General features: G+C 38.3%; 1 protein-coding gene across 5 annotated transcripts; it reads right to left on the bottom strand.

Moving 5' to 3' along the window:
* Positions 1-112,497: 112,497 nt before the first annotated feature.
* CDH7 (cadherin 7) lies at positions 112,498-235,959 on the bottom strand. 5 transcript variants are annotated; one of them, XM_045456946.1, is made up of 12 exons: positions 235,346-235,959; positions 222,334-222,740; positions 179,430-179,724; positions 175,562-175,681; positions 168,097-168,264; positions 165,286-165,473; positions 149,649-149,902; positions 136,909-137,045; positions 135,979-136,100; positions 135,207-135,324; positions 131,840-132,091; positions 112,498-115,617 (listed from the first exon to the last, which is right to left on the bottom strand). In XM_045456946.1, exons 2-12 carry the CDS (start codon positions 222,541-222,543, stop codon positions 115,124-115,126), a joined length of 2,358 nt encoding a protein of 785 aa, XP_045312902.1. In that variant the 5' UTR covers positions 222,544-222,740; positions 235,346-235,959; the 3' UTR covers positions 112,498-115,123. The 5 variants fall into 5 exon arrangements, with proteins under 5 accessions (XP_045312902.1, XP_045312901.1, XP_045312900.1 ...); XM_045456945.1 differs by lacking the exon at positions 235,346-235,959 and adding an exon at positions 234,189-234,359; XM_045456944.1 differs by lacking the exon at positions 235,346-235,959 and adding an exon at positions 233,673-234,001.
* Positions 235,960-288,358: the final 52,399 nt, after the last annotated feature.

Below are 288,358 nucleotides of genomic sequence, written 5' to 3'. Positions count from 1 at the left end.
TTCTTGACGAATCTATTCCTTTAATCATTATATGATAACATTTTTTATACTTGGCAATATTCTTTTCTCTGAAATATCCTTTTCCCTAGTTTCAGTATAGCTAGTTAGCATTCTCCTGGTAAATGTTAACATAATATACCTTTCTCCATTTTTTTTTTTACCTTTATACTATAAATTTCTTCATATTTGAAATGGGTTTCTTGAAGTCAACATATAGTTGGGTCTGGCTTGTTTTAACCTAATTTAATAATCTCTATCCTTTAACAATGTATATAGACTTTTACAATTAAGGTAATGATTGATATGTAATAAAAATCTATCATCTTGACATAATATTTTATTCCATTTTTTTTATCGTTTTTTATGCCTAATTTGGGATTCTTTTTTTATGTTTGACATTGTCTTTGCAACATACATCTTAAGCGGTGACTACCTTCAAATGATATTTCACTTCTCACATAGTGCAAGGACTTTAAAATTAGATACTCCAAATCTTCCTCCCATCTTTTGGGCTATTGTGTCATATTTTTTAACTTTACATTTGCTATGAACACACAATATATTTCTGCTCTTTATACCTAAGTTACTTATCTTTTAGATTAGACCTAAGGGAAAACATTAATTTTGTATTTATCTTCATTCATCAATTTTTCAGAAATCTTCATTTATTTATATGTATTAATGTTTTTCACTTATCACATCCCCAGTACTTGAAGAACTTCCTTTAATATTTCTTGTGCACAGATCTACTTGCAATGAAGTCTGCCTTTATTAAAGGAAGTATTTATTTCTTCTTTTTAACTTCCATTTATGCTTTGAATAAAATTGTGGGTTGACAGGTTTTCTTCTTTTTACATCTCTAAAGAGGACTATTTTCTGTTTTTATTATTTTGTTTTTGCATAGTTTGTGATGATGTCAGCTGCATTTCTTATATTTCTTCCTCTGTCTTTTTGTGCCTTCAAGTTTTTTCTTTGTCTTTGATGTTTAGCTGTTTGAATATGTTCTGCTTATGTGGGGGTGGGTAGGGTAGGGATTTATCTGTTTTTGTGTTCATCCTCTTCATTCTCTCTGAGTTTGGGGGCTCTATCATTTGGTATCTGTCATTAATTTAGGAATTAATTTGGTATCTGCCAGTTTTGGGGGGGTATTTCCCCATTCCTTCTCTCCATTCTCTTTTCAGGATCCTGTTATATACCACTTATACTATACCCGCTATACCACTGTTATACTATTTGTTACACCACTTAATAATGTTCCAAATCTCTTGAATCGTTTTCTCAATTCTTTTACCTCCTTTGTGTAATATTTTTTTTACCCTCCTATTACATTCACTTATTCTTTCCTTAGTCCACTGATTACCTTGCTAAACACATTTTTAAATAATTGTTTAATTTCATTTCAAGCATCTTCATTTAATTTTTTTCTTATAGTTTACATTCTAGAATTATCCATCTAACTTTGCATATTGTCTACTTTTCATTTGTTTTTTCTTTAGGTTTGTTAATAAGAGAGAGAGAGAGAGAGAGAGAGAGCGCGCGCGCACACACACACACACACACACACACACACACACATAAGTGGGGTAGGAGCAGAGAGAAGAGAGAGAATCCTAAGCACTTCCAGCACTGAACCCACAGGACATTTGAACTAACCGCAAGATCATGACCTGAGGCTTGAGTCAGACACTTAACCTACTGAGCCACACAGATGCCCTAACATATTGTCTACTTTTTAAAACAGAACCTTTACCATATTAATTATAGTTATGTTAAATTTTCTGTCTGATTCTTCTAACAAGTGTCTCATATCTGAATCTGGTTCTTGGAATTATTGTGTCTTTACCATATGTGGCTGTTTCTTACTTTATTTTATGGCTGGTATTTTTTGTTGAATGCTGAATATCTTCATAGGACATGCTGGACATGTCCTTCTTAGGATGGCCTGGAAATTGGCATGTTTTCCCTCTATTAGAACTTTCCGCCTGCACCTGGGTGGCTCACTAGATTAATTGGCTGACTCTACCTCAGGTCATGATCTCACAGTTTGTGGGTTCGAGCCCCACGTCGGGCTCTGTGCTGACAGCTCAGAGCCTGGAGCCTACTTCAGATTCTGTGTCTCCCTCTCTGCTCCTCCCCTGCTCTCATGCTTGCTTGCTCTCTTTGAAAAATAAATTAACATTATGGGGAGCCTGGGTGGCGCAGTCGGTTAAGCGTCCGACTTCAGCCAGGTCACGATCTCGCGGTCCGGGAGTTCGAGCCCCGCGTCGGGCTCTGGGCTGATGGCTCAGAGCCTGGAGCCTGTTTCCGATTCTGTGTCTCCCTCTCTCTCTGCCCCTCCCCCGTTCATGCTCTGTCTCTCTCTGTCCCAAAAATAAATAAACGTTGAAAAAAAAAATTAAAAAAAAAAAAGAAAAATAAATTAACATTAAAAAAAAAAACTATCATCTGAGTCATTGAGTTAAAATAGTTAAGTATTGTTCTTTGTTGAAGAACAGGTATTGGGGCACTTGGGTGGCTCATTTGGTTAGGTGTCTGACTTTGCCTCAAGTCATGATCTTGCAGTTAGTGATACGAACCCCACGTCGGGCTCTGTGCTGACCGCTCAGAGCCTAGAGCCTGCTTGGCATTCTGTGTCTCCCTCTCTTTCTGCCGCTCCTCTGCTAACACTCTGTCTCTCTCTCTCAAAAATAAATAAAACATTAAAAAATTAAGAATGGGTATTGTTATAATTCTTCTTGGTGCACTATGTGTTTCCTGTTGCCTTTACCTTTAATATTATGTTTATCTTCAGACCTCTTTTGCCTGAGTTCTTCTCAATGTCTGTCCTCTTCAGTTCTTCTCCTGGTGGTGCACCTCAGAGAGGGTCTGTCTCCATGTTCTTCATCTTCCCTTAGGAGTAAACTGTAATTTGCCATATAACATGTATTATCCTGATGGGGAGGGACAGGAGGGGGCAAGTTCTAGGTTATTCTGATTAAGCCTCCTTCATAAGTGGTCACTGAGCTTCTGGATGGTTGGAGTGTTGCCTTCTCAGTGTCTTAGCCCAACTCCTAGTGTATGTTTTTGTGACACTTGTATTCCTGTTCTCCTTTATGAAAGATGGTTTCTCTTTTATTTTTTTTTTCCAGGTGAAATGGGTTTTGGCCAGTTCCTCAAGTGCAACTCTAGTTTGTTGCCATGTCTCCAGGAGCATGTACTTTTTTCTACATGCGGGCTCCAGGGAGAAGGATCTAGAGAACAGGTTCCATTTCTCACTGTGACTGCTTTTCCGCCACCCCAGCCCTGTTCCATGAAAAATGTTTCCTCAGGATTCTTATCAATGACTTTTGTGAGCACCTGCTGACATTTGTAGAAAGAAGCCTATGAATCAGCATAAACCTCCCTAGTATTTTCTGTCACTAAGGGTTCTTTATTCTCTGGCTAGCAAACACTTTATCCTTTACAACTCCATTGAAAATGTTAGATAAACTTTCTGGCAGCATTTGGCATAGCCAGGCAAGCAAATCTCCTGTCCTCATCTGTCCTTAGTTGGTGCCATCTGACCCCAGGTGTGTGATGAGCTCGGGAAAAACTGTCAATATGAAGATTGTGGCTGTAGTTTTTCTCGTTGAAAGGATGAGAGTGATACTCTTTCCAGCTTTCTAGAACCCCTGTCAAAGCCAGAAGTCAACCTAGAAGCATATTAAATTTTGGTCACGTTGAAATGGGAAAGTTGCCATGTAGACTAATCAGCTGTCCCTCTATTTTTTTATGATACCCCCTAAACATTCACTTAAGAATTATTAACAAAGAAAACCATACTTTTAAAATACTTTTTTTCGCTTACCCGTCGTGTGAAGACAATGCTTACAAAGTATTCAGTGTTCCCTAAATGGGTACACAGTAGCATGTCAACTCAAAGCCACATGCATTGTATGTTTGTATAGCTAAGCCATGCAAATATGATGAATATTTCACAGCCCCAGTTTCAAAGAATGCCTGTCTATAGGGAGACGATCACAGGAGCAGGGGAGTGTAATACAGATATTACATACTATCATAATCCAATGTAAAAAGCTACGCAGGGAATTGTGAGCAAGGGGAACTAATACCAGTATTAGATATTTAATTCCATAGCACTGCTGGAGGCTAGTCTAATATTGGTCTAAATTGCAAGTTCAATTGTGATGAGGCTTATCCCAGAGTAGGTTACAGGACAGAATTTAATTTTATCCTGACGTGGATTGGGATAATACTGTTGCCCTCCTTCTCCTGCTCCATCACGGACTCCCTTCCTAAGATGAGTTCACAAAGGAACTGCCAGAAAGGTTGGGGGGGAGGGTGGGAAACAAAGAGGAAATGGCATCCTAGAAGCCAAGCAAGGAACATGTTTTGAGAAACGGTCAGTCCCATGTCATAAGTAACTATTTGGTTCTAGAGCAAATTTTACACTATGGTTATATTCTCATGACTTCGAATAGAAAGCTTACCTGTTTTCCACTCTTCTGTGAAGTCAGAATCAGCACCTGTCTTTCTGTACTTTTCCAGAGCTGGCAATCCCCTGACATGAAATGCAGATTACTAACAACTTGATTATTCCAGCATGAACAGACGAGGACACTTACGGATTTCTATAGGCTGACTGTTTTTATTCGCTCATCAACACGTTGTTTTCTTTCATTCACAAAAGTTTGTAACAAAGGGACATGTTAAAAAATTTGAGTCTATAAAACCTTTATAGATCAAGATACTTCCTTTCAGAAATGCAACATTAACATAAAAATTCACTTTTCATGCATCTTTCTGTCAGGATAAAAACGCAAAGGCCAATTCTAGCTCTCAAAGGATAGTGAGGCACAGCCGTCTTTGAAGACCTCCCATATAAAAATCAATGTATGGATCGCTTATCATTTCCTCTTCCCTGAGAAATACAATGCGGAGACTGTTATTTTTTTAAATCTATTTCTGAACATATTGTGAAAGAAGGAAAAGGATGGAAATCTCAGAAAGAGGACAAAATTATTTAAAACTTTTGGTGTGGTATGTGTTTTTGAAGTAAAAAAAATACACAGATGTGTCTGTACTGGAAATGCTAAGCAAAGAGTAGCTAAAAATTTTGTTGAAACATCAGAAGTAGGAATATTAACACTAACACGTTTATTGCTGAATTTATGAGATAGAAGTAAGATAAATTTTAAAATAATATGCCATCTTATCATATAAGCAACAAACATGCAGTCCTTAATTCATAGAATTATTTTTAGAAAATGCCAAAGAGCATGGAAAAGTTACCCATAATTCCTATGCAGAGAAAAATGTAATTAATGTGATATATTACTGTTGTTTTTTCCAGGTATGTGTCTGTATCTAAGTATGGTGTGCATACTCATCTACAACATACTTTTATTTTTAATAGTTGTACCATTACATAAAATTATTTTTTCATTTGGTATTGTACCATGTTGCATGTGTGTATGCATATAATTTAACATCCACATTTAACTGGTATTTTATTGAATCTACCATTTTGTATCAGCTTTCGCTTAGCTATATGCCAACATTTTCCAAATTATGGAATCATAAAAGCTATCTTTAAACATATTTTTTAAGTTTTATTTATTTATTTTCAGAGAGACAGCACAAGTTGGGGAGGGGCAGAGAGAGGGGAAGAGAGAACCCCAAGCAGGCTCCACATGGCCAGCAGGGAGCCCAGTGTGGGGCTTGAAGTCACAAACTGTGAGATCATGACCTGAGCCCAAACCAAGAGTTGGACACTTAACCAACTCAGCCACCCAGGGGCTCCCATAAATGCTATTTTTAAATGAATGCTTACCATTACATTGTATTATACTGTGTGAATATACTAATCTCATATAATCATTTCCATATTGATAGCCATGTACTTTATTTTCCAAGTTATATAATTCTTAAGGTGTTGCAATGAAAATGTATGTACTTCTCCATAGGTGTATATAGTTTTTGTCTACAGGATGAATTGCTAGAAATTCAAAAGTAATATACAAAATAATGGATATGTATAAGGCTCTTGATACAGATTATAGATGTTCTTTCCAGAAACATAATAGTAATTTACACTTTCACATAAAGTATTTGAAAGTGACCATCAGATTTTCATTTTAGTGAAGATTTGTTGGCTTACTTTAAAATCAAATAATCCTCAGGAGAAAGAATTGTATGCATCTTTTTTTTTTTTAATAATCTTACCCAGATTATCTGTCTTGAACTCTGTCACAACAAAGATCACACAGATGTATGGCCAGCAGGTAAATTATAATGGTACTAACATGGACATTAATATAATCAATGCAAAGTCTAGTACATCCAAGTCAACTACAGATCCAGATTAAGAAAGTGAAAATTAATGCATTTTATTTTCATGATTCGCTTATTTTATATCAAGGAAACTCAGAAAAATCCATTCAGAAATAAGATGGAGGCAGTCACAGGAGGATGGAAATTAAAATTCTAGAGTGACACCCAGAGATCATTTTCATTGCTCAAATGCAAGGCAAAAATTAGGTTGATGGATTTAGGTGTTCCTTAGGCCTGTATTTGCTGAACACTTGTTGGATACCAGATCATGTTATAGGCCCGGGTAATTTTTTTTTTAATTTTTATTTATTTTTGAGAGAGAGACAGAGCATGAGCAGGGGAGGGGCAGAAAGAGAGGGAGACACAGAATCCAAACCAGGCTCCAGGTTCTGAGCCATCAGCACAGAGCCTGACATGGGGCTTGAACCCACAAGCTGTGAGATCATGACCCGAGCTAAAGATAGACGCTCAACTGACTGAGCCACCCATGTGCTCCAAGACAGGTCTTAAGCCACAATCTAACGGAGAAGAAAGCTAATAGGCCAAAAATGTGCATACGTTGCATAATAATAATGGCGATGTACACTATCAAGAACAAATCCAACAAGCACAGTTTGTTATATGAATGTACAATAGGATAATCTTGACATGAGAAGTTAGGGAGGTGAAATTTCCACAGAGGACGAAAGGGGCATTCGGGTAAGCACAGAGGAGGGACAAGAACTTCTCAAGCACTAGAAAGAGGCTGTGTAAGGATTTGAAGCAGAGAGAAAATGTGGAACACTGAAATCATGTCCTTGTAAATAGGCAGTGAGTTAGGCGTATCGGAGTTAAGGTTGTAAATTAAGAGTTAGAAGTCAATAGTAGAAGGCCATGTTGGAAAATTTAGAATCAATCTTAAAAAAGAAAAATGCCCATTTACAAAGGTATTCAAAAAAATTTTTTTTCAACGTTTATTTATTTTTGGGACAGAGAGAGACAGAGCATGAACGGGGGAGGGGCAGAGAGAGAGGGAGACACAGAATCGGAAACAGGCTCCAGGCTCTGAGCCATCAGCCCAGAGCCTGACGCGGGGCTCGAACTCATGGACCGCGAGATCGTGACCTGGCTGAAGTCGGACGCTTAACCGACTGCGCCACCCAGGCGCCCCAAAGGTATTCAGAAAAATATTAAAGACACAATTAAATAATATGATTGAAATTCCACAGAAAGACTGCAGAACTATGAAAGAAATCTCTTAAAAATATAAAGTGTGTGTGTGTATGTCTGTAATCACTATAAATAGAACTTTGAGAAGTGGAAAGGATATTTTTGAAACCCTTATAGTCTTCACATTGCAGCTAATAGGACACAAATTTCCTTCATGAAATTCAAAGTGGTATGAATAAGCAACAGGTTTACCCATCTAACTGATCTAAACTGCTATGAGATTTGATATTATATTTCTCACACATAAATGTTTTCTGATTACTCAGTATCCAATTTCTAAAATTTCTTAGTTTGGGGGCACCTGGGTGGCTCAGTCGACTAAGTATTAGACTCTTGATTTCAACTCAGCTCATGACTTCTTGATTTCTGTGCTGACCTTGCAGAGCCTGCTTGGGATTCTTTCTCTCCCTCTCTCTCTGCCAGTATCCTACTTGTGCTCTCTCTCTCTGTCTCTCTCTCAAAATAAATGAATACACTTAAAAATTTCTTAGTTTTACCTTCCTTAAGTAACATTGGTAGGGAAATTCCTCTAAATAAACAACGCTTGTATCATCTTAAAAGAATATTGTAGGTAAGAAAATCCATAGAGGAAGAGGGAGGCTCTTGCCGATGCCGACGTTAATGTCACCATCACCCAGTTACATTTTTTTGTGATTAAATTTTGCCCCCTTGAAGTTACTAATTCTTTGTGTTCTGCTGAAAAGCCTAATTATCACCCTAACTGCTAAACTTTAAAATAGTTAGTATCTACTTGACTATTTAAATATTTAATTTATTGTGATATATATACAAAAAGGTGTAACTAGTACGTAACAAATAGGACTTCCATCTCCAGTTTGGTTGTAGAAATTTATAACAAAACGTGAACAGTTAACAGAATCAGATAAATTTAAAATCTGATTTTTAAAAAGATATCAGAGAACTGTGGTTGAGAAAAGGACTTACAGGAAAGAAAATCTAGAGCGGTGCATGCCTTTCTAGTTGGTCAGGAGCTAGGAGGCCACTGTCCTCCCTGGGAGCACTTGAGCCAAGCAGTGGCTGGCCTTGGAGCCCGCCATAGTTGGAGGGACTCTCGAAGAGGACAGAGAACTAAAAAGACAGAAGAGTTATTTTTCTTTCTACTCACTGTGCTCCCCAAGTTTTCGACTTGTTGGCCTTCCTCATCTGGGGGAAAAAAATCTCAACTTTTAGCTGTTCCCATGTTATCTTTCCCCCTAATTTCTATGTTGGCTTCCGAATTCCCGATTAGAGAGTTAGATAATTTTTCTTGACCTTTATTTTATGAAAGCCCTTTCATATATATATATATATATATATATATATATATATATACACACACACACATATATTTTCTTTTTCTCACCTTCTGCCATACATTAATCACTGCTTTAAAGATGGGGACCACCTAATGAGTACTTGTTTTTGTTCTAGAGGTAGCCGCTTTGCACAAACTCTTGTCTCCCTGGCATTGTACAGCTGCCTTGGGTACACTGTCCTGTGATATCCCAGTATGGTGGTATCTCTGTTTTAAAGCCTGTGGCTGTCACTTTATCTATGGTGACCCCCTCTTGGTCTCCCCTGGACCTGCACAGTTTAGCGCTGAAGGATTTGGCGATTTATATTCAGAATTGAGCACTCTCATTTTCTGTAGCTCCCCATCCCCTCTGAGGCTCTCCCAGCCAAATTTCCAGCTATTGTGTCTGCCTCAATATTTGTCATCTGACACCCAAGGGAGTAAGTCTTCCATTTTCTGCTGTTTAAGCTGCATGTAGGCTGATGAATGCATTAAAAAGAAACAAACCAGAGAGCTTTACTCTGTTCTGTCCTTCAAGGATAGAATCTTGTGTTTCCATCTGCTTTACCCTGTGTCCCAGGGGTCTCCCCTGATCACACACAATGTAGCAGTCAGCTAGGGTTTGCAGGGAGTTTATATTGAAATTAGTATCCCATCCTTTCTTCAGCTAACTTGCTTGAGGCTGTATTCAGCACCTAGAACAGATACCTAGTGACCCATACTAGGCCCTTACTAAATATTTGTTGACTGACTGGCTGGTCTCTGTTGATACAGTGCAAAAGTCTAAGTCTAAAACCAGTGCTCTCATTTAGGTATTTGTGATATTTTATGGAATTTGAAAATGCTTTAGTGGATATGCTAGAAAAAGAGTTTTTTCAACAGACCGGAAGTAAGTAATCTACTTCACAATCCACTGGCATCATTCGATTAGGAGATCATTAATAAAATGAGGCAAATTACACGGTTAAGAGTTACCCTTTATAAACGCCATCGTAGATGAGTTTAACGAATATGTTACCCATGCAGAAAACAAAGACACTTTTCAAAAATGACTAAGAAGTGGGTTGGTCTGCCGTGTAGACACATAACAATATCAACTTCTCATCTATTGTTCTATATCCAACTCTTAGTTATTTAAGAATTAGATATGATAAATGATTATTATATGATATTGTATTGTTTTTTTTTTGTTAATATCACCCAATAATTCTTCTGGTTCAGAGACTCTTCTTGCAACAAAATTATATACAATATTGGGTTAGAGAATTGAATAACCATATAGGTCAGTGAGAGAACAAAGCAAAATAATATTGCACATTTAGTATGCATTTACAAAACAATAATTAGGGAGTGATTACTTTTGAATCACAGATTTATTACATTTCATAAGAGTTAATTTCATGCTTCTTCTAATATTTTATTTAAATGCTTGGTATAACGTTATAATTGATTCACAGTGTATGAAGGGCAGAACAAATTGGAATTAAAATATAGTCACTATTAATTATCCAAGTGAAGGTGAAACAACTTTAAAAACTTATTGGAAATTAAAGTTATGATTTTGCTTATAAACACTAAATTCTTATTCAGGAACATGAAAAGCTAAGAAAAATTTAATATGTATATAGAACATTTTATCTTATATACATATTATGTGTATGTATATGTTATATATAAATATTAATTTTTTTCTATGAGACAAGTTCAAATTCAACTATTCAAAATGTTAAGAGACCCCAGGTAAAATCAACTAATTTTCCTCGGTAATACTGTTTAGATTTTCCAAATCATTTGTTCCCGAATTCTTGATCATTTGTTCAATTCAAATGGCAACAACCAATGACTAAATATGATGCTAAACCTTCTGATTGTAAAATTTATCATCTCTTTGACCCATTCAAAGCAACTTAATTTTTCTGCCTCTCAGATTCTCATTAACAGGGACAAATGTCCATCTCCCTGTCCATCCCTGAGAATCACTTACACTCACCTTTAAAGTACCCAAAGCAGGTTCAGGCCATAGTGAGCACTGAGACATAAATATTTTATTTATGGCTCACAAGGTTATTCACAGGTTAAATCTCAGAAGTTAAGAAACCCAAAAGTTGAAACGCTAAAGGGTTAAACCTAAGTCAGTTGGCAAAGCCTTTTACTGAAAACACAGGTGGCAGAGGAGTAATTAACATCAACAACTTGTGTTGCTCCAGATTGCAAAACTGAAAGATGACTTCCATGCGCGTTGGTATGAAAATAGCTTGGTTTACAACACGGTGAACTACAAGAAAGCAAAATCTGGCTCAGGGGATAACTCCTAAATAACTCATTTAAAATTCAAATGATGAAACATCCAAACCAACATCAGTGCTTGGTGCAGCCATCAATAAATGTGGTAATCTAGACCAACGGAGCTCTCCACTTCTGGCTCAATCCTCCTGTCCATAAATCCCATGGCAAGCCTCACGAGAAAAGAAGTCACTGTGCAGTGCACTGCCTTTCTTTTCTGTTTCTCAGCCCTTTTTGCAACCATTCATCCTTCTCCTGCATCTTCTTCTAGAACTATTCAAACTCCTGTGCTTTGACCCCACATCAGCGTAGCTCCAGGGCATTCAAGAAACTCGTATATTCCATTTCCTCTCACTCTCTATTGGAATAAAATTGTTCCCCAGGAGACAGTTTGATCCCACATATTATCTTCAATTTAATGCTTGAAAAATAAAAGCCCTTTACCTTCTTTTTTTTTCAAGCAACCTATTGCATCTTTTTGAGGTCAAAACTACTAAATGTTGTTGTATTTCATCATTATTATGTGATATAATTTCATTTTCCAAATCTTAAGAACTAGATGAAATCCTATGACAGGAAACACTTCATTGGCAGGCTATGATAATTGTTTAAAAAATCACAAATGTTTAATGGGAAATATCTTGAAAATTTCTATATGAAATGCATAATGATGCAAAAGAATAAATTACTGATTGATTCATTTTCATTGGTACTGTCTGTGGAGTCAACACACATAATAAAAACACCAAGTTTATGTTAATAGGATTTGAGTTTGATAAATAAAAGTTACTAAGCATTTCCTAAAATAAATGCGCACTCTATGAAAATATTAGGAGCATGGAGACCGATTCACTTTTTCCCCAAAACATCTAATGGGTTCCCTAGAAGGGGACCCTGAGATAGGGATTCAGATAAATGTGATTAATTGAAGAGTGGCAAATTGGCCAGTCCAAATGCATTCATTCAGATCCTTTTCCAAATCTCCTCTCCAGAGTTGAAGTCAATTTCCCTCCCCTTGAATCTGGATAGCCTTGTGAGTGTTCCAACCAAGTCCAGGTGGTAGAGGCAATGAATGTCACTTCTGTAGCTCACCCTTAAGAAGGATAGAGCCTCTGCCTGGCCCTTCCTCTCGTGACTCATGCCTTCAGAGTGTTGAGATAACATGTGAGAAGTCTGCCTCCTTTGAAGCCACCATGCTGAAGGGCTCATGCAGAAGGACTACAGAGATGGCAAGGGTGTCTAAGGAACATCTCTGTTCCAGCTGGCAGCCATTGGAGCTTAACCAGCATCTGCAAGAACCAGCCTTCAGGAGATTTTAGCCGCTGGGATTACCAATGAATACACAGATGAGAGCTGTTCCCATCAAGCCTACTCAAAGTTGGGTTAGTGAACAAAATAAATCTTGTTTTAAAGCCACTCAGTTTGAGGGTGCTTGTAACACAACATTGCAACAGGAGGGTTGCTCTTCTAGTGAAGACGGTGAAAAGGAGTGAGGAAACCACAAATGGCTGAGCCAGAATGAGCTCAGAATGGGCTGAGACTAGGTTTTGTCTTGCCTTAGGCTGATACCTCACATCAAGTCTGATGACTCTGCAATATAAATTACAATGCAAAGGTGTCACAGCTTAGGGCAAAGAAGCTAGCATAACTTCAAAAAGAGTTAATGCCTGCAACACGTGAGGTGTGGGAGACCTCTCAGATGAGGTGGCTTCAGCTGGTCAAGGAAAATACTTCGTAGAAGAGGACTCTACAAAGCCATTAGCCGCCATGTTTACAAAAGCCAATGGGCTTGGGTCAATCACCAAAGCATCTATTATCCCAAGAAAGCACAAAATTGAGGCAACTATCAATGAGTCTGCCTGACAGCTTAAGAGCTACCTCATGGAAATAAAATGTCAAAAAGTGACAACATAGTGTAGTGCAAAGTGTAGAGGGTCACGAGGTCGATATTTGAGACTTGGCTTAACGTTAAGGTTGGGTCATTCACACATACTCTCCCTTCTTCATTTATTAAACACCTGCTGACCATGAAAATCCGGCCCAGAATTTCCATTTACGATTCAACTACGTATTTGATATAACTGCTTGAGAAGACGTCAAGTACCTTCAAATTGAAAAGGCTCAAAAAGTTACAGAATCCATGATCCTGACGGTAAACTCAGTCTTTCCTGTTCTGTATTTGCAGTTGTACATGTCAGAAATATGTGAGAGGTTCCTGCCACTCCTCCCTCCCCAATTCACCAAGTCTTATCTTCTGAAGTATCTCTCATGTAATTCTCATTTTTCCTTCTCTACCCCTACATCCTTAATCCCAATTTGTTGTCTCTCATCTGAAGTGCTTGAATACCTTCTCAAATTCCTTCCTAGATATCCACCTAGATACTTTCGGCCCTGATCTTATTCCCAGCATGCTCAAAGCCTTGAAAAGATGCTCCATTAGTCTTTTGTGCGTAACCGTAATCGTCAGCAGGCCCCACAGTGGGCACACCTCCCCAGTGTCTTGCATCTGGTGTCAGCTCCAACCCCCCTTTCTATGAAACCGCCATTCATCTTTCTTGCATTTTCTCCAGAACCAAAGTTTTTGCCTAGATTTCCCTTTACGCATTTATTCCCTTTTCATCCTTTGAGTATTGAGGGATATCGTTAATTTTCTCCTTTTCCTTTCAACATAGACAAGATTGGATCTCCATATTATATCTGGCATCACGTAACACCCCTTCCTAGTAAATACCAAAGTTGCAACTTTAGTTATGTGATTATTTGATCAATCTTTGTTATTCCCACCAGGTCAAAATAGTAGAACAGGAACCAAGTTCATATTTGTCTCCTAATGCATCCCCAGCACTTAATACTGTTCCTGGCAAGTGGTAAATAGCCAATAAATATTTGTCAAATGAATCAATCAATAAAAATGGAGTAGTAGTTTCGGACTTCAGAAAATTGTACCCGTGGCTAATACGACTCTTCTTTGAGAAAATTTAGGCCACTTACTTTCACCGAACGGTCATTTCGTGTTCAGAAATCCCTATTAGTTACACATACACTCACTGCTTTTTCATGTGCAAATGGAGAAAATAAAGTACAAATGCTTTGCTCTATGGATTTCTTTCTATTTCAAAAATGTATTCAAATGCTTTAATATCATTAGTTCCGAAAACATTACACGTTAATAATTGAAAGTACTTAGTGATGTAAGGAATGATTATCAGGTAATCTGGAAAGACATAATTACTTTGTGCTGACAGGGCACTTATAATTGCTTGTGGGAGATGAGTACTTGAGTACACATAAAAAAAATAGAATTACAGAACACTGGTTTAAAAAAAAAGAAAAAAGACATGAAGGCTATTTGTTCAATGCCAGAATTAATAACAGCATAATGAGGGAAAAGGAAGAGACAGACAAGAGAACAATAGGGAAAGAGTAGGAAGAAAAGACTAGGGATGGGGCTCCTGGGTGGCTTATTCTGTTAAACATCCAACTTTGGCTCAGGTCACAATCTCCCTGCTCCTGAGTTCGAGCCCTGCGTTGGCTTCTGTGCTGACAGCTTGGAGCCTGGAGCCTGCTTCTGGGTCTGTGTCTCCCTGTCTCTCTCTCTGCCCCTCCCCTGCTGTCACTCTGTCTCTTTCAAAAATAAACAAACATTATTATTATTATTTTTTAAACACTAGGGAAAGAAGAGTAACCAATAAGAAAAAAAACATATTTTTAAAAGGATTACTACACAATCCAGTAACCTTCCACACAAGGCTAAAAAAATTTGGCCTCTTGTCTTACTTCAAGTGAGCTATTATAAACAGCTCATTAACGTCAGTAATTCGAATAACACTGGCCCATCTATCAGATGATGTGTGATTAGACAGCAGGGTTTTACTCTAACGCCTTCATTGTTTTCTAATTTTGGAAGGCAGTGGGAGTGTCTCATGTTTTCATATTGAATGATGATGATACTTGTTTAGATAGGAAATGTGATGATGTACTCCACAAATGAAAATAAATGACAAGCCAGGATCTTTTGAAAAATAAATCTATTTGAAAATTGAAGAAGTCTGCCCTCTTCAACGCATTTCTATATCTCTCTAGTTTGTCGATGCTTGAATCACCGATCACTGATTAATCCAATATGATTTTTGCCTTTAAGTGGGTAGGGGCTTCCTTTTGCTTAACTGGACAGTAGAAAGTGGAGATGTTATAGACTCAAGGTATATCTTCTTTGACGTTCGTCTGAATTTGCTAATTGTTACACATTTATCCCATGTGTTATGAGAGTTTTCAGTAAATTGGGACATAGCTGCTAGGAAAGAATGAATTTTAGAAGCTCAATTCTGGCTATAGAGCTGCATTCAAAATAATGGGGTGGGACGAATCTTGTGACAAATTATGGGCAAATTCCAGTACTTTAAATGTGTTTAAATGTAAAGGTCAAAAATTAAATGAAACCACGTAGTAGCCGGGGTTCCTCAGAGAAGCAAATCCAATAGAATATATTTAGTATGCATATGGGGGAATATCTATCTAAATCTATCTATGGGGAGAATATTCTTTTAAGTGATTGACTCATGATTAGGAAGGCTGGGAAGTCCGCATACTGCAGGGGATCCTGGCAGGCTGGACACCCACCCTGGAGGGAATATTGAAGCACAAGGCAATCTGGAGGCTGTCTTCCTCACGCTACTTCCTGTTTTCAGCAAAGGCTTTTAACCCAATGGCCAAGTAATCTTTTGACTAAAATGTGTCCTTTAAATGTTAATTCCATCTAAAAAGTGGCTTTACAGGCATACGCAGACTGATGTGTGGTCTGGGTTATCATGGCCTACCCACCACAAACTCTACTCCCTAAATTTTCAGGAATAGAAAAACAATATGGAGGTTATATGCCTTTTAAGCACAGCCTAGGAGGAGAGGTGTGATAAATAATCCAATGAGCAAGTTACCATTTAAACTGAATCCTTTGATGTTTGATGTTCTTGTCCGAGATCCTTGACCACTGTGTGTATGGAACAGGAAATAACATAAAAATGAAAGACGACTGCTTATCAAATAACTTCTGTGTTACAGGTGTCCACCATTGACAATACCCTTTGTTTTGTTTTTCATGGGTTCTAGGATGGAGTAAGCTGTGAAAGATGAGGAAAATGATCTTAAAATTAAAAAAAAAAAAACATATACCACACATACTCATGTCAGCCATGTTTAGCAATGGTTATAGAGGCTTTATGGTTTAGGATTTAAAATTTAACATATGTATAGGAGTAGCTGAAGTCTCATTTCAAGCTCTATCCTTTCCAGAACTGTCCTGCTAGAGTGACTCATCATCATGTTTGGTTGGATACTTTCAGTCTATTTCCTGTGCTTTATTTCCTGCCTGTTCTTAAGTAATACCTTATTTTGATATATAAAAATTAGAATATTGCATTACAAATTGTATCTACAGTTGCATAATAACTGAGGAGTCTTGGCATTATAAAAGATACATTAAAAAGGTACCAGTCTCGCAATTAAAACAAATAGGTTAGCTTTCACAATTTCTCTTACATGATCTTTTGTTATATGTAGAGTTCATAGATTATATTGCTACCACCCGTAGAGAAATAATACACCAGGCTATTCATTAGTATTATAAGCAAAAAAATAAATATGAATATTTCATTGTTTTAGAAATGATAGAAAAACACACATTGATCCTTATGGTGAAATTGTTAAATTATGGATAAGTAGACTCTCGCTCCAACAAAAAAGTATTATAAGTTTCCTCATATTTTAAAAGTTTATTTTAAATGATAAGTACCAGATCTATAGACAGAAAGAAAGTAAGCAAAAATAAGAATGGCTAGTAGATAAATGGATAAAATATGTGAATGCAAATAGGACAAATAAAAATGTAAATAATTATAATGCTGTTCATTCACATGTTAAAAATATTTAAAGCACTAATATTTTTACTTGAGAATAACGATTTAAAATTTAGATCTAAGAATTATCTTCTCTGTTCTCATTGTAGTATTTCAAATCTGTCTTACCAGATATCAGTTGTTTTAATATGAAATTTTAATATAATCTTCAAACTCACACAAAATAAAATTATTTTTCAGCTATCATAATTCCTTCTACTTATAATCTCGACTCATAACGCACCTTCTGGAGATGGCGTGGGAGAGAGTCCTAGAGAGGAATATGCAGTGTTATGGCATAATTTATGATGTATGATGGTATGACTGGGTACAAGAAGAGATAGTATGCTTTACGCCAGAAAGTCCGGGTTTGATTCCAGCGTTCCCATTTCCTGGCTGTGTTTGTTTCATCAATTTAGTCTCTTTATGCTTCAGTTTCTCCAATTATAGTACGGGAATAATAATATTAATACTTGGGTAAAGTTGAGACTAAAATTAATAGGTGTGGAATGCTTAAAATCGTACCCAAATAATATGTAAATAAATATAATACCCAAATAAGTACCCAAATAATATATAAATAAGAAAGAGTACACAAAGTAAGTTTTATAAAGTGTCAGCTATTAACATTCTTAAAAGTAGCCCTGGTAACAATTCTGGTATTTTTTTTCTTGTAAATTATGTGCACATTCCCAAGGAGGCATTGAAGACCTTCCACAATGTTACCCCACCTTAAACTTTCAGACACGTTTATTATAAATATGACTTTAAATAAACTAGTGTTTGGTAGCATTAGTATATGCTTGAATTGTCACCAAAGCATCAAATTACAGTGTACAATTCAAAACCTCTACAGGGATTTACTGTCTGGGCTGAAAATCTTTCACAATTACCACCTTATTCATATTTTTGAAAACATGACTAATAATCTAATATTTAATGGAGTCACTAGGTTATTTTGGGAAAAAGGTTAATGCGATAATACACACACACACGTTCCCATTGAATCAAATTCACTCAGTGTTTGTGCTTAACTCACATACTTCATGCCTCAGGAAACAAACAGTAAAAACAGGTGCACTTGAACTTCTCCTATCCCTGCGCAATTCTTTTCCTTTTCAGTGGCAAGTATGGCAAGGTTTGTTTATATAGTTTAAAGCTCACTCTGCACAGTAGTATGGGACTGTGAAAATGGTCTTGTGATCTGAAACTGTGCAAAATGGTCTTAATGGTCAATGGGACATATATGATTAATCAGTGACCTTTACACACTTTGTCAAAACATTGCCTATTCTATTATAAATGCATAGTGGAATGAAAAAGTAATTTATTTATTTTTTTTTAATTTTTTTTAATGTTTATTTAATTTTGAGACAGAGAGAGACAGAGCATGAATGGGGGAGGGGCAGAGAGAGAGGGAGACACAGAATCGGAAGCAGGCTCCAGGCTCTGAGCCATCAGCCCAGAGCCCGACGCGGGGCTCGAACTCACGGACCGTGAGATCGTGACGTGAGCTGAAGTCGGAGGCTTAACCAACTGAGCCACCCAGGCGCCCCTGAAATAAGTAATTTATACACTGAGGTTTAAATATTGGAATGTTGAAAACTAGAGCATTTTATTCTTTTTAAAATCTTATCAACACTAGGTGCAGAGTTCTTGCTTCCTCCTCCTCATGTAACTGACATTAGGAGAGAACTTTCCTGGGGTCATTTAAATATGTTTACTATTCCAGGGGCGCCTGGGTGGCGCAGTCGGTTAAGCGTCTGACTTCAGCCAGGTCACGATCTCGCTGTCCGTGAGTTCGAGCCCCGCGTCAGGCTCTGGGCTGATGGCTCAGAGCCTGGAGCCTGTTTCCGATTCTGTGTCTCCCTCTCTCTCTCTGCCCCTCCCCCGTTCATGCTCTGTCTCTCTCTGTCCCAAAAATAAATAAACGTTGAAAAAAAAAATTAAAAAAAATAAATAAATATGTTTACTATTCCATTTGGTGACCCTACTCTAGCTTGTTAGTTTTACATCTTTTGTTCTTTTAGTGATTATACTACAGATTGAAATATGCCATGATGTATTAAAGTCTAATACAATTAGTTCTATTGACATTTTTCAGAATAATGTTTTATATATAATCTCCAGCATTCAATGCAGTATCACCGTTCTTACCAGGAAGCAAGGCTACATGGCAGGAAACAGGGCAAACAGCCGACCATGTGAGATACCCTTTAATCAGAATGATTAGGCACAGTTTCTAAAATGCATGTGGTTTATATAAACCAATGCAATGATAGAGAATTGCATCACAGAACTGTATACTATTCAAAATATCAAATGGAAATGCTAAACTTGAATAATGCATTAATTGAAACTTGGAGCTGAATAGATAGATACAATAGCGTTTTAAAATAGAAGAGCAAATGCATGAACTGGAAGATCAGCGCCAAGCTGGATTTCTTCTAGCAATGCAAATTTGGCTTACCATTCAAAACTCAAATACTTTGTCGCCACATTGATAAAATAAATGAAAACATTATGTGCGTTTCAATACTTAAAAAAATGCAATCCATCCTCATATCCTTTCTTGGATGAAATCTTAGCAAATTAATAATAAAAAGGAATTTATTCAATATTGTACAAAAAAGACATTTTGGAAAAATATGACAGGATAATTTACTTATGCTTTGCCTTCGATTTGGCAAAAATATTTCGGTTAGTACCCAAGCCTTCTCTCTTTTACCCTCCTTGCCTATAATCGAAGCTTAATTGGCAAGAGTTGTTCATGTTGCAGTCTTATACACTCCATCTGGTGGCTACCTGAAGGTAGAAACTTGTGCTCCTGTAAAAACACAAGCACACCACTATGCTTATAAGTGGATTATTCTGGGGTGCCTGGATGGCTCAATCAGTTAGGCATCTGACTTCAGCTCAGGTCATGATCTCATGGTTTATAAGTTCGAGCCTTGTGTCGGGCTCTATGCTGACAGCTCAGAACCTGGATCCTGTTTTGGATTCTCTTTCTCCTTCTGTCTCGGCCCCTCCCCGACTTGTGCTCTGTCTCTCCCTGTGGCTCAAAAATAAATAAATGTAAAAAAAAAAATTTAAGTAGATTATTCTGACGACCTTCATCTTTCCCAATTTCATTTGTTTTATTAATTTGTTTTCATTATTTTTATTAATGTATTGTGGAAAAGATAATTTATCATCTCTAAATTCTAACAAATTATATTTATGAACTTGGAGAAGATCATTTTCTTAAGATATAAATGTCAAAATTTTAAAAGTGGACAGCAATTCATTTGACAACATCCAAATTAAAAACTCGTGACATAGGGACACCTGGGTGGCTCAGTCGGTTAAGCGTCTGACTTTTGATTTTGGCTCAGGTCATAATTTGATGGTTCGTAGGATCAAGCCCCATATCTGACTCTGTGCTGACAGTGTGGAGCCTGCTTGGGATACTTTTCCTCTCTCTTTTTCTGTCTGTCTCTCTCATTCTTTCTCTCTGCCCCTCCCCTGCTTGCTCTCTCTCTCTCTCTCTCTCTCTCAAAATAAATAAATAAACATTAAAACAACTTTTGGCACAAAGAAGAAACAAAATTATAAATGCAGCCTATTTTTTTTTTTGGAGAAAGCATTAATATCTACAAATATTTACAGAGTACCTACAAATCAATGAGTAAAAATTTAAACAACCAAATGAGAAAATTGGCTAAAAACAATAACAAACCATCTACAAAAAGAAAGCAAAGGGAAAACAAATCTCCAGGATAAATTAAATAGGATAAATCAAATAGACACAATAAAATATTATTTCTCATTCTTGCAGAAATTCAAAAGTCTGACTATCAATGATAAGGATGTAGGGGAAGGGCATCCATCCCCTGCTGCTGAACAAATACAGTGGATCAGCCACTTGGGAAAACAGTTTGGGGTTATGTAACACACTTGGAGATGCTTAATCCTGTTAAGTGAAAATAGTTTCTCTTTGGGCAAATTGCATAACCCTTTCTTTCCCTTTTCTGTTTGTAAAACCGGAATAACACTGGCGTCCATGATAAAAGTATTAGTATAAAATGAGTGGTTGCATCCAAAACGCTTGAAGTATGATATTATTTTTATTAGAAATGAGGGGAAACTAATACATATGCATATGGAGATGTTTACAAATAAGCATTGCAGCATTGGGAAACAGTGAAGTATAATTATCCATTTATAGGACAGTATTAGAAATGAGCTTATAGTCTCATTCTTGAAATATTCCTAGTTATAAATCAACAAAAAGTACAGAATTAATTAATAAGAACTGTGTAAATGTACCTCAAAAGAGCATTGAGCCTTAAATGGTATGGGTTTCTTTATAGTATGAATTGCCTTCATTGGTAAAAAGGCAGGCCGATTTATGTTCGGTATGACACAGGCAGTGACACTAGAAAAGTGAGATTGATTTTACTGATGCCATTGCAATGGGAAAGCACCCCAGATTGTAAGATTAATGTCTGGCAGGGGGTTTTTGTCATGGACAGATATTTATAGTGAGGAATAGACAAGTTACAGACGGGATGGTTTACAGGTATGGTTATTCTGCAAGTAGGGGAAGTCTTAGCTGAATAGGAAGTATTTTCTCTTTCAGGGGGACAAACGATTCTAAATTTAGCTAATAATCACTGGAGAAAGAATGAGAAGTTGTCTGGGGTGGAATAGGTAGATGTAAAAGGGGATGGTCTGCATTTGCCCTTATCAATAAAATTTATGTAAATTTTTTAAAATATTCAAATAATAGCATCGAATGAGTGTATATGTGTTCTGTGTGTATATATGCATGCATACACACATTTATGTAAATATATGTCTGCATGTATGCATATGTATCTATAAATACATACACTGTACTTAGGTTTGCATGTGAGATCAGAAAGGATAGGCTAATATCATAAATTTTAATAGTTTATGATAAGAAATATCTCTAGAGCAAGGGGAAAGGGAGATTTTCCTGCATTAGATATCAGGCTTCAACTTTCATTCTAATATCTGTTTCCTTAAAAATTTCAAAAGAAAGTCTTTATGACAAAATTTTGCATGTGACTTTCTGACCATTGAGAGTATGAATGTCACTGCAGTATTTGAAGATACGAAGTAGAATACGTGGAAAGAAACAGAAAGTCAAGAAAAGAAAATACAAAATATGAGAAAAGAATAAGGTAAAGAACGTCAGAATTGCTGAAATGTTACATTAAAGAGGACCAGAATATCTCATTGCTTTGGTGTCATAAAAATCACTGTAATCTTTAGTGAAAGTCAAGGTGACAGAGTGAGTACATCAAGCAATGAGTAGGATGTAAGGAAATGGAGGCACAACAAGGAATATTTGAGGGGGAAAAAGGCATAAAGAGAAAGGCAATTAAAAAATGTGTATGTTGGCCTTTATATTATTTTCATGGTAAGAAATAATAGAGGATTATTTCTCATCCTGGCTACATGTTAGAAGCATCTGGTGATTAAAAAAAAAAAAAATGCTGATGTCCTGTGTTGGTCTGCTTGGGCTGCCATAGCAAAATATCAGATTGTGTGGCTTACGAAGCAGAAATTCATTTTCTCAATGTTCTTGAGATTAGGATGTCCAAGATCAGGTGCCAGTCAATTTGGTTCCTAGTTGAGGGCTCTCTTCTTGGCTTTCACTTGAGCTGCCTTCCTGTTGTGTCCTAACATGATGGCAGAGAGTGAGAATTCTGTTGTCTCTTTCTCCTCTTTTTTTTTTTTTAAAGTTTATTTATCTCTTTTAAGAGAGAGGGTGTGTGCTTGTGTGTAGGAGTGGGGAAAGGGCAGAGAGCGAGGGAGAGAGAATCCCAGGCAGCCTCTGCACTATCAACATGGAGCCTCATGTAGGACTCTATCTCTTGAATTGTGAAATCATGACCTTGGCTGAAATCAAGAGTCAGAGCCTTAACCAACTGAGACACCCAGGCACCTGTCCTCCTCCTCTGATAAGGCACCAACCCTATCAGATCAGAGTCATACCCTACTGACTTTTTTTTTTTTTTAAATTTTTGGTTTATTTGAGAGAGAGAGTGTGAGTGGGGGAGGGGCAGAGGGAGGGGAGAAAAAGAATCCAAAGCAGGCTCCAGGCTCTGAGCTGTCAGCACAGAGCCTGACACGGGGCTCAAACCCACCAGTGGCAAGATGGTGACCTGAGCCAAAGTCAGAGGCTTAATGGACTGAACCACCCAGGCGCCCTTTACTGATCTTGTTTAACTTTTATTACCCCTTCACAATCTCGATCTCCAAATAGTGTCTTATTGGGGGGTTAGAATTTCAACATATAAACTTGGTAGTTACACAAACATTTAGACCATAATATACCCTGATCACAAGAAATATTGGAACCATGAGTTTTTCACAAGGACAGCGTGTGTTTTCACTTCATGTCATCCTCGGTGCTGGCACAGTGGTTGGCCTGGCACTTAAGCTGGAATCAATGGAACTTGTTAAAGACTAAATGACATACCTTAGATGAATTATTTATAATGAAGTGGTTTCCTTGAAAACCATCTAAGTTGGGTCTCATTTTTTTGTTTAATCTGCTCTGACATATCGTTTTATTAATTAATTAATTTATTTATTGCGTTTACTTATTTGGAGAGAGAGAGAGAGAAACAGAGTGTGAGCAGGGGAGGGGCAGAGAGAGAGAGGGAGACACAGAATCCGGAGAAAGTCTCCAGGCTCTGAGCCATCGGCACAGAACGTGACTCGGGGCTCGAACTCACAAATGTGAGATCGAGACCTGAGTTGAAGTTGAACGCTCAACGGACAGAGCCACCCAGGTGCCCCGTTCTCTGACATATCATTTTAATTAGTATATTTAAACCATTCACATTTATACTGATTATTGATAGTTAGATTGACATCACCATGTTTGTAACTCTATTTGTTGTATTTTGTGTCATCTTTTTCCTTTATTTCTGCCTTCACTAGTTTTGAGTATTTTATGTGATTCCTCTTTTAGCATCGCAATTTTACTTCTTTTGAATTATTTTAGTGCTCCCTGCAGTTTGCAATGTATATTTTTAATGAATCAAAGTCTACCTTAAAATAACAATATCTGCCTCACGTATATTCTAGGTCATTTATAACATAATAGCTTGGTTTTTCTCTGTTTGTAATACTGCTGATGTTTATTCTAACTGTCCACATACTGTTATCATCCTATACAATGTTACTATTATTTTACACAGTTATTTGTTATTCAGTTAAGAAAAAATGTATTTTACTTTGTTTTCTATCTATAATACTTTTCCTTTTTTAATGGGGACCCAAGTTTCTGAACTCTTATTTTCCTTATGCTTAAAAATATTTTAACATTTCCTACAGGGCAGTTCTGCAGTGGTGAATGCCCTTAGGATTTTTGTTTTTGGAGAGTCCCTTTCCTCTTTCACTTTTAAAGGATAATTTCATTTAATATAGAATTCTAGGAATTTATAATTTTCTTAAAGTGCTTTAAATACTTCACTTTCTTCTTACTTGCATGGTTTCTGAAAAGAGTCTACTGTAATTTTTATAACTGTTTCTGTATAAGGAAGGGTTTTTTTCCCTCTGGTTTCTGCAAAAATCATTGACTTTGATTTTTGCAGTTTGAATATGACATACCTCTGTGACCTTTTTATTTTTATTTTTTTGGTATTTAATCTGCTCTGTGTTCTCTGTACTTCTGGGAACAGAAGTTCCGGGAACTTCTCTGAACTTCCTCCTCCTTCTAATGTTCCAATTATGTGTATGCTGCATATTTTCAAGTTGTGCCACAGTTCTTGGTTATTCTGGTTTTCTTTCTTTTTCTTTTTTTTTCCATTCTTTCCTCTCTTTACATTTTCAGTTCTCAAGATCTCTATTGACATTTCTTCATGTTCACCAATTCTTTTCCCGGCTGTATCTAGTTTACTGATGAGTCCGTCGAAGGCATTCTTTATGACTGTACAGTGTGTGTGATTTTTAGCATTTTCTGTTGATTCTTAGTTTTTACCTCTCTGCTTTGCATCACCCATCTATTCTTGCATGCTGTATACTTTTTCTATTAAAGCCTTAGTATATTAATCATAGTTATTTCCTACATAAGAATTCCAAAATTCGTGCCATATCTGAATCTAGTTCTCATGCTTGCTTTGTCTCTTAAGACTGGGTTCTTGCCTTTGATAGCCTGCCTTATAGTATTTTCGTTGTTGTTGAAAGATAGACATGGTGTGTGCATGAGACAATCATAGTAAATGTGGTAATAAGCCTTTGCTGTAAAATTTTATGTTGCGTTGGACCGTGTTTGCTGTCCTTGAAGATGTCAGGGGCTTCGGTTTCTTTTTGTGCTCTTGTTTTTGTTTCTCTTGTTGTCTTTGAGTCTCTCTAAAAACTCCTTAAATAGAGTCTGCCTTTTCCAGCTGTAACCCATTCTTCTTCTAGTGGGGTCCTGTTGGTGTGGAGGAAAGAGGCAGGGTTATTTATCTTACAAGATTATGATTAAATTGCAGTGTTTCAGTTGGTCTAAATTCCTTGGTTGTGACTTTCCCAGCAGTGTCTTAACTTTGTTCATCCTTATATGAGAAAGGAAGGCTGGAGGGGAGGAGAGTCAGAGAAATGCCTTCTCCCTCCTGAGATAACCCTCTGGCCAATTATTTCCCCTTGTAGAGTGGGCTGACTTGCAGAAAAGACTGTTGGTGTATCTCATGATGGTAACTCCTTGTCTCCATCTGCCACAGCCAGCAGGGGATCTTTCTTGGCTTTCATTGGGAGAACTTAGTGGGGTTCCTTAAAGGTAAAATCTACAAAAATGTAGAGCCTCACTGAAGACTGTGGCTCTGAGGTTTTATTCTCATGCTAGTTCACACTCAGCCTCTAGCAATTTGTCAAAATTAGCATTTAACTGTTCCTGTCAGTTTATGACCCAGTGGTTTCTGCTCTAGGTAAGCTGATCTCGGCTGTGGCACTCTGGATTTACCTGTCCTGATTTCAGGGTGGCTGTTTGTCCTGTGACCTCAGTGTTCGGATAGTTCCAAAAAAGGTCATTGATTTTCAGGGTGTTTGGCTTTTTAATTATAAGGACAGAAGAAAGGACCAGCTTATTCCATGTTAGGCCTTTACACGGGCTCTTAATAGCTTGATGATATAAACACATCTGAGCCCTGGTTTCCTTAGAAAAGTGCCCTCTATTTGTGAGATTTGAGGAAAAAGATCAAACTGATTTTTAACAATCTGGCATGGCAACTGAAACTTTAACTGTAACACAGAATGCTTTTGATGAAAAAGTTGCTGCAAGAAAGGCAGTGTTAAATGACAAAGTCCCACCGATTTAAAAACGGTTAAATTGCTTTGCTATAAAAGCCAGAAAGACATTGGTTCAACTGTGGGACCTGAGCAATTTTTCTGTGCCTCAGTATGTACAGGTTCAGTTTTTAATGCCCGCCTTATGGGATATATTCATTTACTTGTGGTGAGCATTTTTCTTTTTTTTGTATGTTATGTACCAAGTGCTATCTATGCACTTCGAGTATGCAACACAGGCAAAAGTCCCTAACATCCTGGTGCTTATGTTCTAATGAGAAGATAGAGAAAAACAAGAAAAAAAAGTCACATATATAGTATACTGGATAGTGGTGAGATCTAAGGGGAAAATGATCTAAAGAGAGGAAACCGGGAAATGCGATTTTATAGCATGACCAAGAAGGGCTCTTTTAAAAAGATGATATGGGGATAAAAGCCTAAAGAAGTTGAGGGGCTCATCCATGTGGATCACTGAGAAATAATGTTCCAGGAAAAAGAAGGCCAAGTGCAAAGCCTTCGAGGCAGGAGTGTCCCAGAATGTCAGAGACCCCGAGGAAAGTGGTGTTGCTGGGAATGTGTGCAACAGGATGAAAAGTCAGAGAGTGCAAACAGGGTGGGTGGAGGAGACTTGTTGTCTACTGCAGGTTGTGTTTGGTCTTGTAGATCATTTCAGTATGACAAGGATTTTAGTTTTGAATCTGAGCGAGATAGAAATTCATCGTAGAGTTGTGACCAAAGAACTGATATAATTGACTTCTACTTTAATAAGATCACTCAGCCAGCTGTGCCTGAACAGGAAGTAAAGAATTGGGAGGCGTAATTTGTATATTTCTTCCAGACACTTGCTAAGTGTTCATCACAAACTAAGGAGAGCTTCGTTTTATATCAAAAGCTATCTTGGCCATGACAAATGGTGAAAGCAGTGGACTCTGGAACTTGACATTGTATCGGAAGAAGATACAGGAAAGAGAAGGAGTACAGAGAAGAGGCAGACACGCGTGCCCCCCAGTCAGTGTCCTGAGGGTCCCAGGAGCAGCATGATGGCCTTGGGTTGGGTTAGAGGTCGGCAAAGGAGAAGAGGGCCAGTGGAAGGGGAACCAGAGTATCATGAAAGTAAAAGATCACGAACTTGGAGTTTCCCTGAAATTTGATTCTGATAATAGCTATCTTATATTTATTATAGCGTAATACCTTGGAATCATCCAGGTTCTTTGACACAACATTAATGTTTTTCTTACCTGCTACCTATGACGCAGTTGCCTTGCTATTTAGTCTGAAGGTTCTTTAGCTTGTTTACTTGACTCATATATAATTTTTATTATTCCCCGGCCCACATCTCCAACCTCTTCATATAAATACTTCTTTCAGACACATTAAAATGTGACCTCGTTTTCTGATAACTATGCTTCTCATGTGTGTCACAGCACAGACTGTTTAGTGATTCAAGAATGATATATTTTATGCTTGCTGAATATAACTTTAATTTTCTATGGCGATCAATAAAAACAATATAAATTCCTTTAGGAAATGTGTCCCTGGGAGAGGATAGAAACATCAGTGAAACATGAAACTGACGAGAAATGAGAATCCAATAAACATTTGCACATTAACTTGAGAGCACTTTGCAGCTTGTTGCTGCGTTTCTCTAAATTAGGATTTGATATAGTGAGGCTTTATGAGAGATTTTCTCCTGTAAGAGCATTATTAAAGTTATTCATGCTATATCCGAAGTCCTCGATTATTGAGAATCATCATCTCTCTGTCAAAGCCAGTATTAACTAATTGGTAACAGGGGAATAGGAGGTGTGAAAAAACACACGAGGTATTAGAGGCAATTTGTTTTGGGGAAGCAGTCGTTGACAGTTTGACATTAACGTTCAGTTAACACTTCTGGGGGACTTTGAAAATGATTCTCTCCGCCAGGCAGGACACAGGTTCTATGCTTTCACAAGACTTAGGAACAGACTTCCTTTTTGACTTCCTTTCCGTGCGTTTGAATTGAAAATGCACACCACTGCTTGCCGTCCTCACAGATGCTATATCAACATTTTTAACAGTGGCGGTGTCCTCTGGATACGAATTTAACATTTCACCCTTCAAAATGGCAATTATTTTCAATATTTCAAATTTCCCTTTGGTTAGAAAGGAAGATCCCAGAGTAGAGCTGCAAATCCCTCCTAAATAAATTCTTGAAAGGAGAAAGGAGGAAAGCTTAAGCAGATGACAGTGAGCGCTATGAATGAAAACTCTATTCCGTGCCGTAGAAAATAGTCTGCCTTTTCCACACATCACACATTTTAATATAATTTCAACTGTTCTTGTGCTGGCTCGTGGGAACCTTTGCTGACAATGACATTTTTGTGACCTAATTCAGATTTTTAGGTTTCAAATCAGCCGAACCCGGTCTTCACTGGAGTATATTATGGGTTGTAAAAAAGTGCCCAGCACTCTTACCTCCCAGCTCCCGTGACCACAACTGCGCCACCAACCCAAAGTGCAAAACCTGGAATGATTAAGAAAGCAAAATTATTGTTTTTCATAGAGAGAAAGTTGAAACTGTAGAGTGTTCATTGAAAAGTATTCATTGGTTTTACATTAAAAATGATTCTGGGGGCACCTGGGTGGCTCAGTTGGTTGACCCACCGACTTCAGCTCAGGTCACAATTTCGCAGTTTGCGAGTTCGAGCCCCGCGTTGGATCTGCTGCTGTCAGCACAGAGGCTGCTTCAGATCCTCTGACTTTCTCTATCTGTCCCTGCCCCAACTGCACGCTCTCTCTCTCAAAAATACGCAACGTTACAAAATTAAAAAAAAAAAGATTTTTATTATTTCCTCTTAGCAAGTGACTTTGGGTAGATAGAAAAACCTGAGATCCTGAAAGGGAAGAGAATTTCTGTGGAAATATAAAAGTAGAAATCTGGGAAAGGAAATGAGCTGACATGAGTGATGTAATCATTTTAGGTCCTCAAAAGAGAATTAGCCATCGTTCATCACCATATTCTGAGGCACGTGTCTTACCTCACCCGCCTTAACCAGGCCCCATCTTTCTTTGCACATACCAGTGTTGATTAATGTGGAACTTAGACAGGTGTGTGTGTAAAAATATATACATATATAACTTGTCCTTTAAAATTTAACAGAAGAGCATAGTTTAAAATGGCATATTCACCTTAGTAAATAGCAGTTATCATATAAATGCACAAAATTATCACTAAGATACAGATTTAATTATGGTGTGGACGGATATGTTAGAGTCAATGTATCCTCACTAAATAATTGCAAGAAATAACAGAAAGGAATAAAGTGTGTTTCTATCCCTGTGTACAAGCTACCTCTTCTGCTGGCTTTTGGGACATCAGTTTCTCCAAGAGACCAAGCCCCATCAGTTTCTTGCCTCAGAACTTAGAAATCAAGTAGCCACCAACTATAAACGGTCAGAGCAGGAATCTACGTAATCCGACCCACACTTGGGGCTGAGCTCCTAAGAGACTATCCCCTGGTAGTTAAAGGGCCAGAAGGAAAGCTGTTCTCTCAAGACCTGGAGTCTGCCTTAATGATTTATCAAGGGTCCAGAACACTGCTGATCTTGAAGTTCAGAGTCCCGTACTGTCAGCCCTCAAAGGCTTGTGGCGAAAGCAAAGAAAAGCACTCTTTTGAGGAATAGAACATTACTCAGGACTCATGTTATTTATCTCCATTTTTCTTAAATACAGCATCTAGCATAGAAGCAAAGATAATCAGGAACAGACGGACCCGTGACAAAATGACCAAGAGTCAGAAAACGAAATAAACAACTAAAATCAAACTTGAAGACCCCAGCGATTATCTAGAAACCCTAAAAGTAAGGTGGCACGTTTGAAGAAAAAAAACAATTTTTAGCAGGGAAAAATTGCAATAACAAGTTAAGAAACCAATGGATAAGTTTAGTAGCAAATTAAACAGGGTGGATGCAAATTGAAACATCTAAGGGCAAGTCAGAGAAAGTGTACAGAGAGGCAGAGAGCAGAGTTGGGGAGAAACGGGATGGTGTGGAATAACTAGCATGTGTTTAAATGGATTCTTAGGAAAAGGATTGTGGAAATGAGGCAGAAACAATATTTGAGACATAGAAGGTGCAAATTAAAAACACCGGTTCCCAGATGCAAAGATTGCAACATATTCAATAAAAAATAATAGAAATAAACTCACAACTTATAAAATTTCAGAGATCCAAATAGCAAATATCTTTAAAATAAGCCCCCCAACTCTGGTTATTTTCAAAGAACCAAGAGCATAAAGTTGTCATTTCGAGAGCAACAGTGGAAGTTGAGACAGGTTAGTCGAAGCTTGATTAATAAATTCACCCAAATTCTTTAACAAAAAATTTAATGTTTATTTATTTTTGAGAGAGAGAAAGAAAGAGAGAGGAGGCACAAAGAAAGGGAGACCCAGAATCCGAAGCAGGCTCCAGGGTCTAAGCTGTCGGCACAGAGCCCAACACGGGGCTCGAACGCACGAACCACGAGATCATGAGCCGAATGAAGTTGGACACTTAACCGACTGAGCCACCCAGGTGCCCCTAAATTCACCCAAATTCTTAACACGGTAAACTCATAAAATTTTATTCCTTGCTCACCTCTGTTCAATTAGGACTGGATAGGACAGTGAATCTTACACACATTCCACCTGGGATGCGTAGCCCAGTAACAGGGAACAGCAGATTCTGCAAGATGGTTTGGAGAACTATGTGGGGAAGTGTCTTCCTTTACTTCCACTTAGATCACATTGGCCAGAAGCTGGGTATATTATCCATACCTAATTACCAAGAAGTTGGAGACATATAGAGCACGTCATTTCATAATCCCTCGCTGTATCTCTAGTTACAGGGCACCCTTTTGTTAATGTCCCACCAAGAGAAAACAACCTCTTTGTGGAGAGAGGCGCAAAGTCACTCCCGGTCACCAAATTTGCTTAAAGTTCAAGGTCTAGAAATAGTGTGTAGTGCTAGCTTCAGAAAGGAAGAGAATTGAATAAAGCACCACTTACGTTTCCATAGCATTGTTGTAAGCCTGAGAATAACGGACTGACAGGATATCCTGTTGTGGTTGGGAGGGGGGCTGCCGATAATATTGTCCTCATCTTGCCTGTTTTTCTCTATTGTAGCTTTCAGCGTTGTGTATATCACTTCCCATCTTTCGTGATTTTATACCATGCCTGAGCAGGCATTTGGGATTAGGCCCATCTGAGGAAGCCATACGTCTTTCTTAGCTATCTCCTGCCAGTGGGAGGAAGGGTTCCTGCAGGATGTATAAGATTAAAGTTTCAGAGGCTTTTAGATTTTTTTAAGTTTATTTATTTATTTTGAGAGACAGAGAGAGTGAGCAGGGGAGGGGCAGAGAGAGAAGGAGAGACAGACTCCCAAGCAGGCTCCACACTGTCAGCACAAAGCCCTATGCGGAGCTCGAACTCACAAACCATGAGATCATGACCTGAGCCGAAACCAAGAGTGGGACGCTTACCCGATTGAGCCACCCAGATGCCTCTAAAGTTTCAGGGGCTTAAAACAAAACAAAACAAAACAAAACAACCTAGGCTTGTGGGTGTTTTGACCATTTAATCCTCTCAAAGTATACATTGACTTTGATTTGTACAAGATCATTTGTTTCCATCTGCCAAAGGGGTATCCAGATTTTCTGTTTCTTATTTGGAAAGTATGCTTCATTTCTTTGTTTTCTTTTTGGTTCTTTCTCTTTCTCCCTCTCTCTGTCCCTCTCTTCTTAAGTCAAGCCTACTCCAAACTGATAATTCCGATCTTTTCTCTGCATTATTTTATTAAACTGTGTAATTTCTGTGGTTACAATATTCGGATTATGTTAAAACATTTTCCCCAAGTCATTGTACTCAACTGAGTAATTTGGCTCAGGCTCTGTCTTCCAGAGGCTTTTTAAATATTATCTCTTTTGTCTTGGGGTTTGTAACTTTAAGACCTCAACTACCAGGGATCTTCATATATCCATTCTTTTTGTTGTTGTTGTTGTTGTCGTTTTACTTTGGCTTTCAATCTGATCAAAAGCTTTGTAAACTCAAGCCTTCTCTCAACATGTTCATAAGGGCAGCCAAAGAAGCCAACATGTGGTTCCAAGCTCTAACCTTGGAGTGTCACCCCCGGAGTCTAGGCTGAGCCAGCACCACCAATGTTACCCTAAGACCATCAATGTTACTGAGTAGGCCATCGAAACCACAACATGGTGGGGGGCAGTTTAACTGAGCGTCCTGTCCTCGTGTAACGTGGATCTCCAGCCGATCAACGTCCACCAGATTATCTAGTTCCTTATCCAGAGAACACACGATACATTTCTTCCTTTGGCTACTTTTACTTAGCTTCTTTTTGTCCAAGATCACACGGTAAACCTGAATCTTGAGCTTGGGCGTAATTTCCACAAGTCAGCATTGGTTTCCCCCACTGCTGTGAAAGTAGCACGTTCTATGAAACCTTTCATAAGCTGAAATGGCATAAAGCAAAGAAACGGTTACCATTAATTGATATGGAAACATTTTTGAGCCTTCCCAGACCCAAGAAATAAGCTCTCTTAAGATACCTTTCCTGATTCCTTAAGACACGTCTTGCTAATGGAGATACTAAATAAATTGACCTAAGGCATAGGTGCTCACAGAAACAGTTCAAATCAGGTAGCTTGAAGCTGAGACGTTGAGTGTCCTTCCTGGAGAGGGAGCTGGGGGAGTCCCTCTCACTGCTCAGGGGAGCACCACCTCTGTGCTTCCTGCAAAACAAATGCTGAAGGCATTTTTGCTGTTTTCGTTTTTTTTTTTATTGTTTTTAATGTTTATTTATTTTGGGGAGAGAGAGACAGAGTGCGAGTGGGGGAGGGGCAGAGAGAGAGGGAGACATAGAATCCCAGGCAGTTTCCAGGCTCCCACTGTCAGCACAGAGCCCGACGCGGTGCTCGAACCCACGAACTGTGAGATCATGACCTGCGTGAGCCGCAGTCAGACGCTTAACCCACTGAGCCACCCAGGCGCCCCTCGCTTGTTTTCAGCTAGCAAAAGCAGGTGCTGTCTGTTGTAGGTCTTATAAAACTGAAGTGGAGTAGCGTGAACTTTGAACAAGTGGGGGATCCGTGTAATAACTTCACCTGAGGGGAAAAAAAAATACATCCAAGTTCGCCTGGAAGTGAGATGCTCTGCACACGTGGAATCTCAGGATCACACAGCCCAAAATGAAGGTGGAAAGAGATAATAAGAATCATTCCAAGTCCAGTGGGTAGATGACCAGTTCCATACTCTCTTCGTTTTCCGAGTTGCTTATATATTCCGATTCTTTACCAAGAAACACGAAAGTCTTTTGAGTCATGTGACACTTGAGGCCAAGTTGAAGTGATCAACAGGAAGGGCTGAGTTATAGACTATAAGAGGAAACTGACTCACTTCTATAAGCAGAAAAGTTATTTCCACAGTTCTCAACGTGAAAATTGCCCCCAGGCACATAATGAGCAATCAATAAATTCTAGTTGATTTTTTTTTTTTTTTGAAAGAAAAGAAAGCCACACTGCTTATTTAAAGCCTATACATAACACTAAGCCATCTGCACTGTTTTATTGCTCCCCGTGGCGGGAGAACTATCAGGGACTGCTAAAGAGATGTGTGTTTAGATAGAAACCTGAAGGCCACTGCATCGAAACATTTGAGTGTGTTTGCAGGTAAACTGATTAATGCATGTTTAATTTAGGCTCAATAGTAAATTAGAATTACCATCAGGACACACTCTGCTGAACTGAAAAATCAGGAGAAAAAGCTGTAACATTCCAGGGACCAACTTGTATTTGAAACGTGTCTAAACGGAGAGCTGTGTGTTTACAATGTGGACTCTTTGCGCGGCAGTGGAGGGAGGAAGCGTCACTAAGACTTACTTATTAGAAATCCGTGTGAGTTACTGCTATCTTTTCTAAGATCTCTATCAGCACCCCAAATGATAAGGTCGCTAATAAATGTATCCTGTAAAAAAAGAGATACCTTTTTATATTTAAAATGTTGCCTATTTATTCCTAAATCCCCGAGAGCAAGAAGATAGAATTTAGTCTCCAGGAACGTCTCAAAATGCTTGATTGTTATGTTCACATTCCTGATGGCACTGGTCATTTATCTAAGGAGAAAAATATCATGTGCCAAAAAAACTTTTTGTGCTTGTTGAAGAATGAACCAAATCAATCAATACAGTGTGATAGCTCGACCTCAGATGGGCTCTTCCGTATACTGGGAACAATATGAAATTCTTACAGCTTTTGTGTGACGAGAATAGTCTGGATGCTTGACTAGACTATATTATAGCACAAATTCCAAGAACATGGCTGACACTTCCCCCCCTAATGTTAATACGCAAATGCCAAATTTAAGTAGATCCTTCATCATTGGATTAGCCTATCCTATAGAAGCTTGCTTATAGGCACAACGCTAGAGGCTTCCCCTTGGACATGGAAACAGCATAGGTGAGTCAGAGGAACAGCAGAAGAAGAACAGTTTAGTCCAAAACTCATCTTTTCAAAGAGAAAAGTTGAGCCTAGTTAGACAGGTTTCCAAAACCTCATAATCAGTGGCAGAGTCGAGAGAGGCCTGATGATAGCCCTCCAACATCTACTCAGTCAGGGGCTTGCAGAGCCCAGAAGGACAGTGAAACCTCTCCCCAGACCTTCCCAAACTATCTGCTTATAATACAGGGATAAGCATTATTGGACAATGTAATCATCCTACATGAATACAAGCTGATAGTAATCCTCACCATTAGGGGATCAATAAAAGTCTCAGAAGTATGAGTGTTAGAGGTATTGAATTCCTAACAGTATGACTCAGTGCCCCATTCTTTCTATTTAAAAAGTCCCATGTTTATATTATTGACCCTGCAAGCGTCAATTTTCTGAGATATTTGATGAGTAAATAGGAAATCCATTTACATGATTCAATGAATGAAACGTCTGTCAACTAAACAGATATCTTAGGAAGCACAGCACATTCAGTGGCTCATTTAGACCTCTTGTTCTGCTTGAGATTGACTCCATTAAGCTGAAGACTAAATATAATTGGCCACGGATCTAACATAAAATGTAAAGATAAGCATTCTATTAGGCATCTGCTCTGCATGCACAGTTTTATGATGTACATTATTTTAAAGTAGGTTTCATTGGTTAATTTGAGTCATTTCAATGAAAATGGAAATGGAATAATACAAATTTTTATTTTAACAAAGAGGCCATCTTCCAACAAAATTCAACATATGAACATTTAGGGCAAGAGACAACCAATAAATGACTTCTCTTTCTCTGCTAGAAGGTAATTAACTACATATAACTGAAAGGAACTAGGACTTATATGCATAGGCATATAACAGACTTGGAAAATGAGACAGAAACTATAAAACAAGGTATGGTGATTAGTCCAGTGGGGATGTTTTAGCATACAGTTATAACATATGGGTTTGTCTTTACAACATGATCTAGCATTGCACTTCAGAATAGATTGTTTTAGGGGCTCCTGGGTGGCTCAGTCGGTGAAGCGTCCGACTTCGGCTCAAGTCATGATCTCACAGTTTATGAGTTCAAGCCCTGAATCGGGCTCTGTGCTGACAGCTCAGAGCCTAGAGCCTGCTTCAGATTCTGTGTCTCCCTCTTGCTCTGTCCCTTCCCTGCTCACGCTCTCTCAAAGATAAATAAACATTAAAAAATTAAAAAAAAATAGATTGTTTTAGAAGTTTAATGAGAATGAAGTAAATTAGTTTAATCTGAGAAGATTTTCTGAGATAAATAATAAATAAATAAAAAGATAAATAATACCTTTTTTTTTTACCCTTACTGTGTGCCCAGTTTTAGGACTTTAAGAAGTTTCTCACATTTGATTGACATTGCAGACATGTTGACAATACAAGATGCCAAATCTACAGGTGAGGAAGGTGAGATACATAGTGTCTGTGGTCACAGTCAATAAGACAAAGACCTGGGGCTTGAGTCCAGGACCACTAAACCGCCAGGTTCAAGCACTGTTCCATGATGTGCAGAGAGGTAGTGGGTGAAGGAGAAAGAGACTGGTTAACTCCTCTGAGAGAAACTCTAGCCTGCAGATATGTAGGTATTAGCCCTGTGGACACAAAGACCAGCTCATTATTTAATAATTCACTGAGCAAATATATAACGAACTCCTAGGATGTGTCAGATGCTTTTCTAGATGCTGAAAATATTTGTGAGGAAGAGGCATAGTCCTTATCAGCAGAGAGCTTACATTCTACTCACGGAGGCAGGTACTAGATAAATAAATATATATTAAAGTGTACATTCTAATGCGATGAGTGAGTAGATGAGAATCATTCAAAGTCCAGTGGGTAGATAACCAATTCCATAACCTCTTCATTTCCCAAGTTGATTAAATATTCTGATTCTTTACCAAGAAAAGTGAAAGTCTTTTGAGTCATGTATATAGAAAGGCTGAACAGAAAAAGCATCCTGAGGAGATAACATTGGAGCAAGGCATGAATGAAGGAAATGAGATAGTGAACCATGAAAATATCAAGGGGAATAAAAATGTTCTAAGCAGAGGAACAAGTAATAAGACCCTGAGGTAAAAGGGTAAAGGTAATACAAAATGATAACATATAATAAGAACACAGACCGTGTATGACACTAAGTTTATGAAAAGAATTTGGATTTTGTTTGGCACAGTGTGAGGAACCATTGGAGGATAGAGAGTTGGGAGTCCCATGATCTTATGTATATTTTAAGAGTTTCAGTTGGAGAGCTATGAGAAAACTTAGTAGTAAATGGCTACAAACTAGAGTGGGTCATCTGTTAGGGGGATTGGGTAGAGACCTTTCTTAAGGGGATTAGGCCAGTAAAAAAAAAAAAAAAAAAGATGTATCAGTATTTCATTGTTTCTGTATGTAATATGAGGCTAGACAATAAAGATCAAAGTGGTGAGAAGTGGTCAGATTCAATATACTTTTATAAATTCAAATGTATTTTCTGATGAATTAAAAAAATTGGGGAAAACTCCATGTCTTGACCTAACCATCCATTTGTCTTCTGATAAAAATAAAGCAACAACAACAACAAAAAACAAACATAGAGGAGGAACAGATTTGGGGGGGGAGGAATGGTCATCAAATGTGGGCATGTTAAATTTGAGATGCAGTTAGTTTTCCAAATGGAGACTTTGAATAGAAAGTTGGATGTATGACTCTGGCGTTCAGAAAGAAGTAAGAGCTGGGGATTTATCTTTGTGGGATTCGGTGAACTGATGTTATTTAAGCAATGATACTAAACTTTTTCACTGATTTAAAGACCAAGACCTGAGGCCTTATAACTCTTTGTTTTGGGAAAGACATGGAATATTCAGTCATGGAGAGTTGGAAAGAGTGGCAAATGATGTAAAAGTGTGTGATGATTTGAATGTGTAAAGTAAGTGTTTGAAGAAGGGAGAGATCAACGGTGTCAAATGTTGCCGAGGGAATACATGACATGTAGGCTAAGAATTTACCATTGATTTTGGGAACATGGAATTGTGGCCACCAGAATTACCTTTCATAGTCCTAGTGGATATAAGGAGTAGAGGAATATGAACAATTCTTAACCTGAATTGTTCCAGAGGAAGGGCAGAAATGCAAAGAAGCTGCATCCAACCAGGATAGAAGTATTCCCTCTCCCAGAAGAGCAACACCCTACTCAGGCCACTGGCAGAGGCCACTCCTGACCCCAAGTCAGCTGGTCAGAGCAAGTTACAAGTGCGATGATGGCAAAAAGGGTTGTGGTGTTTGTGATCAAAGACTGGGATTCTGAATTGAAGAATCGGGTCCAACGTTTAGTTGGTTGACTTACGAATTGTGTTACTCTTCACAATTTTCTTAACTTCCCTAAGTTTTATTTTCTTCTAAAACAAAATTGGAAAAATAGTTCTTACCGCATAAACTTGCTTTTAAGAGCTCAATGAATAGTATTTTGGTTATTGTTATCCCTGCGGCAAGAATAGCAATAGATGAGACCCACTGAGGAAGCACCAACACACAGAGCATCCGCCCCCATGCACCAGTCTAATTTCTACTCTGAAACTAGAGTAACTTTTACAAATTCAGGTGTAATTTATTCCAAATCACTCTTTGAAATTCCATGCTGGAAACATAAATACCAACATCCATAATGTGGCCCGCTCAGCTCTTCCCATTCTCCTCTCATCTCACTTGGTAGTTTTGTGGACAATGTATTCCCACATGCTCTGGCACTCCAGACCATGTGTTCTCCCTTTAATACCTGATCTGTGTAGGCTCCACATGTCATTTGTGCACTCTGTCCAGAATCTAAAAAGCCTATTCTCTGTGCATTTGTGATATTCTAGCTCAAACATCACTGCCCATGGAAGAACTGTGCCCCTAATTGTGAAGGCTTATGAAGTGATGAGGAGTTGGCAGTAATGATATTCTGCTTCTAAAAGGATATAGATGACATCTGGGTGATATGGGACCATGTAATTAGGTTGTAAGGGATTCTTTTTTTCTTCCTCTCATCCTCTTTTTCCCTCCCTCCATTCCTGCCTTCCTTCCTTCCTTCCGTCCTTCCATATCATAGGGTAAGTTATGTCCTCTTGAATTTTCTCCCCCAGTTTTGGCAGAAAATAAATATTTTTTAACGTTTGAATTGGTAAATATTGCACATATAAAGCAAAACCTACATTTCAAGATTTCAATCACTAAAAGAAGATGAAAGAAATTATCAACATTATCATTTTTTATTGCTTCCTTGTGTGACAAGTGAATGATGAGTTCCATAGTAAGACGGGCTCTAATTTACAAACCTGATCAATGAAAATGACCTATTTTGTTTTCTTATTGAAAAATTGAAAAATTAGAGTATCACCCATAATCGTCCAAATGTGCAGTTAAAAATTCAGATATGGAAATAAAATATAACTCCATAAAGTAATGCTATCTAAATAAAGGTGTATCTCATATGTAGATAAAATACATTTTTCATTGAGGGGTGAATACCATTATGATTGGTGGTCATAGGATTAATACTAAAAACTGTTTGACATATATAATTAATAAAAACTTTGTGATAGGTGTGATTTCAGCAACTAATTGTCAGGCGAACTAGGGATTCCGAATAAAGATTTAACAAAAATAAACATCCATAGAGCACTCTGTCAAGAGATAAGATTAGAGAAGTAAGAAAATAGTTCCTAGTATGTTATAAAAATTACAATTTAAATGTGTTGTCATGTTATAAAGTTAAATTATCTAAGGGTATCTTATAAAAAGAAAACATTAAACGTTTTTACCTCACCATTTAGAAATATGTCACATATGATTGATTCTGTCCCTAATCTACTAAAATTCAAATACCAATGGATTTTTATTGAGCTTTTTACTGAAGAAAAAATCTATTCCAATAACAATCTCTGAAAACTTATATCTTTGATTTAAATATAAAATTTTTACAGTGCACTAAAAGCATTTAGTAAGTCATGTGTGTATATATAAAACTTATCTAAATATTATCTTTAAAAAAGCTTAGAAAAATCTTGTGCCATCAAGGTGATGATTGTTTTGCCACATAATTACCTTTCTGAAGATGAAATAAATGAAATTTGAACTGTATCATCACTTTAAGCAGTGTGTTGGGGAGAAGGGGATGTGTGTATGCACAAACTCTTAAAAAGAAATAATGCTGATTCACCTATATATTTTCTGTGGATTGAAAAGCTAGTAGTGTGAACCGGGTGCAGGAGGAAGTGAAACAGAAACTGAAAAATTGAAGTTATTTCCACCTGGCCCTTGACATAAAAGGGTACTATTTTCACTGATATTGCTGAAATGCAAAGACGAAAATTAAAAAAGGCAAATCACTTGTAAAATATTGAGTTACATTTTCCTCTCGTCCAAGCCACCACTGGATGTTGAGGAAAGAGGCTGGGATATTATTAAATAACTTCCTGCTTTAATTATTCAAATGCCACCTTAATGTCTTGAAACAGCTAATTCAGCTGGCTAAACTCATTGGGATCAGAGAATGTTTTAAAAACTATGAAACTCTATTTTAACCTTACAGCAACTGAAAATTATGAAAATAAGCTTTAATGGTCCATCTCATGAGAACTACCCTAGCTTTATTTTTTAATGTGAATAATCATTAACACCCATTGTAAATGGTATCATGGCAATATAAACTTTAAAAAATTTAAATTCTTTGTAACGAGAATTTGGCTGTTTTAAATATGCTTCTCAAATAATTGAGGCTTCTGGCCTTGCAGTTCAATAATGTCCAGATAATACCACTAATGTATTTAAATGTGTAAAAATGTATCTCATGACTTTCTGCAGACCGTCTTTTTATTTCATGAATGTAAATGGCCTCATTAGCCAAGATTGCCATGGGCATAAAGCACCAACCAGGTCTTAAAAGTGCATCTTTAAATGCTTTAATAATTCTTGGGCACCTTTTGAGAATTTAATGTTTTCTTTTTAACTGTCATTCATGAAATTAACAAAAGAAAAAAAGAAAATCACAGCATAGAAGGAACAAGGTAAAACTCAGAAATTCACGTTGGAATGTAAGCATGGTTCCTCTGTCTCCTAACCAGAGATACTGTTTAAAATTGTCTGAAAAGATTTGAGAGAGGTATGAAGAGCCTGGATTTTTGAAGTGATATCTCTAAGGGAACTCTTGAATCAAAAAGAAAACTCAAAAAAATCCTCAGGGAAAGAGGAAAGTCGAAATGACAGAATTTTTACTACCCACTCCCCATCTGCCATAATCTTTTGTCATAACTTGTAATAAATAGATGTGTTTCTAATTGAGATTCTAGTGAACTCAAAGACAGCATGAGTGCACATTTGGTATGTAGAGGGAAAAGGCATAAAATCTTTTGAAAAATCTACACATTGTATGCTCAGCCAATGGTTAATTTATAAATCAGTTTAGTAGCCCCTCAATTTATTATGAGTTTGCATTTAAAAGGTATACAGCAGTGGTATTCCAAAGTTGAGATGAGATTACCTGTTCCATCCAGTGTTAAGTATGTAGATCTCTTCACTCCTCTCCTCCAGTAATCCATTTTAGTGGGTGTGGGGACCAGGCAATTTTACTGTTAATAAGACAGGACCATGGGCCTCATCACTCAACTCTGTCATCTTCTACACATGGCTTATAGCTAACATGTCATTATGAAATTAAAGGTTGTAAAGAAGCTTCTCGTATTTTTATAACTATACACTCTTCAGGCAAATTATATTCTTATATGAATAAAGGGCTTCTCTCTAAGGCATGGGAAGTCATGACCTCTGTGGGGTCTAAGTCCTTGAAATAACTAGAAAGTTCTTGATGACAATGTTGAGTTACCCTGGGCAATCTAATTATGAAGGACGCGCTCTCATCCACTCTCTCTTCTGATACTCAGGGTGTTGAAGCCTGGAAGCCTAATATTTAACGAACCCATGAGCCAGTCAGAGAATGAGGCTCGAGAAACCAAGGCATTTTTGCCTGACCCCAAAGTCAATATCTCTTTCATCCCAGCACATGAAAGGCCATCCTGAGGCCCTCATTCATAGGTTGCATACTCAGCTGAGAGATTGTTTGCTTGACTCTATTTTCCAAAACTGAAAATAATTTATTAGTTCTTTTCTGCCACCTAAGTGGCTACCCCATTTTCTTTATTCAATATGGATGATACAACTACAACTTTTGTTTTTGTAAATAAAACGTATTCAAAATGAAATACTTATTTGTAAGGGTAGTCAACGTTAGATTTGTTAAAGTCACTTTGGGGCATCTCAAAGACACAGAATCACTGAATGGAGTAACATGTCATTTTCCTTAAAATTGTTGCAGGAGACAAGGGCAGGTTAATTGTTTGCCATAGTTTTGAGGACTTTCCCACCTCTGAATTTCCCACATCACAATCCATCCATCTCTGTAGTACCTTCTACACCTCTCCTACCTGATAGAAGGAATTCTTTCTCCATTTTGGAGGCTTGAGTTCCCAAAAGCACTGTGGTTTGGGAAGGGGTTGCCAATTCTGTCTCCTCAGTCCATCCAACCCAGTAAGACAGAATGACATAGGGCTTAAAAGAAAGGGTCTAGAGACAGTCATGTAGGGAATAGAATTCAGGGTCTAGCAGTCACTAACCAAGAACACAGGCAAGTTGATTAATCCCTACAAGCCTCAGTCTCCTCATCTGTGAAAACAGATACATATAGAACTTACCTTCTTATTACCAAAATATGCTCTGCAAAATGTTATTTGGAAAATATTTTGTAGGATTTGGCTTATAGTCTAGTAGATAATGGGATTACAAAAGTGGTGAAAATAGTGTGCCCATTCATAAAACCTTTGCTGCTTATTTGGAGATTCACACAAGTCTGTTAGAAGTTAACCATGTGGGGAGAGTTAAATCAGACGTTACAGGAAGGATAAGAGAGAGATTCCTTGGAAGCTTATGGGTGGGGAACACTGTCCGATCTTCATGCTTATTGTGTATTTTGGGAAGCTGTGGTGGAAACGGAGGAGGGAAGATAGGAGAGGAGATGAGGAGAACCTTCTGGGAAGATCTTTGACAATATAATCGTTGTGTATGAAAGTGATTCTTTCTAGCCACGTCTCCCACTCAGTGCCGCAGTATCAGTCTTAAAATGGAACCGGATTTGCTAAAAAGGAAATAACTGTGAATACCCTATCAAGAAGTGACTTAAATTGGTGGGTAAAATGTAAATACAAGATCGTTTACGTTAAGTTTACGTTCCATCTGTAGTGGAAAACTGCCAACTTACTTTCGTCACAAAAACAATGTTCATGAATCTAATGATGAGTTTTGTTGAGCTAGAACTCTAACGTTCAATTTAAACCACTGGGGACCAAATAGTTTAAAGAATGTCACACCACACCTCCTCTCATCTCCGTTCAACTAAGTCTGATTTATATGTTCACATGTTATAATACATTGAAGTTGTTGGTTTACTAATAGTTCTTGCTATTACTTTCCTCCATTCAAGTAATACAATTTATTTTTATCCTTTTGCATTTCCTAGTACAGTACTTGACTGTAATAACTCTTAACAGAAGTTTGTTGACTTAATTAGTGGCAGTGTTAAGCTAAATTCATTTTAATGAAAAGCATGTCCTGAAGATCCTGGAGATTTGAATAATGCCTTTTCCCAAAGACGTCCATGCCCTAATTTTCTGAACCTTTAAATATGTTACATTACATAGCCAGAGGGACTTTGCAGATGCGACTATAAGGGTATATAGATCCTGACACAGGGAGATTATTCTGGGCTATGCTGGTGAATCCCAGATATGAGGAAGGGTACTTAAATATGGAATAAGGGGCAGAAGGAGAGAGTCAGAGGGAGATGTCGCTGTGGAGAAATGATTAGAGATGAAATGTTGCTGGGTTTTAAGATGGAGGGAAGGGGCCTGTACAAACTGGAAAAGGCAAGGGAATGGATTCTCCCTTGGAGATTCCAGAAAGATACCCAGCCCTGCTGAAAACTTGATTCTAGCCTGGTGAAGCCAGTGCCAGGTTTCTAATCTGTAGCAATGTAAGATGACTTTCTGTTACCTTAAGCCAATAAATTGGAGACGATTTGTTATAGCATCAGTAGGAAACCAATATGTGTAGCTACTCTAATTGTACCGGACGTGCATTGATTTTAACTAAACAGGAGGTCTAATATTAACTGTAACCATCTATATCTACAAGAATAGCGTGCATTCTTATGAACTTTAATGTAACTTTTAAGTCTCTGTTCTATAATTTTATTTTATTACCTATATTATAATTTTCAAATGAATGGCTGTTTTTTTTAACCCAAACATTTAAAAAAATATTAACACTTGTCAAATAAAATTTTGACCTCTTTTTCTTAGAAATGACAGAAATACTGAAATAAATAAATTGCATTGATAACATCCATTGCGATATCAGATGGCTTACAATATGCCCAACACTTTCAATAAAGATGGTATACAATTACTTATTACAATGTTATAATTAGATGAACCAGGTGGCAAATTATGCTAATTTGAAAATCAATCTTATTCTCTTCAATTTTGTAAAATACTGAATAACACCGATACTATTACATGATCATTATTCAAGAGTATAATTCAACATGTGCACGGATATGTTTCATTGTGTGCTCACTTAGACATACTCTTGATAATTGCTTATTGATTGAATTGCTATTTCTTAGTTATGCACTCATATATTTCTCACATATAACACAACTTTTACAAATCATTCATCACCCACCTAAACACATTAGACAAACTGGAGAAATGGAACAGTACACAACACTAGCTCTCAAATCACAAAGCTTCATGATATAAATGATGTACTTGTGCCAAATTATATGTGAATTAATCTGAAGAGAAAATGAATAGTTGACATGATTTCTGTTTCCTGCATGCACCCCTCTCTCAAAAAATGAAATTACTTGAACCTACATGATACCTATGAAAAATAAAAATGTCATTAAGAATATTCGTAATGTATTTCTTCTAATAACCAGAAACGGTTACTAGAAGAATTTCTTATGATTCCATAAGAAGTCTCTACAATCCATGTCTCAGAATGCTGACGTGATTGATGCCTACCTTCCACTAGACTGTAGTCAATCTGAGAGTTAAGATTGGATTGGATATGCTTAATGTTGTATATGCAACCCTGGTCTAGTAACTGACACAAGGCTAATAGGAACCAAATGAGAACTTTTTAAATAAATGAAAAAAATAATTAGTGCATTGCAAAACAGGATGTTGAGAGGTTAGTGATTTTGAGAGAAACAGTTCCATTAAACTACCCTGAAATTCTGATTATTCACTACATGCAATTCTCTGTCATTTACCAAAATAATATGTTCATTTATTGCCTTCCCAAATAGTGTTTTTCTTTCTTGTGGAATGTACTTTTGGGTGAAGATTTAGTTATATTTCATTAAAAAAAACAAACAAACAAAACCTGAAGCAGAGTTGTTACATGACTTAGCCAAGCAAAACTCTAGGACTAGCACTCAGGTATTTCTGATTATAATAAAAATATATAGTTTCCTTTTAACTAGATTCATGTTTCAAAAACAGCCTGACTTAAATATTGACATGATATCTTTTGGCATTCTGGACTAGTACCCATTTTCTTTTATTTCTCTTGTGGGACATAATCAAGATTCTGTCATCTTAAGATCTCAAGAGCTGAAAGAGAATATAAAAATTGAATAGTTTAAGGTGACATATTCCAAGGCCATTAAAAAGTTTATATATTAACAAGCAATACAAACCCTAACACGGTGTCAGTTCAAGGTAGGGAAAGAAAGGAAATGTACTGAGTTTATCGACACGATGCCAACACCATAAATTCAATATGAGAGAAAGTTAACGATAGGCGATAGAAGGTCAAAAAGAAGAAAATATTAATGGCACAGATAAAAGTTAGACTTATGTAGAAATCTTAAGATTTGATACTTTAATAAACTTCATAAAGAAGATATACCTTAAATTATATATACAAAACCCTGAAAATATTACACAGTTCTATCTTAATCTGCTTTATTAAGATGTAAATTACATAAAACAAAAATTTCAAATTCTCAGTGTGTAATTTGACTAATTTGAACAAACACAGACAGTAACGTAACCACCACCATGAAATTATACATTTTTATCACTCAGAAAAAGTTTGTGTCATTCTGCAGTCAATGTCCCTACTGGTCCTTGATAACTTTGATCAACTATATTCCCCTAGGCTTTTGTGCATTTTGCAAGTTCATATAAGTGGAACTATTTAACCGGTTTGATTGGTTCTTATTTTTTTGTCTTCTACCAACTTCCTTTCCATATTTGAAACATATAGCTTTATGTAAAAATGCTTTAAAGTACATGGTATAATTAATTTAAAATCAGTTGCTTTGGTTTGGGCTCCAAAGGAAGGATTCCCAACTTTCTGCAGCCATGTCCCTCTCCCACCAAGAGGTAAGGTCATAGGATTTTTACTGTGACTCTCCAGTTCTAATACAGGACCTAAAAGGGAAAACTCTAGTTCATTTCCATTCTTGACCACAGCAACTCATGTGCTCTTTTTGGCTGATCTTCTTTAATCCCATTAAAATCTCTCTCCACCTATCCACAGAAGATGGACAAAATTATTTCCTCAAATCTGTTCTCCTGAGCATCTGACCCTCATCTGTCTTCCTCTTGGTCATATCCTCTATAATAGCCCACAGATAAGTCTGTCAAGAACTGTGGAATGTCTAGAATTTTATCCTCCCTGCTAGTTGACAAGTTAGCCTGTCACATTTGCCTTGATCCTGGTAGAAGGTGTGAGACAAAGGGCTTTATTAGTTATGTTGGAGCAGATAGAAGGAACTTCAGGTTGTGTCACTCTTCCCTCCTCTTCAAGTTCCATGAGGCAATATAGTTTGGCCCTGGTAGGTGCTGTAGACATGGTGAATTGTGTTACCGCTGAGGCACTGTGACCTTAGGAAACCTCAATTTTCTTTTTCTTTGTTTTTAATTTTTTTTTTTTTGGTTTAAATTCAAGTTAGTTAACATACAGTGTAATATTGGTTTCAGGAGTAGAACTCAGTGATTCATCACTTACATCTAACACCCTGTGCTCATCCCAACAAGTGTCCTCCTTAATATCCATCCCTCATTTAGCCCATTCCTCACCCACCTCCCCTCCAGCAGCCCTCAATTTGTTCTCTGAATTTAACAGTTTCTTATGGTTTGCCTCCTTCTCTGTTTTTATCTTATTTTCCCTTCCCTTCCCCTCTGTTCATCTGCTGTGTTTCTTCAATTCCACATATGAGTTAAATTGTATGATATTTGTCTTTCTCTGACCGACTTATTTTGTTTAGCATAATACACTCTGGTTCTACCCACATCATTGCAAATGGCAAGATTTCATTCTTTTTGATTGCCTAGTGATATTCCACTGTATATATAAACCACATCTTCCTTATTCATTCATCATGAGTCAGTGGACATTTGTGCTTTTTCTATAATTTGACTTTTGTCGATAGAATGGCTATAAACATTGGGGTGCATGTACCCCTTTGAGTCAGCATTTGTGTATCCTTTGGATAAATATCTAGTAGTGCAGTTGCTCGGTTGTAAGGTAGGAACCTCCATACTGCTCTCCAACCTTTTTTGAGGAACCTCCATGCTGTTCTCCAGAATGGCTGCACCAGTTTGCATTCCCACCAACAGTGTCAAAGTGTTCCCCTTTCTCTGCATCCTTGCCCACATCTGCTATTGGCTGAGTTGTTAATTTTAGCCATTCTGACTGTATCTCATTGTGGTTTTGATTTGTTATTTCCTTGATGATGAGTGATGTTGAGCATCTTTTAATGTATCTGTTTGCCATCCAGATGTCTTCTTTGGAAAAGTGTCTGTTCATGTCTTTTGCCCATTTCTTCACTGGATTATTTCTTTTTTGGGTGTTGGGTTTTATAAGTTCTTTATAGATTTTGGATACTAACCTTTTATCGATATGTCATTACAAATATCTTCCTCCATTCCGTCGGTTGCCTTCTAGTTTTGTTGATTGCTTCTTTCACTGTGCAGAAGCTTTTTATCTTGATGAGGTCCCAATACTTCATTTTTGCTTTTATTTCCCTGGCCTCTGGAAACATGTCTAATAAGTTGCTGTGGCCAAGGTCAAAGTGTTTGCTGCCTCTTTTCTCCTCTAGGATTTTGATGCTTTCCTGTCTCACATTTGGATCATTCATTCGTTTTGAGTTTACAATTGCACCAAAAACCGTAAGATACCTAGGAATAAACCTAACCAAAGAGGTAAAATATCTGCACCCAGAAAACTACAGAAAGCTTATGAAAGAAATCGAAGTCGCCAAAAAAATGGAAAAACATTCCATGCTCATGGGTTTGGAAGAACAAATATTGTTAAAATGTCGATACTACCCAAAGCAATCTACACATTCAATGTAATCCTTATCAAAGTAACACCAGCATCTTCACAGAGCTAGAACAAACAATGCTAAGTTTGTATGGAACCAGTAAATATCCTGAATAGCCAAAGTAACGTTGAAAAATGAAACCAAAGCTGGAGGCATCACACTTCCGGATTTCGAGCTGTATTACAAAGCTGTGATCAAGACAGTATGGTACTGGTACAAAAATAGACACATAGATCAATGGAACAGAATAGAGAACCCAGAAATGGCCCCATGGTGTATGGCCAACTGATCTTTGACAAAGCAGGAAAGAATATCCAATGGAAAAAAGTCTCTTCAGCGGATGGTGCTGGGAAAACTGGACAGCGACATGCAGAAGAATGAACCGGGACAACTTTCTTACACCATATATATAGAAAACCCCAATTTTACAGAAACTAAATCCTTGCCCAGATAGCATATTGCCTCTAGTTTCCTAAACAGTAGCCACATCTGTCCTCTGCCCCCACAAGGATACACTATGTTTTGTACACATATATCCTTAAAAACACAACCTGGTAAGGGAGCTGCTGTAGGAAGAGCAGAAACATGAGAGACTCACAGAGAATTGCTCCTCAAAATTCCCAAATGTAGCATCTTCCTTAGTCTTTCAAACATGGTCCCCATTGATTTCTCCATCCTGGTCAACACCATCACCCAACCTAAAATATATGAGCATCCTACCAAAGTTGGCTATTTTTAAAAAAACAACTCCAATATTGTTATTGCCTCATTCCTAGAAATTAAACTTGTCTTACAGTCTAAATACTTATCAAGATCACCTCCTCTTCTGAATCCTTATTGCATAGCCTAAATTCTTGTCCTTGTAATTATAGTCCTGGACGGTTGTGGTGATCTGGATTGGCGGTTCTCAAAGTGTGGCCACCAGACCAGCAGGCATGAGCATCACCAGAAAACTACAAAGACGCAAATTCCAGAGCCCTCTTTAGACCCATAGAATCTCTACAGGTGGTTTCCAGAACTTTGCTTTGCAAATCTTCCAGGGGCTATTGATGTATATCCAAGTCTAAGAGCTATTGCTCTCTATTATGTTATCTCTACTCTTAGCTTCCTAAATAAATTCTGTTACCAGAGTTGGCCAATAAAAATACAAATATGATATTACATTCCTTAAAAACTGTATAATATCTTCGGGACCTGAGTGGCTCAGTCGGTTGAGCGTCCAACTTTGGCTCAGGTTGTGATCTCACAGTTTGTGAGTTCAAGCCCCACACAGGTTTTGCTGCTGTCAGCATGGAGCCTGCTTCCGATACTCTGTCCCCCTGCACCCGTCCCCAACTTGCAGTCTCTCAAAAATGAATAAAACATTGCCGAAAAAAGCCAACAACTTTATAACATCTTCATAAGCAGAGAATAAAGTCCAAGACTCAGCTTAGGTAAGCTCCTTCCAGAAATCCTCTCTGGAAGACTTAGCCTGTGGAAAAGCCTCATCTACATCCTCTGAATGTCTTTATAATTTTTAATAAAACACTTTAGAGGTAGTCAGAGCTTAGGCTCAAGTTAGGCTCACATGGGACTGAATCTTTGCTTTACCTTGTATTAACTTTATATCTTTGATGAAGTGACATAGCCTCTTTAAAGAAGGTTTAACCTAGGGATGCCCGGGTGGCTCACTGGGTTGAGCAACTGACTTCAGCTCAGGTCGTGATCTCGCAGTTTATAACATCGAGCCCCGCATCAGGCTCTGGGCTGACAGCTCAGAGCCTGAAGCCTGCTTCGGATTCTGTGTCTCCCCCTCTGTCTGTCCCTCCCCTGCAATTTCTCTCTCTCTCTCAAAAATTAATAAAAATGTGAGAAAACAATTTTAAAGTAGGTTCCACCTCTGTAAAGTTGGGACAGCAATGACATCTGCCTCAGGGTGAGTGTAGGTATGTAATTCAACAACAAAGATAAACCCTTAGGCCCAGTGCATTCTGCTTTGTACACATAAATTTGTGTTTCGTTACTTACGTATTCAGTAATTACGGTTTGTAATGGTATTTTTGTTATTATGACTAATCACTATTATGGCTGTTATTCCCACGACATTTAACATAGTACGTTGCAGGTATGTTTCCCTATCTGTGTTCTTCCTAGGCTGACCGATAACAGCAACCCTGACAAATAGTGTGTTTTCAATTAGTGTTTGCGAACTAAATTCAGTTACTGTATATCATCAACCAAACAGAAAAAATACAGTATGCAGGGTATAAGCAAAATAAATATGAGACCTATATAAACGGAAGCACATTCAGGTGAATAGGAATTCATATGTTTAAGTCACCATAAGTAACAGCAAAATTACAAGTTTCCCTCACTATCCAACAGTGGAGCAATTTATGGAAACTTTTGTGAAGCAAAGAAGCAATTACTATTAATTTATATATTTTTGAGCATTTGCACCCCCCCTAATAATCTCCCTTTGGCTTTCCTGATGCCTTAGGACATGGGGGTGCAGAAAATAAATGGAGACAAAGCACAAATGCTTCTAGACACAGTTCCAAGTCCTGGAGGCTTGCTGCTGAGATGGTGGGTGTAGTTCCTGGGGAAGGCGCTGGGCGGCGCCATTCTCACTGCTCAGGATGCCTCTGGCCTTTAGAAGGGCTCCCTAGGGAATAAACGTTGAATGCTGTTCCCACCTTTCACCTTTCTTCTAAAAGAGAAACTCCTCCGTGGTTTTCTTGAGGATGGAGGAAACAGGAATTAATGTGGGTCTTTTGCAAAAGCAGCGTTGTGTAATGTGAACTCTCAAAAGTGAGGGATGGTTAAATTTCAGCTCGAATCCATTGGCCACTTATGTGCTACCCTTGAGAATACAAAGACTGATAAAACATAATTCTTCTCAAGAAGTTCAAGGCCTGTGAGGAAAGACATACATAAATAGATACATTACAGTGATGTATTACATAAGGATAAGTGCTATCGAAGTTGCACAAAAATAATTTGATAGGCTCATAGACATGCCAGGAAAAAGTTGAGGAAATGTTGTATTTGAACTCATAAAATAAAGGTACCACATATTGAGGATATCAAAAATACAAACTGGCAGCGAAACGTATGGTTTAGTCTCTTTAAAGCCTCTTCTTTACTGACTAATAAAATTGGTGACAACAGCTTTCTGTTGCATGGAGAAGAAATAACTCACTCAAGAAATATTTCCCTTCCAATTGGGACTAAGGATTGATAAGATCTTGACAAATGCTGTGTTGGGAGGTTTGCCAAGAGATATTTCTAACCGAGTAGCACCTCCAAGAAGCAGGGCGTGCATACACATCAGAATCAGGGCGAGACCACGTCTGCCCTTCCAAAAGTAGAACTCATTAGCAGAGATGATGTCATGCTTCCCAAACTGGACCTATTTTAATGTTCTGCTAATCATCTCAGAGGTAACTGAGGCCATCAGACATCATGTGTGAAAAAAAAATTATGACTAGGAACATTGCATATTGCATTATCCACAAAAATGAATACAATGAATGTCCCCCATGAAGATTTTTAATCTTGTCATTTCAAATATTCATGAAAATAAAAGATTGGATTTTCTGAAAGCTTGAAAATTTACTTAGTATCTCAGCTTACATAAGACACTCTTTAAGACCTGAGAATTTCACCATACATTGTCCTTGGAAATCACATGACAGAGTCATTGTAAACCACGTTAAAATGGTGAATTCTTCTCCTTAACACCTGAACTTTTAAGCCTTCCACCATGTAACAATTGCAGAGCATTTAGCTTTGCATAAATTTTCAAGTTGAAATAGTCACTTATGGACGAGACTTATTTCATAGAAGAGAGTGGTTTTCCAGCGTATTTTGTATTAAAGCCGTGCATCCTTCTAAAAGACGCTATAGGGAAAAACTCCAGAGTGCCCCTAATATAGAACCATATCTGCTATTTTATATCACCTTTAATGACTACAAATTTTCTTATAAAACTAAATCTGAATTGTATTTGCAAAGAGTTTATAAGGACATACTGAAGATATTGGGACAACCAACTAGAGGCGGCTGTCCGACTCAACGTAGAGTAACTGACACCTGTTCCCCACAGACACCCTCCGATGTGGATTAGGACACATGCCTGCTAAAGTGAAGCTTTCAGGTTTTCTTGGATCATCTTGCGCAACTAAATATGTTTCTGCATAACACTCCTGAATGCTTCGGGCCCTATATTATTCTGCTGCCTCTCTCCGATGATGTGTTACCGTGATAAATCCTTGCAGTGCACTGCTGTTCTGATGAGCTGTTCCTTCGGCATGCCATTGAGGCTGTCACATGGATGATGTATGAGAAAGGCATACTGATGATGTTTTCCGCGGAAGATGCTGCTGCCCGGGGAACAAAAGGGTTAGGAGAAGATTCAACATAATCACCCGATAAAAGTCAACCCGCACATGGCATGCTAGGAAGTACATTCATGGGTATGGTAAATCACTTCCCTTTAAAATGTAGTATTTCTGGTACTGCTATCATAAGCCTCCTTCCCTGAGCTATAGATTGAGCTCATGTAAACATTTCGTTAGTGGCAACAAAAGCTTAAAGGGGTGAAATTAAAATTTACCTGAAACCCACATGTATAGATTAACGCTATTCTTTTCAACTATGGGATAATTTGTCAAAGGAGTTCATTGGTTACTGGAAGTTTTGCATGTATCATAGAAAAAGGAAATAATTCCTCTTTGTAATAACCATGCAGGAAGATTTTCCTAGGAAAATGTCATTATCCTGATTAAACCCAGAAATGACATCAGGTTTACACTAAACCCTTACCATGTAACATTCAAATGTCAGAGTCACCACCAAAAATCATGCCTACTGAGATAGTATACCAGACGGTTCATTTATTTTAAAAATAACCACCTGATCCTTATTAATCTTCCTAAGGAAGAAGAACATAAGAATTAAGGAAAAAACTATAGTTGCTTCAGGTTCTTGAGAACTGAAAGATTGACTCTTTTCTATACCCAGTTCTCACACAGTGGATACTGAATAAATATTTGCTGATTTGAGATAAACTCCATAATTACCTGTCCCTTTAGGAGATCATCCCATGATGCAGTATGTTAACCAACCCAATCAAGTTAATGGGATGAGCAGAGAATATTGTAGAGGAGGAAAGGGATTTCTTGTTCTCGGTTTTAGGATCTTTCTTTAATTTTATTCTGAGGTCTTGTAAAGGAAGCTATGGGGAAAGACAGACTGTCATGCAAACGATTAATTACTATTTTGCTTTTCAATAAAAGTAAGTTGACAAGTTTAATATTTTTTCATAGTCTGCTTTTATTTGCTACAAAAATTCATCAAGTCTGGGAGATGTAGTTTAAAGAGAATTGTCAAAAGAATGTTTCTGAAACTGGTATTTGCTAGAACTTTTAAAAAACGTAAGGTAGTCTCAAAAGAAGCCAGTAAGTTATGTTTCGTGTTCCATGTATTTACTTATTTATCTAAACCTCCCATAAAGTTCTTAAATTAACTTTTCTCTGGAAAGTTGACCACTTAAAATATCTCATTCTGGTAGGGTTTTGGTAATCTCGTAATGCTTTGCTTAAAAATCGCTGTCTGGGGGCGCCTGGGTGGCGCAGTCGGTTAAGCGTCCGACTTCAGCCAGGTCACGATCTCGTGGTCCGTGAGTTCGAGCCCCGCATCGGGCTCTGGGCTGATGGCTCAGAGCCTGGAGCCTGTTTCTGATTCTGTGTCTCCCTCTCTCTCTGCCCCTCCCCCGTTCATGCTCTGTCTCTCTCTGTCCCAAAAATAAATAAACGTTGAAAAAGAAATTGTTTTTAAAAATCGCTGTCTGTTCTCTGCCATGTAAAACTACCTACATCACCCTGACCTTCCTGGAGGTACAGCTAAACAGCAGATCACCTGTTGGAACAATTTTCTTTTATAACCATCCACTTTCTGGTAGAGGCCAACCAATGCTCAAAGTTAACTCCCAGCTTGGGAACTAGAGACCCCTGGGGGTGATAGAGATGAGACGCCGTATGACGCAATATTGCCTTTCTGCTTGATTACTCAGTATTTTGTATCAGTAACGTTTTATGGGTCAGTTTATATAAGAGCAGCCCGAGACAAGACCAATTGCTTATACCTTTTCTGGAGTCTGGTCTTCATGCTTCAGATGTTTTGGTAAAAAAGTCCAAAAAATACAGACTCAGAGGCTAAAGGACAAAACCTCTAGGAATCGAATGCAGTCTACTCTGACCCATCTTTCAATAAATAGTTTAGAAGGCTTTCTAAGTGTCAGGCACTGGGCTATAAACAATAACATGATCCAGGGGGTTGGTAAAAAGAGCCATGCTGTGTTGATACAGTTTTATTAAATGAAAAAAGAACTAGAATTATTTTTTTCAGAATATCTCCTCGGTAAGAAAAGATACTAAACAATATCCAGAGAGATCAGTCGATGCCAGAATGCTTTGAGAAAAGCAATCTATCAAATATTATACTTGATAATATTTTGTGTGAAATACAATATAGAGTTTGTTCCATGCCATTCTTTATGTATGTGGACTGCTCAGATTGTATAAGAGTTGAAAATGATTCATTTTTTTTTTAACTCTGTTGACTTTCTTTACTTATAAGGAGCATATGTTAGAAAAAATGAAGGAAACAAATTTGAAACACGGAGGAAGAGGGACCACTTTTTATAATAACTGTTTGTAAACATAGTTCTCCGCTAAACTGTTTTTGCTTAGGATCAAACATATGTTCTTACTCCTAAATTCTCTTTACCAAGTCAACATCAAGAATCAAAGAAGTCTTGAGTAAATGGAGAAAGAAAATCTTTAGAAGTAAAATTATGAACCATCGACATCTACACATTCAGTATTCACTTTTAGTATAGTTTATAGATATCTACATATCTAACTTTGATGCATACATCAGTTTAGACATTATACATATTTACATTGTCACTCACATATCAGTGCTCAGTAAATGTGGATCTTTCTTTTTCGTAGAAAATGCAGAATATCTACCTCATGTGGATACAGTTTAGAGAATGTAAAGTGCTATAGTCAAAAAGCATCCTCATAAGGGGATCCTGGGTGGCTCAGTTGGTTAAGTGGCTGACTTCAGCTCAGGTCATGACCTCATGGTTCATGAGTTCGAGCCCCGCATCAGGCTCTGTGCTGACAGCTCAAAGCCTGGAGCCTGCTTCAGATTCTGTGTCTCCCTCTCTCTCTCTGCTCCTTCCCTGCTTGCGCTCTGTCTCTCTTTCTCAAAAATAAATATTTTTTTTCCAAAAAAAAGCATCTTCATATGGGGAATTGGAGCAGGCTAGTCAAATATTGATTAGCCCAGTGTAATGGAAAGAACATGTACTTTGGGTTCGGCTAGACCAAGTGTTAGCACCATTCCAACCACTTTTCAAAGTGTGAATTTTGTTAGTTTCTTAACATTTTTGGGTCTCACGACATGTCCAAGATAGAAGCAACACCTACATGAAAGGCTTGCTCTAGGCATACAGTGAGATAATTTTAGAAAGTAGAGTTCTAGCTAGAAGTAGGTACTCAAGGATGCTCGTTGCATCCGTAGCTCATTTAAGTTGGTTTTTTAGACAATTATCATATGCGTAGATAGGTGTCAGGGTATTCTGTTTTGAGACTTCATGTTAGGTTATTATTATCTTTAGTATTGTCAAAAATATATAGCTACTTTGCATAGCACAACTACGGAACTCTCTAGAACTCAGTGACAGTTTGGAGCACAATACCAAATGTAGGAGAGGTACATAGTCATAATTTGAGTCTATGGAATTGGAAAATGGCTAAAATAATGATCAACATTTGGTCTGTCCAAATCCGAAGGACATAGTCTTTCCATTATAGTAAGTGTATGTGTGTGTCTAATTTGCTTCTCTGTACTTTTCAAGACTGTTTCAACCTAGCAACCTCCATCAGGATCTAAGTGACTAGCTTTTCTATACCAAAAAGTATTCCAGATATTATCAGCTTATTTATTGAGGTTCAAAACCAATATGTGATTTAAGTAAAAGTCTCCTGGTGAAAACTAATGAAAGATTTTACACAACTTTTGCGATTATTAAATTCTGAAAACTCTGTTTTCATACGAAAATTGATTAAACATCATTTCTGCACAATATGGTGTGTTTTTTAGAGGGTATCATTTTTCCATATCATTACATTTAGCCTTATACATATGTGGTTCAGCAATTAAGCAAAGGCAAACATTAACAAAAATAATCCTAAACAGGTTGTAATCTAAAATAGAAATAATGAAAATCGAACAGTGCTAAAAGAATGTTATATTTAGCTAAAGTAGTGGATGATTAAAGTGTTTTCAAATTATGAGGAAAAAGAGAACATAAACAGAAAATACCTTGTTATATTAAATCAGCTTTTATTTATTTTTTTAAGTTTTTATTTATTTTATTATTATTTAGTGTTATTATTATTATTTTGAGACAGGGAGAGGGAGAGAGAGAGGGAGAGAGGATGAGAAGGAGAGAGAGAGAATCCCAAGCAGGCTCTGCACTGTCAGCACAGAGCCTGACGAGGGGCTTGAACTCAAGAACCACGAGGTCATGACCTGAGGCAAAATCAGGAGTTGGATGCTTAACCGACCAAGTCACCCAGGTGCCCCAATCCAGCTTTTAAATTCTAGCAATCCATCTAGAAGGGTGACGATAATAAATATCTTCAATTTTAATACCACAGTAAGAAATACCTTGATATTTGTGGACATCACTAATACTGTTTTATATAATCTATATCTATCTCTGTGATCTACAACAATATAGATATCCATATAACTCCAAAAAATATTTCTCATCCCTACTCTCCATCAATATTTTAGAAGGCATCCACTTCATAGGAGTCTTTTAGTGTGAAAAATCACAACTATACCATTGAACAGAGTTCAAGATTCACTACAATGACAATGGCCTGAATTCTTTTAAGGCCATCCTAACTTTATTATAAATGGCTTGATTGATGATTTTGGCTATATTACTTTGTTTTCCCTGACTTCAGTATTCTGTTTTCATCAAATGAATCTTATTATAAATATCATGAGCCAGTAAGGTGCTAAGGTGATATGGTATCATTTATATAACAAGAGAACTTCATTTTTACCTATAATACAGTTTTTCCATGTGGATTTGGAGTATGATATTAGCAATTTGTAAGCTCCCAGAAAGGGATTTTTGGCCGATGTAAGAGTATATTATTTGGGTACAAGTCTTGTGCTCTGATTTATTTTTTCATTAAATAGTGGCACCTTTGACACATGTTAGCTAATAAAGATCTCAACAGAATGTTTTGTTACAAATTTGTGTCTATGTTGTAGAAGGAATAGGAACTAAGGAAACGCAAACTAATTATCACCCCCCCCCCCCCATGATGTGCTGCTTCATCCTCGAGCAGGGTTTACAAACAGGACTACTGTTGCAATTGTTTTTTTCATGCAGCATTTCCCCTCTGCACTTACACACAAGAAAGTCCACACAAATTTTGCCAAATCGTTCCCCTTGAAATATCCTTCCATAGCAGTTCCTGCCATCTGTCTAAAGCATTATGTTCTCTCTTTTCAACTGGGTCATTTTTTCTACACTTAAAAAAAAAAAAAAAGGAGTGGATGGGAAACATGAAGGAGACAGACTGAGCACCATTAATCAGGGTTTTGATTTAAATCAAAGGGGGAAACTAAGTGCACATAACCTGAAAATGGAGAAGATACATGCTCATAGTTATCCGGAGTGAATCTTGGTTGTAGAAAGCAAAGATCCTGAACCAGGAGTCTGGAAATTTGATTGCAGTGCTGATCCTACCACTAAATAATATATGGTGTTTAGTAAATTATTTAATGGTCTTTGGCTTGAATTTCATTATATCCATAAAGGGGATACAGAGTTTATAACCTTTATTATCCCTTCCAACTCGAATGTTCTACATCAGTGGTATGACTTTATAAGAAAAAATAGAGGCAACTCATGTTTGTTTCAGTACAGTTTTAGATAGAAAGAGTTTTCTGGCAACATGTAGATTAAACGCCTCATAACAAAAATAGTGAGTCAGCAGCTACAATACAATCTTGACTGCAGGGCAACAACCACTCAGAGGGACTAGGAGATACATCCGTTTAATACTCTGCAATTTGTTCGTCTTCAGAGCTATGTTTTTGAGCAAATCTATCTAATGCTTTGACCTTACACTCTAATATGCTCCTGAGTCTCAGATGATCATTGAAACACGCAGCTATCATTTTTCCTTGTGTTTCTTTCTGTTTCATGTTTTACTTTACTTTTTGTTTTTGTTGTTTTGGCTTTGACAAATAGTAAATCTGCGCATTTCATCCCATGTTGAATGGTCCACTATGCTCACAATTGAATCTGATGGAAATGACCATTCCAGTATGAGCAGTATGAGGCCAGTCATAAAACACACACACACATTCATCAACATTTGGCAAAACACACAAAAAAGGAAGGAAGGAAGGAAGGAAGGAAGGAAGGAAGGAAGGAAGGAAGGAACTAGAAATAATCTATTTAGATCAGGGTTACTGAAGCAAAGACTTTATGGTGTTGAGATTCCAAAGGAGAAAGTGCCTCAGAGAGGTGAGCTGACTTCCTGAGGTAGATCTTTCCCTGGAGCAAATGATAAATCTTGGCATGGGGTAAGAGGCAAAAACTTTGAGCTTTGCCACAGCAGATGGCTGTGACTGAGGACAGGGACGTTTTGTGATCATTGAAAGTTTGGAGAGACAAAAATTGGTTTTTGGGGGTCTCTCAAAGATAAAATCTGTTTTCTCCACAAGATACTTACTGATTCCTGAAACCAAGCAGGGAAGAAGACTAAAACACTAAGCAAAAAGTCTATGAAAAGCAGAGTTTAAAGAAGCTTCCTGTGATAATAAGGGAATGGTTAGAACCAAGGTATTTTGCCAAGTAGGGTTCTGATAAACACACAAGATCTGTGTTGGGTGCGCTATGGGGATGCCCATAGCAGAGAGGAAAATCACACAAAGTTTTATCAAAGTTTACCACACCTGTGGATTTTAAACACTTAGGACAGTGATTTCTTTTTTCCCTCTGGGTGATCTAATGCTTCTTTTTGACCAGCCCATAGGGAACAGAAGACCTATTGAGGAACAATTCATGTGTCCAACCATGTCTCTACATATGTCTCTTCCTGCAAGGAATTCACTCTGGACTTAATATAACGTTTACAAAATGAGTACTCACAACACCAATATCCACTCCATATTCAGTCATGAAACCCGCATCAGTACATTCTGACCCAAAGTGTCCCCACCCACAAAGACAAAAGATAGTATAAGGCAGTATAGTTCATAAATGGAAAGCAGGGTATGTGGTAAAATTTTTAAAATGTCTACAGGCAAAGCGTTAGAATTAATAGGTAAACCTTACACGGAGTGAGATATAAAGTCAATAGAAAGCAAAACCCACTTATCAGAAACAAAGAAATAGTCAAATTTTTAACATTATGCTTTTTGGAAAAGCATAAAAATACTTTATACAGAAAAGTCCAAATCTAAGAACACTCCAGTTGTAATTGAAAGAAATTGAAGGGAATCTAAAGAAAAGGAAGGCTATTCCAATGTCCGTACATTGGAAGCTGCAATATTATAAAGATGTTAATTTTCTCTAAATTATCTAAAGGTTCAAACCAATCCCAACCCCAATCCCAATCTCAACAGTATCCCCCCCGCCCCACCCTTTTTTTTGGTGTAAATTAACAAGCTCAATCTAAACTGATGTGGACAAAGGTCCAAAACCATTGAAGAGAATCCTGAGAAGACCAAAACTAGAGCACTTACACCACCATATGCCAAGGCTGATTATAAAATTATAGTCATTAAATGGTCAGTTAATTTTATGACTTTCCTGAAAAATGAACATTAACCCATCTTCACATCACACACGCACACACACACACAAGCAATCTACACCAAGTGTAGAATTGTATGTGAAACATAAATGATGATAATAGAGATTTTAACAGGCAAACATGGGAAAATCTCTTCATGTCCTTCAGATAGCAAAATTTTCTCAAGCAGAACATCAAATATACTAACTGTAATGGGAAAAATATAAAATGTATTGCATTAAAATTAAGAACTTTGTTCTTCTAAAGTCACCATTAAATAAAGATCTAAACCACACAGTGGAAGAAAATATTTGAAAAATGCATATTCATCAGTGACTTAGATGAATAAATAATCCCTAAATATCAACCCAAAAAAGATAAAATATTTTTCTTAAATTTTAAAAAAAATGTTTGTTTATTTTTGAGGGAGAGAGAAGGAATAGAAGATCCAAAGTGGGCTCTGGGCTGACACCAGACAGCCTGATGTGGAGGGCTCAGACTCACTAACCGTGAGATCATGACCTGAAGCCAAAGTTGGACTCTTAACCAACTGAGCCACCAGGTACCCCCAAAATAGTTGAAAAAAAATTAAATACAAATTTCACAAAAGAAAGTACCTAGAAGCCAATTGACACATTAAAAGATGTTCAAATAAATGATTGCCAGTGAAATATACACTGGAATTCTAATGTGATGCTACTATATATTCATCTGAAAGGATAAAAGAAAAGAAGCAGAATATATCACCTGTCAGCAAGCATATATCACCTGTGGAAGCAACCAGGTCCCTCATACACTACTAGTGAAATGCAAATTGTCCTAACCACTTTGGAAAACTAGCACCTTCTAAGAATCTGAAATACATATTCCTTATGAACTAGCAATTCTCAAGACACGAGGACATCCAAAAGAAGTGCATCAGTATGTTCTCCAAAGGACATTTTATAATTATAGTCTTAGCACTACTCATGACAGCCGAATGAGAAAGAAATGTCTATAAATGGGTGGCCAACATGTGACATAGTCACGCAATTAATACCGTGTTGCAAAGCAGAAATGAACTACCCTTAGCAACATGGACGGATCTCATAAACGTAAGGCGAAGAAAGCCAAAACACAAATAGTACAAAGATTTCGTGATTCTATTTGTATCCCGTCCAAAACCAGACATGGTTGTCTATTGTGTTGGAAGTCAGAATAGTCCATTGCCCTGAGAATGGGGGCGGGGATCCTGGGAACCTGGTAACCTCCTGTTTTCTTTCTGGTTACCACGAATAGTGGAATGTGAGCGTGGTGAACAGTCATTGAGCTGTATATGCTTGTGCCAAAAATGCTTAGCTATTAAAAAAATCGAAAAGATCTAAAGGGTCATGTGTGTGCTGCAGCATGGGGGCTGAGGTAGCAGGCTGGGAAGCTGAATCTGAGCGCAGACGTTTCTGAGGGTGCTCCGGGGGTCTACACCCTGGGGTGTAGGAGGGGGACGAACTGGATTGAATGGAGTAACATGGTGAGCTGTGATGCGCAGTGAAGGACTCAGCAGCCCTGTGTGGGAGGGACTGAAAAGGCTGGAAGGTGACTCTCAGATGATGGGGAATAAATCTTCATTCCAGGGGTTTGGGGAGGGGGGCACTCTGGGTGACAAGTCATAATAGCTACTGCAGAGAGAATTCCTTCTGAGGACTTGAAGAAAATAAAATGTGAAAGGGAAGCCGATCATTAAACAACATTAAAATAAGAAGGTCTCCCATCTGACCATCCTAAATTCTCGGGGAAAGCCTTCCCTATAAGGAACCCTAATCTCTCATGGGGCAGTTTGAAATTTGTTTAAATGTGGCATCTAAAAGCTGAATAGCTGCTGGAAAAGGAAAACTACTTCTCCCCTTTCGAAGCTAGCACTATAATCTACAGCCCAGCACAAAAGATTTTTAAATTGCTGAGCTAAACGTTTCAATTTCACAAAGGCTTTTTCATTCTCTCTTAACTCGTAGAAACCTTTGAAAGAATTCAGCGGGGGGGTAGCAAGCTTCTTTCGTTTGTCATATTTATCATGGTAAGAAATGAGACACATTAGAGAACAGAAAAATCACCTTCTTAGGCAATTTAGCGAGGTTGAGACTTAATATTTCCCCTTATTCTAAAATGGATATTTGGACATTTTTGTTGCAATGGATCATTTGGCAGTGATCAGAGACATGGATGAAACTGATGAAATGGCTGTTATGGTTTGTTTCCTTAAGGTTGATTCAGATGGTGAAGAATGCCTCAAATATTTACTTTTGAGTAAATGTGTGTATGCATATTAATTACTCTGCCTGTTATCATCATAAATCATCCTTTCCACAAATGACACATTCTTCACACTAATAAGTGAAAATTACAACAAACAAACTAATCTCTATCAGGCAAGCACTTGATGACTTAGTAAGTTAAATGAAGCCAAGCCCTATGTATATTTCTACAACTGTCTGGATTATTTTGTTCCATATCCCAAAACCACCTACATCTTAGACCACAGGGAAATTCTATTATTCTTAAATATCCTTATTTAAGGAAAGTGGGAAATACACTTTCACTTGTAAAAGGCCAGGCTATGGTGTAAGCAAATTAATCGAACCTGAGTAAAACAGAACTTTGGTAAACTAAAGCTTTTCTACCTCCCTAGACTTAACCTGGCCAAAGTCATATCAGGTGATACCTTCCCTTCTTTTGAATTTGTACATATTCCTAGGAGTCAGGAATAGTTTTCCACATTTAAGAATCTTTCCATGTATGAAGGTGATGGTCATTAACTGAAAGCTTACACTTTGCCACTTACACTTAGGTACCTTCCTAAGTTTTTATATTCCTCGACCATTAAATCCTCCCAAACTCCTATAGGGTAGGTTTCTCTTTTATATCTGTTTTAAAGATAAACTCACCAAGAAGTAACAATACCTGGTTCAGGTGTCCTCACAAGCAGGGAGTCCTGGAGGGATTCGAACCCAGGCACCATCTGGGCAGCAGGGTCTCTGTACTTTGCTCGTGAACTACATTGCTTTTGCTTAAAAAGTCCTTGGAAAAGTCGTCTTCAAGTAATTCTTCATCAGCTGAATTTTTCCTTGATGGTATTTCCACATTAGTTCTGTAGAGTGAAAGACCTGTTCCCTGCTATTGGCGGTGACAGAGGAGACAATGCGGAGTCTCCTGCTGAGGGGGAGACTGGGGAGGGCACACCAGAGTCCTGGGATGCGTTCCACCAGGCTTCTCCAAGGCATGGAACCGGAGCTCTAACTGCGTCCCGTCTCAGGGTCATGATCACCATCAAGCGACATGTTGTTTTCAAACACATGATCTCTTGGTAGGTGGAGGCCTCACGACTTGTAATCACTTGCATGATTAGATGCTCTTTAGTTCCCGTCCTGAAGGTGGTAATACAGCTTGTACTTTTTACGTAACAACCGCTGCCTGCTGGTTTCCCCGGAGAAGGAAAGGAGAAGATCCCAGATGAGCTGGGGATTCAGCAGACGCCTTTCAAGTGAGAAATTCAGAGCCTCATTTTCTTTTGTTCTCCCAAAGCACTCTGCAGCATGGTCCCCAGCATCCTAGGAATCACAGTTTTAAACAAGAAACCTACAAGAATTACTCTAAACGAAGACATAATATTTATTATGATTTTTTGGGGGGAAGGCAAGCAAGTATTATAAATTACACTTTTCCTTACTGTACTGTCTCGGCTTCATCATCATCGTCACTGATTTTCCTGGCTCGGGCACGTGTAACGAAGAAAGAATAAGATCGCTCTCAAAATCAATATATGGTTCTCATACAAACATGCAGAGTAAATTGAGTTGGCCTAGACCGAGTGAAAATCGTGGCTTTCTAGAGGGCTGAATTTGCATGTTTAGGAAAATAATGAAAAATAAAAAGTCCATTTCATCTTCTTTCTTTTCCCAATTTAATTTGCAAGAAATAAATAATTCTTAATATAAATCATCATGTTTTCCTTACTGCCCAGAATCTAACGAATCCCACGATCAAATTGTAAACACAGTCTGAAAATAAAGGATAGTTTTCCAGCTTATTTATTCACATTGTCCATGTATTTCTTTGTTGTCATTGTTTAATTTTTAGCTTCTTGCGAAATGTGAGTTCAAATATGTTTTAGAAAGAGGTAAGGGATAAACAAAAAATACTTAGATTTTTTTAAATTTTTTTTTTAACATTTATTTATTTTTGAGACAGAGAGAGACAGAGCATGAACAGGGGAGGAGCAGAGAGAGAGGGAGACACAGAATCGGAAACAGGCTCCAGGCTCTGAGCCATCAGCACAGAGCCCGATGCGGGGCTCAAACTCACAGACTGTGAGATCATGACCTGAGCCGAAGTCAGACGCTTAATCGACCAAGCCACACAGGCGCCCCAAAAATACTTAGATTTAAGAAGCCGATAGGCAGAAAAGCTAAATAAAATACACTTTGGATATGAAAATTGTACTTGGGTATATAGAGAGATCATAATTACACAATATTTATGTTCATATTCTGGGAGCAAAACTTGTGCTACTTTAGTTGAGATGCAGGTGTAAATATAAATACAAAAACCATACAACCCTGATTATGTCCGTTTTCCTTCCAATTATACTGTTCTGCGTTAGCCACATATGCCACTTTTATGCTGAAAATACAGTCATTGTAGCTATCAAATAAATTTCAATAGATGCAGGTTATTGGAGAGAACAAATATGTTCTTTTTATGTTAGGTTCACCATCACTGCTAATCAAAAAATAATGACTTTTGCTTATCGTACCAAAGAATTGTTAATATAGTCAGTGGGAAAAAAAAAAAACTTGAAATGTCATAAAGCTGGTAAAATGGAAAAGCGGTGGAATCCGTAGTAGGGCAGCACTGAGTGCGGGGGCCTTGCAAGCAGAGAGCAGAGAGGGCTCCTCATGAGCTTGATCGTCCAAAGCTCTTTGGAGATTGAGACCAAGAATAAGCCTAGAAGATGGCTCGAATTAAAGCAGATGGGATCAGGAAATCTGTCAGCACGACTGCAGAAGTTGGAATGTCTAAGTTTTAAACAGTTCATGTGACAGCACAGTGAGGAAACCGGTGAGAACAGAGTCCCCCTTGGAGAAATGGCAATTATGTACACAAAAGTAAAACTTTTTCGTATTCCATGCTTGCATCTGGACCCAAACTTTTTCTCCATCTGTTTCTGGGGAGAGAGAGCCTCTTTAATCTCAAAGCCTATTTTTTTTTTCCTCATGTGTTCTGTGCCTGTGAACAAGGGATGAATGTACTGTGCCTCAGTTTCCTCAGGTATAAAATAGGAATGGCAGTGTCTAATTCGCAGGGATGCTGTGACATTCACATGTGTCACTTTATGCAGAAGTACTTAGCATGGTATCTGGCATATAGGAAGCCGTTAGTAAACATCAGCCAATATTATGTCAACGCTAAGTAAGAAGCACCTTGAGCTCACATATATTTGCAAGTACAGCGACCCCTAGGAGTTCACTTTCACAGGCGTGCCTTTTCCACCTGGTCTTCAAATTTTGACTACTTTGAGCATCTTGAACTATTTTTGACTAAGCTTCTTATATTAATTCCATTATGGTTAACATATAGTGTTAGATTAGTTGCAGGTGCGCAATGGAGCAATTCAACAATTCTATACGTTATTCAGTATTCATCATGACAGGTGTGCTCTTAATCCCCATTCACCTATTTTACTCACCCCCCACTCACTTCCCCTCTGGTAACCATTAGTTGGTTCTCTGTAGTTAAGAGTCTCTTCTTTGGTCTCTCTCTTATTTTGTTCATTTGTTTTGTTTGTTAAATTCCACACATGAGTGAAATCATGTGCTCTTTGCCTTTCTCTGACAGACTTATTTCACTTAGCATTATACTCTTTAGATCCATCATGTTGTTGCAAATGGCAAGATTTCAACCTATATTTCTGGCTCAATAATATCCCATTATGTGATAGAGATCTGTCTGTCTGGATTGGATAGGTCATTTGAAAATATCTCCTTCCATTCATTAGGTTGCCTTTTAGTTTTGTTGTTTTCTTCACTGTGCAGAAGCTTTTAATTTTGATGTAGTCCTAATCATTTATTTTCGTGTTTCTTTCCCTTGCCTCAGAAGACATATCTGGAAAAATGTTGCAACAGCAGATAACAGAGAAATTGCTGTCTGTGCTCTCTTCTAGGATTTTTATGGTTTCAGGTCTCACAGTTAGGTTAGATGGACTTCAGTCCGTCTTGAGTTTATTTTCTGTGTCGCATGAAAGAAAATGGTCCAGTTTCACTCTTTTGAATGTTGCTGTCCAGTTTTCCCAGCACAATTTGTTGAAGAGACGTTTTCCATTGTATACTCATTCCTCCTTTGTCAAAGATTAATGGACCATATAATTGTGGGATTCTTTCTGGGTCTTCTATTCTGTTCCATTTATCTATGTGTCTATTTCTGTGCCAATACCATGCTGTTTTGATTACTACAGCTTTGTAGTATATCTTGATGTCTGAAATTGGGATACATCCAGTTGTGTTTTTCTTTTTGAAGATTACTGTGGCTATTTGGGGTCTTTTGTGGTTTAAGATGGTTTGTTCTAGTTGTGTGAAAAATGCTGTTGATATTTTGAGGGGGATCGCATTAAATCTGTAGGCTGCTTTGGATAGTAGAGACATTTTAACAATGTTTGTTATTCAAAACCATGTGCATGGAATGTCTTTCCATTTCTTTTCATCCTCTTCAACTCCTTTCATCCATGTTTTATAGTTGTTGGAGTACAGGTTTTTCACCTCTTTGGTTAAGTTTATTACTAGATATTTTATAGTTTTTGGTGTAATTGTAAATTGGATTGTTTTCTTTTTTAAAAAATGTTTAATGTTCATTTATTCATTTTTTTTGAAAGAGAGAGACAGACAGACAGAGCATGGGTGAGGGAGGGGCAGAGAGAGAGGGAGATACAGGATCACAGAATCTGAATCAGTCTCCAGGATCTGAGCTCTCAGCACAGAGTCCAACCTGGGGTTCGAACTCATGAACCGTGAGATCCTGACCTGAGCCGAAGTCAGATACTTAATCCACTGAGCCACCGAGGTGCCCCTGCACTGTTTTCATTACTTCTCTTTCGCTGCTTCATTATTAGTGTATAGGAATGCAACAGATTTCTGAACATTGATTTTTGTACCCCATGACTTCAATAAATTCATTTATCAATTCTAGTAATTTTTCGGTTGAGTCTTTCGGGTTTTCTGTATATAGTATCAAGGCATGTGCGAATAGTCGAAGTTGTACTTCTTCCCAACCAATCAGGAGGTCTTTTACTTCTTTTGTCTGATTGCTGTGGCTAAGACTTCAAGTACTATGATGAATAAAAGTGGTGAGAGCGGACATCCTTGTCTTGATCCTGACCTTAGGAGGAAAGCTCTCAGTTCTCCCCATTGAGGATGATATTCCCGGAGGGTTTTTCATATATGCCCCTTATTATGCTGAGGTATGTTGCCTTTAGACCTGCTTTGTTCAGGGTTTTTCTTATCATGAATGAGTCTTTTACTTTGTCAAATGCTTTTTTTGTTTTCTGCATCCGTGAGCATCTTATACTTTCAACACTATGCGTAAAGGTTATTCACCCATTATTGCTTAGCTGCAAATTGTCCTTCTGTGAAAATATCTGTGATTTATCTTGATGACAAAGACCCATGTTCTTCAAATACTACTGCATGTATTATATTTGGTCTTGAGGTTAGTTGAAATAAAGATGTAAGGCGATGTTTATTTAGTATCACTCACTGGTTTACTTGGACAGAATCTATGGTCCTTCCTTTGCCTATAAGGGCATTCCTGGTCTCCTTGTTGCTTTACTTCTCCCGCTTCATTTTTATTAAAGTGTCATTAAGCCCCTGCAAGGTTCCCAGTTCATCCTGCTTTGAGAACCCATAACACGTAGAGCCACTTGGCGTAAGCAAAAGCTGTCATGGCCCATGCTTCAAAATATGACACAGTGTAGGTGAGTGTGAAGGAGAGACAGGAAGTGGAGAACAGCACATATATCAGTGCAAATATTTTTGTGCTGGAGAGGCACGTGATATCGTGAAGGCTGATAATAGAGAAGATTAACTTAATCGTTTAAATAAATCCGTCAGGTAAACAAGACAGATATTATCAACTCTTTTAAAGATAATGAATCATAGATTGAAAACATATGGTCTTACTAGAAATCAAAGCAATGCAAATTAAAATAATGAAATACTATTCTTCATATAATTAGGAGAATTGGCAGGTAATATTAAATGATGGAGAGGCAGCCATGTGACACTGTCTCCTGGACTTGGGAAGCAATTGATTGTATGTGTCATGAACTTTCAAAGTCCTTATAGATGTCTAGCAGCCTGTCAATGGTAGAAAATACATTTTGTGCAGGCATCATGTATATTTTTTAATGTTTATGTATTTTGAGGGAGAGAGGGAGCGAGGGAGAAGGAGAGAGAGAAAGAGAGACAGACAGACAAACACCATGAGCTGGGAAGGGGCAGAGAGAGAGGGAGAGAGAGAATACCAAGCAAGCTTCACACTCAGCATGGAGCCTGACATGGGGCTCGATCCCACGACTGTGAGCTCATGACCTGAGCTGAAAGCAAGAGTCGGCTGCTTAACCGAGGGAGCTACCCAGGCACCCCAAACATCCCGTCTTTCGGTGTTATTTACAATAGCACAACTTTAATAACTGAATTCAGCAACGAATAAATGATTAAGCAAATTGCGCTACACCCAAATGATAGTCGATTCACATTTCAATTTTAATGTTAACTAATGAAAATAGAAACCACTCATCATGTTAGGCAAAAAAAAAAAAATGTTGAAAATCTATATCCACAGTATAATATTCGTTGTGTGTAATTACTAGAGGCGAATATACCAAAATGATGGTGGTAGTTATCTCTAGGCAAAGAGATCATCCACGTCTTTTATTTTTCAGTTTTCATTTTCCATATTTCAAATTTTTGGTAACTAATGCATTATTTATAGACCATGACACAAACACCATATCATACACGTACTTGAAGTTCTTTATTAGGGAACACGTGATCAGCATACAGGCGGCGTGGATATAAATGGTGACCGCATCCACGAGGGAAGCCATGTTGAAAGGAGATCAATTCATCCTGACAGATAAGCCCCAAGTCTATCAGCAGTTCCCATCTTTGATAGTTGGGTGGTCCTGGGTCATTAGCAGTGAGGCTTAAAGACGCTAACAAGACATACTGGAAACAAAGTTTTTGAATTATTAGTGAAACTCCAAGGGCAGAATCAAATGATTCAATGGAACTCGTAATCTTAGAAAAGACTAATAACGAATACTAAATTTTAATGAAGTCCACAGTATCACTGAAATGCATCATCCCATTTGCCGTTAACCTTTCTGATATGCTACTCGGAGGCCTTTAAATTCTTAGGACAGGGTGCCATTTAATACCAAGGACAAGCAACTGTTTCATTTACGTGAGCACAGTAACGGGCATATGGTAGAGGAAGAAAGGTGAGGGATATATGTGAAGAAACCTAGAAAATTCAGAGGAAATTATCAGCGGGAAAAAAGCAAGTGAGGGAGTACTTTTCACAGAACTTAGCATGCTCGTGATACTCCTGTACGTGTTTCAGATATAACACATCTTTTTGAAAAACAGTGCAATTTTTCAACTGAATAATTCTCTTACAGATATCTGACAAGCAACATGGTAATCAAATTGCACAAAAATCTCTTCGAGTGTTTATTCAAATGAAAACAAAATCATTTAAAATCTCAGGAGAAGTCCTGCAAGGGGGGCAATTCAGGTGTGAGGTCTGAGCTAGGATGCAAACTGTCAGAACCTGGCAGGGTTGAAAAGGGTGATTTTGCAACGTCTCCTCTAACACATCTCATGGCAACAGAATACTGTGACTGTCAAAGTTACACGCCACAGCCCCGGGTCAGGATGAGCCAGGTGGCCTAGGAGCATGCTAGGTGAATCAAAAACACAGGGCACTAGTCCACACAGAAGTACGAGTTTCGAGTGGATTTTATTTTTAGCTTTGTAGTTATTGTAACGGTCCTGAGAATCCAGAGGCAACGCTCCAGTTGAGAGGAAAATCAGTGCACTAATAATCCTCTGCTCTCTGGGACTCTCAGTCCTTCCCCAGCCAGGGCATCCGATCCATCCTGGGGCCAGGTGCTTTGCTGAGTCCTGGGGACTCCGTCCAACGCCTGCTTCCTCAAACAAGGTGATTTGTGGTCTCTCACCGTTGTAACAACCTCCCACAAGAGCAGGGCTTGAAAACAACACAGATATGTTACCTCACAGCTTGTGTGGGTCAGAAGTCTGGTGACCTCGAGAGGATCCTCTATTTAGCATCTCACAAAGCCTGAAATCAAGGAGTTGGCAAGATCGGGATCCTCACTGGAGTCGGTGGGACAGAATCTGCTATCAAGTTCATTCAGGCTCCAGGGAGGCTCCTGTCCTTGCTGACCTTCATAATGCTTGCTAGTCTTTGCTCTTAGAAATTATCCCCATCCGCTGTGGAGGAGCTCCATCCAGGAGTGGGGGACAAGACCTTCTCATGCTTCAAATCTCTCTGATTTCTCCTTTTGCCCCATCTCTCTGACTTGAGCCGGAGGAAATTCTTTCTCTCTCTCTCTCTCTCTCTCTTTTTTAGAACTTCTATGATTATCCATGATAATCTCACTATTGGAAGTATGTAAGCTTCATTGCCTACGCAAAATTGTTTTTGTCATTTAAGGTGATGTATTCAGAGGTTCCAGAGATTAGGACACAGATACCTTCAGGAGGCCATTCTGTTTACAGCACTAAGATACTGGATGGGTGTCAGATAACTTATTATTGACGTTCTGGTGTGTGTGTGTGTGTGTGTGTGTGTGTGTGTATGTGCGCACGCGCACTCAATTTACAAATAATTAAATAATTAGAATGGATTGAGGAAATTCAACCAGTCTTATAATGTTTTGAAACTCTTCAGAATAGCTTTAATTGCTTGGTCATTTATGATTTACCACACAAATTATAAATCCCTCAAATCCATCAGAGCCATGGGATTTCAGAGAAAACTTACTACATTTGCTCTGTTTCATTTGTCAGGAGGCTGACAAAACTAACAAGCTGACGAGAATTATTCAACCCAGAGTAGCTACTTTTTGGTCATTAAATTCAAGAAGCCAGGCGTATATTAATAACCGATATTTTATTAATTTCTCTCCACCACAGAACACAAAATCTTTTCCAGATTAGTCAAATATATTAAAGGACGGGCTGACATGGATCCAGTTTGTAAAGATTGTCTACTTTTGATCATAGAGACCATTTCTGTAATGCCTGACCAAGGACCCTGACTCCATACATCATTCGTGTTGGGCCATGCATGCTAGACCATATGGTTTATGTGCTGTCATGGGAAGGTGTGCCTCTCTCTCTGGAACTGACCCCCTACTCAGAATCTTAAGACCTTCTTACCGAGTGTCTTAGCATCAGTTCAGCCTTGCTTTGACCTCTCCTGTGTTCTAACAGTAATTGAGTCCCTGCTTTTTTTTCTCTTTGAAGAAGCTATGCCTTCAAATTAAATTTTGAAAGACTAGCATTTCAGAATGTTTTCTCATGTTAGCATCCTGCCCATGTTAATTTCCTATTATTACTTTATCATATGACCACAAATGTAGTGACTTACAACAATACGAAATTATTTTCTTTTAATTCTGGATATTAGAAGGTCAAAATGTGTTCCGCTGGGCAAAGATCAAATTGTTAGCAGGGCTAGATACCTTTCTAGAAACTCTAGGTGAAAATCCTATCTTTTCCAGGCTTGAGTGGCAACCCATATTCCCTTCCTCATGGACTTCAAAACTAGCAAAGTCCGGTGATGTGAATCTTTCTTAGAGCACATCACTCTGACGCCTGCCACTGTCTCCATCTTTCACATTGAAGAACCCTTGTGATTATATTGGACCCATCAGTATAATCTAGAATAATCTCCCTATTTTAAGGTCAGCTAGTCAGACACTTCAATTTCATCTACTGCCTCAACTCCCCATGGTCATATAACCTAACACGTTTATAGGTGTTGGGGATTTGAACATGGGCATCTTTGGGAGACCATTATTCAGCCTTCCAAACAAGTGTTAGGACACTTTATGGTAACAAATTTATCTGAAGATATCACCATGAATAAGATAATTGCCTGTAATAAAAACTGTGTTTTCAAAGAAAAATATGTAAAATTTATGTTAAAAATCCATCACAATTCAATACTTTGTCTATAACCATCCCTTAACCTTTACTTCACTGGGCTTTTCTTTCTAGGGTAGACCAGCATCCTTTTATACCTCCAAGTTATCCAGCTCAGTTTCCTCCCACACACTTGAGGGAACGGACATTTATCCACTCATAAACTTTGTAAATATATATTTTTGTAAAAATATCAAAACTTGGCAGTTTTTTATATTACTCAAAATGATTAAAATTGAGCAACTCTCTTGGGATTTTCCTTATCTTCCAAATTCCAGATAGATGCCTTTCTCTGTCATTATCTTTTAAACACCTAACCATCAGGATGTTACAATGATCCTCTCTCACATATGCCTGAAGCTATTTTAACTCATTCTCTCAAAGGAGGCAAAAAAAGACCTTTAAGAACACAGACCACTCTTTTTCATTGTCTAGTAGGGTAAGAAATCAGTCATAATAACATTTTATACATTGTATTTGGGATAGGAGGATTGGTTTACAATGACCTTAGAAATAGGAATAGAGAAGATTCATATTTGAGCTGTAATTCACATATGTACTAAAATCTAATTATTAAAGTATAAGCCTGGTGTACCATTCATAAAAACATGAGTGAGTATACATTGCACAATCAGCAGAAACCGAAGACACTAGTTTTTCTAATTACATTTAACCAATGGTAATTATCATTTAAAAAGCAAAAGTAGGACATTTTAATAAACACCTCAAGACTGTAGTTACAGTGCACTGATAGGAGTTCCTAAAATTTCCAGGGTCTGCTCTCTACCTATCCATCCATCCATCCATCCATCCATCCATCCATCCATCCATCTGCAGTGAGAGTCACACACCTGCTAATACTTGTATGGGAACCAAAACTGATAGAAGAATGCTGATTTAGAATACTCAGTAAACATATATTTAAACACTCCACAATTATGAACACCTAATTTAATTGACCTTTAAGGGGCGCGTGGGTGGCGCAGTCGGTTAAGCGTCCGACTTCAGCCAGGTCACGATCTCGCGGTCCGGGAGTTCGAGCCCCGCGTCGGGCTCTGGGCTGATGGCTCAGAGCCTGGAGCCTGTTTCTGATTCTGTGTCTCCCTCTCTCTGCCCCTCCCCCGTTCATGCTCTGTCTCTCTCTGTCCCAAAAAATAAATAAAAACGTTGAAAAAAATTTTTTTAATTGACCTTTTTAAAAACTCATTTGCTTTAGATTTAGTAAAGAGCCAATAGTTACAGATGAAAGTGGATTTTTGTGAGGCACCTGGGTGGCCTAGTCGGTTGGGTGTCTGACTTCAGCTCAGGTCCTGACCTCATGGTTTGTGTGTTTGAGCCCTGCGTTGGGCTCTATGCCGACAGCCCGGAGCCTGGAGCCTGCTTCGAAGTCTGTGTTTCCCTCTTTCTCTGCCCCTCCCCCACTCACGTTCTGTTGCTCTCTCTCCTTCAAAACTAAACATTTGAAAAGTTTTAAACATTTTTTATTTAAAATTTTTATTTAAAATGTATTGTTATTTAAAATTATTAAAGATGTATTGTTATTTAAAATTTTTATTTAAAATGCATTATTACATTTTTTTTAAATTTAAAAACAATTTTTTAAAGTGAATTTTTGTGAATATATTCAAAACAAAAAGGATCAATTCATATTTTGGGCCACTTAATGGCATAGTAACAGAATATCCATTGCCAGTGGTATGCATGAAAACTCGCTCTCTGAAGTATAAAAGCACTGACTTGTACCATTTAGTTATTCCCATGGTAAAATGCACTTTTGCCAGGTCCGAATTTCTGCTAGCCACATGACATCACTGAACAGAGGACTAAAAAGACATGCACGGAATCTGCTCTCCTGAGCTGATCGGAGCCAGCCTGTAGCCAGGTATCACGCATTGAAAACATTGTTCTGTAGTCAGTGCGTATCCATCACAATCAAATCCCAGTGTCAAACAGACTGGATTAATGGTGCAGCTCTCACCTACGATATCAATTAAACACCCTCTGGAAAGCAGTTAACTCATCTATTCAATGAGGATAATAATACCTTCTTAATATATTTGTTGTGCAAATTCAATTACGTAACATATGTGAAGCATACTATCCACTGAATACATTAACAACGTCATCATCATTGTTGCAAATCTTTTCTAGAGAATCCTAGACTGTGCGACCTCATCGCTAGCATATCAAAGACAAGTCCTGTAGAATACGATGCTCCCAACCAAAGAGCGCGACGTACAAAAAATTCATGCGGCTTCAAGACTAACGCAACATGCACACCTAGAGATACAGTGCAGCCCCTTCACAAAAACCACTCTACATGTGCATTTCATAGCTAATTTTAACACACACACACAGAGAAAAGGATGACAAATGTAAGCACATGGCTATTTATAAACACCTTGTCTCTACACAGTTTGAATTGTTACTCTAAAATATAGGGAAGTTTTACTTAGCAAAGACATTTAGATTAAATGCTTCAGAAATGATTTCCTTCCAGCCACAAAAAGAAAAAAAGTCATGAAGTATTTTCAAAACCATCTTTTAATACAAAGAACCTCAAAGAAACATACTATTGTGCTTGAAAAAAATAAAACCTTATAGTCTGTATTTCACAAAGTTGACTAACTTCTTTGCCTAGGAGTAAATGGCATTTTCTTATAAAAGTAAGGGTGACATCTATAAAAATGTTTAAATTTCAAATTATCCCAACTTGAAATCTGGATGCCATCCATATAATTATAATATATACAGATATATAACATTTATTATTAATCTGTATGGAATATAAATGTATATTAATCTAGATATATGTAGTTATATGAATATATAGATATATGTACAGATATATGTAGTTATAATCTGGTTGCTATAATATAATATGCCATATTGAAATATAATAAGTGTAAGAGAAACAGATACTTATTTGTGTATTGGTGAGGCATGGAAGGCTATGTTCTGTTTTTCTGAAATCTCACCATGTGGGTCTAGATTCATTTCTTTTCCCAAAAATTTTAATACATGACTTGTAAGGTTTCTTTCATTCTAGAAGGTTTAGACCTGGTACTGATTAGTTGAATAAAGCCTAATATCAAGCCATTAATAATTTGTCCAATACTCTTAATTGCAGAAAATGTGTATTTGTATGTACATGTACCTATCACAATCCAAATCTATTCCATTTCAAATCTAACAAATAATGAGTTCAGATGCTCTGTTTTGATCGCAATGAATATGTTTAATTGTCCTTGATTCCTGAATTTTATGTTAATTTTTTTAAGTTTATTTATTTTGAGGGAGGAAGAGAGAGAGAGAGAGAGAGAGAGAGATTGAGAGAGAACGTGTGCATATGAGCTAGGGAGGGGGAGAGAGGGAGAGAAAAAATACCAAGCAGGCTCTGGGCTGTTAGTGCAAAGCTCAACATGGGGCTTGATCTCATGAATTGTGAGATCATGACCTGAGCTAAAATCAAGGGTTGGATGCTTACCGGACTGAACCACCTAGATGCCCAGATTCCTGAATTTTAAATAGTATGTAGTCAGAGCTAAAGATACCTAGCAATTCACTTAAAAATGTATTTGGTCCCGGGGCGCCTGGATGGCTCAGTCGGTTAAGCGGCCGACTTTAGCTCAAGTCACGATCTCGCGGTCCGTGAGTTCGAGCCCTGCGTCGGGCTCTGGGCTGATGGCTCAGAGCCTGGAGCCTGCTTGCGATTCTATGTCTCCCTCTCTCTCTGCCCCTCCCCCGTTCATGCTGTGTCTCTCTCTGTCTCAAAAAAATAAAAACGTTAAAAAAAATAAAAAAATAAAAATGTATTTGGTCCCAAATTTGAATAGTGATTCCTAAACTACAGGTGATAATAATGATAATAATAATAATAATAACAACAACAACAGCAACAATAGCAAAATAATCTTTATTATTAGTTGCTGTATGTAAACACTATGTCAAATACTTATTATCTTGAAATCCTATAATTTAGTGGTTATTGTTGTGAAAACAACCACAAAGCAGGGTGAAGTAATTTTTCAGTGGTGACACGGACAAGTGACAGGGCTGTTTCAATCCTCAGGTGTGTGTAACTTCAACATAAATAATAGAAAACACTGAGCTGGGTTGTCTCTCATTTCTGTCATACAATCTGGAAGATTCACGTCATGTGTTAATACTCACCTGTTCTAAACTATCCTTTAAGCACCGATCACATACTTTTTTAGTGACTTTGGCAGTCTCTGCTCTTTTGAGGCTTAGAACTAAGTAGAAAGTAGACACAAGTTAAGAAACAACCAAAATTCCGAGTGATGAGAGAGAAAGTCAGGTTGAAGTGGGATCATCTTTATCAGATTTGTAAGTTTGTTCAGCCGCCTCCCAAAGAAAGTGACTTTCCAGTTCAGTTTTGAAAGATAAGTAGAAATGAAGCAACGCGGTAATGGTAAGGGATCTTCGGTAAACAAAATAGGAGCTAAAGAGCAGAAATGTATGAGATGAGATCACCTGACTCGTTCCTAGACTGTTTCTGCCACGAATTATAAAAACAGAAAACACACTAGAGATTTCGGGTAAAGTATTTAATATAAAGATTCGCTAATTACAAAACATTCGGACTGCGTGAGCTTCCAAAAGGACAAGGGAGACTTCCAGGGATTTTAGAAAAGTAGACTGTCGTAATCTTTGCAAGAGCCCAACCCCAGGGATTTCAGGTGAGGCAGCACAGAAGTAGATACCTACGAGAGACAGCGTAGTCACTATTAAATCCGTCTGCTTTAGTCACTGTGAAATCTCGACCTGGTGTCTGCTGAATTTCACCCACATGCCAGCCGATGTCAGGAGAACATTGGTGGTTCTGGTTTCTGTTTCACTATCCCAATCTTTCGCCAGTGCCTTACATTGACAGTTTCTCTACTGGAACACTGCTGGCAGTGGTGTCTGAGAAATGTAGTTTCTAGCTCCTGAGTTACAGAAGAAGGGCTAATTACCAGTGTCAGGATAATTCTGAGTAACAGCAGACAGCCTCCAGCACGGGAGTCAAGGGTACCCGTGGGGCAGCGCTGGGAGAAGAGGTGGGGAAATCGCCAGAGCTGTCCACCTCATGGGCACGATATATTAAGGAGGTGAATTTTATTTCACTGCAGAAACTATAAAAACCCTCTGAAGGATTTTTAGCAGGAAATTGGCACTATATGATCAGATCTACATTAAAAACATAATTACAGGGCATCTAGGTGGCTCAGTTATTCAGCGCCCACTCGTGATTTCAGCTCAGGTCATGATTCCAGGGTCATGGGTTCTAGCCCTACATCCGGCTCCACCCTGAGGCCGGAGGCTGCTCGAGTTTCTCTCCCTCTCTCCCTCCCTCTCCCCTGCTCACCTGTTCTCTCTCTCTCTCTCTCTCTCTCTTTCTGAAATAAAAAAAATAAAATAAAAAAATAATTATGGAAGATTTCAGGATGAATTGGCTGGGCTGGGGTGTGGGGAAAGGGAAGCAGATAGGAATATTGGTAAAGATGCTATTCTAGCAATTGAATAGGTACAAAAACTAAATTATCATTAATGGTAATAGAGAAAAGGTAACATATCCCAGGTCTTATCAAGGAAAGAATGCGCCTGGCCTAGGGATTGGTGGATGAAGAGAGGAGCCTAGCGTTCAGGCTGTGTGTTGGATTGAGGTGTGTTTGCTTCGTCTCTCGCGGAGGTAATCAGGCTGAAGGTCCTGTGGCTACCAGGGGCATGTTCTTCTCTTGACTGACCACGTGAGCCGTGCAAGTCTTCCTCAACCTCTGTCTGGAGCCAGTCGCTCACATTACATTGGCTAAATGGCATCACGTGACTACGGCTTTAATTAATAGTTGAGTCACATAGGCTTCTCCTTTTTCATGAAAAGCACTGCAAAATCAGAGCAAAGTTATGGTCTCTAATTCTACCGAAACTGAGTGTTCAGAAAAATGATTTGACAAAGCACTACCAGTTTGCTCTATCAAATGGCTACACCAGGGGCGCCTGGGTGGCCCAGTTGGCTGGGCGGCCGACTTCGGCTTAGGTCGTGGTATCACGGTCCCTGAGTTCGAGCCCCGTGTCGCGCTCTGTGCTGACAGCTCAGAGCCTGAAGCCTGCTGCGGATTCTGCGTCTCCCTCTCTCTCTGCCCACCCCCAACTGGTGCTCTGTCTCTCTCAAAAAAATAAGTAAACATTAGAAAAAAAAATGTAAATGGCTACACCATTCCCATGGCTACCAGCAGTGCTGTGGGCCCCCGGCTTCCCTGCTTTTCCAGCAATACTTGGCCCGTCTGTCGTGTTTTTTACAATCGGAAGGGTATGGGTTGAAATCTGTATGTTTTAGCAAGCATGTGTTGATTGAAAATTAGTTGCGATGACTTTTATGTTTTGTTTGAATCATTTAGAGTTTGCCATTTATAAATTTAGGTTTTGACTCTTTTCTTGCTAATTTCCAGGACTTTTTTTTTTTTTTTTTTTTTGGATTCTAAATATTAGCTGTTCCTTTACCTTCCACGTGCACACGGCATCTTCTAAGCAGCTCTTGACATTTTAACCTTGTCTATACTATCCTTTTAAACAGCACTCTTTGATTTTGATATAATCAAATTCATTAATTTTTAGCTTTATGTAATAGGGTGGTTTTCTTTGTTTTTATCTTGTTTAGCAGTCCCATGTAATGTAGGGCACAAGGACATTCTTCAAGTAATATTACCTGTATGATAATACTTGTCACATTTAGATTTCTAATCCGTGTGGAGTCCAAAGTAAGAGTTAAGTTTTCATTTTCTCTTTGTGACAAACCAGTTTTCCCCCAGCACTTACTAGTTCATTCTTAGCATTTGATTTGGGGCTACTTTGTCATAAACTAAGTTATGGTAAAGTTGTATTTTCAAGTCATATCATGACTTTTCTGATTAAAACCTACAAAGCTTTTATGTACTTTTTAACATTTTTTTAACATTTTTACTCATTTTTGAGAGACAGAAAGAGATATAGTGCGAGTGGGGGAGGGGCAGACAGAGAGGGAGACACGGAATCTGAAGCAGGCTGCAGGCTCTGTGCTGTCAGCACAGAGCTCCATGCGGGGTTCGAACTCACGGACCGTGAGATCATGACCTGGGCTGAAGTTGGCTGCTTAACCAACTGAGCCACCCAGGGGCTCCTTTCATATACTTTAAATGACCAATTCTTTAACCTGTAACTTAGTCTTTACATATTTTGAAAACATCTACTTAGTTTGTCCTATGCATCAGAATTGAATACTCTCTCTGCCTTCATTCTTCTACTTGGCAGGTAGGACTTCATTGACCGGGTCATGACAAATGTCATGAAAGAGGAGAACCAGATTGCCATCAGAGTGTGATGGGGTGCTTCTGGGGGTCTGGGGGTCTGGGGTCAGGAAAGGCCACACTGTGGGAATGGCGTTTTACCTGAGAAGGCTAAGTAGAAGTAGGAAGTGGGCAAATGAGGGACAGAAGTTCAGGAAGCAGATTTCAAGCTGATGAAACACTGTTGTGAAGGCCTCAGAGGGCACGAAGGTTGTGGGCTCCTTCTCTAACACCGGTAAAACAACGAAAATGGCGGAAAGTCTCTTACTGTATGGAAGTGAAGGGTATCTTCTTTCCTTCTGGGCTCTGATCGTAGAAGTTCAGGGGGACTTTACATCTCTGGCTCCCATGGCTCATGAGGTGTCAACCTGTCTCATTTCAAACAAAAATGCATCACGACTGGAGTCAAATACTTGGATTATGCCGAGCAATAATCTTATATTTTCTCAATATCTGGGTGTCTATTTATAGGTCCCTTGCATAGGTAAATCCATATTTATTTTGCCGTTTAATTTTCCACAGAGCGTTTAAAACATTAGTTTTAAATACTAAATTATAGAACTATAGAATTATAAAAACAAACTTATAAAAAACAAATTCTAATGTTGAATTACCTTGAAAAGAAGCTTAAACATGAGTAATATTTAGCCCTTAATAAATTCCTGTGGTAATAATAAATAGATTAAATGAAACAATGATAATTCAGAGATTGCGGAACATATATAATGTTAACAAATAATTTATTCCAGGCCCAGAGATAAGCTAGAACTTGTTATAAATCATTGTATGCTTTAACGCATTATGTTTATACTTCAGATTCTAAAGAGAAATATCTAGATAACAGTCAACCACATGCATCCCCTTAGCACAGCCTTCACTTTTCTCCATTTCTATCTTCTGTTCTCAGTAATAAATTGATTGCTGCTCAGTTGAGCCACAGAATAGAGCACCGAGGGACCATGAGTACAAAGCGATGTTAGAAGGTCAGCATGAATCACAGCAACTAATTTGGACTTCCATACATGAAAAAAGATAAAAGAGACAACCTATTCATAATTTTCATATTATTCCAGAGTGGAGAACTAACAGATATAGACAAACTATTGATGTCATGCCAAGCATTTATTTTTCCAACCCATGAAAGTTGATATAAGCATAAGTTCTCATTTTATGTTGCTATGGCAGTCTTTGGAGAATGCACACAAAATGTGCTGCCAACCCATACACAGGAGAATTGAACTTGTGCCTTCAGAGGGAGAGAAGATAGGAAATGTGGCAATTGGCCAGAATCAAGGGCACGTAAGGTTAGAAATAGAAATACAGAATTGGGGTTTTAGAGACTTCAGCACTTGACAACATTTAGACGACCTAATTTTGAAACAAGAGACTAAAGGGAAGAAACCATCCACTGCCATTATTTATACATCACACTTCAAGGAATAGAGAAAAGTTAGTAGTAAAAAGAATATCTGAGCTAAAGTCAAACATGAAAACCAGAGGGCTTGCACTAGGGGTAGGATGAGGGCTGAAAGAATGCTATTTGTTTTTTTCTTTTCAAACAGAAGCGGTCACCCTGCAATATAAATGAGTAAGAGAAGCAATTAGCATAAAGAATTTTCAACTGTTGTTAAATGATCATAGTATTTGAAGGAGTCATAAAGTTTCGATCATTATATACGGCTCTTACATATTTTCAGTGCACTTCATGGTCATTAACTAGCAATTAGCAGCTAAAGTTTCTTACTCGAGGGAAATCGATGAAAATATGTTGTTTGGCCTCCTTACCATATGAAATCTCCTATGTAACTTAGCTTGTAGTTGATTTAATCCCTTGTTTTTCTCAGTATCTAGTGAAAGTCTAAACCTTTATGATTTGTACTGGTGTATTTACAGAAAGATTTAAAACATCCTTAAGAAGTGAGTGTTCAAACATCATTAAATATTTAATACTAAAGGGATGTTAAAAGTTCACATCTGTTCTGTGCACGTAGCACTAAAGAACACAGCGAAAACTCATTAAGACTGCAGAACCTAAGCACCACCACAAGTAAGAGAATCAGAAATTAAAATCATTGTAGCAGGGAAAACAATGACTAATGAAAATGCACCGATCGTTGCCTTGCAAGTAAACTGCTTTTACTGACAACCACAGAAACTCACCACAGGAGGTAGTGGGGGTAGAAAAGGAGAGACACCAACATGAACACGAAATCTCACGGCATCCATTTCAAGTATTACGTTGATTTACAGACAATGAAACTGATACCGAGAGATTCATTTAGTAGTCCAACAGAATAGTGAATGTCAGAACAATGATTCCAAGTTTCTCTGATTCGAAATGGACTCCTCGCCCCCTCGGTCTTCTGTTGGCACTATATCACCTCTGCCACTTTGTTACACGCATGAGGAGTGCTAACGCTGGGTCATGCTCTAAGGATTCTGTCCCCTGAAAACCATGGCATGTCTCCAAGCTTCTCTAATGTAAGCTTCCAAACAAATGTCCTCCAAGATGAGTGGAGTGATGGACTAAAAAAGAAAAACAAAATTATACTGCTGTTGAAAATTTTCCTTTGTGGCAAAGGATACGTGATTTTCCTATGCTGCCTGTGTTGTTTATACAGACAGGAACGCAGAGGCACATTCACATTGAAAACGGGAGAGTATATAGTGCTTCAGAAATGATTAGGCAACTCCCATGTGTAATTCACATCTATTAATTCTTGGAGTCTCTCAAACATGGCTTAATTCTTATTATCGTCCCTGTCGATTCATGCTCGTGCCATGTATCCGAGGGGATCCGCTGATGGATTGATCAGAGCTCCAATTTCTATAGCTATCGTTTCTCAGTATATTGAAAGCTACTAAGTCTTGGAATCAACTGTAGTAACATTACCATTTTATTACAGTATATTGAATTGGATTCTTTGAGATTCTTGTTTTCTAAATGAAGGAATAAATATAAACTATATCTGATAGGTAAAGAAAAGATCATTAACTTGTTAAAATAACTCTGACATAAGATATTATCTTAAAATAAAAAACTTATAGAATGATTTAGCTTTACCACTTTCACTGGGAAACTTTTTTTAAAATCTTATTTAGGGTACATTTAATAATAACAAATCCATGTATTTTAAATTGAACAGTTTCGTTATTACAGTTATTTCTATGTTAATATTTAAATATGCTCAATACAGGTTGATAAGAAGGTTAAATAATCGGTTTTAGGAAGAATTATAGTTATTGGTCCACTCTTTTGCTTAAAATGTTCAGAAACAACTATTCAAACTTATTTTGCAAGATGTGATATTTACTATATCCTCGGTGCCTATCCTACATCTTACATTTCATATCATAGAGTTTCATGTTTATAAAGACACATTTCCACCATATCTTTACGTTGGTTTGATACAAGGAGTTTTGTGTGCACCGTCAGTTACATAGGCTCATAAGGCTAATATCTGAATCAAATCAGTTAATAAATAGACACTTCCCGTGGTACTTCATTTTATGGCAGTCTCAAAATTGTTGAGTTACAAAGTAAGATTGTGTATAGCGGTAGTTCTCAAACTTTGGCTTGCTGAGAATCACCTGGAAGGCTTGTGAAAAGATAGTTGGGCCTTGCTCCAAGTTTCTGAAACATTAGGTCTGGAACAAGGTGCAGGGTGAGAGGGTTTGAAGCAAGTATTTGCATCCCTAATAAGTCCCAGAAGAAGACCTTGCTTCTGCTGAATGACCTTACTTTGAGAACCACGACAGTAGACAAGCCACTGAAGGTATTTAGCCTTGCGAGTTTCTGTAAAATATTTCACAACAAAATTTACGAAACCTATCATAGTAAAGTCATTGTGAACCCATATTAGAAAATATGATTTTAATTAAATTAAAATTTACAATGGAATTATTCCTCAAACCTTCACCATCAGGTGAAGACATGTTGTGATATGAACATATCAGCTAAGTATTTCTTTCAGCTGACCAGTCACATTTGAGGGGACCACATAGATGAGTCTTTTCTGGCCATGTGTTGGCTTTCAGATCTAATTTGTTCTAAGCTGGACCTAATTTGTTTTAAGCAGTGAGGCTAAAATGTTGGGATGCGTGAAACCCAAAAGTGCAAGTCGTATTCTATTCAACGTTTAGTCATTATGACGAAAGAAAGAAAGAAAGAAAGAAAGAAAGAAAGAAAGAAAGAAAGAAAGAAAGAAAGAAAGAAAGAATAAATAAGAAAGACAAAACAAAAATCACAATTATTCATTTACTTCTACTCTCTCTGAGATTTTTTTTTAATCTTATAACCTGACAGACTTTGGTCTTCTGTGACCTGTTGTATGAGTCTCTCACATCAGCTAACTTCTTGATTGGGAGATAAAAATGGCAGAACACAGAGAATAGATAAGACACAGGGGTTCAGCTGGCCATTCCCTCACATGTGTTTGACTATAATCAATATGGTAGAACTTGATGAAATAAGACTGTCTCAGCTTATCTTTGTTACAACGGAAGGAAGTGAAGGTAGATTTGAACAAAATATACTTGAATCGTTAAGGGAAAATATTAATGTGGTAAGTTTATTACTTTAAGGCGAACTTCTATAATTAATTTTTGTTTACAAATTTGGGGTTAGCAAATTAAAGGGAAAAAAACCTGCTAAAATCATTATTCAACAAAAGGATGAATGAAAAAAAACTAAAAATTTCCGTCGACCAAATAAATGGCAGATTATGAGTTAATTTTCGGGGAACTAGACCCAAAACAGAGAGATAGTGTTTAAGGCCCAGAACATACCTAATATGTAGCTGATCAGTATCATGGGAAATATAATTTAGTCTTAACGTGTAATCAGGAAGCTTCTAGTTTTCTTTTACAACTCTGTCCCTCTATTCCTGTTACTTGTGCAGATAGCTTCTATAATTTAAGGTTGTAGCTATGAATTCATGTCACCAGAATCACCCAGCTCCCTTTTTATATAGTCCTACAGTGTGAAAACATTTCAACACAATGAATATTACAGTGATGAGGGAAGCAACCCCAACATAGGTATTTGGCACTTCCTAGATGTGTGTTGTTCCCTTAAGTAGTGGTGGCCCATAAGCGGATTAGCAACAGATACTAATTATTAATTCCCAGTCATTTGCCTGGGCCAAGTGGGAATACATTTTATGGTACAAAACACCAAACTGTTTAACTGTAGTAGTTAGAGGAGTAACCAGTGACTTGAAACAAAGGCTAATGATAGTTCTGAAAATAGATCCAAAGCTAGCAGCTGGGGAAATGTGTGCAGATACAGTAAAAATATATACTATAACAACCCCAGCAGTATTAGAGAGTAAATTCCACATCTTTAGTAGCAGAGAAATTCAGATAAGTGTAGAAACCCCAGATGAATTTATATAGTTATCTCAAGTGTAGGAAGATGAATAAACATGATAAAAATAGAATTCCATGTACAGAAGAGTATGGCTCTTGGAGCCCCTTGATGGCAGAACTGACAAGCATGGAAGGGAGAAAGAAACTACTGAAATATTTACTTAGACATAAATGACTGCTATGTGGGTAAAATATACACGGATTCGTTGCAAGAAGGCTAAAACATTTAATTGTGCAGATAAGAACTTCTTCTTTGATCAAGATATAACTGGATTTACTCTCCTGCCTGAAAACAATTTTGGAACCAGACAAAACCTGTAAAGCAACAGCTTTCGTAACATTAGCCATCGGAGAATGTACAGTGATCTCTGAGAGACAGAAAACAAATTAGGTGAGTCATACAGTTTCCCCAGACATTTCACCCAAAAAGATACAGAGATAGCAAAAGAGCACGTGAAAAATGCTCAAGGTCATTGGTGATGAGCTAAGTGCAGGTGAAAACTACAGTGAATTCCTACTATGTGTCTCTTGAAATGTGTAAAACCAAAAAGACTGACCATACCAGGTATTGTTAAGGGTAGGGAACACCCGTGATGTTCTTACATGCCTGGTGGCAATGTAAAATGGTAAAACTATACGTGAAACAGTCGGCGAATTCTTATAAATGAACACATCCATCCACCACATGACAGAGACAGTCGACTGTTGGAGAAGATGAAAGCATATGTCCATGCAAAGACATGTACTCAAATATTCATAGCAGCTTTGTTTGCAGTAGCCAAAATCTGGAAGCAATTTATACGTCCACCCACAGGATTGCGGTATATCAGTGCAATGAGATAATGCTCAGGAATAAAAGGAAAGTATCATACATGCATGCAATGATGTGGTATTTAAATGTTTATACCTAATGAAAGAAGCTTGATAAGAAAATATAGGTTTCCATTCATATGCAATTCTAGAAATGCAAACTAATCTACAGAAATTAAAAGACGTGCGGTTGCCTGTAGATGGTGGACACAGAAAGTCAGAAGAACAAAATTACAAAAGGGAACAGAGAAATTTGGGGTGCTGATGGATATTTTCATTTTCTTGATTATGGTGATAAATTCACACACGCACAAGAAGTGTGTGTGTGACGATATATCGTATACTTTACTGGATATTGCAGCTCAATTATATCCTAAAGGTGTAAAAAAATGTAGACCTGTAAAATAATAAGTAATTTTCATACATAAGACGTTGCAGATATGACTTTTCTTTTTACGATATGGACCTATTTCTAACGGGAAAAGTAAACTTTTCTGGTAGGAGGGGCAGGTTGTAGGAATACACAGAGTGATAACCATAGTTCAGAATGCAAGAACCTTTGTTTCTGCAGAACTCCAAAGAGCTGTCTGCCCGGTGACCTACATCTTTGGATTCACAAGACTGAATCTTAACTTTATGACTGAGAATGTGGACATAATTTTTCAAAAACAAATGATACAATTTGATGACTTTGGCAGGAAAAAGAGTTATAAATAACTGGGAAGTTAATAAGAAAGTCAGATCAAAGTTGTCCTTCAGTTGTTCTGGAATGACAAACTGTGAGACCCCACCTGTGTGAAAAAAGGGAAGATATGACTGGGAAGTTACAGTGTCCCCTGCTTGCCAAGTTCATCTCTGCACTGGTGAGAGTACAAAGTTCATCTTGAAACTGGTGGTTTCAAGTGATTGTATTAAAGGCGTAATTGTTGACCATCTCTATGCCCCTTGTTGTACAGCGTTATTCACTGGTAGTTTTATTTCTCTGTTCAGAACACCATCCCATTCTTTGAAATGTTGATAAAAAATCTATTATTGCTCTTAGAAATATCTTGTGGTATATTGGACAGTGGGAGAAAATAATTCTTTCCTCAGATGATTTGATTACCACTGAAAATTACTTTAAAGTGTCTGCAAGGATAATAACTAATAAGACCAATTAATAGCATGCTTTTTATTAATTGAAAGAGAATGATGCTCTTCAGGAGTTCATAATATCTTGGTTAAAACATCTAGGGGTAAATATATCATCTTGAACCCAAAAAGCTGAAGTCAATTGGGATATACATAGAGGGTTTGTAAATCAATCGAATTTGGATCAAATGAAAAAAGACAAAGCCCACAGAGTTTAAAATTTAAAACTCCACACACAGCAAAATGTATAAAATTAATAGCAATCTTAAAGGAGCTGTAGAGATTAAAGTACCCATTATGCTTGGCCATCCTTGGCTTGTGTCTAATAAGATGTCATTATTTTAATAGTCTCATTATATTGACCTACTGTCTTTTAAATTCTGCCCTAGGTAAAATTGCAAACAAGGATGCAATTGTGCATTAAAGGGTCTAGCATACAACCTTTATAAATTATAGGGAGAATTAAGTGAGAAATATATCAAATATTAGAAAAAGGGCAGGAAACAAAACATAGATTGTTTTACAAAAGACATCAATATTACTAGGGAATTATGGTGTTTGCAACTTTATTTTTTTTAAGTTTATTTATTTATTTTGAGAGAGAGTGAGAGCAGTGGAGGGGCAGAGAGAGAGAGGGGAAGAAAAGGAATCCCAAGCAGGTTCTGCACTGTCAGTGCAGAGCCCAAATATGGGGCTTGAACCCACAAACCATGAGATCATGACCTGAGCTGAAATCAAGAGTCAGATGCTTAATGGACTGAGCCACCCAGACACCCCTTGACCTTAAAATATTTATATTGCAGAGTAAATAAAGCCAGTTTCTCAGTACCTCAAACAATAATAGCAAAAAGTTATAATCATTTTCATTAAGAAGAGGCAATACAACCCCTTGACATGAACACTGATCGTTTTAAATCCATGGGAATGACTGCAGATCAGGCTTTCTCTGTTTGTGCTTCCTAAGACGCCGGCCTCTCAACAAAACCGTGTCTGGTTTAGTTAATTAATGATTACTTAATATTGTTTTGCATGTAAAATTAAAAAAAAAAAGTAGAACAAACTTTGGAGATAACTGGGTGTTGCAAACCTTTTGTGCATATCTTATGAATAATGAATGAAGTAATCAAAAAAAGCAAAGAAAGAGGCCCACTCTCCTTTGCCCAGTTAATACCCTTGACATCTCTTTTCTAGTTAGTGTACTTCAGAGTAAAAATGTGGATTTCCCTAAGAGTAGATTGAATTCCGTGGCACTCTAAACAGAAGAACGCCCAGTAGCTAATGTTGGATTGGCCATTTGGTATGAAGAATGGTCAGTAATCCTTTTAACTTTTATTCCAGAGCAGTTGACTCATTGTTAGTTTCTAAGATTTCTTTCTCGATAAACACAGATCAACATTTGGCTATATCCTCTTTCAACATGGTGGTGCTCTGTTTTCTTAGCGTATTGATCCCAATGCTCCGTCTTACCAAAGTTTGCACTATTGTTATTTATTTTCACATTTGGGTATAGTGTACCTTGAATCAATATGACCAATCCTTTCTCCTCTACATATACTGCGTGAATCAAGTGTGAATTCATCCTCTGTATATGACTACTTTCACCCAAGTGTTAAAAGATGCGTCCTAGCTCACAACTGTGACTGATTTTGTTCTCCCGTTTGCATGATGTAACTTTGATGTGGGTCCTTTAGTGCCCTTTGACAATCCTGTCAATAACTCATTTCTACTGGTTTACAAATTGTATTTCTATGTTCCATTGTGGTTATGAGGCATGCCACTTTGACTGCACCTTGGTAATTTGGTCTACTTTTCTAACTTTTGATGTTAACGAATTCCATGAAGGAGGGGTATATTCTTCTTCTGAGAAAAAGTTACTGATTTATCCAAAAATCTGTAAATGATGTTGAAGTATTAATAGTTCATCTCATGCTATTTGAATAAAGTTTCATATCTGATACTTCTGTGGGAACTAGAGCTCTATGAATTCATAGGCCAAAACAATGTAATTTTTGTATCCTACTTATCCTTTTCTTTAGCCGCTTGTGTGAATGATCATCTCCACAGAGTCGGCTGTCCAAGAACATACAGATTTACATTCTGTACTCGTACCAGGACACCAGGTCCTGATTATATCTGTTAATAAATTTAAGTTGTAGTCTTTATGTTACTAAAATCACTGAATTTATACCTCAATAACCCACTTTTTCACCAATAATCCAACTAACAAATTTAGGATTTAATATAATACAATAGTAACAATGAAAAATGCATGTTGAACAAAATAAAAAATGACACAAAAAAGATACAAAATTGACAAAACCTCTTCTATTACTTGGATATTACCCAAAACCAGACCAAGAAGGTAGGTTATATAGCATAAGTAATTATTATTATAAATGTGATAGGGTTTCCACAAAACGTATAATAAACCTTTGATTTCAATATGTGAAATAAATGTAAATTTTTGTTTCAAACCTTTTGTCCCCTATAAAGTCACAAAACTGCCCAGGGACCACCAGGATTTGAGAAATGTTGCACTAGGCACCTGCTGACTCAATATGAGAAACTCATCTTCTAAAAGTAAACCTTACAATAATTTTTTAAAATTCATTTTAGAGAAAAGATGATAATAATGCACCTGCATTCTCAAGATATATTCAACCAATATTCCAAAAAGAGTTTTCTACATATGTGTGTGTGTGTGTCTATATACACATATAAAAAAATTCCAAAGCCTGAATCACAGGATTTAGAAATACTGACTCTTCTCTTTTAATGCTTCAGTTTTCATCTCCCTTCCATGACGATAAGTATATTCAAGGCAAGTGCAAGAATTGTGGATGCCTGTTCACCTGCTAGTTTGGAAAATCCTTTACATTTGCAAATCCATTAATTTTGGAAGTCAAGAGCATATACCCTAAAGCACTACTCACACAAACTTCTGGAGAGGAAGGAAAGAGTTTTTCTGAATAAATAAATAATTGCTATTGAGGGCTGCTAATATGCCCACCATGGGCTGTAAGCATTTTAAATGTATTAACACACTGATGCTAATAATGGTACAAGGTCATTAAATAGGAACATTTAGTCATTAAAAGCACCAGGCAATAAGAAACCTCCCAGGAATAACAGATTTTAACAGCTGAACTTCTAATCTCCATTAACTAGTTTTGTTTGTTGTTTAACTGTTGCCAATTTTTAATCCTGTTTTCTGAGATGTGAACCTTCAGACTCCCTTAGGGAAGCCGGTTTCTTATCTTTTAGACATGCATTCCCCTCCACTTGTAAAATTCTGTCTTTAAAGTCCTATTTAGTTACAGCCAGTGACCAAGATGGCCTTTTAAGAGTTCTCAGCTTCCCTAAACTTTCTACAGGCTTCTTCTGGACTCTAGGCATCACCTCTCTCAGAGTATTTACATTAGAAAACTTTTCATTGTTCTTCTTACTTGAGATGTAAGTTTTTAAAAACCTCTTGATCATTTTACAACCCAGGACATTTTTTTTTTTCCCCCTCAAGAACCTGGACCATCCTTTGAAAAATAAGCATCCCTAACTTCCAGTATTTGTCTGAGCCTAGTAATCTAAATTTGGAGGCACTTTGCTCCAAGTTATAAAAATCACCTGCTGTTATGAAAAGAGGGAAGAGTTTACTTTTTCTTAAGTAGTTGCTAAGGCCAATGAGCAAACACAAATGTCCTTTCTTATCCTGATCCTAGCCCTTAAAATCTTTTTTTGACCTTTGTTTCAGGGAGGTTGAGCTCAGAGGAAGTTCTGACCTGTCTCCCTATCTCAATAGGCTTGAATACAGTCTCCCTTTCCTGTTTAACTACCAGTGCAATTTTTGTTTGCAACAGTGTCTTCTAATAAGGAGGTTGCACACGCTTGGTACTTTTAATTTTGAAAGCATTGTCAATGCACACTCTAAAATGCGTCTTTTGCCCAGCTTTGTATTTGAATGGGAAAAGTTCTTTGAAAGGACTGACCTTTAAGTGTTACATTACTTGCCCAGAGACAAGATGAAACAATGGCGGCTATTTGTGGATCTCTTCACATGTGTTAACTAGAACTGTTGAGCCTAAGGTCAGTGGTAAATTTCAGTGCCTTCTATTGCTCTATCATTTGGGAGAGCTGCTTCGGCAGGAAAATCAGTACCTTTAAGGGGGCCAGAACTTAGCTTTGGAGAAGCAGTAGAGGGTATTCTGTGAAGTATTTGGGGGAAATGATTTCTAGAATTTTGCCTTTCATGTATGAGTAATAATTTTAAAGAAAGAGGAGATTAATACTTGAACAAGTAGACTTTGAGAAAAGCAGATTGCCGTGTATAATGTGAGGCAATATGACATCATGTGATAACAACTCATCAAGTCACTTGAAGGCCTTAATAGAAACCAGCCTGATCTCTCCCGAGGAAGAGGGACTCTTCCAAGAGAGGGCCTTCAGATTTGAACTACAACATCCTGTCTCGCTGGTCTACCCTAAGTAATTTAGACATGACAGTCTTCACAGTCATGTGAGCCAACTCCTCAGGGAGAGAGAGAGGGAGAGAGGGAAAGAATTCTCCATAGTATCCTATTTTCCTTGAGAATCGTGACTAATATAGGGCATTAGGATATTATATTATATTATATTATATTATATTATATTATATATTATATATTATATTATATATATTATATATATTATATATTATATATATTATATATATTATATTATATTATATTATATTATATTATATTATATTATTTATCTGAAATCCAAATTTTAACTAAGTGTCCTGTATTTTTTCTGGCTGACTTAGTTTATAAGAAAGTTCTAGGAAGGGTAAGAGACCACATGTGATAGACTGATTTTATTAACGTCTCCAATTCTTTGTTCTTCAGTGACCTTTATCATGTGATTTTTGAGGCTTCTTTCATAAGGACAGAGAATATTGCTCCCTTCATCTGACTCTCTTTGACCAATAGCATATGGTGGAAAATCATGGACTTGTATTGGAGAGCATAGCCTGTGTTTCTGACTCATCTCTTGCGCTTCATATATCACCGTGAAAACATGCTGGAGGGTGAGGGAGAGGAGGTGTCAAGTGAATCCACCAGGTTGTCCCCGGTGAGGGCAGAATAGATTATCGATCTGCTGCCTAACTTACACATGGGAGCAATCTCACATAAGATCAAGGGGAGACGCCTAACCAAATCCCACTGACCCCAGACTTATTCCCAATGAACACTTCTATTCAGATGCTAGAAAAATTATGTGATTGTTTCATGTATAACATCATTGTAACAATAGTAATTTAGGCACTAGTGTATACAATAATTTGACCCCTTAATAAGGCTGTGGGCATCCTTCTATACATAACAAATCATTATGGACATAGAGATTAATAAATGGAAGGGACTACCACTTAGGAAGATTTTGTGGTATTCCTGATAAAACAATGAGGACCCAGTGTAGACTTTGAAATTGTAAAACATCCCTGAGTAAAACGGAATTTGGCATCAGAGTACATATGAGGCAAAGTAAAATTAAAAGTTGAAAGTGAAGAAAGGATTTCTGCTTTGCTGACTGGATGGATATGATATTATTAATGGAATTGTGACAAATCAAAATAATAAGCTTGTAGCACGAACTCTTATGAAAGAATATATTTCCTTTGACATTTTGAGTTTGAAGTTTATTGCGGCATCTGGTTTTAAAAATTAATGGGTGAGTTCAAAGTGTGTGTCAAGATCTCAGGATAGAGAATGAGATGGAGACATAGATTTGAAACATCTTCATATAGATGTAAAAAATAAGATCCTTCAAAGAAAAGGGAAGAGATTTCTGGAAGACCACTGAGGAACATTTTATTTAAAGAGGCAAGGAGGGACACATGTGTGGCTCAGTCAGTTGAGTGTCAGACTCTTTGTTTTGGCTCAGGTTATGATCCCAGGGTCATGGGGTCAAGTCCCATGTTGGGTTCCTTGTTGAGTGTGGAGCCTGCTTAAGATTCTGTCTCCCTCTCTCTCTAAAAAAAAAAGGCAAGGAAATGAAGGTGAGACAGAAGGAGAGTCCTAGAAAGAACAGTGAATTAAAAAAAGTGGTTGAGACGGCAAATAGGAATATGAGAAATGTTCCAAAGCCTACATCACCTGGGAAATGCAAATTAGAAACTATACACACCTAGTTGAATGGCCAAACTGGAGAACACTGATAAGACCGAATGCTGACAAGAATGTTTTTGTTATGTCTTGATGAATTGATATTTCTTATCATTACAAGTGTCTATCTCTCCTAAGACTCATTACTTTGAAGTCTGCATTTGCTGCTATTGATGTAAACATACAAGTTTGTAAGCAGAAAGTGTACATGATGTACCTTTTTCTATATTATTAATTTCATTCTATATTTTTATACTGTGCATTGTTTATACACAGCACAGAGATGTTTCTTCATGTTTCAAAGCCCAGGGTGAAAATCTCTGCCTTTTATTGGATTGTTTTTTCTATTTACATTTAATGTAATTTTGATGTTATTTGGTTGAAGTCAACAATGTTAATGTTTGTTTCCACATGTTACTTCCTTCTTTGTTTTTCTAATATATCTTTCTCACCTTCCCTTGACTTATTCATTATTTTTAGCATTCCATTTCTTTCATATTTGGGTTTTTTAGTCATATCTATTATAATAGTTTTCAGTTATGCTAGCTTAATAATATTCAACTTTAATTTGCCTGATTACTTAATTTTAAAATTTAATTACTTCACACTTTATTCATTGTGCTCCTTTAGTTTTTCAACAAAGAATTCTCTTTAGTTTCATATACCTATTTGCACCTTCAAATAGTGACTTTTCACATATTTTCTATAGTGGTTAACTGTTATCTGCAGGATGATTTTTCTGATATAAGCTGTTCCACTACTACCAGAAATGGAAGTCCTCATTTAATTTTATACCTAGTAGAATTACTGGGCTTAGAATTTCCAGAATAAATAAAACAGCAAATATATCAATATCTATGTTGTTAGGACTACTCCACAGAGGTTTTCTTTGTTTTTGTTGTTGTTGTTTGTTTGTGTTTTTGTTTTTTAATTTCACATTATGATGTTTATTCTAGATCTGAGATTCACTGCTTTGATACTCAAGATTGAATGAATCTTTAATCAATCATTCAGAATGTTTACTCAAATTATAATAGTAGCCTTAACTTTTCTTCTGCTAGTTTGTTTGTTCAAAGTAATAAATTTCAGGGGTATGCTACTTGCAATTCTTCACGTTTACTGAGTAGAAGAGAAGAAAAGGCATCTTCTTTTCCTTCAAGGAAGTTTGCTACATAGTTGAGTGAGTCAAAAAGGTTAAACTAACCTTCAGATTTTTTAACGTAGCAAGAAAATGTACAAGGAGAGTACACATTTATTGGTCACAAGGTTGAGCAAAGGGGATAATTTCTATTTTAAACACACCATTCTGTCTTCTCTTGCTCTAAATTAAAGTAGCTTTTAAGCTAGGACTCTTGAAAACCACTCACTAGTTAGAATTTTGGTACAATAATTTGGATCCATGCAAAAGGTATACTGAAAACAAAAACATTTTGAATTGAAATAACGACTTCAACGCTTTTACATGAATTCATAGAAAATCCCCAAGAGCACAGAATCAGACTTTCACACTTTGATATATTCTGCTTTTCTTTGCTCGGTGGGTATGTGTGTATATGTGTGTTTGGAAAGAGTGTGGTGTAGTCTATAACCTTTCTGGATTTTTCAGATAATTGTAACAATTATCTTCATAAAAACAAACAAAAAACATAAGAATAGTATTCAATACATTTACTGTGCATTTATTTTTCATATTACGTCTGGTTAGTTAAATGTTATGATTATCAGAGAGCTGAAGGATTTGCATGGACAAATGAATTTAAAATATTTCATCCAGGATTGAAATATACCTGGTAGATATAGCCCTAATCTGAAAACCCAGTTTTCCACTCTAAATAATGGACTGGGTACTTGTGAACTATACTTTTTTTCTGATGTTTATTGTCATTCTCTAGGATGCTCTGTCTTTCTTCCACATGCTTATCTGGTTTATTCGTAATATTGCACCATCAAAATGCAAGGACAGATTCAGAGCACGATATGTATCATGCATCTAACTCAGTTCCCTTTTAACACATTTTATACCATGAATATCAAGCTTATTTCAAATTAACTTAGCTCTTCACTGACTAGAGTGTGAAAGTCTCATATAAAAGGTGAAAGAGCACAAGACAGAGCCAAAGAATCATGGGTTATATGAACCACCATATATTTTGTAGTTGCTAAGGAGTTAGGCAGCCTTGTGAAACCAGCTATTGTGTTTGAACTTGTCTCTCTTCACCCCTCTGTGTATTTTATGTTTATTTTGGAAGCTCAAAAGAGCTGTATTTATTTGCTTGTAGAATACAATTTATATTTTAGTCTCCTGTGTTCAATTTTACATTTTCCAGAGTGCACTACGTGCAATAAATCTAAGTTAGCAGTTTTCCAACAAATACAGGCAATTGTCAACACAACATCCTATTTCTGAGCTGTTCAGAGGTTACAGCACTGATTCTAGAATCATGACACTGGGACTATACGAACACCTTATTCAAAATGTCTCTGTTGCTTGCAAATGATAAATAATTAAAATTAAATCATTTTATTTTAGCTTTGACTATAAATCTTGAAAAACAGAACATTTAGAAATTGAATATTAAAGAGTAAGGATACCTGTGAAAATATTGAAGGAAATATCTTAATACATTTTCAGATGGTTTTATTATATGAATTCTTGAATTACATCCTGTTGCTCTGCAAAAAATAATAAACATGCTACTTGAAATAGTATGCATTTTATATAGAAAGGAACTCTAAAAGTGAGCCACAAACACAGCCTCAAAACAGATTTGAGAAATAAAAATAAAGGAGTTTCTTTCATATTAATGTACAGAAGTAACTAGAAGGGCAAGTATTCCTCTAAGATCTTTTTAGTGTGATGCAAAAGTTTATCTCTAAAGATCTCAAAAATTCTTAAATAAAATGAATTTCATGGAAAGTTATTCTACAAATCACTTTGCTACAAGTAAAAAATGGTAAGATATCTTAAAGGACATTTAAAAAAAATATTCTTTACATAATGCCCTTTACACTCATGTGACCAGGTTCAGTATAACATTTACTGTGAGTTTGCTTTATTTTCCATGAAATATAATTTAATTATTTTAGCCATTTTCAAAGGGATAATAATCTCTTGGCTTGCAAAATTTCCCGTGTTTGTTATTTAGAATTGACTCTAGGAATCCAGTTTAAGTATAATGGCATAATACATTATACATACACACATACACATATACACCTAAGGAGATGCATACTTGACATCTAGCTACTTTTCTTTCATGAGTAATTCTGGCGGTGCTTAAAACATTAAAAAACTTTCTAAATCCCAGTGGTTGGCATAGTTTGATAAGTAAAAAATACATTGACTCATTATCTGTAGCTTAAAAAATAAAACCAATTCTCAATATTAAATATTTGAAAGAACTTAAATTGCCTTTTATTTCTTTGTTCAGGTGATATTTCTTATTTTTAATTTGTTTTTTCAGAAAGATAATTTTGTGTAGTTTAGAAAAGTATTTTTTTCCCTTGAAGACAAAATCCCAAGGTTGCAAACCCCCAGAGGGTTTAAAATTATTAAATATTTTCTTTTTCTTTTTAAATTTTTAAATGTTTTTATTTTTTTTTATTTTTGAAGGAGAGAGAGAGAGCATGAGCGGGGGAGGAGCAGAGAGAGAGGGAGACACAGAATTCGAAGCAGGCTCCAGGCTCTATGCTGTCAGCACAGAGCCTAATGCAGGGCTTGACCCCACGACCCACGAGATCATGACCTGAGCCAAAGTCGGACGCTCAACCGACTGAGCCACCCAAGCGCCCCTAAATATTTTTTTTATTCCCTTATTTGAAACTTGTGATCTAATTAAGTTATATTTATTCTATACATACAAAAATAGATGAGTGAATAAATACCAACAACTTTGAAATAATGTCTCCTGAATACGTTTGCCATCATCTCTAGCCTTGGCAGAGGAATAGGTACAGAAGAACAAAAACAAGACACTGTTCAACCTTTCATTTGTTCTTAGAAGCAAAGGAATGTTCTAATTTTCATACAATTCATAAATCCTTACAGTGTCCTTGAATGTAAAATGCAATGTAATATCACACAAAGTAACTTTTATTTCTCTGTGGGTATGGCCTGTAAAGCAAGACAAAATTCTTTGAGGTGGAAAAAGCTTTGAACAGCATATTTTAAAGTAAAGAGACCTCCATCACTAATACTTCCCGTCGAATGTATCTCCAAAGAGAGTAGATCACTGCGGCCAAATACCTGTTGTATTTTAATAGAAACTTATTTCTCCTAGGTGGACCCCACATTTTCCTGTGAAGCTTCTAGGCAGTTCTGAGGCTCTATTCTTTCTTTAACTTAATGCTTTACTTCTGATATAGGCAGACTTGGTCACTTTATTGCTAGCCCCAAATACTTAATAAAATTACCACATAATGTTTTACTTCAAGACTTTGTAGATATTTGGAGTGCCAGGATCAATAATATCCCTCCGAGAAATATTTTCTTTTGGAATTCTGATTATTTGAATTTTATAGATGTGAGCAATAATTTTCGTTCAGTAGTCCTGATTTCCTAGAATCTGTGAACACGTATTCTTTTTAAACAAATCTTTAACCATATAAAAACAAATATTTAAGCATGAAAACCATTAAATAAATATCTTAACAATTCAAATGTTAATATTGAAAGTAGAGCAGTCTGATAGTAATGAGTAATAATTTAGGCTTTCACATTGGGGCTGTCCTTTGATATCTCAGGATAATCCTTAAGAACATGTCCGTTAAGTGGACACATTCGAAATAAGATCATCTGTTACTAAAGGGCTTTATTTTGGTGGTGGGTGTAGAGAGTTGTTGGACAATATAATTGTCCCACAATTATGTCCCATCATAGGATCTCTCTCTCTTTCTCTCTAATAGAAATAAAGTAGGTAAGAATGCATTTTTCACCTTATTGTCAGCCAAGTTATTAATTGTTACTGTATTTATAATTGATTGCTTTATTATCTGGAACTGCAATTTTCTCCAACTTTTAAAACATGTTTCTATTAATACTCTTCTAGACATAATTTAGAAAATGATGCAAGAATGCTTGAGCCAATGGAAAGAGCGCTTTCATTCACGAATGGCCTCAGAGTTGATGTAAAATGATGTAAGTCATTCGAGTTGTCAGCCAGCGCCTAGACCGCAAAGACTGTCTAAAGAACCACCGGAAATAATCATTTCAGCAAATAGGCCATGAAGATAGTTTCTTTCTATTGGTTCACCCATTTGACTTTATTTTTTTTTTATAATTTTTTTTTTTATGTTTTATTCATTTTTGAGACAGAGAGAGACAGAGCATGAACGGGGGAGGGGCAGAGAGAGAGGGAGACACAGAATTGGAAGCAGGCTCCAGGCTCTGAGCCATCAGCCCAGAGCCCGACGCGGGGCTCGAACTCACGGACCGCGAGATCGTGACCTGGCTGAAGTCGGACGCTTAACCGACTGCGCCACCCAGGCGCCCCTGACTTTATTTTTTTTAAGCAACTCAGTAATAAATGATGTACGATTTCAGTTTGATAAGATTATTTAGCAAACATAGTGCCTGCTGTTGTTCTAAGTATTTTATAAGTATTAACAAATTTAATTCTATTAACATCCATATAAAGTAGATTCTATTGCTAAGCCTACTACATAGATGAAAATTTTGAGCCACAGAGGCAAGTCTCTTGTCCAGACTCACTCAGATAATTGGCCCAATCCAGGAATTTACATATAGAAGCTTTGCCTAGTGATACTACACTGTCCCTCCTAATGACTACTTCTGAAAACTCCACCTCAAGACGTGTGTGTGCATGTGTGTGTGTGCATGTGTGTGTGTGGGTGTGGGTGTGTGTGTTAACAGCTTGATAACCCTAGTAAATCAGCAATTAGAAAGTTATTATTTACCTTTGTTTAAAAACTGTATTGAGTATGTTGGGATTTGGGAAGGTAGGGACAATTTATTTGATTTCTGGTCATAATCAGTAAGTTCAAGGGTGCTGAGCTCTTCCTGCTGCCGGAGGTCCTGCTCTGTTTCTCTAATTCTTTCACTCTCTTTCTCCCTAGAAGTCTGCTTCTTACCTTTTTTCTCCTTCATTATCAAGATGTCTTTCCACCTGATCACTTTCTGCTGATGACTGCTCTCTAGTTCACCAAGAAAAACAAAAACAATTAGGAGAGAACTTTGACATGATCCCACTACCACATTAAGCTACCTATGTTGGTAGCAATATGCCCTATCTTCTTTCATAATATCAGTTATGGACTATCCTTTTCTCTATCCAACCAAGGCCATCCTTTAGGCACTAGATCCCTTCATCTCTCATCTCAGAGATATCACTTAAATTATCTCTCTTGAATCCGCTTCTAAAAATATTGTATTTGGGAAATACAAATCTGTGAAAAACCTCCCTTGACACCACATTCTCTTCCAGCTACTTTTCTCATTTCTCCATTATTTTTGGCAATATACCTGCTGTCAATGCGCTACAGCCAAAGAAACTTGGTAATGGGTCTAGATCTTCATTGCAGAAAACAAGAACACACACTATAGAGTTGTTGAGTATCTCAGTAAGATGTTAGAAAATACATATTATTGGAGCTTGCATTAGATGATTTGGGGAAGAGTTGAAAAAAGTAGGGCTTTGCTATGAATTAGATGCTGTCAGGAAGTGAGGATGATTCTCTGATTGGAAATCTTAATAAATTTTAGCTAAGGCAGAAAGAATAAAGGGAAGATAAAACCGCTGAGTAAATTATACACATGGAGAATACATTCAAAGGCTAAGAGATAATTTACGCTTCTTCAGAGAAAAAAATATTTAACAATATTAATAGTGTTGATTACATATAACATTATAATTATATGGTATCTTTGCCATCCATTAAAACACATAAAGTATAGGATCTTCCCATTTTACTAACATTACTTGTTAGAGAATACTTTTTCAACTTTATCATCTGCTTAAATTCAATAATTTAAATTTCTTAAAAATATTTCAACGTAGAAAATGCTTCACTCACATCCTATGCCTCTATCAGAGTTTTAACAACAAATAATTGAACACCTACTTAACAGTGCCTCGAACTATTAGGCCATTTATTATTTGCTTAAGTACAATGAATGATAAATAGACCATTTAAAAATCATTTCATAATGTTTGTTACAAGTTATAATTCCACAGTTAACATTTTCTAAAGAACATTTCTAATCTTAATATATAGATTTCCACTAAGTGAATCTATCCCAATCCAATTAGGTACTCTGTCATTCATATTATAGAAAAATGATAACTTTTGTTACAATCTTTATAGACACTTATTTGAAAAAACTAACGGGTTTCTGGGAAAATTAACTAATGCCTACTTATATTCTATTGGTTGAATATAAATACCTTATAAAGCATTTTTTAGCATTTTATAACAAAGAATATACTGGTATATGAGGAAAAAAACAGTGATTAGTAGAAGTTTGGCAATCACCATAGAAACGACTTCTAAGTCTAAATTATATGTATTAGCATTTCCATGTGAAAATCTCATACTGTGTTTTGCCTTTTATTTTAATTTTACTTGGGCAGTAAGGTAATGCCACCTCTGTTTAATATTCTGTTTCTACTGTACTCAAAAGTTCCATTTGCCATACACAAAATACGTAAACATGATATCACTTTGTGGTCTGGCAGAGGCTAAATTGGCTTTCATGTTATAGTCTCATAAAAATATGGTTTGAGGGGTTCCTGGATGGCTCAGTTCATTGTGTGTTCAACTCTTGGTTTCAGCTCAGGTCATGATCCCAGGGTCATGGGATTGAGCCCCGCTATGGGTTCTGTGCTCAGTGTAGAGACTGCTTAAGATTCTCGTTCTTTCTCCCTGTACCCCTCATACATGCTTGTGTGGTCGCTTTCTCTCTCTCTCTCTCTCTCTCTCTCTCTCTCTCTCTCTCTCTCAAAAAAAAAAAAAAATATATATATATATATATATATATATATATATATATATATAATGTCTTCTAACTGTGAAAATAGATGTATTGCATATATATCACTTTATTTTTCTTGAATCTGGAATATCCTCTAGCTTTTAAAAATTTATTGATCTTGATATTTTTGAAACCTACACACTCACTGCTTCAGAGGTTATTTCTCAGTTTGGGTCTACATCATGCATTTCCTGATTAGAAACACATTATCTGTTAGGAATACCACAGAAGTGATGTTGTGTCCTTCTCAGTGCATAATGTCAAGAGGCATTTGATAATGGTTTGTCCTAATGTTTGTGATCAGATCATTAGCTGATTAAGACAGTGTCTGCCAGATTTCTCCACTGTAAAGTTATTATTTTTCCTTTGTAGTTAATAAACTATACAAAACGTCCACAAAATATTTTGTGGAAGAAACCTGGAGAGTATGTAAATAATATGCTTATTCTCAAACATTACACCCTAATTTTAGTATCCATAGATAACTTCCTAACTTTATCTCTTCACCATGTATTGGTTGTCAGTCACTTGCAAGGAAGTACTTTTATTTATTCCTAATTTAATTTGTTTTATTATGGAAGTATAATTGGCATATAATGTTATATTAGTTTCAGGTGTATAGTATTCATTCAATGATTCTATACATTACTCAGTGCTTACCACAAGAAATGTAAACATTGTTATATTATTGTTTTTAATTTTTTTAACGTTTTATTTATTTTTGAGACAGGGAGAGGCAGAGCATGAACAGGGGAGGGTCAGAGAGAGGGAGACACAGAATCTGAAATAGGCTCCAGGCTCTGAGCTGTCAGCACAGAGCCCGACGCGGGGCTTGAACTCACGGAGTGCGAGATCATGACCTGAGCCGAAGTCGGCCGCTTAACTGACTGAGGTACCCAGGCGCCCCAACATTGTTATATTATTGATTACATTCCCTATGATTAGTGATATTGAGCAACTTTTCATTTGTCACCATCTGTAAGTCTTCTTTGAGAAAATGTCTATTCAAGTCCTCTTTTTTACTTTTTTTGGTGTTGAATTGTAGAAGTTCTCTATATATTTTGGGTATCATACATCATTTGAAAATATCTCCTCCCATTCACTAGCTTGCCTTTTTGTGGTGTTGATGGTTTCCTTTGCTGTGCAAAAGATTTTTTTTTTTTAATTTTGGTGTGATTCACATAGTTTATTTTTGCTTTTGTTCCTCTTGCCTAAGGAGCTAGATCCATAAATATGTTGTTAAGACCCATTTCCAGAAGATTACTGCTTATGTTTTCTTTTAGGAGTTTTATGGTTTCAGGTCCCACAATTAGCTGTTTAATCTATTTGAGTTTATTGTTGTGTATGACGTCAGAAAGTGGTCCAGTTTCCTCTTTTTGCAGGTAACTGTCCAGTTTTCTCAACACCATTTATGGAAAAGACTATCTTTCCCCCATTGTATAGCCTTTTCTCATTTTTCATACATTAATTGACCATATAGGCATGGGTTAATTTCTGGCCTCTCTAACCTGTTCCATTGATCTGTGTGTCTATCTTTGTGTCAGTATCATACTGTTTGCCTACTATAGGTTTGTAGTATATATTGAAATCTGGGATTGTGATACTTCCAACTTTGTCCTTCTTTTTCAATATTGCTGTGTATATTAAAGGCTCTTTGTGTTTCCACACAAATTTTAAGATTATTCTAGTTCTGTGAAAAAAGCTGTTGGCGTTTTGATAGGGATTGCAAGGAATCTGTAGGTTGCTTTTGGTAGCATGAACATTTAAACAAAATTGTATCCCTAATTTAATTCTGTATTAATTTATACTAACACGAATTCATGGATTTTATTTAGTAGCTTATAATCCATATTATTAGAACTTAGCTCATTTTGATATTCAGATTCTGGAAGACGATTTGAAGTGCTTCAAAATGACTGATAATTATAAAAACCTTTCTTACCCAATGTAGAGACCAGTTGGATCCACTGATATTTTTAACATGAACACGTAAAGAACTTTATCGGCTGTTGTCCATGGCAGAGAATCGGACAGAGGTACGAGGTTGCACACTCATATGGTAGCTCTTGGCCTCTCCGAAGATGGTATTCCAAAACGTAAAGGTTTCACTTCCAGAAATTCTGATGAGATGTACATCATTAAGCCCGCAAGGATAAATTTTCTTAATGATTTAGTAATTCAGGAATCATATCCAGAGAAAATTTTCTAGCAGGTGTGCAGTAATAATGTCTGACTCGGCTGTTGTCTCACCAGAACCTGTTTTACAGTAGAAGCTCAATGAGCACTTCTAAAATTAAGAATAAATGTTTAGATTTGGGAAAGCTGAATTGAAAAGGGAGGAGGGATTTTGACATAACTTAAGACTAATTTGAGTTACAGTTTTCAATCAATACTCTACTTTTGACCAGCATTTTTTGCATCTCTCCTTAACAGTGTTAGAATAGGTTCGAGAACTATAGGCATCTTTTCCTATTTGTGTATGTGTGTGTGTGTGTGTGTGTTTATTTTAATGTTTATTCATTCATTTATTTATTTATTTTTTTTTTTGAGAGAGAGTGTGAGTGGGAGAGGGGCAGAGAGAGAGAGAATCCGAAGCAGGCTCCAGGCTCTGAGCTGTCAGCACAGAGCCTGATGCAGGGCTTGAACTTATCAGCCATGAAATCCTGACTTGAGCTGAAGTCAGACGCGTAACCAACTGAGCCACCCAGGCGCCCCTATTTGCTTGTAGAGTAATGGTTTTCAAGAGGATTTCAATTACAAACATGTGATACGACTATTTTCTAGCAAAGCTATCTCTTGCCTATTAATGTTAGTAGCATTTGTTTTTAAGTCAGTGTGTTCAGTACTGGATGTTCATTTTTAAGGTAGAGTTTCTTATTCTAACCCCTATCTAGAACACTTAAATCTCCACTGTTAAGCTTTACAACTGCCCAAATGTCTATCAGGAATTCCTTGGCAGTCCTGTTGTGTTTGCGTATACGCCCCTGTTGTGAAATAATATTGAAAACTTAACAAAGATCTGCCTACATAAATGTGACTATACACCCATTTCACATATTTTCTCACCTAAATACTTCAGAGCTAAAGAATCATGTTTTTATAGATTTACTCCCTCTGGCCACATGTTAACCTAGAGGGAAGCAATGAGTTTTAGTCACCTATGATTACCTACTGTTGGATGCACAATAAATATACATATACATTGGTGAAATGATAGTATTGTGATATTAAGCTTCAAATTATGAGCAATCGTAATAGTGTTAAGGAAGAATGGTCTTAGCCTCATTCAGGTTTCTGGTCCATCCCATGAAGTTTTTGGAACATTGGCGAACTCATCGAAACTCTTTGAGTTACATTTTCCTTGTAGGTGAAATGGTGATAATAATACACATCCTCAGAAAATAGATGTGCAGTGATGGTAAAATTTACTTCATATAAATAAGTTTCTTAAGGAGCACGTATGTGATTTAAGCCTCTCCTGATATAATTATGTATAATGAAAGTAATACTCCACAATACATATTAAAAATAAGAAATACTCTTGGGGAGCCTGGGTGGTTCAGTCAGTTAAGCGTCCGACTTTGGCTCAGGTCACGATCTCACAGCTTGTGAGTTGGAGCCCCACGTCGCACTCTGCGCTGACAGCTCAGAGCCTGGAGCCTGCTTCGGATTCTGGGTCTCCCTCTCTCTCTGCCCCTAACCTACTCACATTCTGCCTCTCTCTCTCTCTCAAAAATAAATAAACATTAAAAAAAAATTTTAAATAAGAAATACTCTCATTTTTTAAAATATTTATACACTGTTGCACTAATTATCTTCAATTTAGAGGCTAGATATTAGCCTAAGTGTCAGACTAAGGAAAATGAATATGACCCGTTTTTAGGCTTATACCAAAGAGACTTTTCTTTGGTCCCTTTCATATGATCATAGGCATATGTACATTCCACTGCCCCATCAGGACCTAAAAGACTAAGTTTCATTAATTTCTTCCATCTGCTGAGGGAAATAAGTGGCTTCGAGTACAAAGGTTAAGGGATCTCTGTCATAAAACCCTGGACTTGTTACCTTCTTATGAGACCAAGTCCTACTAACACCACACCCACCTCTGACCCTCTTTTGATGCTCAATAGAAAAGACAAAAATAGTAGCAGCAATTTTTCCATGAATCTAGCACTGACAGAATCCACTTCGTTCCCAAATTGTGATATGGCAAAGCACGGTTCAATTATATTTACAAAATTTATAAATGAATACATCTGTGACCCCTAGATGTGGTACAGGGCCAAACTAGTAACTGACATATCACCAGAGAGTTGAAGAATGACTTAATCCACACCCGGCTGTGTTTCTGGCTGTAGGACACATTAATAAAAGGATTTTTAGAGGCTAAGGGGGGCAGGAAAGAGTACCTGGAAGGAACATAATGACCATTTTCATGTATGCCACTTATATCCTTATTACGTTGCATCTTTTCTGTCCAAATCTAAACAAACTCCCTGTATCAGGGGAAAGACTTAACGTTTCACTTTGATCTTTAGTAACCACAGATGAAATCATCTGGACTCCCTAAAGAGAGAGGAGACAAATTAAAACACAGAGCTTAATTTTAATTCATCTAGCTTTAACTCACATTGCTTAGGCATCCTGCTCACTTTTCATAGGTATGCCCCAAGTTTTGATGAGGGTGCACAATTTATTTTCACTGGAATTGAGGTTTCATTTATAACAATATTTGTTAAGTGGACCACCAAGCTAAATAAATGAAGCTGTGAACCACAAAGAGTGTATAGCTTATTGTAGAGTCAGGGGCACAGGAAGCCTCTGGCAAAGTGAAACCATCATTTGAAGATGGGAGTCCAAAAAGGCAATTGAACATCATGTTGAAATTCTGAGTAACAGAGATCATCATGGGTCAAGGGATGCTGGACCTCTACATTTTATCCTCATCCCTCGTGCATTTATAGATCACATCTTTTTGTCCTCTCGCTATGGCACAGCCTAGGTAATTTCTTCCAATCTATTTTTTAGTTTACTGAGTCTCTCTTGTGCAGTGTTAAATGGTACACGTACCCCATTTGCTTTCTAGCTTCAAGATTGAATTGTTAATTTAGAGATGGACGCTTGGGTTCCTTTGCAAGTATACCTCTATGATTGGCAACGTCTTTATTCATGTGTTATTCTCCGTTTTATTTCCCAAAACATTTTATATATGGCTCGCTTTTTGTTTTTGATAATTACAGTATCTGAAGTTCTTGGGGGTTTCTGTGAAACCTCTCATTCATGCGTCTGGTGATTTTCATTGTTCATTCATATTTGGCTAACAACAATCTGGAATGAAGGGCACAGTTGGCCTCGAGTGATATTAACACCTTCGTGGGTGCTGGCTTCATTGTAGGTGTCTTGCTGCCTTCTCCAAGCTCAGCACTGGGGGACAGCTGTCTGCAGGGCAACTTCAGCGTTCGTGTGTGCTTACAGTTCATCTTCAATGTATTCAGCTTTTTCTTTTTCTTTTTTTTTCTTTTTGTGAAAGTATAAGGCTTTTCAGGATTTTCCTTACACTCCTGAGAGCCAACAATGCCATAAAAAGTATAGAAATCTGCAGAGAGGGTGCCCCTCAGAATATCTAGTTTACCATACTGCTACAATCTGGTACATTCTTAGCTCATGGACTCCCTCAGAGAGATAATAGGGGATGAGTAGAGTTGAAATGTCAGATTACTGACAATATCAGTATTTGTTTTCTTGCTACTTTTAAACATACAATTTAATGTCATTTCCCTAATTAGAGACTTAAAAAAAAATTTTTTTTAATAAAGAAATCTTACACTCTTTGCAAGGAATCTAAAGGTTAATTAAGATTGGTGAGACTTGGGGCGCCTGGGTGGCGCAGTCGGTTAAGCGTCCGACTTCAGCCAGGTCATGATCTCGCAGTCCGTGAGTTCGAGCCCCGCGTCGGGCTCTGGGCTGATGGCTCAGAGCCTGGAGCCTGTTTCCGATTCTGTGTCTCCCTCTCTCTCTGCCCCTGCCCCGTTCATGCTCTGTCTCTCTCTGTCCCAAAAATAAATAAACGCTGAAAAAAAAAAAATTAAAAAAAAAAAAAAAAAAAGATTGGTGAGACTGATTTTGAAATGAGTTTCAACTGTCTTCTTACCCTCACAAACCAGAACATGTTTTTTTGTTGTTGTTGTTGTTTGTGTTTTTGTTTTTTTTGAAGGTCTACGACAGTAGAAAATATAATGGGCAAAATATTTTTTTCTCTTATTTTCTCTACCACTTACTTTTTACATTTTTTTGGATAAGTTATAATTATTCTGGGTTTCAATTTTTCTCCATTATAAAAGGGATAACAATGCCTTCCTTGGGCAATTCACAGGCTTGGAAGCAAGTTGAAACCACATGTTACATTAGATCTTTCTGAAACTTAAAGTGACATATCTCTGGAACATTTTTATTAACAAGATTTCACATAAAAATCAGTCACTTAGAAGAAAACATCAAACTTTAACTACAACAGAATTCATTTTATGTACCAAGAAGTCAAGACCTAAAAATTAGAAGCCAACTTGGGATTACCATCACCGTTGAGGAGCAGGACTAAACAGCGAGCCACTGCAGACACAGATGTTTGTCAGGAATTTGGGAAATTGTTTTATTCGGCAGTCAATTAATTTGCAACACAGCTTCTTAATATTTTTAAACCCAGCAAAGCACACATCAAGAAATCGTGGCAATAAACTGAACTCTCATAATGCCACTGCCTGGTTTCCCAAATTGATTCATATTCATTGGGCATTTTGTATACAGCTATTCACTTGTATAGTTACGAAACTGTACTTTCCTTTACCTACTAAAAAAATCTCAAGTACTTAGTACTCAAGCAGACTATCTGCCTGAAAGGCAGTGCTTGATTTGAACAAAAATCATCTCTTCAGGTTCTGACATACATCAGACTTCAAGTTTTTGCATGATGTCTCATTGCCAAGGCTAAATGGAACTACATTTTCAGGATGGATTTTTGTGGTTAATTGAATTAGCATTTTTAAAACTAGGTTATATCCATTTATTCAACTGACTCTTATGTAAGTAAAAACATTGCAGAAAAAGCGTTCAATTTTTTTCACATAATTATAATAAAGCCTCATGAATAGTCATTAATAGTTTCATTGAAAGTTATCTTGTAGGGGCGCCTGGGTGGCGCAGTCGGTTAAGCGTCCGACTTCAGCCAGGTCACGATCTCGCGGTCCGTGGGTTCGAGCCCCGCGTCGGGCTCTGGGCTGATGGCTCAGAGCCTGGAGCCTGTTTCCGATTCTGTGTCTCCCTCTCTCTCTGCCCCTCCCCTGTTCATGCACTGTCTCTCTCTGTCCCCAAAAAAATAAATGTTGAAAAAAAAAAGTTATCTTGTATATTTTACTTACATGAATTGCTCATTTCTCTTTTTATAAAAAAAACCTGGAATCTAAGAACAGCTTTACAAATGTACAGTATCATTTTTCAGCATTCCCACATAATTTAATTATGGAGATTGCAGCTAGCAGTCATAATTACCTTGAAAGAATGTTAAAAGCTGTTTACTCCATTTAGCAGGTAGCATTTAGATTGTGTTGGGGGGGGCATTGTGTATGCTCATATATAATGTTAACTATGTATATGCAATTTGAAACATAATATACATTAAATTTGTCTAGTGAGTTTTTTTTCCTTTTTATTTTTTGCCTTATAAAATCATTACAGATAAATTGCAATTTCTACATACCTGCTTTATAAAACTGATTACTTTTGAAGTATTGATCATATTTGATGTATATGCCAGATCTTGATGTTAAAAAAATAGTGTCTACGCACAAGAAAAATACAGCTTGAAACAGTAGTGGAGCATATCATTTTTATGGCTTATAAAAATAAAAACGATTAGCAAAATTTCATGAATTAATGCAATAAAAATGCAAGAGTTAATGTCCTTGAGTATGAGTATGCCATACTTCTCAACACTCTCAGTAATTCCATAGCTATTAATACGTATGTTTAGAATGCTTGTTCATACGAGCTTCAAATAACCAGATAACTAATATCTAAAGTTGAGTAGAAAGTTTATTAGCACTCATTTTATGAGATTATCACTGACAAAGCAATAGTATCCTATGCATATTACTTTTTAATCTCTGATGGCTTCTTTGTTTATAAAAGGCTAAAATAAGCTTCTGTAAGATATTGGAAGTGGTTTTAGGTCATCAAAACAAGAGCACAGGATAGTTTTCATGTAAAGTCAATATTATGGTATCTTAGTTGTTTGAAGTGTATACATTATTAATTATACATATGTCACTCATGACTGACAAAACCTTTGGGATCCCTAGAACGACACTGTATTTCCTCTGGATGTTCTAGAAGATGGTGTACTTCTCTGTTCCCGTATATTTGTGATCTGTAATGAGGCTGGGATCAGTGGAAGGCCTTCGTCTTTCACTCCGTCATGATCACGCGTAGGGAATATTGTTATTTATTTGTAATCCCCTGCCCATATGGCTATCCCTAATTCTTATTAATGACTGAATTAGTTTGAATTATACCTCAACCTTTAAAGATCTTACAGAAATGATTGTTTTTGAGGAGTGTCTTTAATCAATTATGCCAATTTTCTCTGAAAATGCTTTCCCAATTTAGGATACTAATTGCATACTTTTTTTTTTTTTTCCATTAATGCATGTTTCCAAAAACAGTCATTATCTGTGTTTACCACGTAACAATACATATAATCAACCTTATCATATAACTTCCATAATTTTCCATAATAAAGCCGTACATTTTTTTTTTTTTACAGCATTTTACAGTTTACACAGCACTTTCAATAATCAGCTCACAAGCCTTTGAAACAGACAGGATAGTAATTAACTCAATTTTAATCATGAAGATATAAAGGTTCAGAGAATTAGAATGGCATCCAGGGCATAGCAGAAATGTGCTAGAACTGCCTTCTGACCCAGATTTTATAACCACAGACCAGGGTTACTTCGTAGTACAACACACTGATACTCAAGGCCAAAGCTCAGTGACATTCCACAATAAATAATTCAAACTCCATAGTCTGTGTTAACAATGAGATCACATCGACACAATAAAAAGAAAATGAGCCAATTATTTAGATAGTTCAGCTAAATGCTTTCCCCTTAATACCAAAATCCTTCTCCTTAAGTTAAAATTTTAAAGCGAATAAAATATTGCTCCCTTCAGTCAATATCAGGTATTCTAATCTTATGGCTTATTAAGAATTTGCCAAATGACAATAATATGTTGGCATTAACAAGGTAATGTTAGACCAGTTCTCTAAGATTGCTTCAGTCTTTCCGATGCCCCACCCCCTCCAATCTCAAATACCCGCGCACGCGCACCTACACACACACTCACGTGACCTTTTACAGTTCACCTCTGAGCCTGTACAAGAGAGCGTAACAAAGAAAAAGTGTCAGAATGCCACACGCTTGAAAAATTACCCCTGGAAATGGACTTCCCAATGGCTGCCAAATCAGCGTCAAGTCCTGCTTTTCTCAAGGGCTTATCCCCATCTCTGAAACAATTTCAATTACGCTCAACACGTAAATGCAATTACTCCTTCTTTTGCTCTTTGGGTTGTACCGATGAGGAGTCAGCTCACGCAACTGCATTTGTTTTGCCTGCCAAGCTTTCACACACCATCGTGTATACATAAAATATACATTACGAATACTTTTTAAAAACTGCATAATGAAGACCAGATAACCAACACAGACTAACAGAAAATGAAATTCATTCCCTACTAATTGTCATATACACTGTGCCGCCAGCCATCCTGGACTGGAGTTAAAAGTTGAAGCTCTCTTTTAATCAACTTTAATGAGCTCATCTGTAAATAAACCTTTCAATAGTGATTTAAAAACAATGAGGTTAATTAAAACAGTTTGTAAGTCAGTCGATGTCAAATCAAAATTGAAAACTGGAGATTGATATTTACACCGAGTGCTTAAAAACTTTAAAATATTTAGGTGTTTTTTGCCTCTTGCAACATATTTCTACTTATTTTAAGCTCCCTCGGATGTTAGATTTGGATGTAACTATTTGCACGTAAGTTCTTTGGACATGTGGCCCGTGACACAAATAATACTCGTATCTTGCATAACTACACTTTTTACATGAGGATAATTGCTGGATCCTGCTCACCATCCAGTGTAGTAAATGTAATGGTGCATGAAGTTAAAATAATTTAAAACATTCTCAGAGGGTGGAGTGAAAAGGCAGCTATTGTTACCTGAACATGATTACTTCCTGCCTGTGTTTGGCAGCTACCTGACCTCAACCGAGCCTCTGGTGAGCTTCTTGTCAAAGGAAAGTTTAACAGCTTCATCTAAGTAATTGCTTATAGAAGGATCTACTCATTGCCTCCACAGAGCTGATCTTTTCTTGTTTCTCCTTCTTAATTTGGGTCTGCAGTTGACCTTAGAGTATTGCTTTAACAGAGAAACTGACCTGTGAATCCAGAATGATAATTCAGACTTGATCTGCAAAAGCCCACTCTCTTGATAAGATTTAGTTTTCGTATTCTTTACGCTGACTTAAAATTATGCCATGATAATTCAGAATTGGGGCTTGGGCATATCTCCTTGACATAAACAGTAACAAGTAAAATGCAAATATATTTTTTATTTATTTTGAGAGAGAGTGAGAGAGAGAAAGAGCATGAGTGGGAGAAGGTCAGAGACAGAGGAGGAGAGAGAATCCCAAGCAGAGAATCCCATGCTCTGCATGGAGCCTGACGTGGGGTTCCCATCCCATAACCACGAGATCACAACCTGAGGCCATATCAGAAGTCAGATGTTTAGCCCACTGAGCCACCCAGGCACCCCATAAAATATAAAAATTTTTAAGAAATTAAATTGTTCAAAAATATGCATTACTTTGTGTGCTTTGAGTTTCTAATGGTGCCCCTATATGGACAAATGGAAAATATTTAAATTTATGGACTTTCCAGACCACTGTCTGCACTTGAAATTATCAAGCCATTGCTTCCTATAATGAAGTGGGTCCTATTTGTAGTTCCAAGGATTATTATTTAATACTCCATTCATACTATACTTAGGATCATAAAGTTTCCTTTATAAAGCAATTTAATCAGTGAAATGTTGGTGAACATTTAATAAGTGGCTCTTCAGGAAAAAAAAAAATTTGCTTATTTCCATGGTGGTCTAAATCTTACTACATGGTTAACGTCAACCCACCAAATGATATCACTAGAAGGGGGATGGCGAAGAGACGTAGGTCATTGGTTCTTGGGGGCCGGTTCTGGCTGGTTCTAATACACCACTGAATTTTAGTGACTAGATAATAGGGATCTGCTTAAATGCTTCTGGAGAATCTCCTGACTGGATTTAACATGGCTTTTTTTTTTTTTTTTTTTTTTATCAATTATTACAGGGTCTGGTTTTAAAACACAGCCTCTCAAGTGTTATGGAGATAATCATATATGGCACTGGATTTCGGAAGGGGGAAAAAAAGACCCAAAAAACTAAAATAACAAACTCACCCCTGTTACCAGTAAGCTTAGATAGAAAGCTTCATATAAATTTCATCTAAATTAGGGACACACTCTCAGCCATCTCAAGTATTTTTTTAACAATCCCACTGAATCAAGTTTAGTATCTGTATTGATGTCATTGTCCACGCATAAAAGAGCAAGTGGGTGTAGGCAAGAATTTCAAATCTTTATTTAAATTTGAGCTTTTCTTTTCCCAATCTATGATCAGCAAATATGAAAAAAAAAATAAAAAGATATGTATATATATATATGTATATATATATACATACTTGAAAACAAGACAAAGGTGAATGATGTGATTATTCTTTTCTAAAATACACTCAAACCTCCATTTAGTGATCTGTGCAACAGTTTTGACATCATCATCCAAATGCACTAAACGATTTTGTCTTCCTGCAGACAACAGGGGATTATTACAAAACTGTCTTTTCAGCACCTTGCTGATTTAACGCCTACATAGTTCTTGTACCACACTCTGCTTTTATGGACTTGGGTACGTGTACTATGTATTTTTTTTTTTATTCGAAAAACTTACATAGGGGACTAAAAGTCATGAACAGAATCTTTTACTGTTATGAGTTTTTCACATACATGTATATTAATACAGCAAGAAGCATATCTATCTAGTCCCACAACAATGTTTACAAACCTGTATTCAAATGAAAGGACTGAGTGCAGATGGTCAGATTGACTGACTTATTTCTTTTGTGATGAGGCTGAAGGCCACTTTCACCTACTTTATTTCTAAGGATGAAGCGTAAGTTTACAGAATCCTGGTTTCTCCTCACGTCATCAAAATATGAATATTCTGATTCCAGTGTTTGTCTTTCAGAAAGAAGCACTTTTAAAATGTAATTTCCTCTACAGGGTCCGCTATCTGTAGATTGATTAGGAACCCAATAAATTATTCTGAAAGAGAGAAATGAAAGAAAAAAGTCCATTCTTATTTCAGTATATGCACATTAAGCTAGTACTATTCTAGGAAAAAGTGATAGGTGGAAATATTATTTTAGTCATAAAATCCTTATTCTAAGAATCCCATCCTAAACACACATGATCACTTGAAATGGTCTCCTCATCTCGGCACCCTCTAAACCAGTATGGACTTTCTACATTGCTTGGTTAGTTCTTGAGGAAGGTGTGTGCGTCAGAATTTAAAGACGGATTTTGAAAATTGTAACATTACATTAAGGTAGTGTTAAAAACAAGCAAACAAACAAAATAAACAGTCTTTTAGTCAATACGGTTACAGCCAAAAAGGTTGGGGAAAACAAATTCTCAAAAGTCTTTGGAGCATTGAGAACTTGTGACCTTGAAAAATAAATCTTGCATCCAAAACAAATCTCAATTCTGAAATCTTTCCAAAATACAAATATTTTATTCCACTGTTTGGTACATTCTAATGGCTCAGATGAACATCTTGTTTGTCCTTGTAGCTGGGATCCTCTCTGAGATGTGAAAAGGGCTCAACTGCTCTATTTTCTTCTCCATATCCATGCTTCATTCCCTTCATTTAGCTCAGCCTGGAGAAAAATCAGCATTTTCTGACGAGCTTAGTTCTATGAGGCAGTCAGATGGACCTGAATTTCGTGGAGATTGGAGCTCCAAAATAAATAGAACACCATGTATGAAATAAAAAAAAAGAAAAGATAGTCTCCTGTATAAATCAGAAGAGATAATAAAAATCAATGAATAGACAGCAACTTTTTTTCATACCTCCACAAGCAGCTCAAAAGGAATGAGTTACCTTTTTTTTTTTTCTTATTTGGAACCCTTCATAATTTATTTGCTAAACAACGGGTTATGTTGCCTGAAACCAAATTTTATCGGTTTGTATTGGAGGACCGGGGAGGATTTTCTAAGAATTTATAGACTGCTAAATAAAATATATTTGCTAACCAGCAGCAGTAAACTCGCGCTGGATTCTGTAACCTAGCAAGCGAAAAGCATCACCGCAAATTATACTGGTCCCGAGTTTTGAGTCGCGAGAAGTTCTAGGACATTTCAATGGCACATCGCGTGTTGTTCTTCTCACTGGCTGTACCGTGAAGGTTTGAACAGGGCACGCTTGGGTCACGGACAACACAGGGCACTACTTGCTCATAGAGGTTAGGTGCTTTGCAGGTATCTGAGAGTTGCTATCTATTCACAAACCACTGAGCATTTCGTTTTATCAAAAAGCCTTCGAATGCTCAGAGTCTGTGGTCAGTGCAGTCCCTTGGGTAAGTCTAATGGAGATACACTTCACCAAGGCCAAAGCCCAAACAGTTAAAAATGGAGAAATATGTACAACCGTTCTCTCTAGTAAGTCGAGTTCTTGTTTTCTGTATGTAGTGGGTTGTTTTGTTTTGTCTCGTTGTTTTGCCTTGTTTTGTTTTTGCTTTTATTTATTTATTTTTTTCTCCAGTACATTTCAGATTAAGGTTCCGGGGCTATGAGTACAAACTCTCGGGGCCGGTGCCATACATATCTGCGAGTCGTTTAAAGCGAGGCCCCCAGTCACTTAGGTAGTCGTAATTCTGATCAGAGTTCGAGCTGACGGAATCTAAGGAGCTGAGCGATTCAGCCACTGAGCCATTTCCTTCGAACGCGTACGTCTGCAAGGAGTCATAGGGGGGAGCACAGGGGTCCACGTCAGCTTCTTTCAGCCTCTCCCAAATAAATTCTCGAAAGATGACGTTGTCTGGGATGCTTTTAAAAGTCGGTCGACTCAAGAACTGAATTTCTGGACTCACATCCCTTCGGGTCTTGGTATCTCTGATGACATTGAGGTTCCTCAGTGCGGCCATGTCAAAAGCTTCTGTGTCTTCCTCTCCCCCACCTTCATCGTCGTATCTCACAATATTTTCTCGGATATCTCTCTCCTCATCGAAAATGAGAGGCTCTTTTTTCCGTCTTCTCATGGTGACGATGAGGAGGATCAACACTAAAACGAGACAGGAAAGGAGCAGGTTTCAGTAAATGGCCACCTGCCCCTTCATCATGGTGAAATCAGGCCTATGATCCCGACTTACAGATTTTCTGCTCTTTAAAGCGAAATGGGTTGGCCACCTACGTGCGTGGGAATTCACAGCGGCAGACGTGCTAAAATTGCTAAAATGCGTTTAAAATAAGGACACTTTTATACATCAAGAAACCCTTCTCCACACCTGTTCAGAATTGATGTCTCCTGCTTTAAGGCAACCTGCAAAATATTTGATAGAGCAAATTGAAGGGCCAGTTCAGGAGAACTATAATGATTTCAAAGCTATGCAACACAAAGGGATTTTTTTTTGAACTCCTTAATTGCTGGAAAGGGAAAATGACTTTCATAAATGTTTTAGGTCCAATTTAACAACAGCAATTTCAGAAGGAAATGGATTTTAGCATTTGGTCAGGTTCTTTGAAGAAATGCCTAGTACTTGTCTAAGAAACTCCGCTGTTAAATAAAATCCAGTATGTCCGACCATATATGAAGATTAAAAAAGCTTTTCTATAGTAAACTGAGTCTCACTTTCAGGAAGAAATACTGAACTTGGTCTTTATGCGTTAGACCTGGAAAGAGATTATAGCTTGTGAGGTTTTCAGCTTAGCCAAAAAGAGATTTATCAGAATAATTAATACAGCACATGGTTATACTGGAAAGCAAAGGACAACAGATACACTGGCTGTTACTGGTTTTAAACCACCTGAATATACTCCTTGTATTTTCAATAAGTACACGCTACTAAGAAAGATTCTGCTCTGCTCAGGCTATGAGTGACAGAATGCTAGCTGAATTGGGAACACATCAGATTTCCTCGGTACTTGATTTAGAGTGGAAAAAAAAAGTATTCTTGAATTTTGGAGTTCAAAATATATAAATTAAAGAATTATCTTAAATTACCTTTTTATTACATCAGCCAATTTTGTTTTCTTGAAGATCTAAAAGGCCCAAAGTAACCATTACTCTCAGCCTATTTAAAAAAAGGCATTTGAAATATTTATATTTACAATATCTTAAGAGGTCTTCGTTGGCATTAAGAATGCATTTGAAAATAAAAAAGAATAAATAAAACCAAGAAGGACATCACTGTAATTCAGAGTGATTAAAAGCAATGACTAGGTGAGACCTAGTCCATCCTGTCTTAATCTGCTTAAACAAAGTTCTAAGCACTTACTTTTAAATAAGTCCTTTTCTGTTGTAACGTGCTGGCGTGGGCCTTGAATAAAAGCCCAGCCTTTTCACATATTAGTTAGCTGGGTGATCTTGGGCAAGTACTCAAATTTACTGAGTCTAGCCACATGTGATAATTATAGGCAAATGGTCCCAGGGTAGAGACTGGGAGGGGGCGGGGGGAGGAGGCAGGGGAGGGAATGTAAATAGAGTTAGCAGAATGCCAGGTACTTGTTTGTGTGCCAAAGTGAAGTTTTCATTGTTACCTTCTGGTCAACTAAGAACATCAACTCAAAATTTCTCCTCTGACCGAGGAGAAATAATGAAGTTAGGTACAAAGTAGAAAGTGCAGCAAATCTATGGCAAGGCACGTGCACTAAAGATTAAATGAGAGACAGAAAAGGCAGTAGAGCGAAAAAGGAAGGTCTACAAACAAGGTCTATCGTTTGACCCTCAGAATAGCTCTCTGGGGCATGTTATGTTCTTGTTTGACAGCTGTCTTAGGCATCTGAAACAACCTGCCTGTGGTCATGAAATAAATGCAGTAGGTAGGAATGATGTGTTCTCTAGTTCCATTGGCCTCAAAGCCGGTGCACTTTCTGGAACACTAGGAGCTTAGTACTTCCATAGAAGGTAATTCAGACACAAGCCAAGAGCTCAAGTGACCATTTGCTAGTTCCGAGAAAGACACACCAGTACCTTTTAACACATACGAGTAAATAACACTTTAGATTTACGTATAAATTTAGCTTCTGAAACTTTTTTACATAGTTCCCCTACACCCAAATATAGGTAATTGAAACAGAAAGAAAGAGGGGCCATATCATATTACTGGAGAAGCCAGATTAAGAGAGAGAATGGAAAGTGAGTATCCGAGAGAGCCATGATGGGGGGACAGGTGGAGGGAGGGACAGGTGGAGGGAGGGACAGGAGAAATCTCTAAGACATGTCGGAAGGAAACTGAGGCAGAGCAAATATCCAACCGAATGCAGAGGATGGAAGAAATGGATGGGCATAAGAGTGAATGAGGCTATGAAGAGGGTAAGAATTAGGTGATAATTAGATGCACTTTTAATTTATTTTTAAAAAAAAATTTTTTTTTCTCAATGTTTATTTTTATTTTTGGGACAGAGAGAGAGACAGAGCATGAACGGGGGAGGGGCAGAGAGAGAGGGAGACACAGAATCGGAAACAGGCTCCAGGCTCTGAGCCATCAGCCCAGAGCCCGACACGGGGCTCGAACTCACGGACCGCGAGATCGTGACCTGGCTGAAGTCGGACGCTTAACCGACTGCGCCACCCAGGCGCCCCAATGCACTTTTAATTTAAATCAGTATTTAGGCAAAATATTTCAAAATTCTCAATTCTCTTCATATAATGAACCTTGTCATTTATATATATGGTATATGATATATAGTGTTTTATGTTATATACATATGCTATATAGATTTATATGTTATATATAAATAACATAAAACCACCATTTCTTATATTCTGCTGTAAATGTATTTTTTTAAGTTTATTTTGAGAGAGAAAGAGAGAGAGAAAACAGGCAAGTGGGAGTGGGGGAGGGATAGAGAAAGAGAAACCCAAGCAGGCTCTGTACTGTCAGCACAGAATCTAATGTGGGGCTCGAACTCACGGACTATGAGATCATGACCTGAGCTGAAGTCAGACGCCCAATCGACTGAGCCACCCAGGCACCCCTGTAAATGTTATTTTGTTTTTTCTGCTGATAAACTTACTTTTGAATGCTCAAGTGTAGTGTTCAGTAAAAGTGAAATATGACAGAACCCACGGAATCTGTCAGCTCGTAGGTTCAGTACCTGTTAAGGATATTAGTATCTTATAGAGTTTATTTCACTTCTCAGTCTTGCCTCAAGCTGGGAAAAAAATGAAGTGTTTTAGAAGGTTAGAGAATTTAACATTTCAATGACTTAGGAGAATATTAATTTCTAACTACATGAGCACATATAAAAAATAAAATTTAACCTTTACGTAGAACAAGTATTAACTGCTCTTCAGGGTCTATGGAGATAATCCCTGCATTAAAAAGAATATTTTCTGCTTAAGTAAGCACAAGATTATATAGTTTAGGAGGTTTTCCTCATATGTCTTTTCTGTCATATGAAGGATACTTCTGAGTGGAGGCATAAAGAAAGATTTAGTCTAGACACGTGGAAGTTATAATGGGTCTGGGGCTCATGAATTTATATATGTTTAACCAATGTGCATTAGCCATTTCTTGTAGGCATTAGGTAGGATGATATAATGTTGAGCACAGAAGTAGACACAATAAGTTTTCTCAAGGAACTTATAATTAAATGGGAAGGCAGATATCCATTGAAGAATGAGACAACTAAATGTCAATGTAGAACTGGGATAATTATTGCAAAAGAGGGAAACATGATCTTTTCAAGATCCACAGTAGAAGAAACAGACCCATGCAAGGCAGATTTAAGTGAGGGTCACTGAAGGCTGGGGTTAGGGTGACGGTGGAGAGGTGATACGGAAGGTTACTCTTGGTACAAGCGAGCAGTCAGCAAAGGTCGGAAGTCAACAAAGCTGTGGAGCAAAGAAAGGTGGAGATGACCAACGCGGTCTGAGGCTGGTATGGTATGATCATATTAGTTTTTCAAAAACAGTATAATTCAGATTGGACTGAGGATAGGAAGAAGGGCAGCGTAGATGTTAGCAAAGCAATTACAATGCTATTGCAGCAGCCAAAGCATGCTGTTAACTAAAATTTCTGGTTTTAGAATTCAGTTTGATAACATTTGACGTTTTCTGAGTATCCCGGTACGTCGGCTGTGGTGCTGGTTATTGGCAAAATCCTGATAAGGGAGGATCCCTGCATCCAAGCAGCTCCAACCTGGTAGCTGTATCTTTACAAAGAGAAATACAGTATAAATCATAATGCAGTTCACTGTGAGAAAGTGCAGACACCCACCAGTGCAAAGAAGCATACATACGAGAACAGCACCATTCTCCCACATTGAAAGAAAGAAAAGGGAAGATGGAGAAAAATACAGAAGTGTAAAATACACAGCATCCTATAAATTAGCGGGCTCCTATAGTCTCAACGTCACCGTGGTCTGTGCCAGATACATATCCATTTTCACTTAATCATCTTGGCAGCGTTTCAGTGGAACCAGCCACGCTTCCTAGAGGTCAACCACAGCGTTACTGGCCCCTGTGATTAAGAGGCCCCCTCTCTAATACACTTGCATCATCAAGTGTCTTGTTTTCTGAAAGACGGCAGATGCTTGAAAAGTCATCCAGATTAGCTCTTGAAACGCTTACAGTGTATTCTCAGCTACTGAGTTCAACACCTAGTGGTCATCCCCGAATCCCCTGCACGGGATGTTCTAAGCTTGCAAACCCCAGAATTCTCAATATCCGGTTTTGGTCCCCAGAACCTGGCAGAACGCTGCTGATGTGGTACAAGTTCTACCACAGCTTGATAAGCCTACTTATATTAAAGGAAAACCATTTCCCTGAATGTATTTAGTTATTTCTTTAGCGTATTTCAAATTTTGAGCCAAGTTCATTTTAAAGCACCCAGTCATGCAAACTACCATCAAATCAGTTCATTTCCATCTGAGACCTCGATGAAAGGTTCTTTTTGTAAATCAAAGTGGAAGTCTTCGTACCTGTTCGGCATCACTTTGTAAAGTTCAACCTGTTGTTTAGAGACTATCACCGAAGGTTAAAACCTAAATTACTTTTAATTCACTTTTTTTTTTTTTTACTGGGCAATTGATTTTCTACAACTGTAATCCCTATACCGTCAGTGAGTTTATTCCCCACAGTTGTATTTTAAGCACAAAAAGCAACATCTGATAGTAAATACGCACTCAATAAGTCTTGTTAAATTAATAAAGTAGGGGTTGGAGAGAGATGCAAATGGATCTCGGCATTATGAAGTTCAGTATTTTGTATACAAATAACTATTATGCAATAGATTATATAGCAAAGTAACATATGCTAGGTAAATACGTATGGAAAGGGGTACTTTGCCCACGATGTTCAGAGAAGTCTCACAAAAGAGAAAACATGATTTAAGACTTGAAGGATAAACCACTATCACTTAGAAACACTACTTTCTCTACAATCTCTCTGAATCATCAGAATTTCTTATTAGTCAATAAAATTGTCTAAATCCTCGCTTGCTAACACAGCAGCCACTAGCTGCCTGTGGCTTTGAGCATTTGAAGTTTGGCTGTTCCTATCTGAAACACGAATTGAGATGTGCTTTCGTGTAAAATGCACATGTGACACTCAAGACATTGTTAAAGTGAAAAAAAACATTTTGGTAACATGTTAAAATTATATTAGTTTGTTAATAGCTCATTCAATTTGTTGTTAGCATTTATTTCAGGTGTTTCTTGTTATTTTTACTAATGAGGCTACTCCCTGAAAGTTTAAATTGATGTAGTTCACACTTGTGAACCATAACCTACGTCTTCGGACAAAATAAAGATTCAAAACTACTAGAAAAATCTTAATTGTGTACGATCTTGACGTACGCTACTCTAAAATTTTATGGCCAAATGATGCATTGAACAGCAAAACAGCTATTGTACTACAATTATTACTGTGTCTATTAGGTGTAACTGAAAAATGACCTACTTTAAATGAAAAATCTGCCAGTATAATCTATATCCACATTCACTAATTTGTAAATGCTTATTCTATCCATGTGCGAGTAGAACTTAGCCCTTCGATAACTACTTTTTAACTCTTCACTGTGTTTTGATCCTCTTGATTTGCACCACTATTACTGAAAATCTGTTACATGTTCTCTATTTGGCACTAATTACGTTTCATGAATTTTCCTTTAATTTGGTGGCTTCAGATCAGAAACAACCATGACACAGAAACATCTTAGTTCTTTTCAGCATCACTTCCAAGTTCCCACCACTTTTTCCATGCCTGGAACTCCCCCAGAGCTCCATACTCCCACCACAAAAAATAGGTCATTAAGTGACAGTTTGCTAATCAATGATTTATCTTCAACAGCACTCAATTTTATTGACTTTTTATAAAAGCAGCCTATTTCATATTTCCACATTCTTATATCCTAATTGCTCTGAAACCAGAGAAATCTGAATTTTTCTGTTATTTCCAAGACTAAGGTTACCAATGACCTTGACAGTTGCCCAATCCAGTGGGCACTAGTCAGCTCTATGTTTACATGGCATATCTATCATATTTGAAGTAGAACTTCAATGCAGAAACATGATATGGGTGAGTTTTTTGTTTTAATACAATGTTACAGAAATTTTTATAGTTAAATCTTTTTTACTCTCTCCTCTCAAATCATGGTTTGTTGGTAGCTGATCTTCTCTAGGGTAATACTTACGGTAAATCTTCCTCAAGTTCTGTACTTGGCTTCTTCCCTTTTCATCCAATACTCTTTCTACATGAGCTCAGTGAAACCCAAGAATTCGACTACTTTCTATATATGGCAATTGGTGAGTTCTCTGACATATAAACCTCCCATCTGTCTCTCTAAATGAATCAGATCATATTCATAAATGACCACTTGTGATTTTTATTAATGAAAATGTACGGGTTGCTTGGACTATGGTAAATACTTCTTCTATGGCAATTATATTTTTTTAATATTACCATCACTTAGCTTACACCTTTCTGTACAAATGTCTCTCTTCAGGTTTAAACCCATTTACTTTAATCTGTTTCATATTTTGTGCTCTTTTCTCAGAAAGATCCCCGAACCCCAAGCTAGAAACTTCCAGGTCATCTTTGCCTTGAATTTCACTTCCTCCTTGTATTTACCTCTTGCTCATTCCACCACTATAATGAACCAATTATTATATAGTGTAACTCCTGGAATGTACCTCAAATCCTGTCCCTAAATCCACATTTACACTGAATCCCTGCCCCTATTGACTGAATATGTGGGCTTATATAAAATATTTTACTTAGCCCTGCCTCAGTTTCCTCCTCTCCAAAATGGAGATAATAGAATCAACTCATAAAAATTATCTTATAGTAACTTTACAAAGATTAAGTTTATAAAGTCTTAAAAATATATACAGTAAGCACAATAATAGGTGATATGTGTTCAACTACTACAACAAAGTCTTATGCAACATAACGCCTATATCACTGGGTCTTGCTAAAATTTGAGTCCTATAACTTGCACACTAAAAGCAAATTTTACTTGTACTCATGTGATCTTGCTAACTCCCTATTTAGTTATTTGCTATCTATACTATTCTATTTATTGGATGGTAAAATAGAGACACCAGAACGATTCTCGAGAAGCTTAACATAAGTGGCAAAGACAGGAAAGTGAACAGGACGTGTTAAATACTATTCACAAATTCATCCCTAAAGGCATTTCCTTCTACCTTTGCTCTATTAGGCCCTGGGAATACACTGGATTAAAGAAAGGTTAAGATCTGTACTCTCAAGGTGTTCTTAAATTTGAGCAAAGCAAATAAACAGATGTACCAATTGTGATAACTGATCTAAAAGAAATACACAGGTTTCATGACAAGGAATCGCAGGCGTTTGTATAGCTTGCCCGGGGCACCCCTGCTCTGGCTTCAACTCTCGGGTCATGGTGCCCCAAGCATGGCACGCCCAGGGACCCCCCCAGCTCACATCTGCTCTAGCTTCAGCCATCCCACTAAGGCAGCCCCGACATGACGTGACCAAGGATCCCCAGGTTCCCAGAAAATCAAAAACTAAAGTTCACCACCACTAAAACAGACTTCCAAAGAAAGTTAAAATGTCTTCCTTAAGGCATGCCTGAGTGGCTCAGTCAGTTAAGCATCCAATTCTTGATTTTGGCTCAGGTCACGATCTCACGGTTTGTGGGACTGAGCCCCATATTGGGCTGCTGACAGCGCGGAGCCTGCTTGGGATTCTCTCTCTCCTACTCTCTCTGCTGCTCCCTCACTCACACTCTCTTTCTCAAAATATGCATTAAAAGAAAGGAATTAAAAACAAATTTAAGTGGAAAAGGCCATAACGAAAAATTAGAAAATATATGAAAGAAAAAAATGTCACCAATGAAGGCAAATAATACAGGTAGTGAATCAGCCACTTAAAAATCTAGTATGAAAATTAAAAAAAAAAAACAAAAGGATGTAAAATATGTTATCAGCAACATAAAATGTGTGTGTGTTGGGGGGAGTACAAATGTACTTTTATTTTTATTAATATTTTTTAAAGTTTATTTGAAAGAAAGAGCGAGTGAGTGCATGATCAGGGGAGGGGAAGAGAAAGAGGGAGAGAGAGAGAATCCCAAGGTTCCACACTGTCAGCACAAAGCCCAGTGAGGGACTCCATCCCACTAATCATGAGATCATGACCTGAGCTGAAATCAAGAGTTGGATGTTTCCCTGAGCCACCCCGGGCCCTCAAATGTCATACTTCTGGAATGCATTGGAAATTAAGCAACTATCAGCTTAAAATAGACTGCTATAACACTGGTGTATGTGAAACACATGGTAACCAAAACCAAACCTATAAAAGAACCTAATAAAACAAAAAACTACAACAGGGGTGCCTGGATGGCTCAGGCAGTTGAGCGTCCAACTATGGCTCAGGTCACGATCTCGTGGTTCGTGAGTTCGAGCCCCATGTCGGGCTTCCTGCTGTCAGCGCAAGCCCACTTAGTGCCTCTGTCCCCATCTCTCTCTGCCCCTCACTTGTTCATGTTCTCTCTCTCAAAATAACTAAACATTAAAAAAAAAGATTCTCTTTATCCCTCTCTGCCCCTCTCCCCACTCTCTCAAATAAATAAATAGATAGAAAATAAAATAAAAATGGGTAGAAAACTTGAATAATTTTTTCAAATGACGACTTACAGACAGCCAGCAGGCACACTAAAAGATGCTTAACATTACTAATCACCAGGAAAATGACATTCAAAACCATAATAAAATGACCTCACACCTGTCAGATTGGCAACTGTCAAAAAAAAAAATTGTTGGTAAGGATGTAGAGAAAAACAAACAAACTTTATACACTGCGAGTGGGAGTGCAAACTGGTGCAGCCATTACGGAAAACAGTCTGGAGGTTCCTCAAAAAGCTAAAACCACCGTAAGATTGAGCAAATCCCCTTCTGGGTCTTTATCCGAAGGAAATGAAAACACCAATTCAAAGAGACACATGTTTTGAGGAACCTCCATATTGTAAGTGTTCTCTCGCACAGGAAAAAAAAAATACACACACACACACACAATGGAATGTTCAGCCATAAAAAGAATTACATCCTAAATGGAAACAGACTCGGTGGGAACAAAATGTTGGTTATGAGTGGGAAGTGACAGGGAGGTGGACAAAATAGGTGAATGAGACTAAGTGGTATAACCCTTCAGTTAGAAATTAAGGCATGGAAATGTACAGGGGATGCAGTCAATAATTTTGTAATAACTCTACGGTGATATACAGTAACTACATTTATCATGGGGTTCACTTCATAGAAACGTATCAAATCACTATAATGTACACTTTAATAGGCCACTGTAGGTCAAGTATACTTCAATTAAAAAAAAAAAAAAAGAATCTGGTTGTGAATGGCTCTTAATTGAATCAGTAGGTGAGGACAGTCCCCCTGAGAAGGTAACACTGAGTCTGGACATAAAGGGGAGTGTGAGCCCAGCAGGTGAAGGGATTCAGGAAGAATTTCTCAGTAACAGGGTGCCATGTTTGAAATGGATGGAAAGGCAGCTGTGCATCTCTTCCTACAGGCTGAGTGAAGGCTTAGCCTGATACCTTCAAGAGGCAAGCAGGTGTCAGAACATGTCTTGCTTTGTGGGCCATGAGAACCATTTGGGTTTTATGTAGGTACATTTGATGCTTCTGGAATGTTTCAGGCAAAGAAATAATTTATGTTTAAAAAAGTGAAATGATAGGAAAAATACAGGGGTACTAGTGCAGTCTGGTGATCAAAGGCGGATGTCATTGCAAGTGACATCTAAGCTAAGATCTAAGGGATGAGAAAATTCAACTTGTCATTTTGTCTGGATCTATGTGCTGTAGAATAAGAGATATATGCAGATGCTCAGTAATAGGCGGCTAGAATTTGAACTTGTACTTATGAACCCACTCTATTATTTATAGTCACAAAGAATAAATGAAGATTTATATGTGATAAAATCCCAGCATGTGATTGAGGTAAATTAGCTATCAACTCTACCATTTTTAACTAAAATTTGAACTGAATTTTAACAACAAATGCAGTATCGTTGAAATGTCTGCTGCAATATTTTCTCTGTCTTTAGACAGATTTGGAAAATCATATATTCGGATTTATTTTTTCTTGAGCCCTTATAGATCTTGGGATTACTACACTGAAAATAGAATTTAAATATTTTAAATGTGTGCCATATCTACTTTTATAGAAAAAAATAGGCTGGATTTGGGGAAAAAATGCCTTAAAATCATATCTAAGGAAATGGGAAAATCTGGGTCCAATGGAGATACTACTTACGGATAAAGACAAAACTAAATCAAACATTCTTTTCCACTAATGAGTACATTAAAATCATCCATGGTCTAATTCAACAGGAGGGTATGGAACACCCTCTACATGTCATATCAGCATTTTATGAGTTGCTACATATATAATGATCAAATAATGCTCAGCCCCTGCCTCTAAAAGCAGGCATCTACTCGAGGAGATAGACAAACTAATGAAACAGGTGAGTCAGCCTTGCAGGATGCTCTCGTATAAACAAGGTGCTATGGGGTATGCAGGAACAGTACCCAAAGTCGACTCCGATGCAAAAAAAGGAGAATGGTGTTCCAGGCAGAAAGAGCAAGTCATTTAAGAGTAGGTAAGGCAAATCACGAGGAGTCTAAGAGCAGCTCCGCCATTTGGCTGAAGGTTGAACTGGGAGGGAGCAGTAAGGTCACAGAGTCTGTGATTTTTGTCTGTAGACAATTGGGAGCCATGGACATTTTATTTTATGCTGGGCTGTGTCACAGTCACATTTGCTTTGCAAAACATTACTCTGCCTGGGATGTTGACAGATTGGCATCTGGTAGAGACTGGAATGACTGCCATAATCCAGAAGGGCGACGATGGGCCCTGGGCAAAATCAGGTGCAACATCAAGGCAGAGAATAGCATAGATTCAAGGATCAATAAAGTAAAATTCATATTTGGGGATACTGATTGGCTGTGGGGCATGGAAAAGAAAGAAAAGTAAAGGATGACTGATTCCCCTCAAAAAAAAAAAACATGGAAGTAGGGACTAAATTGGGAGGAGAGGTAGGGATATAGGAAAACTGTTCAGGATTTAATAATTCTGTTCGATTTCTAATGCCAGCAGTCTGTTAGAATAATGAATGTGCCCACCTAGAGTTCTGCAAATCACCTGCACAAAAGAGACATTGTTTTCCATGTCTCAAGAAAGGGAAAAATTTCATTATAACTCAAACCAAACTTCCCATTACTTCCCCAAAAGTATCACAGAGGCCTCTCCATTAAGTGTGCAAGTTGAGTCTCAAGATAGCGATAAAACTGACCTAAGTAAAGTGAATATTGTGTGTACAAAGACAACTGGTATACTATACATTTTGGTGATAATGCAGTATCATCTCAAATTTATCATACACAATTCTCGATGCGTTCTCTCAAGGATGGAATTGGAAGATCCTGTAAATTAGACACTCAGAGGTAACCAAAGAAGCGATAAAGCTGCTGTGTAAAGCAGATCAAAGATTCCGCTAGCTCTAATTTGGCAGTACGTGGGCTGTGATACCCACAGATGTGTAGGCATTTCCCAGAGACACACAAGTCTTTCACATGGGAAAACACACAGGGAAACATACCTTATAAAGGACATTCAGAAGCCAGATCCCTGTGTCTGAGTCCTGGCTCTGACACCTTATAACTTTGTGCATGTCTCCTCCAATTTACAGTTTTCTCATATAAAAAAGTGGGTATACGACTGCTTACTAACACCTGCCTAGGAAATGCGTGTTACGAGAATTAAATCGGACCATGTTTGTAAAGCACATAACTAATGGCTAGCTCTTAGTATGAGCTTATTAAATGCAATTCATTTTTTACTATGCTTGCTTTTTTTTGAAAGGGGAACCATGTGCCATCGTAAATTGGCTACTTCAGTCCTTTATTATCAATAGGACTGCTGCATCAAGTACTTTTGATCATTATAGATTATGATGGGGCTCAGTCTTTTACATAGTGCTATCATATTGTTCTCCGCATTTTTTTTTTAGTTAGGTAATATTGTCACTTACAAAACTGGGAATATATTTTCCTGTTGAACAAAATCATGAGTGGTCAGAATCACAGGGGAGCAAGTACACTTCAGCACTTCGTACATCAGGAAGGAAAAGTGAAAAGACGCATGACAGCTGAATGTGAAGCTGCCCATCCTGGGCACACTGGAAGAACTTGAACTTGAATTCCATGTGGTAAGCAGTGTTTTCTACAAATGTCTTATTGCACTTGAGCTGGGCCAGTCTAACAAATCCCAATTGTGGCTGAAGAGCAAAGAGCCAGAGGGGGTGTTATAGGACTTCAATTACTTGGACCTAATGGTCCAAATAGGGAAAAACAAAACTGAATATAGTAAGTTCAGTGACAGTTTTAACGTGCAGGAAAATGCACAAGCTAACAAAGTAACTGTGCAGACTAATGAAGAAACTGGCTATAACAATCTTTGGATAGATGTGCAATAATACTGAAACCCTATTTTATTTTTTTTTGTTTATTTTGGAAGAGTGAGCGAGCACACACAAGCAGGAAAGGAGCAGAGAAAGGGAGAGACAGAATTCTAAGCGGGCTCTGCTCTGTCAGCACAGAGCCTGACGTGGGGCTCGGTCTCACGACCACCGTGAAATCATGACCTGAGCTGAAATCAAGTTGGATGCTTACCCAACTGAGACACCCACGTGCCCCAAATCCATATTTAAAACAACTGAAATTCTTTCTGTCTGCTCACTTCTCAAAATCCACTGAAGTAGTAAGTTAGTGTCATTCATAAAATTTTTTTTGAAGTGCTTTCAGCCTGGTTGAAAAATAAGCACATATGTCAACAATTAGGAGTTTATGATCAAAATGTGTAACAATTTTGGGGCAAAATATTTAGACATTAGAATACTAAAGGATCTTGCCATATATTGGTGAAATGTTTCTACTGGCAAAATAACTGCATCTCGTTGATAACTTTCTCATGAACTTTGAATATGACCATAATCTCTCTCATTCAAGTTGTATTCAGTGGAAGTAAAGGAAGCTTCAGGCTCTAACTGTGGGATCATGTCTTTCATTCAGAGAATTCCCATGCAAATAAGTCAGAAAGGGTGAGAACAAAGTGGGGATGGGAGAAGACTCGGGAAAGATTTCACCCATGAAATTAAAAGGGCACAGAGGTGAAGTCAACACAGCCAACTTCAGACAATATGACTTTCCAATTTTAAGAAAGGACTACATATGAATATTAAAAAAAATATATTTTCAAGGTGCAATTCCTTTGTAGATTAATCCAAAAATCAGTGACTGAGAATAAGGAGACCTAGAATCTTATGCCATAATCGCCATTGTTATATGAACTCCTGAAATCCTTGAACCTCATTGTACCTCACTCTCCCCCTCTGCAAAATGCAGGGGTTTGGGTTGGAATGGATTTCTGTGATGCCCTCCTGTAGGAGCATCCTGGAGCCTTCAGGGCATCCCTTTCTCTCATCTTATAAGTAGCTTTAATTTAAAACCTCACTGGACCACAACATCCCTAAACTGACCTAGATTCTCAAGTTCTTCCCTATTTCCACCCTTTTACCTTTCTTGTTTTCTTGCAATATTTATTCAGAAGCCTAAAAAGGTTGAACTATAAATCCTGGTATCGAGTGTCTAGGAATATGACTCATCTTACTTCTTGAGGTGGAAAGAATGTGTTACTTGTGCACTAGAAGCCATGATCCGTGTGAGGCTGTCCCATCCACACCACCCTCACCCCAAATAGTCACATTGACTTTGGTACATACTGTGTGAAAACCTAGAGTCTACGATTGAGGTGACAGAACCAAAAGAACATGCAAAGTCCCGATTATCTGCTTCTAAAGACTCAGGAAATAAGGCACAAAGAGACTCAGTACTGAACAGAAATACCAGTTTTTGGACTTGCTGATTACTGAGCCAAGTCCTTACCAAGACAAGAAAGCCAATGGTTTCAAAACGAATTTCAGTACAATAGGCTCTGTTTTGACTTTTGTTTTTACAGACTTGGAGAAACTTTAGAAAAAAAAAAAAACAGTAAAATATAAGACATAAACACCTTATCCTGAGAACAGGTATTCCTAATCTGGTATCTATTAAAGGAAAATGTTTAACAAAAAAGTTAACTAAAGTTTGAAGAAATCAACAAAAACCTATAAACTTACCCTAAGATATACGTATACACATACAAATACTCACATATATTATATGCAAAAATGAAGTCTAATAATACTCAATTTCACTTACCAGTGACAGCTAGGTAATGATTCTTAACTAATTAGAACCAAGCAACCTAAATTGCAAGGAATCCCTAAGTCCAAGGTAAAAGTATGTTCTAACAATGAAGCAGGCTTCATTAGACAGCCTTAAAAAAAGATAATTGACTGCTGGGTATGATTAAATTCTAGGAAATCCAATTTTATCTTATTCTTTTGAAGTCCGATGTAATCTAAACGGTGTGTGATAAACTAGCCAAGTTAAGTTCAAGAAGAGTCATCCACATACCATTTACCTTTGCAATGGTTCCATCTTTTTCAAAACTGAGGCTAGTCCTTTCAATTCTCATCAGGCTTTAACTGGGAATTGCCATGTCTAATGATTCTCTGAGACTTTCTGCCACCTGTGTGAAGTTATTTGGTTAGCTGAAGTTACCGAAAACGTACTTTACATTTGTGTGAGATCATTGACAGTGTGTTACTAACTAGGTCTTAGCTTGGTTCATGGGTTGGGAACTTGCTTCACCAATAACACTTAAAAGTTACTGAATGTCCACTATGTGGTAGGCACATGACTGTCTCGTTTAAGGTTGACAATAACCTTATGAGTCTAGTTCTACTATTTTCCCCTCATAGATTAAGAAGCCAGCTTTAGAAGAATTAATGTTCCTCTGGTGAAAAACCAGTGTATGTTGGGAGCAGTAATAAACACTAGGTTTACCTAACTCCATAAATCTTGTTTTTAAAGATTACACAATGATGACTCACATTGCCAAGTTCTGCTTTTATAAAAATATATTATAAATGGGTTCACAAATTATATCAGACCCATTTACCTTAGAAAACACACAGCACGGTCTCAAATGCAATCGTAAATGCTCATTGTCCTTGCTGTGGAAAGTTACACTGTGAAAGAGAGTGTAGCTAAGGAATAAACCCATTACCCAATGCCCATGTTGGCTAGCTCCCAATTTTTAAAAGCGTGCTGCATAATCTCTTACAAAACTGTAATTCTAATACAAGTTGTAAATCTTATTTAACCATGTAATGAAATAATCCAGGAGAGTACAATTAAATATGTTAATTCTTAGGAAAACTGTAACTTTTGCACTGCTGGAATTACAATCTCTTTAACTTCGTGAATAATTATAAAATATTCCTTACATCTTTTCTAAAAAGAGGGGGCGTATAAAGCCATAATTTCTGAAGTAATCATCTTATCACAACAACATAGAGAAGATTCTGGTCTAATAGATGACTCTGTAGGGTACTGTAAAACAATATGGTAAATTTGAAAAAAAAAATCAATTTTAAACAGTCCTGTATCTTCACTGCGATTTTAAAAAAGAGATTGGTATTTTTTTTTTTCTGAGCTGTGTTTTAAATATACCATTGGAAAGCGTGGCCAAAGGAACATGGGTTGCTCACTGAACAAAACACAATAGAGGGGAACATTTGTGTATGTTCTCAAAAAGGTACCCAAGGCCAAAGGAAAGGGAAGGGTCACGGTCCATGCAGGGTTGGTGTGACTGCTCTCGCAGAGAAAGCACTGGAAACTACCCACCCAGTAACGTCAAGACACAGGCGAGGATGGCAATCAGGGCTCCGGTGCTGAGGCCGGCAGGTAGGACGTAGGCCTCCGCGTTGCAGGTCTGGGCTACCCCGTCGGCATCACAGTCACAGACGCGGATGGTGAGGGTGTTCGTGCTGCTGAGGGAAGGCGAACCACTGTCCACGATGAAGATGGGCAGGTAGTACACAGACTGCTCCTGTCTCCGGAAGCCGTTTCTCCTGGTGAGAATGGAAGCCGTGTTGTCTAGGATAAAGAAAGCAAACGTGTAACCCCAGATTTCTGGCAGACTCAGTCCTGCCAAACTGTATCCATTTAAGGGGGAGGGTGGGAGGAGGGGCGAAATAGGTGAGGGGGTTTAAGCGGTACAAACTTCTGGAAGAAACACACGCACACGCACACACACACGATGTATGTGAGTTAAGTCCTTCTGTTTGGTATCTTTAGACGGGGCACTATATATTACCCAATACTGGTTCATTCTAGTACAGTTTAATACATTTACCTCATGCTGTGGAGTTATGACCCAAGGAAACAGTAACAAAGTAAAACTGAATATGGAAATTTTTATTCATCACTTACTAACTGCAGCTTTGTGAAAATCCCATGTAGTCTACCCTCTTACTTCTCTTACGTTTCGAACCACACACTTACAAAGAGGATGATGCAAATGAACAGGGTATCTTTGCAGAATCATGAGATGGCCCAAAAATCTCCACCTGTCTCAAACCCAATATAGAAACAATTAAAATAAGTCGATCCGGCTTTATCTAAGTATAGCTATCAGAGAGAAATGACACTGTAGTTTTTAAAAATCCATATTGGTATATATCGTGACCCAGGCCCCATGTGTATAAACATTGTGTCAGTGATAAAATGGGTCATTTGTGTTTAATTTATATTCAATATTCTATTTCATCTAAACGTTTAAAGTAATTATGAAACTTTTAACAGTGGTCAATAAGTCTGTATCACATAAATGTGATTTCTAGATCAGAAATATTTTTTCTTATCTGCTAGCGGTTTACCCAACTAACTTGTCTTCATTAACTAATTAGAGAATGTATGTGGTCCTTTAAACTTACAGCAATTAACACATAAAGGAAAATAGGATGCTAGTTTCATCGAGTGTACTTTAATATTGTATCTCCTTTCCAAGCTATCCAAAAGACATTTATCCAATGTTATCATAAAAGAATTAACAATGCTCTAATGAAAGAGCAAGCTGAAATCTATTCTATCCAAATGGCACCAAACAGCAAGCTCACAGGAGACCAAAGGAGTCATATAACCTGCAGTTACAAATATGGCAAGAGCAACTGTTTGGTTTTTGGATTCCATCCGGTAAGTTTTTATGTAAACGAATCTTGTTTTAAAACGTGAATTTGAGGCGTTCATTAAAAATCCACACATGCGGCTGAAGGATATTGTTTTCGGTATGTCTCTCTATACACTTAATAGTAACGCAACGTCTATTTCTTGGCCTCTCAACCACTCAGATACATGTACTCATGATGTGATACACAAAGTTGTTTCAGAGCTGCTGAACGTTAATCTAACATGCCTGGCATCAGAGAGCACACTTGTGCACGCACACACACACGACGAATCAAGGAGCACGTGCAAAAAATGCCCACTACGTGAGAAGGGAGGCCTGTGCTCAGGAAAGATATCATAAGATGTGTGATGTTCTCTATGCAGCTCCTATGATGGAAGCCAATATAAGAACTAATCTCCTAATTCTTACATGGTTCATGCTGGACGCTCTGGACTTGACTTAGGGAAGTCTTTCAAGTGTGCGTTTACTGTCCAAAAATCATGGCACTGCATGATGATGACACATGGGGGAAATACTCTTTTCTTGGAAAGGTCATAAATTCCCCTCTCTGCATTTGTGCTGGGTGAATCCAAGTGCTAAGAACTGTCCCTTGCAAATATGAGTAAGTCGGAGAGTTTGGGATTACCCACACAGAGAACGTTCTTCCTTTTATGTTACAGAAGGGACAAGATAGTGTTCTCATTTAAGCAGAGGATGGAATCAGGAAAGATATTTTAAGATTGAAGTTTTGAGGTCAAACTTGGATTTTCTGCGCTAAACAGGACGGAGGCTTTAGGCAAAAAGCACTTATAATGCCTACCTTCTAAGTCATTTTAGATGAGCCACTGTTTGACTAGCAAATTGTTTCTACGTTTTGTTTTTTTTTTGTTGTTTTGTTCCTGAAGCCTGATTCACATATTCAAGCTGAAAGAAATACATCTTCTGTATTAGTGGGGGAATACTCTTCTCGATATATCCATTACAAATACCCTTCTGTTAAAATAAATACCTTGAATGAAATCACCTGTGAATAAATTCAAAATTAGACAACAGAATGGTCTTCTGCTTCCCTTAAAAGTTCTTATAATTGTCTATATGTTGTGTATATGTCTATAATTATATATATATGTATATATATAAAATTGTCTATATAAGTTGTTATATATAATTATATATGCCTGTAAGTCTGTATATATTTATAAAATATAAATATTGTATATATATTTATTTATTTAAGCAAAATCAGAATATACTTACAGGCCTCTGTAAATATGTTTCTATAATGACACTTAGGGAACTGGTAAAAGTGTTCACCTCTGACGCAAAGAAATAAGATTGAGGATGACAGGAAATTCTTTTTATATTTCCTTGCATGAAGAATATATCTTTTAATTATCTGCATGGATTACTTTTATGTAAAAATAAAGGAATAACTGATGTTGCTATTGAAGGTATTAGGTCAAAATTGATTTATGTTGAAATCAGATTGGAAATACCAATTATTTTCCTAACGTCTCAGTTATGCCTATATAGGATAGCCTTATTGATACATTTAGCTGGCCCCTCAAATGTCTAGGAGTAAAGAGAAAGGTGGACCTGCCTTTTCCCTTATTTGGATTTTGGCCTGAAGTGATTTAAGTAGCAGCTGCTTCTTAATGACAGCAAATCCACAGATAAAAATTACTTAAAAAAAAAATTTAAGGACAACGAGCCCCTTAAGAGTTTATTTGAGAGAGAGAGAGAGAGAGACAGCATGAGCGGGGAAAGGGCAGAGAGAGAGAGAATCCCAAGCAGGCCCTGTGCTATTGGGGCTCAAACTCACAAAATTGTGAGATCGTGATCCGAGTCGAATTCAAGAGTTGGATGCTTAACTGGCTGAGCCACCCAGGCACTCCACTCACTGCCCTTTAATTAATGTCCTTGTATGTGTCAGTATATGTGTATGTATATGTATTCCACAATCAGGATTCCTGAGCAAGAAAAAGTAGTTGTTTAGAGAGTTTGTACCTGCTGCCTCCACTGGTGACCATAATAATCCCTTACCTTTGTTATCTTTCAATGAAAAGTTGTGGTTATTTGTTGCATCAGTCGTTAAGCTGAAATAAAACTGGTGTCCATTGGATGGCTCATCTTTATCAACGGCACTGATCTTCTGGATAACCTAGGGATGGAGAAGTAAAACATGAAAATATGTTGTTGTGCTCGGCTTTGTTTTCTGTGACAGAGAAGAGCAATTTTATACCTTATAATAAACACCATCCTTCTGGAAGGAAGGAGCAGATAGACTAATATGAACTCAATCTAAAAAGGGCTCTGAAAAACAAGCCGTGTCCTTTTCAAACGCTGAGTTTGAATTTACTTTTGTGAACCTGAGACATAAGCTGCACCAACTGATGACACCATCCCCGTAAACATTACAAAACACTGAACAAAATGGATGAGTAGAACAAACCAGACCGAGATTAAACTACACTTAATTCTTTGAAGTTCAAGGTACTTACGCCCTGCTGTGTAAAGTGGGGAACAGCTCAATCAAGCTTAATATGCTAGACTTCGTAAAGGAGTCAAAGCCCTCCACCATTTACCATGGCTTTTACAATGTTTATCTTTCTTCCTGAGAAATTTCATCATCCCAATTAAACCAGAATTTTAGCGTTCCTTCAATGTTAGTTTATGCTACACATCAAAGTGTTAGTTTTGCTGAGACATGCTGACCATATTTTATCTTAAAGCTGACAGAATTTCAAGGGCAACTGCTGCTGCATATTTTAAAAGAAATCACAAGCTAGGAGGCTGGTGTTCTGAAAGCTCTCACCTGCCCTGGCTGGGCATTTTCACACACGGTGGTTTCATAGTCCATAGCAAATTCAGGGGCATTGTCATTGATGTCGAGTATAGTAATGGCCACATAGCCTCTTCCAACTTGAGACGGATTCTCTAATAAAGAGGAAAATGTCTTATCATTTACTCAGAGTAAAGCTGTTATTCCATTGCCATTTAACTCAAGAAACTCCTATTAAAAATAATTAGAATCAATAAAAAGGGTTTGCCTCTCTAAAGCATGACCCTAGTAAGAAAATGACCAAACTTTGAAAGAAATCTAGAAACTTAACACTGTAGACTTCAAAGAGAGCAACAGAAAATTCGCTCCAAGCATCATATATACGTACAGTATATGCATTTTTTTTAGTCCTTGATAAGAAAATCATTGAAAGAATGAGCAATAAACCATGAATTTCAATGTTCTTTGAAGCTAGAGCTCAGGTATGTAAGACTGCACGTATATAATGTACACCTATGTATGTACATAATATGCATAACATAGAAGTGTGCATTATTATGTCGATGTCTTTCTATCAGGGACTCAAATGAGTTCGACATCAATATGCAAATCTGAGTGTCTTGGCTAGAGATCAACCTACCACTTTCTGGAAGAAACTGGCCCAACTCTGTATCAGCATAAATGTAGCTTATGAAATACGACTACAAAGCAACAAGAAATCCTCTGAAGGTAACTCAGGCCCATTATTTTATAGTCCTCTCTTTTCATTAACTTTCTGAGCATTAGAAAATAAAGTTAATGAATATAAATTTATTTCACAGCTGGAAATTAAGGATTTTCAAAGTTTTGCTTAACTTGAATAAGCACGTAATATGACTCAAGTAGAAATGATAACCTCGTGACAACCCACTCTCCACTCTAAGTGTCCCCCATCCCAACTGAATTCTAAACCTTGCAACTTACGGCTCTCCATTGCAAGAACTGTGATATTATGAACAGCATTTGTCTCTCGATCCAAAGATTTGGCGGTTGTAATAACTCCACTGTTGGCATCGATATTGAAATATCTCTCCAAGTCTGTGTTTCTGTCAATTGAATACCTAATGCAACATTAAAAAAGAAGAAAAACACTTCAATATTTGTGTTTGATTACAATTTGCTAAATTTATTTCATTAATTACATGGCCACTCATCAAATCCTGCTGACACCACAATCTGTCATATTAGTACAAATACATGCTTAGCTTAAAACTTCACCAAAGTTATACTTGGTTCATCAGTTCTTGTCAGTAACCTTTTTGATTTTCTGTCAGTAAAAAATAAACACCCTAGTGTAGTTCTCTTCACAGCAGATTTGATATTATAAGCTTCAAATTTATTTTATTATTATGTTAGTTCCCCCAAATCACTTACAATAGACTTAGTAGCCCCTGCCATGGTTATAGGTCCCTCTAAAATGAAATATACACAGACACCCTGACCATTCACATACACCTTTTGTCTTGACAACTCCAGCCAGATCTCAACCCCCCAAACTTAAAAAAAAATCCCTCAGGATCTTGACCAGGATTCCATAGAGAAGTGTCAAGGTAGAACCCCTAAAATTACATGAATATTTTGGTGTCTAGGAGCATTTTCTCAAAATATCTGCTATCCAAATATGAGTGAAAAATGTTCTACCTGCGTTCTTAATCCATTTTGCTGTTATTTGTTCTGTATATAAAATTCACCCACCTCCCGTTAATGACTGTCTTTAAATGCCACCCCCCAGTCGTTCTAGTTGAGTAAAGGGATTTCATTTAAAAACAGACAGACAAAACCAACAGATAAACGCATACCCAATTTAAGAAAGTATTCTATGTTTCCATAGTTCTCCAACACTATTATTAAATAGAATCATCTACTTCCAGTCTGATGTATCACAAAATGCTAGACACATAGCAAGGAAAGAGGAGGCATCAAAAAATATTAGAAAATTAACCGCAGACCAACAAATATTGTCTTTGTCCAGCAATAGTAGGTGTTTGGGTATTGAGAATGTTAGGAACTTATTTTCTGATGATTTCTATTTTCTTGATGGCATATGAAACAAGATTATCAGCTGAGAGAGCAAAGGGGTGAAGGTACTTTGAGAAGAGTAGTCATTTTTTTAGAAGAGACAGAAATATAAAATATAAATACACACACAGAGACCAGGGGATGTATAACAGAAGAGCTAAGCATTGTGGATTGATACTTTGAGATTTATGTTCATCAATTTAATATGAAACCAGTCATTCTATGTGTCTGTCTTGCTCTGTTGTCATAAAGGCACATAAAGAGCATAGGGTTATTTTAACTGGTCACGGACAATGGACGGGGTGAGGGGAGTATGGACAACAGGGGCATGTACATAAGAGTGATAATAAGGAAGGCCCATGATCTATAAGTTGGTAAGGAAGAACTAAGGAAATAAGAGAAGACAGACTGATTTGACAAGATTCTGATTGCACCAATAGATTGTAAATCTCTTTCAGGATGTGGAATTTCTAAAGTGGAAAGTAGTGGACAAAGATTAAGATCCTTGAGGTAGATTTTCAACAGTAGCGTATATACGAGAGCTGACAAGTCACAAGTATGTTCGTGAGAATCTAGGACTAAATCAAGGCAGAAAAACAGATCACTGGAGGTAAGAAGACCAAGCAACTGAAATAGGCACAAGGCATGAGTAGGCATTTTTCCAAAGCAGATATCCAGATTGCTAACAGACCCGTGAAAAGATGCTCAACATCACTCGTCATCAGGGAAACACAAATCAAAACCACCATGAGACACCACCTCACACCTGTCAGAATAGCTAAAATTAACAGCTCAGGAAACAACAGGCAAGATGTGGAGACTGGGGAACCCACTTACACTATTGACGGAAATGCAAACTGATGCAGCCACACTGGAAAACAGTAAGGAGGTTCCTCAAAGAGTTAAAAAGCACAACTACGCTACAGTCCAGCAACTGCACTACTAGGTATTTACCCAAGGGATACAAAATCACTGATTCAAAGGGGCACATGAACCCCGACGTTTCCAGCAACATCGTCAACAATAGCCAAATTATGGGAAGAGTCCAAAGATCCATTGACTGATGAATAGATAAAGAAGATATTGTGTGCCTGTGTGTGTTTGTGCTTCACCTTCCTCTTCATGACTGCCCTTTACTTAAAATCTGAAAACTCTCCTGCAGGTCCTCTTATGTTCTTTATATAAAACTCTTTTCCTTTGCAAATTTATACAGTCCCATGACTTAAATAACTTGTGTATTTTTGATTACTCCAAAATTCACATAAAATCCTCGTGGCCCACTAGACTCATATATTGAATTGCCTGCTTAATGTCACCACATGGATAGACAACATGAACGGAGATGTAACATGTCCCAACTGATGTTGTAACTGCTACAGTCTCCCAAGCCCCTACTTCCCCTACTCTTTCTCCTCCGAGTAAATGACACCACCAGTCACTTGAATGTTCAATCAAAAAATCTAGAACTGGTCAGTGACTTGTTTTTCTCACTTACTCTTGCGTCCAGTTTCTCAGCAACTTCCAAGTACAAGCAGTTCCAATGGCCATACACTGTAGCCTAGATTCTGCATTATTTTACTCTTTATCAACGTATTAGGAGAAAACTAACAAATTGCTCTCCGAGGCTAAGGCGGAGGGAGTCGGAGCAGATGTGGGGAAAGAATGAGCTGTTGGCTTGAGATTGAAGGTCTTGGCAAGGACACAGAGGACACGGGTTGTCCAGAACACTCCGGGTGGTGGTCATACTTCTTCATCACAAGGACTTGCGATCACTGAGGATTAAAGGGGTTCCTTATTTTCAGGGGCGCCTGGGTGGCTCAGTAGGTTGAGCATCCGACTTCGGCTCAGGTGATGATCTCACAGTTTGTGGGTTCGAGCCCCGCATCAGGCTCTGTGCTGACAGCGTGGAGCCTGGAGCTGCTTCGGATTCTGTGCCTCCTTCTCTCTCTGCCCCTCCCCTGCTCATGCTCTGTCTCTGTCTCTCAAAAATAAATAAATGTTAATTTTTTTAAAGGGGTTCCTTATTTTCAACCAGTCCTTCCAGGCATACAAAAACCTAGATTTTATATAGCAGACATTCACTACGATATAAAGTTACCTAAGAAAAGCAGTCCCTCAATCAAGAGAAGTAATGATTACATGGGCATTTTTTAAGTGAGAGGTGCCAGATGTCTCTCAGGAGGATTGACTGAGCCAAAAGAAAAGGAAGAGCCTAAAGAAGTTCAGAGGAGCACCTTGTACAGGTCTGGACCCATGGGCCAAGGCCCTGAGATGTTCGATGGCCCGAGTCAATCAGAGGCTGAACAGAAAGGAAGGGGATAGGTTGTTTCTCTAATCACAAATGGAAGTGAATGTCAGTGCATCTCCTCATGCTGTTAGTGGTGTTTGGACTCACGATGATCCCTCTACTCTCTGCAAGTGACAGCCTAAGAAAACTTGGCCTCTTTCAATGCATGTGGGAGGAACCAATGAAAGAGATCACTTCTATGATTTGCCGCATTTAAGCTTGTGCTCTATCCATTTATTAGGCAGGCAGCTTGAAACCTCAATGTCCAGCCTCAGTCCTTTTCTTGAGAGCTGTGAACTGCTCCAGACACCTGCAATGTCTTGAACTCAAATTCAGTAGATTTAAAGCAGATCCAGCGGCCTTTCCCCAAAACTATCAGTTCTTCGTAACTTTCCCGTTTTCGGAACGAGCTGAGTATTTAAAGCAGAGTTGATGTTTTTCTCTGAAGCCTCAACTGTGAAGGGTCATGTGTAACAAAGACTTCTACTTACATGTCTAATATTCATTTACCCTTCATTCTTATTAATAGAACCTTGCTTTTGTTAGAGGCAGCCATGTGTTCAGCTGAACAACTGGGATTACTAGTCTTCCATGCTGATGCGGTGTCAATCTCCTTATATTAACATTTTAGCAAATGAGATGAAGAAAGTTGAGTCGAGCATGACTGAAAAACCCCTACAGACGATAGGAAAGAGCTGATAATTCAGCTTGCATTTGATGTCCGCCCCTTCCCCTCCATCTCACCTGGGACACGCACACAATGGAAGAGGTCCAAAAACCATTTTGTAAATAGGAGGTGATGAGTGCTTGGCATGAGAAGCCAAGGCCCTTGATGACATTATACTGCCAAATTGTCAGTCCTTGGGTGCATAGCTCCAGACTTCTCATTAGTAAGTCATTAGTGTTAAGCTTTGTTGCAACTAGCCAAGCACAATTTCGAACAAGGGCAAGCAGGTACTATTATGGTGGTATTTCAGTATTAGATACTAACATCTCACAGTTGGTTGTTGATGGAGACAAGATTCAGAACCGTGTCATCTGAGCCACCTGTCCATTATGTACCACATCACCCATAAACGAGCTTTTAGTCCCTGTCACTTACAACTCTACAATTCAGCTTCTTTTCACCTTTTCCCAATGCTCTCTTATCTAAAACCCTAAGCCAGTCAAACTGATGTTAACGGATTAATTAAAAGGCCATGTGTCTCTCCATTTCTGATGTCTTTCCTCACGTTGGTCCTCCTGTACTCCGTGTTTCCGCCTTTCCAATTATTTTAGTCCTATGATTCCTTGAAGACAGTCCTCTAGCACTAAAGCAGCAAGGCTTTCCAATTACATAAAAGAGAAAGAATTTTTTTTTCCCCCCAGTCAGGGCCTCTCTAAGGCGCCAGATGTGGACCAAGCACAGAGGAGCTGTCTTGACTTCTGCTCTAACTCATCTCCATTTTCCTGGCTTTGGACGCATGGGACCTAATTGCCATCCTGGAGAATTGCATTCCTGCCTCAAATCAGAGACCCCCAGGCCTCAGAGGTTTGGGGCTTTGCTTGTGGAGAAGAGCAAATCAGAAAATGTGGTTCATTTATTTGGGAGGAAAAGGAAGGCTCATGGGACAGGGTCCTGCCATACATCATTTTGAAGAAAATGGGTAACGGTTTCAGAAAGAAAGCCCAAGAACAACATCAGAAAGCAGCAAGATTTAAACCTAAAAGCTAACGTGTTATGAATTTTTGCCAACCCAAGAGTGTTCTTCATTTCGACCCATGCCCCGCCCCCAGCATCAAGTTCCTATTAAATCACGCCAGTAATAATTTTGGAAAAGTCTTTAAAAAAATAATGTAGTATGATGTGATGTGACTGTGGGACCCCAGGATTCGAAGTCAGGACACCCTGGGATATTAGCGCCAAGCTTGACCTGACTGCCTGGAGGGACTACCAGTAATTTAATCCCTCAGCCCAAATTTATTAGTAAGTGAGTTGAAATAGAGATCTCCCAAATTTTGTAAGTGTCTGATCTGATCTTAGCAATTATCCTACATTATCACAGAGAGTCACTGCATATTTTTGTAACTCTAATTTCCCTAGGATCAAACAAAAAATTAGGGCACTCGGTACTGGGAAATCAAGGCTGTTCCTATAGTATATTGCCAAGAAAAAAAAAAAAAAAGAACAATTCATAGTCAAAGCGACATCTCTGAAGTTTAGTTCATTAAAGCCATTCTGTTGTAAAAATATAACACACACATATAATCCATAATGGGCCTTTCTTGGTTTGTATAAAGAATACAGGCTGTCACTAAAATCCCTTAATGTTTAATGTAGGGAACAGTTGGAGGACACATATTTGGATCTCTCTGTTCTCTAGATCTTACAACTTTTTTCAAAACAAATATTTTAAACTAAAAGCAAAAACCAAAGCAAAAACAATTCATAAGTTATGCTTTTTTAAGAAACCCTGCAGTAGTTAGGATCTGTGAACTTGGTGCTCCCCACCACAAATCACACACAAGGAAATAAAGGACACAGTTTATGGCCCCGACCCTGCCACTGTCCTCCTGTACTCATTTGGGCTCTCGAATCACTATTTATACTGTTCTGTTTCTTTCGCTGCAAAATGAGACAGTTTTACAAGATGGTTTATCATTTCCAGATTTAACATTTGCTTTTTTAAGTAAGATTTTGTGTACCACCTCTTTCCAGCTAGATAACAAGAGGGTTGGGAACTCATCTCATCATCTGTATACGCTCGGCGTTCTGTACATCTGCAATGAAAAGAATTCCTTAATAAACGCCTGTTATTACCACGGCTGCTGTTTGAGAAGCTATGGAGATCAATTGAAATGTTCTTCTCCAGCAGCATTCTTATCACCCAGCTACTGAGATGCATGTGAACACTCACAAAAAGGACGTGTGGGTGAGTGAGCTAGATTAACACAAATGTATCACCACTACTCCCCAAATGGCAAAAGATAATGTGATAAATATACACGAACAATTCTGAACACAGAAACAGCTGAGTCATTCGAGTTGAGATCTTCAGAAATGCATGTGTGGGTGGGTGCCTATGTGTGCCTGTGTATGTGTGTGCGTGCGTGCACGTGTGTGTACTGCTGTAAGGAGTGGGCAGCTTCTGATACAGACCTTGCTAAAATCCTGGAACCACATTTTCTAACTGTGTGACCGGGAGGCAGATGTATTATAACACAGGAATGATAATGCTTGCCTTACAGGACTTTAACGAGAAATTTCTTCAAAGTAAACTACTGAGTTCAGCACTTAGAGATGCTACTCTTTGTACTCTCACCCCTTGCTGATAACGGCAACTCGATTCTCCTTTGGAGATTTAAACCTTCCCAATCTCATGCAATCTTGATGGTACTCACAATCAAGATGCCCAGAACTTCCTGGGTAAGAGACGGGACACACGTCCTAAGACAGGCCAAAAAACTTTCCAAGAAACGTGAACCTTAAACAGAGGGCCACGAGAAAAGAACAGGGTTGGCACGGGTTCACCCCACTGCCCCATCTTCAAAAGACTATCTGCTCATTCTTGCTGGTCATATTTCTAGAAAAACCTTAGTCTTCTGTTTTCAGAGTACTGGCTATGCAATGTTTTCTTTAATTCTGTGAGCTACCCCCGATTATTTCAATAAATCCTTTTTTTCAGTTATCTATGGCCAATTTCTATTATTGCAACTAAACAATGCTAAGAGTACAGTTCAGTGTAAGTATAGCTCCTTAATCTTTCTTCTTCATGGATAGTTCCCTAAGACTCACACCGAAACCCATTATGGATTTAGTATTCTTCTATTCATCACACTTTTCAATAAGCATTTTAAATGTGGAAAATAATATAAGGGACAAATCAAGAGAAATGTAATCTTCAATAAATTCATTACCTGCAGTCTTCCAAAAGCTAACTCAGAACTCCAAGCAGAGTTCTAATTCTTGGGCAATATGATAAAAGATGGAAAATTTGATCACATATATTAGGAATTTCTACTTACATTTTGAAAATTATCTCTGGATATTAAATACACTAGTATAATAACACTTTTTTTTATCTTCACCATATGTGAACTTTTTTTTTCATTTTTAGTGATAGTTATATTCAATTGGGCAGCATTTTGAAATTGATTAAAGCTCATATTTTCCCGATGGAATAGATTTCTGCTACTTTGCACATGAACCACTATTTTTCCTCTATGTTACTGGCTAAGTTTCTTACAAAATAAGATACTACCAAATAATTTAGATTAAAATAATATGTACAAATATATGCATGTATACAGGCTACTTTAAAAAAAAAACCTGCACACTGAATTATTCAAACAACCCAAATGCGTTCATACTAGTCACACTACATAATGTAATATCTGATACTATTTTATCACCTTTTATCTGAGAACATAAAATACCAGGAATGCCAAAAGTGCCTGCAGGTAAGTAATATTACCTTAGAATCCTTGAACATAAGTCCAAATGTAGTTCTGTATTTAACTTGTTAGAAATGCTGAAAACAATCCCCATTAATTTATATGACCCCCCCCCCTTCACATCTAATCTTATTTGTGATATCATGTTTCAATCCATTGGCTATTTTTAGCATAGGGACTTCAGGCTGTTTGTGCTGCCTAGAGAAGTATTTCTGCTGATTTCATAAAACAGCACTGGACTCTTAAGATGTAACTAAATAAAACATAAACAGACTTTGCATAACGTTTTTGTGGTCTGTCCAAACTCTGCCCTCCCTCAAGGCCTTGCTCACACTATCACTCCTTCAAACGAAGTCTCCTGTCCAGTGAGCTCGGAGTGACTACAATGTATCTTATGATTTGCTCTGACACTTTCCCCCCTCATTTTGTTTAACGTTTATGGGATCTTATTTCTTCAACCGGATTGGAAGTTCCTGGAGGTCAGAGGAAATGTTTTATTCATCTTTGTTCTTCCTGTCAGTATTCTCCCCAGCACTGTGCACAAGGCAGGTTCTCAATAAATGTATACTGATGCAGTGCTTTGGTCTCCAAGTGCCGACATGAAGGGTGAAGAGTGTTCTAGGCTCTAGGCTGCTCTCATAGTGTCTCCCATCCCGTTGATGAGACACGCAGAAGCGAAGTTTCTAACATTGAGAAAGATGACCAAAATCAGAATGTGACCTGTCCTTCCAAATTCAACAGAGAAACCCTGATATTTGGCATTCTGGGACAAAATTTACATGAAACAGTAAGCAACTACATAAAACATAAAGAGCCAGGTATATGCCGGACCTCAATGATCTACTTTCGCTTTCAAAAAAGCCTCTTCATCTTCTTCCTTTTTCTTTTTTTTCTGGCTAAGTAATCTTAACTATCACCTAATTTGCATTTTGGGCTTCTAGTTTCTATATGGGAAGAGGAAAACAATGTATACATGACATGATGGGGGAGGTGCCCTATCTGAATGCTAGGCAAGCTACAAGGAAGATAGGACATTTCACGATGGTGTTCTATTCTGGCTAAGTACCGTGCTTAGAGTTCATTTAATCTTTCCACCTATTGCTACTATACTTCTAGATGGTCAAAATGCTTTATAGTGATGTAGATGCCCAGTCCTCTTTTAAAGAAAGGGCATATGCACAGAGAAGAGTTACTCATCGCTTTGGCTGGTGCCAGAGGTAGGTAAAAATAAAAAGTGCTGAGCAAGGAAGAGATCATATGAGACGAGGCTCTCAATTCTGTCTTTCTGGAGGAAAGTGAATGTGTTTCCTTCTAGAATTCTAGTCTCATACCCCACATATTGGTAAATATCCCAAATATAAGTAGCCTATGCTAGATTTTAGTATTATGCTACAAAACTGTCAATAAATTTAAATGCGAAGTATCCAGTTTCCCATCCTGTTTTACAATTCAAACACTATCGGCCTCATTTCAAGCAGTTACAATAAAACAAATAACTACTTTTCCACTCCTCTAAGAACCACACCATTTCTAAAGGTGTGAGCACAAGGTTCACAACTCCAAGACGCTTCGGGTTCTAACTCAATCTGGAAATTCACTTTTCCTAAGATCTCAGAAGACTGACATCTACCCAACGAGTGGCATTTGTTGAAGGAGGGCTTACACTTGGATAGGTACCTGAGCGCCCAATGCAAACACGTGTTCATGTCCATTAAACTATGTAATATTGTCTGTGTACTAGAACCTACGTGAATACCAAATAAACTTCACTACAGACTGCCAGTACAGTTGCCTGTAAAGTATGTCTCCTTTCATTGGCTTATTGACCTTGAAATAAAGATGGCAGGGAAACACAACAAACTGTAATAATAGCAATGTATCATGATAATGCTTTGTAATGCTTAAGTCACGATTCTCAGTTTGAAATCATTGGTTACTTTCCCTTTATTAATCTTCAAAGAATGGGAGAAGGCAGGGATAGGGTTTACTTTTCCTTTTTACTGGGTATATGGGAACTTAGGAGACTAAGTGCATCCCCTAGGTAACTCAGCAAATATCAGTGCTGAGAAGAGAACTAGTCTTCTAGAGAAGACTATCAGTGCACACCTATTCATCAAAGTAGAATCTGATAGGAGGAGCCTGGCCTTTCAAAGGTGGATATCACAAAGGAATATGAAAGACAGATCCAGAAAAAAAAAATCAGCTATGGATGTGAACTGACCTTATAAAAAATAGTGTAAAAAATGCTTCAAAAATACTAGTGGTAAATATTAAGTCAGGGGCACCTGCGTGGTCCAGTCAGTTTAGCATCTGACTTTGGCTCAGGTCACGATCTTGCGGTTCATGAATTCAGGACCCGCGTCAGGCTCTGTGCTGACAGCTCAGAGCCTGGATCCTGCTTCAGATTCTGTGTCTCCCTCTTTCTCTGCCCCTCCCCTGCTCACACTCTGTCTCTCAGAAATAAACGTTAAAATTTTCTGAAAAATATTAAGTAACGACATTAATTCTACAAAAGCAAAAAAAAAAAATACACACAACAACATTTTAGTCCACTTTGAACAAAGGCGGTCCTCTTTAGTTGTGAGACTTAGGTGTTCAAAAACTGATATAAGATAGCACTAAGCTGAACTTTCAGGCCACCTTCATTAGTCTTAAGAAAAAGCAAATGAGGTAAAAATAAATTCCTGGCCAGCCTCTTTCATTGACAAAAGCCACAAAGATCTGTACCATCAAAACCAACAGAGTTCATCTTCTGACCCTTTCTCTCTCTGTGCTTCAGGGAGTAGACCTGGAGGTCACTTCATCTCTACCTCAGGTCACTACCCTCCTAGTCCTACTCTTCATTCCTCCCCAAATTATAATACTGCATTTTTTTCAAATAAAGTACTATAAAAAGTAAAATATTTATGTGGCGAGGCTTTAACAGGATGACATACAAGCAAACGAGTAAAGGAAAAATAAGAAGGAAACAAGATAAAAACGCAATGCAATCTATCAATTTTCCTTGACTCCTCTCACTCAAGTCCCGAATCGTGATATATATGCGTCTCTTTTTTTACATCCCCAACGTCATGAAAGCATTCTCTTTCTTCCCATTGAATGGTTTAAGCAGAAGTCTGACTGTTCTGAGTAGCTGATCTGTGCCTACAATCATGCTGCGTCTGACTGTTCCTAAGGGAAGGAGACTTACATGTGTCAGTAGGAGATGTGATGCTATAGCAAACCCAAGTTCAAGTGTGTGCAAGTCAACGGGATTTGGTGGATGCAGCTGAGCTTAAGTTAGGAAACTGTTTTGACAACGAAGGATGGACTGTTTTAGGCAGAAGGGGAAGGCGTGTTCTACCTGCTACATTTGCGACTTCCGAATGTTCTATTGCACGGAAGATTATATTCCTAGAGACAGTTTGTGATCACTGTGTTCAAAATAATATAGCCGTCCACATAGCCTGACTTTATTGTATAGATAGGGGGATGCCAAGTCTGACTTCATTTTTGAACAATTATTTTAAATAAATTCTTCACTAGACTATGATGTTAATGTCAGACAAGAGAGAAGGAAAGGAGAGTGGGGTGTGTGTGTGTGTGTTACCATATCTATATCCCTAAATAAGCTTATTATTTTAGCTTATTATTTTAGGGAGGTAAAAGATTATAAGCTTTTCTTAACAATAATCATGGTCTAAATTACGGATATTTTTCATGAGAGTTTACAGTCAATGTCCAGACTTAGCTCAGAAGTTAGCTCAAAGCTCTCACCATTGCCAGATAGCAGTTAAATCTAAATGTGGTTAGCTTATTAGTTGAATATATATAAAATACTGAGTGATTTTTGTACTTTATACCTTTATGTTTTTGTAGTCAAAATCCAAAAGGTCACATTGAAAAACTTTACTAGTGAACCCACATTAAGACATGCAATACAAAGAAATTTCAAATATATTGTCTTTATAACATTTATCTAAAAAGACATAATGTATCGTATGCACACACATGCTAACACATGCATACACAAAACCATACATGTAGATCATAGGTTGTAAGTTTTACGTAAAAAGTGTGAAATTGGATATCATGGTATTTTGACGTGCTTACCTATCATCATTTTGTTAGTTGCGAAGAGATCAGTTGCTTAGAACCGTGTGTCTAGTCTCGATACAGGACTATTGATAAAACACTTTAAAACAGTCCTTAGATACAGATACAGTTATACTTTTTTTTTTTTTTTTTAATTTTTTTTTTTTCAACGTTTATTTATTTTGGGGACAGAGAGAGACAGAGCATGAACGGGGGAGGGGCAGAGAGAGAGGGAGACACAGAATCGGAAACAGGCTCCAGGCTCTGAGCCATCAGCCCAGAGCGCGACGCGGGGCTCGAACTCACGGACCGTGAGATCGTGACCTGGCTGAAGTCGGACGCTTAACCGACTGCGCCACCCAGGCGCCCCAGTTATACTTTTTATAAGTGGAAATAATAAACAAATACATGCTAACCAAACAGGCCAATATGAGAAAATGATCTACTGAAAGTCAATCCCTAATTTAAATTTTTTATAAAATTAGTTTTCTAATATATGCATATATCCCATAACAAGGACACGCATCACTTCATCTTTGAACATGGTTTGCTTTGAAAGAGCTCAGGATAATTGGTTCAATAGGAACATCAGCTATGGCTTGTGGATGATAATGGATGCCTAAAAATTATTGCTACATAATAATGGCCCCGGATAATCAGGTGAAACATTTTTAAATTAGTAAAATGTTGCACCGCTCTGATTCTGGTTCCTTCTGCCTCTATGGCTCAATATATATACAAAACTGGTCTTCATTTGCCATGAACCAAAAGCATCGTAACGTAGAGACATGAACTGTGAGCAAAGCACACTCTTGTAAAATTGCATAAAAGGAGAGCAATGAGCTTTTACCTCACAGGGCTGTTGGAAGAATCTGGGTCATGAGCCGCGACGGTGCCAATGATATTCCCAACTTGGGTAGCCTCCGATACCTCCATGGGGTACAAGGGTGAGGAAAACACAGGGGGCTCATCCACATCTTCCACGATTATTTTCACTGTGGTTGTGTCGCTGAATGGACCCAAGCTCAGAAAGCGAGGGTCGGCATCTTTGTTTGCAGCTTCTATCCGGAGTGTGTAACTTGTTTTGGCTTCAAAATCCAGGTCCTGTAAAGAAAGTTATTAGGAAAATTAAATTACCAATTAAATAGTCAGCTAAGCAGAGCCTTTTCATTTATGAATGTCAGTACGCATAGAAAGGACTCCGCCACGAAAATGCACCATCAGCATTCACAAATAATAAATAATAATGCCAGTCAGAATCCTTGCTGCTTTTCTGGCTCACAGACAATGGTAAGTGCTTTTCAACTAACTTAATCCACTCCGCTGGCAAATGCAAGTCTTTTGAATATTATTTGAAAGACAACTGATAAGATTGAAAAATCTTTCCAACAGGGATATCAATATAATTTTCTTCAACCATGTAATTTAGCTGCACTATCCAGGGGTGCACACTAAAAAGAAAGAAAAATACAACTTTCCACTGAATTTATTATTTAAAAGGTCATCTTTATTGATTTCAGGGACTCCATTCCAGTCCTGAGCTTTTATAGATGCTCCAAAGGGAGCCAGCCACACAGGATAGGTGGTACGTTGAATTTGTGCCATCTGAAAACACAGCCAGTTCTCGACGAAGCACGCATTGTTTCTTTCTCCACAATCCCTCTACCAGTGCACACTGTGTCTCTGTATTTGATGGTGGAGAGTTATATTCCAGAATCTCCATTCTGTAACTTTCCTAGAGGATTAACATGCTAACACGTTCCTCAAAAATAGTGACCCAAGTTAAACCATTTGGTAGCTTTAAAAAGTTGTAAGGGCAATTAAATGCTGTCCTAGAAACGCACCATCTGTGGGGGAAAAAAAAAAAAAAAAGAATGCTGCACACAACATGCTGAAGTTGTTTGTGACAATAAAATGCTCTTTCTTCAAGGGATACAGAGCCTCAGAGTTTAATGACTTTCAATCTCAATCTCACCACTGAAAAGCTGTCCCCAAATATCACTTACATTCAATAAGACAAAAATAATGGTGTAAAAAAGTAAAGACATGGTATGAAATATAACACGTGACACATATAACTCTTGTTTTTACTTAATGGTTATGTCACAAGAAAAGTATTATGAAAAGGGGCAAAAACGTAATGTTGCGAATTATAATCCAACTTCATCTATTATGTACGTGGACACATGTTACATACATGTATGTATGTATGTAACACTTGTATGTTACATACATACATGTATGTATGTAACATACAAGTGTTACATACATGAAGGTATGCATACATTCCAACCCATCCCAAAAGGTGTGATACTAAAAAAAAAAAAATGTAGTCATATAAATATAAATTAGGAGATGCACATATAAACACACACTGAAAGTATATATATACACATATATGTATACATGATGTACAGAATATATATACATACATATACATCTACACACGCTTAGATAAAACATAATACACATACACACATAAACCCATGTACGTACAAAATATACAAATATTCATGTGTATTTGCAGACATATATTACATGAAAAGATTCCATGGCTCATCTCTGGTTAATACCGAGAAAAAAAATATATAGATCAATTCTCAAAATAGGTTTACAATATCTAGATAAAGGAGAACTTACTGAACTATTTACTGGCCTCACATCGGTCTCATCCAATTGACTGTAAGCTCCAGACTGTTTTGTTAATTACTAGCATTCCCAGTGCCTATTATGAATTCAGTACATAGAAGGGGCTCAATAAATTCTTGTTGGATTAGAAAACAACTAGATCACAGATAGCCAGGACACTTGGCCACAGAGAATCCCGATGGCCAAAGTAGGGGGTGAGGGGAAGGAACAATTAGGTATATTGGTATTCTACCACAGGAAAAAAAAAACCTTCTTAGAATTGCTACAGGAAAATGCAGTTTTAATTTTTTCTGAAGTTTCATATGAAAATTCAGGGGCACATGACAGTGCTCTAAACAAGTCCTTATTAGCAAATTCAGTGATATTTTTACGAGGCTACCTTTTTTGTCTATTACCTAAAAATATTTCTGGCTCGATAGTTCTCAATCAAATGTGAGAATTAGGACTACCCAGAGGAATTTTCTGACAGACGTGTGGCTCCTTCAATGAAAATTTTGATTCAGCAGATCCAGGGTGAAGCCCAACCATACGCATTTTCAAAAGGCTCACTGGGTAATTGTGATGCAAACCCTCTTGTAAGAAGCCTGATCTTTGCATTAACACGGTCTTGTCACCATACATATAATCCACTATTTAATTTGGGTACTGCTGAGAATAAAAAAAAAAAAATATGTACCTAAATGCATTTACTTAGAGACTGTAAACATACGCACAAACAGCTCAGATATTAACCTGTTTACTTTGTGCTTCTATTACTTATAAAACTGACAAATGATGAGAGGCATCTTATTTTTATATAATATGTATCTGTGTATGTAGAATGTGTTTTAAAAATCCTGTTTATCATCTCCTTTTAAATCAATTCAAAACCACAACTTTTAAGATATTCATTCAGGTTTATCCAAAGGGGTAACAAGTATTTCTGTATTCAAGTAAAAGTGTGACTGATATATGAAACAATAATTTAAAATCTACCACACAAATGAATGCAATTATTTTATAGCAACTTTTTTTTAAATCTGTCTAAAAGGCAACAACATGGGATACAGACATCTGGATGCCACTGAATCATAATGAAACACAGTATCACACATGATGATTGGTTGCCTGAGAGCTATTATGAAAATAGAGCAATAAAAGAATTCATATGAAAGGCTATGAATCAAGATTACAGACAAAAGAATTGCAACACAAAATGATTTTCAGAGCAAATCAGAATAAGCCAGACAATACTTTTCAAAGAAAGGTGTGGGGTAACAGAGTTGTTAAACACATAGAAGAAAAAGCTTTTGCAACAGAATTTTGATTCCTATTTCTTTTTCTTATTGATTTGTATATAAGCAACATATTCCGTAACTATTAGATTTAACGAACAGGGTTTTACTTGGGGAAAGAAATGTTAAAGCAACAGGTGAGGAAAGGCAAAGTAAAAGGAAGGAGATGAAGGTAATGTCTGAAGAGATTATGTTCGATATTAGAAGCTACATATCACTGGAGACCATATGTCACTGGAAATCAAACCAAAACACTGTTCATGCTGTCGCCCACAATAGCAAGCAAGATGTGGGATTAATGAGAACCTGAGTTCAAATGGAAATCACGTAGACCCAAACCAGTGATGTCATAGAGACATATCTGGGACCTGTAGAAGCTGTCCTTTCATCTGTCAAGTGACCCGTATGTCAGAGACACCAAAAGAAAGAAGCAGCTTATTGGGTATCTTATTTCCTAGACTATAAAATAGGGCTGTTTTTTGTTTGTTTGTTTTTGCCATCAGAGATGAGAAACTTCAGGATTAAAAAGAAAAAAATTGCAGAGAACAAACTGATGGTTAGCAGAGTGGAGGTGGGGTGGGGGTGGTGACACTGGCGAAGGGGATGAAGGCTTGAAAAGTGCACTCATCTTGACAAGCACGGACGAATGTGTGGAACTGTCCCATCAGCCGGCTGTACACCTGAAACTAATATGACACTATATTACGTGTTAACTATACTGGAATGAAAATAAAAAGCGTAATTAAAAACTAAGCAATATAACTGCGGCAGAGGTGAACAACCTTTTTCCTGTAAGGAAATAATACTAAATAATTAGGCTTTGCAGGGTATGCATTCTCTGCCCCCTGCAAATGAATTAGTGTGGCCGTGAGCCAACAACGCTTCATTTGCAGGCAATGAAATTTACATTTTATATAACCTTCACGTATCACACAACATCCGTCTTTCCCAATTTCTCCATCATTTTAAAAACACAAAACCACCCTGGGCTCTGGAGCTGTACAATAGCAGACAGGCAGTTGTTTGTCAACCCCTGATCTAGGGAGCCCAACAGAATAAGCTTATTTTTCCAGACTAGATGCTCACCCTTCTTTCTCCCATCCTTTTTACTACAATTAAAATGAACTATTCACTACGAGCATCACACTTCGTCTTCCAGTTCGTATCGCCTGCTGGCCCTTCTTTCCCACATAATTTTGTCTTCCGTTTCTCTTATTGAAATCTCAAGGATACTCGTGATCACCTTTTATGAGTGTTCCCAGAATCCCCGCACCTAACACATAACAAACCTTATGTTGAAGGCTAACCATGAACAAGAAGTTTTATACACATTTGTAACGTACATTGAAACCATGCAAGGCTAGTATTATTAATTGATGTGAAAACCAAACAGCAGAGAGTTACAATGGAAGTGTAGAGTTACATGTGTAGAAGGGCAGGCACATGATGTGAACTCAAGGCCACGTCCACCCACCACCTATTCCCTTCCTGCTACAAAAAGCAGGCTCGAAGAGCAATTAGGGCTTCGTATTGTATGGCATTATCAAATTTAGGCACCTGCCTACGTCGCCGACCTCACAGGTTTGCTATAAAGTATTCCTTGCTTTAAAATACGTAGAACACTGCCCAACACTGAGTAATCGCTGTACAAATATTCACTTGGTCATTATCATTCTTAGTGCCATTATTTCCTGCTAGATTATGAGCAAATCCAATGAAAGTTAAGACCATGCCTTCCTCTTCTGGAAGAGGACACCCCCCATGACACCTACACCGGCAGTAAAGTCACTTTATAATATGGTGGCTTGGATTTTTAAAAAATACATCATATAGAGTGGGGTCTCCATAGTTCCCCCTGCCATTTTTAGCATTTTTTTTTTTTTAAATGTTTGTTTATTTTTGAGACGATGCACGAGACAGAGTGCAGGCAGTGGAGTGGCAGACAGAGGGAGACACAGAATCCGAAGCAGGGCCCAGACTCTGAGCTGTCAGCCCAGAGCCCGACGCGGGGCTTGAACCCACGAACCGTGAGATCATGACCTGAGCCGAAGTCGGACGCTTAACCGACTGAGCCACCCAGGCGCCCCTTAGCATTTTTAATAGTAGAACCTAAGTTAAAACATAATCATGAATTCATTTAACAAAATCACCGCACTACATTCTTCTTTCCCCATATAGCTTGGCTACTGGTCTATAGCCAAAGGTGCTCTCATTAAGCTCAACAGCCTCCTTTTAGCTCTTGTTCTTTTGAGCAATGCAGAAGTTGATGTTTAGGAATTGATCCATATTAAACTCTTCTTTTTAAAAAATATTTATTGGGGTGCCTGGGTGGCTCGGTCGGTTGAGCATCTGATTTCGGCTCAGCTCACGATCTCGTGGTTCGTGGGTTCGAGTCCCGTGTCGGGCTCTGTGCTGACAGCTCAGAGCCCGGAGCCTGCTTTGGATTCTGTGTCTCTGCCCCTCCCCCACTCACACTCTGTCTCTCTCCCCAAAAATAAATAAACATTAAAAAATATTTTAAAAATATTCATTTATTTTGAGAGAGAGAACGTGTGCATGCACACACCAATGCGTGCAGAGGAGAGGGGCAGAGCGAGAGGGAGAGAGGATCCCAACCAGGCTGTGCTGACGCAGGGCTTCACGATCTCATGACATCTCATGTTTCATGAGATCACGACCGGAGCTGAAATCGAGAGTGGGACACTTTACCAACTGAGCCACCAAGGCACCCCCCAAAGTTAACCTCTTCCTTTGCAGATTGTTCTCTTTCTGTTCTTCTAAACATGGAGTGGTCCCATAAGAGCTGATTAGAGCGTGTGTGTGTGTGTGTGTGTGTGTCCCCCTGTCTATATATTTAGTGTCTTATATTTAATGTTGATTTTGTGCAAAAGCACGAAGATTGTCATTTGTAAAACACTTCTTTCTCTGGAGATTCCAGCTGTCTTTTGGATCAAAGCATATTGTTTTGCATCCAATTTCCTCCCTACTTGTTGATCAAACCAATAGAAATCGTTTGTCTCCCTTTAGTAAGTGGGCCTAAATGAGGCCATACGTATGGAAAAATAACCCCACTCACAATTTTCCCTTTACAATGATTTCAAATAAACCTACTGTCCAAAACCTTAAAAATGACCCACAACCTTGAAAAAGATCTCTCAGCAAGGATAAATTTAAATAGCTTTTAAACACAATAAGAGTTCTAAAGTTACTCCCCCCAAGTACTTTTCAAAAGCAAAACACACCTTTATCATGCGCAACTGCATTATTGCCTTTATTTTCACCCTTTCTTGGGTTGTGCCCAAGGAGGCCTTCATGTTTCCCACTTGCCTAAATTTAGGTAGGCTTCTTCCTGACTTTGGCCCCTGACAGCCCTTTTCTTAGACAGCTTATATCATAAGCCCATTCTCTGCCCCTTTGAGAGGTAAATTAAAAAAAAAAAATCTTGCCATTTTTACAGCCCAGAAATGTCTTCCTCAAGAAATGGGGAGCCATCTCTTTGAAATGTCATTATCAAGGAAGACAGAGCCTCTAGCTGCTGGCTGCTGTGGAGGGTAGGAGCCAACCTTCAGTCTAAGCCTTACTCCAAGTTATAAAAATACCCCCTGTCATAAAGGTACAAGAAAATCTACTTTTCTTTTGGGTAAAGCCAATCAGGACAGACAAATGTCGTTATCTCTCTTCGTAGATACTAAATCCTAACTCGGTAGCCCTCTTTCTCACCTGACTTGAGTTTATTATTATTAAAAAAATTTTTTTTTAGAGAGCGAGATAAAGTAAGTGTGCATGGGAGTGGGAGGAAGGCAGAGGGAGAGAGAGAATCTCAAGCAGGCACCATGCTCAGCGTGGGACTCAATCTCAAGACTGAGATCATGACCTGAGCCGAAATCAAGAGTCGGACACTCAACCTACTGAGCCACACAGGCGCCCTCCTCTGACTTGAGTTTAGACTGAATTATGGTCTCCTTCTCCTACTGCAATATCCTTGAAGTCTGTCTTAAGCTGTTTAAATTTGTCCAGTGCAATTTTTGCTGACAGGTGCAAGTGATTTTAGCATCTTCTGAAGGTTTTATTTGCCTTGAAAACTTTTGTGAATCATAAAACCTATGTTCAGATTTGGACAATAGAGTACTTTTTTTTTTTTTATAGAGTATAAGAGAAGGGAAACACAGGTTTCAAATTGTTATATGATTCTATATTTGGATGCATTATGTTGATGCATTAAAAATATTTAAGGACAAATAATCTGAAACGTCACAAAATATGTATAAGCAAATTTAGACTAAGCAAAAAAGATTATGAGACACCACCATGTCCAGTTTATGTTTCTCGGAGAATTATTAACTTTTCAAAAAATTATACTTTAACGCAGCTCTGTATCAGGTACTTGATACAAATATTCACATTTTGCTAATATACTATTATTACTACACAGAAAATTTTTGGTACTCTATAGGTAAATTGGTACCCCACCAAAGATCTTACGAATAACTGCAGAAATGTTTAAGCCCGAAACATTAAGTTATGTCAACCCATTAGGAATAAAGTAAAGATATACATATCGGGAGTAACTATCTCCATTATCTAGCCACACAGGTGTCTTTTGACTTCTATGAGTAATTAAATTAACATCTCTTAATCTTGATATGAAAAAAAAGAGATAATTCAAGCAGGCATCATAACACATCTCCATTTTGTAACTTAAAAAAATCTGAGACAATCAGTTAAATGCACATACATTTCAGATTTTTAGTTGAACTAATCCACAAAGAGGTAGAACTGTAAGCTGCTCGATGTATTCCCCATTAACCATACACATTGATGGGGCGCCCTGATAGCTCAGTTGGTTGATTTTGGCTCAGATCATGATCCCAGCGTCGTGGGATCGAGTCCCATGTCAGGCTCTGCTCTGAGTGTGGAGCCTAATTAAGATTTTCTCTCTCTCTCTCTCTCTCTCTCTCTCTCTCTCTCTCCCCCCTCCCTCCCTCTGCCTCTTTCCTGCACTCATGCTCTCTCTAAAAAATAATTTATAAAATAATAAAAAAAATTAAAATACAACACATTTATATAGCCTTACCATATGCAAGTTATCATGCTAAGTGTTTAACAGTATTATTAACATCATTGATTCTCACAAGATAATACAGCTCCTAACAGATCTTTTTAACAAATCTAGAACTGAGTCAAGACAGATTGACTTTCTTGCTCCTAATCACACAGGGTGGCTCCAGTGTCTTTGTTCCCACAGACTAAGAAAGAAAATCAGAATGAATTGGAAGTATAAATCAGATCATCTAAAACAAACAAACAAAAGTAGTAGGAGTTAATCTCAGGATGATGACAAAAGGAAGAAAGTGGGAGAAATCCTATAAAACTGACTTGAAACAAGCAGTCCATACTGGGGGGTGGGTGAGATTCGAGTGAGAGACATTGAGGGCTGTTATCACCAAAATGTGCACTGCCATTGTACATTATTTCAACTTGAGCACAGAATGCCTAAATCAGGAATTATCCAGATTCTTATCCAGGCCTAGTTAATGTCTTGCTTTCTCTTTTATGTTATTGTCTGGATTAGCTTTTCCACTCACAGAAATGCTCCATTTGACATATGTGTTAATTTCCTACTACTGCAGTAACAAACCACCATAAATTTAGCAGCTTAAAAAACATCAAAGTATTGTTTTACCACTTTGGAGTGCAGAAGTCTAAATCAAGGTATTGGCAGGGGATGTGTTCCTTCTCAAGGCCTCGGGGAGGGGCAGAGAGAGAGGGAGACCCAGAATCCGAAGCAGGCTCCAGGCTCTGAGCTGTCAGCACAGAGCCCGACGTGGGCTCGAACCCACAACGGTGAGATCATGACCTGAGCCAAAGTCTGACGCTTCACAGACTGAGCCACCCAGGTGCAGGCGCCTCCCCCCCTACGCCCGCCTTCTTCCATCTTTAAAACGTATCACTTCTTTCTCTGGTTCTGTTATCACATCTCTTTTCTGACTCTGACTCTCCCTGCATCCCTCATATAAAGACCTTGTGATTACATTGAGCCCAAGGAGATAATCCAGGATAATCTCCCCAACCTGAGTTCCTTCATTTAATCCCATCTGCAAAATTCCTTTTGTAATATAAACTATTCACATGTTCCGGAGATTAGGATGTAGAGATCTCTCTGGGAAGGCACAGGGTTCTGTGTACCAGAACCTCCTACTGTGAATTTACTAGACTGTTTTGATTTTCATAAGCAGTAAACAGGAAACAAGCCTTTGCAAAAGCCTACATTCCTGCCCAGCATCTAACACCTGGTTCACACAACAGCCCAGGCAGAGGTCTCTATTTCCCAGCATGCACGACTGAGGATACCAAGGGACGCCCTACAGAAGGGTCTCACGCATTTTCAGGCAAGCTGAACCCAGATTATGACCCAAAGGCAGTTTAGCTCGTGTTTTCCTGGGAGCCTTTACCAAACGGTGGCAAATACTGATTTATTTTGATCCACACAATTGTTTTGTGAGTAAAGCTGACACAGGAGAGAAGGCGAGAGTAGACGTCAGCTGACCTGAGATTCTTACTTCCACCATTCCTTCTATGTGTACCGTGAAGATTTTTTGAGCTGAGTCTCTCTGGAGCACAGCTGGGACTCAACATCTTTTTTCTACTTTCCCAGTGTCCACAATGTTTATAGCTCCTTTCTTTTCGTGTGCGTGTGTACATGTGTGTGTTTCCCACTCACTGCTCAAATCTGGACTGGCCTGTGTTGCTCTGATGAATATAATGTGGCAGCAGCGATGAGCCAATTCTAGACATCGGCGTCGCGAGTCCCTGCAGCTTCTGTTCTTGCCGTTCTTGGAATAAATCCAGGTTAGCTGTTGGATGATGTGAGCCACACTGCCCCTCTTGTTGTCCCAGCAGACAGACACCCACCTCCATGGAGAAGCCACCAAGCTGACCAGGAGCTCACCACTTAGATGAGCCTACTTAAGACCAGCAGAAAAATCACTCTGCTAAACCCCCACCAAATTGCTCACCCACAAAGTCATGACCTAAAGAAAAACTGTTGTTTAAAGTAGTCCACTTGGGGGGTAATTGGTTAAGTCGCAATGGATGGCTGACACAGTTGTGGAGAGACACAGAATAAAAGTTGGTGGCTTCAGTTTGTGGCAGGTGATGGCAGCATAGCCAGTAAAAGTGAACCAAACTAGCCTTGAAATGACCAAATGAAATGGTGGGAGGGGGTCACGTCTAGACATGCGATCTCTTTGAATTCCAGGCCCTTGACTCTTCCAATCATTTCCTGATTGGTTATATTCTGTCTTTATCACCTAAAATAGATTCCAGGCTCCATCAGTTCCCTCCTCTATTGATAATATATGCAATTACTTTTCTGTGCGCGTGTGTGTGTGTGTGTGTGTGTGTGTGTGTGTGTGTGTATACTTTTTTTAAGGTTTATTTTTGAGACAGAGCTCGAGCAAGGGAGGGACAGAGAGAGGAGGACAGAGGATCTATCTGAAGTAGGCTCTGTGCTAACAGCAGTGAACCTAATACATACGTATATACGTATACATATGTATACGTATATACATATACATATATGTGTATATATATGTGTATATATATGTATTTAATTTGCTTTTGACTACTTATTTTTAAACTCTCTGCAAATACCTTAATGCTGGAAGAATAAAACAATTTCCCTTTTTTGAATTCTTCTCTGTCCTTCTAACTTAAAGTTTTCAGTTTCACCAGTGTCTAAAGCATTCTTTCCCTCACTTGATTCATTTATTTTTTTAACTAAGCTCTATGCCCACTGTGGGACTTGAACTCACAACCCTGAGATCAGCCAGGCACCTCTTTCCCTTACTTTCCATACATGCTTTAGGGAATTCCCCAGTGTCCTTTTAATTGTAATTGTCATGCAGCATATGGTAATGCCTCCCAGACCTAAGTTTGTACTCCAGGCCTCTGCCTTAAGCTGCAAATCCTTATTCATAACCTCCTAGACATTATTATCCAGATATCATAGGCACTTCACGTGTATACCAAACCATATTAATCATTTGCACACCCCTATTCAAGGACACACTTACCCAGTTACTCATGCTAGAAACATTAGTTTTCTCCTTAAATTCTCTCTCCAATTTTCTTACACAATCACTAAATCCTTTCTTATCTCTTTCTTAAATATCTCTTTCTTGGAAGCCTACCCACTGAAGCTAATTTAGGAAACAACACACCGTGGAAAAAAAGACAGAAGTAAAGGAAAAATTTGTACATTATCTGTGACTTGTTTATACTAAGCAAAAAAAAAAAAAAAAAAATAGTGATGGACTCACTGAAAAATGTCTTTGACATACATATATTCCAAGAACATTGCTCTGATAACTGTAAAAAATCAAAGCAAACAGAAAATACTCCCAAGCGAACATGGCCTTTGCCTCTTTGATCAAGACTATCATGCGTTGACATGTACGTTACTATCAACTTCCTTCAGAGACTGTCAATTTCTTACTTCCTTTTTAAGACCTTAAATTCATCTCTACTCTTGGCTATTCACACACAGGTAAATTTATACGTTGATAAGCAGAGAGCCTATACATATGCACACATGAGCATAATGATTAAAATGACAGAAGGATCTACTTAAATATATACAGTAACAATGGGTTGAATTAATTGGAAAATATAATCTGAAATTCAGAAGTCAACTAGAGTTACTGTATTAACCTTATGACAGTCAGCCTTTAATTCCAAATTTGTTCCTTTCACGGTCAAATAAGGGAAACATCTTTGTTCCATTTTGAGGAACGTGCCTCCACAGCGGGATTAATTGAATTGGATCCTTGAAAGAAAGATGTAATAATAAGAAAAAAGAAGAATTGTGAATGTTGTCAGTTTCCTCCACTATACATCAACAGCCTTGTATGAAATGCTGAAATACAAACTTGACTCTGGGGATTAGCCCCTCAGCACTTCAAGTAGTCGACAAAGGACACGTTTCAATAACAAGATGGTAAACCTGGGAGCTCAGAAATCCTTGTGGCAGAGTTGAAGGTTCAAAGGAAACTGCGTATTTGAACTCTTTCTCCCCAGCGGTGGATGGGTGCGGGCCACCTTACGGATCCTTCTACAGTAATGCTTTATTATTTCGTGGCTTTGGCGTCATTCTGAATTTCTTAAGGTACGAATATAAGGACATTATGAAGATAGCACAGAATCGGCCAGAAGCAGCTTAAATATGCTGTTTGACAGTGACCATGTGACCCACCAAACACCATCTGTTGGCCAGAGAGGAATGTGTACTTGTCCTTCACAGGAAATGCGTCTTGAACACACATCCTTTTCTACTGCACTGTGACTCTATGGTAATGAATTTTAGAAAAGCAAAACTGCGTCGCTAGCCCCTGCTGAGGTCTTGCATTGCAAACTGAAGTACATTAGAGACAGGACTGACATATCTCAAAGGAAAAGTAGAAAGCTAAAGGACACCCCCTGTAAATTAGGATATGAGACTGCAAGCAGAAGAACTTCTAAGTGGGGAAAAAAAACAGTGTTCACTCACATGGAGGGATATTTATGTTGACACTTTGTGAATTTTGAAGCCCTGTATAACTGCTCGCCAAGGTTATCATTAAATCATTCATAAACGGCCAAAGAACCAGCTTGTACGGCACTTTAACTGTGAATCACTGTATTTTTGTCATAATTTTTAAACAACACTTAAACTATGTAATCATGTTTATTCCTAATGTATAGAGGGAATATTTAAGTTGCGGAAAACTAATTCTGTGGCAATACCTACAAAAACCTTTAGCCTTGTGGATTCTGCCTATTTGGTCCTATTTATAAACTTTTTTTATACAAGACAGGGGGCAATAATAGCATAACTTAAAGTAATCTTCCACAGTTCTGTTCATATTTCTCTTTTACTAATGTATTTTCTTTAAAAAGACAGTTTTCCTATTCTTCGCTCTCTGCTCTTAAGTTCACTCTGTGCAAAGTGTAACATATGTAAATGTCTCAAAATATGACAACAATCTTCTCAAACTGGAATAAATCCCACTGTAATCATGACAGTGCATTGTTTATGAAAAAACAAATAACTGAAGTTTTATTATACTACAGAGTCGAGAGAAAACAAGTTCAGGTGATTATGAAGCACGGTTCACAGGTACAAAATAACCTAATTCCAAGAGAAATGACTATCTGAATGGAGACAATGGGACTCGGTTGTCCAAATGTGAAATAATCTTTAGAGGTGTTCACAATCATCAGAATAAATACATACATCAAATCCTAGCAGCACCTGGTTGTAAATGTTTTCCTATAGTTAGGAAAGACTAAAAAACCTATCACAAAAAGGGTCATTTTTATGGATTCCCCATAGCATTCTATTGTTTTTCTAAATGAAAATGTTAAAATAGTCTAAGAACAACGGAAGAATGCTTCCTTTGTCTTCTTTCAGAATTTCCCGGTTTTAGTAAGAATGCTCTCGTGACTCAGTTTCAAAAATCCATTCTGGATTTCACAGATGATTTCACTACTCTCTAGTACAGAAAGAATACTGAATTTATGGGACTCATACAGGTTTTTGCTCACTGTACACCCTGTGAGGAACTTCTGGTAGCATTTTACCTGGAATGAAATACAGACGCCAATTTCACTGAAATTGACTACTGTAGCTCTTATATTGAAAGCTCTTGTTAATTCTAAAAATCCTTCAATGAATTCTTTGGAATTTCTAAATATATAACCTCTTTAATGATTATTTTACTGCCTCCTATCACTTTGTCGCATCACTCTCTCCTATTTCCTTAGTATAAGGGAGATTGTTTTCAATCTAGTTGGACTAATAGAGTGGTTTTGAATTTTGAACAGCAATTTAAACAAAAGATGGATTTGAGAAGCTAGAAACAGGTTGTGAGCTCGGGAGCTTTTAAAATAGTTTTGGAGTGAGTAATGATCACCAACCTTAGGATAGTGCTAAAGGCAACAGAAAAATACAAATAAACCTACAGCCAAGAGCTAATATGGCTCAAAAAGGAGAAAGAAGAGAAGTTAGGAATGACTTCAGAGCTTTAAATTTAAAAAAGAAAACAAAAAAAGTATCCTATTTGACTGTGACCAGAATTAACAATTCTCTAAAACTTCAAAAAATATTAAGAAATTGGACATAATTTTATTACTGCAATAAATATCAAATATATATTTGTGTATATGTTTTTCAGTGATATATGCTCGCATTTATATGAAATGCGCGTGTTCAACAAAAATAATTTCAGTATATATTAAAAATTTTTCAGTATGAACAGACTGATTTCAGATGAATATTTCAGCTGAATCTTCGAAATCTCTGAGGAGCACTGTACTTTACTGCATTTCTTTTATTTTAGACAACAAAACATTTTGCCAACAGTTGGCCTGTCCTAGTTATTAAAACTTTTTTACACAGATTGTCACCAGCTGAGCTAAAACAGCAGCTGTCCACTGGAAATAATTGCAGAAATGTTTTGCCCATTGGCCTGAAATCAAACATATGTTTTCCGGTAACAACTAAAATATAACTTTCTTTATTGACATGTGTTAATTATCCAGGAGTGTTAATTACAGAGTTATACACCTGGATTGTCAGACTGGCATAAAATTCCATTATTTGGGGGGTGGGATTTTCACGTTTTAATTTTCAGTACTTAGTTGAGACAATAAGACTATATTCTGTAATAATTCCTTTCTCCCTTTTTTTTTTTTTTTAATTTAACAGTTGTCAAAGATCATGTCTATACAGAGCAAAGGGAGTAAACAGCTCATTTTCTCCCATATCTAATCAGTGTTGGGAGCTAATTTAAATATACTATGACAAACAGTCTTTAGTTAGGATTATAATAATTTTCTATCTCCTCTGCACTTATACTTAGGGGATTATGATAGGCTTCACAACTTTTCATGCTCTGTTTGTATGAATTCTTTAAGTACTTCAATTAGCATAAACTTTAAAAAGGAATAACTGATAATGTAGCAAGTCTTCAACACTTTGGTTGCTATTTCCAAGTTTGTACTTTTTTTCACAGAGATGGAGTGTTTGTCTAGTTTGCTCACAAAGACTTGTGGTTGATTTTAGGGTTTCATTCCTGGAATAGTCAACAAAGAAACATCTTCCCCTCTCCGTTAGGACATTTGAAACAGTACATTTGTGGGGAGCCTGGGTGGCTCAGTTGGTTAAGCCTCTCACTTCAGCTCAGGTCATGATCTCATGGTTTGTGAGTTCAAACCTGGTGGCAGGCTTTGTGCTGACAGTTTGCAGTTAATGTGCCAGTGGGCCTTACGGTCACAGAACTACCGTAAGTCTATTCTCTTACTTAGAGAACAGACTTGCAGGGCATGATTACGAATGCCATTGGCGATTCTCTATGATTCTGACACCTAAAAGTAAACGCATAGCTTTCTTCCTAAAGATAACATAACAATATTTCCATATGGCCATTCATTTTGTCTAATACATTCTTCAATCAAAGTAAACATGGTTCTTAGTATGCTCTGTGGTGTCACCCTCCCAGAAAATAAGAATAAAGAAAATATTACCTTCTGTATAGTAATGATTCCTTCCTGTGTATCTTTGTCAACAGAAATCTTGAAAATCCCTAATCCGTCACCATCCACAATTTTGTATTCCATTTCAGCATTAGCTCCTATATCTGCATCAGCTGCTTTGATTCTGGCCACAACAGAGGCCACTGGCAATGATTCTGGGACATTATACTGGTAAGACCCTGTGAAATTCAAATCAAGAATTGAACACGCTTTATACAAAAGCTAACCAATAAAACCTATTTGGTTCTTTTGCATCATCTTTGCTTAATTTGTGTTCATAGTTCATAAAAAAGATGCTAAGGCAATATCAGATAAATGACGAGTTTCATAGAGACTCGGGAAATCTCATGGTGATGGTTAGATAATCACTATATAACAGCAGAAACAGTCTGAGGAAAGGTGTGAGAAGAATCTCGATTCCTGTTTTTCTAGTGGTGGGAAATACGCTTCTTTTAATAATAAAATATATTTAAAACAATTAAGAAGATTGCTAGATAACCAGTGAATCGACATAATTAAAATATAATTACTATAAATATTAAAAACAAAAATTGTATAGCTTAGGCTTCCAATGGGCAAATACAGGCCTAAATAGTACCGATGAATTATTGTTAGAATTTATATCACAGTGTCTGTTACTACGAAAGTGTCAGAAAACTGGGCCAGGGAGTTGATGAAAGACAATATTGGTCTTGTTTTAGCTCATAGATTTTTCAGGAAGGATTATCTGTGTGGGTTTATGTAGAAGTGATTTGGAACACAACGGTACAAGAGCAGAGGCCATATTATTCAAACAAAAGGAAAGAGAAGCAAAAACAGAGAAGCTTTTCAAACTTTCATTTGTAAAAATTCCTCTTCACCATCCTCAAAGTCAAAAAAAAAAAAAAAAAAAAGTTTGGGAAGCAGATGACCATGACCATGAACCATCCCTTTGAAACTAGAAAACTCCTCAGAAACAGTTTTCCTGATCTTCTATTTTTTCCAGCTTTTTCCACCTATTCCATTCCCTTCTGGTTGTTAAACATGGTGCATTTTCACTTTCTTATGAAAAGACTCTCTTCGAGAGGAACTGAAAAAGGAAAATGTATCCATATGAAGGGACCACATGTTCAGTTCAGAATTACTATTGTTGGAAATTTTCTAAATTTTGTGACAAGTTACTGATTAAAAAATAATAATAATAATGACAAGAGATGCTGATGACTTTCAAGTGATCTCTTTCACACATCCGTAAGAGACCTTAGTAAAATCCAGAAATTTCAAGGTTAGAATATTAGCTACAGGCAGTCCGGAAAATCTGAGCCTTCCCTCCTTGCCTTCTCTCACTTTAATGAGCAGGAGACTATCTAGAGTAAGCTAGAAAACCTGTACTGTGTCTTATCCAATCATGACAACTGGAATAACACAAATTCTAAGTATCAATTCTTATCACTGTAGGCTTAAAGAAGAACAGTTAATTTGATTGTGAGCCCAATATAATTATATGATTGTTTTGTTTATTCTACAAAACCTTCCTCTCTTCTCCCATTATAAGGTATCAAAGGCACAATTAAGGGTAAGTTCATTTTTTATGAATGCTGAATTTCGAGTAATTTCACTTTATTTTGTGTGGAGGCATTAAAACGTCTGTTGTATAGGGGCGCCTGGGTGGCTCAGTCGGTTGAGCATCCGACTTCAGCTCAGGTCATGATCTCATGGTCCGTGGGTTTGAGCCCCGCATTGGGCTCTGTGCTGACAGCTTGGAGCCTGGAGCCTGCTTCTGATTCTGTGTCTCTCTCTCTGTCCCTCTCCCCCTCATGCTCTGTCTCTCTCTCAAAAATAAATAAATAAATAAATAAATAAATAAATAAATAAATAAACAAACAAACAAACAAACAAACATTAAAAAAATTTAAAATGTCTGTTGTAAATAATATAAATATAAAAAATGTGTAAAATAAAAATGAAACATCCACAGATGGAATATTTGCTGGAAAATACAGCAACTTCATGTTTACAGAGAAAGCTTCCTTGTTTGAGTTTATTGGTTTCTGAGATCTGTAAGGGAGCTTAATTTCCCATTTCTATAGAACAAACATTTTAGAGATATTATAGTCTATACAATTTCCTTAATTTTCCTGAGCGTTGTAAAGAAATACTGCACACACACAAAAAAAGAAAAAAAAACTAAAAGAGACTGAGATGAAATGCTTTTATATAATCAAGACATATCTACCTAGATTTTTTTTTCCTTTTCCTTGGCTGAGTCAAAAGCCACTTTGGTCATAGAAACTAAATTGAGGCCATATGGTTTTCTGGTTCTTTGAACTGACTTTTGAAACACTGAACGTTTGCACAAGAAAGAGGTGGTCGAATTGCTGTAGGAATGTTTAATGTGCATGAAGTGGTAAAAAAAAAAAGTGTAGAGTAAAAAATGAAAATGCTGCATGTTCTTCTATGTTTCTCTTTAAAAATAAATCAATACTGTCAGTGTACAGAATGTATGTATTTGAATGTCACTAATTGGCAACAATCTCATAATTACAGAATGTGTGCAAAGAAGATCTTAGAATGAACAGATGAATCTATAAACAAACTTAATAACTGTCCGGTATTAAAAACGTGAACCAAAGAAAAACCATAATATATTGAAGACAGAAGTAATACAAAGATAGGATTTCCACACTTCTGAATTAAAACCATGCCCCTGTAATAAGATAATTACTTGTTTGAAAAGCATTTGGAAAAATTCCCTTTGAGAGACATTTGTATAGACTGGCAAGGAAAATTAGGGGACTTGGAACATTTAACAAACCAGCTTACTTCGAGGAAAGCGAGGTGGGTTATCGTTGACATCAGTTAGGGTCACGGTGACTGACGTAGTTCCTGAGAGTCCTCCATTTTGACCAACCATATCCTTTGCCTGAATAACAAGCAAATACTGGTCTTTAGCCTCTCTATCCATGTTTGGAAGGGCGGTCTTGATGACTCCTGTAAAATTTCAAATCCCAGTAAAACGCATCATGAATCATTGCATTTATACTGGCGAAGAACACTGACAGAGGTAGCAAGTTGCTCTTGAGTTGTTGCCTTTTGTTGTTTTGCTTATTTTAAATAATCTTAACGCATATTAAAGACCAGGGGGTATAATAATTATATACAATATTACAAAACATAGAGAATGCTATAACATGGACAAGCAGGGCTTCTAGATACTGGAGAGAGAGAGAGAGATGATGTTTAGATTTTATGAAAATATGGTTCAGGAAATACCAACTTATAAATAAATAACATGAAGTCCTTATCTACAATGATGGGCAGTTCCCCATATAGGAACATGGTCACGAAACTCTCCTTTTCTTCTCTTTCACGCTCTCCAACAACTTCATTCACAGGTGACATGAAATCACCAAAAACCTTTCAGCTATGGTTCCTACCACCTCTCTTTGAGCAACACAACTGAAATAGTCTACAGAGAAAAAAATGAGAATGATTTACATTTATTAACAAAAACACCATTTCAACCTATGGCTATGTTTGTGGATGTGGTTATGATGCAGGATGATCTTATGCAATACTGAAAGATCTGACAAAGCACCAAAGATGAGAACAACTATGTTAATATAAATCAGCAACACTGAAAACATTCATGTGTTTTGTTGTTATTTGCTTCTAATCAGTTGCATTGAATACTGATCACCCTTAAGGCTTCAGATGTATGAGAAATTGATTCCAGAGTTTCATGATACTCAATGGAGAAACTTGACAGGATAATCATTGTTGCACTGAACTGGTTGTTTTATATTAATAACTATTTAATTATTGCATAGGTATGTTAGGCAATAATATTTAATTCTGGGGTGGAATTTAGTTTAATCATGTATATGTAAATATATAAATTATATGTGTGTTATATACCTAACATACTTAGTACATGTACACAAAGGTGATATCAACAAAAAACCTATTTAAAAACGATCTATATAGACCTTGAAACTCGCAATATGAGGTCATCTTTAAGATTTCTTGCAGTTTCATCGTTTCCAACAGACTGTCTTACTAATCCACGTAGGACCATAGCTTGAAAGATGTCTAATGTATTTTATTAAACAGAATCTACCTTTTAGGGGGAAGTCAGAATTTAAATCCTCACTGATTCAGACCTGACAAAGAGAAACTCTAGTACTCTGCACTTCTCATACCAAGTTGCTTGATGGAGGATGGTTCTTTGGAAAAAAAATAACTGAAAACAGCTCTTTAAATTGGGATGAAGGTTCTTTCTTTCCTCATGGCTAACACAAAAAGTTATATTCTCCAAATTTATAACTTTTTCAGGGCTGCCAATTTAAATAGTTTAAAGGCTGCTAATTCAACGTACACATGTAATAATGCCGTGTTACATTTTATATATAATATATGTTATATTTCATATACAGTTTGTGTTATATTTTAGCACGAAGTATAAGCCTAGGTGACACTAAACTAGGCCTGCCCTATACTTTACGATATTCTACAGTATGGTAACTGTTCTAAGCATAGGAAACAGAGGAGAAAAACTTTTCGATAGTATAGTTAAAAGTTAAGCAATTTGTTATCAGTTCCAAGATTCTAAGTTAAACAGCACTCAAACTATCTTAAGTAACCATACTTTTGTTTAGTCTGAGCACTAGATAGCAAATACCCCCCCCCCCCCCCGCCACATACACACATCAACAGCACATCCATATTTTAAGTGCTTAGATTACACTTCTTTGAGTTGGGCAGTTTTGTTTTGTTTTTAAACGTTAACCACTTTCTTTTATTGGGCACCTTTGCTACAAACACAGCAATACAAGGTCTCTTTAAGTGACTCCTTCACTGAAGTCTTTGGCTCTCTACATACTGCTTGTGTTTAATATATGACATATCCAAGAGACATGAAAATCGAAGGAAACAGTCATTTGGTTCAGTTGGTAAGTGTCTAATACATATTTTTCTTGGTGTCATCACAGTTCTATGAATATTATATATTTGTTCTTCAATACTTCTGTTACCCCAATTCATAAAACAGTGAGCACTAATCTCAGTAATAATGAGCATAAATAATCTTTGCCTAAGCGTTCTGGGACTTAAACCTCTTCATTTTGTTTTCCTTTCTTATGTTTCTCATGTTAATCATCCTTGATTTATTTCTAACATGTTTTTTTCTTCTAAATAAATTGAGGATTGGCCATCTTGAATACTGGAGCATTAAGTGTGTATCATTAGATGACAAAATATTAATGAGTTATGTTTAGAATCATTTCCCATTCTTTTTTTTTTTTAATTTCTACGCATCTCTTATTTTTCCTTCTAATATCAATAGGTACGAGTGAACTTTTGTCCTCGCACCTTTATTATGTTGTGGAGAGAGCCCTTAATATCTCAACTACTCAACAAGGAGAACACTGTATCCTTTCATGGTTTTGCTTGGTGGCATTATGTTTGTAAGGAAATATAGCACTATTAAGAAAGTCTGGTATTCAAAGTTATTCACTGATTTTTCACACCTCTAATTGTTTCTTTACATGTAATCCTATAAATAGCACTTTTCTAAAGCAAAAATCATCGCAACGTTTGCAGAGTAATCCAGGTAGTAAAGGTAATTTCCAAATACCTCAAATATTAAGCATATTTTTGACAAGACTGGAATAATTGGGAGAGAAATGAATTTACATCAGGACATTCAAAATATATTTCCAGTTCGATGACTTTTGCTGGCTTTTTACTTTTAAGTAAAATTGTGTCTACATTTGGAAAAGAATTCTCATACATTGGAGTTGATTTGCACCTTGCTATATATTAGGGACACACACATACGGCAAATTGTTCACCCTGTAACTCTGAAGTCGTAAAGGCTAGTCTTTTCTAACCAGATCCCTGTAGCTCCGTGAGATTTTCATGGAAGACAACAATATTATTAATTTCAACAATCAGTCATTTTAAGCCCCTTATGATGAGAATATATCCTGTAGCTCTTCAAAAGAGAGATGAGCTCAGATGTTAAGCTTCCTGAAATAATCAGTTTTCTATAGATGCATCGTCTGACCCAATCACCCAGAACTTTTCATTTGTTTATAATCCATGGTCACAAAAAGTACTGGGCATAGGAAACATAAATTTATCCTCATTACTGCTGAACATCTCTCTGGCTTTTGAGTCTGGGAATAAATTTTCAGATGATTCTCTGCCTACCAGCCACTGATGATTTTTGGTTTTTTTAAAGCATATTCTTTTACCATGAAATCTTCTAAAGAATTTATATATGTCTTAAATGTAACAGATAAGAGCCGGTTCTGAAATCGACCCCAGTTTAGAGAACCAAACAATCATTGAAGCCAGGCGTCTGCACACTCAGGCCTTTGGCTGGTCTCAGTTGATTCGGCAACCACGTGACCCAGGTGACACGGGGCTGCGGGGCTTCATGCGGTGCAGATCTGGGACGCATTGGATGTACGTGCTGAATCTCTTCCTATTAGTTTACACTCTTTCCTAAATTGTGCCTCTAGGCCTTGTTTATATTAGGTTGGTCTATCGATAAGCGAAGCATGTGAAACAGAACCAAAAAAGCCAGAGAAGAGCCAATGAGAGTAAACGAAGCTTCTGAAGCAGTAAACTTCAAATGAAGAGTCGCTGAGGAATGGACTCTTCCAACCTGTGAGAGGATGTCCTCAGCAAGCCCTGATGGGAGTGAGGGCCCTCCACACCTTGAGCCACACCACAGAATGGAACGCAGTCGAAGGCCATACTTGGGAGGCAGGCTTCATTATGACTAAATTACTTGCGTAAAATTACGACTTAACCAGTAGGCATGTCACATATGACGTGCGTATCACGCAGTTACACCTCTCACGTTTAAGAAGAAACTCCTAAATGACAAGTGGCGTTGCCCATTCAATCCACTTTCCAGGGCCAGCCTCATTGGCCACGTGCCCTTTGCAGGCACACAGGTCCCATGCTTGGTTTCTTGCTCTGCTGATAACATCTTGAAATCCTATTAATTTTAGAAGATGGCGCCTGCTTTTCCATTTTGAACTGCAAATTATGTAGCCAGTCCTGCCCCATATCAAATAGGCAGAAACACGGGATCTATTTGCTTGCAGGTTACAGAGTAGATGAACACCTGAGAATGACCACAAGCTTCTTAGAAGTTTGTCGCCATCATGGACACAGGGGATGGGCATCTCTACAGTCCTTTTAATGCTGCCTTATCCTCCTCTTAGCGCCATTCCTTTAGCTTGTTAGAGCAAATTGTTAACGTTGGCTTTTGCAGCTACTTGCGTTCTTGTTTTATGGATGGAGAAATGAAGGTAGAAAATACAGTTACCCTCTGGTCCCATGGGTTGTGAGTAGTGTGACAGGTGGAATATGTGATTGGAGGTTTTAGCCATGCTAGGTTCATGATGTGTGGTTAATAAACGGTAGTGGGTATTGTCAATATTAGAAAAGAGAAAAACAAAGTTAAACTTACGGAAATGTACCTAATAGTGATGCTCTGTGCCTTATTTTCACAAACACTGGAGTTAGCATATTTTCAGTGTTTTTCCTATCAAACATTTTACTTTCTTCTCAAAAACTCTTCCATTTAAAGGTTTAGAAAAATCACATTATTTCTCACATAGATACAAATCAGACTGACACCGAATATGAAGACTAAGTTAAACTTCATTTACAGATCTCCATGCCCTTAAGGATTGAAAACTTTCCATTTCTGTCAAAAAAAATACATTTGTGCAAATAATACACTATCCATACGAGAAATTAGCAGAGGATAAAAATTCCCAGAATCTCTCTGCACTAATGACTCTAGAAAGAGAAGTCCCAATGATTACCATAATTACAGTATGAAAAAGTCTAAACAAAATTAAACTAAATTCATCTCCTACTCTACACGATCCTTGAGGTTCTGAAATTAAAATTAATTTGAAGTACTAATCATGTGATCCCACGACACAGACTATTGTCCAGTTAATCAGAGGCCTTACCCCCACTGGACTTCAGAAAAAAAAACTGTTATCTTACCACAAACCTAAAATCACCGGCCAATCAAGAGTTCCCGCAAAATATTGAACCCTAGGGATTAGTGCCTGCTATTTTTGGACAGGTTATATAATGCAGAAGTGTATAATTTGTGAGCAAATTGTCAGAAACTTGTCAATGTCTTTGTAGGCTGTAAAGAGTAGATATATAAGGGAATGGGTGGGTGTGTGAATTTAGGCTTCTCAGATCTATCGTTAAATCCACCCCAAGCACATATTCCATAATCACAGGATTCATATCACCAATCAAATACTTTTGTTTACTTCTCCATCAATACTTGCTTAATCGGAACTGTTTCTTCTCTGTGAGACTGTCCAGGTGGCTTCAACAGTCTACCACCATATTGGTATGAGAGACGCAACGCGGTCTCTGTAAAAATCCTAATGGTGAGCTAGGATCGAATTTTATTTTTCTGTTCCTGCACCTTACCCCTGTCATTCTCAGAAGACACTTACACTATGGATCCTCCATAATGATTTGAAAATGAATCAATATTACCATTTACAAATACGGAACACAGTATGAGTAGCATTCAAATCAGCATCGAAGGTCACAGGTACTCTCCAATATTCCTAATCATAAGCTTGGCTGTTTGAAAAATAATTTTATTCATGATGAAGACAAAACAGTTACAACATGGACAAATTCTGGATTTCGTGGTGGTGAGGAAAATCATCTGCTCAAACCACCCATCTCCACACCCCCCACCCCCAACACGCAGAGCCAGAAAAGCAGAACAGAGAAACCATTATTTTCTATCCAAGATAACAGCGCTCCAAATTATGGTCTTACTTAATGTAAATTATTCCAGCTCCAGAGCAAAACAGAACACCTAGCCAACCAACCACATATTCCACACAGTCAGGCTCTCAACTCATAAAAATAAGTTTCTCTTCTAAAATTAAAAAAAAAAAAGAATCAACTTAATTTTTGATTGGGCAGCTCATCATCCGAATTGCTACATTTAAACTAATTTCCCTGATAAGCCATACAGAGAAAGACAGATACCACATGTTTTCACTCTTATGTGGATCCTGAAAAACTTAACAGGAACCCATGGGGGAGGAGAAGGAAAAAAAAAAAAGAGGTTAGAGTGGAAGAGAGCCAAAGCATAAGAGACTCTTAAAAACTGAGAACAAACTGAGGGCTGATGGGGAGTGGGAGGGAGGGGAGGGCGGGTGATGGGTATTGAGGAGGGCACCTTTTGGGATGAGCACTGGGTGTTGTATGGAAACCAATTTGACAATAAATCTCATATATTGACAAAAATAAAAAATAAAAACATAAACTAATTTCCCTGAGTAAACCAGACTCCAGACAGATAAACAGAACCTACTACCTACTCCACTACCTGGCAGGGAGATTTTTGCTTGAGATTTAAATTTAACTGGGGCGCCTGGGTGGCGCAGTCGGTTAAGCGTCCGACTTCAGCCAGGTCACGATCTCGCGGTCCGTGAGTTCGAGCCCCGCGTCAGGCTCTGGGCTGATGGCTCAGAGCCTGGAGCCTGTTTCCGATTCTGTGTCTCCCTCTCTCTCTGCCCCTCCCCCGTTCATGCTCTGTCTCTCTCTGTCCCAAAAATAAATAAATGTTGAAAAAAAAATTTTAATAAAAATAAATAAATAAATAAATAAATTTAACTGCCTGCGATTCCTTTGTGAATGAGTTAGAGGAGGCAAGACAAAAATAACACGTGACATAAATAATCAAGATTTTCTTCTCTTGTCAGGAGACAGCAGCTGCAATACTTTTTAAATATACAATACTCTGTTTAATTCTGCTAGAAATTCTGATAAATGTAATAAAATATTCTTAAAAGATGTTAATGCCACTATAAATCATTGGCTGTTTCTTATCACAGGACACCCACTGAGAAAAGCCCAGTAATAACGTAGCATCCGTTAACAGTACCAAGTATATTGCATAAAAACAACTAATGGGGCACCCGGGTGGCTCAGTTGGTTAAGCATCCGACTTCGGCTCCGGTCATGATCTCACAGTTTGGGAGTTTGAGCCCCACATCCGACCCTGTGCTGACAGTTCGGACCCTGGAGCCTGCTTCGGATTCTGTGTCTCCCTCTCTCTCTGTCCCTACCCTCCCCCCCCCCACCTCTCAAAAATAAATCAAGATAAAAAATAAATAAAAGGTTTTTTTTAAAAAATCACTAATATTAATTCTATGCCAACAGATAAATGATGACGTTACACGAAGAGGCACATTTCACTTTTTACCTGTCTTTGGTTCCACTGAGAAGTATGGCTGTCCTTGCAGAATGCTGTAGACCACTCGGGCACTGTTGCCATATGTAGGATCATCAGCATCCGTTGCTGTCACTTGTACCACTGAGGTCCCTACATGCCAATCCAAAAAACCAATGAATTAAAAATTTCCAAATGCCACAACACAGAAGAACCCACACACTGCTGAAGATTCTCCATTAGATTTGTTTTGAATTCTTTTCTTTTTTTTTCTTACTTCAAGGCAAATGAAAAATGGACATGTGGTTTGTAGATGACATACCCAAAACGATGATAAATGCTAATGAAGCCCTCAGAAATATTTAAGGGGTACAAAAATATGTTAGCAAAAAAGTAAGATTGATGATGCGCATTACGAGTATACTCAGAACTGGATGGGACTCAAATTTTCGGCCTCTCATCCATCAGGGGCAGGTAACAAGTTTTTATCAAAAGCAATCTCTTCAAGTCTCAGTTACCGTCCAGAAGGCAGTGTGACAAGTAACAGCATCTTGACACCCAAGTCGCTGAGGCGGTCTCACTGTTAGAGCCGAGGAGAGCCAGGCAGAAAAGGAAATTTCACTCACTGAATAAACAATTTCTGATGGATACACTTAACTGGATATTAGGTGGCATCTCTTCAGCTTTAGTTTTCATTGTTTCCATGAATTGATTTAAAAACAAAAGCATAAAATCAAATGCAAACCACATGCCCCAAGAAGAAAATTCGTAGCACAGCAACTTTAAAAATTGCATCAGCAGGGTTGTGTGTGTGTGTGTGTGTGTGTGTGTGTGTGTGTGTGTGTGTGATAGAATGCTTTGCGGCTTCCTCATTTTACTATATATTCACTTACTCCACATGGAAAGCACTTACTGCGATCTGTTCTTTTTATTTCCATTTGGAGTATAATCTTAAAAACATCACTCACATCTACTTAGTTTATATATTTAAGCACATGCTGTTTTATCATTTCTGTCCTATTGATGACAATGGGGCAAATCTCTTTATGTATTCTTCTAAGTTTGTTTCAAATGTTTTGAAAATATTTTTTAATCTAAAATTTCATCTTGATGTATTTCTAAATAGATTTCCCTCTCTAAGCCCTTTAAAAAAGTCATTGGTGTCCATTTTGTTACAAATCTATTGTCTTTTCAACACTATGATTTTCATGAACAATCCCATTTCCTTTAAAAAAAAAACAGGTGCATATTAAGAAGCTATGTATATGGCACTGTTGTTTAAATTCTGATTTTTTTTAATTTGACAGACTTAGTTGATTGTGCCGTGTGGATGCCTGGCAGGACCAAATAGTGAATGATGTATATTTAAAAATATTAAGAATTAAATTGAGATCATTTTAAAATGTTAGAACCAATGACCTTGATATTCTCTATTTTCTCTACACTGTACCATCTTTACAGCAATATTTACTCTGGTAATATGCTTAAGTATTGATTTTCTAATTCTTTTGAAAGGGAAAGAGCCTAAACAAAATAAAACCATTTTGGTAAATTTGGTTGTATATGACTTTTTTTTTTCCTAAAATGTTCACTAAGAAACTTACTTTATATATAGACTCATATGTACGTACACCCAACACACATGTACACATACTTTTAAATAATTTTAATTGTCCATGCTTATCTATGCTCTTCTGGAGAAGATGAACTATCCTAAGGACTTATTAGCAGGTTTTCAATCTAAAATTAGCATCCATTGAAAACCACACCCATGAATATTAAACAATGAATGCTTGTGTTGTATATGCCATATTACTTAATGGTTTTTATAAGTATTTGGTTAGAATTAAACACTTTGATAGACTACAGCTCACTATGGATCCACATAACATATTTAATGTAGCTATCTACTGTTCTTAGTTTAAATTCCGATATTATTTTAGTGGTCCCAATTCATGTCAATTAAATCCAGAAGACACTAAAAATCATTTCCTAAAAGGTCTTGAACCTGTTGGAGTCAAATAGCTAAAATAACTTGCATGTGCACATGATAATCATGCTGTTTGATATCAAAGTGGTACCACTGAAATCAAAACTACAGTGCATTATTTAGCCTCTAAAAGAAAAAAGTTCACATTAATCCAGTTTGCGTGGCTACATTCTATGTAGCAAAGGAAAACCTTAGCAAGCCAACAAAGAAAGCCCAACATGTCAACGTGAAAATTACAGAGTTGAACCGAACTGCTTACACACGCCTCAAAGCTTCCTGTTTTTCCAAACATTAGTACTTTGGAGAGGACAATGTGCCTTCTCTTTTCTCTAAAACCTCCAAAATCTTGTTGTGGCTGCTGTTGTCATAGTTGTTTTTGCGGTTAAGCAACAGCAAGAAACACTCCGAAGACGTGGGCAGTACTGAGAAGGTATGAATATGCCTGTTTGGTTAAAGAAGTTCCTCCATGCAAGCTGACTATGGTGAGATCCTGCCGTCGTAGTTCAGAATATTTCCTGACCATGAACATGGTATTCCTCTGGCTCATTTTCAGTTTCTATTTCTTTAGCAGCTAGAGCAATGGTGCCCCAAATAATTTTCCCTTTCCATCTGCTAGACACAGAAATTTAGGGGCATTAAATTGTGATTCTCCTCAAGGGCACACATAATACACATCTTTTCCACTACCATGGTAGACATGTTGACTGAACGCTGGAATGAATAAAGTGGCCTTTATTTAATGAAACAAATCACAATGGGTAAAATTTTTACATGTTACAATACAAGGCCAATTACTACTTTAAATGCATGTCTTATTTCAAAACTGAAAATGACAGGAAATAAATATCTAACTCAACTGGTCTATTTAAGCTCCCATCTTTTTTTTTTTTTTTATTGTTTTATGAGATCATCTAAAATTACATACCGGCTAAAAAATATTCCAAAGGTATCTGAATAAATAGTTTAAAACTGAAATTATATTATCTGATGTAAGTAAAGTACATACCAATAGTACTTTACTTTCTATTTTTCCAGTAATGGGGCAATGTGAAAAGGCCTTCGAATAGAATAGACTTCATGACTCTCTTATATATCTCAAACAGAGTATCGCTTTACCATTATTATCTATTCAGCATAAATTTTCATATATTTAAGTTTCTGGAGAAATTACAAAAAAAATTAGTGGTGGCATATGGAGGGGCATTTTTGAGTTCAAGCACACTCTACAAGCAAGTAGACCAGCTGACCTAAACGTTAGATGGCCTGCCTGATACCTCGGCCACAGAAGCATTCTCAGAAGAGTGAATCATTAATATTAATCAGGAGAAAGAAGAGATTATTGCAGGGCAAAGTCTGGAAGCATATTCTTTTTTAACTTCTTAGGTGTAATTTTAATCTTTTTTAAAGTTAAATATTACATTTGAAAGGAAAAGGCAAGGCTTGAATAATTTACTGAAGATTTTGAGATCTCTGTGTGAAAGGAAAAACTTGTCTAATTTTCCAAATAAAATAATGACTTGAATAATTAGATATAGGCACTGGCTATTAACACATCTCAGTCTTCCCCCTCACCCTCCCTGGAAACTGCTATACCAATACTAATGTGATGTTTTTTTCAGTACCTATAATGATTTGATTTTTCTTTCATTTTTTTCATGCTTATGTATTTTTGATAGAGACACAGAGCATGAGCAGGGGAGGGGCAGAGAGAGAGAGGGAGACACAGAATCCGAAGCACGCTCCAGGCTCAGAGCTGTCAGCAAAGAGCCCAACATGGGGCTCGAACTCATGAACTGTGAGATCGTGACCTGAGTCGACGTCAGACGTTTACCCGACTGAGCCGCCCAATGGTATGATTTTAATACAAACTCCCTAAGACCAGACACTGAAGACCAGCATGCCTTGACTTACCCACAGGCGACATTTCAGGAACTCCTGCAGTGTATGGGCCATCCAAGAACTTGGGCTCGTTGTCATTGATGTCCTGAATCTTGATGACAAACTCGGACTCGGGCTCCACGGGCTTGTTGGTGAGCCTGTCCAGCGCCTGGGCTCGCAGCGTATAGTAGGCCTGCTCCTCTCGGTCCAGCCTCTTGGTAGCATGGATATCCCCCGTGTTCTCATCAATAATGAAAATGGAACTTGCCCCTTCGCCTGACAAGATGTATTTGATGGAACCATCTCCTTTATCAACATCAGAGTGAAGCTGGTGAAAAATTCATGTGAGATGAGATTAACTTACAAGAGCGTCAGCGATATGGAGATAGGTAAAAATAATTCTTATGTCAGGCAGCAGTACATGAAATTTTATTGTTCTTGGAAAGATAAGCTGATGCTATTGCGCACAGCAGAAAGGCTATTAGAATGCGTCAGCTTGCACTTGTGAGCAAGACAATTTCATTTCTTCCTGTAAACAGTCTCATTTCCAAAGGTATTTTTTTTCCTAGAATTCCCAAAGTTAGGAACTTGTGGTGGTGTTAATTTTTATTTGATCTGTCCTTGCCAGTTTTGACCATCTTCTTTGAACAGAGCATTCAGTAAACATGTATAATCGGTTGATTTGATCTTATTCCAAGCAAAGGGACTTGCTACAGAACACTTGTCAATTTCGATCTAATAAAATATGTAATCTGCTTAGAAATCCCCACATTCTTTAAGGGTTCCCTTCCCTCCCACCCCCTTTCATGATTAACAAGTATGGATGGATGTCCAGCCACTAAATCCGCCTCCAAATCCTGTTCTATATTTCAAAATGTGAAGCCGAAAAAAAAAAATTACACTGCTCTCTGAAGTAGGAATGTTAAATCAGTACGTGCCTGAGACTTCAGCTCAAACCTTTCTTGAAATACCAAGAACTGCATTAGATTTGCATGATTAACCCCGGCATCAGCAGCATGGCCAGCACCTACTAATTTGCATTTCATATCCGGAACCGTCCCCACTGTATGTCAGAACATTATGTTGAACAGAAGAACCTTAGGAAACTCAGACATAATTACACATTTTCCTGAACTTCATAACCCGCAACACACAGGACCCAATCTGTCATCTCCACAATCTTTCATCCCCTAGAACCACTATCATCTGGACTTCGATTAATATGAATGCAAACAGCCAATTTACCAAATAACGAGGCTTCTCACTGCTGCCCAGAATTGTGTTTGCACCCTTTCAAAAATGTAAGATGCGGGAAACTACTTAGGGAAGTGTGCCCGTGGTACATTTCCTCCCTGCCGCGGTAGGTGCCGAAGGTATCGCTTTTTTGCACCGTCTCTGTAAGCGATTCTTCTATCTACCACATTGTGACAGCTGTGTTTATACTCTGCTTCAGAACACGTAAATAGCTGATTCACCTTTTAGTTTCTGTAATTTATTTCGGGACTCACTCATACAAAAAAATTAATTACTGGCGCAAGTTACAATTTAGCCCTGCTCAGTGAGGAATTATCTGGCGGGTCACTGTACCGCATGTGTACCCACCATATGGAAAGGCTGCATTCTTGAAATACGGGGGATTGCTTAATTTTCTGAAGTCATCCTCAGGGCTACTACTGCATCTCTCTCTCTCTCTCAGGAAAGCTGGGAATCACAGTAGTTTGAATTACGGAGTGCATCCTAGGGGTCGAGCACTCTTAATGTTCTCTACATGGGAACTCATTTCATGCTCACATTGAATGGATCCACTCTCCCTGGTAATGGATAAGGACACTGAGATCAAGAAAGGCCTAGTGGCTCGCCTGAGGTCCACTGCGACCTCAGGCCAGGTCCCAGGATCATGAAATCGGGAGGGGGGCGGTTTGGAGAGGGGCTGCTGGAAGGCTCAACCTCCACTTTAGGCAATAAGACCCTGCATCCAGAGAGCAGCCGCTGTCCTGTGGGGTGGACATATCAAAAGCTGCAGCCAAAGGACAAGTCAGAGAAAGAGGGGTGCATGCAACCCCCACCCTGATCACCCCCAAGTCTTAAAGAAGTTGAGCGTTTCTGGTGGTTTCTGTCAACGCACTCTATAACTCCGCAGAAGGCTCCTTCCTTGGCATTCTGGAACAGCAAAACGCTCCACCACCCTCAGTAACACAGACCAAAAAACTGGAGTCCCGAGACAAGCGCTGATGATGGATGAAAACAGGTTGTTTTAAGCTGCTGACACCTCAAGGACCCCCACAGCTCCACGCACTTCTCCCGGCTACTTTTTTATCCCCTCCTCACCGCATCCCTGCCTCCAAGGATTAGAAGAGTCTATACGCTCCCACTGACCTTGGTGTGAAACAACAGAGGATGATCCAATGGCCACAGAGACCCTCAAGGGATAGACAGGTCGTGTCTTTAATCAAAGGCTTGCCATGTCTCTAAGTCTCATTAGGGACTACCATGTATAGAAGAACCAGCCCTTAGGATTCATTTAACTGATTCCTGTCAACTAGTTGCTGTTTCCATGGCATGGGGGTACGATGCTCCTGTGGTATCCAGGTAAGGGAGAGAAGGCACATTCCTTTTCAATACATAACACACATTAAATCCTGAGCTCATGGTCAACCAACAGCGTTAAGAACTTAAAGGAGGGGCGCCTGGGTGGCGCAGTCGGTTAAGCATCCGACTTCAGCCAGGTCACGATCTCCCGGTCCGTGAGTTCGAGCCCCGCATCACGCTCTGGGCTGATGGCTCAGAGCCTGGAGCCTGTTTCCGATTCTGTGTCTCCCTCTCTCTCTGCCCCTCCCCCGTTCATGCTCTGTCTCTCTCTGTCCCAAAAATAAATAAACGTTGAAAAAAAAAATTAAAAAAAAAAAAAAAGAACTTAAAGGAAAAAATGATTCATATCGCTGGTTTCTCTAATCATTAGAGGATCAGATGTCTACACCCCCGCCCCACCCACAATTATTACCACCATCACACACACACACACACACACACACACCCCTCTCTCTGGAGCATCACTAGGCTTGTAATCACTGCCAGAATTCACAAGCAGAAAATTGCTTCGAGTGTCCTTGCAAGGTTCGTGTAAGCATCTGTAGTTACAAGTGGATGACCAACTTTGAAATGTTAAGACGGCTACCCGATTATCAGATGCATTCAGACATTTACTCTGTGAAACACTGTGCGCTAATACTAATCTTAAGAGGTGGACTGAAACCCACGCTATTAGGGAAAAACTATTCTCCTCTACTACGAAGACAAAAAACAAACAAAAACAAAGAAACCACACAAAACCTCAGCAAAGAAAAACTTGTAAGTGCAGAATGACTTAATGGCACGCTTAGGTAAAAAAACATGTCTGTGTGCAACGCACATGCGCGCGTGCGCGCACAAACACACACACATGCACGTGATCTTTGTGAATGACTATTACAGACTAAAGAAGCACTATTCTCCATAGCAAAAACCTCTGTGCAGAAAAATAAATAGATAAGCATTCCATAGTCCCACCATATGGCAATGGAATTAACAATAAATGAAAACCACACTCAAAAACAAATATTTGTTCTCATATTTTGGGCAGAGTAGAACTTCACAATGTTATGTCTATTTCATTTGCAAATACCCTTGTAAACATGATCTTGTGATCCATCTAAACAATAACAACACCACCTTGAATCATTAATCACCACACAAAGCTCACCTTTAGTGCATGGACTCCTAAATCCCTTTAAAAATATTTGTTGTGACTCCAAAGTAGATGTTTACATTAATATTTTTTTTCCAAATAAACACAGTGAGGAGCACACACCCCTTGGCTGGGTCTACCTCATGGTAAGGCAAAAGAATCAGTAGAGAAGGAGGTACAATCGTTATGGGCTTTCTCTATGTCATTATGTCAGCACTGTGTATGGTAACAACGTGAGAACATATCACACCGTACTGGATCCTTCATAAGCCATACATGCCGGAAAATCAAAGCACCCACGACATGCACCCTAAAATGTAATAGATTTAATAATCCATTGTGGTTCCATCATTCCCTTGACAGAATACCTACCCACTACCTCCAATAGAGCAACTCTTTCTTCTCAGTCTTCAGAACAATAATCTTAATTTGGAATCTTAAACTCTTTCACTAGTTACAAAACCCTGCAGTTACTCTCCATTTTCTGTGTGTCAGAAATTATCTCCCTAAAATTCATATTGAATTATATCACACCCCCCATCAAATACTTTTAATGGCTCTCCATGGTCTAGGGATTTACCCCAAACTCTAAGCATGGGGCTCCATGTAGCCATATGCTATCTCTTTAGTCTCTCTTTTGCATCACATCTCAGAAGGCACGCCATGTTTCAGGCATGTCGGACGAGGACCACACCGGCTATGCAGAGCAGGCAGCACGATCCTTTTCAACACAAATCCTTCATCATCTTGCCTCCAACTGACCTCCATCAACTGACCTCCAACTCAGCTTAATGCAAAATCCCCTTTACTGAAGTCTTAAGAATCTTCCTATCTTTTCCCCATGGCCTGCTGTTTGCATTTCTGTGGCAGAATGCATTTAATTCTGCTTTATATTGAAAATCTGGTTTAGTTGTTCTCATATCCAACCTTTGATTTATAAACTCCTTAAGAGCCAGGTTCTTTTTTAATACCAAATCCACATTCTCAATAAACAGTTCATTGTATTAAATGGAGTCAATTCATAATCCACTTTGTAAAAGACTAGTGCTTGTTTTTCCTCAATTTCTATCCTTTTAAGTTTTAATAGCATTAGGCAAAAAGAAAAACTAAACAAAAACATCCTGTATCTCTGGACTGTTCTCCCTAATCCTCTGAACTGCCTAGATTGAGCTCAGATACCTCATCTTGTATGCCCATGGTAACATTTGGCACATTATTTTGTACTTGCAAATTTACCATTTGTGTTCCCCGAGAGACAGAACCCTGTAGGGCCAGACACACTTTCTTATTCCTGTTTCCCAAGTCTTACACAGTAGTACATACACACGCACACACACACACACACACACACACACACACACACAAACACACACGTGCTGGTAGAGGGTTTTACAGACCTTTGGATCCCTTTGGATGGAAGAATCTTAATGACCTTAACCTTTATATACACCATTTAGTTTTTAATTTAAGATTATAAAGACCAAAACTAAAAATAGATCAATGCACTGCAGTTTTGACAAATTTCTTATATCTATTTAATCAAAGAGGGCCCGATACGAACTATCTGGTTGTAGAACTGTCAACCTATCTGCTTAAAGAAGAGTCTTAATATGGTGCATAAATCTCAGTTCAGCAAAGGCAAAGGGAAAAAAATCAATATGTTGATCAACTTTTCCTCCCTCTATGAACAGCTTAAATTCTGCTTGTTTTTTGATCTTACTAATGATCTTGCCTTTTAGTCACCTCCTTTGCAAAATGGAAGCAAAAAACACCTGTACTTGGAGTTCACTGAACAATTGTGACAACTATTGGAGAGGCTAGAGTAGAACACATACAGAAGTAGAACTATTGGAGAGGTTCTAGTATCAGGATTGTGCTTTGCAAGGTAACAGACAAAATTTTCACATGAAAAAAAAATTGTACATCTAGACAGAAGATGAAACTATTTGGAAAAGAGATCGTGTTTATCATGAAAGCTTGGGCACTAAAAAATAAAACTAAAGTCAACAAATGTCTCTGTGATCCTCACTGACCTATGCGTGATGAGGATGGAAATAATTATAGTTGATATTCAATGTCCCTTGTAACAAACATTTGAATAAGCACAAAATGTATTCTTACAACAATATAAAAGTTCATACTACACCTGTATACAAAAATAGAGCAATGATGGAGGAGAAGCAAGTTGATCGCAATCTGTGGATGATTTATATTGAATATTAGTAAAGGATTTCTAAGGTGAACTTCCCAGCATTGGTTGACTGATGATAGATTTTTTTTAAGTTTAAAAATACATTACATATTGATAGGACTCACATGATTCACTAAACTTTTCAAGGTTGAAGCCGTAAGTATAGAGGACGGATTTAAACAATGACCGGTGGAAATAAAGCCTCTTGAATATACATATTCCATGCGAGTTTTCTTTTCTCGTTATGCTTTTTAATAGATATTTTCCACATGCCACTGGATACCGTGTAATTACCAAGTTGTTGAAGAAATATTATAGATGAAAACAAGTGTAGGAGCCATTTCTTTCTGGTTGAAGTATTTCCAATTTATACGTATCATTGTGGTCCAGGGTAACAGAACACAATTTACTTGTGAAGCATCTTTTGATGAAGATGCACGGTTTATAAAGTAAAGGTATTAATTACAGCACATCGAGTAATTGAGGAAAGGGACGCAATCCAGGAAGTGCTTAGCGAAGGTTAAAATTGTCACACACACACAAAAAAATCTTTTTTTTCTTTAGCCAACAATAAGTAAAAAGGAAGACCTATTCAGATTTTTTTTTTCCCGTTGGAAAAAGTCCACACTAATTCAGTGGCAATGAACATTCCTAGGGTCTTAGTTCACTTACTTAGTAGCTGAAAGGGACAACTGTTAGGTGTCCATTGCAAAGGAGCCAGAAGTATGGCCACTGAATCTCCACTCTGCCCCTTATGTGATCCCTTGATCACTCCCAAATCACAGTTTATTCATCTGTTATAGACCAGCATCCATAAAGGTACAGTTGGCCTTGCACGTTGAAATGAGGATAAAATGAAGTAATGCACTTGGAAGTATTCTGTAAAATGTAACTGTCTCTCCCTTTCTGTAAATCCACACAGAATGGGTACAATAGAACTAGCTGCATCCCCTAAGGTGGCGGGGGGGGGGGGGGCAGGCAGAATCTTCCTTTTCTTTGCAAAGGTTCTACATTTACGCCTAGGGCGTGGTTACTGAGAACTTCACATTAAGGGCTGCATCTTTTTCATCAGGGACGCAACGATAACAACTCAGAAAAGTGTTTTCTATCCCACACAGCTACATGTGCCTCCCTAAAGAGATCTCCACAGCGTTCATCTCATCCTCTCTCCGATTGCTGTCTCCAGGCCACATCCAGAACTTTCAAACAACTTAGGAAATCTGCCTTGAGTCAAATTGTTACTGATCAAAACTCCTCCTGATCAAAACAGCTCCTCGTCCAATGTAATTGTGAGCACATCATGTTCTTTGCTTCGGGGCTCCCCCGTAGTACTTTACTCACTGAGTTCTAAACTCCAAGTAGTCAACCAGAAGCAGATAAAAAGCAAACCCCTGGAAACGTTAAGCTTTTTGCTCAAGAGGATAATTCTCAATCTTGCTTTTTAAATGGGGCTGGTTGAGCAGAAAATGTCACAGGAAGCTAAAGCAGTGCTACTCAACACGGGGTCCAAGGACTGGGTGCCATCTGTCCAAGTCGAGGCAAGTACAGAAAATGAGTAGAAGAGCTTAGCAATTTCCAGGGTTGTTTTACAGAGCAATCTAATGTCTGCTGAGCCCAACAGTAATGGAAAAATGAGGGCTGAGTTTTATATCTAAATAATTCATTTTTAATACAGTTACAAAATTATTAGGGGGTTACAATAGAGCATGTTCTGTGTTCTTCAAAAAACACTAAGCTTGCAAATAACAAAAACTTGGCCCTTCCCTCCGGATCAGTTGAGAATCTCAGCACCGGGTCAGTGGATAACACCTATGTGAAAGCTCTTTTGAATGCTTCTAGGCAATAAACCATCAGTCCAAAACTCTCTTCCTGTCCTCACATGAGCAAAACCCGAGGATGCTAGCCCCCAGGGAGGGACAGGGCAATTGCCGGAGGCCAGCCTGAAGACTTGCACAGATGTTTTGCACATGGCATCTTGGAGAAGGCATTCGTGTACAAGCTGCGGCGGGCAGCGACACGTGTTTGCCAAGTATTTCCTGAAGTCCTCTGAGGGGTATTGCCTTGTGCCTTCAAAAGTATGAAACAATAACAGTTAACAGAAATATAATTCTGGAGTCTCCATTTGGGGAAGAAAGCTTTGACACTCGTATAATCTAAAAAGAGAATACTCCACACTATCGTATCAACTCTGACACAAGCATAGTATAGGTCCAATGTGACCTGATGGAGGCCAGTAGGTGGAGAAAGATCCAGAGGAACAGAATTTCAGAGATAACATGAGCGTAGGAGGGTGAACAGAGAAAAGGAGCCAGTCCAAGAAGAGAACAGCCAGTAAGTAGTCATTCAACACACACTTATTAGTAAGACCTTAGTAAGGAGGGCCGATGGTTAAACTTTATACCCACAGTAAGAATGTACATTACTTGTAATGTGTGAGATCTATTTGGTACACTTGTTTTCAAATATTCTGAGTATTTAATGTTCGTCTAGTGACTCTCTTCTGGCATCTTTATAAAGTCACAAGTATCCCTTTAGCTGTTATTAAAAGCACCGCGTACCACGTGAGAAGTAGCATTTCAGCTGTTACGCACGAACTAAAGGGATACAATCGACATGGTCCTTGTGCCTCAGCTGAATTGTCCTGGAAAAACAGAGACTGAATCCAGTCTGTTTCTGTCTTCCTCTAGAAACTCCACCTATATTAAACATGTATTACAAATGAGTCCCGGGTATCCCCTATGGGCCAGGTGTGTGCGTGTGTCTGAATGAAGACAAGATGGCACAGGGGAGCCTAGAGTGTAGAGCCAACAGTGGCCTGTTTTCATGAGCTCACGGAGAGAAAGGCTGTCAATGCAGCAGGCATGGGACCAGGTCGAACAAACAATCGCATTTCTGCATTGAAACAGCACCCAGAGAATGCCAAGAAATCGTGTGGCAGGAAAATCACACGGAGTTCAGAGGTTCAGGGAAGTGTTCTTTAAAGAAATGATTTTTAAGTTGAGACAAGATGACGACTACTAAGAAATAGTCTGACGATGAAGGGCAGAGCTTGATTTCCAGAAAGGCACTTGACTAATGATGGAATAAATTTCTTTTTAGGAATAGTCACACAGTAATACGCAGGATCCATTAATTTATAATAGAGGATAGTTTTGGCATGCGATACGCGGAAAGAGTCTTTATAGGGTAAATATATTACAACCAATACCCTGTAAACATCTGGTTAAATAACTGTTTTTAAAAGGCTACAGAATGTTCACTGATCTTAACCTACCGTTTGGATGCTGAAGTTATTATTTATTGAAGTTCAGTATGTAGCTTTCCTGCATCGGCATTACCTGAGATGTTGGTTTAAAATGCCAATTTCTGGGATCTGTATTAATCTATGGAATCAGAATGTCTTTGAGTTGAAACCACTGAAAATATGGATTTTCAACCAGCATGTTGAAAATATGGATTTTCAACCAGCATCCCAGATAGAAAACTTTTGGTCTAATAAATATCACCACTCACATAGCAGCCTCTTTAGACCAATAATGTCATGGCTTAAAACAGTTCAGTACTTTCAATTAGTCTGTATGTATAACTTATTCTATGTAAGATGATTGAATAAAATTTTCTGTCTTGATTTAATTATGCATTTTACTCAACAGGGATCTATCCCTTCTCTACCAAAGTTACAAGGGAAAAGTACACAGTATATACTTATGTCCTCATCCAATACCCTGTGAGACTTCTTTTCAAGATGCAGAAATTGTCTTAGGTTTCCGGCATGCATCCCTCTGGGGCCAGAAAGATAAACTAAGAATAACAAAATGTCCTGCTTATATTTTACACGTTTACATTGGTTCGAGTCAGAAAGGCAAGGGGAACACTCCAGGTGGGGCAAGAACTGTACGTAATGGCATCCATGGAGCCTCTGGTGGTCTACTATATTTTTCCTAAAGAAACAGTCCATGTCGGCTCAGAAAAGTTAATAGTTTCAACCACCATGTGTTTATTATTAAAAGGCTGGAAATTTAAAGCAAACAAAGAAAGTAATAGTAGAAAGAAAATACTTATGATCTCAATTAGACCTCAGAGGTTATCTGTCTAGGCATCTGTGGTGTGGCACCCCTCCCGCACCCCACTTTCACCCTATGGGCAGAAACACTTCCTCAACTGCTGGAGGTCCTGGAATCCTCACGTCCTCCGCCCATCGCCACTTGCTTTATGAAAACTCTCTCCCTCCGGGAGAAAAATGCCCCCACCTAATGCCATAGAGCTTCCTGGGGCAGGGAGAATAGACAGGACCAGAAAATAAAGGGGTCGGGTGGACCCGGCCATGTGATCCCTCACTTCTCCCGCCCCACCTGAGGACTGTGTGCCTTCCACTTCCTAGAACATGCTCTCTCCTTGTCTCTGAACTCCCACTACCACGGGAACAACATCCCTGTAGGTGCAAGTGGCCTCGCTCACCAGGAAGAGGTGGGCTTCTCTCACACAATGGGAAAGAGCAAGCATCGCCTCTGGACATCGGCTGTCTCTTGAGACTCCCTTGCCCCATTTTGATGGGAAGGGGAAGTGCAAGACCCCAGACTGGGGCAGGGGCAAAGGGTGTCAGTGTTAACCTGAAAATCAGCTGCAACAACATAGGCTGTACCTCATCCTACTAACCTTCTTATAGATTCCTCCAAGAAAAGAGGTGTAACACGTTTCCCTAGGAACTGTGCCCTGAATGGATTACACGATGCAAAGGGATGTTAGTGGGGCAGGGGTGGCCTCTAAGGGATGTCACGGCAGCCTCTTGAGTCCAATCCTTTCCCGAATCAGTGAACACGGGAAGTGTCGCCGACTGACCTTTCTCAACTAGGTCTTGCCCCCAAAATCGCCACTCTTGAGATGTTTACAAAGTTGACAAGTTGCAAAATTGGCAAAAAGAGCCACCTCGTCAGAGGTAATCCTTCGGTCTTGGGGGCATCCCACATCCACACTAGTGATGGGGGGCTTTAACGCGCCTCCTTCTCTCCTACTTCAGGAACCCCGTGAAGAAACTTTCCAGCTCCACCGCTCCCCAAAGGTCAGCCAAGTTGTAGGTTGCAACTGCATTGCCCAACCCTCCCTCCCCCACCTTCCAAGTGTTAATTCCAAGAACACCCTCCAATAACTACCCTCAAGGCAAATCCGGGTCTCTGAGGCCATTTCCTGTGACCTGACCTGCAGCATGCCCCCAGGAGACTAACTCAGGAACTAGCCAGTGGCGGGGCTCGGCTCCCTGCAGACATCTGTCCTCATGCGTCCCACACAGTCTCCTACAATGCACAGGAGAGTGAGAAGCGCATTTCCGTAACCTGTTGAGAGGTGTGTACTTGCAGATCAGAAGCAGCAGCAGCTGAAGAAGCCACGGGGCAGCCACATACATGAAAGACACAACCCTGGACAGAGCGCTCCTTGTTTCTTTCAGTCTACACCCGATATACTCTTATTCCCCCCCCCCCCACCCCAGGCTCCCAGCAGCTTTGATTCCTAGAAACTTCATACTGTGCATGAACCGGTCACCAGAGAGAGGAGGACTCACTGTGTTTTTATCTGAGCAGAGGAGGAAGCAGAATGTCCTTAATTCAGTGAGCCCAGAGCTAAGTCCGCGTGTGTTTCTCCTCATACAACACGCTTGTTCTCCACACCCAGGGCGAGTGACTTCTGTTCACGCGAGCGGTATGATGCCCAGACGTACTACAGAAGAGTTCAAGCAGAATACGCGTCCACAGGCCCAGGCTTTTATTTTTACTTATTTTTTAATTATTTTTAGAAGCTCTCCAGGTCATACTATTATACACCCAATGTAAGAATCGTTGGCCTAAAAGGAAGAAAGAAATATACAAGCTGAGGAAAATGCTCGTCCATTTTACTGCTGATATCGCGTTGAAAGAGGGGGAAAAAAGAGGTTTATTAAGTAAATTAAAAAAAGAAAAAAAAAAAAGAAGCATGTCTGTGGAGCTTAGCCAATAGTTTGCTGAAAGGGTGGCAGATTTTAAAATCATACCTCAAAAAAAAAAAATCCCTGGCGAAATTTCAATGAACACAAAAGCTTCCTAAAATGAAAAAATACACTGGTTTCACATGACAGGACTCTCCCTGGGATATGTAATTGCCTCATCCAAAATATAGCGAGTTTAAGAAATAAGAGGGCCTTTCTCCAGCTCGGGTGCCCTAAGAAGAGCTAAGCCATGTTTTCGCCTCTAAAGCAAGAGATCCCTCGGAAATAAAGGAGGAAAACAACGTCCCTTCGGAGCCCTCTTGGGCCCACCACAACCACAGTGCTGCGACGCCCCGGCTCCCTACCGCTGATCATCTCCAGGGCAGTGTTTAAGGCCCGAAGGATAAAAGTTCCCACAAGCCAATGTGACAACATTTGTAAAACTGGAAGACGAGGAAAGAGAAAAAGGGAGGAAGAGCGCGGTGGAAGGACAGGCAGCAATAAGCCAAGTCAATAACCAGTTGACACAAGAGCAAGACATCTTCAAATAGCTCTTTGCATCGCAGACTCTGGAAAGGCCTCATGGGTTTTCCCAGGAGACACCGCTCGCGGCTATCTGTCTTTGTTTACAGGTTGTTCTGGTATTACCAGCAGGACTCCACCAGTCCCACACAGGCATGCATGTGGGCACGCACACACGCACGCGCGCACACACACACACAGGTGGCTGAGTCCTCCCTCCTCCCCGCTAAAGTGCAGCAAAGGAAGATGAGTAATTACCTTGCCTAAAATGAGTTTTGCAGTTCCGTTTAGCTTTGAAACTGAAGACGTTCTAATTTTCAAAATGCAGTCAGTTATCTGAGTACTTTCTTAACAGCCACATTTATGACTCTTTATCCCTTCTCCTAAAAAGGGTATTAAATTTTGGAGCTCTACTCTGCTATCCATTATTTCACAGGCCTGGGATTGAAAAGGAATAAAAGAAGCTCTTTGGCAGAACAATCACAATCGGGAAAGTGAATCAGAAGCCTATTGAAACCGATTCACGTCTGCGTGGAGCACCACGGCACAGGACGAGAATCAGGGAACCTGCGACTAGAGCCACGGGTTACTGCCCTAACATTGGACAACGCTAAACTGGCACCTTCTTGGGACTTCAGTTCATTCGTCTACAAAATGGATTGAACTAGGAGGTCTTCAAAGCTCCCCTTTCGTTCCTAAAACTCTACATATCACCTCTAAGTAAACACGAGTGACCCACAGGCATCCATCCAGATTCCTAACATATGCTGTCTACTCTGGGGACCGCACAAGACATTGAGACCGAAGTTTTAGGTGTATGAGAATGCCTTAGCTTAAACAAATCTGTAAGATCACATGTAAGAATTGCGTAGTTATGCCACCTTGGGAAAGTTGGGAATGTTTTAGGACACACTCAGACTACTGTATCCTCAGAAAATCCCATCGATTTATGTTATAAGATTCTTTTCTATAATTTCAAAATGTCTGTTTTGTAATGGCTCATGGAAAAAAAAAAAAGACATTAAGACATTTATTTCCGGGCACTTGGGAGAATTCGTCCTATGTAGGTATAACAGCTTGCAATTTGGTTAAAATAATTCAAGAGAATTAGTTTTTCATTTAAAGATCTGTGTCAACAACATGCGCAAGGTATCTTTAAAGGGCATGGGAAAGTAACATGCTACCTAAACACAACCATTTGGACAAGTACATCTGTTGAAAAGGAAAGAGTCATGGTATTTATCATTTGTCTGATATGCACAAATTCAATTAGTATCACTTAAAATATATACACACTAAAAAAAAACCATTTGCTCTTTCTTTCCCTGAGATTTACAATGTTATACATTTTCCCCGTACTTCATCCTGTCATATTACAGACACATGGTCCAGATGTATTATTATATTTCAGTCTGAAAGAGTACAAAGCTGTACTGTGACGATAATGATTTCCTGGTAGAAGCCTGCTACTGAGAGACATTAATACAGAGAAACCTTCCTGGAGGGCATCTTTGTGGGTGGCTATCCCCCCGCCCTTGTTTTCTCTGCTGCTCCTATTAACTAAAACTTCCTTTGCGGTGGACCCCAAAAGGAGAAGGAGAGGGAGGAGGAGGAGGGGACTGAGGGGAAGGGGCAGCCAACTGAATCCGTGTGATTATACTCCGTGTGATTGAAGTAAATAAAGAATCCCATCATGAAACGGATGTGTGTTGTCACACCCAATATAAAACAGCGACCACTACGGCCAGCTAATTCTGGACTGTGATACTATGTGAAAGGGACCTATTTGACCACGGAGTTACGACAGAAGTTTTTTCCTGCAGGCTTCATCCAAGTCTAACTCAAAATGCTATGACTCCCGTTAAAGAGCATAACTTCTCGATTCCCTCCTGTAACCTTACATTTCTTTGCTTTATATTTGCAGTCCCCTTAGCCGCCCTGCTCCACATATTGTTTCATAGCTCCCTTATTCAAATAGCTGATAGTGAGAACTAATATTTATGGAGTGTAATTACGTGCCAGACACTGTGGTAAAGGGGCCTTTAATTCACTTACCAGCCGTCTGCGGTGGGCGTGATCGGCCTGGTTCTACACAGGAGGAAACTGGGATTTAACAATTAAATGCTTTACTCAAGCTGACATGACAATGTCCCAGATTTGATGGAGATCTTCCCAACAACAAAGTCTCTACTCTACCCATTCTTATCTATCCTGCACTGGCACCTACCCATCTCCCCCCATAAGAGACGAATGGCCTAGAAGACCTTGGATTCTTGCCCTCCCCTAGATGAAAAACCCGGCGATTAGTAAGTCAAAACAGGAATTTACAGCTACCCAATTTTCCAGGTTCTGTGTCTGAGGCATCTGCGTCCTCGCCCCACCCCTACTTGTCGATTTCCATGTTCCACCTATGGTTCGCCAATTCTGTCCGTTCGTCACTGCTTCGCCTATTACGGCCCCGAGTTGGATTGCATTAGTTCTTATACATGACAACAACAAAGAAATTCACTTTTATGAAAAACTTGCAGACTCTCACCTGTCCTCCCCTTTGCTGCCATCTCTAGCACATAGCGTCACCTGGCTGCCACATGCACCTGACGACACCACACTCATGGCACTGTTCTCTGGCTCGTGGTTACGGGAAGGTTCCCTACAACTTTCCACTCTGATGTCCAGCTTAGCATTCGCTTTCTCCAATGGTATGACCCCAATGACCGTAATATGCATCATAATCCTTTATTTCAACACAAAAAAGAAACCTGGCTATTATAATTTTAAGATGTCATTCATTCTACCTGACACTCCAATTTCTGAGGGCAAAATGTGAAAAAAAATGCATCTTAAAATAGGCAGAATGTGCTGCCTTTTGGTTTTTGTCTCTTACTTCCTACTTCGAACTCTTCGAACTCTCCTATATTGTCCCACATTCTCCCCCCTTCTGAAACGCAAGGGGCTTTGCAAAGCAAGAACACACTGCCTAAGGCTTTCTACAATCAAATCCATCAGATCCCAGGCCAAAATTATCCATATTTCACATTTATCTAACATGAAAATCAAGGAAAGCCAAGTAAAAGTAAAAAGAGCACACGAAGCATTGAATATGATGTTGCTCAAAGAAACATAATGACAAAAGCTTCAATAAATGGTAGCATTTTGTTTAGTACTGCCACAGCATGCATTTTCTCTAGAACGTCTTTTAAGATAATCTTATTTTTATTATCTTTACACAATCAAGTCTCCATTGCAATCACACCGAGTGGCAGTAAACTTCTGTGACAAGTACAGTGTGATCCGATGTTGTAAGCAATTTATAGTTACCACCATTAATGAAAACTCTAATACCTGGGGTTCCGATCTATAAACTGGACCGTGATAATACAGTTATACAGGCTTTTAATCCAGTGAAAAATGCTTTGTAATGAAATGTGTATTCACTGGCATTTATCACAACTGTATTTATGTCGAGGAAATGTCTCAAAATCTTTGTGGGAAAAAGACTGAGGCATCTACCTCTTCCTCACAAACACCCATGTGATAAAGAATAATTACTAATTCCCTTAATACAAACAAAAGAGAAGGAGAAATCACAGCTGGATGAGCCATGAAGGAAGAGAGAAGGAAAAGCCACACGTATCCCTTTTGGCATTTCATTCTTTGCACTTGTACTCAACAGACACTGACCCCCTTTTGAGCCCTAGAGGCCATGTCAATTCAGTCCTCTGGAGTACAAAACCCGGGAAACCCTCCTTTTCCTTTTCTCCTCTCTTCCAAATTCTCCAAGAAGCCTTCCATATGTTTCACCACTCTTTAGAAAAGATTGGCCTCGGCAGCCAAGCTGGGGCTCCACGGAACATGGCTAGAATTTCTAAGAGCCGTTTTTTAGTGCACAGAATGTCAGCATCAGGGGCACTTCAGAAAAATATCTACCATACTACCCTAAACGCACTAGTCAATGTAGTTTTCAAAACTCAATATCCAAGAACCATATACACAAATTAGCATGCTAAACAGAGAAAGCCAAATGTCATCAATTAAAAGCCAGAGACATCAATTGAAAATAAAGGCTGAACAGGAAGAGAGAAAGAAAGAGTGGAGAATACACACAACTCTCAGGGCAGAAGGAATCCAGACGAGTCGACTTGCATTTGTTTTCCCAAATAATTCTGTCATATTCTAAACAAATTATAAAAATTGGGGCGCCTGGGTGGCTTGGTCGGTTTTAAGCGTCCAACTTCAGCTCAGGTCATGATCTCACGCTCTGTGAGTTTGAGCCCCGCGTCGGGCTCTGTGCTGACAGCTCAGAGCCTGGAGCCTGTTTCAGATCCTGCGTCTCCCTCTCTCTCTGCCCCTCCCCTGTTCATGCTCTGTCTCTCTCTGTCTCAAAAATAAATAAACGTTAAAAAAAATTTTTTTAAATAAAAATAGTGACAGGACTCCTTGGACAGACTCCCAGAATGAACTTTAAATTATTATTACATATTACATCATTTAGCACATCCCCTAAGAATTCTAGTGCCATGTCTGGCATCATCTAGACAGACAGTGGCTAACAGTGGAAAGGAGAGCATGGTCTGTGAGCAGAATGCCTGGGGCCAGGGCCGGACTCCATCACTTATTAGCTATGTATGTAACTTTCTTTCAGCTTTAATTTTCTCATATATAGAAGTTAACTGGTACTAATGTTTCCCCCAACTTCAAAGAGTTTTTGTAAGGCCCGAGTGAGAGAATGGGTTCAAAAATATAGCTTACAAACTACCAAATATGAAATAAATAGCAAATTTTTGTTAGGTTAGTGCTATTTAAGAACTCCACATATGAAGGACAGTCTCAGGACCAAAATACCTTGCCAATTTGTATGCATATATGAATGCAAAAAGCAGATTAGATGTGCACCACGGGAATATATCCACATGCAAATTATACACATAAATATATGCACTCACATATACACATGTGTGTCTATGTATACATACACACACACACACTATATATATATATATACACACACACACACAATATACACACACACACATATACACTCATACATAAACTCAGAGTTTTAGGTTTCAAACGGAGATGATAAGGACTAAAGGTCTGAACAGAGAAAAAGACATTTCATTCCTAGTTCTCAGATTAGATCCTTCATGAAGCATTTTGCAAATTTATAAGATCATTGCCTGAAAATCAAGAACATTAACGAAATCTTTAAACTTTTGTTCATCGTTCTGAGAGCCCTTTTGTAAATAAATAGAATTTCTTCTGTTCAAGGTGTCTAACTGATGTATTGTATTACACACAGTGACTCCATATAGTACCTACTTCAGCATTTAGCAGAAGAGTTTTGAACTAACCAATTGCCTTTCAGAAATAGTCCGTAACAGTGGGATGTGTAGAAAACAAATCGTAGTACAATGATTTAATGTCGCGTTTGTTTTTCTTAAAGTGTTTCTGGCTCCTTGGGTAAACAGAGAGGATGAAGAGCCAGTGAGTGAATGTAAAACTCAGCGTGTTGTAGAGCACTTGCCTCTACCCTTTGCTCCCCCAAGGTCCTGTTTATGATCAAGCGTAAGAGTCGGCTCTTCGTCGCTAAGACGTCAATCCTACATGCTTCACCCCCAACCAGGTGGTGCAAGAAGCTGTTTTTCTCACCAGTCTTCTACGTTTCGGGATGTGAATGTTTCGTTAATGAACATCTCCATGTGGATATCCCTCCGGCAACTTCAAATTCAACAGTGTCAGACTGCAACTTAATCAGATTTCCTGTCTTGAGCCAGAAACAAGGGAGTCACCACTCACCGTACAACACCGTGTGGGAGGTACCTTTGCTAATGCTGCAGACACACCGGTGACTAAGACGGGCAACCTCTCTTCTCCCCTTCTGTATCCCTCCAGACCTTCCTAGCTCCGCTCTTATGTCTCGACATCAAACCTACTCCACCTTCCAAATAACTTTTATTCATTTTCTCCTTTCCATCCTCATTCCGACTGCCATATTTCAGTCCCTACCATCTCTTGCCTGGAATAGTTGATCATCGCTGACTTGATGTCTTCAGTCTTCTGCCTCCCGGCTGGCCTCCTTTAATTTAAAAGTCTTTAACATTAAAGTTGGCCTTTCTGAAATCCCAACTGGCTCAAAACCAACCATCTGATGTACCAAAACACACACAAGAACCAAGAGAAAACCAACAAAAAATTCCTTAACAAGGATACTGACATTTCACGGTGTGGCTCTCGATTCGTGGATGCCACTATTCTTTTGTCCTCTGTGGCCACCTGAATCACTTACAGACCCCTAAAGAAATTATATTATCTCACAGAGCCATGCCTTGCACAAACCATTCCTTTGGAACAGGAATCTCTTTTTCTCATATCCCATTTGTTTAGGGACCACTTTCTCATCCTTTAAGCCTCAGCTGAAAAATTATCCCCTCTTTAAAGATTTTGCCTGATCTCCCCAGGCTGATTTTCCTGTTCTTGCCTTTAATCTTTCATTGCACATTTATAAAATCCACCACCAGACAACGCTGAGGCTGTCTGTAAGTTGCCCCATGTCATTGTGACCTACAGAAAGGACAGGAGTCTTTCTTTGTATATTTGTATCCCCAGTATATGGCGACAGGAGCATACAGCCCACGTACAAATGTCTGAACGAAGAGCGAATTAACGCATAGCTTAAAATCATCATGATGACATGACTTCTTCCAGGATAATTGCAGACCATGAATTTTTTTTCTTTTCTTTTTGCATTTCCCTATCGCATAAGTTTGGTTTTCAACAGGCAAACTGTCTTAGGCTACAGGTAAAAATCTAAAGGTGAACAGGGCGAAACTGTCTTGAGTAGATTCCTATTGAAGGCTTTGACCCTCACCACCCAGCTAACCATCTTAGACTCGTTAAGACTTGCATCTTAGTGAAAGCAGGCACAACTACGCTTCTCTTTCTTCCCATGCAGGACACCCAAAAACGGCGTTCATTCTGCTCTTCTCTGGATTACACAGGTATCTGGAAAGTGGCATGATGTGAAAGGTCTGTCTGATCAGTGAGCTGGTAACTTCAGGAGTCTGCGAGCCACTGGGAACTCGTGCATTTGCGTTAGTTGAGCAGACGGCACATGGTCTTGAGGACTTCTACTCTGGAGCACTTATACATACACCCACTAACACCTGCACAACTGACCTGCACACATACTGTGACAGATAGGCTTTCTCCCGCCATTCTCCCTCAGCTCCCTCCCTTCCTCTTCCCTTCCCTCTCCTCTCCCCTCACCACCCTTCTTTAGTTTCAGATATCCTGTGTGTTATATAGGATGCATGGATTCCATAAAGCACTCCAAAGCCAGCTATTTAAGTGATGCTGATCTCAAGTGGTTGCCTGTTTTTAATTGCTTGGGTCTTTAAACCTACGTAATGGTTTGAGCCAACAGTGTAGAATCTGGCACGTAGTAAAGTGGCTCTAGTAACTTCCACCGTGTTCAAAGATTTCGGAGGGGAAAGAACTGTGTGCATTAGTGATACTTAATAAATGTTTATTGAAATAACCACCCGTTATTCCGGATGCCTGTTGTAGCTGGGCCTCTCTACCTAACCAGCCACACTGCCCAGATGATTCAACTTTAATGCACTGTCCACTTAATGAATCTGAATCAATTCCTGATTATAAGAGCTTGCTTTCAGTGTGTTCAAGAGGAGGACAGAGTTCAGTAAAAATACAGGAAAAAAACCCCACAAAAATCCTGGCAACTGATATCTGCCTTCCTTCTTAATTTTAAGGCACGGTTTCAGGGTTTCTGTTTCACCAAGAGGTAGCCCACTAAAAAGCAAATGTGATTTACTCTTCTCCATTCTTCACACTGCTTATTTTGACCTGAATTTCACCAACTTATTCAGGAAATATATTACTCATATATCTCCTGAGTGCAGAGTTCTATTAGTCTCAGTCTACTTAGAAACTGTAGTTTCTTGGCTATATTCATCTGCGTAATAGATTTCAAAAATACTTACATCAGACCATCTGCTCAGTGCTGAGAATGCAAAAATAAAAGGCACACATTTTCCCTCAAAGAGTTCATCCAAGAGAAGAGTCAGTTCAATAAACAGGTAGTTATGGCTCTGCCTTATCATATCGTTGCCCCTGCCTTTATATATCTGGACAGTATATCCAGTCCTTCAAAGGCTAAGAATTCAAAACTAAAGCAGCTCTAATTTTGTTCTTCCATCTACACCTTGAAAACTTAGCCCAAATCTCCTGAAATTTCGACTACGAATTCCTTCAAATGTGCTACTGACCTCTGAAAACTACTCTCCCTGTTCATGCTTTTAAGAAGACTCCTATCAGGGGCAGCTGGGTGGCTTCAGCTCAGGACAGGATCTCACGGTTCATGAGTTTGAGCGCAGTGTCGGGCTCCGTCCTGACAGGGCTGAGCCTGCTTGGGATTCTCTCCTCCTCTCTCTCTGCCCCTCCCCGGTTAGTGCTTTGTATCAAAAATAAACAAACTTAAAAAAAAAAAAAAAGAATACTCCTGTAGGGGGTGCCTGGGTGGCTTCGTAGGTTAAGCTTTCAAATCTTGATTTCTGCTCAGATCATGATCCCAGGATCATGGGAACGAGCCCCACGTTGGACTCCATGCTGGGCACAGAGCCTGCTTGAGACTCTCTTTCTCTCTCCCTTTGACCCTCTCCCTGACTTGTGTTCTCTCTCTTTCTCTCTCAGGAGGGGTGAAGAAGGGAGGGGGAGACTGCCGGAGGGAGAGGGGGCTGGAGAGGAAGGGGGAGTGGGAGGAGAGGGAGGGGGGAGAGGGAAGGAAGGGGAGAAGGGAGGAGGGGGAGAGCGGAGGACGATGAGGAGACTCCTGTCGTATCTTCTAGAAGGAACGACAAACACTCTGTCAATTCTTGTTCGGTTACATTGAACTGAGACCACTCTACCAGTGGCAGGAGCACCAGCACCTGTGGCCACAGCCATAGCAGGGAAACGGCAATGCAGAAGAGTTGACAACTGCCACTCCAAATCGAAGTTTCAGTAATCCTTCTTAGACCTACAGGCATCTAAACATATGTGGCACAATTTAATTCGAAACGTTAGACAAGTATTTTTGCTGGACAAGTTCGTTTGACATATTTGCATATGCAGGGGAGCCTGGGTGGCTCGGTCAGCCGAGCGTCCGGCTCAGGTCATGATCTCGTGCTTTGTGAGTTCGAGCCCCGCGTCGGGCTCTGAGCTGACCGCTCAGAGCCTGGAGCCTGCTTCGGATTCTGTGTCTCCCTGTCTCTCTGCCCCTCCCCTGCTCACGCTCTGTCTCTCCCTCTCTCTCAAAATAAATAAATAAATAAATAAATAAACAAACATAAAAAATATTGAAAAAAAATGTAAATGGCTTTACATATTTACATATGCATGCATATATATACATACATATAAAATCTCTCTGAAAGTTAAAAATATTTTTTGATAAAATTTTTCTAAGTATTTTATGCATGGCTCTCGACCTGCACGTGTCAGAAAAATGTTGCTTATGATAATGACCCTTAAATCGTTTTAGCAGAAACACATAAAATATGACAGTCTCGTGTCAGAAATAATAGGTTTTCATTGATGGGCATGAAACCAAGGAAATTATCTGACCCAGAGAGTTATCAACCCTTAAAGCTATCCTTTTACAACATCATTCGGAACAAGAAACCAAGCCCTTCACAGACAGATATTAATATATCCAATTAAACATTTTCAGTAGAGATTTATGGTCTGCGATGCAAAGGTGGATTTATTCTGCAGCGAATGCACCTTAAGATTCAGGGAGATGTACCTGCACAAGGCATTCCCAAGACCCAGACATGGTGGGGACGGGGGGGGGGGGGGGAGAGGTGGCACACAAATGGAATCACAATTTTGTAAAACATCCAAAAGCAATTTTTAGATTTTTTTTCTTAAGAAGCTTTAGGACCCACAAAACTCTGATATTTCATGTTTTTTTTTTTTCAATGTTAGGTATGCTCCTGAAATGTCATAGGTCATATCAAAATGTTTGGCTTGAAAACGACTTCCTCATTAATTTCCATGACATAGTCAGGTACATTCACCATAGAAACACAAGCCCGAATATGTTAAACGCTACACAGAAAACGTTGTCATTACCAATTCATGTTATATGTACCAATTCAGATCATATTAATGGGCGGCTTTAACTCAGATTAACAGCCCTCATTTACTTTATGCCAAGTCACATCTCTGGACCTAGAGAACCAAAGATTTCACGCGCCCATCAATGTAGGAGAGACTTGTACTTGCAATGAACACTATCATTATTTATAACACATTTTAAAGTGGATGTTCACAGTGTCTATGTGATTTAAAATTTCTGTTGCTCTATTTATGATCACAAATTTCATTTTGTATACTTAAAAGTTCAGTTTTGGTGTAATCTTTGTCCTGGTTCTTGTGTAGGAAATAAATCTTCTAAATCATAGTACTTTACCATCCTAACTTTCATGCTTTTTCTTAGGCCCAATATCAGAATAAAATTAGTAAGTACACCATCCATGATGTGTATAATGAACTCTAAAACTAATGCCACCAGGAAAATTATATTAAGTTCCCTAAACACCATTAGATATTTTTTTCATTAAATTTTGTCATTTGTTCCTCACCTCCAAGGGTTTTATATTTTCTCCTTTATATAGCATCTACTACGTTGGGCACGGTGGTCTTGGAAGGCTAAGAATGAATGAATTTTCTACAAATAGGTATGTCAAGTTAGATCAAATGGCCCGACTTTGCCTGAAAATTGAGGCAATGAATTTCACACTGTCACTTTAACCAAACATATTTTAACTAAATTGAACTAAAGACAGTATATAATCTTCTCTACCATGCTGGCCACATATTTTAAGAAGATGATCCAGTTTTCATTCTGCTTCTATAGAGAACTATATACATGTCCCTTTGGGCTGAGAAGTACCCAATACAATCACGTATATTTTCAAATGACGTACGACACACATGCTTGTTTTGAACGTAGCCATGGTTCTCCAATAATTAATTTCATAAACATTAGGCCAGATATAATATTTTGGAATCGGTCAAATAATAGTTTAAAAGGACTGCTTTGCAATAGGATTGTTATAATAAATTAACCAAATTCTAATTAGCCAAAATTCAATCCAAGAGCCATTAACCAAATTGCAGTTGCTGCAACCACCGTGAAAGAACACAAGCTCAATTTCCTTATCATCTTTTTATTTCTCTACCTATCTACTGAATACCTTGTTCCAGAAGGGACATACGATGGCTCATAAGGATATAATGAAAAGAGCAAGGCAGCATCAGAGAACCAAATGTGCCAACGAAATGACTCAGTAGTAAGGAGTTAAAAGATGCTACCAAAACTTGGTAACCACTTAAGTTCTAAGCATTCTGGCAGGTCAAGGGCAATGTCTCCATAGCAGACACACAGACAGGTTTCCTAGGACTTATTTTCTCATAGTATATTTGAACTGCAGCTCACCAGTTACACCAGAGAACAGGAATTACATAGGGATTACACGGCCGGCCCGATAATCCGATTCCCCTTTCTTCTCTGCCATCATCTGCTACTCACTTCAACCAGCCACCTCGGCCCCTTCTATTTCCCCAAACGGATCAGGCCACTCTCGGCTAAGAGACACTATTCTTGCTATTTCTCTGTTTGGAATTTACTTTCCCCGAGTGTCCTCTGGGTTCATTTTGCATCTCCTCTTGGACTTTGTAAAAATGCCCTTTTTAGTCAAGCTCACTGCCCTTTAAAAAATGGTCACCGCTTTATTGATACTCTTGATTCCCACCCCCTTATGTATTTTTCTCTACATGATATATTAGGATCGGTCACGTTATTTTTACTTGATTTTGCCTCTGTCCCCTACTAGGATGTACGCTCCATTACACTTTTGGGGTCTTTCTCCGTGGGTACTTTCAGCTGATATCACTCTTGCCTAACTTATTCTGCTCAGGACTTCCACCAAAAAAGACCCAAGGTGATAAAATATGACATCAGACATTTGTGAGCACTCTTTGCAGATCCTCAAGGTATTTTCTTCAGCCCACCAACTTTCTCTGGAGGGGCCATAAGGAGAGGGGTCAGAATTTCAGTAGGAATTTCGGTACCATTAAATTTTCCATACAAACTTTTATACCACTAGGGGTTAGTACTAGCCCCTAAATAAATTTAGTATTTATACAGTGAAATTAGAATACGGTTATTGTTTATGGATTCTAACACACCATTCTGTAAGAAATATGGTTATTATGAAACAGCACATTTTTGCCAACCTCCTAGGTCAAATATTCACACGTAATTAACTGAAAACCCTACCGTTTCCAGAAAGGATAATGTATTGTCAGTGATGTTTTGGGCTTTTCAGAATTTCCAACTGCTACTTCTTTCATAACTATTTAAATTATCTTCATCGTTATCAATTTACTTTTCCTCTGGTTTGTTTACTTGCAGAAACGTGTTGCCTAATGACAGTATTAAAGTGTTCATGCATCGTGCTCAAAATAGGACTTGTGCGTATTCTCTTTGTTACAGTGGATACAGTGATTCTTCAATATCCCAGATTCTGCATTTGTGAGCTTGCCTCCTCACTAAAATGTACATGTTCTTGGTCATTCGTGGACGTGCGCCAAGCAGCAATAAATTGGGAGTCTCCTTGTTCATTGGTGCCCGACTACGGTTGAACAAGTCACTGCTCGGCCTTCCCGTTTCAGCTCTCATGTTGCAAACAAGTACCTTTTTCAAATCTATATAGTACCACATTTTCATATGTTGTGCTTTTCATTGGTGCCTTTGAGGTTTAAAATTGCCCCCCCCTCCCCGCCACCTCCACATACTGCTAAAGTGCTGTCTAGTGTTTCCAAATGCAAGAGGGGTATGATGTGCCTCAGGGGCAAAAAATGTACGTTAGTTAAGCTCTGTTAAGGCATGAGTTAGTGCCGTTGGACATGTGCTCAGTGCTAATGATCCACCAACTACGTATCTATCTGTCTAGGTGTCTTTGAACAGAAACTCATAAAACAAGGTTATAGGGTGATCACAAGATGAAAATGTGACCAGTTAGGTGGTTTCCCCAGGAGCAATGGTTCAGTATTTTCTAATTCAGTGTTTGTGGCAATTTTATAAAAAACTTAATTACCATAAATAGTAAGCATTAACTGCATAACCACCCATCCAATGGAAAATTGTGTTCCACTTTAAGACTTCTGTTAATGGTTAAATTCCATTTCTACCTACAGATAAAAGTTAATCAACAGGGTAGAAAGCAAGGTCCTTTGCCCTATTTAAGATAGTAACCCTTTCTCCTGAGTGTCAGATATTAAAATGTGGTAGACAGAGTGTAAGGAAACGAAGGATGGACAGAGGGAAGAGAGAAGAATGGAAATGGCGAAAGTAAAAAGAGCTTAAAAATGAGCTTGAATTCCATCTATTCTATTGTATATTTCCTTCTTTCTGACAGCACTGTCTCTTAAAATGTGTAAAAGGTTAACTTGTAAACACAAAATTATTTTCTTCTCAAGCGAAATAGCTCTAAACTTGTACCAAGAAACCACATTCAAATAGTACTTCATAGTAAAAATAGTTATCCTATGTACATTTGCATAGATTTACATAAGATGTATACGTACGGTCAGATTATACTCATGCGACTTGAGAGAAAGAATTAAGTGTTATTAACCTGATTTCTTACTTAAGTCAATGGTTCTCTTCTCAATTATTTTTTATCATCTACTGATTGTCACTGCTATAAAATTCAGCATGTCTGAGACAGAAGAAAACAAAAGATTGAACGGGGCCAATCTAAGTAAAGGGGACTAGACAGGACCATCAGATCTGAGGATTCACTGTCAACTCTCTGATAAAACGGCAATGGTATATCCAAGAGACGGAATTCGAGCTTGGCAGATGTTCCTTCTAAAACACTGAAAGAGGCGGTCAATGCTTCCCATTCTATCGCATCTTAAGCAGTTCTGTGCTTATACTTTATAGTTCCACTGACTTCCAACAAGTTTTGGTGAGACCATATGTGATTCAAACGTAGACCACACTAGTGCAACCGAGTCAGAGATTGAGAGAGGAAAGTCCTCTTTTTTGCCTCTCTGCCAAAAGGTCGTGACCAGCGGGAAGCGAGTTAGGCAGTTAAGGGCACACGATTTAAGGACCAACTCAGTCTCAGTTTTAGGCAAGTATTAACCCTGCCCTTCTGTTTCCCTGAGAGCAAGAGCCATCCTAAGGATGAGGCACCAAGGGCACAACATTTAAAGAGGTGCTCACTCAGGAAGCCTGAGTAGCTCCGTCGGTTAAGTGTCCAACTTCGGCTCAGGGCATGATCTCGTGGTTCACGACTTCGAGCCCTGCATCGGGCTCTGTGCTGACAGCTCAGAGCCTGAAGCCTGCTTTGGATTCTGTGTTTCCCTCTTTCGCTGCCCCTCCCCCGCTCCCACTCAGCATCTCTCTCTCTCTCTCTCTCTCTCTCTCTTCCCCTCTCTCTCCCTCAAAAATAAAAACAAAAAAATAAAGAAGTGCTTACTCTCATTCATGCGAGTTCTGGTGGTAGAATAAAAAAAAAAAAAAAAAAAGAGTGAGGTCGTATATTCCTGGCAACAAAATTAAAATAGTTTTCTCTGTGCAGGTGTATGTGAGTTCAGTGTAAGGTACTGTTGAATCAGCACAGCATCAGTTCTCAATTAAAGCAATGACAGACACTTAGGTATAGCATTTAGTTGCAGATCAGCATAAAGTAAACACAAAGGAAAAGTCACTGACTCTCTGAAAAAAAAAAAAAACAGATTAAAATCACTAAAAGGCTGATGACACCTTTCAATGAGATATAATCAAAACTAAAATAGACACAAGTAAAGGGTTTATTTCCTTTAAGCAGACACTGTTACAGATCCACCAAAAGGGACACTTGACTAGTTTTGTGTGCATTTATTTTTACGGGAATGTGTCACATTTTATGTACACTTATTGTTAAGTGGAGTCACAGAGTCTGGTGGTGTGTGAGAGCAGCTTATGCCTTATTAGAATTCTCACTTCCTCCGGGCAGGGGATAAAGGAAAAAAATTACCCTAAGTCACGGGGTCAATCCGTAGTAAAGAGTTTATGAAGTCCGGATATGTATTCTCTCCACTCAACTAGATGCTTATGTTTGGATGGATAAAACATAAACTTATCCCTCTGAATGGATGAATTTGCTCCAGCCTGAGAAGTTTTTCTTTTTGCCCATAAGCTAGCCTCATTGCAAACATCAATAAGCATCCTAGGAGCTTTAGGGTGGCTTTAGCATTCATTTTATCTAGAAACCTTGTGGTTTTTCATGGTTAAACTGTATACAACTTGCCCTAAAACTCACATGGCTTTCATTTGGATACAGTGAACTGAAATCATGATTTCTGTACATGAAAAAATTCTAGCTACAGAAGCATTTCTTCACCTTTTATATTGTAGAACTGAATTTAAAAACGCCCTTCTCCCTCTGTAACACATATCCTTTGGATCACTTATTTCAAAATCTCGTCTTTCACTTTTTTTTTTAATTTATAAAAAAAAAGGAAAAATAACCTATGGCCTTGTTTTTCCTGTCTGTTTTTTTTTCCTTTAATCATATTCTAGAACACCTGCCAGCCTGAACAGATTCTTTGCAATGGCAGTTCCTAGAAGCTGGTAGTATTTCCGAATATGAACACTCTCTATCCCACCTCTTGTGCCCTGGCATAACAATCAGAATTGCAAAATATTTGGTTTCTATTTATCCAATGACGAGAAGGGAAAAAATACATGTTTATACAAATATTCAAATTACATCAAGACGTCCAATACCTTTTCTTCTCTCAAAATGTCAGAATTTTACTACTCCAAAAATGTTATGCAAGCAGTATTCTCAATACTTAAGCTGGAGAGGAGTAAATGCTACCAGTTTTGGAACTAAAATGAATTAGTTGAACTTAGTTTTTGCATTCAGAACTCAATGGAGTACTAGATGGGCACACCCTAGCAATTGGTTCCAGCCAAACTTCAGACCAAATAAAAATGAAGTTCGAACCCAAGGCATGGTCAAAAAAATAGCCGATCGGGGAAAAAAATAGCAGATTAACAAACAACCTCATTTACCTAATTCCATCAAACATCCCTCTTCTTCAGTAGAATTCTAACGCCACTGGAATCTCTTGCCTCCTAAACTCTCAAAGATGTCATTAACTTTCTAGATTTGGAAAGAGTTTGAGAATAAAGCAATCCTGTGTGTGTGTGTGTGTGTGTGTGTGTGTGTGTGTGTGTGTGTGTGTGTACGCTCTAACCTTTCTGCTAACGTGCGGTCTGAAAAGCTGTCTTATGTAATTTTAAATGTGATTTGATCCTGAGTATATAATATTTAAAACAGCAACAAAATCCTGAAAGCATTTTTACGGTACATATCAAAGGATCACTTATCAATTATCAAAAAAAAAAAAAAAAAAAAAAAGCATAGGAATTGCAAATTCCGTTTCTACCCTAGTATTTTATAACTATAACTGGTAATTGTTCTTCCCATCAGAAATACCTTTCAAGTTTCATGCTTCATATATTTCAAAGCACTTTAATACAGATCATCTGCTGGAGGTTTGGGGTCTATTTCGTGGCCCAGGGGGATTGTCTGTCCCTCTGTGATAGATAAAAGAACAAGGAAGGTGATTTAAATGACCTTTCTGTGGGTGGCTCAGTTGTGATGTCACAGTCTTGAAATCAAGCCCCATTGGGTTCTGCACCGGGTGTGGAGTCTACTGGGGATTCTCTGTCTCTCTCTCTCAAACAAACAAAAACATATATAAAGGACTTAGCTGTGGTCACAAAGTACAATAATGCGATGAATCCTGCTTGGGTTTCTCCTTGTTTTCTCCTTAGACTATAGTTTGTTTAAAATACATATTCCTTAAAAAGAAAACACCAAACTGAGATAGTAGAGCTTGAAAGTGGAGTGAAAATATTTTCACTATTATTAACAATAACAGATAACCCTTAATGTTTCCCGTGTTTCAGACATGAAGCACTCATATTTACCTTATTTAGTTCTAACAACTGTATTACAGGAGGCCTATTATTGACCCATTTACAGAGATGAAGCGGACAGAAACGGATTAATTTCCCAGTAAATGATGCTGCTGAGATTCACACTCAGATCTTCCCGAGTTATGAGCCTGAAGTAGGATTTAACAGTTAGGCTAAACTTCCTCTCTATGCCCTAGCCTAATTTATCAACTCATTACCACTCATTTTAGGTAGTCTGCCCAAAGAAGACCACATAATGTGTAAAGAGCTGCATAGTGTCCAGTTCCCTTTGAGAAAACAAAACGAAAAGCAAACAAACAAACAACAATTTCTTTCCTACTCTTATAAAGCCCTTGCTTGTGGAGTCTAAACCCAGTTTCCTTTTATCCTCTACGTATTTATCAGAAAACCAACGGGGGGCGCCTGGGTGGCTCAGTCGGTTAAATGACCTACTTCGGCTCAGGTCATGATCTCACAGCTCGGGAGTTCGAGCCCCGCGTCGGGCTCTGTGCCCACAGCTCAGAGCCTGGAGCCCGCTTCGGAATCTGTGTCTCCCTCTCTCTCTGCCCCTCCCCCACTCATGCTCTGTCTCTGTCTCAGAAATAAACATTAAAAAAAAAAAGAAAAAAAAAAAAAGAAAACCAACTGAACTATTCCTTCTATCTTTTGCACTTAACCTCCAGACAGCTCCAAAATAATCTATCTTCTTCCCCTCACCTCTATTCTCTTTATGTATTTCTTGTTCCGGTTTCACGGCAGATTTTAAAGCAGGGCCAAGCCATCATAGGAATTATAGAGGTGTAACTCATAAGACCAAAGGAAAATGCAGAGACACCCGAAAGGAAGCGTATGAGAAAGCCCACATCGGCAGCCTGGGAGGAAGTTTTCAGAGTATGCTCTGGAAGAAGAGAAACTAGGCTCATTTAACACTTTTCTGAGGAAAACACAATTTGGAGAGATCAACTTTGGCATTCCTAGTTAATATTCAATTTTATTAGAGCTTCCTTTTGTATGTTCACTATTTTATGATCATATACATTGAGTTTTAAACCCTGATTTTTCTGCATTGTTTTCTCTAAGAGACGATAATAATAATACTAGCAATAAGAATAATAAGTAATGCTGGGCGCCTGGGTGGCTCAGCCTGATAATCTTCCGACTTTGGCTCAGGTCATGATCTTGTCGTATGTGAGTTCGAGCCCCACGTCAGGCTCTGCTCACAGGCTTCGGATTCTGGGTCTCCCTCTCTCTCTCTCTCTCTGCCCTTCCTCTGCTCACGTGCTCTCTCTTAAAAATAAACATTAAGAAATTAAAAAAGAAAAGTAATACAATCATGGCCTGTGTTGATGACAGAATTCATACCAACGGGAATAAAAATCTCAATTTTTCTTGTTTTGAACCTAATGGATCGGTTATGAATTATTGACGTTTAATCCTGGTTGTCAAATTTTGAGACACTGAAAAACAAGCACAGCTAAGTCTGAGGAAAATTCTGGAAATAATGTCATAAAGGGAATGCTTGAGATAACGTTACTTAATCTTTTCAAGCATTATTTCAAATGGGAGGTGGGCTGGGAAATACCTGCCTTCAAACATTTCAATAGCCAGATGTAATTCAGGTTCCTAAAAGTAAGTGCCGTCCGTATTATTGGTCCTAAAACTCTCCTCAACACAACCCTGGTGCCTCACGATTCCAGAAGCTTCCAGCACATTTAATAGCTGCCAGTCACTTTTGGAGTGGACAAGACCCCTTTCTTCATGAAGCTCAGTCACTTCTGTAAATATATTCGGTCACTTTTATACTTTATTTTATGCTTTCATATTAACACTTTTTATGGTTTCAAAAGCCTTGTGAGATGAATATTTTGTTCCTATTTTAGAAGTGAATGAATCAAAAAAATAAGCTATTTGCTCAAAGTCACCAGTATCCAGGGGTAGGAGTCAGGACTCAAACCCAGTGCACACGACTGAAACGTGTGTTTCCACCACCATTCGTGCCCCAACTAAAAGAGACCTGAAGCTACCTGATCAGCCATCAGAGAAACCGTATAAGAAATTTCTGAATTGGGGCACCTGGGTGGCTCCGTTAAGCGTCCGACTTTGGCTCTCGTCATGACCTCGTGTTTTGTGAGTTCAAGCCCCGCGTCGGGCTCTCTGTTGTCGGTGTGGAGTCTGCTTGGGATCCTGTCTCCCTCTGCCACTCCCCCAGTGTTCTCTCCCTCTCTCCCAAAAGTAAACAAACATTAAAAATAAATTCTAGGGGCGCCTGGGTGGCGCAGTCGGTTAAGCATCCGACTTCAGCCAGGTCACGATCTCCCGGTCCGTGAGTTCGGGCCCCGCGTCAGGCTCTGGGCTGATGGCTCAGAGCCTGGAGCCTGTTTCCGATTCTGTGTCTCCCTCTCTCTCTGCCCCTCCCCCGTTCATGCTCTGTCTCTCTCTGTCCCAAAAATAAATAAACGTTGAAAAAAAAAATTTTTTTAATAAAAAATAAAAAAAAATAAATAAATTCTAAATTCAGAGATTATAGTAAACGAGCCTGAAAGCCCCAGGCAGCTCTAATATGAAAAACAAGTAAGAATAAGGGTCTTATTTTCTTTTTGCTGAAAATATCTTATGTTTACATAATATTTGGATTTCCACATTAAAGATACACGTGATGCATGTAAAAAAATGCGATAATGCATATTTCATAGCCAAAATTACACACAAGATTTTTTTTTTTTTTTTTTTTTTTTTTTTTTTGCGAAATTCCAAGAGAGGTCATGGCTTGGAAAAACAGTAAAGAAGCTATTGCATAACTGGTGAAGCCTCTCGAGTAACTTAAAATCCTTCCTCCTTAAAGCTTCCATTTCTCCCACACATCCTTTTAGCTCTGGCTAGAAAACAAACAATGGAGTACTGTATCAGACTGGACTCTGTCAGTGTGCCCAGAATTTATGGAAGACTCAAACTTAAACATAAGTCAGAAGCCACAGAGGGTGTGAAGAGAGTGGCACTCAACTACGTATATTACAAGATGTTAATAGTTTGAATATTAGTCTCTATGTTTTTCAGCATCAGTGCCACGGTGAAATCTTAATTGGATTGGAAACCGAACGCATCGCCTCCCTCTGACCCTTACTACGAGTCCTCATTCATTGGTATATACTTTCCATCATCAATTGTACTCACGTTTCCAACACACGATCTAATCAATGGGACAAACAGCCTTGTTTCGGATCATTACACCCCACAACTGCTCTTCCAAATGTACCGAACAGAGCTGTTATGCCACAGGTAAAAGTCTACTTGCAGATGTTATAAGGATCAGCCAAAAAGGTAACTTAGCCTTTGCAACAAAGCTTGTGTTTTTAATTTCAGTGTCAAGCTTCACGATGCCATGCCATCATTCGATACCAATCTTTGTAAAAAAACAACATCTCCGAGGTCGTGTATCTGCTGCACAACTCCAGTCACCTTATTTTCGACGTGGCTCTGGGTCTCTTTAGACTCCATGTGTGACTAGCAATCAGTCTTAACTGTTGATAGCTTCACTTCTCTTATATATAATTACACTGAATCCCAAAGACTATGGCTCACCAGTATCTGCTTCCCCTGAATAAGCAAAATTAGCTAGCGGCCTAAATTCAGCTCTGTTATGATTCAGTTGAGAAAATTATATAAACTGTGTCAAGGATAGAGTGGGTGTGAGATACAGAACTGAGTTCTTCCAATATGTTGTGAAAAAGGAAATGCTGACTTTTATTTCTTCTTCATTTCAAACCAAGTGCAGGATGTGTAATCTTTTACTCGCCACACACATTCTGCTCCAGTGTGGACCCTTAAATGACTCACAAATGAGCAAAATCTAATTTAAGTAGGGTTTGACTAATTTCACTAGTGATCATCACAAATCTTTCAAACCCACATCTGTTGAGAGCATTATGTATGTGTTGTCCAAATCTTGATTGTGTGTTTTCAGTTAAATACCTTAAAACATGTCAGCATTTTAACTAAGAAGATAAGTAAATATTCTAAGGGAAGCATTCTTATCAGATAATTGCACACTGTTTACACACAAAACTTGCCGGAATGATGTTAATCATTTTGGTTCTTGTAATTGCCATTCCGGTAACACAGCCCCATCTTGAGAAATTAGTCTGCATTTATCTTACAGAAGACAAGGATTCTAACTTAACGAGGAATGGAGATGGCCTCACCTTACTCTATTGCACTGCCCCACCCCACCCCCCAACCAAACACACATCTTTTGGGCTCTCTCTCTTTTGCTTGTGTGGTGATAGTTCTAAAGACAACTTCCAGGCTCTCGGCCTAAGAAGACTCAAGGCTGGCTGAGTCCAGCATGAGTATTTCCTGGCCATTTCCTTTTCTCTAGATGCCACCGACTGAGGTATGTTCAGACCTTCCCTTCCAGTGAAATGTTAAGCCATGAGATGCAAAAGTAAGCTACGTTGATTTTGGAACCTATCTTGGTCCAGGCCAACCTAACATATGCTCCACGAGCCCATACCATGGAATGGAATACTGTGCTGCAATGTAGGTAGGGGCCAACTGGTTACAAACACTCCTTGATCTCTCTTTTACAACCCCTTCTGGGTTGGGCTAATGGTCACCCCGCTTGTTTGAAATGGTACTTTTATCAGTTAAAAACTCCTGAAGTGTATTGTATCCAAAAATGAGAATTTTTGAAGGATGGCAGTTTTTTTTTAATAAAATGGAAGAAGAGTCCTAAACATTTTCTTCCCAGACTCTCAATAGTTTGTTCTCTTTGCAACCCTATTCTGAAGATTTCAGTTCTAGGGTTCATTTTTAATATTTCTGCACCCTGACTAAATACCACGTAATCTCTCCATTATTACCACTGCTTATCATCCCAACCACATTCACCTTCAAGATTTGTTAAATTTTAGTAAGTATGATTTAAAAGCACTGTAAATGTATTTGTTCCTTCTTGAACACGTGCCATTTGTAAAGGCAGAAGTTTCAAAAGCATTTGTTAAAAGGGCTCAGCGGTAGCACAGCTCAATCTGATACTTTGCAAGAAAACAAAATATTTTATAGACCTAAATTATCTTATTAACATTTTTCCAGAAATTTACTTCTGAGAATTGATATAAGCATCCATATTTGTTTTCTAACTCTTCTAAATTATAGCTCTAATGGTTGCTCCCTTTCTTGTTTTACTTCCAAATGTATCAATAATCTCATTTCTGATATAAGAATGGTTCCTTTCTAACGCTGAAGATTTAATCAGCATTCACTACGAAACAGAAATTTTATAGGCTCTTAAAAGAATCATTAGAAGAAACTGTCATTACTAAATCTTTTCAAACACTAAATATAATTCTCTTCACTGTTTAGATTTCAATTCTCCTGTGAATATATTAAAATGTAAGACATCTGATGGCACTCTCTTGAGCTACTTTTTCCACCTTAGCCAAACCTGAGTATCTATTATTTTCTCAAACGATATTTACAATTTACAATTTACAATTATGAGGGTTAAGTATTTGTGGCATACCTTCCAATGTAAAACAGCTCTTTATTTTTTGTAAACAATGGGAGAGAAAGCTCTTGTTGTAACTCTATGTCAGTAAACATCTTATTGGAATCCTGGACCTTAGAGATTATTGTTGCCTGGTTCAAAAGGAAAAAAAATATCAATTTCCCTGAGACATACTAAATTGATGTGCTTTGGGAGAATAAGATCAATTTCTATGTAAAATTGTGGACATTACCTGATTGTATTATAGATTTAAATTCGACCCATGAAACGACCCCCTCATCCCTAAAAATGGACAATGAATGGACCGTCACCCAAGAAGCCCCTTCAAACCAGTGGTAGTATTTGTTCTAATCCATAGTGACAGCTTAAATAATTTTATACCTCCTTTAAGATTTCAAAACTTTCACGTGTATTTTCAGAAGAACCTAGAGACAGCACATTAACCAAGTGACCAGAGTCAACATCACCACTAATGAATCATATCAACGTCCTCCTGACAAAAGGCACTGAGAAGTGAACAACATCCCCTCTGTGGCATCCTTGTCAATACATCACCTAAAATATCTCCATTAGGAAGAAACATGAAACTAAGACAGATCGGAAAATATGCTACCAAGGGGCTCCTGGGTAGCTCAGTTGGTTATGCGTCTGACTTCAGCTCAGGTCATGATCTCACAGTTTGTGGGCTCGAGCCTCACATCGGGCTCTGTGCTAGCTAACAGCTTGGAGCCTGGAGGCTGCTTCAGATTCTTTGTTTCCTTCTATGTCCCTTCCCCATTCTCTCTCTCAAAAATAAATAAACATTAAAAAAATTTTTTTTAAATATGCTACCAAATCACTGGTCAAGAATGACAATGAAAGACTGATGAACCATCCCAGACTGGAAAAGACCCAGATCACAAAATAAGTGTGAAATGTGATACCAGGTGGGCTCCTATCAAAGTACAGTAAAACCTTGGTTTGCAAGCCTAATTGGTTCTGGAAACATGCTTGTAATCCAAAGCATTTGTATGCAAAAGAAAATTTCAAGAACCATTGGCACAGTTGTGATCGTGTGATGTTCGGCATCATGCACTATTCATATTGCAAGACATCACTCATCTATCAAGTTAAAATTTGTTAGAAACGTTTGCTCGACTTGCAGAATACTCTCAAAACAAGCTACTCGCAATTCCAAACTTTTGCTTTACTTTATTGTAATAGTTGGAAATTTTTGACTACAAGTTGTTGTAAATAGTAATATATCCATGTTAATTTCATGGTTTAAATATTAAGCATAGTCATGTCCAATACTAACATTTGGAAAGGCTGGGTTTGGGAAAAGTACTCTGCAACCTTTTGTAAGTCCGAAGTTATTTTAAAATAAAAATTCTAAAGTGTTTACCTATTTGATCTCCATTTAATATTTGTGAGGATAACATTTTATTATGTTTTAGAACAGTGCTCAAAAACAAGGAACTTGTAAGTATATAACCTAGGGTTTCTATTTATTGATCTTTCTACTGCATAAAGTTTCCCCCCAGTATAATTTTAAAAGACTCTGTCCTACATTAAAAGAAAGTAATTTTTTATTGCTTTGGTTTGAAGATTGTATAAAAGGATTATGAAATCACAGAGGTATGTCAGGTATCCTCATGCAAGCATTTGTTCACGGATGCATGAATTAGTTCCTCTGTTTTTCCCACCTCCACAGCTGTAGATTACCTGTAGAATTTACTGCTTTCCCATGCCATCTGGTTACCTTCTTGGCTTATCAACCAGACTAAATTTTATGAAGGAGAAGAGTGGGGTGTGTGTGTGTGTGTGTGTGTGTGTGTGTGTGTGTGTTTTAACTCTCCTACCGAACACAATACCTATCATAGAACAGACCCTTGGTAAGCATTTGAAGAAGAAAAAGGAGAGAGAAAAAAGAAGAGAACGTAAGAGGCTTTACAGCATGCCAAAGTGAGTTTGGGGGAGATAATGTTAGGCATATTCATACAAACTACAATTTCGCTCTGGTGACCATAATCATTATCACAGATAATCAATACAAATCATGCAAAATGATCAGGATGAAATTTCTTCCAATACAGTTCTTATCCATATGCTTGAACCAGCAAAGGCTCAGTGACCGCCCTGCTATTTATCTAAATCTGTCAATTATCTTGGTGAGTTACAGAGACTGCTGCAATTTCTGTGACTCTATCAGTGAGCCCTGCATATAGAGCTTGTCAAACAATTACAGTGCACTTAGTATAGAAAGTGCCTGATAACATCATTTTACGTTATCTCTTGTCGTTTGCACTTAAAAACACAGCTTCATACAACATAAAAACACAGTGGTATAGAATGAACGTTAATTTTTGCTTCTCCCATCAATGGGCGACAAGTAAAATACATACCAAAAAAAAAAAAAAACACATTAAAAATGACAGCATTTTTAAGTGACTTTGACCAACACAGATACTCACAAAATTTAGAGCCAATCTACACTATCTAGTTTGACTATTATTAGGCTGATAACTGTAAGTTCTCTCTCCTCCATCTAGAGCTGTGCAGCCTCCCCTGATAAAGCCTTTGGCAATCGTAACCTTCATTTCTAACATAAGATAATTTTAAAGAGAAAACGACCAATGTTAAACTAAATTAATGGTAGGATTTTTCATTTTAGTGGCAAAAACTGACATGTTTTATTTCCATCATAGTTTAAAGGAAATAAACAAAGACTCTGAATCATTGATCTTATGCGAAGAAAATGCATTTAATACTTACTAGTTATGCTGGAGTATAAAAGCTAAAAATAACTGTCAAAAGAGTATTTCTAAATATCTAAACGTATTTGTATCCCATAGAGCTGATCCAAGTCCAAATTCATTTTGAAGCCACAGGAGCCCTCCATTTCTATTAGCAAAGAAACAAAAAGATAAGAACAAGAGTCTTCTTAATTCACTCTGCTTATGAAGACAATACGAAAAGGGGGTTTTCCATACATACAGAGGGCAAACGAACTGTATTTTGCTGTCTTCTACGACCGGAGCCAACTTTAAGTCATCTATAGATTTGGAGGACACTTTTGCATTCTTGCTCTCCCAAATCTATAAAACAGAAATTTGACTATGATGAACATGCTCTTTCCTAAGGAATATTTGTGATTATTTTCTTTTTGTGCATCGAATATAAATTTGCCCCATTAAGGAATCTAATGCAGAACTCAGTTTTTAAACACAACCTATTTTCAAGATGAATATTTCTTTTCTGGAACGCTGAACATAGCTTCAGTTATCAGGAGACAGAGAATCTCTTGGTAGGAGATATTGCTGAGGTGCAATCAAATGCATGGAAAATGCTCACCAATGCTTTCCAGCAAGCTTAAATTTAAAGCAGAGTGAATCCCACACTGCATTTCTTATATATTTGATTTCGACCAGGGTAACAGGTATAAATTCTGCCTGAATGAGGAGGGAAGAGAGGGGAGTAGCCTAAAAGGCAAGAGTGATGTTAACAGCTAGAGAGCCGACCGCGGAACAGGCACGAAGCACACATTTCAGGGAAAGTAACAGCCCAGAGCACAGCCATCAGCTAGCAGCCCATTATGGGCAGAAGAGATGAAAAACACTTAATACCTGGAACAGAGGCCGAGTGGTTCTGTAGACAAATTTTTTTGTGTCAGATGGTTAAGGGGACATTTAGTGAGAAATGCCAAGGCAAGGAAAAGACTAATCTAGAAAAGTGCATTGTGATGCAATGAGAAGGCTGGAAACTGCTACTTCCTGTGTACTTCAAATAGCCAGTTCAGGGTGACATTCCTGTGTACTTCAAATAGCCAGTCACGGGGTGGGGGGGAGGGGCGGGAGAGGACTCTCCACCTAATTCTCCCTGTAAAAGGACAAGAAAACAGTCATGACGGTAATTAAGAGCTACTCTTAGAGAAGGGCACACTATTAGTCTTTGAAACGGTACTCCGTAAGGCATGGTGACTATAGTTAATGACACTCCACTGTATATCTGAAAATTCCTAAGGGGGGAAATCTTAAAAAGTTCCCATTACAAGAAAAAAATAAAATTGTAGCAATGTAAAGTGTAAGGTGACAGATTTTAACTAGATTTACTATAGTGAACATTTCATAATATATACGAATATTGAACCATTATGCTGTAAGCCTATAACTAATATATCAATATAATACGTTATATATATATATATATATATATATATATATATGTATACGTACACATGTATATATGGGTATATATTTACATACATACATGTTATATATCAATTACGCCTCAATAAAAAAGTCCTGCCACAGTAATGTCTAGTGATTCTTTCCTTAAGTCTATATATTTAGATCCACGAGTTTATCAATTTGTATCACAAGAATAAAGTGGGATGCTAATGGTAAATGTCAGATTCTAACACAGCCCAGAAGTATGTACCAAGGAGGTCTCTTGATGAGGGTTCTAGAAGCACTGCTGGTCCCCTTCCACAGACTGTTCTACTTTGGTCTTGACTTGTTATGTTACACAAACCCAGGAAACTGCCTAAAATAATAATAATAGCACCAGCCATCTTCTAACCACATTAGCCTCAATGTCCTAATGACCAAATTTCATTTAATACATCTTGTTGCCCACCATCCATAAATATGGTCTCCAAATTTGAAGGTCTAAAGAATTAGATACGATCTCTCTGACATGTGAATTCCCTGTGTTTAAAGAGTCACCTGCTTACTAACCATATTTTTGCCATAGTCTACTCAGAAAGAAATATGAAGATGTGCTGTATTTCTAAGCACACCCTACACAGACCATTCTCCTAAATGACTGCAAAAAGTTTAAGTACTATTTAGTACATAAAATAATGTCTGCTTTCACTTGAAGGATAACAAATACAACCCTGGACACACAATAGATCATCTGGAATGCAGTTGTTTTTATAAACAGTATATGTAAAGTAGATAAATAGAATGTCTAGATTAAATTAATATATGTTCCAAATATTTTGATCTCATTTATTCTCAGAAAGACACTTGGATTATAGGTATTATTAACCCCACGGTCTTTATTTTTTTAATGTTTATTATTTATTTTGAGAGAGAGAGAGACAGAGAAAGAGCATGAGTGGGGAAACGGGGTTGAAAGAGAGAGAGAGACAGACAGACAGACACACCCAAGTATGGAGCCTGACGCAAGGCTCGATCACATGATCACAAGATCATGACCTGAGCTGAAATCAAGAATCAGATGCTGAAGCAATGGAGCCACCCAGGCGCCCTTCATTATTCCCATTTTAGAGCTGATTTTAGTAATATTTAGTAAATTTTAATAATATTAGTAAAATTTAGTAATATTAGGCAATTTATCCAAAGTTCCACAATGAGTAGGAAGTCATAGAGTCCGCAATAAAACTGAAGTCGATCTGACACACACTGTACTTATCCATTATGTGATCAAACTAGACTATCACGTTCATCAAAGTCATTATTTATATTTTCCAAATTAAGTAGCTGGATTGTGTCAGGAAGGCGAAGAGTCTGACCATCCATTTAGTACAGGTTAAATATGTGTCCGCAAAAAGTAACGATTGCGTTCCTTCTTTCCTTTCCATGAACATCTGTCTCTCCATTCTTCCTCGTCTACATCTATAATTTTTCATTTTCTATGTCCTGGGAAAACCTTTGGTCACACCCATTACCTTCCTCAAGTAAAAAAAAAAAAAAAAGGAAAATCCATTTCACAGACCCCAAGTGATCGAAAATGTGCCAAGGTCAAACTCATTGTTATAACTGCTTATTCAGACCATCAAACCAAGGAGATTCATTTTGGCATCTCATACATACAATCCAAAAGTATTTTCTAAGCAAATGTAAATTGCTCCTTTGAAGCCTTTGGTGCTTTGTCTATAAATTCCCTCTCCATCTGAAATTATTTCACTGTCTTTTTTTCTGTATTTTTTTCAATCATGGGTTGGTTGGTTTGTTTTTTAACCTATTTACCACCCTGGACATTATTTCACTGTGAATGGCAATACTGAACTCCCATGATATAGCCTGCAAGAGATAAACACAAACTTGCTTCCTGTCACATAAAATCTACTAAACAATGGTCACTGATTAATTGAAAGAGAAGCACAGATAACATTACCAATCAAGGAATCCCACAATCTCTCTTAGAAAAATGACATCAGCATTGCCCAGTAGCTTTATGTGCATTTGGAATTTAACCTAGGGGCATGCATTTCCAGAATTCTAAATGGACTTAAGGGGATTATTTCGATATAAGCACTCTCAATTATGATGTGAAAACTTTAAAAGTTGAAATAAGAGCACTTTTAAAATTTTAAGTAATGTTGATTTCAAAATCTCAACCTCATTCAAGCAACTCCATTTAAAACTCAATTAATGGGAATATCTTCGTTGCCTTTAGAAAATTTTACATTCCCATAAAAGTGTGATTTCAGCTAATAACTACTGATTCTTTATGAATTAGTTGATTTTTATACACCTATCTACTGAAAACAAACTTTGATGAATCTGTTAAATATTCATTACAAATGAATGAAATTAAAAGCTAGATTCCTCGTCAATAACACCGCATAATGATTACTGCTCTCACTTCGTTTACAAGAATATGGATAAGAGAGACTGAGACAGAGAGATTTAGTACATGCACAGTATACATGATGGTACCCTACTGGTTAAGGCAGAATGGCTCTGTGTACTTACATATTCTTTGTTAGGTCAGAAAAATGCTACAATTGGGCATATCCCTGGAAACCCTTAACTTGTTCATCCTTTTTGTTATAAACAAATATATAAACAAATATAGTATCGGTATTTGTAAAATATAGAGGCATTAAAAGAAAAATAATATAATGAAGATTACCTTGACTTATATAGATACTCATCAACAAAAACAGATGTTTCACTCTTATTTAAGGTGTGTTCAAATGAAACAATGATCCATGGAATAAACGGCAAAGATTCTTCCTCAAGCACTCAAAATTGAAAATTCTCTCAGATAAGTTCATCAGCGTGCTACGCTCCATTTTATCAAGAATAGACACATAAAACTGGCAAAGTACAGAAATGTGGATGTATAGACATCTTGCCAGTGCATTCTACTTAGAAACTCTTTACCGGTACCAAAACGAGAAATTCCAAATATCTTTACAAATATGAACATTATCAAACTTGCAGCAGGTTAGAGACTGGGAACAGGATACAAGGATGGTAGGGGGAAAGGCCATGCTCTCTCCAAAGGCCCCTCAGTTCAGAAAGCATTTGAATGCAAATCCCATGCCCAAGTACTCAAAGGGAAAGAATCTGTGGCGGGAAGGGCAACATCCCAATTTGGCTCCGACGAGGACGTGACCACCGAACCCACGTACCACAAGGTGCCCACCTTTGGTCTAATGTCGATTAGAAACTGACTTCTGTCCGCATTCATTTTTTAACCAAAAAGAAAATCTAAAAAACAAAACCACAGATCCACCAACACAAGACCACCACTAAGGGGGGTCAGAACCACTCATGACTGAGGGACAACAGACCCAATAATGTCACTTGGCAGTTTTTCAAATGCAAGTATCAGAAAAGGAAAGATACGCACAAAGTTAGTGTGTGCACCGTACCGACCCCCAAAAATGAAGCTAAAAAACGAATCAACTGGCTAGAAGCGCCCACCACTCTTCGTTTATTAGTGAATATTCTTGTTCTAATTTTGGAAATAAAAGTTTTATCAGTGTGCCACAATCCTGGTAAACTAGACATCTGCGGACTCATCTAGATGCAGGATTAAAGCATCACTCCCTAAATTGTGGCTTCCCTGTACGGATACCAACCCAGGCTCTACTTTCAGAGGAACTAATGCCAAAAACTTCACGAACTATTTCACAGGAGCAACAAGTTTACGTGTTCCATCCCCAAAGCAAAAAGAGCAGTTCTCCATCCAATCGCAGACATTCACAATAATCATTTGCGACTTTGAAAGGCCAAATGCCCTACCTTTCCTACATAGAGAGGGTCTGAACCCATGTATTCCTCCAGCACAAAGAACTGATTCCACACCCAGCTGCGCTTGGTCCGGGACCTCCCTGATTGGAAATAGGGCTTTGATCTGGACCTGGAGAGCTCTGCTTGACTCATCCCAGAGAAACACAGGAAAAGCGCTATTAGCTGCAGAAAATGGCAGAGCTCCACTTTGCCCAACTTCATCTTTTTTTTTTTCTTCCTTTTTCCTGTGTAAGAAAAAAACCTTGACAAGAGAAAAGGCACAGTTCCAGTTGGCTCAGTAGCTCTTGCCTCCGGCAGGGTGTCAGCTGGGAGTCCAGAGATAATAATTTGTAGAGTGTTCGATTGTAAGGGGTCACCACTGCTGAATAACCTTCGCCAAAGAATGGTGTAATAGGTACCTGGCAGAACAAAAGGAAGAGCCAGTGTCAGAAACCAGAATACATCGTAACTTTTAACTCTCATTTGCTAACTTACTGTTGATCTTCCCCAGATACCGGGAGTTGGATAATCATTAAAATATTGATGATGAACTTCAAGCCGTACAACGACTGGTGCCATGTTTCTAAACCACACCAAGACTGCTCATGCAGGATTACCCGGTTTACTTAATACAAACGGAGCAACGTCGGTTAAAGAAATCATCCTAATGCCGGCCTTTATCACTATTTTTTTTTCTTTTATGTTACAGTCAGTTTCATTCGCTGGTATTAGAATATGAAAGCCAAGCTGCTCAAAGCAGGGATTTAACCAAATGGGAAGGACATATGCTGGCTTAAATCTCTTCTGTGAAACTGTAAAGAGAAATAAAGAGGTATGAGGTGATTCAAAACCGGTTGATTGATTCCGAGTCACAGAACACCAGCTGTTTTGATGTGTTCTGATTTGATTGTGATCAGCTGAAAAGCTCAGTGGTTTCCATTTTCCACCCTTCAAACCTATTGTCACGTCGGCTGTGTGGCCTGGTACGTTATGCCATAGGATGGCCGTTATTTGCTACCCCACGAATATTTATCGAACATCCTAGAGCAGGGCTTGTGCACACAGTAGGGCCTTCTCGCCTAAATATTTACGGATTACGAAGAGATCATTAGAGCGGTCTGAAGACTCAGCTATCTTTGTGAGCCCCGCTCACAGCAAGCGTGCACCCAGAAGGCGTCAGCAGCAGCATGGGAATAAAACAACTTTTCTTCTAAAGTCCACTTGTGTCGGATGCAGAATTCTTGACGATGCAAGAGATACAAGGTCAGTTACAAGAGAAACTTCCAAACATACCCCAAAACACAGAGGAATGAGGATTTATGGCAAAATGCTTAAATCACTATGCTGCCCTTTGGTTTGTAAATTCATTCGACTACCTATAAATAAATCAATAGGATAATGAAGGTGAAGGCTAATGTTTGCCTTTTTTCTTTTTTCTTTTTTTTTTTTTTTTTTTTTTTTTTGAGGGAGAGGAGGTAAAATACAGTTTTAGGAACATGAAGCCAAAAGATAGTTCCCAATCAAAGTAGAAAATACACTGTCTTTACCTTATAAGCTTTTCCATCTTTCTACCTGTCTCTCCTGTAACAAGAGTGTCTGTAACTCATTAGATGATTTCTGACAGTAAAGCCTGCTTATGGAAAATGTCTTATCTTGTTAGAAGAAAAATGAAATGTATTAAACGTATTAAATACGTTAAAATAGTCCACCCACCTGTAAAAACAGGTTGCACTTTGATCTCTGTTCTAATGAACACATTCGTGTTAAAAATATGTCTATCATCAACTTCTGAATTCCAGAGGGCACTGCAGAATAATCCAACATACAGCTGACATATGTGGAGAACTACCAGAATAGGCCAATTATTATTGGAGCATATTCACCATAACCTGGGCAATGAACACCTTCTCCTAAAATCCAGATCGGTTATCTCAACATCAAAAAGGAATCTGGTCCATTTAGAAATCACTCTGGAAGGGCTAGTTGTTCTAAGACTTAGAATTATAAACAAGAAGTAACGTGGGGTCGTATCTTTGTATTCCCATGTAGCCACCACACTCCCCCATCAGGCGGAAAGTTCACTGCAGGGAGGTCTGAGCTAACCCACCTGAGACACAGGTTATCTGTAGTTAAAGAAGGCACATAGGCGTGTCTTTCTTTGCTGGGAAACAGAAACTAGTATGGACTAGTCTACGATGAGCCAGGAACTCATACTGAGTGGCTTTTGTGGGAATGGCTGTCATCATGGGGAGGGCCAAGGTCATGTGGTTCCCTTCATGCCAGTGGCAAAAAACCATGTTCCGGGGCGGAGGGGGATGGTTAGAGTGTGGTCACAGGACTGTCGAGCTTAGGAGACCTGGGGCCAAAGAATATTCCAGTTTCGCTGCTCTACTTCCTCAAGAGAGAATGTGTTTTCTCAGAAAAACAAGGAGATAAATACTTTGGTCCCGAAGACAATTTTTTTTTAAGGTAACATAGTTAAGTTATATTATTAAGGCCACTTTATGGTTCAAGTGAACTTGAGAACACTGTTACACGGTGAGATGCATTCAACTTTATTTTTAAAATTTTTTACTGTTTTATTTATTCTTCAGAGAGGGAGACACAGAGACAGACAGACAGAGCATGAGTTGGGGAGGGGCAGAGAGAGAGGGAGACACAGAATCCGAAGCAGGCTCCAGGCCCTGAGCTGTTAGCACAGAGCCCGACACGGGGCTTGAACTCACAAGCCGTGAGATCACAACTTGAGTTGAAGTCGGATGCCCAACCGAATGAGCCACCCAGGCGCCCCTAAATACATCCAACTTCTAAGAACCTGAGTGGCAAATGGAATCCAGTATGTGGGGAGTTATTAAAATTATACACCCAGAAAAAGTGTGGGCACCTGCACCAGAGAAGGATTAGAATTCCGAGTCTGCCCTGTCTTAGCTATGCAGCCTTGGACACGTTATTTCAATTCTAACATGCGTTCCAGAGAGGAAGCCGTAAGCCTCTAACTTACAAAACAGATAACTGCATCTACTTCATAGGATTAAATAAGCAAATCATGAAAAACTAAGGATGATCCCTGATGCAACTAACAGCCTTAAAAAAAAAAAAAGCTGTTGGGGTTATTATCTATTATTGTGATGGTATTTTTTAGTTTGATACTGGTTATGTTAAAGTTAGTTTGTGAAGTAATGTTAGTTTTCATGTTAACGTTCTTTATAGGAAGATGTTTTAGACAACTCTTACACTGAATGAAAACACTCTCGATAGGTCCAGTCACCGCCAGAGAACCATATGGATCATGAACCCAAAAATCTAGATGAATATGGACAATGGCACCAAAATACTTTTAAAAAAAGAATGCAGTACATTCTTTCCTAAAGGCATGTCCTCTGCGATTTTTATACGTCAAAGACTGGCATCAGAATTGGAGAGATTTGAGCTCACTCAAAATGTTCGCTAATAAGAAAAAGAAATATAATCTGGACCAGGAACAGGATCACTGGGGTCTTTGCCCTAAAACCTCCACCATTTGCTAGATGACCTTAGATCCCTCTGGGATTTCATTTTCCACATTTGCAAAATGAGGGAGATGAACTAAATTATAAAGTCTTTTTTTTTTTTTTTTTTTTTTTTAACAGATGTCACTTCTCTGCTTTTGACAATTATATAGAATTGGTTTTGCTGGCCTTTTTTAAGCTGTGAAAAAGCACACATTGTTAATGAAAGGGCAGAAGGATATAAGAAAGTCATAGGAATATAAAAGCATTTTTTTACATTTATGAAATTTAGCAGGAATTTTAACATGAGATGTTTAAATTACTCTTCTTGCCTCTTGAAGATCTTTTCTCTTCCACTCAAGACTGTGAAGTTACCAAACAAGCCAGAACATACAAAAGCAGTGAGTTACAAAACACACCATGGGTTACTTTATAGTCACTGGGTTAATATTTGTGAAAGAGACCGGAGATCTGTATTTACCTATTTAAAACCAAGTGTTTTAAAAGCAGTGATTAATAAAAACCTTGGTGAACAGGAAGACCCACCCTAGTATCTAGAACAGAAGTAGACACACGCAATTGACACTGAGAACATATTTACAAATTTTCTTTTCATTACGATCAACTTCATGTTTTTAATATGGGAAATTAACCATGTAAGTCAATATATAAATTCCTTGGTAACTCTTCCATTTTTATGACTCAATATCACTTTGGAAAAAAAAAAGTCCATCATATTTTTCTGCAGTAGTTGAAGGCTCTTGATCCAAATTTCATTTACCTTTCTTTAAAGGTCTTTAATAGCGTACAAGAATATTTTAACGGACTTTGTGTACATTACTGGAGGATAAAATTCTCATTTTTATGAAGCAGATAAATGATTCTACAATACCCTCTGTGAAATGCACTCATATAGTCAGAATCTCCCATGTGAATGATTGTGATTGGAGTAGGGGAGATTCATTGTTGATCAACATTGTTGACAGTGACTAATAACTCTGCCTGGAATGAACAACTGACAACAGCAGGGGGAAAGTCACAGGGCAGACGACCCTTCGTCATGAGGCTTCCCCAAATCCTTGCCTTCCTTTACGACCAGATCTGGTTTTCAAGGTAAAGACCAGTACAGCGGGTCAACCCAACTAATCCTGACCTGACCTGAGAGATCATGAAGGAAATGATAGGCTCTGAAGCACTATGAAAAACCTTCCGTTATTCGTGGTCTTCAAAGAGAAGTCATCCAAGGATGAACTTGAGATTCCCTATTGCAAAGAGGCTTCCTATCATCCCACAAGTGTCCGCACTTAGAGAGGCACCCCAATAACATTGTTTTTTACATTTAAATGAATTTGAGCACACAACCAATCACAATTGTTGCCATTTCTCACAAAGGGTTAAATTCGGACTCGCAAATCTGTGCCCCAAAGCAAAACCCTGCACCCTGCCTAGTTAGGTCTCCATCCCTCTAGTCTTTTCCCTTCTTTCTGCCTCCTGAGTTTCATATTAACAGAGGGAAAGTCCCATCAGAAACAAGGGAACAGTCCCCATTAACAGAGGGAAACAGTCCCCACTGTTTCCCCATCAGAAACAGTCCCCATTAACAGAGGGAAAGTCCCATCAGAAACAAGCAGAGACCCCTGCATCCAAGCGGTGTTATGTGTCATTATGTCTTACATGGGAAAGCTTGGGGCGGTGACCCACTGGAGGTCTGGAGGGCTGACCTGTTCACTACTGCTGGCTCAGAAAGAAAGACAGTGCAGAACAACGATGTGTTGGGATATATACACACTTTAGGTAACCTCTACAGATCTATGTCAACTTCCAGACAGTTACAAATGGGTAGCATTATAGCTGTGGGGAGAAAAACAACAGGTTCTACCTAAGGAGAAAAGAACTGAATAGGAGCCAATCAGATGTTTGAAAGACAGTAGTGGCTGCTACCGGACTGGTAATTTAAAATTTAATGTATGCATATATATCTAATATATATAATCTAAAATTTAAGATATACATATATATACACACATTAAATTTTAGATTACACACACACACACACATATATCTGAGTAAGGTTTAAAATGTTTTCCTCTTGACATTTTAAAGCTAAAACTTGTAAGGGATGAAGCCCACTTACAATTGCACCAAAAACCATCCAATATCCTAGGAAAAAACCTAACTTGGCACAGAGGCGAAAGGCCTGTTTCCTGAAAACTATGAAACACTGATGAAAGAAACTCCAGAGGAGACAAAGAAATGGAAAGACATTCCCTGCCCACGGACTAGAAGGACAAATAGTGCTAAAATGTCTGTACTACCCAAAGCAATCTACACACTGAATGCAATCCCTATCAGAAAATAAAACTCGTATTTTTTAACATGGAACTTTTTTTTTCTGCCAAACTAAAAGCACATGAAAATCATAATAGTGGGATCAACACAACACAACACACCTTAATCAAAAGAACGGAAGAGAGAACCTCCAAAAGGAAATTTTAAGTGGATGGAAGCAAAAAGGAAAAAAGAAAAGAAAAAAAGGTCCGTGGTAAGGATCAGTCAAGTAGTTATTTACTACATCAACATCATTTATTTGACCCGACACCACTTTTACCGTGCTACTTTTTTGTTCCAATTATTTTTGTTCAACTAAGTGGCAAAGAATTATTTCCAAGTAGATGGTTGATTATTCACTTAACCTTAATAGCTATTATTTTACCCACACAAATTCATTAGTATAAAATTTTCTTGGATTTTCTGCTCCACTTAACATCTCGGGGAAGCCACTTTTCAAAATCAGAGCAAGTGACTATCATAGGCTCAAAACAATGTTTAGTTCATACCTAAACACAAAGACTAAAAATCCCTTAACGACAAAAAAATATTTTGTATGCATCAGCATCCCAAGTGCTAATCAGCAAAAGCATAAACCTGCCAGGACCTGCTGCATCTAAATTACAGGCAACATGCAAAAAGCATGACAAATAGCATGAAATGCATCGTATTCAGCCAGTCACATTCACATACAAACACAAGAGTAGTTTTAAACACATGCCTGATTACCAATTAACTTATACATGCTAAACTGCATCTCTCCAAGTGCTACATGCCTTCTAGAAATAACTTGAGCTATGCAAGAGGATGATCAGTTATGTTAAAGGGACACATATTCGTATTTTAGGTTCTGTGGCAAAGTTAGGGTGGAATATTCTCTTTGCAGCTCAATATAAGTAACCGATGGCTTAGCTCAGTTAAATACTATCAACAGTTTCTCTAAATGACAAGCAAGGGACAGACACTCATGCTCTCTGTGTCTGGAGCTGCATCACCCACGGGTCTGAAACTATTTTGAAATGTACTGACTATATACCACATGAACACATAATTTCTTATCTCCTGGTAAGTTAATGAAGATTCGAACAACTTGTGCCTCTCCTTTAAAAACAGGTACAGTTCACAATTATGTGGATCGTGATATCCCCAAAGTAAATTCTTACTTGCATTTTCTAGAAAAACGGTGGTAAGAATGACATTCGAGGACTCCGTGTACTTGACAGAAAATAATCAGTGAGAATGCGAAAAATCCATAATGAATGACTGTCCAACATCTCTCGACTCTAACTGATATTCCCTAAGATGTTTTGCTCGCTAATCTACAAAACATAACTACCAGAAATCACAGTTGTAACAGTAACAAAAATTTTTAAAATCTGGCTGTTGGCCTTTTGGGAAGAAACTGTCATTTCCCAGACTGATTGAAAGTGGAACTACATTCTGACAAGCAACATATTTTTAATGGATCCTTATGAAGAGAGAACAATATACATGTTCAAAAGTGGAAATGATACCATTTCACAGCAGTGGTTAGAGGGCACTATGAAAATATTACCATTGCCTTAAGAACAACCTTCCATGTATTCGTTCTTTTGTACCTTTTTGTCTGACCAAAAAAAAATATGCCTTTTTAAAACAGTCCTTGAGCATTTAATAGCATTATTTAAATTCAACGAAAAGACTGCCTCCTGATTCACCCAATGCCTTCTTAAAAGACTTTCCTTTGCCCTTGCTTTCCCCAGGACAGCAGCCACCTGTCACCACTGAGGTCCTCACTGTGACTTATCTCTGTCCATAAAGTTAGAGCAGTCTGCTTGGTAAAAAGGATAATACTTGTTCATTGTTACTTGTATTTATTTTTAAAGTAGAACCACTGAATACATTTGAGGGAATACAAAAGAAAGAAAAGACAGTCTAATCTCCTGTTCATGAATGGGCAGATGTCATAATTCCACAATAGACAGAAAGTAATCCAGGGCAAGGAGCATTTCAAGATCTGTGGCCACATTTTCCGACCACCACACATAAGCAGAGCTTTCAAGGATAATGTTTATGGGACAGAGAGAATGTCACTTCAGTGCTGAGGAAGGTAATCGCTTGGCTCTCCTGAGGGTTCATGGTGCAAAAAGAAAAAAAAAAAAGTAAAGAAGTCCCTAAACCCTCTGTTCCCCCTGATGTTTGAAGGTTCCTTGAGTGGTGGAACCACAAAACTGGAATAGACATTAGAAAAACCTAAGGTGGCCTCTTCTTTTTTTTTTTACCCCTAAGAAAAACGGTATCTACAGAATTCTAGTGAAATGCCCAAGGTCACGCGACAAGTTCTTAATGGCACTGGGCATCATTGGTTACACCAGAAAACTTAAAATGTTAAACATTCCTCATTCTGATACTAAAGATCCTTCTAATGTATCATCTTTGGAATAGATTATATTCTTTGGAATAGATTATATTCTTTGGAATATATTCTCCAAAAGCCAAGAAAAGTAAGTTGAATCTTACTCCAATTTTTATAGGACCATGAGTTGGAATTCTCCAAGCAGGATTACTCTATCCAGAAGGGTCATGAGTGCAGAGTGAGAATAAGGGGGAACGGATCCATTTAGGACTATCGTTTCCATATTACCCAAAAGGCACACTGAGGAAGATCCAACTTTAAAATCTCCTCTCCTTTCCAAATCTGGTGATCAAAGAATACCCACTTCACTGTGACACTATAGATGTCCACTGAAGTTTAAACAATAGCTCTTTGAATGTTGTAGAAGCAGGCTACCAACTCAATATCTTAAGACGTAAGGATGTATATGTAAGGTTATTTGGTTGTTGCTACAAATCCTGTATTTTGAAAGGACTGTCTGCTCCTATCTATAGCCATTTACTATTTAGATTTAATATTGTCGTCTTTAGCTTCTATTATAAAACATACTATCATTTAACTTCTCTATCCATATACCATTGAAAGTTTAGGATTAGCTGCAGTAATGTTAACACTGATGAAACAGCCCTCCTCTTTTTTTTTTTTTTTTAACTTAAAAGGTATAATTTTTTGCATTTTAATTAGTGAGGCTGGGGACCCTCCGTGATATGCGACTTCTCACGTAAAGAAACTGCCATCAACTCCATTAGCTCCCTGGGCCAGATAACATTACAACCACAGACCACAGCCTCCCACCGTTAACTGGCCTAAATATTCAGGCAGGGGCCCTGGAAATGAATCACACAGCCTGTAGCGTGCATCTGGCTATCAGACATGGAATGAAAACTTCTCTAAGTGGATTACAGAGTCGATTTCAACGAAGCACAAATAACTTGTCACGGGTAAAAGGAGTGAAAAAGAAAAAAGGAGCAAGAGTTTATAATTAACTAGAAGAAGCCCATGCAAATTAAAAAGAAAACAAAATGACATCTCACAGTCCATCTGAGCTATTTATATGTCATATATAACATACGTATGCATGTACAATTGTAACAGTGAAAATATACTTATAGTGTTTCTCCTTTATGCTTCTACAACATCCCAGCCATCTCAATTTTACTGTGTAATTTACCTTAGCATTTACACTGAGCCAGGTATGATGTCTGTGACTTCAATAAAAGGCATCATGTTTTGTTTCTTTTTTTTTTTTAAAGGCATCATGTTTCAATAAACATTTTGCAAAACAACCTAAAAGAAATTCTACCAGAATGAAAATCTAGAGTATAATCTGAGATGAATATATGGACAGATGTCTGCATAGTCATTTGCACTGATAATTCTGTCAGGGAGGAGTCTTGCGAACAACAAGGGGGAAAATGTTTGCAGGGGTAGCTTTTCTGCAAAACCGGCAAATCCCCAGAGGAGGCACTCGCGTATTGCTGGTTACAGCTAAATGTGCTCTGCTTGTCAGAGGCTGAGGAGATGGTCACACACAGGACTCTGATCACATGTCTTTTTCCTTGTCCTCAGCTCCCCTTTATCCCCCCATTTGGAAGCAACGGATTCCTTTACGCCAAGGAGAAAAGCTCCCATCACAATCCCTTTGCAACACGCTAATGCGTGTTAGTTATTTTAGAAGTTCCTGAAGCTCCCATTTTAAACTAAGGCTCTGAAGCCTTCCAACCAAGCAAAAAAATGTTTGTGTGCGCGTGTGAGAGAGAACCATGATAGGATACAAACCCCTAGCACAACAAATGCAAAACCTTGTGAAATCAAGGAAGCTTAAGATCACTGAGGCATAAATACTCACAACACTAAACAACCTATGGGCTTTTACTTTATAAAAGATTTCTGAAAGACGTGACAAAGTATCTGACTCTATGCAGAGAAGTTTATAACAGCTTTGCCGTCAAATTAACTACAGTGCTGAACGATAGGGAGACCAGCAAAGAAATCATGCCTGAGGAGACACAGTGGGGTTGGTTTTTTACATCTAGGGAAGGCTGAACAGTAGCCAAAACTCAGTATGCTCCCCACCCTGTCTTTTTCATTGGACACTAAAAACTAGAGTCAATTCAAGGGTAAACTGCAGTAATACAGATGCTTTACAAGTCCCCTTTTATAAAAAAGGGAAAAGCTCTGTGCTATTGTCTCAAAAGTAGACTTAAGGAGAGTTGTGAGCCTGTCAGCTGATTGTTCACACAATTCCAATGACCTATCGCAGCCCTTAATTACAATAATATCTCACGTTGTAAGCGCACAATGCCCTTTTATTAAAGCTGCAATCCGAAATAGCTTTTTGCAGGGTGATGGTCTGTACTACTGACTATTGTTTTATTTTTCTGTCCACAGACATTACCAGATAAGACTATTAACACTGAAGGCCACCTAATTGCTTTTCCCACTCCACTCCTTATTAAACACTAACCTATAAGCAAGACTTCCACAAAGTTGTCAGTTTCGCTACGTGGTCTCGATTCTTTTGCATTTTCATTCATACTATTCCAAATAGCCCTAAAAATGAAGAAACTGATTCTTGATGTATTTTCCTGTCACATACCGTAACGAGCCAAGAGCTTGGGTAAACATAAAGTCTGACTAGTTCTTTGGGGGGGAAAAAAAAAAGGAATTCCTGGTGAGTTACTGAAAGCCTCCTAACTTAATTACTTTTTTTCCTTAGCTCTCCCCCCCCACCCCCCCGGCCCACCAACTTGTCTTTATAAAGACACAAACTATTTAGATGTTGCTGGTAGTGAATCAATGCAAACTTTCCTTTAAAACACGGGATGTTACCGCCCCTAAACTCTTTTAAAATGTGTCCTTTTGTGCCGTGAACCTGATCTTTTAAATGTACGCTTGTCATAAAGTTCTGTTTATCTACTTCTGTATGGAAAATGATCTGCTGAACACCTGTCTGGTTACAGGAATTAGGAAGGATGGCTCCTACTTAAAGATATTTCACTTCACTCATCTAATAAAAGGAAGATATTTCTTGCAACATAAGTATATTCACGGTTCAGTCTGCAGATCTCCAAAGCCTTGAGACACCCAGTCCTTGATGATTTCTTCACAGTTCTCAACTGCCCAAGGCTGGGTGAACTCACGGCCAATCTTTTACTCACCTGAACTATATCTATGAAATCCGAAAAGGTTAACGATCTACAACGTGAAGCCAATACAGACCAAAGGTCCCTTCTCATTAATCCACGCAGGGAGGTTGGATACCGGCAACTAGCCGCGTAGCAGGTGCACCCACGAAGACGTCCACCGCGCATTCAGAGAAACAGGGTGCCCTTTTCCCAGCGCAAACCTAAGGTACCGCCAGGCGGAGGGGAAGCGGGGGCGCCGAGCAGAGGCAAGCCCTGCAGACGCACCGTCGCAGCAGAATACTAATTACAGGCAAGAGCAAAACACCCTTAGACGAGTGGCACCTTCTCCAAAGGTAAAAGGAGTCCAGCGTGGACGGCTACAAGGACTCCCGTGCACGCCGGCGCACACCCCCTTCCAGTCACAGACCGCCGCGGAGCCGGCGGCCCCGCCAGCGCGGAGTCCTCCCCCCCCCCACCCCCGCACCCCAGGTCAGCGGCGGCCCACTCGCGTCCCTCCTGGAGGACGGCGGTCCAAGAGTCCGGCCTCACCGCTTCTTCGGGAGCGTGCGCGGATCCGCTCTCGCCCCGAACTCGCCAACACGCGCCGCCCCCGGCGGCGCTCGGCTCGGGCTCTCGGGGGGCCGAGCGCCCGCGGCTCGGTACGCACGTCTGTGCTGCCCCGCCGAGCCACGTCTCCCGGCCGCACAGCGGAAACTTGGGGACGCCGAGGGAAACTCCGCACGGATCCCCCCGCCCGCCTGCCGCTCACCGCCGAGTCCGGCCCCCGGAGGCGCACGGCGAGGGCGCGCGCTCCTGCCCGGCGGCGCCTTCCTCGGCCCCGTGCGGACGCACTCACCTGGGGCCTCGCTGCCCTCCCGGCGGCGTCCGGCGCCAGCGACCCGGCTGTTGGCATCCGAGAGGGCGCGCGCTCAGCGGCCGGGCGCCCGCGTGCGCTTCGGGACCCAGTGCGCGCAGCTCGGCGCGCGGGGCGGACTGGCGGCGCCCGCCCGGCGCCCGCTGCGGCCGGCCGGGCGCGGGCTCCTGCTCCAATCACAGCCCTCTCCGCGGGGCGCGGGGCCCCTGCCCCGGCCCGGGCCGCGGGCGCCCCCGGCCCGCCGCCGCCCGCTCCAAGGGGCCGGCCGCCTCTCCCCGAGCGGCTCAGACGCCAGGTCCGGAGCCAGCGGGAGCGCGCGTCCGGAGAGAGGGCGAGAGGGCGAGCGCCCGAGAGAAGACGAGAAGGCGCCGGGCCAGCGCAGGAGGGAGGCGAGGAGGTGAGGGTGGTCGGCGGCGGAGGCCTGCGGTCGGCGCCGGGCGACCCCGGCCCGGGGAGCCACTGAGACTTGGGCACCTCCTGGAGACCCAGTGAGGGCTGTTGGAGAGGAAGCCGCTCCGCCGCCACGCGCGCACACACGCGCGCGCACACTCGCGCACCCCTCCTCCAGCGCCCTCCTGACGGCTCCGTACAGATGGAGTCCTTCGCGGGGAAATCAAGGGGAGCGGGGAAAGTAGGAGGGGCTGCGGCCCATCCATCTCTCCGCCAGGTATTTGCATCTGAGAGCGCGGAAGCTGGAGGAGAGTTTTGAGAATTTTTTTTTTTTTTTTTTTCCCGAGCGCCCTCCCCTCCCACCCCCAACCTGTCGTGGAAGCCGTGATCAATTGAGCTCCTGAGGCATGAAGGCAAAGTCATGAAAGTAATCAGAACTTACAGTTTTCTTGCGTGATAGTGTTGCCCTTTCAATCTCCTCGGACTGCCCTAGTTCTACTTTCTTTACTTGCAAAAATGTTCTTCCCCGCTGCGTTCTCTAACGCAGAACTTCTGAGGGGTGCGATTTACGCGCAGGGTGGGGTGGAAGGACCCTCGGGAGCTGGGGAAGGGGATCCGGGCTTGTACGGAGAGCGCGCTGCAGCCAGGAGAGTTGAGCCCGCTGTTTTCCTGGGCTCAGGTGCTTGATTTCACCTGATGGCTAGGTGTTCTGTCGTCAGGGTTCGGGAGGTGAACAGATCCTTTCTGAGTGCGTTCATTTTTCCTATTCTGTCGGGGGAACGTGCCCTGCTTCTCTTATCCATCCTTAACAGCGAGTGTGGGTGCAAGGCTTGTCCTTGTCAGCACCCTCTGCTTTCCTGTTCATTCAGGCACACTGGCTCTCCCCCATCCGGTCCATCCTGCCGGGTCAGCTTGCATCTTCTTAGTCTTTAAAACAGTCATATGCTAATAATTCCACCAGCAATTTTTTTTTTTTTTTTAAACTCCTGTTGAGTTCCAGATGCCTAGCGTTGCTGTTTACTAAACATTGCTTCATTTTTAAAGTTCCATCTACCACCCGAAACCTCTCCAAGTCCAGGCCCGCTTGGATGGCCATTTCATAGTTCACTTCCACTCAACTGTCTGTCATCACCCAAACTCAGGATGTTCAGAACAGACCTATCTGAATACTGGATTTCCCCAGTATTCTCTTCTCTGTCAAGGGCATTATCATTTTCCAGGTACCCAGACATTAAACATTGGCTTCATCTTTGAGGCCTTTGACATGTTTTTTGTTTTTGTTTTTTTCTGTATTAAAATCCTTAATTATTCTGGCTAATACCATACAATCTAGAACTTTACATTTTTCTGATGGCCATACATGCATCTGCCTTGCTTTGTCTTATGAACGCATTTCTGGGATGGGACCAATTCTTATAATTGTTCTGGACTAAAAGACTCAGGAAAACAAAGGTTTCATATTGATATTCAGTAGGATCAAGACACCGCACAGACTGGGGCCATGATAAATATCTGTTAAATAAAGAAGAGAATGTTTACATCTCATCCAGCAATTACCACAAGCCTGAGGACACCATGCTATTTGTAACCTGCTCATTGATCTCCTGGGTCTTTCATCTATGAGATGATATGAGGAAATAGGTACTGTGCCATATTTGTTTTAATCAAAGGAAAACGAATTGGAGATCTTTTTTTTTTTAAGTTTTTTTCCCACAACTTATCCTTTTTTTTTTTTTTTTTTTTTTTTTTTTTGTGCCTCCCCATAAATATTGATCACAAATTTGGCTTCTATCCTGAACCACATGCTTCCATGTAATCTGCCTTCTTTAAAAAAAAAAAAAAAAAAATCTCTTAAACTAGGGCACCTGGGTGGTTCAGTCTGTTAAGTGTCCAACTTGGGCTTTGGTTACTGAGTTTGAGCCCTGCTTTGGGCTCTCTGCTGTCAGCATGGAACCCGCTTTGAATCCTCTGTCCCCCTCTCTCCCTGTGCCTCCCTTGCTCGTTCCTGTGTGCTCGCTCACTCTCTCTCAAATAAATAACAAAACAATCCTGAAGCCATAACTTTTACAGGGATTGTAGAAGGGGTGAGATGAGCTCAGTCAAACAGAATACCAGTTCTGGTCCTTAGAGACACAAGCCATTCATCCTAGAGGAAGGTCTAAGTGCCTCTCTACCTCGGGGACAAGATAAAGAATCGTGGACACCCCTTTTCCTAGGACATCTGGGATGACCTCTCTGCAGAGGTGGCACTTAAGCTAGAGGTGATGATACGAATGAGTCGTGCTTGTGAAGATCTGAAGGAAAAAGAACCTGGGCAGAATAAAGTCAAATATCTACAGAAGGAAAGCTTTGGGCGTGTTTGAGAAACCTGAAGTATTGTAGGAAGGGGAAAGTCTAGATGGATCAAGTGGGGAGGGGAAGGGAGGAGGGGTTGCTGGGGCAGGGACACATTCCCAGGTCCCTCTAGGTCCCTGAAAGGTGTTCGTTATTTTATTCCCAGGAGGAAGCCCAACATTTGTTCGGAATGGCCAATAAGACAAGAACTCCGCAGGTTTAGGCTGTGGTCAAGTCCAGGGACAAGACCTGTTTTATTAGATTCTTTTACTCTCCCCTCCTCTTCCTAAAACACTAGTTGGTTGGAAAACCTAGTTTCCTGAGAAACACAAATAAAAATTTACTGTACTAGATAAACCCTCAGGCGCCTGGCAAGTGTTGAAGATTCCATGAAATACAAATGTAAGTCATAACTGCATATGCTTACTTAGGAAACTTCATAATGTTTCCATGTAATTTTCAAATTTATGTTTTCATATTTCTATTCTTATATATAATAACCTTTCTCAAATCCCTTCAGTGCAAGGTTTTATTTCTTCAGTGTCATATAATGTGGTATACACAAATTTGATTAATGTTCCCTTCTCTATTGAAAAAAACAACCCTCTTTTCAATTTATTTTGTTTTACTCTTTTTTTTTTTTTTAATTTTTTTTTTTTCAACGTTTATTTATTTTTGGGACAGAGAGAGACAGAGCATGAACGGGGGAGGGGCAGAGAGAGAGGGAGACACAGAATCGGAAACAGGCTCCAGGCTCTGAGCCATCAGCCCAGAGCCCAACACGGGGCTCGAACTCACAGACCGCGAGATCGCGACCTGAGCTGAAGTCGGACGCTCAACCGACTGCGCCACCCAGGCGCCCCTATTTTGTTTTACTCTTGATGAAATCATTAAAAATCAGCTGTACCAGAGCTATATTTTGGAAAAGGAGAAGTCAGAAAAGGTAGGTGAACTCTGTCATGCCTTGTGTCACCATGGAAGGTACTTCCCTACATATTTTATCTCTCAAAGCAGATTTGGTACAAGTAAGAAGGTTCTGATGAGATTGCTGATTAGGTTATATTCATTCTATCCTGAACTTACTCTAAAACCAAATGAGGCTCAAGGATCTTGCAGCTAAAAGCTGAAGCCAGCTAACCATTGAGAATTGAGTAGCTGTAGAAATTCAGGGGGTTCTGGTCGGAAAACATAGATGTGACAGGAAGAAAGAAGCACCTAAATCAGGCAAACTGTCAAGAAGTGGAGGGATTTATAGTTTCTTCAACATAAGCCAGTGGCTAATAAATATGTTTTTTTTTCATTATGTAATGCTTAGCATTTTCCAGAGGGTGTCTATGTTCTTCAATTTATTTTATGTAATTAAGGATGCTTCCATCTTCTAGAAAATGAAGGTTTTAGGAGGAGAGACTCTAGCTCAATATACTCATTTGCCAATTAGATAAGCATTAATTGAACCCCTGCTGAAGGATGGACTACAAAGATGAATTTCAGATGTAGTTCCTACCCTTAGGAACCTTCCAACCTATGGTGAAAATCAGGCAGGGGTACATCTCCATATACCATGATAAACGTTGTGATGAAGCATGCGTAAATGTCAAGTGTGGGAGCACATGAAAGGGGCCATATGACAGAAAGTCTTGAATGCGAGAATGATTTGGAGTGTGCCATGAGGACAATAAGGAATCACTAAGAGTTTTATGAGGGAGAGTCATTACCATAATTCCAGTAGAAGAAGGAACACTCCGGCAGCCTTGGAAGACTTTATTGGACTAGAGGTTAGGAAATGTTTAGGAAATTATTCCAGAAATCCAGGTAAGAAACATCTGGGCCTGGACTCTACTTGTGACACTAATGTTTGAATATCTCTTGGATTTGAAATCAGAAAATCTGTATCTAAATCTATCTATATCTATCATCTATCTATAGATATATAGTTATCAATAAGGGAGCATAAATGAACACTAAAAGATGATAGACATGTGCCTACAAGTAGCATCATGGAATCGCCCCCAATCACCTCCTACTGGTGACAGTATCCCTCGCAGAACACTGGGCTGGAAGAATCCAAAGTCTGAGGTAATACAACTTTGCTGCTTAGGATATTCTCAAGGGCTCCTTTTTCATCATCCAGAAAGTCAGACTGTTCAAAAATGAATACTTGCAGGGTGTGGTACTCAGTTGAAGGGCCCTGAAGATATTCGCAGACAGGAGAGATACGAAGTCAGCACAGAATTATTTAGAAAATACAAAGATGTCTATTGGGGCCAAAGGAAGTCATCCCTTAGAAGTTTCTCCGTGTGGAGAGGAGGGCAACAGGACTTTCAGGAGCCTCAAATCTTAAGAATGCAGGATGCTCGGGGCACCTGGGTGGCTCAGTCAGTTGAGCGTCTGACTTCAGCTCAGGTCATGATCTCATGGTTCCTGGGTTCGAGCCCCGTGTCGGGTTCTGTGCTGACAGCTCAGAGCCTAGAGCCTGCTTCAGATTCTGTGTCTCCCTCTCTCTCTCTGCCCCTCCCCTGTTCAAGCTTTGTCTCTCTCTCAACACTAAATAAACATTAAAATTTTGAAAAAAAAAAAAAAAAAAAAGAAAAAGAATGCAGGATGCTCAATGGTCCGTGGTCCAGGAGGAAGCAAGTGAAAATCTACATGGAAAATTTCCCTGAGACTCTCAGTTTGTGCCGCCAAAGGTTCCGTGTTGGCTGTGACATTGCAGGTGGCTCGCTCCTCCCGCAAACCATTTAGAAAACAAAAACAAAAACACCCACAGAGAGAAAATGGGAACAAAAGGACGTAGCGGGAGTGGCATACAAAAGTGATGAATTCGTGTTTCTCCAGATCTAAGCAAAGGAGGTGGTCCTGACTATCCATCCAGTTTCCTCCAGATATTCAGGGCTTCCCGTCGAGGCTTGAGAATAGCTGAGCTGTTGTCGGCCATCGGGTATGATTTGAAAGTAGAAGCAGAATTTTCTCCTGCTACATGTCAAATTTCTCAACGTTTTCTTTCTGAAGAACAAACTCCAGCAGATAAACATCTGACTTGGATTTGGTATTAAATGCCAAAGCAAGGGAACACCTACTTCTTTAAATGGCATATACTAATGCAGTTGTATCTCAGGGTTGAAAACAGTTGGAACACAAGTGACTTTTTTTAAAAAGCAGCTCAAATCAAAATTGTCAGAAATAATACGGCGAGGCCTGCGCTGTCTGTTGAATCACAGCGGTTCCATAAAAGCCTTCGAAAACCTTCAGAGAGAAAAGCAACAATGCAAATTCCTGCTAAACAGTGCACTCTCTGTGATAAGCAATAGAATCTCTGGACAAATGTGGGTTTTCTCAATAAACTCATTTCAAAGATATTTCTTGAGTATGAACCGCACTCCAGGTTTAATGCCACACACCGCAGGAACCAGAAGGGAAAGAAAGGCCAAGACCCCACAGTTGTATTCCCGGCACATAGATATAAAAGAAGGGAGAGATGAGGCTAAACTCAGGAAGGGCACGGTGCACACACAGTGAGTTACCAGATTTGAAAGGCGGAGATAATAGTTTCTACTGGAGCGTTAACTGAAGAGTCTGACTTGATTTCGGCTCAGGTCATGATCTCATGACTGTGAGATCGAGCCCCGCCATGGGGCTCCCTGCTGGGCGTCGAGCCTCCTTAAGCTTCTCTTTCTCCCTCTGTCTCTACTCCTCCCCCATCTCCCTCTCTAAATACATACATACATATATACATAATAATTAAAAAGAAAAAAGTATGGCATTTCCCTTGGGTCTAGGACGTGACTAGAGCCAGTAGGAGTCAACAGCAAATCAGGAGATTATTCACAGAACTGGAAACCATCTCCAAGGAGCAAAGGGATTTTTTTTTTTTTCAGATAAAATTAGATTCTACGTAATCCTCTTCTCACCAAGACAGAAAGAGGGCTCCCTAAGCATGCATTCAGCTGTTCCACTTGTATTTGGGACACTATTCCTCCGCCCATGCCCACTGAGCTCAACACTGACCTGGTTGTTCCCTGCGTGGAGATCCAGAGAACAGGGCGTGCCCTGGGTTCTGCAGATCTAACAGCTGGCGCCACTCAATTATACTTAGTGCTCTCCTAACACACATAAACTGTGCATGTAGGAATGACCCTACCTCCAGCGGCTGCATGGAGCTACGTGACTTTGAGGCCACACTCGTGTTCAGAAGGAAAATCTGAGAAAATAGGAGGGGAAACTATATACCTCAGTGAGAAAGCTTAGATGAAATGAGCCAGTTTCTTCGAAGGTGAGTTTTTTAAGAAGTCAAGCATGCTTAATAAAGTCGTGAAGAACCACCGCCCTAGAAGATAGTTCGGGTTAAGGAGAGCAGCAGTCTTTTTATGAACTTGAACTACACGCACAAAGGCAAAATCTGAAGCAGTCATTATCTTTGTGAACTACAAATGGTTTCCCTTTCCACTTTGAGGGCTGAATGATTAAAAATGAATAGAACAAGCATCTCTGTTTTATTTCATTCCCCATCATCTAACAAAATGGTCACTCTAAAGTCCAAATTAAAGGAGGTCCCCCGACTGCAAATGATTAAATAAAGAACAGACCCAATTCAGACTGATGCAGTTACATTAGGACCAATAGGAACAAACATACTTCATGGGCAAAATAAGGCACGATATTTCCCAATGCCTTCACGTGTTCGTGTGAGAACAGTTGTGGTTGAAATGAGTTCTCATTATGCCATGTTTGTTAGCTAGGGATTTTTACTTTTAATGTTGACAGACAAAAAAAAAAATGCTATAGTAAGTAATCTAAAGACTTCCTTGCAAATATATCTGTGGATACAGATGCTGGTCTGAAAGGGTTAATGGGTCTTGGCAAGCCACTAAATTACCACCAGTCACTGAGGATAATTGGAACCAATACCTTATGCATGAAATGACCTACATAAGACACCTTTGAAGACATTTAATCATATTCCCTTACTTTATCAATGATGAAACTGAAATTCAGAGAGGGAACGAGATTGGTTCATACTCTTAGGATAAATTTCAAGTATGGAAGTAAGAATCAAAACCCGGTAATGAAAGCATGCTGATTGGTCTATCCCGCAATACCAGAAGCAGGATTCTTAAAGATCTTAGATCCTGGTACTTAATTATTTGATATTTTGCATTTCAAATACCAAGAAAGATTTTTGTTTACATTTCATAGTGAGTCTGAGCAATGGAAAAATAATTTGGTTGTAGGCTTTCTCATTTTTAATATGATATTTTTTACAGCTCAGACTGTAGTGACTATATAATTACAAAAATTGAATGTATATTGTAAATAATTCTGAAAACATGGGTTTCCATCATACCTTAACATTTTATTTAAATACAAATATACATCATAATTTTCATTCTTATGAGAAGAATTGAATGAGTCATTTGCTTCAGGGCAAAATGCCTATATGGTGGAGAACTAAAAAGGCAAAGGACTAGCTCATGGCAAGAAAGCCATTTGCTGTTAGAATCCATATTTATTGATAATTCAATTCCATTATCATATGAAATGTCAAGTAGTTTCCACCCAAAAGTTAACAAATTTAAAAAAAAAAAGTAAGTTTATTTAAAGCATAGTTAGGAATAGAAATAGCTCCATGACTTTTTAGAAAATTATTAGATTCCTTTAAACATTCCAATTTTCCCCAATAGATTAACACAAAATAAATATTTCTAAATTTCTGGAAAAACAGCTCCTTAACTGCTCTTGAAAATTTGCTTAGATTGTGTCTCCTCTTTGTGTGAATACCAGAAAAGAGCAAGGCCAATAGTGTTTCAGATGTTTTAGTTTGTGTAACCAAGGTGTACCAACTGAGGGTTCCTCGGATTTACACAGAGCCCATCTTCCACATGACTTTGGCCCGCAGAGTTTTTTCTTTTCATTTTTTACGTATCTTCCAGTATTTGTTATTGGAAGATCATGCATCCAGGTCCCTATTTCTGACTTCTCTTTTATACGCCGAAATTCTGACCAAGCTGGGCTGCAATTTCATATTGTAAAGTATGATTGAACTTGAGCATTTTCTGTTTCTTTGAGATGGGACGTGTATACTCCAGTTTACCACAGTCATCTTAGTCCGTAATTTAACTGGTAGCAGTTTATGGGTGTACAAATACTGATCCCTAGTGTCAAGGGTACAATGTCTCAGTCTGCTCAAGCTGTTATAAGAAAATTCCACACACTATGTGGCTTAGACAGCAAACACTAATCTCTCACAATTCGAGGAGCCACAAGTCTAAAGTCTAAAGTCTGAAGGTATCAGCATGGTCAGGTTTGGGTGAGAGCTCTCTTCCTGGCTTAGAGACAGCCACCCTCTGGTAGCGTCCTCATGTAGCCAAGAATGAGATATGCCCTCTTCATCCCCTTACATGGAAATCAATCCCATGGTGAGGGCTCCACCCCAGTGATCTCATCCAAATCCAATTATGTCCCAAAGACTCCAGCTCCAAACTCACCATCACATTGGGGATTAGGGCCTCAACATATGAATTTGGGGGGTTGGGGGTGGGGAACACAAACATTCAGTCCATAGCATAGCATGTGAGTAGGCAGACTTAAAAGTCTAAGAATTTTTATAAAGTGTGTCTTATTTTACAAAATGAAAAAGTTAAAAAAAAGAAGTCTTCAGACATTTTTTTTTTCATTTAATCACTAGACATAATGAGATTTTATCATTCTTGTGATAGAAGTTACCTGTAGTATTTATTGGAAATGAGTGAAAACCTCAGTATTAGTCTATCTGCCCTGTTACATTACCTGGAAAGTCTTAGTGCCACCCACTGGGACATATCTACCTTATTATATGTAAGTTTGCAAAAGACTTCTGATCTATTTTTTTCCCTTATTTTATTTATGCTATCAATGTTTTCTAGTCTTGGTACTCCTATTGATTTAAATGGGACGTTGGCATCCACATAAAAGTATCAGAAGCGAGAAAAGCAAAACACGATTTATCTCATTTCATGAAGACTAGTTCTGAAATACTCCCAAGTAATTTTAGTTTCCCCTATCCCAATGGGATTATGAGATGTTAACTAAAGCCCAGTTTATAAAGATTCCTTTTTTTTGGAAAATATAGTCATTTCAATCATGCCCCGCATATTCTTCCATATTTGTAATATATGGTCTTTATATTCCTAAATTCCACTCGTTACATTGACTTTCTTTTGTTATTTTTACTTTGAGTTTAAAAACAGGATCACTTGAGGGGCACCTGGGTGGCTCAGTCAGGTGAGCATCTGACTTCAGCTCAGGTCATGATCTCATGGTTCATGGGTTCGAGCCCCGCATCGGGCTCTGTGCTGACAGCTCAGAGCCTGGAGCCTGCTTCGATTCTGTTCCTCTGTCTCTTTCTCTCAAAAATAAGTAAACATTAAAGCTTTTTTAAAAATAGGATGACTTGATAATCAGTAATAAGAATCATACAAGATATGGATACAACACTGTATTTTATATTTTTAATAGTGCCTATGTAAATAGAATTGGATATATAATCATGCATTTAAACTACAAGAAATATTTTTAAAACTTTTGAGGCATTTACATTTTCATTTTGGAATAAAATAAATTATACCCATTTTAACTAATATGTTTAAAGGGCATTTTAAACATTTATGACATATATCATGTATGAATATACTATGTTGGTAAAAGCATATGAGTATCAAAGGACCCATTATATTGTTTTATTTTATCTTATTAAAAAAAGTTTTGTTAATGTTTATTTATTTTTGAAGGAGAGAGAGAGACAGAGTGTGAGCAGAGGAGGGGTAAAGACGGAGGGAGACATAGAATCCGAAGCAGGCTCCAGGCTCTGAGCTGCCACCACAGAGCCCGACGTGGGGCTCTTAACTCACAAACCGCGAGATCATGACCTGAGCTGAAGTTGACTGAGCCACTCGGGTGCCCCACCATCACATTATTTTTTTAAAAAAAACTTGAATTCATTCACACTTGCTCAGAATTATTTATATATCTTTGTTATAAATAAAACATGGATCATAATCATTAAAATCTATACAAACCTATTATTCTCTTGATAGATGTAAATCTCTAAGTCTAGATATTCTCTATTTTTTTTTTCAAAACTATAAGAAGGGTTCCGAAACATACACAAGGTCAATAAAAGTATAGATATTGCAATTGACTTTTGTTTGTTTGCTTTGCTTTTTTGTTTTAAGAAACAGAAGGCTGCAGCAGGAGTTACACACACATCAGCTGTATCGTATCTCATTTATAGGAAAGGATGCCATGGTTGGAGTGAACAAAATTGCTTATGAAAAATATCTTGCCAACAAAAAGCAGGTTACTGATACTATATAAATTATGTAAATTTAATGCCCAATGGATGATCATTGGAGTCAGATGAACACATCAAATTCAAAAGAAAGAATAATCATTGTGAAATACTCATTTTGGCCAAAAAAAAAAAAAAAAAAAAAAAATGTAAGAGCCTAACATTCTCTCTCTAAACTTTCTGGACTTAGTATAAAAAAGTTAGAAAGCTCAGAAGTAACAGAACAGATGTGAAAGAAGGGAAAGCATAAATTCCTTCACACTTCTGATTAGCCAAGTTTAAGATTGAGGTATTGAGACTAAAAGCAAGGAGGGGGAAAATGTAACTTTTCTTCACTTCTTTAAGTCCATTAAGCACTAATTGGGAAAGATTTTTTTTTTTTTTCCTGGCAGTTTCATCAGGAAACAAAAGAAAAATTTCTTCGTGTCCATTCTGACCGAAGGCACAAAAGGGCTCAACCGTGTGGGGAAACATGTATTCCTTTCAGTGGAGAGCTTTTATTTTACCCCCATCAACAGGATCTCAGTCCCCTTTTGAAACCTATTGTCCTTAGCTAAGACCCTTGTGAAAGGCAACAGATGTTGCAAAGATTATACTAGCCTGTCCACTATCCTGTTTCATTTTTAAAGGAAGAAAGAAAAGTGAGAGAAAGAGAGAGAGAGAGAATGAAACAGAGAAAAGAGACCAAGACTTGCTTTCCATCACTGGACCATTTCGCACTTGAGCCAATCTGTTTACACATGCTCTGCTGGCCTGGCAGAAAGGACTGAGCCTTTTACATTCAGCTTGAGGTCAATCTTAATGTGGTATTCAGTGGTCCTCACGCCTTTCCCTTGAAGTGGCCGCCTCTGATTGCCAGAACAAATTGAGGTGATTCAAGCCACCAGCAGGGCATGAGTATAACTCCTATTCATTCAGAAGGGAGGAAAGAGCTCAGAACAGACCAACTGGGGTGGCCCACAATGAACCATAGGATTAGATTTGATACACTGGGTATTAAGACATGGCCAGATTGAGAGGGAGGCCATAATGACATAAGAATCTACAAGATAGTTATATGAATGACCATAAGAGAAAACAGTACCTGGGCGTTTATGAAGTAACAACTAATTATCAAGCGCCTTACATTTCTGTGTTTCGTGACATCTGTGGAATTCTCACTGTCACTTCGACAACAAACTCGTTATGTGCACAGGACATATGCAGAGGGCTAAAGACATTTATCAAGAAAAAAAAATCCATTAGGCAGGAAGCGATCTTAAGCAAAGTCATGGTTAGGCAAAGTTGGATGGATTGTCTCCCAATTTAAGCATAGGAGTATATAAGCAATTTAAACCTAATAAATCTATTCTAAAAACAAAGAGTAAAGGAAAGTATTGTTTTAACAGAAATTAATTACATGAAAATGAGCATAAATTGATTTAAATGGCACTCTCATTTTAAATCAGGGCTTTTGAAATGGTTGGGGGGAAGAAAGAAATTTTAGGAGGACATGTTTCAAAGATCTCATATTTACTTTTTTTTTTAGTTTTAATTTTTTAATTTACATCCAAATCGTATTTACTTTTAATATAAAATGTTCCTGATCCATTCATTGAGATAAAAACATTAGGCAAATATTATCTAAGTATAAGTGAGATTCTTTTTTTTTTTTTTTTGGTGGAATTATATTCCTTAAATTTGTATTGTCAATTCCACACTTTTCAGTTTTCACATATATTAGTGAGTCAGAGTCCAGGGCGATTATTCCATGAGCCCAATTCAATCCCAGATCTCCCATCCATAGATAGTGGTGAAATTTTTATATGTTAGAACTTTGGCTTCAGAATATTTTTCTTCTTATCCCGACGAGGATGGGTAATATTGCTGAGTTCTATTCAAAGAATTCAGTAGAGAATCTTGCATAGCTTATGCACTCAGTACATGAAGCATGTTTAAATATTAATTTATACTACATTAGTATATAATGCCATCACACAAAAAAAGAAACAGATGCACATATGTGGAAGACATTGCACATTTTTTTCCAACTATCATTAAGCATATAGCATATTTTTCAACTAAGATAGTTACCTCTTAAATTATGAAGGGCAACTTATTTTGTCAATGAGAAGTCATCGGCCTTTGCTTTACCAAAGTGAATGCTGACCTTCAAGTGAATTTCATGGTCATTTAGATAGGGATTGACTATTATTTCTGAAGGATGATCAAAATGCTGAGTAGTCTTTCATATCGAGCTCTTTCTTCCATGCGGCCTCTAAACTTTGCTTCTGTGTGTAGCTCTTTTCATGACTGGCAATTTCTCTATTCTTCTCTATTCCTGTCCTAATAGATCTTAAAATTATCCTGTGCCAAGAAATGATGTCCCCAAAGTCTAGAATTCACATGGACGTTGGAATTGAGTCACAAGTTCTTTTGATGTGTGTTAGGTGGAAACAGAAGTATTTCCTCAAGATATACACGCTATTAATAATGAGGATGGGGAATGATATCTCTATTTGGGAAGTTAATTACCCTGCTGATACTGGTGCTAATAGCTCCGTACCAAATATAAATTCAGTGTATTGATCTGTTAGAGTTGAGTCCGGAGGGTGTCTGGTAACACAATGAAATTTACAGTGAAATTAGCAGCAAGGAAGTTAGTTCATGACTATAAATTGTCATGGAAAATAAACAAAGACATTCGGCATAGGGGAAATGGAGACAATGATATATTTTGAGAAAAATTACTTTGTCAATGCACCTCTCAAATCACTGGGGGCAATATAAAATATAAATAGAACACTAAAAAAAAAGACACAGGTGACCTGTAGCTAATAAAACAAGACAGAATAATGTATTAAACATTCATAAGTAGTTTTTTTTTTTTAGAATAATGTTCAAGAATTAGCAACATTTTTAACCTGTATACCAGGCAACCGAAGGCGAATGAGAGAAAATGATCCTAAAGATAATTAGAGATTCATGTGAGGAAGGCTGGCATCTGCAGTTACAGTACATGAGCTAGGATAGAATTACACCCGCTATCAATCTTCATGCTTGAGGGCAGAAACTGCTCACCAGATGGGTCAGGAAGATATGCCCCCCCATGGTATAATATTGCGAAATTAAGTATATGATGGGAGGTTTATTCCTCTTAGTGAAACATCTGGTATTGGCCACCAGATGAGATGCACCCTCTGCCTGCTTAGAATGGTAACTCATATTTTTTCTCACAAGAGGATTGCATATGGCAATTGAAGTCACGTGATCTTTACTTTTATGTCACAACCGATTCTCAACTCCTAAAGACTTCTGAGTTTCCACTGAAGACCCAAAGGAACAAATCGTGGATTGTTTTGGAGATGGTTCCCAATTCCCACCGACTTTGTATTACTTTACTGAATAAATACTAATAATACAAGGAAAGGATGAAAAATATCCACCCTGCCCGTGAGGCTAAGACTGGCAACTCCCCATGCTGATCTTTCTCCTCTAGTAAGCTTTTGAATAGGGTACATTTTTCAGTCTGCCTTGAATTGCACAAGGTCAGGAGCTCAAAGGTCTCCTCAATGGAATGTGAGTAGAACTGATTTGTGTAACGTCCACTTCTCTTGCGTATGAGGGAATCCCTGCCTCTACTCTTCTGTTCTTTCCCTTCCCATTGTTTGAAAGGATCGTGTCCAGAGTGGCCTTGGAAGCTGTGGTAAATACGGTAGAGCCATTGTGGGCCCAGGACACTGGCTCATTATGTTGCTCAGAACCTGCTCATCTTCCCTAAACATGAAAGACAAATAACTTTCTATCTTTTTGATCCATGGCTTTGGGTGTTCTCCATTATCATCTTACCTATCTACCTTAATGCATCAACAATTTTCATTTTCACAGGTTCTGTTTTTCTGTCATAGGAATTCAAAACCTCTAAACAACTGTAAGTATAGTACAAATACAATTATTTACTTGTTAAATGTGATATTTTGAAAAATGCATTAAATATATGTAACGTATTAAATTTAAATATATCCTCCCCAATTAGTTTCTAGCATTTCCCTTTTAAATTTCTTCCTCTTCTTTTGCTACTACTAGACTGAGGTGCTCTTAATCTGATCACAAACTATCTAAGATTGGGCATATATTGAAAGTCAATAAGTTTGGAAGATGACTTGTTTCAGAGGAATTACAGTATCTACATTAGAAGCCAAGAAGATGTGTATGCAACTTATTTCTTGGCTGTGATCTCCATGATTTCCATTGTCAGAGTCACTTATACTGGAATTTTTCTCTTTAGGTTTCACCTTCATAATGTATTTTATACCATCATTGATATGGTACCCGAAAGCAACCTTGAACATGGAGTTGATTTTAAGCCATAACAATTTGCTGTTGAGTTTTAAATTGCTTTTCTATACTGATGCACCCACATGTTTATATTTTCATTTTAATTAATTCCATTTTCAGAAATTTAAAATGTACTCTTTAATTCCACATGATTTATAGCAGCTGTCTCCATCTGTAAAGTATGCTCAGAGGAATCTTACTCAGCAAATGAAGTCTGTATCCAGACATCTCACTTTACATACCATGGGGACGTCAGCATGACTGTTCTCAGAGATAAACCTGAACTAAGGATAATCAGGAGAGAAAGGGAAATCCAGTGTAGAAATGACACAGTAGGAGGTAGCAACTCTGAATACATATATATATAATATATATAACCTACATTATATATATTGCATATATATTCGTGCTTATATACATTTATATATAACATAATATGTGAGTATGTTACATATATGTAATATATGTTATGCATATAGACAAAAATATATACATACATTGTTATAATTAAATAAGCTAGTAAAATAAATAAAATTAAGTATATAACGCATATTAGTATTTTGTTATACATATTATATTATTTTTAAGATATGATTTTTCCCTCTACTAAAACCTTCTGTAAGACCCTGGGATACTAAAAAAAATAAACCCTATTATTTCTTCCGCTCTCCTCAGAATCACGTGGGCCTCCTATAGGGGCCTTTATTGCACAGTTGCACAAGTCCGTAAGAATTTTAGAAAGGGTAAGGTGACTTTTTTTCTTTAAAGACTGTCATTAAAATACCAAACGAACTCAAGGGGCTCCTGGATGGTGCAGTCAGTTAACCATCCGACTCTTAATTTTGGCTGGGGTCATGATCTTGCCATTGGTGGGATTGAGTTCCTCATTGGGCTCAGTGCTGACAGCATGGAGCCTGCTTGGGACTCTCTCTCTCTCTCTCTCTCTCTCTCTCTCTCTCTTTCTGCCCCTCGCCCATTCACTCTTTCTTTTCTTCAAAATAAATAAGTAAACATTTTGAAAAAAACAAGAAAAAAGTCGATTCAAGAAAATTCAAGTAGCACAAAAATTATAAATAAAAAGTAAATGGTTCACCTTCCTTTGGATTCCCATTGCCTCTCTCCAAAGAAAGCCACTTTTAAATCTTTGGCAATTTTGTATAGACCTAAACTTGATTTTTTCTCCCTGGAGAATAGATGTGCTCAGATAAGACACAGCAGATAGGGAATAACCTACGTGCACAACTAGGTCACCAGGTTGGGAGATCATCATAATGGATAAATTTTGCTTGTCCTATGGAATGCCAAGTGCAGAAGCCACAAGGAAGCTGTCCCAGCAAGTTTTGAGCGAGGTTCATGTTTGGATGAGAGAGAAAAAGCTGTATCTTTCGGTACTGGTTCATTATAGATTCACAAAAGAATCCTAAGAAAAATCTCAACTTCAGTCTCAAGATTGATTTGAGTTGAGTAGGGTGGCCATATACCATTGTTTGCTTAGAACAGTCCTCTTTGAAAACTGTTTTCTTTTTTTATCCTATTCTCAAATTTGGTGAGTGTTCCATTTCACCCTCAACTGTGACCCGCCGTCGAACTCTCCATTGCACGCTTACCCTGGCTTTAAGACGGTACTGGGTCCGAGGTGCCGCTATGTAGCGTATCTAATCCTGACTTTCAATCTACCAACGGTGACAATGATTACACTTCGATTCAAAAAAAGTTGTGCTCAATGAGATATTGGCAGCCTTAAAGGAATGCATTTCTATCTATCTCCAAAGAAGCTTCATAGGGAGGCAGCCTCAAATTCATTATGGTTCAAGGACTGGCTCTCAGTGTAGGTGGCTTACAAAGCTGATTTATCAACATACCAGAAGCAGGGGTGATCTCAGATTCTCCAGGCTCAAAAGGAATGATGTACACCAGTTTATCAATTTATAATGAGCCGTCTAATTGGAGAGGCAACCAGACAGTCTACCTGCCGGCATACCACACAGGAAGCCACATTATTATCAGCCTGCTACTTGGTGAGCATGAAGTCAGATTGAAGACTGTTAATATGTGATTTAAAAGTGTAAAGGCGTCTGGCTAAAATAGACTCGCGTGTATCTACCCCAATAGCTTAGTATTTACCACTGTGCTTCCATTTCCGACTAGCCTCTTTTTTCTTATTAACACTTGACTTCTCTAGTTACAGCCATCAGTTACGTGTTGTTTTCCCCAAGCCCTGTCTCATCTGGGTGCTCTTGTCCTCTCTTTCAAGTGGCTCCACAGGCACCTGGGTGACTCAGCTGGTTACGCACCTGACTCTGAATTTTATCTCAGGTCATGATCTCATGGTTCATGCGTTCGAGCCCCACATTGGTCTCTGTGCTGACAGTGTGTGGAGCCGGCTTGTTATTCTCGCTCCCTCTCTCTCTGCCCCTCCCTGCTTGCTCTCTCTATGTCTCTCCAAAGAAATAAAAATAAATTAAAAAAAAAAATAAATGCATGAAATGGCTTCGCTGATGTCTAATTCAACTAATTCAATCCACCGAGCGCTGGGAAGGGGGGTCTCTCCAGTTCTGAAGTCCTTCCTTCCCCACTACCCCCACTCAGAACAGTGCCAGAAGCCCGAGCAAGAACATTTCCCTGGGATTGTGAGATGAAGAGATGGTAGGTCATCTCGGATATAAAAGCCAGATCGTTGCAGTCACTTATTTTTATAGGATAGTAAAATTAGGCCATCACATAAAAACAAGTCTTGGTGTCTCAGTGAGGGGCCCCTGAAATGCTTCCGAGGAACAGGAGTAAAAAAGGAAAATATTAACACTTGGTGATGGACAGAATGTTACCCTCAGAGCGAGTTTCTTAAAGTGGAGTGAGGATGTGCCTGCACATTAGTATCTGCTCCATTGGCGTGAACTTTGTTGTATTCCTCAGCATAGTGTCATATCCTGTCACATCCCCCCCCCCACCACCACGTTAAGGAGTGTGAACAGTTGCGTTTTATTGGCAGATGATGTACACAAAACATATTTTCGAGGGTAGCATTCATTCAAGAACTGTGTTTTATATTTGCTCATCAAGTCCACCAATGACGCTGATGCCCCTATGATTCAATGACCTCTCCTGTAAATCCTAATAGAACCCCCTTTATATTTTGAGTGACTTTTTAAGCCAGCCATGACTGGCCATGAAAACAAGTTAGTATTGACTTGGGGGGCTGGTATTTGCTTTCAGTGCTGATGGTACCTCTATTGAGGGGAAAGCTTCCTTGGGGGATACTCAGTGTGTTCCAAACCAAATTCATTGTCCTCTTTCTAAACATTCAGTCCTCCAGAGTGATAATTGTCTCCTTCACTTATTAATATCATCCATATGAGGGGGCGTGGGGTCATCTCCTCATCTTTCACTTTCCTTGCCCCCTACACCCACAGTTAGGCGATGTCGTTTTCCCTCCCATCTGCCTTCCTCCTTCCCACTCTTGCGTCAGTGCCTAACTTCAGCCTGCTGTGTTAACTCACCTCTGGGTTATGTGTGGTTTTGTTTGTTTGTTTGTTTGTTTTTTAAATTTATTCTGAGAGAGAGAGTAAACATAAGCAAGGAGGAACAGAGAGAGAAAGAGAGAGAGAGAGAGAGGGAGAATCCCAGGCAGGATCCATGCTGGCAGTGCAAAGCCAAATGCGGGGCTTGAACTCACAGAACCATGAGGTTATGACCTGAGCTGGAACCAACAGTCAGTTCGGCTTCACCCACTGAGCCACCCAGGTGATCCCACCCCTGGATTATGGAAGCAACCGCTCATCGTCTCCCTGCCCCTTTTCTTTTCATTTGCTCTCCTTTTTATCCCTTACACTGCCGCCAGTCAACTTCTCCAAACTAATTTCAATGATGCCAGCACCTTCTCCCCAAAACATGCAGGATCTCCTTATTGTCCAAGGGGACAGGTTAAAATTCCTAAGTGTGGCATTTAAAACTGCCCGAGATCTGGCCACGTTCTGCCTGTGAGCCCCATCTGGGAGCACACTTCAGTGCTCACATTGACTGCTTATTATTCCCTGGACATGGCCACATTTTTATGGCAATTAACTTTGTTCAGACTGTTTGCTCTCCTACTATATCAAAACCTCATTCGACCCTTAAGCCTCTATTCAAATGTTATTTCTTTCTTAAAACTTACCCTGAATGCTGTTGTAAGAATTGTTTCTCCTGCAATTTTATAGCATGTCATTTGTTTTCTCACATATGGCTTTATGGTTTATGTTCACGTGTCTCTCTCTACCCTGCCAACGATAAGTATTACCTTCTTGAGATAGTGACCACGTGGTATCCTTTGAACAGATAGCTTTCACAATGTATGTTTTCAGTAAATGTTAGCTAAGCAGATTATTACAGGGCTTAGAAGGGGACAACTCTGATTTCAGCCTTTTTTGCCCACGTGTTCCTAATCTGTCTATGAACAACAACAACAACAAAAAATCAGATGACCAGCTAAGCTTGGAAATTTGGAAGCTGGCTAATCAAAGACGTTAAGGAAACCCTGGAGCTCACAGAGGCATCGCCTACCCAACTTGGAAAACTCCAGTAAATAATGTAAGCTATTCTACACCAGTGAGCCTGACTTCTATGAGGCCCAGTGATTTCTTCCTGAATAAGTGCTTTCTAATGGTCATTTAATATCCTGAAATGAAATTCATAGATGGTAAACCCACCTATACACTTATAATAACTAAAAAAAAAAATCGATATGATGTTCCAACAAAAAATAAATGAGACAGAAAAAGCAATTTATACTAAAATAATGGACATTTCCATATGGAAATGGTTGGGGTGGGGCAAGACTGCTTCACCAGTTCCAGCGTGCCTACAGGGCAAGTGATCGATTTAGATGCATTTCGGAAGGGCAGAGGGATTGTGTTTTGGGGGATCCAGAAAATGTATCCCTGGCTTTTTGTGATGCATTCAGAAGAAACACAGTGCCTAACACTTAGTCTCAAGAACATACAGCCCTTTCTTTGCTGTATTTAAGGGCAGACAGGTACCTGATCAGCCCTTGAATAGAGAGAACGGAGGTTTCCTAGAGTTAAGATCATCAGAAAATTTGGGAAGAATACATACCGTCCAAACACCACCGCTCGCTCGCCTTAAAGAATATGCTATTACTTGTTTATTTCTACAGGTCTATAGTCTTGTGTGAAAGCAGCCTGCAGATAATCCTCTGAGAATTACAAAATCAAGGGGTGTCTTTTGCACCCCATTTTCTCTCTCCTTGATCTTTCTATTTCCTCTGAATGTTTCTGTTTTCACCTGAATGAATGGCAAGGCAGACCATTGGGGACAAAGTAGCAGGCTAATACTACAGCCTACCCTGGCTTCAAGATGATGTTTCGGTGGAGGCCCCATGATAGCAGGTAGGAGATATTCAGAGGCCTCTTCCTTCTCTGGAGAGCCCGCTGAGCTGTCCGATATCTGCGATAACTTCTTAATGAGGCTTGAAATATAATGAAACTCTAGGGTCGAAACAACTTTTTAGAGCCGTCCAGTTCATTAGGCATCATAGATTTCAACCCTCTCGTTTTACGAGCAGGGAGAATAAGTCCCTGGGATCCCTCAGCTTGGGAGTGTCTGAGCCTGGCCTGGAACCCACCATAGCTGCCGTCAGACCCAGTGCTCTCTTTTCCTCGTAACTCACTGCCTCCCTTCACTGGGGCGGATTTAGCTGCTCCAGAACACTGCCGACACACAAAGCCTTTGTAAGCCACCTTTATTTCCTCAAATATTTTTTCTTCCCATGGTACCCCTCCAGGCACACTTCTTCTAGTAACCCGTAGAACAAGAATAAATACACAAACCCACAAATCCTCAACTGAATTGGCCTCCAGAATGTATATCTTGCTTCTCCCTGTATATCTCTATTCTTTACTTTCAGTCCATTCTCTAGGCCAAGTGGCTTGACTTCATACAGAGGACAGCGCACTTGTCTCTACTTGAGGCTTGGTGCCTTATTAGCATGTGATTATTGTTATTTTAAGTATTTATTTATTTGTCTGTACAACTGGGGTAGTCATATCTGTATATCCTTGAGTTCTTGAAAGGAGCAAATGGTAGTATGATGGCACTTTGTGGACTGTAGGGCATTGGACAAGAGTAAAATAGCTACTTTTCCTTACATTCAATTTCATAGTCATAATAAATGCACTTTGGAATCTCTCTCCTGTCACTCCATTTCAGGGAAATCTTAGGCAAGCTGCATTTCCTCACTCCGCTGCTTTCCCATCTGCTAAAAAAATAAACCTTTATTGTAGAATTATGGGGGTTAAAGTTAAGGCATATGCATCTCTTAGTATAGAAGCAGGCACAGAGTTCAATGAACAACTAGACATTATCATTATCATTATTATTATTATTATTACTCCTACCACTACTTCCCTAAATCCTCATTTATTTTCTAGTTTTCCTTATTCATGTCTTTATAGCCATCACATTTCCATGATATATTTGGATGGGTCATTTTGTTCCTATTTTAGATCCCGAAGTTATTACTGAAGCATCCTGTAGAATTACGCAGTGGCCATAAATGAGACAGATGAAGAACCATGCTATCCATTCAGTTGCAGTAGGATAGTGAAAATGTTGAAGATAGCATTTGATTGCTAAATGCAATTTTCACCTATTTCCGACACTTTTCATAACATGCTTAAGCAAAATGAGATATATATGGAAAAGCTGAATATCTTGTTTGCTCACTATGCTTATAGTTATTGATAAATCTCTCTATCCCATAAAAAAGAATTTAAAAAAAGAAAGTAGAGGGATTTGGGGCACCTGGGTGGCTCAGTCGGTTGAGCGTCCGACTTCGGCTCAGGTCATGATCTCATAGTCTGTGAGTTTGAGCCCCTCATAGGGCTCCGTGCTGACAGCTCAGAGCCTGGAGCCTGCTTCGGATTCTGCGTGTCTCTCTCTCTGCCCCTCCCCCACTCACAGTCTCTCTGTCTCTGTCTCTCTCTCTCTCTCTCTCTCAAAACTAAATAAACAGGGGCGCCTGGGTGGCGCAGTCGGTTAAGCGTCCGACTTCAGCCAGGTCACGATCTCGCGGTCCATGAGTTCGAGCCCCGCGTCGGGCTCTGGGCTGATGGCTCGGAGCCTGGAGCCTGTTTCCGATTCTGTGTCTCCCTCTCTCTCTGCCCCTCCCCCGTTCATGCTCTGTCTCTCTCTGTCCCAAAAATAAATAAACGTTGAAAAAAAAAATTAAAAAAAAAAAAAACTAAATAAACATTAAAAAATTTACAAAAAAGAAAATATTTCTTGTGAAACACTTCATCTTAAAGCTGGCATTCTTGACAATAAGCAAATGAGGACAATTGTATTTTAAGATTTTTAAAAAGTTTATTTATTTATCTTTGAGAGAAAGAGAGAGAGAGGAGAGAGAGAGGCAGAGAGAGAGGGAGAGAGAGAGAGAATCCCAAGCAGTGCAGAGCCTGAAATGGGGCTCAAACTCACGAACGGCACGATCATGACCTGAACTAAAACTAAGAGTCAGACATTTAACCAACTGAGCCACCCAGGCACCCCAAGGAAGACAATTTTAAAAGAAAAGAAAAAATCATTCAAAATTGACCTCTTTTTCCAAATTAGATACTCCAATACCCCTGCGCCCTTCTCCTCACATTGAAAAGACGGTAGAGTGTTGTGTCTCCGATGGAAAATCAAACAAACACAAAATAATACATTTAGAAACACCACTCACTGATGTTTCTCCATTAGAACATCACCTGATTATAATCTGATGCCAATATTCTTGTGGTATTACCATTTTCAGTTGTTATTTCCACACTTGTTACAAGCATACATGAGAAGGGTGGGGGGGGGGGGCTTTCTCTTATATGCGAAGTGAATTTTTCAAGTAATTCTTTCACATTGTCTCTAAAACACAAAAGTCTGAGGGTATGGAACTTTCCAGCATGCTGGATTTCCAGGCATTGAATCCCCTAAATAGACTACTATATAATACTACATTCCACCTGAATACAACATTTGTATAATGTACTCATTTAAATTCTTCATAGATACAAGCATTTTCCTCAATCTAAAGAAAATCAGACGAGGCACAAATCCTGCAAGAAATCTGGAGGTAGAAAATGGCTCATCTGTTTTTAAACACTAAAGCTCCCTCTTTCCCTCTTTAAACACTCCAGCTAAGGGCTAATCCCCACTCATTCTCTTTAAGTGATTATAGATACTAAACGGCCACAATTATGTTGCTGCGTATGAATGTGCTGTTTGATGAATGTAACTCCAACAATCACAAAGCACCAGAAGTAAGGAGAAAAAATGCAATAAACTATCATTTTTGTAAATTGCCACACTGAAGCAAAATTATCACATACATACTCAAAGAGACAAAAATTGCCCAGCGAGTAAGATCTATCAGAAAGAAAATTTTATCATCAATGACAACGATAAATTGGCATTCTGCTCGCTATTATATGAATTAATGATTATGTTTAGCCCTTGGACTGTGTAGCGGGTGTGTGTGATACATTCTTTAACATGAAGAAAGATCTCTGTAATTAATAACGCGTTATACAGAAGGTATCCTAGATAACGAAACCTCGGACATTAAGTCCGCATCTGAATTTGAGACTGCCAGTTTGCTTCCAGATATGAACTGGGGAAAACACTTTATCACACTTGTCAAGTAAGTCCTTGTCCTCTTACAAAGGATTCACCTCTGCCCCACCCAACGGCTGCCTGGTGAACAGCTCCCATGCGTAAGAGAGTGGGGTTTGGTGCTGAAGACAAGGACAGAAGCTCTCCCTGTGGCTGCCGCTCACACAGGAGGCTGTCGTTCCCATCAATAATTCTGCCATATGCACTGAGCTGTGGGGCGAACTCACCAGAGTGCCAGAAGCTTCGGGGCCACCACCAGATGCTTCATCATACCAGAAGATCTACAAAGTCAGCCTTGCATTCATCCAAACCATGATAGGGAAGAGGACACACACATTTAGGTTAATAAACTTGGACCGGTAAGAGGAGGAGGAAAGAGGCAAGCAATGAAGTGAAAACAAAACTACAGATGCAGAAGTGTTTACTCTAGGCTCGCTAAATGCTTTTGGACAATTCATGGGACCCCTGTTTCTGTATCTTTAAAACATAGAGGGTTATGTTTTCCCTCCTCATGTATTAGTGTAGGGAGACAAATGACAAACTTTATAATAACATAACTGGGAAAAGGTAAAATTCCTACAAAAATTGCAAGATTTTGTATGTGTGTTCTGTAAGCTACACGTTATTTTTCCTGTGTTCCTCATGTGCACGCACGTGTGCACGAACTCAGAGACCTAAGTTTACAGTCAACACAAAACCGCAGGAAAAGGAACATATAAATGAAATACAATGATGGAATCATCCTTTGAGGGGTTGGATGGAGGTGTAAGAAGTCTTACTATTAGATGTCTAGCTGGGGGACTACACAGAGTATTTTTTTTTTTTATTATACGTTGGGTTTTTTCCTTTATTATTTCTTCTACCATATTATTTCAATTTAGAGAATTATTTTTAGATTAAATTGTTTTTATAATTCTTTTTTTCAGATTGTACACACTGAGATTAATATTAAAGCAGTGCTCTCTACCATTGAAACCACCTTAGCGTACTGAAAAAAACAAAACAAAACAAAACAAAACAAAACAAAACAAAAAAAACTTGTTTTTAACTGTCTGGGATAACGGCCAGAGGTCTGTAAGTATCAAATTCTTCGCCAGTGTCAATGGATACAGTTTTCTCACTCTCTGTCTTTCCAAATCCTCTCAGAACACGGACACTTCTATTATCTCCAAATCCTATAAGAAGACATCGTATTCTCTTTTAAACAGAATTTCAAACATTTTCCTTCATCTGCTAGTTCGTGCATTCATTTTTTTTTTTTAATTTTTTTTTCAACGTTTATTTATTTTTGGGACAGAGAGAGACAGAGCATGAACGGGGGAGGGTCAGAGAGAGAGAGGGAGACACAGAATCGGAAACAGGCTCCAGGCTCTGAGCCATCATGAGCCATCAGCCCAGAGCCTGACGCGGGGCTCGAACTCACGGACCGTGAGATCGTGACCTGGCTGAAGTCGGACGCTTAACCGACTGCGCCACCCAGGCGCCCCTCGTGCATTCATTAAAGACTGATTCATTGTGCCTTTTGCTTGTGACTTGATCCCAACTAGTGAAAGGACAATATTTCTGAAGTCCCTGGAGAGCTGGCGGTCTGATGAGCGAGAAGAACCGTAAGTAAAATTGCTTATGATACAGTAGGGATGGACACAAGCCAGGTTTTGTGGGAAAACAGAAGAGACTTAGCTATCCTGAAATATGAATATCTGAGATTGTCTCCAGACAAATGTGTCATTTGTATTAAGTTCTGGAGAATCAGTATAACTCTAGCTAGAATCTGTCTCTGTCATAAATGATGATGACTTTTGGATAACTTTGTTTACAGAAAGATCTGTGGTTTCAAAGTGTGGCTAGAAGTCCCCTGGGGTCTCTGAGACATTTTCTGGGGTCAGTTAGATTCTCCCTGTCTGGGTACCTATCCATGTAAGGTTGGATTTTTCTCATATTCTTTAAGCAAAACAACACATCGTAACAAATAGAATACGGAGGCAAATATTAGAATTTCTGTGTCTTTTTTTTTAAAGCCAGACATTAAATAGATTTGCAAAAATGTAAAATAATGAGGTCCATATTTTTTCAAATAATATTTTTACACAAAGTACTTAGTTTAACATGAATGGATCTCTATTTTTTTAATTAGTTAATACAGCCATATTTTTTAAATGTCAATTTACATTTACAATATAGCAAATATCGGTAAGTATAACACACATTATTGAAAGTTCCTAAAGTCTTCAATAATTTTTAATATATGAAACTATTCCTGCCCTTAGAAGCTCATTATTGAATATAGATTATTTTATGTTTTTAAATTTTTAAAAAAATTTTAAATGCTTATTTGTGAGAGAGAAAGACAGAACATGAGTGGGGGAGGGGCAGAGAGAGAGAAAGAGAGGAAGACACAGAATCCAAAGCAGGCTCCAGTCTCTGAGCTATCAGCACAGAGCCCAATGCAGGGCTCAAACTCAGGAACCATAAGATCATGACCTGAGCTGAGGTCGGACACTTAACCAACTGAGCCACCCGGGCACCCCTAATATATTTTATATTTATATATTTACTTATAATGAATTCATATTTTTAATGCTTTTAAAATGCATTTCATGCATTGTAATACTTTTAATGCATTTCAGAAAAATCAGATTTCATAGAAGATAATTTTTGTTTTCATTTCATGTAAAATATTACATTTGATGAAATAACTTGTTAATCAACTCCTTTTTTTTCTTGTTAACTTCATTTTTTATAGATGTAAAAAATATATTTTGAATGTTTATTTATTTATTTTTGAGAGGGAGAGAAGGAGAGAGAGAGAGTGAGTGAGAGCACACTATGGGGAATAAGCTGAGGAATTCCCTGGGCTTGCACAGATGGGTTAACAAGGCATAAAGAATTAGAAAGCAATAGGATGCTCACACCCAAGTTTGGGTAAACAAGATTAGGTAAATAAGAATAGGTGAGGCAGGTGGGGCAAAGGCCCCAGTATAGGACAAAGGTATATGATGTAAAGGAGATTAGGTATTCAGGGGGGAAACGCCCCCAACTTAGTACAATAGCAGAAAGCTGCTTTCCCAGGAAGGAAGGACCAAATTAGGTAAACCGGTAAATAGAACTATAGGCTGCTGTGGGGTGAAGTTGCCCAGAGAAGAGCTAATTAGCAAAAGAAAGGTGCCCTGTGGACCCTGAGATAGCAGGCTCTCTTGGTCTCATCCCCTGGGCCAGCCAAGATAAACATGGCCCCTCATGTCTGCTGTTAACAAGCATCTGCCCGGTGCCAGGATTTTGTTTTATATTGACCCAAGTTCCTAACATCCTATATCTTCAAAACGCCCTTTCCCTCATGCCCATGAGTTAATGATCACCGATTCATTGTCTCTTTGCACATGGCCATCACCATATTTGTAACCATCCTGATCCTAATAAAAACAGAGCAAGGACCCTTAATCGGGACTCTTGTCTCATCTTGGACATTAGCCATCTCTCTTGCTTCTTAATTCTGTGTCCTGCTTTCTTATGGGATAAGAAAGAACTCCAGTCCCAGAGTCTATTACAGAGCATGAGGTAGAGACCCTCAGCAGGGGAGGGGCAAAGAGAGAGGGAGAGAAAGAATCCTAGGTGGGCACTGCGCTGACAGCTCAGAGCCCAATGCCAGGCTTGATCTCAAAAACCATGAGATCATGACCTGAGCTGAAACCAAGGGTCAGACGCTTAACCGAGCCACCCAACCACACTAACTGTTAATAAATTTCTTATAGATACATTTCTGTAAGTCAAAGATTTCTAATGTTGCTGCATCTAATTCTTGATTCCCATGCTTGTTGTTATTGTTGTTTTGTTTGCTTATGTTATATTTTGGTAAATTGGGGGATTTCATTTATTTTTATTGGTGCAAAATATATAACACAGATTTTTCTATTTTAACCATTTTAAGCATACAATTCAGTAGCATTATACATATCCACAATGTTGTGCAAACATCACCACTATCACCAAGGTTCCATCAAGAACCCAAACAAAAATCACTGTCTATCCTTCCCTTCCCCCAGCACCTGATAACCTCTAATTTACTATCTATATGATCCGCCTAGATATTTCATATAAGTGGAGTCATACAATATTTGTCCTTTAGTATCTGGCTTATTTTACTTAGCATATTGTTTCAACATCTATCCATGCCGTAGCATGTATCATAATCTCATTCATTTTTTCAGGCTGATATTGGTTATGTATATACCTTATCTTCTTTATCTATTATTTGTAGATAGACACTTCAGTTGTTTCCACCTTTTGGCTATTATGAATAACCCTGCAGTTAACATTGTTGTGCAGATCTTCTTTGACTTACAATGGGGTTCTGTTCCAATAATCCCATCATAAGTTAAGTTATTGTAAGTACAAAAGGCATGTAATACACCTAACCTACTTAAACATCATAGCTTAGGCAGACCTACCTTAAATGTGCTCAGAACACTTACATTAGCCTCTAGTTGGTCAAAATCATCTAACACAAAGCTCATTTTGTAATAACGTGTTGAATGTCTCATGTAACAATATCATACTGAAAGTAAACAATGAAAAACAAAAAAACCAAAGCAGAATGGCGTATGGGGACAGAACAGTTGTAATTCTATCCGTTGTTTACCTTTGTGATTTGCATGAGTGGCTGGGAGCTACAGCTCCCTGCCACTGCCCAGCATCATGAAAGAGTATTGACCACATGTTACTAACCTGGAAAAGACCCAAATTCAAAATTGAAAGGGGGCGCCTGGGTGGCTCAGTTGGTTAAGTGTCTGACTTCGGCTCAAGTCATGATCTCACAGTTTATGAGTTTGCGCCCTACATCAGGATCTCTGCTGTCAGCACAGAGCCCACTTTGGATCCACCCTCTCCCTTTCTCTCTGCCCCTCCCCACTCTCAGGCAGGTCTGCACATGCTCTCTCTCAAAAATAAACAATAAATTTTTTTTTTTTTAAAAAAGTACGGTTTCTACTGAATGTGTATCAATTTTGTACCATTGTCAAGTTGAAAAATCATTAAGTGAACCATTGTAAATCCAAGACCATCTATAACTGTTTTGTTTTGTTTTGGTAAATATATAATAGTGAAATTGATAAGTCATGTGGTAATTCTATCTTCATCTTTTAAAGGCACTACCACATTGTTTTCTATGACAGCTGTACCATTTTTTTTTTTAACGTTTTTATTTATTTTTGAGACAGAGAGAGACAGAGCATGAAGGGGGGAGGGGCAGAGAGAGAAGGAGACACAGAATCGGAAGCAGGCTCCAGGCTCTGAGCCATCAGCCCAGAGCCTGACGCGGGGCTCGAACTCATGGACCGCGAGATCGTGACCTGGCTGAAGTCGGACGCTTAACCGACTGCGCCACCCAGGCGCCCCAGCTGTACCATTTTTTATTCCTGCCAACGATGTTCAACTTTTTCTGTTTTTGTCTTTCAAAAATTTGATTATAGTGTTTCCTGAGGTGAAACCCTTTTAGTTCATCTTACTTGCAATTCTTTGACCTTTTTCAATATTTACATTATTTCATATTGGGTTTTGAACTCTTTGGATGTTTATATTAGTGGTCTTTCATCAAATCTGAGAAGTTTTCAGCTATTAGTTTTTTCAAATATCCTCTCTGCCCCTTTCCCCACCTCTTCTCCTTCTGGGACTCCCGCAATGTGTATGTTGGTTGGCTTGATAGTATCCCACAATTACCTTAAGTTCTGTTTACTTTTCTTCAATCTGTCTTTTTTCTGTCCCTCAGAATTGATCATTTCGATCATCCTGTCTTCACGTTCTCTGATTCTTTCTTCTGCCTACTCATATCTGCCTCTGATTCTCTCTAGTGAACTTTTCATTTCATTATTATATTTTAAACTCTGGAATTTCTTCTTTTTCCTTTAGTTTTGTATCTCTTTACTGATGTTTTCATTCTCTTTATATATTGTACTCTTGACTTCTTCTGCATCTTCCTTTAGTTCTTTCAGCATCTTTAGGAGAGCTGTCTTAAAGTCTTTGTCTAGTAAATCTGCCAGTGGGTCTTTTTCAGGGATAGTTTTTTGTTAATTTATTTATTCTTTCTTTTAAATAGGGCACACTTTCCTGTTTTATTGTATATCTTGGATTTTTTTTTAATTTTTTTTTCAACGTTTATTTATTTTTTTGGGACAGAGAGAGGCAGAGCATGAACGGGGGAGGGGCAGAGAGAGAGGGAGACACAGAATCAGAAACAGGCTCCAGGCTCTGAGCCATCAGCCCAGAGCCTGACGTGGGGCTCGAACTCACGGACCGCGAGATCGTGACCTGGCTGAAGTCGGAGGCTTAACCGACTGCGCCACCCAGGCGCCCCTCTTGGATTTTTTTTTTTAATATTAGATATTTGAATCTAATGATGTTTCTCTGGAAATCACATCGTCTGTGCTGCTTTGTGTAAAAAATTGTATTTGGTTATTATAGGCTGTTTCTGTTCCAAGAATCAGTCTGAGGTGTAAGCTATAGGTCTTCTCAGTTTCCTCTGAGTTGGTATTTTGCTCTGGGCGTATGCAATCACTTTCTAATTTATCCTGTATATGTAGCTGTTTTTAAATGGTCTAGTCTTCAGAGTCTGGCTTCCAATAGGAAAAAAAAAGGACAAAGATGAAAGGCAGATAATGAGTACTGACCTTTTGAATTCCCTGGAAGTCACTTAAACAGAAGGGGGAGGGGCTTGTAACAATGGGGCAGATGCCAACAAAAGTGGCTACCTACCTGACCTCTTTGTTTTTATCTCTGTAATCAGAAGCAGCAATCACCAAAGAGAGCACAGGCTCAACACATTTTTAGGACAGGATCCTTTTGCCCACTCTAGCTCCTGCAAAGTGTGTGCAAGCTGATCCAGGAACACATGCATAGTTGCCAGCCAGGAGGTTGAAGGGTAGGGTGTTCTTAGCTACAACTGTTCTCAGAGCTAAAATTGACTGAAATTAACTGCAATCTTCCCTCCATGACATCTCCTGTAAGTTCCAAACCTTCAATACACTCCAGAGGAGTCCCAAAAGAGTTACATTAGACAGATTCTGCTAATACAATTGTTGTCTAGATGGAAGACAAATTCCTGGTGCTTCCTAGGTCACAGAATCTTCTTGTGCATGTGTTTTTAATTGTTATATTGTCTTGATAAATTGATACTTTTATCAATGTATAATATCCTTTCTCTTGTAACAATTTTTCCCTTATTAAATCTAATTTGTCTGATATTGGTATAACCACACCGGCTCTCTTTTGGTAACTATTTGTATATAATGTTTTTCCATCTTTTCAGTTTTAATCAATTTGTGTCTTTGGAACTAAACTATGCCTTTAGTAGACGTAGATGGCATATATTTATTTATTTATTTTATTTTATTTTATCTACCAACCCCTATCTTTTGGTTGGAAAGCTTAACCCATTTCCATTAAAACAATTACTGATAAGGAAGGATTTACTTCTGCCATTTTGCTATTTGTTTTCTATATATCTTATAGTTTTTTTGTTTTTTTTTTTTATGGGGGAGGTGTTCCTTATTTCATCTATTAATGCCTTCTTTTGTGTTTGGTTGATATTTTTAGTGAACCCTTGATTTACTTCAAACTTCCTTTTGTGTACATTTTGAAAATATTATATATATATATATATATATATATATATATATATATATCTTCATAGGGATTACATTTAACATCCAAAATTAATAATAGTTCAATTAAATTTCAATAGCATACAAAATCCATGAACCAACCTATATACCTCTGTCCTACAGCCCTCCTTTATGTTGTTGTTACAAAGCATCCCTTTATATGTTACATGTCAAATAGCATAACTTTATGATTACTTTGCTCATTTATATTTGAAATCCTATAGAATTTTTAACTTATATCTTACTTTTATTGGGAATGGAATGTCTTATAATTTCTGGAATCCAATTTTTACAACACTCCTCGGTATTTTGGGAAGAATCAACCATTCAGGATTTCGTACTCTGAACGAAATCTATAATGCTAATTGCCTTGTCATTTTTTTATACAATCAGCTCTTAAAACTGAATTGGTCATGAAATGCTCTCTTCCCAGTTTATTGTCTATTAAATATAATTTCACACTCACTTTCAATATCACCTTATTATACACAGACAAGTGAACTGAATTATCAAGCACTATGAAAATCTAAATATTATCAAATAATAATTTTCCATTTTATTGATAATTATATCACTGACTTTCTGAATGTTTTATGTCTTAGTTTCTCCAAATTCAAATTAGCAATTTTAATGGATGCCTATTTAAAGGGAAAATAGTACTATTTGTAGACTAAGATAATTCTTCTAAAATTTTCTGATATGTGTAACATTTTAATGAGATTTGAATATTATTATTGTATTATAATTGGTATTAAAACATATTTATAAATGAAAAAAGTTAAATGCTGTCTAGTATCAGTTTTATTATATAAGTCATTTTCTGTTTGGTTTCTAACACTAAATGTACAATATAAAAGATTGTAAAGGCTAAGTAAGCCAATGTGTAAATCATGTGGATTCTCATGAGTTTAATGACCAAATGCCACAATCTCTTAGCTTGTACATTCATCTGCTAGTGTCTCCTTTTCTAGGTCTGTAATTTTTTAACTTACAGTTAATTCCTTTATGTTTATCAACAAACATAGACTCAGTCAACTCAATCAACATGAAAGACCACATGAAGAAAACCAAAGAGGGCACTTGGCTGGCTCAGTTGGTTAAGTGTTTGGTTTGTGAGCTAAGCCCTCTGTCTGGGCTCTGTGCTGACAGTGCAGAACTATCGTGGAATTCTTTCTCCCTCTCTCTCTCTTCCCCTCCCCAACTTGTGCTTGCTCTCTCTCTCTCAAAAATAAATACACTTTAAAAAAAGAAAACAAAAGATAAAATTTATGTGATTATTTAAATAAATATAGAAGGAACATTTGACAAAATCCAACAGCCATTTATGAGAAAAACTCTCAACAAAATGTATGTAGAGGGAGTACACCTCAACATAATAAAGACCATATCTGACAAACCTACAGCTAATTTCATACTCAACAGTAAACCTGAAAGCTCTTCCTAAAGACCAAGAATAATACAATACCCACTTTCACCACTTTCATTCAACACAGTGTTGGAAGTCCTAGCCAATGCAATTAGGCAAGAAAAAGAAGGAAAAGGCATCCAAATTGGAGAGGAGGGAGTAACACTGTCACTATTTGCAGATGACATAATGCTATCTATAGAAAACCCTCTACCTCCACAAAAATCTGTTAGATCTAAAAAAGAAATTTAGTAAAGTTGCAGGATACAAAATCAAAATACAGAAAGTTGTTGCCTTTCCATACACTAATAACAAACTCTCAGAGAGAGAAATTAAGAAAACAATCCAATTTATAATTCCACCAGAAATAACAATATATTTAGGAATAAACTTAACCAAGGAACTAAAAAACTTATCCCCCAAAATCTATGAAACATTGATGAAAGAAATTGAAGGTGACACAAATAGGCATACTGTGTTTATATATTAGAAGAATTAATATTGTTAAAATGTCCATACAACCCAAAGAAATCTACAGATTTAATGCAACTCCTATCAAAATACAAATGGCATTTTTTTTAACAAACTAGAACAAATAATCCTAAAACTTGCATGGAACCACAAAAGATCCTGAATAGCCAAAGCAATCTTAATAAAGAAGAGAAAACTGTAAGTATCACACACTCAGGTTTCAAAATATACTACAGAGCTATAGTAATTAAACAGTATGGCACTGGTACAAAGACAGACAAATATATCAATGGAACAGAATACAGAGCCCAGAAATAAATTCATGCTTATATGGTCAATTAACCTAGGAAAAAGAAGCCAAGAACATCCAATGGGGAAAAGAGCATTTCTTCAGGAAGCAATGTTGGGAAAAGTGGATGGTGATGTGCAAAAAAACTGAAACTGGACCATTTTCTTATACCACACACAAATATAAACTCAAAGTGGATTAAAGATCTAAATATGAGACCTGAAACCGTAAAAGTCCTAGAAGAAAACACACACAGCAATTTTTTTGACATCAGGTGTGGAAATATTTTTCTAGCATTGTCAGGCAAGAGAACAAAAGCAAAAATAAACCATTGGGACCACATCAAAATAAAAGCTTGTGCGCAGCAAAGGAAATCATTAACAAAACACAAAGGCAAACTGTTGAATGGGAGAATATATTTGCAAATGATATATATGATAAGGGGTGAATATCCAAAATATATAAAGAACACAAGCAACTTAACACAAAAAATCCAGTTAAAAAAATGAGTGGAGCACTTAAATAGACATTTTTTCCAAGAAGACATACAGATGGCCAACAGGCACGTGAAAAGATGCTTAACATGACTAACATTAGAGAAAGGCAAATCAAACCACAATGAGATATTATTTTCACACTTGTCAGAATAACTATTATCAAAAACACAAGAAATGACAAGTACTGCTGAGGATATAGAGAAAAGGAATCATCTTGCACTGTTGATGGGAATGTGATTGGCAAAGCCACTGTGGAAAACAGTACAGAGTTTCCTCAGAATGTTAAAAATAGAATTATCATATGATTCAGTAATTCCATTACTTGGTATTTATTAAAAAATGATTACATTAATTTGAAAAGAATGTGCACCCCTGTGTTCATTGCAGCATTACTTACAATGGTCAAGATACGAAATCCATCTAAATGTTCATCGATAGATGAATGGATAAAGAAGTGAAATATACGTACAATGGAATATTACTCAGCTATAAAAAAAAGAATGAAATCTTGCCTTTGGGACAACATGGATGGACCTAGAGGGTATTATGCCAAGTAAAATCAGTCAGGTGGAGAAAAACTGTAGTTTTGCTTATACGTGGAATCGAAAAATATAACCAACAACCAAACAAAACAGAAACAGAGTCATAGATATAGAAAACAAACTGATGGATGCTGAAGGGGAGATAGTTAGGGGATGGACAAAATAGGTGAAGGGGATTAAGAGGTACAGTCTTCTAGTTAGAAGATAAATAAGACATGGGAATGTAATATATGTCATAGGGAATATAGTCAATGACACTATCCCAACTTTTCATGGTGACAGGGGGTAACTAGACTTATTCTGGTGGTCATTTCATAATGCATATACATATCAAATCACTATGTTATACATCTCAAACTAATATAACACTGTATGTTAATTCAATTAGCATATTGACATGTCACCAAATATTTTTTTCTAAAAGCATACTAGTTTATACAGTTACTAGTTGTGAAGTAGAATGCCTATATCATTGCATTTTTCTCGAGTATTCTCATTAAATAGTTGTATTTAATTTTTAAAATGTTTATTATTCATTCATTCATTCATTCATTCATTTATATTGTGTTGAGGACAGTTAGACTGAGGCCCCTCTGGAAAAATTTTTAAATGCCCAATACACTAATGTGAACTACAGGCCCAGTGCTGTACAGATCTTTAAAAATTATTTATCTTGTGTAATTAAAGCAATACACGCATTGAACAGTAACTCCAATTCTCCCCACCTCCTGGTCCCTACAACCGCCAGTCACATTTGTATATATATTATATTTTCTTTGTTTATTTACTCGTCAATGAACAATTTGGTTGTTTCCACGTCTTGGCTATTGTGAACAATGCTACAATAAAACCAGGAGTACAGATATATCTTCAAGATAGTGATTTCAGTTCTTTGGAAATATACCCAGAAGTGAAATGACTGGATCGCATCGCAGTTCTAGTTTTTAATTTTTGTTGGAAACTCCATACTGTTTTCTAGAGCAGGTGTAGCAGTTCACACTCCCACCAACAGTGCACATCGTTCCTCCACATCGTCACCAACAGGTGTTTTTTGACGATAGCCATTCCGACAGGTAAGAGATGACATCACACTGTGCTTTTGATCTGCATTTCCCTGATGATTAATAATGTTGAGCTGGGGCACCTGGGTGGCTCAGTCGGGTTGGGTGTCCGACTTGGGCTCAGGTCACGATCTCACGGTCCGTGGGTTCGTGCCCTGCGTTGGGCTCTGGGCTGATGTCTCAGATCCTGGAGCCTGCTTCCGGTTCTGTGTCTCCCTCTCTCTCTGCCCCTCCCCCATTCATGCTCTGTCTCTCTCTCTCTGTCTCAAAAATAAATACACGTTAAAAAAAATTTAATAATGTTGAGCATCTTTTCATAGACCTGTTTGCTATTTGTATGTGTTCTGTGGAGAATATCTAGTTAAGTCCTTCAACCATGTTTTATTCAAGTCATTTGGTTTTGTTTGTGATTACAATTGCGTTGTATGAGTTCCTTATACATTTTAGATGTTGACCCATTGCGAGATATGTGGTTTGCAAGTACCTTCTCCCCTTCTGTAGGTTGCTTTTTCACTCTGCCAATGGTTTCTTTGGCTGTTTGGAAGCTTTTTATTTTGATGTCATCCCACTTGTCTATTTTTGCTTTCATTGCTGTGCTTTTAAGGTGTCATGTCTAGGAGATCGTTGCCAAGATCAATGTGATGCAGTTTTTCTCTTATGTTTTCTTACGGGAGTCTTATAGTTTCAGGTCTCATGGTGAAGTTTTTAATCTACTTTGAGTTTGTTTTGTATGGTGTAAGTATACTATTCCAAATTCATTCTTTCGCATACGTATATCCAGTTTTTCTAACATCATTTGATGGAGAGACCATACTTGCTCCACAATGAGTCCTTGGCACTTACGTTGAAGACCAGTTAACCGTATGTGTGTGGTTTTATGTCTAGACTCCCTATTGTTTTCCATCTGTCTATTCTGTTTTTATGTCAGCATCTTACAATGGTGTATCTCCAAGACATTTAAATAATTAAAATCATTCTGAAACCATTACTTTTGGAGGGACTTGTGTCCCTTTTTAATTAAGATTGACATAATCTCTGTGTACAATATGGCAGATTTTCAAGGCAATTTTACTGAAATATCAAAAGTTTCCTATGTTTCAGAAGGGAGTAATGCCAAATTAGTACATTATGAATTTTCCTTCCTTTTTTTAGCCATTCATGGATGCATGAACAATCTGCAAATACAACTTCGATCAATTCATTGGAATTAAGCAAATTTAACAATGTACTTGAATGAAATTCCACAGCCTTTAACATGCTACTTTAGTTTTGAAGCTACCTTCCTTAGCATTTATTCATAAAATTCTCTTTGCTCCTGTTAATGAATATTTTCCTTTAGAAGGTTAGATTTGAAGGGCTGTAAAATTTTACGACTGATATGTGAAACTAATCCAAAAGGGAGGTTCCCTACAAAGCAAATATGAACTGTTTAAAGTTTATAATATTAAGACCATATTTTTCTAATGTAAGATATTGATATTTATTTCTTGAGTAGTCAATAAAATATTCATCATTTTATACTAATCCCTTTTCTAATACCATGTTTCAGGTTGAGATCATATCGCATTCATAAACAGAAGTATCAAATTTTATTAATTCACATAAACCTTCATACATTATATGTAAATATTAATGTATGAGAGCTGTCCTATTTGTAAACTAAGTGTATTGTAGCTACAGAGAATGGAATATATATATTTAAAACAGTTCCCCAAATAAATACTTATTTGTTATTTATAAAATAACTAGAATTTATCGAAAACATTTGCAAAATGTTCTCAACATGTCATCAGAGCAGGAATATTTATCTTTAATTTTGGGGCACCTGGGTGGCTCAGTCTGTTAAGCGTCCAACTTCAGTTCAGGTCATGATCTCACGGTTTGTGGGTTCCAGCCCCACCATCTGGCTCTGCTGACAGCTCAGAGCCTGGAGCCTGCTTCAGATTCTGTGTCTCCCTCTCTCTCTGTCCCTCCCCTGCTCACACTGTCTCTCTTTCTCCCTCCAAAATAAATAAACATTAAAAAAAAAAGTAACTTACACAAACTGATATTCATTTACTATATCCAAAATAACTGGAATTCTCAAAATGACTTTTAAATTTCTGAACATGTCATAATCAAAATTTAAATATGTGCAATTTTTATTAAAATAAAATTAGGGACACCTGGGTGGCTCAGTTGGTAAAGCGTCTGACTTGGGTTAAGGTCATGATCTCACTGCTCGTGAGTTCGAGCCCCACATGGGGCTCTGTGCTGACAGCTCAGAGCCTGCAGCCTGTTTCAGATTCTGTGTCTCCCTCTCTCTGCCCCTCCCTGCTCACGTTCTCTCTCTCTCTCTCTCAAAAATAAACATTAAAAAATTTAATAAAAATGAAATTTAATAAAGAGGAACAAACCACAAAAAATAAATTTATGTATTTACTACAGCTTCTTTATAGAAGTGGAATATTACTCAGCTACAAAAAAGAATGCAATCTTGCTGTTTGCAATGACATGGATAGAGTCAGAGAGTATTGTGCTAAGTGAAGTAAGTCAGAGAAAGACAAATATCATATGATTTCACTCATATGTGGAATTTAAGAAACAAAACAGATGAGCGAAGGAAAAGAGACAGAGAAACCAAAACAGAGACTCTTTTCTTTAATGTTTATTTATTTTTGAGAGACAGAGAGAGACAGAGTGCAAGTGGGGGAGGGGTAGAGAGGAGGGAGACACAGAATTCGAAGCAGGCTCCAGGCTCCGAGCTGTCAGCACAGAACCTGATGTGGGGCTTGAACTCACGGGCTGCGAGATCATGACCTGAGACGAAGTCAGACGCTTAACTGACTCAGCCACCAGACACCCTGAAAACACAGCCTCTTCACCCTAGAGAACAAACTGGTGGTTCCCAGAAGGGTGGTGGGTAGGTGTATGGGTGAAATGGGTGATGGGGTTTAAGAATACACTTGTCATGATGAGCACTGAGTAATGTATAGAATTGTTGAATCACTATATTGTACACCTGAAACCATACTGGAATAAAATAAAAATTAATTTAAAAAAGGGGGGGAATAAATAAATTTATATGTTAAAACGTACTACCCTTTAATGGGGTTAGTCAGTTACACAACTAATTCTACAATTACAGCTAAAATAGCTACAGTGAAAAATAATGATTGAGCAGTAAGTCAGTTTGAGTTAACCATTGTTTACCTCAGTTTCGGCTCAAACATATGACCCATTGTGAAAATACACAATACCCTTATTATTGCCAGGGACACAGCAGACTCAGTCCATTCAGTCAGCAGTTCTGCACAATTTCTCAGACACTGCCTCCAGTGTCTGAGGGTCCCTCCAGTGTCTCTCAAGGGTCCCCTTCATTTTAAAGCCACTTGACTTTCGGAGATAACATGATCATATGCCATCACTTACTTTTATATCTAGAAAAGTTTTTTTTTACCAAAAGAATGCTCTGCTAAGTAAATGAAATGATTGCATGAATAACGAAATTCATTTCGCCAACTAAAAAGGGATGATTGAAAGGTGTGTGAAGGTCAAACAAAAGAAAACAAAAAGGTACAGTAATGTGTTAAAATAAAATGCTCAACACAAAACATATCTATTTTTAAATATATTATGTATAGAGCACTGTTGCAAGAAATGAGTGTTTAAAGAGCACTATACACATACATCGTGTGTACGTTCTACATTAGCAAGTAAAAGATAATAACAGGATGTTGGAAAACTTCGGGAAAATATCAATACTTTGGAAACAAAAACATTTGAAACTCTAAAGAAAATATAAGCAGCGGGATATAGCACCCATGATGCACTAACTTAGAGTAGTATTAGTTAATTGTAAAATATTTAAGTGAAAATTGAACAGTTTAATCAGTTGTGTCCATAGCTTGGTTAATAAGAGGCCAAAGAGGCCCCTGGGTGGCTCAATTGGTTAAGCGTCTGGCTTCAGTTCAGATCTCGCAGTTCATGAGTTCGAGCCCCACATGGGACTCTGGGCTGACAGCTCAGAGTCTGGAGCCTGTTTTGGATTCTGTCTCTCTCTCTCTCTCTCTCTCTCTCTGCCCCTCACTGCTCATGTTCTGTCTCGCTCTCTCTCAAAAATAAATAAACATTTAAAAATATTTATAAGAGGCCAAACCACTAGATTTTGAGACATTTCATTCAGGGGTTTGAGATTCTGCAGACAACTGTAACAGAATTATCACTTACTATACGCAAAAGGTATGTTTTCATTCTGAAAGAAATTAATTTTGATTTGAATGAGTAATCAGTGTCATCTCGATCACAAATAAATCTGCTACACTTTTATTTTGTATTTAAAGAAGGATCTTTGCATAACATTATTAAGCAAACTGTAAAATGTCTCCCTGAATCTCTATTAAGATTCACAGATGCATTTTAGCTTATTTTTTCTTTACTAAAAATTTCTTTGGCCACAAGAAAAGAGAGTATTCACATTGGTGACCTCTCTTTTTGTGCCAATGTATAATAGACAATGAAACATTTCTTCCTTTGGCATTTCACTATTCTTTCAACAATGGTCTACTTTGAGATCTTGTTAGAAAAAATCAATATTGTATATACCCACACACTACATTTATGAATATTTATATTTTATTTCACAAATGACATCTACTTTAAGGAGCACAGACATCCTTTGAGAAATTTTTGAAATGCTTACAAACATTTAACTGTTGGGTAAAAAACAATGGTGGTGAAGAAGCAGATATAACTCCTACGTCTTATTTCTAAGACTTCATGATGGGGTGCTTATTTCTAAGTCTTTATGATAGGGTGCTTTTTCCTCATTCTTTTATATCACCCCTCAATACACCCACAGTCAATTTAAAATACAAAAATCTAATCTGAAATTCAATCTTTATAAATGTATGATCTATTATGTAGTCTCAGTGTTCTGCGATTTGCAAACATTGTTATTTAAATGTATGAGTAGGTATCCATTTATTTTTTAATAAAAATGTTACAATAGAGGGGTGCATGGGTGGCTTAGTCGGTTAAACGTCAACTTCGGCTCAGGTCACGATCTCACGGTTGGTGAGTTCAAGCCCCACGTTGGACTCTGTGCTGACAGCTCAGAGCCTGGAGCCTGCTTTGGATTCTGTGCCTCATTCTCTCTCTGCCCCTCCCCCGCTTGTGCTCTGTCTCTCAAAAATAAATAAATGTAAAAGAAAATTAAATTAAAAAAATGTTACAATAGGAATTATCCTATTGGTTAATGAAAATGTCAATAGGATGTCTACAAACATTTGGTCTCAATTATTCATAGTCCTTACATACTTAAATACTGAAGTACAATAATGATATATAATAACATATATACATATATATTATGCTTATAATGTGAAATTAACCATATAAAGTGAAAACCAAAAATATTAATAAAATATAAATACCTAATACAATCATTGACAGTAAAACAAAAAAACTTTGTTGTTACTTTATCATTTAAATTTTAAAGCCCATTTAGAAATATTTTATTATTGCTCTTTGTAGTAAGCCAACAACTTCTGTTAACTATAGAAAAAGTAAAATTCATATTTTATTTACTTAAAGTTTATTAAACAAAATTGCAATTACTTCATAATACTTTAGCTTTTATTTTATTTATTTTTTTTCAACGTTTATTTATTTTTGGGACAGAGAGAGACAGAGCATGAACGGGGGAGGGGCAGAGAGAGAGGGAGACACAGAATCGGAAACAGGCTCCAGGCTCTGAGCCATCAGCCCAGAGCCCGACGCGGGGCTCGAACTCACGGACCGCGAGATCGTGACCTGGCTGAAGTCGGACGCTTAACCGACTGCGCCACCCAGGCACCCCAATACTTTAGCTTTTAAATGGGCATTTAGATTGTTTTCAAATTTTCATTATTATATTTTATTACAATACTTGAACTAAGCATTTCAGTATTTGCAGAGTAATCACATTTCTTGTGATGAATGGCATAAATGTACAGATTCCTTTTAGGACACGCTGTATTTTCAAACTGAGATTATCCTATTAACTGTACCAGTAACAAGAGCTATTCTAGCTGTCATTACTGAGACCTTCAAGGGCATGAGTGTGTGAGGTTCCTACTAGTGGTTATTCTTTCTTGTGCATTCCTTAATTCATAAATGGATACCTCCTTCACTTCCTCAAAAGCGGGCTCAAAAGTCATTTTCTCCTAGGCCTAAACTGACATCCATTTAAATTACAAATCTCTAGGATTCCTCACTCTCCTGACTTTAGTTTTATTTTCTGTTGCCCTTATCACTTTCTCACATAATCCATAGGTATAATAAGAACAGAACATCCACCCCAAAAGGAAAGTTGAACAATTTTTAGTAAAATTTGAACAAGACATATAAAATTTCCGTGGACACTTATCATAGCTGTACTTCTGGAACTCTCAGTATATTATACACCTGCAAAAAGTGATGTGCTACACCTAAATCAGAATAGGCTCTACGCTCATAAACAAATATTTCACCTATTTGAACTCCAGAGAGACATTTGAAAGTCATGGCAAGAGATGAGCCATTTCGATGAAGGGACTTCCCTTAACGTGTTAGAACGTCTTGGGGCGCCTGAGTGGCTCAGTCAGTTAGGTGTCCGACTTCAGCTCAGGTCATGATCTCACTGTTCGTGAGTTCGAGCCCCACGTCGGACACTGGGCTGACAGCTCAGAGTCTGGAGCCTGCTTCCGATTCTGTGTCTCCCTCTCTCTCTGCCCCTCCCCAGCTTACACTCTGTCTCTCTCTCTCAAAAAAAATAAAATAAACATTTAAAAATGTTAGAACTTCCTGTTTCACTGATTTCTACCCAGTGGATGCTAGTAATATTCATCCATCAGCCATGACAACTAATAGCCATCCCCTAAAACATCCAATCCGTCTTAGAAGTGGTGCTGCTCCCACTGTGTGTCCCTATTTGGACAAGAAAGACACTTTTCCCTCTACAACAAGAAGAAATAAAGACTAATGACAATACAGTTTTTAAGTTTGGTGATAAAAAGTGGGACATGTTCTCATCTGAGGAGTACTCATCAATTTGTAAAGCAAGGTCCTGTGCTGAGAGGGAGGGGGAGATCAGGATGAGTCTCAAGAGAGTTGACTGAATTTAATTTAATGGCTAAACCACTCCACTCTATGTGGAAGAAGCAACTATATAAAGAGTAGGAACGTAAATATATGTATACATACATATAATATATGTATAAGGTGACATATATATGATATACATAATAAATGCATATTTATAATGAGATAAATGCATATTTATAATGATGTGATTTATTTTCATACTCTTCATATATGTATACATACTGGATAGGAAGTAATGAAGAAAAACTGCGTTAGAGGAAGGAAATGGAATTTCATCCTCAATGAGGATGAAAATCGGGAGTAAAGGCAATGATGGGGCAGAACAGCGGGAAACATCGGGATGTAGAGGATGTCTGACTGTATGATTTCAGAAAATTAATCTTTGTGTGCAAAATCTTCCTCTGAATCTTAAAGGCACTTTGTTCCTTATTCACGGCCCCACACCAGCCCCCAGCCCCTGCCAAGTCTCACATGGAGCTTTGGTTTTGTTTGCTCGCATAAAATGAAGAGTTGCTTGGCACATTCAGTGTTTCGAGTTAAAAAAGAAAAAAAAAAAAAGTGTTCTGGCTTATCCTGTGTTTTCTCACTGTCCATTGGGTATGCTTCTCAGATCACATCAGAAAAGAATTGCTGAACTAAAGCTTTATGTTTTCATATTCAAGCCTCAATTTGGCGAAGTTTTGTGTGGTTCAAGCCAATGGACTAAGGGAGACCAAGCATTTGTTTTCTGACCAGAAAACTCACACACCAGCCTGTCTGGTAGAGAGGAAGGAAGAGAGCAAACAACGCTATGCTTCTTGGTTTGTATACATTAGATTGTTGACAGGCTTCTTAGACCTATTTCCTGTGCTAATATATATTATATATATATATATAATTTATTATATATTAATAATATGTAAAAATATTATATATAATATACATATTATATATATTAAGGTATATATATTATATATATATATATATATAATATATATATATATATTAAGGTTCTTTAATTCTACTTGACTGAGGTAGATGTTCTCAAAAAGCCATGGCATCTTTTTCTGTCACTATGCAAAAAGAATTCAGAACAAAAAAAAAACAAAAAAACAAAACAAAACAACAACCACAACAAACTTTTGTCTCCGGCAGACATCGCGAGTGGCATATCTGTTGATCTTTCCCACAGAATTGAACACGTTGTGTCAATACCTCACAGGATATGATTTACCAAACCCAGGCTCTCCGCCTTCATTCCTGTTTTTAGAATTTTCCATTTTCCTTGCCTGCCACAGGGTCGCAACAGGAAAGCAGGTCGGCTTTGATCCCCTGAAAATCTTCTATCTGTGCAGTGGGAGGGCTGCCTCCAAGTTTTCCGTTGGCATAAAGTCTGGTCTCTTACCAGGGGGAGGTTGTGGCACAGAACCAAATCATATCTATACCATCTGCTCCAGTTGGCAAGGCCCATGTCAGCTGCCAATTGTGATTCTCAGTTCAGCCCCGTAGGCCTTGTACTTCCTCTCAGATTATTGTAATGCTGGAGAGTCTTCGGTATTCTTGCAAGAGTTGGTGTTTCTGAGTCACCTTAGGTGCTTTAACAAGTTGGGAGAAGCTCAGTACATTTTAATTTAAAATTCACAGGTATGTCATTTAAAAATGTGAATGTTTCCCTCTTAGGTTGCCATTGTATGTGTATATATATATATATATATATATATATATATATGGAATCAATTTTTATGAAAAAAAGTTTCCCCTCTAATTTAGCTTTCTTCAAAAGCTTTCACATTTAGAAAATTCTTTCCACCACCGGAACCAATAAATGTTTGTCCCTCCTTTACCTTAGCGTTGTGTTTATTTGAGGGTTTTTTTTTTCCTCTAAGGTTTAAGATCAAGGAGTCAAATAACCTTGGCTAAAATGATATTCTCTGGTTTATTGGCTGGGTAACTGTAGGCATGTTACTTAAACTTCCTAAGTCCATCTACCAAAGATGATAAAAACCTAATAGCTCCCGAGCTTTACCAATGTCCATAATTACATTCTAATTTTCAAATTCTTTGACCTATCTGAAACCTTCAGAAGATCGCATCTACTGGGATTTGTTTTTCCTACCTTTGCCTACAATGTAACTTACCACCCTAAGACTGTGCTCTGCATATGCCATTCTGAATTCTCTTTTTTCCTGCCCCTACATTAAATATCAGCATTCCCCAAGTTCCCTCTTCCTCTGCTCTCTCTCCCTGCATAATCTTAATTGCTTTTATGGACTGAATGGATTTGAATGGATGATTCCCAAATCCAGGGCTCAACTTGCGTTTCTCATTGGCACCACAACCCGAATATGTCGCAAACTCGATTTACCTAACCCGCAAAAACCTGCTCCTCTCTGACCTTATTTTTGAGAAGTCACCATCAGTAAAGTAGGCACTGACATGAGACTCAACTTTTACTCCTTTCTTCCCCACTTATCAAATATGAAATGACTGACTCTCCCCGCTTTGGTCTCTAAAACATTCTTTGATACTTTCTCTGTGTTTCATCTCTAGGACCTCCTTGCTTTGCAGCTGGACAGTGCTCTCAGGTCACTAAGCTTGCAGATGTAACCATCCTATTTCTACTCCGGGTGGCAAAGATTCCCAAAACAGGATGTCGTTATATTACTGTGTTGATTAAACACTGTCAAGATGTCTCTTTCTCAAGTAACGATAGCTTTTGGTTAATTTCTAGAATCTAGAAAGATAGAAAGCGGTTATGTGATTGACAGAATGCTGTTGTTGACAGGAAGTCATTCTGGTTGGCTAGACTTACCTGGTGTTCAACAAATACCAATAAAAACAAAAACAATGATTTGATAAAAGAGAAAAACAAGAATAAATCTGAAATTATAAAAGTAGATGGGAAAAGCACATATGTACTAATTAAGATTATAAGAACTAATTTGTTCCAAGAGGGTGTAAAAATCAAAGGTTATATGAATAGTTTACAAAGTAATGAAGATTATATTAATAAAATATATTATGCAATATATAATATATGCAATATAATATATGCAATCAATACTACTTTGAGGTAATGCAAACAGAAGGAACTCAGGAAAGCAACTGTAAAATACAAAAAAATAGTTTTTGGGGCACCTGCGTGGCTCAGTCGGTTCAGAGTCTAACTTCGGCTCTCATCATGATCTTGTGGTTTGTGAGTTCGAGCCCTAGGGTCAGGCTCTTTGCTGACAGCTCAGAGCCCAGATCCTGCTTCGGAATCTGTTACTTCCTTTCTCCACCTATGCCCTGCTCATGCTCTGTCCCTCTCTGTCTCTCAAAAAATAAATAAACGTTAAAAAAAAATTAAAAAACCATAAATTAAAAAAAGTATTTTTTGACACCAAATGATTAATGAACCAGAATCACTTCTTGCATTTGAGGGGATAATGTGCAGTGAAGTTATGAGAGATTATTTCAAGTAAGAAGTTTGTCAACCTTTAGAAGAATGTGTGATTTTTATATTAAAGCATTAGTAGATAATTATATCTTCCTAAGAGCATATACAGTGAAAATGAACAGGAATAGTGTGATAGGCGGATTAATAGTCATGTGAAGATATTTATGCCCTAACCCTATAATCTATGAATACTGTAATCACAATGGCCCTAAAAAGTGGAAGAGGAAGACAAAGAATTGGTCAGAGAGATCTGCTGATGGAAGAAGAAACAGGAGAGATGAGCAATGGGAAGGACTGTGTCATTGGTTTTGAAGTGAAGAAAGCCTCGAACCAAGGAATGTGGGTGGCTTCTAGAAGCTGAGAAATGATGTCAGTCACCAAGGAACTGGGGACCTCATTGACAAGGACTAGAATAAACAAGAAAACGTATCCTAACCTTGAGCTTCCAAAATGGAACACATCCCAACTATATCTTGATTTTAGCCCAGGGGGACCCAAGTCAAACACATGACCTATGCTCCATGACCTATGCTCATAGAGTAGCTTCTTCCCTGAGTTTACCTCTATGTTAGTGTTTATTTTAGTATATTAAAATTGCCTATGTATTTATGTTGCTCAAATCTGGAAAACCTAAAAGCTTAGGTATATGGCAGACTTCTGTTTATATCACAACACTCAGCACAAAGGATTACACATGGTAGGGTTCCTCAAATATTCATTGACAGAAGATGTGAATGAACAATTGAAAGAATAATTGAGTAAGTGAATTAATATATATGTATATAGAGCTAATAACAATATTTTTCTCTTGTTTTATACATTTATATCAACAGATGCGATACCTTCCTTAGGTCTTTTTAAAGATTGGTTATTTATTTGTGAACCGACTTATTTTTTTCCCCCTAAATAGGCTTATTGGCCAAAGGAAAATGGTGATGAGGAACAACAGAAGAAAAGGTGATTTGTTATCATCATTTCTACTCTGTAATGAATTGTTTGTCCAACACATTTCAATTGGAAATTTGAAATGTATGATTGCTGAAATTATTTGGTGACTATTAAGCACACTAGTAATCATGTATGAATAGCACTTCCTGTCGGAAATTGACTGTCACATTAAGTGAATCAGTGAACCTGACAAAGAAACAAATAAATTTAGAGCCTGGTTATAGGCTTTGCTTTAGGAATACAGGGGATATTTTATGTTTTAATTTAAAACATAATTTTCAGTTCTACCTTGGCTACATATTATTTTTTCTTTGCCAGTGGTCACCAATTTACCTAATGGGACAAGTCAAATTCTGGCAAGAAGTGCCACTCATACATGATTACCAATCTCATCTAGCTAGCTAACTAAATATACAGATACAGATGATGATATAGATTTGGATGATGATATAGATATAGATGATTATATAGATATAGAGATAGATACAGATACAGATACTGGTATGAGATATGGATAGATACCTCCACTGAATCTTACGAGTTGAATGGTTAATGGGATCACAAATCGGCCATAATTTCTTCAAGCTTAGCCCTAAGAAAGCAGCACCTATATTCTTGCTTAATGTGATGAGTAGATACGTTAATTCTTCAATAAAATAATTATGAAATTTGAAACGTCAACATTTATGTGAAGGTTGAATCCATTTCAAATATGCATGTCTTTATGATGCAAATGCACATCTCTCTCTCTCTCTCTTTTTTTTTAATAAAAGGAGAAAGTATTGCTAATTCATCTATGTCCTCAATCGGCATCAGGTTTTTTCCCCCACCGATGGAAGCAGTGCATCCTAGATGCAAGCTCCATGATTTCACCCATTAAAATGCTTCCTAATTCAGATTTAAAAAGAGAAGAGCTAGCTCACTCTGTTTGAATAAGCCCTAGTTTATTACAGGCAATGAGATGATCAAATAAAAGCCCAGCTGAATCTCAGTTACAGAAGAGATCTATTCATTTATTCTGTGCACTTAAATGAAAGCTGTGTCAGCGTATAACGGTAGTTCAATAATACTAATCTTGATAACCCATTACATTTTTATAACAATTATCTTTCTGTTAGCCATGCCAGTAGACTTAATCCAGGCCATGTTAGGAAAACAAAACAAAATAATTTTCTTTCCAAGAAGATTAATAAATTTGCCCTTACTAGTTCTATAATTGAAAGAAAAAAATAGCATGTCACACAAATTAGATAAAAACAAACAGTGTCTTAATCTAATTATCCATAAATACGATTCATCCCTCAATTTCACCTCAGGATGCTGACCAGAAACCCTGACTCTATTTGTTGACTGAGTCAGAGATACTGGGCAAAAAGGATTGGACTTCCCATCCCTTTTGGACTTTATTTCCATGAACAAAACAAACTCAGTAATGCTCCATTGCAATACATACGGATCAGTGAGCCGTGATTTTATTTTATAAATCAGTGATTCACCTTCTGATCAAATGGTAGTCCAAGTATTCCTCACGTATCAAAATTAATCAGTTCCTGAAAACTAACTAGATAATGAATTTTCAGACAGTGGTCATCTCCATCTATATACCATTCATTTGAACAGGAATGATGATAATATATTTCCAATCTACATGAAACCTCAAATTTTCAAATAGCTTAAAAACACTATAAAACAGGGGCACCTGGGTGGCTCAGTCAGTTAAGCGTTGAACTCTTGATTTTGACTCAGGTCATGATCTCTCGGTTGGTGGCATTGGGCCCCAAGTCGGGCTCTGTGTTGACAGCATGGAGCCTGCTTCGAGTTCTTTCTCTTCCTCTCTCTGTCCCTCCCCTGCTCACGCTCTCCCTCTCATTGAAAATACATAAAAATAAATTGAAAAAGATTTTTAAAAACACTGTAAAGTAGTTGTGCAAAGCCCACAGTGGAGCCATAAAACACAAATTACCCAATTATTTATCATTTAATGAACTTAGAAATTTGTTGTTGTTGTTGGCATGGAATGATCAAACACATTCACTTTTTTCCTAAAATACAACAAATACATGCCATAAGTACTATGATTTTGTCACTTAATACACAAACCACATCAGTTTTGAGTGTGATGTGGTATTCAAATTACACTAAGACTATAGTCATAAACTGTGATGGATAGTCATCCAACACCAATGTTATTAAAAGTCAAAATAACATGTTAAGAATATATAAGGATTCAAATAACACTAAGTAAAATTGCTACTTAATGATGGCCGAATTGCTTCAATGAGGTTTGGTAATGACAGGAGAGAGACAAAGTAAACAGTCACAATGCATATGGGTGGCAGATTAAGTGCCAGTGATGGAACCAGGCCAACAGTAAATCTTAGAGGCTCACTGATGATCAAATCCAAGAAACCTATACTCAAGACTCTTGATAACTCCAAGAATCCTAATAGCTTAAGACCAATTTGTCATTACAGTTTTTTAAATGTGATACATCTGCTCATGTTATGATGATGCTCACTAAGATTTTTTTTCATTACTTAAAATTTCAACTAAATTATTGGCATTCACTATTCATGACTACTCATCTTCCTGTTCTCTGATCACTGAGATGAATCAAATTGAATACCCCAGGAGTGAGTTCTTCATTATTTGATGTTAACAGTTTTGCAACATGTTCCCCCCCCCCCCCCGCCCCATGCATTAAATCCGGCCATTTCCAGATATAAGATGTATTCAATTCTTTGAGAGTAGGCTGGGCAGACAGTTCCTCAACACCTTGGAAATCAAGAAAACAGCAAATAGTTTCTCCTATTCTCTGTTCTCTATTTTGCTGCTTTTCTTTCAAGCCTAAAGTGTCTCCTTGATACCCAAGCTCTTTCGTAAATTCTTCATTGAATCAGTATCATCTCCATTAGCAGCTGAACCACAGTTTAGAATATGCTGTGGACGTTGTGAAGACAATTTGGTCCAAAGAGTTACGATAATCGTGTATTATGAGGAAAACAATGCACTTCAGTATTATCTCTGTAAATCAATAAATCCTTTGTAAATCAATACATCCTTGAAGTGCTATTGTCAAAGAGTACATCTTTAAGAGTTTCCTTCTTGTGTTATAAATTTCTTCAACATTGAATGACCTCCTTTGTCACTTAGGCTTTATGATTTGAATTCTATATAACAGGCTGTGTGCTCTACAATATTATTTAAAGGGTCTTGCAGTTTTTGGAGTTATATACCGACAAACATTTTATGTCCATCTTCATAATTTCTACTCGAGAGCAGGGTGAGCCTATCTTTGGGCATTGAAGGTGCCAGTACCTTTTTTCACATTCTGATATTATCAGAAAAAAAATTGTCATATATTTCCAAAGACCCCTGTATTAACAAATCAGAATATCTTCTTTGCAGTGCAGCCAACTCATGCTACTAGGAGAGCGTGGTGTAGCTTAATTTTGTACATAAGCTGTTTCACCTGTGATCCTCAAATTATAATCATGAAGTAGTCTCAAATTTCCCAAACCATCTCAAAGCTGCTTTGGAATTCAGTCTTTCAATCATTTCTTTCTGCTACCTTTTTCTTTTTCAGCTCTTCAAAGTCTTTCCAACATGTCTGCTCCAACATCAACAAGATATACAATGGTACCCCCACTGCCTATGGCTTTTCAATCTTCTGTAATGATGTTTATCTGGGGCTTCAAAAATATTACAAAGCGTTCAAGTATCTTAGAGAGAATATCCAGAATCAACAAAACTTTCACACAATTTGTGCACGGCTAAACTTTTTCATGGGTACACACCTCTCTCAATAATTTTTTTTAATGGAAGTATAGTTGGCCCCCCATGTTACATGAGTTTCATCTCAATAAGTTTCTTTACCAAATTTTATTCTGTTCAATCAGTTTCTCTAGGCCACTTTATTCTCAGGACTTTACCCTTCATACAACTTTTTTGTTAAGTTTTTACTTAACAATAAGGGGCCTATTAAAATACTAAAAAATACTAATGCACAAAAGCGCAAATAAAAGATGCGATCCCATCAGGAGGACATAGGAGCTATGACTGTAGCTCGCCTCACAGCCTCTTCCTTGGATTCACACAATTTGAATATTTGCCTTGCGTGAGCATGCAGATTTGATGTAGGAGACATTGAGTTTTGGATAAATTTCACAGTTGTTATGGCAACTGAAAGTGGACAGTGAGGGGTTCCTATGTCTTCTATTTCAGGGGTTTTAGAGGGCATTCTAGAACAAAGGTGAAAGGCATTTCAGATGAAGTCAATTTGGTCCTCCCCAAATCAAAGCCACTATCTATAACCTACTTTATGCCAGAAAACAAAAACAAAAACAAAAGCAAAATGCTCAATTAGGAGTCAAATGATCCAGTTTCAGTCCAGCCATTGAGAAGTTTGCCAGTAACTGGAATGCCTGGATGATTTCTTCCAATCCTGACAGTTTTCAATATGCTAACTTCTGATCTTTGACAAGCCATGTAATCTGATATCTTTAAAATGTGAGGACAGATTAGACTTTAAAATCTCTGACATTTTCCCATTTACTTTTTTTTTGTAGCCAAGACAATCTATAAAAACACTCTTTAATATATTAACCCTAGTGCCTTCATTAGGAGATTAGTATAGAAATTACTTAGGTTTGTTTCATTTTCTAATAAATTGAATATATGTGATTCAAGAGGTTTTACTTTTATTTTTTAATTTTTTTTTAACGTTTATTTATTTTTGAGACAGAGAGAGACAGAGCATGAACGGGGGAGGGGCAGAGAGAGGGAGACACAGAATCTGAAACAGGCTCCAGCCTCTGAGCTGTCAGCACAGAGCCCAACGCGGGGCTCGAACTCACGGATCACGAGATCATAACCTGAGCTGAAGTCGGCCGCCCAACCGACTGAGCCACCCAGGCGCCCCAAAAGATTTTACTTTTATCTCACTTTGCGACGATTATCTTTGCCTTATTTAACTTGTAACATACTTATATCTTCCTTTCTACATAGATTATACATTCTTTTTTTTAATGTTTTTAATGTGTATTTATTTTAGAGAAAGAGAGAGACAGAGACAGAACACAAGGGGGGAGGGGCGGAGAGATCAGGAGACACAGAATCAGAAGCAGACTCCAGGCTCCCAGCTGACAGCAGAGAGCCCAATGCGGGGCTCAAACTCACAAACTGTGAGATTTTGACCTGAGCCGAAGTCAGATGCCCAAACGACTGAGCCACCCAGGCACCCCTGCATAGATTATAAATTCTTAAGAAAGACAAGTTATATAAAATTCTCCTTTCTATCTTTCATAGTATGTATCTCATTAGTGAACAGGGAGCTAAATTATACAATCCTTGATGTGTTTTTTTTTCCAACTATATGATCTCCCTGAATTGAAAATTTAATGATCCTGTCAATTTTTTATATGAATTGATTGTTTTTATGATTTTTAAAAGTTTTATAAGATGGAGGTTTTATATTATATCAAACAGAAGATAAAATAAATTTATACTAAGACTGACCATTAGTCTTATTTGTCAATGACAAAAGAAAACTGCTGTTTCACATTTATTTTGCATTTGTTAGAGATGTTCTACATAAATCTGTTAAGATGACTCACTCTTAGTTAAAATATGCCACGCATTCTGTCTTCTATCCAGAGAAAGGATTGTTATTTAAAGGTATTAGGGGGGTGCCTGGGTGGCTCCGCGGTTAAGCTGCGGTTAAGCGTCCGACTTCGGCTGAGGTCATGATCTCGCGGTTTGTGAGTTCGACCCCCTTGTCGGGCTCTGTGCTGACAGCTCGGAGCCTGGAGCCTGCTTCAGATTCTGTGTCTCCCCATCTCTCGGCCCTTCCCCTGCTCATGCTCTGTCTCTCTCTGTCTCTCAATAATAAATAAATGTTAAAATTTTTTTAAATAAAAAAATAAAGGTATTAGCTATATTTAAATGCTATCAGTGGTTTACAAACAACATGGCAAAATGCTGATCATTTAATAACTGATGACAAGGAATATGACTGAAAAATCCTCACAATTCTGTTCAGATTATTTCCATCCAGACCAATTCTCTGTAGGAAATAATGCCAAACAATAACCCTATTAAATAGGATGGGATTCCTTTCAACCAAGCCTATTCAGGAATGGTATTTTTGTTTTTTTGCAATTGAATATAGCAGAAATTGATTGAATTTTTTTTTTTTTCAGTGTCTGCAGTGTAACAGCTCAGCAATAATTTGCTAAAGGTCTGCTGTGGCTCTTAAGAAGGCATTTTGTTTAACAACAAATGTGTAAACTTGATGTTATTCTACGCATTTCCTGTGGCTTTAAACTTGGCCAATAGAGAGAACTGGAAGAGAGTAAAATAATTTAAAACAACAACAACAACAACAACAACAACAACAACAACTATATGATGCTTCTCAACTGATTCTGACTGCAGGTTAAATACTATGATC

Source organism: Leopardus geoffroyi, chromosome D3 (genome assembly GCF_018350155.1).
Source record: "Leopardus geoffroyi isolate Oge1 chromosome D3, O.geoffroyi_Oge1_pat1.0, whole genome shotgun sequence".
NCBI lineage: Eukaryota > Metazoa > Chordata > Mammalia > Carnivora > Felidae > Leopardus > Leopardus geoffroyi.
Note: the sequence above shows the minus strand (reverse complement) of the source record. Positions and strands in the feature narration are given on the sequence as shown.

What these genes read in the sequence shown, in the direction of transcription:
- CDH7 (XM_045456943.1), bottom strand. Translation starts at nt 235,326, where the DNA reads ATGACTTTGCCTTCATGCCTCAGGAGCTCAATTGATCACGGCTTCCAC. An exon ending in GAATCATTACTATACAGAAG is followed by an intron (nt 149,903 to 165,285) that starts GTAATATTTTCT and finishes CTTTCTTTACAG; the next exon opens with GACCTGGATTTTGAAGCCAA. An exon ending in AGTTCTTGCAATGGAGAGCC is followed by an intron (nt 136,101 to 136,908) that starts GTAAGTTGCAAG and finishes CCTCTTTATTAG; the next exon opens with AGAATCCGTCTCAAGTTGGA.